This window comes from Equus caballus, chromosome 23 (genome assembly GCF_041296265.1).
Source record: "Equus caballus isolate H_3958 breed thoroughbred chromosome 23, TB-T2T, whole genome shotgun sequence".
Classification (NCBI taxonomy): Eukaryota; Metazoa; Chordata; class Mammalia; order Perissodactyla; family Equidae; genus Equus; species Equus caballus.
The window spans coordinates 10,878,821-11,122,613 of record NC_091706.1 but is presented as its reverse complement, the minus strand read 5'-3'; the positions used below and the strand labels follow the sequence as shown (position 1 = coordinate 11,122,613).

At 38.5% G+C, this 243,793-nt stretch overlaps 4 protein-coding genes and 2 long non-coding RNA genes across 15 annotated transcripts in view; 2 read left to right on the top strand and 4 right to left on the bottom strand.

The window, feature by feature from the left end:
* Positions 1-442: 442 nt before the first annotated feature.
* Positions 443-45,428, bottom strand: LOC138920479 (ATP-binding cassette sub-family D member 2-like). The gene is given in 9 exon segments (XM_070248969.1): positions 443-715; positions 9,588-9,770; positions 25,487-25,655; positions 29,022-29,143; positions 37,602-37,782; positions 39,322-40,191; positions 40,193-40,768; positions 42,650-42,869; positions 45,295-45,428. Coding segments are annotated over 7 exon segments (1,827 nt in total). The 5' UTR covers positions 40,442-40,768; positions 42,650-42,869; positions 45,295-45,428; the 3' UTR covers positions 443-662.
* Positions 45,429-45,478: 50 nt separating this feature from the next.
* Positions 45,479-123,893, top strand: LOC138920474 (regulator of DNA class I crossover intermediates 1-like). Of its 3 annotated transcripts, XR_011431670.1 has the most exons (13): positions 45,479-45,646; positions 62,574-62,613; positions 77,190-77,238; positions 78,790-78,972; positions 82,668-82,783; positions 94,090-94,619; positions 94,890-94,959; positions 96,011-96,071; positions 110,977-111,040; positions 114,582-114,664; positions 117,611-120,303; positions 121,128-121,229; positions 123,331-123,893. XR_011431670.1 is itself a non-coding variant. In XM_070248964.1 (11 exons), exons 4-11 carry the CDS (start codon positions 78,802-78,804, stop codon positions 117,851-117,853), a joined length of 1,311 nt encoding a protein of 436 aa, XP_070105065.1. In that variant the 5' UTR covers positions 45,479-45,646; positions 62,574-62,613; positions 77,190-77,238; positions 78,790-78,801; the 3' UTR covers positions 117,854-117,957. The 3 variants fall into 3 exon arrangements, 2 of the variants coding, with proteins under 2 accessions (XP_070105065.1, XP_070105064.1); XM_070248964.1 differs by lacking the exons at positions 121,128-121,229; positions 123,331-123,893 and having other exon boundaries at positions 110,977-111,013; positions 117,611-117,957; XM_070248963.1 differs by lacking the exons at positions 45,479-45,646; positions 62,574-62,613; positions 121,128-121,229; positions 123,331-123,893 and adding an exon at positions 76,571-76,788 and having other exon boundaries at positions 117,611-117,957.
* LOC111772125 (uncharacterized) lies at positions 120,863-176,320 on the bottom strand. Of its 2 annotated transcripts, none has more exons than XR_011431671.1 (4): positions 176,192-176,320; positions 165,165-165,274; positions 149,897-150,118; positions 120,863-121,880 (listed from the first exon to the last, which is right to left on the bottom strand). It is a non-coding gene; the product is annotated as an uncharacterized lncRNA (long non-coding RNA). The 2 variants fall into 2 exon arrangements; XR_011431672.1 differs by having other exon boundaries at positions 149,995-150,118.
* Positions 176,321-176,948: 628 nt separating this feature from the next.
* LOC111770914 (spermatogenesis-associated protein 31A6) lies at positions 176,949-182,985 on the top strand. Its single transcript, XM_023630592.2, has 4 exons — positions 176,949-177,268; positions 178,001-178,061; positions 178,577-178,637; positions 178,891-182,985. The coding sequence occupies exons 1-4, from the start codon at positions 177,083-177,085 to the stop codon at positions 182,906-182,908; spliced, it is 4,326 nt and encodes a 1,441-aa protein (XP_023486360.2). The 5' UTR covers positions 176,949-177,082; the 3' UTR covers positions 182,909-182,985.
* Positions 182,986-218,519: 35,534 nt separating this feature from the next.
* LOC138920473 (uncharacterized) lies at positions 218,520-220,579 on the bottom strand. Its single transcript, XR_011431669.1, has 2 exons — positions 220,381-220,579; positions 218,520-219,474 (listed from the first exon to the last, which is right to left on the bottom strand). It is a non-coding gene; the product is annotated as an uncharacterized lncRNA (long non-coding RNA).
* A 6,315-nt stretch (positions 220,580-226,894) lies between these two features.
* Positions 226,895-243,793, bottom strand: part of ZNF658 (zinc finger protein 658) — an 18,005-nt gene continuing 1,106 nt past the window's right edge. The window contains exons 2-7 of one of the 7 annotated variants that reach the window (XM_070248958.1): positions 243,568-243,709; positions 243,171-243,261; positions 242,925-242,983; positions 238,064-238,190; positions 237,677-237,772; positions 226,895-230,983 (exon numbers count right to left, since the gene is read on the bottom strand). In XM_070248958.1, the coding sequence (XP_070105059.1) occupies positions 228,048-230,983; positions 237,677-237,772; positions 238,064-238,190; positions 242,925-242,939 (3,174 nt within the window). In that variant the 5' untranslated portion in view covers positions 242,940-242,983; positions 243,171-243,261; positions 243,568-243,709 and the 3' untranslated portion in view covers positions 226,895-228,047. Of the gene's footprint in view, positions 230,984-237,676; positions 237,773-238,063; positions 238,191-242,924; positions 242,984-243,170; positions 243,262-243,567 lie in introns of all 7 variants that reach the window. The other 6 variants (XM_070248961.1, XM_070248957.1, XM_070248960.1 and 3 more) reach the window with 6 other exon arrangements.

Here is a 243,793-nt window from a genome sequence, read left to right as displayed (position 1 = left end):
AAAGGAAGGAAAAAATGAGGAGGGGAAGAATGACCTTATCATCACTCCTCATGATCCCTGAGGGTCACTTCGAGCTCACAATGTCCCTTCCAGACAGATTAACACCCCACATCCTGGCCATCCACTCCACCCAGCACTACCTTACCTAGGCCTCACCTCCTGGAGACTAATCAGGGCTGGGGGGAGCACAATGATACCACTGCAGCTAAGAGAACTTGGGATAGTCTTCGAGATTGAAGACAGTATCTCCAGGAATGTTGTCAAGGAGGTTGTCCTCTCATTTGGTGCCTGCCTTCCCAGCCAGGCTACATCTTACACCAAGGTTACAGTAATTTAGGGGTGGGTTAGTTACTATATAACAAATACCCCAAAAGTTAGTGGCTTAAAAAACTGAGTATTTATTAATTCATAGTTTCTGTTGGTGAGGAATCTAGGCAAGGCCTACCTGGGTTCTCTGCTCCAAGGTCTCTCACAAGGCTGCAATTAAGGTGTCAGCTGGGGCTGGGGTCTCAGCTGAAGGCTTGACTGGGGAAATACACACTTCTTTGCTCACTTCTATAGTTGCTGGCTGGATGCAGTTCCTCAAGGCCTGTTGGACTGAGAGCCTCAATTCCTGGATGGCTGTTGGCTGGAGTTGGCCGGAGGCAACCTTCAGTTCCTTGTCATGTAGGCCTCTCCAACATGGCAGCTTGCTTCATCAAAGCCAGGAGAGAGTCTGCTAGCAAGACAGAAGTCACAATCTTGTAAACTAATGAGGGAAATGATATCCCATCACCTTTCCCTTATTCTATTAGTCAGAAGCAAATCACGAGGTCCAGCTTACACTCAAGGGGAGCAGTTTATACAAGGGTGTGACTAGCAAAAGAAGGGATCTTTGGAACCTTCTTAGAACTCTTCCTAACACAAGGGTTTCTTCTCGGACATCCCACTGAGTTCACTGAAGCAAAAGTGACCAAAGGGACCAAGTGGATCCTTGTGCTCATCCATATCCACGTCATCAAAGTTAAAGCTGTTTAATGGCGAAGCGGAGTAACGTCTGGTAAGAAAAACATCAAAGAGATTGGACCATCCAAAGAAGCAGGGAAAGGTGGCATGGAGGTAAAGGCGGTGTGGGGTCATCATGAATGGTAAAGTGAAAGGAGCCCTTAGAACCACCTGCCTCACCACTGCCAGTATTCAGACTTAGAGGGGAGGAAAAACTAGGAGCAAGATGGCTCATCCTCGCTCCGCCACCGTATCTCCACTCTGCTCTAGCTCCCTGACTATAGGCCTAAAGAAGCAACCTTCAGTTCCCATAGAGATAGCCAGGCTTATAGAGGAAGCAAACCCTACAGCTTGCAAGGTTTAACTTCTGCTCTTATTGATATATTTAATATAGCACATCCATCATTTCAAATTTGCTTCTCACAGCTTGAACATCAGAGAGAATGAATCACACAATCAATGGCAAAGCCAGTACTAGGGAATTCAGCATGTAGCTCCCATTCTGGGATGTTTTCCATGAACCCATTGCCAAAGAGCTTCTAACCAAGGGAGAGGTGGTGGCTCAAAAGGGCTGACTTACTGGCTGGGGTCACAAAACAAGTCATACCTGGTGCCCAGATATTTGCTTCTATTCAGAGAAACACTGGATGAGGCAACGAGACAGGATTTGCACACTCAGCACATCTAGGCAGTGAACTGTCCAAATGAGGTGACAGTACCACCCAGGAGTGATCCCACACTCTTGTTCTGCTTCTAGCACTGTTTTCCTTTTTCCCAAATTCCAGTTCCTATGGGAAAGCAGGACTCTTACCAAAAGAAGGAAAACGTATTAGCTGAACAGTGACTGGAGAGATGAGGATGAATTTCTCTAGAAACAGATTTCATGGGCTTGCTGCTTATACCCAGAGATCAGTGCTGTGCAGCTTGGGGGGTGTGGGGGGGTCTCATTTACACGATATTCTGTGGCGCCTGAAGAATTTTCAGTGACATAGAATGTGATGGGAATGGGTTACCTGAATTTTTATACCCTCAAGCCCACACTCCAAACCTAATGTCAGGGCAAATAAAATGCATGAATTGACTGATACCTTGATGTGGCTTGGGTATGGGAACCCCAGATCCCAGCTTCAGGCACTGTGAATTTCTCTGGTACCAGGTGCTGCCTAAGGGAATCAGCTTTCTTGAGGCAGCCTTCACATGGATTAACACTCAGAACTGTGCCCTAATCTGCAGCCACAAGGAAGGGGCCCAGGCTATGAGAAGGGGCTCTTCTCTCTCTCTCTTTTTTTTTTTAAAGATTGGCACCTGAGCTAACAACTGTTGCCAATCTTCTTCTTCTTTTTTTCTCTTTTTTCTCCCCAAATCCCCTCAGTACATAGTTGTATATTTCAGTTGTGGGTCCCTCTAGTTGTGGCATGTGGGACACCGCCTCAACGTGGCCTGATGAGCGTTGCCATGTCCACACCCAGGATCCGAACCAGTGAAACCCTGGGTCGCCAATGCGGAGCTTGCGAACTTAACCACTTGGCCACGGGGCTGGCCCTGGGGCTCCTCTTGAGGCCTTTCCTTTGGAACTTCCATTGGCCCTGGATCAGAGCCTAAATTAGGCTATTTTCCTGGGGTCACAAGGACACATTTGGTCTTCCTTAGGGAGGCCAAGTGGAAGCTCAGAGATTTGTGGAGGCTGCCTCCCTATCCCTCCCAGGAGACTCGGGGTCTGTTCCTTCCTTCTATGGGGGCCAGGAAGTAGAGAAGGAACTGAGTATTATGCAAGTTTAGCAATGCTTCACTGTGGGAGAGGGTTGGGCTGACAAGAGTAGGTAATTTTCCTTTGCAGGGATTCTTGCCCAGCTTGAGGCAACCTTCATTTGAAACAGGATAATGCTGTTTCTACCCTCCACCTGAGGGGACTCCAGAAGGAATAAAAGTTACCTTTCCTCATTTGTCTTACAGGAAGTTCTGGGCTTCTGGGTTCAAGAGTCATTAATGGCTTTCATGTTTCCTGAACCCAAGCAGAAGTTGTGAGATACCTGTTGTACAGTCCTGTCCAGACCCTCATGTGGGAGGAGACTTGAGCTGGCTGCTCCAAGGAGAGAGGACATAGGGGTTGACACAAGTGCTGGGGTGAGAGAAGGAGAGTTGCCTAAAGGTAGCAGTGGCTACAAGACCCTGAGAATCAGGATGTAGAGACGAGTCCCTTAGGTGGCCGGGTTCTGTGTGGAAGTCCTCTAGGAGACAGCACAATGTTTTAAGGGATGAAGTGATGATGCTGAGATGACTAATCATCAAGCCCCATCATCTTGAGAGCTGTCGCAAGACACGGCATTGCTCACACTTAGCACAGAGGCTGTGCAGCCACTGGCCTTTCAATGGGCCTGAAGGGCTTGGGCAATGAAAATCCCAGGGGCAACCAAGACGGACGCAAGATCACAGGCTCTTACCTACATATTTGATGGTGAATACTTAACTAAATAGGCAAAAAGCTCCCATTAATGACTACTATTGTATATCTTCCTACCCTTTAACATGCGGTGTTTGAGCCAGATTTAATTTAATTTAGAAAAATTAAGTACTGCTTATTGTACTTCAATGTTATGAAACAAACTTATGCTTTTTATGTATATTACCCATTTAAACTTTACAATGCTTTGAAGTAGGTTTCTTTACCCTCTTTTATAGAAGGGCACGACCTGAAGGACAGAGAAGGTAATATATATTCAGAGTGCTAGCACAGAAGAGGGAGCCAGGGATGGAGAGCCCCCTTACGCTGTGAGGGATTCTTTGGATGTAAATGATGGCAAGTACAATTCAATTGACTTTAAAAACAGGATCTGTTGACTCAGGCACCTGAAAAAGGTCTGGGAGTAAGGCTGCCCTCAGGCAGGAGGATTCATATTGGGGCTCAGCTGATGTCATCAAGTTTCAGTTTCTATCCATTTCTCTGCTCTAGATTCTGGACTGGCTACCTTGTAAGTCTGTCTGGCAAGTTCGTAGCTACATCTTCCAAACTAAAAGCGCAGCTAAAAATGGGTTGTTTCTCCCACTAGTCCCTTCAAAAGTCCCACTGTGCCTTATTGTCTCCAGTTGGGTCACATGCCCATCCCTGACCAATCACTGTTGCCAAAAGCATGGACCAATCCTTTTGGCCAAGCCTGACTTCAATGCCCTCCTTTAAAGTAAGAGCGTTAGTGATAAACAACTCCACTTGACATGGACTGAAACTGACAACGGGGTTAGATCCCCAGAGGGCAAAAGAAGGACTATTTTTAGAAGGTGAGTGAATGCTGAGTGTCAAAATAAAAACAAAAACAAAACGGATGTCTGCTTCAGCCCTCTCTCTCACCACCCCATTTCTGCCTTCTTGTCCAGAGTCATGCCATGGACTGAAGGTTAGAGTTAGAGGAAATGCCAATTCTGTGGAGGACAGGAAAGGAACTCAAAGTGGAAGGAATCAATCAGAGGCCCCAACATCCATGTGGATAGACCATCCAATGATCTGATCTCTCACTGTCTGCTCCTTCTCATCTTAGAGTCCTTTACCTTCATTCCAGTTCAGTTATGGCCATATCCTAGAACTTATCACCAGCAACACTTGTGTGTTCTGAAAAAATACAGTCTGACATTCTGCCCTTTATCCACTCAGCTTATGCCCTCAGCATGCTAATTCCTCAACCTATTCAGGAACTACAAGCCACTCTATACTTTCCCCTGCTCACCTGACAACATTTGTCTTCATTTCCTCCTTCTCCAAGGAAAACTTCATGGGGCATCACTTAATCCTAAACCTAAATATACTGCTCTGCTCTAAACAGCCTACCCCCTTCTTTCATTCGTCCTGTCTAGCAAAATCCAACTCTGCCTCTTTTAGAACTGTCTTCAAATAAGGGCCTGCTTCCTCTTGGATAAAATCACACAAGTGTGTTTGTGCCCCATAAACTTCTGTTCTACATCTGTTGCTCAGCTCCACCACTGCCTCAGAATCCAGTCATTCCTCCTGTGTTACCATGTGCCAGATGCTCTTCCAAGCACTTGGGACACCCAGTGGGGGCAACAAACAGAGGCCCTGTCTTGGGGGAGCTTCTGCGATTGTTTTCTCAGTCAACTCGCTTGCCTAAGTTCTCAAAACAATTCCACTTTCCTACACCTTGTCCACACTCCTCGCTCATTGATCATATGTGCTGGACCACCAGAGGGAAACAGAGAAGTCATCAGATGGGAACTTTTCTTCATAAAAACTTCAAAACAAAACAAAACCAAAACCAAAATGAGATCCTCCATCTCTTCTTTCCTCCTTCCTTCCCACCATACTGAAAGGTTTCCCTCAATGCTTTCCTTAATCCTCCCAACCTGGGATCTGCCCGCCCTTTCCAAGTCACAACACTTTCACATGTGTGGACTATCTGCCTTAATTTTCTACTTTTCCAGAGGGCCAAGACTACATTTACCTCATCACAGCTGGAAACACCAAGCAGAGCTCAGAATCCTCTGGAGGAATACATTGGCAATGGGAGGGACCTATGGGGAGGTCCTGCCCAGCATGCTCTGGGGCGGGGCCAAGTCCGGGGGCAGGGCCTGAGAGACTCTGAGAGCCTGTTTAGCTTCTTGAGGGCGACGGCACCAGCAACATGGCCAGACATCTCACCTCAGGCTTATGGAAGATATGAGTTGAGATTTAATTCAAAGACAGGTTCTGAGGAAGGTTTCTGGATGCCTGAGTGACCTTCCCCACTGCCCAGCCTGAAGGATCCTTTCCTCCATCTGCCATTTCCATTATGGTGGGCAGGCCCTCACAGCCCCTGGGCCCCCAAACTCTCACTCCAGGCCCAGCCTTAGAAGGCGCTCAGAGGCCTGGGGGCAGGGCTGTGCCTGCCCAACACCACCCCCTTTGACGATGGCACTCTTAGGAACTCCACCAAGGTGAGAATAGTAATAAATAGAGTAACAATATGGACAACTGTTAAGGCTTCACCTTACACTGGCTGCCTGGCCTTGCACAAGTAGCCTGAGTCTCAGATCTCATCTATTATGTGCAGATACTGACGTGTACTGATAGGGTTGGTCCTCGGAACTGGAATGAATGAGTAAAGAGTTTTGAACAGTGTTTACCTAACACTAGAAGTTTAATATGTGCTACCCATTATTATCACTCATTTAAAATGCTAGGCCTCCTCTTTATTATTTTAGACATATCAATTTACCACTCATGCATTCTTCCTTCCTTCAGAATGAATTTATTTAGTACCTAACATGTGCCAGACACTATGCCAGGCTCTGGAATACAATGGTAAGCAAAAAGGTAGAGTCTCTGCCTTCATGGATCTTACAGTCTAGAGGGGAGATCAGGCAGAAATTAATCATACCAGATTGTGTAAATGTCCCATGTTACATTCTATGAAGGGTTCATGAGCTGGTTGTCGGTGCCAAGGGAGTTTAAAACATGGGGATTAGGCCTAACCAAGGAGAAGAGGGTCTTCCTCACCCATCCCTCAGGAGCTGATAAGGCTTAAGAGGTAAAAGGTGAGTAGGAGACAACTTGGCAAAGCAGGGAGGGAGAAGTGTTCCAGGCAGAGGAATCTGGGTGATGAGAGCAGAGAGTGAGGAGGGAGGAATGTGATGCAAGAAGAAGAGGGAAAAGCGTGGGAGGCACAGATTAAGCAGAGTTCTCTGGGCCAAATCAACTAGTTAAGTCTTTGGAGCAATGGGGAGCCAGGGGAAATTTTTAAGTTAGGATTTATTTATATGTGTAGGGTATTCAGATTTTAGTTGTATTATTTGAGTTTCCAAAAGATTACTGTGAATTAATACTGTGAATTAATGAATTACAGTGATTTAATGTGAAGAATGCTTTGGATGGGGTAAACAGGATGTGAGAGACCAGTGAGAAGGCCACTGCAGTAATCTATGAGAGAAATGATGTCAGCATGGACCACAATGGTGGTGGCCAAAGTGGAGTAATGTGGACGGATGTGAGTGGCATGACTTCATTAATTCTAATAAGACGGAACATTTTTCCTTTTGTTTCGCTCCAGTGCCCAAGAGGTACAGGTTGGTGCAAGACGTGGGGTCTTTTATAGAGTTGGACAAGTCAGCAGACACGAAACATTTAAAAAGGCTGCTTGAACTGCTGACTAGCCAAAATCAAAGAGGAAGTTGACCTTCAACCCTTTGTTTTATTCCAGCTGCAGAAGTCATTTTCAGTTACTCTCTGACTCAAGTAAACACCACTCCCTGTCACCTTATCCCTTTGAGGGTTGGTTCACTTCTACATTTTCACTGGGACATGATTCTCACCGACAGTAGAAAGTTTGGCACCCAGACCTGCAGCTGTGAAGACACTTGCTCCTCTCTCGAACTATTAGTACTTCTGGGAAACACGTCCCAGTGCCAAACTGTCCTGGTCCTGAAATGACCCCGTTATTTGGGGAGGTAGTAAAGGAAATTACATGTTTTAAACCCCGAGCGGCACTCTCTTTGGACATCGAAAGGTGTAAATGATAAAATACTTACTAGACTTAAAGACCAGGGAGTAAACGGGGGGCTGGATGCTGCCCAGACTCTGTGTGTCAGCAAAACATATCTGAGCTCAGCGAAGTAACCCAGGACCAAGTGTTTTCCTCAGTGGAATAGTTAGACAACAGAGGTGGGCAATTTAGAAAAGATAACTTCTTCTGTCCCTGCTTTAGAATTTCTATTACAAACAAAACCCAATCCTTAGCAAGATTTAAGAGCATGGGACAAAGACTGCTAGATGTTGAACTGCTGGGAGTGGAGCCCACGTTTTATTTATCTTTGTATCCAAGCACATCCGCAGTGCTTGCCACGAGGCAGATACTCAGTGAATGCTGGGTGGATCAAGGATTCCTCTGTGTTTTCATGGGGTATTTATATGGTATGGGAATTCAGTCATCTTTTGCCCCACTAGGTAGAGATGGATGCTTTCTGTTCTCCATGTTTACTTTGAACACCATTTAGCTATAGGGATGTTCTAAAATGAAATAATAAGGAAACCAGCTTTAATACGATTTTATATATACAGACAGGTACACTTTCTGACCACATGCAGATATGAATGCTCTCCCTGGAAGATGCTTTTGTAACCTAAATTGCACTAGAATGAGGTTAGAGATGGGGAAGAAAGGGAAAGTAAGGTAAAACTCACAGCTTAATTTCTAGACAGGATTGCTGCTTTAAAAATGAATTTCAGGTGCTTCTTGGCATATTTGGCCCAAGCACTGGAGATTTAACAGTGATTTGTGATTTGGTGTGACCCAGAACATGGCCCAATGGTCCTCTATCCTTTGAAGCAGTCAGTCTGTTCTCTTGATTGCTGTTCTGGACTTTCTCACCATCACTCCCCATCAGGGCCCCATTCCTTCTGCTCTGTCCTAGTGGAACAGTCCCTTGACCTTCATTCTCCCACTACTCTAGTCTCGACTTCTCCTCGTTGCTAGATTACTCTATTATTGCTCCTCAAATTGTGGTTCCCAGACCAGCAGCATTAGCATTGCCAGGGAACTTATTAGAAACGCAGATTCTCAGGCCTCACTCTGGACCTACTCAAGAAGAAACTTTGATGTGGGGCCCAGCAATTTTAACAAGCAAGGTAATCTCCAAGGTGAGAACCACTGCTGTACGTAAAGCTCAGTTCTGAGCATATCACCCCTTTGCCCAATACCCTTTATTGCTTTCCTGCCAACAACCACATGAGAGTGTGTGTGTGTGTGTGTGGGGCTGTGCGCGCCCTTCTATCCAAGGCCTTCTGCAATCAAGCACCAGCTCATGTGTCCCCACACAGGGAGGTGTGTTCCACAGTCATCCTAATGGGTTACCTGCTCTTCCCTCTGCTCTCCTGCCGCCTCTCTCTGTGTTAATGTTGGGTCTTCTGCTAGAAATACCCACCTCCTCCCTCTCCTTGTAGAAACCTTACTCATTCTTTAAGGCTCACTGAAAAATTAATATTTATCTAAGGAATCCATACCTGTGCCTTTAAAACCAAACAGTACTGAAGGCTTTATAAAGAACCACGGCAGGCCCTCCCCCACCTCACAACCCCAATCCTTCCTATCCCCCCAGTTCCATTCCCCATGGAAACCACTTGAGCCGTTTCTATCATAGTTGTTCTGGTGTTTACCTCTATTTATATAACTAATACGCAAATACTTGTAATTAAAAGTAATTTTAAAATATTAGACACTAACTTCTTGCCGTGGTAGATAAAATTTGAGTAGGTAAAATTGCAGGTGGATGAAATTTGGTCGACACCCCATTCCCCTCTTCACTCTTCTCAATCTGTCCTCACTTAAATCTTTATTCATGCAAAGTTAATCTTGGCATGGAAGGTGACCCCTTTCCTGGAACGTGTTCAGAGACTGCTCCTCCCCTGCTCCCACAGAGCCGTGTATCTCTCTTAGTGCACTGTCCCCCTTGCCCTTCCACGTTTGTATGTATGTGTCTCCCATTCCCACCAGCTTGTAAGAGCCAGGAAAGTCTAATCCGTCTTTTACTTTCTCTGAATCCTCCCAGGGCAAAGCACAGGGCCTGGGATATAGTACACACTGAGCAAACGTGGCCAATTTAACCGTAAAGTAAAATATCTGCCTGACCTTTGAAGCTTGCTGGTGTGACAGCAGTACTTGGAATGAGTCTTCCCGTTCCAATGTGGTTTTCCAACGTTATTGTGGGGAATAGTAAACTGGAGTCAGGAGACTTGAGCCACACCACCTTCTTGGTGACTTCTTTTAAGACCTTGGGGAAGGCACTTAATGGTTTTGCTTCCGTTTTTTCATCTATAAAGTGGCAACAATAATATCTATGGACAGAGTCGTAGGGAGGACCAAATACAACAGCACAGGCTATCAGGTATAAGGCATTACATTGATTCCTTATGTTTAAAACAAAAAGGCAAACCATTTTCTGGTAGCACATAGGGCTATAATGAACATTAAAACCAACCTTTAAATAGAAAACTTTATTTTTAGATGATCCAGGGGGTCTTTCTTCCAAGGTCAGCCTAAGATTTTTTCGGAGGAAACTGTATTCTCATTGTCCAGAAATTTGAAGCAAGAAAATTCAATCATTTAAGACCATTTGCCTATTCTGACTTGTTGATGAGAAATCACCACTACTGCCACCCTTTTAGCCTCTGAAGGGATTGTAAGCTTTGTCTTGATTTGATGGCTCAAAAATAAAATCTACCAAAGGTACGTTTTCTAAGCCTTGTCTGGCTCTACCCATTAGAAAAGTGTGAGCTACTGTTCTCTCAAAACTAATTATATTTTAAATCTACAACCAAGTCTCAATTACCAAGGTTAATGGGACTACATGCATACATAATTCTCTCTTACATTTATCCAGTGCTTTTAACTTCTTCAAAGCACTTTTCACTGTACTGCATATAAAACAGATGCATTTTTTTAAATCCACAAATAAGGTAAAAAATAAATCTTCAGATCAATAATTTCAACTTTGTACCTGTCAAAAGCTATTAGAACTTGCAAAATTGTCTAATAGGACTTTCATTGCCCTACTCTCCTCTCGACCCCTCTCAACTAAGGCCAGAAAAGACCGAAAGATCTGGAGGAATCTCCAGAGGAGAGGAAGCCAGAGAGGGAAGGAAGCCAAGGACCTGGGCCATCCACAGCCTGGATCATTAGCTCCAGTGTAATTGAGAATAACTGACTGTATGTGTGACTATGGCCAGAAAATCCAGAAAGAGATGAAAAGGCAAAGAAAATGACGTGTGAGTAACAGTATTTACAGGGTCTGTCTTTGTCATTCTCTCAACAAGCATTATTGAGTGCCTACTGTAATGACAGGTGCTTTCAACAAAGAGGATGGACACAGCATGAACAACCCAGGCAAGACTGCTATTTTCATAGTGATGACCTTCCTGAATGGTGCAGACAGACAACAAACACAAAGACACACAACTTCACATAAACGAGATAACTTCAGGTGGCACTAGGCTCTGTGGAGTCCATAAACACAGGAATGTGATAGAGCCTTGGGGAAGGGATGCTGTTGTAGATAAGGTTGCCAGGGAAGGCCTCAGGGTATCCGAGCTGCAATCTGTGAGAAGAGCCCACCCTGTGCAGGTCTGCAAACCAGATGATGGAATGAGTAAACTCGCCAAGTATGCTAGAGGGAGAGGGGTCCAGGCCAGTTTCAAGGGGTTCCAGGAAAGTCACTGTTCTGTGGTTATTCACTTTGTGTCCTTTTGGGGATATTACTAAAACCTCTCCAGGACCCCGGATTTATTGCCTCTACAATGCGGGTTGCTAACACTGATCACCTGGACAGGGGAGCGCTGAGAAATAATGGGTAAACAATTGTGAGGAGCCACATAAATGCTAAATAATGCTCATGGTAATAAGCTTTTATTAAAGTCAGCACCTTGATAGGCAGCTCACAATCGGATACCTTGGCAAATGTGTAAATTGACGTGGCTGCTCCCTGTGCACACCAGCACCATCCTTTAAAACAGAAAAAAAATAAATGAGCCTATGGTCATGATATTCGAAGTAGTTAGTGATCAAACAACTGTCTGGAGAGAAAGCTGGTGTGTGAAGTGTAAAATGGGAGCAGGAAGATAACGGCACATCACAGCCCAGCTCACGCAGAGGATAACTCATGAATTGACTGGATGCTTGCTGGTGCACACACCATCCGCTCCAGGGTGGTACTCTAACCCCCTCAGGACTAGGTGCTGCCACCAAAAGCCCCAGCAGACAGCAAGGGGAGTGAGAAGGAGCCAGAACAGAAGCATCTCTGGCAGCAGCCCTCTCCGGCCCTCTTGGCCTTGGAAAGCCACCCCTGGGGGAGGACTGAGCAGCCAGCACCAAGGGCCCTACCTTGGAAGGGCACCAAGGAAGTGGTGGGGGGATGTGAGGGAGGAGGGATGAGCATTGCATTTCTCCCTACGAGAATGAAATATCCTAACACCAGGAGAGACTTCAGTTGTCGTTATAACTGAGCCTCCCCACACAGAGATATGAGTCCACCCCTTAGAAGCAAATCTTCCTCCCCGAAAACCTCCCCCCAAAATATAACATTAACATCACAAAAAATGAATTCTTTTTTGTGGGTCCTACCATCTCTTTGATATAAATACACAAGTGCCTAAACATTCCTTCCCATCTCCCATCCCACATCGGCAATCAGATTGTGACACACACACACACATACACACAAGCACATGCTCACACAAATACCACACACACCCAACTCCTTTGTTAAGCCCTGGCTCAGCTATTATAAGGTACCTGTGGAGTGTAGGTCACATAGTAGAAAAGTTTAAATTACTGTTGCTTCTACTCTGAAAAGCAGACAGGAAGAAAAGACAATAAAAAAGAAAACACTTATTTTAAGGCTGATACTAAACACTCTACTCCACGTTGACTGAGGTCAATTTCCCACTGTGGGATGGGGAGAATCGAGATGATCTCTGAGGTGCTATGAACCCACAGTGCAGACTTCACGTTTTGAGGCTTGACTAGAAACGACGGGGACGTGAAAAAGAACATGGCGAGATAATCCTAGTCTTCAGGAAATTATGGTTTAAACTGGGCTGGAGAAAGACCAAGATCCTCAAAAAAACCTAATTGATTTTAACCAAATGGAGTAATTTGAAAATGTTAAATACACTGGGATATCATATTAAAAGTATTCTGGGAGAGCATGCCGCATGGGACGTGGTAAGCGCTGAATTTCCTGCTGCTAAGGGAGGCATTCCTATCTGCCAATGTCTCATGCTGCTCAGACCTGAATCATTCATTTAGGCAGACCATTTGTCCAAGTGCGTCATTTCCCAAAATAGCCAATGGAGGAATCCAGGGAGAACTGTTCTGAGGAGATGTGGTCATCCTCAAGGCCAAATCAGTCTAGACTAACATGGTTTTAGCAAGACTGCCCAAAGGGCTTCTAGACTTTGTTTGGTAAGTGTTGTTAATGCCTTGGTAACAATGGACTGTTGATAAGGTGGGAGATAATGTCAGAAGGAAGGAAGGTACCCGCTCACATCTTTTGCTTTTAACTTAAGCTAACCCATAAAATCCATTATCAAACCCCAAGGAATGCTCCCAATTATTGTCTTGGACCCTTCATTTCGCTTTGCTTTGTTTTTTTTTTTCAACTCTCTATTTCTGTTTTTACCTGGCACTGACTTGCTTGACTCCTCTTCTCCTCTCAGCTTCTGGCTCTGTGCTCCCCCTTTAGACTTGATGAGTAATTTTGGTTTTCCTGCTTTTCACCTTTGGCACCCCTTCAAAAATGGGTTAGGTTTATCTTCTGGCTCTTTCTACTTCTGACTGCTTGGAAGTTTGGATCATACTTAGCCAAGTTTTGATCCCAGGACCTTTCCCTGGCTTTGACCTGTCTCAGTGGCATCTGTGCTGGGCTTGACTCCTCCAGGTGAGGGCGTCGGCAAGAGGGAGGATCAAGCAAAGATCAAGCAAGGAAACAGGAAGAATACCTGGCTCAGCTTAAACTGTGCAGGGCACTGAGGCCTTGCTGGCCGTCCGGTCTCTGCCTCCTTCTTCCTCTGCTGCTTTCATTCCCTCCTGTCTCTGACTTTCAATTTTTATTAAGTTTCTGCCTTCTGACTGGTCAATCCTCTTCTAGCATCCCTTTGTAAGACTGAAATGGGAGTGGGAGTGATATCCATTAGCCAAAATAAGTTCGATAGCTGGGAGAAACTGCTGAATCTCTGGTGTCTTTATAGCACTTATCAAATCCCAATTAACCATATTAGTTGGCAAACTGCCCTGGCTTCCCAGGGAGTCAGCTGGTAGGTGAGTCAATAAATATCTGTCAGATGAATGGATGCACACACACTAGTTGTGTAGCATGGCATCAGGTACTTTAAATAATACCAAGTATAAGACTTCATCCTTGGCTGAAGAAGGACATCTTCTCACGGCCATTCACAAAAGGACTGTTTGGAAATATCACCAAGCGCTAGACCAGCTTCGCTATTTCTTCTAGAAAACAAGAAGAAATCTCTTGTTTCAAGAGATGTTTGTGTCATCTCTTAATGCACAACTGGCTTCATGTGGGCAAAAGGGAACGTGAGCAAAGCCCTGGTTAAAGCATAACAGACACCCTTGGGCTAATGAACTGTCGAAGGTATTAGTGTCAGTGGATTTTCTACATAACTGCTTTGTAAACAGCAACACGCATAAACCATAAACAAAGAGAATGAAGTGAGCACCCACAGACCCACCACTCATGTCAAATCATACAATGTTGATATCACCCCAGAAGCCTCCACTCTCCTGTCTGATAATCTTTCACTTACTTTTCTTTATAATTTCATCACCTTTATAAACTCCCATAAAACATTTAGTTATATCCAGTTTGGGGATCAAAATAGATTAAAAAACAATTGCAGGTGCATTCAACATTGGACATGAAAAAGAAAACTGGTTTTTTAATAAGATACTTGAAGTGTACACTTTCCGTAGGTGATCAAGACATTTACTCTTTAGTCCATTTTTATGTTTGCTGACTGCCAATCACTCTACTCCTTAATACTTCAAAGGTATTTTTCCCAAAGCTGCCTTTTGTCTTACACTAATGATTTCCCGGACTCAAGTGAATTTTGAAGGAGACTGAGCTCATCATGATGAAATGGATGTTGACATTCCATAACCATCATTGTAATTATTCCTAATTTGTACTTTGCTTCAAAAACTCTCTTCCCTTGCCCCCTAAAGTCTGTACTTTCAGAATAGCATCTACAGCTTTAATTATACCTGACAATAAACTACTCTCACCACAAAATCTTGTTAATCACAGTGTATGTTACTATCTTCAAATATCCTGTTTTTTTTTAACTGCATTTATATCAGGTTCCCAAAGAGTTACAATATTAGCAATGAATGTTTTAACTGTTTCTGTAATTACTGTTTGTAATGACTACAAATCAAAGTTGTACAAACTTTGGTTTGGAGGCTGGTTGAATTATCTACCAAACTGGGGTGAACGGTCCTTTAATCAACCGTATACTGAACAAATCTACAGAGTAAAAACTGAGATGGAATTTGAGTGACTTGGTGTCCATCGAGAATCAAATCTGATGCTGTAGTGTTAACAAGGGACTTCAGGTCCGAATAATTCTATTAATCACACTTCTTCCAAATTAGTCAGTTAATGTTGTGGGTCCTGATGAGACAGGATTTAGGAAGGCAGAGAGCGGCGGGTAATGCTCCTGGTGATAGGATCCTTAGAGCAAAGGACAGAAGACAAAAGGAGAAGGCTGTATTCGTGAGAAGTGATTTGGACCATAACCGCTATAATTATAAGCTTATAATGTCACCACACTGCTTTCTGTAATGTAATATTTTTGTTGTCTGTTATTTTCCTTGATTCAGGTTTTGTATTTTTCATGATGTAATAGTGAGATCTAGTCTCATTTTTCTGTGTATTTGGATACATTGAGTAGAGTGCTCTGGCTGAGTAAAGAGTTTCACATATGGGAGACTTGAGAAACAAGAGTGGCAAGGAAAGTTAGGTCAGATTATGAAAATTCTTAAAATGTTTATATTGGACTTAATCCTTCAGAAGTCATTTAGTGTTCTCTTTTCTTTTTTTTGTAATTGAGAGCACCATGAGGAAAGGAGTGTTTTTGATGATCTATTTTATTTTATTTCTTTCTCTTTTCTTGGAGGAAGATTGGCCCTGAGCTAACATCCGTGCCCATCTTCCTCCATTTCATCCGTGGTTCGCGTGCCACAGCATTGCCTGATAAGCAGTGTATAGGTCTGTGCCAGAATGGGAACCTACAAACCCCAGGCCGCCAAAGAGGAGCACACAATCTTAACCACTACACCACCTGGCTGGCCCCATTTTTGATGATTTCTAAGGGGTAAAAACTAGGCAGGGAGATTAGGTAAGATGATATAGCAAAAATTCAGGCATTAAGAAATAAGGTTAGACTAGGCTGGCGATGGCGGCCAGGGATTGGAAAGGAAGGAAGGATGGATGCAGCATCATAAGGGAAAAATTTGCTTCTTTCCCTTTGTCTTTTCAGCCATTTGGGCTTAACAGTGTTCAGTGCTCCTGATTTATTTCCCTTTCCATTTATATTTTCCTTCTTCCCTTAATAATCTACTTTTGCTTTCCCATTTTTCCCTCTCTTCTCTCCTTTGCTTGCATTCTTATCACCTTCTCTGATAGGACGATGACTGAATCAGGGAGGTAGACATCAAATGGGAGATCTGAGTAGAAACTAACTATAAGATTTACTAATTAGAGTATGTTGCTGCTTAAAACATTTTTTTTAACCTTTCATCTGCAGTTAAGAAGAAGAAAAGAAAGGTGAGGAGGCAAAAAAGGAGTAGAGAGGAAAAGGGAGAGACTCATTTATCCATTCATTCAAGAAGTGCTGTGTTTCCAGAGAAAGAGAGAGTGCCAAAGAGATAGAGAAAACACCACACAATAATTTGTGTTATTGTAGTTGTATCATCTATTTCCCCTTCTAACTCAGTTGGGTAAAGTAGAGATGCCAGATGGGAGGCTAAAGACTAAGGTGAGATGGGCAGTCTCCCTCCCTCCCTTATTGCCTGCTGCTTCTCATATCAAAAGATGGAGTCTACATCCCTCCCCCTAGGTCTCAGTGACTGGCTCAACCAATAGGATGCTGTGGAGGTGACTTTCTGGGACTTCTGAGGCTAGGCTGTAAGAAGCCTGGTCTTTTGGAATATTTCCTCTTGGGATGCTTTCTTTTGGAACCCAGCCACCACTTTGAGAGATGCCCAAGTCACATGAAGAGGCCACATGCAAGCCCTCCAGTTGGCAGCCCCAAATAAGATAACAGCCAGCATCCTCAGCAAACACAGAAATGAACCATCTTGACATGCAGCACAATAGAGGCAAAGAGGATTTCAGCCCAAGCTGACATCTGACTGTACTTCCTAGGAGACCCCAAGCAAGAACTGCCCAGCGAATCCCAGCCAATCCACAGAACAATAAGAGACAAGAATAACTTACTGTTTCAAGCTACTCCACTTTGTTGTGGTTTGTTATACAGCAATAGATACCTTTTTTCATCCTTACACGAGACACAAAGAATATCGAAAGTTTGAAGATTCATAATGCCACCCGGAATGCATGTATATTTTTTACGTATTTTTTTCCTTTTAAAGGTCACTTTCTTATTCATTAGCCTTGAAATTGGAATTTGAATTGACCTTGATCAGAAATCCTAAGAAATGCTTAAGCAAATATTTTAAGCACTATCATATTTTGAGTACTAGTTCAGGATAAAGTGGTATTGATGTGACAAGAATAATGGATGTGTAATTAGAAGATGGAGTTTAAGTCCTAGTTCTGCCATTTATTACTGTGTGGCCTACAACAAGTTATTTAACGTTTCTGCTTCCTAGTTTCCAATGCTATAATGTAAACGAAGGTATTTAGTGATGCATGACAAAACACAGACATTCAGTGAATTTCCATTTCTTTCCTTCCTATGAAAGTCCTGTACTCATAAGTGCAACCATATCAGAGCCTATCATACTGCTTCCTAAAACTAAATATTTTTATTATGTATCAAATGTTTCCCTTGAAAACTATTTCATAAGCTTCCATAGTGTTGCCTTTACTAGTGTGATCTGCCTCACTTTTCCTGTGGGATAGTTTACTTAATAGATTTTGGGGACTCATCCTGTTGCTGGATTCTTACAAAGACTCTTTTGTGATAACCTTCTTTGGTTTTCAAGGACATAACCCTGTTTCTCGAGTGTGGTTCCCTACTGTAGCATAAATGTTGACAAGTTAAATGCATATCACATAAGAATTTTAATTGTTCATCATATGTTTATGTATTGAAATATAGAGTTGAATTGATATAATTGGTAACATTACCCATTTGCTTTGATTTGAGATGTCAAGTGATTGAAAAAATTTTTAATTCAGAATTGAATTACCTTGCTTATTTGAATTTATCATTTTTGCGTAATTAGGATGAACTAATTTAATTTGCAGTTATCCGTAAATGACTTAACTGATGTCTGCTGAGGTTCTCAAGGCCACAGGATTATGGAGTCATGCTGAACATCACTCTGTCTCTTAGGGTTGGAAGTACAAGTGCATCTTGTGAAGCCTGGAGACAGAAGTTACAAGCTTGATTTTTTTTCCATTAATGTTTTTTTTTCTGTTTTGTCCCCCTCATCTCACTCTAGGCTGCTTCATGTTTCCCAGAAGGACCACATATTTCATTTCAGACCTTCGCGGAGCGGGAAGGTGCACTGACAGGGACGCAGGGTCCCCGCCAGGCTCGCTCTCGGGGAACTGCAGCCTCCTCCCTCGGGTTTTACTTGAACGTCAGACCCGAAACCATGCAACGTATGGAAGAAAACATAGGCAGTCAGCCCTTTGACATCAGTCTTGGCAGCCTATGTTCAAGTACCACGTCTGACTGGGCAATGGAAACAAAATACAAAATGAACAAATGGGACTACATCAAAGTAAAAAAATCTTCTGCGTGGCAAAGGAAACCATCCACGAAACCAAAACGCAACCTAACCCCTGGGAGAAGATACTTGCAAACCGTATATCGGATAAGGGGTTAATACCCAAAATACAGAAAGAACTCATACACCTCAACAACAAAAAAAGTCAACAACCCAATTAAAAAAACGGGCAAAAGATCTGAGCAGTGACATCTCAAAAGAAGATATACGGATGGCCAACAGGCATATGGAGAGGTGCTCAACATCATTAGCGATCAGAGAAATGCAAAGAAAAAGTACAATGAGATGTCACCTTACTCTGGTCAGAATGGCTCTAATCAACAAGACAAGAGACAAGTGTGGGAGAGAGGATGTCGAGAGAAGGGAACTCTCCTGCACTGCTGGTGGGAGTGCAGACTGGTGCAGCCACTATGGAAAGCAGTAGGGAGTATCCTCGGAAAACTAAGAATAGATCTACCGTTATGATCCAGCTATCCCACTGCTGGCTATTCATCCAAAGAACTCGAAGACAGAAATGCAGAAAGACACGTGCACCCCTAGGTTCACTGCAGCATTATTCACAACAGCCAAAACTTGGAAGCAACCCAGGTGCCCATCAAGGGAGGAATGGATAAAGAAGACATGGTATGTACACACAATGGAATACTACTCGGCCCTAAGAAATGATGAGACCCGGCCATTTGTGACAACCTGGATGGACCCTGAGGGTATTATGTGAAGTGAAATAAATCAGAGGGAGAAAGTCAAACACCGTGTGATCTCACTCATGAGCAGAAGATAAAAACAATCACAAACACACACAGAGCAACGGAGATTGGATTGGTGGTTACCATAGTGGGAGGGGGGAGGGCAGAGAGCAAAAGGGGTGATGAGACTCACATGTGAGGAGACGGACTATAATTAGTTTTTGGGTGGTGAACACGATGTGATCTACACAGAATTCGAAATATATTACAACGTACCTCTGAAAGCTACATAATGTTAGAATCCACTGTTACTGCAATAAAATAAAATAAAATAAAATAAAATAAAATAAAATAAAGAAGTGTAGGAGCCGCAAGAGGCTGACAGGCTTTTGAAAAGTTATTCTAGGGGTTTTTATGGCTTAGCTCAGGGCGGCAGACACCAGCCTGAGACACAGCCGTGACACAGTCACTAACTTCAACTAAATTATATGCTGACCGGAGGAAAATCAAAACTGCTATAATAATAATAATTTACTGAAGGCCTCACTTTGTGCCAGATCCTGTGCTAACTGCTTTGCACCAACTATCTCATTTAATCCTCACATCCAAAAGCTAGGTTACCGCTACTCTCCCCATTTTAAAGGTGAGGAGACGGAAGCAGAATGATGGCAATCTGCCTGGAATTCCCATAAGGATTCTCTATTTAAGGACGTGACTTTTTGACAAGATTTAAAGGTTTAACACATTACAGTGAAGATGCAGATCCCAGTATCACAGAATGTGAAAAACACTGAGTCCTGCAAAATGTATTAAAACGCTAATTATGGATCCTCACAGTCTCTTTGGGTGTTTCTTCAGATGAGGGAAAACCCAGTGTGAAAAACCGCTGATGAGATGTCTCCAGATGAGGAATACGTCTGGTCTTTAAAGCTGGGAACTATCCCAGTAGATTCTGAGTCAGTGGGTCCAGAGCAGGCCTTGAGCGTCTCCGTTCTTTTCAAAAGCCCCACAGGCTACACTTACGTGCCCTGGGAGTTGGGAAGTACAGTCATGCCCTACACCGGGACGTTTCAGTCAACAACGGGGGCCCCATAAGATTAGTCCCGTAGAGCCTAGGTGTGTAGGAGGCTCTGCCATCTAGGTTTATGAACTCCGTGGTGCTTGCACGATCACCAGATTGCCTGACCATGACACACTCCTCAGAACTTATCCCCACTGTTAAGCAAAGCATGACTGTACTGCCTTAGATTCTCCATGGTTCCAGACCCTGCACTGTTTGGATGACTGGACACACAGAGGGCACCGTGTCTGAGGCAGAGAGCAGCTGGAATCACACAAGCTCTCGACAGAGAGTCAAGGAAAGGCGTGCTCTGCTGACACGACTCTCAACTTTTCTCTGTGTCTGAACTATTTTACAGCTAATCTACTTTCTTTAACCGAGCAGCTTTGCCAAAAACATGTCACCAACAAATACTAAACAAACCAATATAAACAAGACATATTAAAAAAGCCTAACCCTAAAATGCTACTGAAAAGGGTTTTATTTCTCTGGGACAATTTTGACAGCCTTAGATTCTTTTACCAAGAGCAGCCAAGTCAAGGGAGATTATTTCTAATTCCACAGTACTACAGATGCGGTCAGTAGCAACTGCAAGCTGGAAAGGAAATAGAGTTGGGTGTAAACCATTCCAGTTCACACGCTTCACCAGGGACAGCCTCCAAGCCTTTAATACTTATGTATGCATTTATCCATTTATTTAATCAACCACTACTAACGCCTACTAAAGGCCAGACACTGCTCTAAGTACTTTACGGATATGAAATATCCTTTCACCTTTACACTCACCTATGGACTGCGTAGTATAATCATCCCCGTTTTACAGATCAGGAAACTGACACACAGAATGGTACAGTAACTTGCCCAAGTTCACACAGCCCGTAGGTGGCAGAGCTAGGACCCATCTGACAGAGTCTGGCTCCAGAGTCCACGTTCCCAATCACCACGCTTAGTCTCCAAAAACCTAGAGACAGCGCCAGCCTTAATCGAAAAGTTTTGTTTTCCCCACCCTACAGTCCCTACGCGGCCCCAGTCTCCAGGGCACACTTTCAGCTCCTCTGACAGGCCATAATCCTTCCTTGCCCTGTCCGAACACTCTCCCGCACAAGTCCTCCTTTTCTTTTAGGCATCTGCTCTCAGCTTAAACATCACTGCCTAAGTCACAAAGTCTATCAGTAAATGCTGTATTTCTCAGCACCCAACACGAAATAGTTTTTACGTATCTCCTAGGTAATGAGTTGCTGCCTATCTGTCCTTTCCAACTAGGCTGTGAGGCCCAGTACGTCAAACACCCTGTCAGTCTTGCTCACCCAGTGTCCAGACCACTGAACACGCACCGACCAGAGGAAAGGAAGGACTTATCCCAAAGTCAACTCTCCAGACTTTCTGTGGAAGGAGGGAACGAACGGAGCACCCTCGAGCCTCACGCTTTCTTTGCCAGACTTTCAGGTGTGGGACACATACCTGTGCTCACAATGCTCCCCGGACAGCCCCCACTGCACCCCTAACAGGTAGACTTCTGCACAGTCAAGGCCTTTGGAAAGCACTGGCTCTGCACAAAAACGTTACGTGGCCCTCGACAGGCCACTTCCCCTGAACCGGCCTGAGCTTCAGGGGCACAGCAGGCTTCATGAAAACCCCAACGGAACGTAGCCTCTCAAAGAGGGAGACCTGCACTCCTCAGAACGCATCGAGACCAGTGTCCTTACCGACTTCGCGTCTGGCCTTCCAAGAAGCCAAGACCACGGGGGCCGCTTCAGCGCCCGACTCCCGGGCACCGCATCCCCAGGCTGGCCCCTGGGCAGGTGCCCGGCACACACCGCCCGTTCCACGAACGCGTGAAGCGCCCGAAGAGACCCCCTCGCTCCCCGCGCCGCACAGCTGTCCCGCCACCTGACGGGCACCTCTCGGCGCACAAGCCTATTCCTCAGGGACACGCTCGCCTCCCACCAGCCCCCAGGCCCACGCCCCCAGGTACCTCTCCCAGATGGAATCATCTTCGCAGGCGCCCCGGTCGTCCGTGTCCGGCGAGCAGGAAGAGCGGGAGCTCAAGGAGGGCCTCCTCAGGCTGGCGGCCGTGGCTGTGGAGGGCCCGGGCTGCTGTGCCCAGCGGGGACAAGGACGCCAGGGGAATGGAGGAGCCCGGCCCGGGAGAGAGCAGCAGAGCGGGGCCGGACTCCGCCCGGGCTTGGCTCTGGCCAGGCAGGCGCGGCTCTCAAACGCCTCCCCGGAAGGCGGCCCAGCAGCCGCGCGCGCTCCCCGCGCGCGCCGCCGCCCACACGCTCCCCGGCCGCTGCCCCGCCCCCCCTCCGGTGCTGGACTGGGGACAGTGGCCACAGGGACACCCTCCTGGGAGAACTCCTGGGGCCCCGCCCACACGCTGCTTCGGACCTCCGCGAGAGGCAAGGTGCGCTGACAGGGACGCAGGGGCCCTGCGAAGCTCGCTCTCGGGGAACTGCAGCCTCCTAGGGTTGGACTTGAATGTCACACCCGAAACCATGCAACGCCTACAAGAAAACACAGGCAGTATGCTCTTTGACAGCAGTCTTAGCAGCCTATTTTCAAGTACCACGTCTGACTGGGCAATGCAAACAAAACACCAAAGGAACAAATGGGACCACATCAAAGTAAAAAAAATCTTCCGCACGGCAAAGGAAACCCTCCACAAAACCAAAACACAACCTAACAACTGGGAGAAGATACTTGCAAACCATATATCGGATAAGGGGTTTATAGCCAAAATACACAAAGAACTCATACAGCTCAACAACAACAAAAATCAACAACCCAATTAAAAAGACGGGCAAAAGATCTGAGCAGTGATTTCTCCAAAGAAGACTTACGGGTGGCCAACAGGCCTATGGAAAGGTGCTCGACATCATTAGCCACCAGAGAAATGCAAACCAAAACTACAAGGAGAGGTCACCTTACTCTGCTCAGGATGGCTCTAATTAAGGAGACAAGAGACAAGTGTCGGAGAGGATGTGGAGAGAAGGGAACTCTCCCACACTGCTGGTGGGAGTGCAGACTGGTGCAGCCACTATGGAAAGCAGTAGGGAGTATCCTCGGAAAACTAAGAATACATCTACCATATATACGATCCAGCTAGCCCACTGCTGGGTATTTATCCAAAGAACTTGAAAACACCAATGCAGAAAGACACATGCACCCCTAGGTTCACTGCAGCATTATTCACAACAGCCAAAACTTGGAAGCAACCTAGGTGCCCATCAAGGGAAGAATGGGTAAAGAAGACGTGGTATGTATACACAATGGAATGCTACCCAGCCCTAAGAAACGATGAGATCCGGCCATTTGTGACAACCTGGATGGACCTTGAGGGTATTATGTGAAGTGAAATAAACCAGAGGGAGAAAGTCAAACACCGTGTGATCTCACTCATAAGTACAAGATAAAAACAATGACAAACACACACAGAGCAACGGAGATTGGATTGGTGGTTACCATAGGGGGAGGGGGGAGGATAGAGAGCCAAAGGGGCGATGAGGCTCACATGTGAGGTGACGGACTATCATTAGTTTTTGGGTGGTGAACACGACGTAATCAACACACAATTCGAAATATATTACAACGTAAATCTGAAAGCTACATAAGGTTAGAATCCACTGTTACTGCAATAAAATAAAATAAAATAAAATAAAATAAAATAAAGAAGTGTAGGAGCCTCAAGAGGCTAACAGGCTTTTGAAAAGTTATTCTAGGGATTTGCATGGCTTAGCTCAGGGAGGCAGACACCAGCCTGAGACACAGCTGTGACATAGCCACTAACTTCAACTAAACTCTGTTCCGACTGCAGGGAAATCAAAACTACTGTAATCATAATTTATTGAAGGCTTCACTTTGTGCCAGATCCTGTGCCAACTGCTTTGCACCAACTGTCTCCTTTAATCCTCACATCCAAAAGGCAGGTTACCGTTATTCTCCCCATTTTAAAGGTGAGGAGGCGGAAGCAGAAAGATGGCAATCTGCCTGGAATTCACAGAAGGATTCTCTAGGTAGTGACATGACTTTTGGACAAGATTTAAAGGTTTAACACATGACAGTGAAGACGCAGATCCCAGTATCACAGAACCTGAAAAACACTGAGTCCTGCCAAATGTATTAAAACACTAATTATGGATCCTCACCATCTCTTGGCCTGTTTTTTCAGATGAGGGAAAACCCAGTGTGAAAAACCGTTGAGGAACCTTGTATAGGCTCTCAGTGAACTGTAATTTTAATTTTCAACCTGGCAATAAAGCAGTAGACATCAAATATCTCTTTCTTTCTGCTTTCTGAGGAAGTAATTGCTTCTGTATTTGAGCCACTGTGCATACCTTTCTTGATTTCCCCTCCTTTCCATATGCTCCTCCAAGTATTTAACAAATGTACCTAAATTCTGTGTTGTTTTGTATTAGTGTGATGGCAACAATCAGAAGATTCTTGAATATCATCTTACTTTGAAGTTTAGCCTGGAAGCCACCACTTCTCCCCTTGGTGTAATTATGGGAACATTTTCACAAATAATTCCATGATCCACATCAATAACTTTTCCTATAAGTTAAGGAACTACTTAAGTTACAAAAGCTATCACACTTTATTGTTAATTACGTAAATAACTTAAAGTATAATGCAACATAGATAAATTCGTTATAAAGATAATTCACAGTAACAAATCAGAAAACCAAGTGAAATATAGATATCTATATCTAAAGAAAAGTTTAACGTAAATTTGGACATTTTGACACGTCTACTTGGAAAATCTTTCTCAGAAACATTACTTACCAATAATCTAATGTCAACATCATAATGAGAGCAAAGCTAAACTCTATCTGATATAAGCCAGCCATACTCTTTACAACTACTTGCTTCTCTAAATTAACCTTTCTTACAGAAAAAACACGGTGCCCCAAAAAGGGAATTAAGACATTTATATATAATTTTTAAAAATATGATAACCAAATAAGTTTAAAAACATAGGATGAAGAACAATATGACATTAGTTCTAATTCTGTTATTTGATTTTTAAAAGCAAACAATTCATTCTGCCATATGTGCAGTTTCCAAAAATAATTCTAGAAAATTTGTTCTAAATAAAGGTAACAATTTTTTTTTAATGGTAATGTTAGTCACCACTCCTCAAACTGCAATACTAAGTTTAGGAATAACTATTTAAATAAATAAATGTTGGTTTCTTTTATCTGTTAAAGACTAGCTTCTAAAAAACTTTAGTTCTGTTGATAAACACTTAAATACAGGAAAAATATAAAAACATTTGAGTCTAATACCTTTGATTTCCAACGTATCACTGAGGGATAATTCTATGTTAGCTCCATTCTTGCTGTGGTTTTCAGACTCTTGCATGACAGCAGTTCTCTTATAAATGCCTCTTTTCACTTCATCAAAGACCCAAAACATATTGTACACTCGAGCAGTATAGCCTGCTAATTCAGTGATCTAAAACCAACACAGAGAAATAAAATAGAGTTAATATACTCAAGACAGACTTAAAAAAAATATGCAATCATATAAGCTGTTTGATTTAATGTTAAAGATCCTATGTTATTATACATGAAAAATAAATAACATATCTAATAACTAAAACAAGTAACGGTAAAAAGCTTATCAAGAGAGCAACATAGCAACATGTCAATGTAAGTTTGATTGGGATTATAAAACACATAAAAAATTATTCATTCAAGTCAGGGTTAAAAACGAAATGTAAAGATTTCAGAATATTAGTGAGACTTAAAAATCTTTGGTCAAGGGACTGGCCCCACGGCCAAGTGGTTAAGTTTTCACGCTCCACTTCAGCGGCCCAGGGTTTTGCCGGTTTGGATCCTGGGTGCAGACCTAGCACCGCTCAGCAAGCCATGCTGAGGTAGCATCGCACATAGCAGAACCAGAAGGACCTACAACTAGAATATACACTATGTACTGGGGGGCTTTGGAGAGAAGGGAAAAAAAAGATTGGCAGCAGATGTTGGCTCAGGTACCGATCTTAAAAAAAAAAAATCTTTTGGGGCCAGCCCCAGGGCCGAGTGGTTAAGTTTGTGTGCTCTGCTTCAGCGGCCTAGGGTTCACCAGTTGGAATCCTGGGCACAGACACGGCACTGTTCATGAAGCCATGCTGAGGCAGCGTTCCACATAGCACAACTAGAAGGACCCACAACTGAAAATACACAACTATGTACGGGGGGCTTTGGGCAGAAAAAGGAAACAATAAAATATTCATAAATAAATAAATCTTTAGTCAAATTTCTGATTTGACTCGTTTAAATGACAGATTTCATTTCCAGAAAATTAGAAATTTTGTGAAAAGCTTAAGTTCATTCAATGAAATTATGATCCTTTATTTTGATATCATTTTTCAATTTAAAATAGGTTTTAAATAGAAAAAAAATACATTTTTTTTCTTATTAGAAATGAATGTTTCTGAGTCAAATTGATTGTCAAAATTCCTAAGCTTGGCGGAGAAAATATCCCTGCTAGAGGATACCAAAATTGGGAGTGAGCTCAGTGAAAAGCTTCAACTCCTTTTCAGTCCAAATTCCACAATTCAGCTTCTTTTCAAGCCAAACATGATTTATATGCCCAAAGAAAAACATTAAATATGACTTTTTTCTAGGTGAGATTAAAGATAAGATGAGATAAATCTCTGCTTTAGTCCATAAGGCTCAATAGAGTGGTACCTTGCTCCTATCCTGCCAGTGATCCAATTTAGGCTGAATCTCCTGCTGTTTTTCTATTAAAAGAACACCTTGTTGTCAGGGTACTGTGAAAGGTGACTCATCTCCTGTCAAGACCATCTTTCTCAGTGAAAAGGAAAGCACAAAAACCATTCCCTTACAGAAATGTTTACTAGGAAACTGGTACCAATAAGCGAGGCAGGTCACTAGTAAATGTCTCTTAAACAATAAATTGTGGAATAATACAACAATGCTGACATTTGTGTAAGATTTTTGTGTGTGCAAAACAAGCAGTAAAAGAGTGCATATTACTGTCAAAAGCTTTCTACCGTGTTTCTACTGTGTGAGAGGTCTGTAGCTGGATTAGTATCGCATTTCTATATGTTAATGTTATAGCTATTTAAAGGGTAATTTCTAAAATGTTATCCACAAAAATCTCCTGAGTTCTCAAGCAGAGGAAAACAGAGCTAAGGATTAACAAAATATGGATTCGAAAGAAACCTGGCTAAATATATTTGCATAAAAAAATAAAAAGTCCAAAACCAAATGTAGAGGTCAGTTAAAGAAAAGCAGGAGGCAAGGAGTTAGTAGACCAGGATGCAGGGTGGAGTGGGCAAAGAGTGTCTGAAAAAACCTGAGAATGTGACTGTGGACAAATTACTTTGGGATATAAGACAGGGGGTTTGCCCTTGAACTCTAACTCTAAAAAGGACCCTTGCTCCCTCTGGAGCTAGCAGAGAATGCATGATGCTTTCATGTGCTGTCATAGCAGCAATAAGATTCTTTAGAAGTGAACATTCTGTGATTCAAAGCACACTCAGCCAAAATAAAGCAAAATGCAATCAGTTTTTGTGTCGGAGACAATCTAGAAAAACTAATTGATGTTCTTTCTGTGACTTAGATACCAAAGTATTTTAATGTGAGATGGCTAAAATTTTGATTTGTCATTTAATTTTAATAAGTAATTTATTAATCAAAAAACACATCCTCAAAACTGTGTCTTCAGATTATCAAAATTACTATTTGAAAAATTTTTTAAAATTGAGTTGGTTTGGTACGTGGCCCTAAACAACTGGTTTTACTTTTATTTTTTTAACCCAATTCAAGAAATCAGTTGTTGAATGAGACTGAAAAGTTTTGTGGGTAAATCACAAACTTTGTAACTCTTTTATATGGCTTATTCAAGGCTGATTTAATAGGCAGCTAAATTTATAAAGATGCTCTGGCAATTTATATTGATACAAAAGCCACAAGAGTAATTAATAGTGAGAATGTCTGTCCATGGGAATATTATGTAACATCTGAACTGAATAAAATGATTTCCAGTCTTAACACTGTGATATCTGCAGGTCTTATTACCATTCTTTCAGCAAGTATTTATCGACCACGTACAACATTCCAAGCATTAAAATGGATATTAAGAATGTAAAGCTGAGTAAGACAGTTCCTGCTTTCCACTCAGGGCCTGGTGCAGGGGATAGTTAATTACAATGTGGTAAAGCACCAGGTGTACTGTGAACACAGAGAAGGTAGAGCCAGACTCTGCAACGAAGGCGGGAAGAAGGTGGAATCACAAGAGGGTTTTAGAGGTGGTTGGTGAGGCTTGACTTGTCATGAAGGATGAGTAAAAGTTTGCAAGGTATATAAGTAATATTATTGGCTAACATTTAGCGACTGCTTAATATGTATTGTTTTAAACATTCTACATGTATTAACTCACAACAACCCTACAAAGTCAATGCTATCATTATCCTTATTTCACAGATGATGAAACAGACACAGACAGGTTAAGGAATTTGAGTAAGTTCATATAATTTGTAAATACTGGAGCAAGAATTTAAATTTAGGCACTCTGGCTCCAGAATCCACACCTAGGGGTGTGGTTTTTTTTTTAATTAAAAACAAATACGTCATACTATAGACAGAAAAAGAGGAGTTATAATTGAAAGTGTAAAAATTAAAGGGTATTAGCAGCAATATACTTGGGAGGGCTGCCTTTTATCTTGATTATACTCTTAGCAATGTTTGGTAGAGAAAAATGTTTCCAAAATACTAAGTATATCTTGTAATTTTCATTTTGCTTGATTTTCATATATCTTATTTTAATCAAATTGATGACGAGAAATGCAAGTACCTCTTTGTATGAAGACATAATCCTTTCAATAGCATCAGCTCCAGAGGCCAATAAATTTCGAGCAGTAGTAAAGGCTTCCGTCCGTTCACTAACCATAGCTTGTTTGTGGCCATCCTCTAGATCTAAAAGCAAATTACAAAACTATTGAGTTTTTTCAAGTAACTAAATGCTTTATTTTATACAGATGAAATTGTGGCCAAAACAACCACATGTAAATTTTTCATTAGTACCAGCAATTTCCTAGAAATTTAATGAATTATTGAAAATACAATATTTGTACGAGATTTTATTTAAAGCTTTCTTTTGTTTCATTATTTTTTTAGAAGGAGACTTGGAACAAAAGTAAGTCTATAGGAATTATGACTATTTTCATTTAGCATTCTTTTAACTTTTTCCAAATTCAACTCCCTGCCCTTATTACAGCTAGGCAATCAAATACTATGGATTTGGTCAATAAAATACTACTAATAGGAATACAAGCAAATATTTCTAGTGTAGTTCCTTTAATAGAAATGCAAGTTAGCTGACCCTCATAATCCAGCCTCTGTCTACCTGTTTCAACCAACCCTCAATCTACACTCTAGCGGCAGCCCAAACATGCAATACTCTATTTATCCTCTGCTATTTGCATACATGATTTCTTCTGACTTCAATATACTTCTCTTCCTTCTTTGTCTAGCTCTTTCTTCAAGAGTTAACTCTTTAGTAAAGGTTTCCCTGGAAACTTTTGCTGGCCTTTCCAATGGACTTTAAGTTTCTTAAGGGTCAAGAATGTGTGTTTTATTCTTTATTCCTAGTACTCAGCAGAGTCTCCAGCACATAGTACTCCTTAATGTGTATTGAATGGATGCATGGATGCATGGATGGGATGGATAGATGAATGAACATCCTAAATTACTGTCAATGCAGAATTATGGTTAAGAGGAGTCAGACTAGGTTTGAATCCAGGCTTTACTACTTATTGGCAGGTAGTAAGGTAAGTAGAACTTGCCACTTATCCTCTCCATGCCTATTTTCTCATTTGTAAATGAGGGAGACAATAATACTATCTCAAACAATTCTATCTCAAAGACTTGTTTTAAGGTGAAATACAAATGAAGTGTTAGTCTAATCTATGGCCTATAATAAGTTCTCTAAATGTTAGCTGTTATTATTTTCTCTAGTTATTATCGCATATCTATTTAATTTAGTCTCATTCTTCAAAATTATTCTCTCCAAGTCATTACTTTAATCTTTCCAACAATTTGAGTCTCTATCTGGCCCGTCTGTAGATTATTTCCAAAGTTCTAAATTAAATGCTGAAAATTAATGAAGAAATTAGAGTGATATAGATATAGTCTAACTTTGATATTTATTGTTCTCTGATTTATCTCAGTGCAAAAGTTTTTTTTCTCCATATCAGTGCAAATATTTAACTTGTGCCCTATTATGACTACCAGATAATTTCATATTTACTTGCTCACAGACAGCTCAGCTGGGTTTGAAAGAGATCCACGCATAATATAAGGTAAAATGCACTCAGCAGATATTTACTGAACACCTAGATATGCAAGAAATTAGGCAAGGTGCTATAGGACATGCAAGGATAAATGTGATTTTCAGACTCTTTCCTTAGGGAGCCTACAGTTTGGTAGGAGAGAGAAGACAAGTTCCCAAATAACTGTGCAGGGCAGCCTATGAAGAGAGTTAATGGGAGGTGTTTAGAGGAGGCAAAGATCATTTCTTGCTGCAAGAGACAGGAAATGCTTCATGGAGGAGTAGACTGTGAGTGAGGTCTTGAAGACCACACATAATTTCAATAGATCATAAGTATAGTATAAGCAACAGGACAGAGAAGGGAAATTTCAAGCAATGCCAACTGAATGATAAACAGCCTGATCAAGTTACAGCATGGGTTGGTGTCAGGCACTGATTTCACCCGAGTATGAGAATCACCATGAGTTCATGGGGCCCTTTTACAATAGTCTAGGGGCCACCCGGTGGCCGAGTGGTTAAGTTCCTGAGCTCCACTTTGGCAGCCCAGGGTTTCGCTGGTTGGGATCCTGGGCGCGGAAACGGCACTGCTCAGCAGGCCACGCTGAGGTGGTGTCCCACATAGCACAGCCAGAGTCACTCACAACTAGAATATACAACTATGTACTGGGGGGTTTTGTGGAGGAGAAGAAGAAGAAGGAAAAAAAGAAGATTGGCCACAGTTGTTAGCTCAGGTGCCAATCTTTAAAAAAAAAAGAAGAGGACAAATAGTCCAATGTGGTTCCTCCTAGCCCTACTGTTGTCACTGCTCTAGAGGACTCCTGTTAGCCCCCTTGAAGTGAGTGAGTTTCCCTGAGGAATGAAAAAAGAAAGGCTTTGAGTGCTGGTATAAGTGAGGAGTGAAAAATGTGATTGAATAAATAGACTGGAAACAGAATGTAGATATTCTTACATTTAAATGTGTGACAAAATTTAGATAGACACAAAAAAATTACCAAAAGATTCTCAGCAAGCTACCAAATAGTGAATTGCTGAATCAGTTAAAGCACTAAGAATAGTTTTGGCTCATAGAGAATCTGGCTGGTGATCTAAAATAATCATGGGATTTTATGAATTTGGGTTAAAAGCGGTTTAAATAGTAGCTTTTACTGACAGTCTCTGTTAAGAAGTAAAAACACTAGCACAGATGAACTGGTGTGTGACATGGCATGGCACTTTCCACGTCGCTTTAGCAGATTAATGCCTATTGGCAGATTAATGCCTATTGGATTTTCTTCGTGCTTTTAGCAACAAAATTACAAATAGCTCTGGACAGATTTCATTTGACTTTTATTCTACGGATTGTTCTTTGGAAAGTACTGTGAGAGCAGTGCCAGTAGTATTTTGCCATGCACACAACAGCCAACTGCATAACCTCTGTGAGAAGGGTAGATTCCTCAGTGTCAGAGATATAAATTCATGACCTAAAGCACTCACCTATTTTGTATCCCAGATCAACACATTTTATCTTCCTCACCAAATATTGTGAATACGTTGTCAAAAGTGCCTCACTTAAGGATTTAATATTTAACATTATATCTTCTCATTTTACTGCTATTTTCAGCTCTGCTAATAAAAGGATATATTGAAACACGGTCACATCTGTTGCTATTTCACTGAAAAGGTGAGAAAGGATTTAAAACTAAGGTTATGTAATACATTTGTCAAAACCCATAGAACTGTATAATACAAAGAGTGAATCCTAATGTAAACTATGGACTTCAGTTACTAATGTATAAATATTGGTTCATCAGTTATAACAAAGGTATCACATTAATACAAGATGTAAATCACAAGGGAAATTATGGGAGGAGGGGAAATTTGGGAACTGAACACTTTCTGCTCAATTTTTCTGTAAACCTAAAACTATTCTAAAGAAAATTGTCTGTTAATTTTTTAAAAATTAAAAAAGCAGGCTACCCTTCTGTACTTTTTTCTTTGGACTTACAATCTGAGTTTATTTCTTGTCATTTATGTTTTATCTTTGCCACCTTGACAAATCTCAATCTTACCCTACCTCATACCATATATAAACATCAATTCTAACTGATGATCTTAATGTGAAATGAAAAACCAATAAATTTCTAGAAGATAAAATAGGAGAGGGCCGGCCCAGTGGTGCAGCGGTTAAGTTGGCACGTTCTGCTTCTCGATGGCCTGGGGTTCACTGGTTCGGATCCCGGGTGCAGACATGGCACCGCTTGGCAAACGCCATGCTGTGGTAGGTGTCCCATGTATAAAGTAGAGGAAGATGGGCATGGATGTTAGCTCAGGGCTAGTCTTCCTCAGAAAAAAAAAAGAGGAGGATTGGCAGTAGTTAGCTCAGGGCTAATCTTCCTCAAAAAAAAAAAAAAATAGGAGAATAACTCTATGACCTTGGGTTAGGCAAATATTTCTTAAACAGGACAATAAAAGCACTAACAACAAAGAAAATGATTGATAAATTGAACTATATTAAAATTATGAACTTCTCTTAGACACTTAAGAGACTGAAAAGGCAAGAATAGAGAGGGAAAAGAGATTTGAGTGTGTGTGTGTGTGTGTGTGTATCTGACAAACTACTCATTACAGAATACACAAGAGCTTTACAAATGAACAAGCAAAAACCAGATAAGCCAGTTTAAAAATGAACAAAAAACTTATCGGTACTTCATAAAAAAGGCTATCCAAGTAGCCAATAAACAAATGAAAAGTGCTTAACCTCCTCAGTCATCAGAGAAATGCAAATTAAGACTACAATGAAGCACGCTTATACACTCATAAGAATGCCTAAAAGGAAAAAGACTCACATCAAACATTGACAAAGATGTGGAGCAACTAAAACTCTCATACGTACTGCATGATACTATTTATATGAGGCTCAAAACCCAGCAAATACTAATGAATGATCGGTAAAATGCCTGCCTTTGCTGTGGCATGGGGGCAGGGGCAGGAGGAAGTGGGGATGGGGGTAGGAGGCTGAAGATGAGGATAAGACTGGGAAGGGGTTTCTGGGATGGGAGCTTCTAGGATGAAGGTAAGGTTCTGTTTCTTCTCAGTGGTGCTTACGTGTATGGGTTGACTTTGTGACAGTTCACTGAGTGGTACACTAATGATTGTGCCGTTGTGGGCATGTATGTTATACTTTAAAAATTATAGCTACTGACACGAATAGCTAATTACTGCTAAAAAGTATGTCTTTGATATGTACTGATAATTACTGTGACAATAATTGGTCAACAAGAGAGTAGTCATATGTAAACTGACCCAAATACAAAATTATATTTCAACAATTTGGCATTTGAATATGAGACATACTCCTGCAGCAGGAGCTATGGAGATCATCTTGTTGGAAGTACATTTTAGGAATAAAATATCACCCATGTTATGAGGGTTATGGTAGAGTTCAGTTCCATTCCTAAGAGTGCTTTCAGTTGCTACTTCGGATGTGCCACCTCACGTTAGCAGATCACCAACATGTGGACGCTACTGGCAGTGCTAGTGGCTTAGGTGCTCTCTTCACTGCCTGTCAGGTGTCTGCGATAAGGTCCGGCAGAAGGGACCTATAAGTAGCTTTCCCTGGCCTTGCCCAGAACTGCTTTTGATATGAAGAGAAGAAAAGTGGCCTATAACATTAAAAAATTGAGATACAGCTCCCAGGTAACCATTTTCTTTACATAATTTCAGTCTTTCTCTTAATACAAAGCAAAGAAAGGGGTAATGTCCTCTAAGAAAATATAATAGAAACTATATATAATTAACTATTTCAATGCCTCTATTTCAACCATTAGCTCCCACGATTGCTTGGTCTCAAACTAAGTTAAGTCCCTTATAGACTAAGTTCCAATATAGCTAAATGGAGGTAGCGTGATGAAGGTAAGAAAAGTAACACACTAGGAATCACATAATGTCTTCTATCCTTAGTGCTTCCACTAACCATCTGTGTGCCCTTAGGCAAAGCTGGGGCTCCAGACTGGATGACCTCTAAGCTCCTCATATGAGTGAAAGTGGCATGATTCCACATGCAATTTTGTAATGTGAACTTGAATATAAACATAATCCTGTCCTAACCATAAGATTTCACTTGAAGTTGTAGGTGGGTGGTATAACAAATCTACTACAAAACTATTTTTCTTTTCTCCTCCAAAAAAACTATGCAGGCTCTTCCTCCTATCTGCACTTTTACCTCTGACTTCCTAATCACTTTTAAATATCTTGCTCTCTTAACAACAATAATCGTGCCAGCAAATGTCTATTGAGCATTTTCGATGAAGCAGGCATTGTTCTAAGTTTTACACATGTACTCTTCTTTAATCCTCCTAACAACCCTGCTATAATTTCTCCCATTTCAGAAATGAGGAAATTGAAGCACAAGAAGGTTAAATGACTTGCCCATAGTCATAGCCTAGTAAGCAAAAGAGTAAGCATTTGAACCCAGGCAATCTGATGCCAGAGCCCACATGGTAAGAATAGAATAAATAGTAACAATGACCCACCTAAATTCTTACTACTTGCTGAGAACTGTTTCAAAGCACATTAAATACATTATATACAATTTCATAATTCTGTAAGATAGATATTACTATACCTATGGTTAAGAGAGGAAAACTGAGGCATATAAAGTTTATGCAAATTTCTCAAGGATGGATAACTACTAAATAGCTGAGTCAAGATCTGAACAGTGGCCTCCTTCTTTATTGTATTGTCTTTTTTCCTCTATCCTACTTTTTCTCCCTTTTCTCTTTGCCATTCTTCTCTCATTCACCCACTTTTTCCACCTATTTTTGCTTTAAAATATACAGTATCCTGTATTTAATTCATCTCTAACATAAGGGACAACTCAGGGCATAAGTGTAAATTAAGACTGAAGATTAGATTAGAATATATGATATGTAATTCCAACACCTAAAGCCTCAAAGATATATCATTATTTAGAAAAAATAATTTTGTATGAGTAAAACGCTAACAATATTTTCATGTGTTAAATCATTGTAGGTCAAATGTCTTTAGTAAATACGTACAAACATTATAAGCATATATATAGTAACATTAGAAATTACAGAAGATATTGAAGCACCTTCTCATAATAATGCTGTCATATGAATTTATTTTTTTCTTCTATGAAATTCTTATACTGCTTCTCTTTGTATAAAATCCTCTTTTGAAAAGAAGCTTTAAGAATTACTTTATTTTACTTGCATCACTGTGATTATCATAATTTCAATCTGAAATTTTAATGTTGTTTCTTTAATTTAATATGATATTTTCAGGATTTATTTTTAAATATCTTATTACGTCACACATAGAAATAAGATTGTTAGATTCTTTGCATACACAGTTTACTTCTTACTGGTCTCTGTGGGGTTAATTTGTCACCATTAATAGCTGCATTTTCTCTGCTCTATGTTGAATACTCTTGGGTTTTGTAATAAGACCAGTGCTTCCAAGGACTAAGAGAACTACACCATAATCTTGTCATTGGTGTTGTCTCTATACGTTATATATGAAACTTTTAAAACATCCATATACTTAGATTCACTACAAATATCTGATAATTTTGTTGTGTCTTACTAAAACTAATCTCAAGACCATAAATTTTTGTGTCATTTTTTTCTCCAATACTTTTTTGAAAAAGCAATTTATTTTATCTTATAATGAAAGGATTATGTCTAAAAATACTATTACTAACAACGCCTTATTCAATATAAACTTTTTAAATGATTTTTTAAAAAATAAAACTTTGAAAACATAAAAATAGATAAAATTCAGTTTCCCAGTGGTCTAAACACAGTATTAGACAGTTGAGTTGTGGAGTATATTTGGTATATCTATAGTCTTATCACATGGGATTGACAAATTCCAATTTACTAAAATGAACAATTTTAGGTTAAGAATGACTCAAATTTGACAAGTTTTTTTGTAATAATTGGTTAAAGCACTGAAGCCCTGTTTCAAAATATTAAAGTATAGGGTAATTTTTTTACTTGTTTTTATTAGATGACTTCAAACAAATAACTTAATTCTTGATTCCACACCAAAAATAGCCGTAAAATAGTGTGAATTCTGTTACCTTATTCTCAGTGTTGCCTTTTGTTTCCTAGGTAATAATTGTCACTCTGTATCAAGAACATCAAGAGCATGCTCTGTACTTTATAAACATTATTCTGTTAAATCCTCCCAAGAGTCCTCTGAAGTAGCCTTTCCAATTCTCCTTTTACAGATGAGGAAAAGAGGTTCAGAGTTTAATTAACATGACTAAGAGGATACAGGCAGGAAGAGGGAAAGCCAAGAGTTGAGCAAAGCTCTGTCTTACTACAAAGCCCATGCTTTTATTTAGTTACTTCAACACTAAGGCCAATTTTGACCAAGTGGTTTTTAAAGAGAAGGGGGAACGTTTTATTTTGGAGGAAGAGCAGAAAATGCTGCTACTTTAATTAACTCCCCTTTGTCTCTGCCCATTAAGACCCAAACTCCCATCTCAAGTATTACAGAATGTTTTAATATTGTTCTTGTTGTCCTTATCTTTCTTAGTTATCCCAAAGATGAAAAATGTTGGTAAAAACCACTGGGGTGGTGATAGCTAGAATTAGACAGGGGCAGCTTGACAACCCCTACCCCCACAATGCCACCAAATCATGCTACATAGGAGGTTTATCTATGTTACCTACAAGTAGAGGAGATCTTGTTCCATGGTGTGAAGCACTTCCTAAAACAATATTCCTAGTTGCCTAATGTAGTCAACCAACTCTTCAAATCACAAAACAGGGCAGATCCAGTGATAGAATATTTATAGACTAAACACATGGGATGTGCAGAACTGAAGTTTAAAACACATGGAGAGAACTTACACTGCTTTTCAAGATATTAATTTGAAATATCTCACAACTGGAAAGGACTTTTGAGCCACTTATCTCCTTTCACATTGCAGGTATTATTATTGGATGTTGCAAAGTCTGCCTTTGTTTCTGACCATTAATGACCACAGAAAAATGGCTACATATACAGTTTCACTCACACAAAACCAGCAGTGACACCTTCAAGAGAAATAATCCTAAACATATATTGAAGATTAAGCATAAATGTCATTACCACCATCTGCAAAGCCAGTTGCAGTGATAATAGGTACAGCCACCATCATCAGTCCACTGCTGCTCCAAACATACTTCATCAAGAACTGCTCTATCATGATGTACCACAAACGTTTGGATAAAATGAGGTTCATCTGATCGGCTAAAGCTTTGTAACTTTTCTGGAGTTGCTTCATTTCCACCTATAGAGGGAAAAAGAGGCAAGAACCCAGCATGAGTTATAAAAGTAAATATTGTATGTCTGAAGGCTTTCTTTAAAGATAGGTACACATTATTTTGTTTTACTTAGTATAGTATGATCTATGATTCTAACAACTAAAAAATACAGATTAATATAAGAATGAGTCATTATTATTTAATTTGGTCACACCTATATTATTCAAAAAAACCCATGATGCTCAGTAAATATAAAGTACATGTCAGTGATTTATAATTTTTATTTCAAAATTACATGCATGAGGTTAAAATTAAACGATATTCTATAAGACATGAGTAAACAATGTTAGAACTTTATCCTTCTTGATCACACCAAAAATATTTGAACATAAACACATGACACACATATGTGTAATTAGAGTCCATTTTCGAACTAACTCAATTTGGTGGATTTTGTCTTAAATGCCAGAAGCCTACAGCATGCTATAATTTAAATCACTGAGTTCAATGATTCAAGAAGAATCACAAGTCAATATGACTAATACAACATATAAGGCCAATTTTCAAGGGGGAGTAGAAGTCCTAAATTTGCTTTAAATTTTCTTCTTCAGATTCCTACTATTGTAAACATTTGTCTTGATAACTAATGATGCTTCAAAAAGTAAATAATTCTGCTTGGGAATTAAAATACCATTTCAACTTAAGAATACCTGAATATTTCATTTGTACTAAGTCATTTGTATTAAGATTTCAGATGCATCACCTTAAAAAATTTGGTCGTATTTAATATTCTGAGGTTACTTCAATGCTCTGGAAGTTTATGTAATTAGGCTAACTATTTTAGGGATCTGCTTAATGTAGAAAATCTTTAGTATTTAGAAATAACGTTCTGAAATTCCTTTTCTCCTCATTTCTTCTCTAATCTTAGCTTTTCTCTCAAAGCCAGACAAAATTTCATTTCACTGCCTCTTTTTATTTGTGTCAAACATGGTGCTGAACATTAACTAAGAGTTGGAAATGCCATTTGTGAGACACATTCTCCTGCACTTCTTAGGACTGAGGACCCTCCACTGCTGACCAGACATGCAAAATTGTTAAACTTGTCTTTCATGTAAAAGGACAGGGTTTTTTTCCTCTTAAAAACAAAGGGCCCTCAATAATAACAACAAGAGAATACCATCCTAAATTTTCCATCTCAATGGACATGTGTTTACTCAGTTTCCAAACACATTTTCTTCTAATGCTCTACAACCAATTAGGATTTAAGTTTTAAGAAAATGCTTCAGAGATAATTTTGAGCATGTTTGGGTAACTGAGGCCAAGTAGACTGAGTGCTGAAACTTTTATTCTCATGAAACTTTAGAAAAGTTTGCACTCTATAATTCTTTAACAACTTGTGAGTAAAAAGGGTAAGGAAGCATACATTCTAGTACAGGTTTAGATGTCATCGGAGTCTAAAACGCTAAAGAAGTGGGCCCATCAACAGTACAACAGATGGTATCTAACACTGCAGTGGCAGCTCGAACAGTCTCACATTTCACCCATCATCTTAATTTCTATCTTACCTTATGTCCTCTGTAAAAGGCAATTTCTTCAACATTGGCTATAATTCTGGAGTGCACATACCGCAAATAGCCTTTTCTATGAGCTTCTTCAGCCACCAATTTACCAAATTTGGGAGAGCAGGCTTTCAACACTTTAGCAGTGGCATATACCACAAGCCCTGCTAATAGGGTGGGCCCAATTGGGCTAGCTCCTCTGGATGGAGCAGTCTGGATGAGTGTATAGGAGGTCAGGATTACATCTAAAATAGGTTTGGTCAGATTAGAATACAAGTGAGCCACAGATTGGGAGAACATCATAATATCCTCAGTAAGAGACTGGTCAGGGTTTGCCAGCCTCCCATCCATATTGATCACCTTATAATAAGTCTGATTTGTAAAATAGGTTTCACAGGCATGGTCTATTAGGCGAGTTCTGAAGGCCAAAGCCAGTTTGCACTCCAGGTACCTTATCACACTGTTCACAGAGGCAGCAGGGATGGCAATCATAAGCCACTTGAGTAATTTGATGATGAAAGCCAGTTTGCACTCCAGGTACCTTATCGCACTGTTCACAGAGGCAGCAGGGATGGCAATCATAAGCCACTTGATTAATTTGATGATGAAAGCCAGTTTGCACTCCAGGTACCTTATTGCACTGTTCACAGAGGTAGCAGGGATGGCAATCATAAGCCACTTGAGTAATTTGATGATGAAAGCCCGAGGCTTCTTTTCCACAATGCTTTTCACGATTTGTCCATCCAGACCAGCCACATAGACAGACAGAAATGTTCTCGAGATCAGAGCCACCGAGTGGAGGCAGAGCCATCCTGTTTCAGTGGTCACAAGTTTTGGAAAGAGAATTTTCCAAAGTTCTAGCAGCTGTTTGAAAAAAATCTGCATTCACTCCAGGCGAAGAATTTTTACAAGTGGTCTCGGTGCAATGCAGTATTTCTCTGTTCTCTGCAGTCGGGTAAGCTGCTTCTTTTCTCTTCCTGTGGCCAGATTGCTTTAAACGCTTGCTAATGATGGGATAGAGGGTTTTCAGAGCATATGCCGCAGCCACCAGGCAGGCAGCCCTTTTAGCAGCGCTCGATCTGGTCCATTTCACTCGATCAGCTGCTGCATTTAGCATACGTGTCATTTTCCCAATTACCCAAACCGGCTTCAGAAAGAATTGGTTTTAAAAGATCATGATCCACCGGAATCCCCAGCAAATGTTTCGGAAAGTCCTACAGCGTTCCATAGTCCGCAGCATTTCTTCTCTTCTTTTTTTAAATTTTGCTTTTGTTTTTTTCAATTTTGTTCTGCTGTGACAGGTGCAGCGGAGCTCAGACTCCACCGCACCTACTGGGGATGATTCCCTCAGAAGCTCAAGCTGCACTAAGCCGCCCCAAGCTCCTCCCTCACAGGCCCCTCATTGGCTGTGAGGATGGTGGGACCTTGGAATCCTCGCCGCTTCCCTTTGAACCTTGAAAATGAGGAGAAAGCAAAGCGAATTACATCCTTAGGCAGGAGTCCAAAGAGTTAAATGTCTATTTTGGGAAAGGTCGAATCAGGGCAGCCGCGGGCGACAAAACCTGCCCCAGCTACTGAGCATGCTCAGCGTCACTTAGAAACGCACAGAAGTTTCAGAATATACATCACTCCTCTAAGGTTTTAGTAGATTCCACAAGGGGAAGAGCAGAAAGAAAAGGAAATTTCCAAGCGCTATAAAACGAGATGAGGCAGAAGGAGCTAGGGAGACGAGGGAGGAGGGGCCAGAGGACCAACATGAAATGAATGTGAAAGGATATGGAATGAATGTGAAAGGGTATGGACTGAATCTGAAAGGGAGAGAGAGGAAAGGGACAAGCGGGAGGGACACTGGAGAAAGCAAACTATCAAATACTTAGATCTGTTTTTCAGTCCCATTTTATTTTATTTTTTCTGTCTCTGTTTCTCACGAAGTCCCAGAATCTATCAGACAAGTCGTAATTGAGGGCATATTTTGTAAATAAATAGGAGAGAAGTCTTCTGCATTATAGAAAATAGTTCTTTGCTATATCTCCATCTCTATGTTTACTTGTCCTTACAATAAAAATCTTCCAGCCCCACAACTGCTATTTTTAGCAATGGAGATCTGATGCACTGGTATTTATTTACAAGGTGACTATTGAATAAAAAAGAGCAGTGTTTCACTTCTACCACCCTCTTGTGTCCTTTAGATAGTTGTTACTTGGAGGTGTGTGACTTTATAACCTAAAGTTAACCATTTGGGAATCCAACTGGAGTTAGATGGTGGCAATAGCTTCTCTGGGACCTTACTTCATTTTTTGAGAGTTCTTTGTCTTTTGCAAACTTTTGTTTTGCTTGTTTTGTTTAGGCTTAGAGATAATCTATTGGCTACTTCCCACTTTGGTTATTTGATTCAAACAAAGAGTGTTAAAAAAATTTTCCCTACATCCCTAATGGAGGACTTAAACTGCTAAACAGTCAAGCAAAATTCTGCATACTTTTAAATATGTAAAATGTTTAGGTAAGGATGAGTGTGTTTTCGAATATGCAAAAACATTTTTGCTTCCCCACACCCACCACCCCCCACAACATACATACACATTTCTAGTCAACTGGAAGCCTGGGAAGATATGCATTAAATTAGAACAGAGGTTGGCAAATTATAACCCAACCAGTGGGCCAAATTTGGCCTGCCACCTATTTTTTTATGGCCCTTGAGATAAGAACAGTTTTTACATTTTAAAATGGTTGAAAACACATCACAAGAATAATAATATTTTGTGGTGCATGAAAATTACATGAAATTTTTATTTCAGTGTCCATAAATAAAGTTTTATTGGAACACAGCCACAGCCATTTATTTATTTACTTATTTTCTATGGCTTTCAAGCCACAGAGCCAGAGCTGGATAGATGAAACAGAGCCTAAAATATTCACTATCTGGCCCTCTTCAGAAGAAGTTTGCCAACCCTTGTGCTAGAATATAAAACCTGTCTCAGTGTTGAATGATCTTCATTATTCAGTTTACTGTGAATAAAGAACTATTCTCCTTTTCATAAGTAACAATAGCCTTAAACTTTTAAAACTCCTTTCCCATGTACCTATATGAATTCCAAGAATCATCACAGGTCTCTTTTCATTTGTTTGCATTCAATTCAGCAGACTGACTAATACATGAATGGCAAATTCATGCAAATTTCTTTTATAGCTGGCCATATTAGCAGCACAATCTATCATTCATTCCATTGAGACTTTCTAAGTCTGTATGTAGAGATCATAGTGTTATAGTAGTTATTTTCAAAATCTTTTATTCCTAATCTCACGTTTTTCATGTGTCAAAGTAAGGATCTCTTACCCTTATAAACTTTAATTCTTTATGTCACATCTCCTGACTGTGATAAGACAGGTGGAGGGCCAGGGTAAACTTAGCTGGGGGTGATAGGAGGATGTTCAGCCAGGCAGAACACGTACACAGAGGGTTGCACCGGTCAGCAAGCAGCTGGCAGTCGAGGCAAGTGGCCTGCATCACTGGCATAGGACAGCCACATCAGGGGAGGAGCAGGGCAGTGGGAAATCTAGAAGCAAAGAAGGTTAGAGATCGAATCAGGCCTGCACTTAGTTGTAGGTAGGTCAGTTTATCAACTGATAATGAAGCTAGGGTATAGGAACAAGCTTTTATTGGCTTCAGTGAAAGACTTGTTAGAATGAGGAAAATAATCAAGATAGAAAGACAGAAATTTGGTTACCGGAAGTGTGGTGCAGGGAAGGTTGGAGGCCAGTTACTAGAACTGGGGAAAAGGTTAATGTGAGATTTGACCTAACGATGAGCCGCTTAAGTACAGATGTAACTATCACCATTTTAATTCCACTCCCACCCTTCACTCTACCCTACCCCCAAGAGTCAGGGTTGGTCCTAGCATCTGAGACCAAGCTCAAGACTTCAGGGAAGGCAGAGGAAGAATTCAAGATGATAGGAAAACAGATACATAATTCCAGTTGGAAATATATGCCATTTAAGTAAGAAACTAAGAATGTCAAGGTACTTCTTTCATTTTTTATATTGCCATGCAATTAAAGCAGAAAGAATGCTAATTTAGTTTGAATTTCAAACTAGGTGAGGAAAAAAGAGTGAAAAAAAGTCACTTGTACTATAGTAAACATAATTCAGCCTAATTTCCACTCAATCTTCTCAACTTTACATGTGTGTATATGGGAAAGCATTAAAATTTTTCTTAAGAGAGGAGAAATAATCTTAAAAAAAGATCTTGAAAATGAATGAAAGTTAAAAAATAAGCAATAATTATCAAATTACTCTGTTCTCAAGTGTGATACTCTCAATGTCAGTGCCACAGTGGACATTACCAACAACCATGGAAGAGCAGGATTAAATAGACTTTATATATATATTAGAGACTATATATATACACACATATATTAGGAAAACTACATGCTTTATAAACAGTAAAACATCAGAAATAAATTTTTATAATAAAGAGACCTACATATATAAGTATATGAATAAAAATGTATAATGTAGAAAATATGTATGTGTTTAGATAGTAAATCACCAGAGAGTAAATAATTTTTAGCAATAAAGATAAATTAAGGTTTAAGATTTGGGATGCATTTCCTTCTCAGCAAATGCTAAGTAGTATTTTATCTGTGCTGTATTCCTTTCTTGGAACTGTTTCCTGACCCAAGAGATTACCTAATTGCCCTACTGGCCCTAAAATAGCACAGCATTTGACTCATTATCTACCAGTCATGCTAGCCTTATTCATGTGAGCCACAAACACAATGAAGATGAGATCTTAGGTCAATATTTCATCTGTTACAAATAACCACCTCATAACTGGTTCATAATGAAATGTCTTTTGCTGTGAAGGAAAACCCAGCAAATATCTTGTCTGAGGATGTATCTCATAGATTAATCTTTCCTTAGCCTAATTTACCACTTCCACTGCCTCTCTGTGACTGGAAGGAAAGCAGTGACTCTAGTCAGAGAGAAGACACGGTTCTATCCAGCTCCCACTTCTTGACTCTTCTCAACAGATTGGTCAACCTGTCCTTTATGTCTCTACCTATAGAATATATTTTAAAAGGTCAGTCAATCCTCTATAAAATTATTTTCCCCTTCTAGTTAATTTAGTTAATTTGTACCTGTTTCAAAATGTTGAAAGTAGGAAAGGCTAACGCACTGGGCCATTGCTTCTGACTGGACTGTATGGTTTAGTTACTGAAAAACGATGAGCTACTCCATGACGAAGACTAATTTGTTCTGAAATGCTATACTCACTTGGTTTAATTCAAACCAATGATAGATATACTTTGGTGAATTTTTGTGACAAAAATCAGTATTTATATGATTAAACGATGTCTACCAGGGCACATAATCCTATTTTAGGCAACTATATTTTAGGCACTATTTCCCAATGAGTTAACAGAAAATGTATCATATTTGAAAATGAGAGATTGCCCAGGTTAAAAATCTGGAAAACAATCATGACAATTGGGGAAAAAAAACCATTGTGTGCATTTGTTTGGTACAGGAGATTTCTAGTTTCTAACCAAAATATCATAGAACAGTGTGTAAGATAAACATTTTGTGAGGATATATAAACATAACAGAAACGATCAGTAAAATCCAACTTTCGTTTTCAGATCTTTTTCGGTAAGGTGTTTAAAGTCTTTGGGTCTTTACAGCTAAACCCAGTTTTGATCAAGCTCTCCAAGAAACCCACAAAATGGTAAGTTACTACAGCGCAATATTTCTAATAAACAACTGTGTACTGAATATTGAAACTGCACGTGAAAGATATTTAAAGGATTTGGATATGGAGTGATGTCGGAATGGAAACATCATCTTGAGGATTACGGATCCATATCTTTGTTCTTGCCTTCTTTTTCTCCCCTCAGTCAGTTCTTTGACCTAAAAAAAAAAAGGCTGAGACCTACAGCAAAGTAAATAAAACTATGGTGGGGGTGGTTTGAAACACTAACCCTGCGGCCACAGCCCGACACTTCATTTCTCGAGGGTTCCTTCGCCCGACCGGTTGAAACTGCTGTGTTCTTCCTCCTTCGGACGCGCTGCTTTCCCATGGCGTCCTCTGCGGCCCTCTCAGGACAGCGTCTCCGCAGAAACCGCAGAGGCTGCCGGGAGACCCGGAAGGAGCCTAACCAGGCCGCAAAGGCTGTAGGGAGGCTGGGCTGTAGGCCCGTGGGCCGGAGAGGAGCGGGCTGAAACCGAGGAAGCTGTGGCTTAGCACTGAACGGAGCCGTCTGAAGTGCAGCTGTCAGAACCCCAGTGTCTTCTCAGAAGTTTTGGGGAGATGAACTGGGTCGGGGGCTCCCGGTGAGTCGTGCTGCTGGAGCTTGAGACTGTAGCCTTGCGTCCCTGGACGTGCATTCCCATCATGGCGCCTCTTTCCTAGGCCTCGGAGGGGAGGGCACAGCCTTGCCTGGGGGCAACTTGCTAGGAGAGGTCTTTTAATCTTCCCCAAGCCGGGGGACCCTAGCACCATGTCTCTGCTCTTAAACCGAAAGCAGCTCAGCTTTTCCCCCACTGTCTTTCCAAAAGCTTCACATGTGGGGCCCGCCGTGGGTGAGGTTCTCTGCTCTCCCTCCCCCGCCTCCCGGGTCCTCCTCCTCTAATGAGACCTCTGAGCAGCTGAGCCCTCTTCTCGCCCCTGCTTCTCCCTTTTCGAAGGGATTTCTTTGCGTCAATATATCATCTTTGCACAAATTTGTAAGGCGTTATGGAAGAGGCCATTCCCTGCTGCCCTTAAATCCATTGGTGGGGGCTCGTATCCACCATAAATCCAATTTAGTTTGTTTTTGCAAGGGAGGGAAAGTGAAGCGTTTTTTGCTTTAACTTACAAGAGAATTTACAATTTGTTTTGTATTTAGAATTAATCACATAAAGGAGGATGAGTTGACAGTTTAGCTTTATGTAACCTGTTCATTGCTGTTGACCTTCAAGTCCACTAGGATGGAAATCATGTGGGCCTGTAATTTCGTTTGATCAAATTCCCTGACGGAAAGAATTGTTTTGATTGAAACATTAAGCCATTAAATACAATTTTTGTCACAAGTAGACCCAGGACAGTGATGATATGGTTAGAATATAACACCTTTAAATTCTTAGGAATTTTATAAGAGGAAAGACAGCTTTTGTGTTCAAGTATTGTAATGATGTCTGATAATTTTAGCAATAGCATTTATCCTGTTGAAGATATGTTAGCATCGTATTTTAGAAGTTTGTCTGATTTATTCCTAGCTAATGTTCTTGCATCATGCTTCCACTTTGGAGAAAAGTGAAAACTCACTTACAAACGTCACACAATTTAGTTGATACATGACTATAATTTGATGTTTTTGAATTCTTTAAAATGTGAATATTAAATGAGATACAAAATCATCTTACAAATGCTTAAGCAGTATTAAAATATAGGTGCTATTATTATTCTGTCATATATCTTCTGGTTATTCAGGGAGTAGTATTTTGGTTGATAGTGGGAGGATGCAAAAGCAATGTACTGCAGGAAACGTGTAGTCTAGGATTGTGTTTCTCAAAATGAGGTAGTGCTGCACCTGGAGATATTAGGTACCGGGGGTTAAGAAACCACAGAAGAAACGTGACACATCTCCCTGGAGCATCAGTTTTATTCACAGATCGGAGGAAAATATATTTTTTAATTTAAGTAAACATGGATATGTTATAGAGTAAAAGGCAAAACTTGTGTGAAGTTGTAAGAGAAAATATGGAAGTTTAAATAAATTTTCTTGGGGAGGTTGGGCTCGTTAGGGTCAAATTCCAGATTGGTAATGAAAAAATGAGTGTCTCCACTTTGTACTATCCCAGCAAACAAAGGTAGACAAGATTAGTTGATCATGGCACTCTGACCATGAGGCCGTAAGGGCCTCAGAATCTGAGACAGTGCTTAGTAATCACTAGCAGTTGATTGGAGCTGCTATAGAGTACAAGTTTTAATCCTTGTCTCAGACCATCCTTGAGTACTTGTTGATTTCCCTCTGTTGTAGGATTAGTTTTTGTTTGAAAATTTTGAGAACTGTTAGCAACTTAAAATATAGACGAGTAACTAGAGAACATTTACAAAGCTCTCTCAGAGCTGCTCCATCAGAGAATTCGGCATTAATTAATTCAACAAATACGTTTTTACTTGCCTCCCTGTTTAGGGCATTGTCAAGCTGTATAGTGGGATTCAAAAAAGAAAAAGATAAAACTTTGGACCACAAAAAGAATTTATGGTAGAATGGTGAGATTTGAATTAGGTGAATGATTTTAAGACTAGATAGTTAAATGGTACTTAATATATAACAAGTGCTGTTCTAAGAACTTTTTGTATATTAGCTCATTTACTCTTAAGAAGAACCCTATGAGGTATGTACAAATGTTATCCTCATTTTACTGATAGGGAAACTGAGGCACTGTTAATGTTAAGTGGCTTGCCCAAGGTCACCCAGCTAATCAATGACAGTTATTTGAGAACCATATGCTTAATGGCTATGCTATGCTATGCAATGTAGAAATACGAGTAGTGTGAAAGTGGCACACGTAAAGGGCTACGGATATTTAGAGAACAGAGAAATTACCTTAAACCTTGAAGGATAACAGTGTTGCACAGAACAAGCGCTACAGAGAAACAATGAAACACAGGTTCTTAAAAGCTGAAAAGGAAGTGAGATAGATAATTATCAAATTGGAGACCTAGTTTTTACCAAGGCTTCTTAGAAGAGATGGGTTGGGAGGGCAGTATTAAAGAACCTGAAAGGATTATTTGGCAGACAGTAGATAGGTCTGCATTAAGACAGGAAAACACTTGCAAAGAGGCTTTATACCTTTTTTCCAAGGAAATGAATGAAGCAGGCTATAGCAAGTTTATATTTTGGTTGTAGCAACCTGATTGTATACACTAAATCAAACCAGGGTATTCTTGTTGTGTATTATAGGGACCTGATATACAGTTTAATTGCAGAATCATTTGATAGGAGCGTCTTTACAATTGCAAAGGTCTTTGCAAGTTTTCTTGGCATAAAAGAAACTTGACATTTAACTTTTTGCTGCTCTTCTGTTTGGCGAGTCTACCAGTCATATGTAAGATTTTTTTTTGTGAGGGAAGGGACTGGTGGCTAGGGAAGAAATAAGCTTTCCTTATTTTGCTTTTTAAATTACTTGGTTTGGCTTTAGTGTTATGGTTTGTGGACGTCTTTGAAGATATAACATTTCATTTCAAACAAAGTCTCATTTAGGGTAAAGAGATTTGGTCTAAGCTGAAACTAATTGACATATCTATGACAGCAGTTCCCAGTCTACTGTCCCTGAAACTTGCTAATCAGCCATAATGTCAGATTTTTCAATTTAATGGGTTCTTTCTTTTTTTCCTAAAATTATATTCTTTTTTTGACTTAAAATGCCCCTCCCATTTTAAGTCCTTTCTTTTTTTCTCCCCCTGCTTTTTCTTCCCAAATCCCCCCAGTACATATTTTAGCTGTGGCATGTGGGACGCCACCTCAGTGTGACCTGATGAGCGGTGCCGTGTCCACACCCGGGATCTGAACCAGTGAAATGCTGGGCCACCTAAGCAGAGGGCGCGAGCTTAACCACTCGGCCACGGGGCTGGTCCCAAGTCCTTTCTTGACAAAATTAAAAATATGAATCATTTGTCGGTCTTACCAATTAAATAATTTTTTTTTTTTTTTAGCTGTCTGGGAATCATTGACCTAGAACTCTAATCTTTGTTTTGTACTTTTACGTCAGCACTGAGACCCTGTGTTTTCCTAGTCACATTGAGGTGTAAATTTGAAAGAGGACAGGTATAAGCACTGATCTTTTTAATTTGGAAAAGATTCTCTTTTATTTTCAGTATTTCGTGATTGATGACTTGTTTCACCAAATTCATAGCCACCTCAGACGTGAAGGTGGTAGGAAGAGAAGAGAGAAAGGAGAAGATAAAGATGTGACCAGTCTTTGGGCCTCGATATGCTATTCAGAATGGGATCAACTATAGATCTGAAATACAGCGCTATACATGCAGTGTAAGAAGACTTTTTGTTTTAATTAGAGGAGGTTTATTTTTATAACTTAGATTGAAGAATGCAACCCGTGTCATAAGAAAGACACAGATAAAATCCTGTTTGAATTTAGGTGAAGGAGAGGTTTGCATTTGTAAATGTAGGCCTAGAATATTCACCTGTGCAAAGTATTTAGTGAGTGCTATGTACCAGGCACTGTGCCAGGTCAGAGTATAAGGTAACTGAAATTTAGTCTCTTTCTGAGAGATTTATAGCTTATTGGGGAGTGGGGAATATGACATTCCATAAAGTTTGAAAATGTTGAAAGATCAGGGGCCAAAATATATGATTTAAAAAAAACAGTGTGAACAATAGTAGAACATAGGAAAGTTTTAGCTGAGAGTTTGGCAAATCAGAAACAAGGCTAAAGGAAAGTTTGATGGAGAAAAAGAATAAAATAAATGTTATGTAAATAGTTGGAGATAAGATTACTTATTTAAATACTTAAAAACGTGTATATGTGTCTGCGTGATGGTGAGGTTGAAAACCAGACTGAGAAGTTGAAATTTGATCTGTTGGATATTGAGGAGTCATTCAAATTCAGAAGTACCACAGTGAAAGTGGTATTCTATGACTGTTTGTTTGTGGTGGTAGTGGTGTGTAGTTTGGAATACAGTGGTGAAAGACTCCAAGACAGTGATACCAGTTAGGATTCTTCTGGGGAAAAATAATCAATACTATTTTTCCATTTTCTTGTATGACTATATATTTTCCAGATCAAATCAAAACCAGTCCTAGGGCTGGCGCGGTGGCCGAGTGGTTAAGTTCGTGCGCTCTGCTTCGGCGGCCCGGGGTTTCACCAGTTCGAATCCTGGGCGCGGACATAGCACTGCTCATCAGACTACGCTGAGGTGGTGTCCCACATGCCACAGCTGGAAGGACCCACAACTAAAAATACACAGCGATGTACTGGGGGTCTTTGGGAGAAAAAGGAAAAATAAAATCTTTAAAAACAAAACAACCCCCAACAAAGCAAGCAAAAAAAACCAGTCCTATGTGAATTTGGGTTAATTATTAAACCTCTCTGTATAGGAGCAGATCAGGTTGTGAGGGACCTTCATAATGGAAAAAAGAATACAAAATTGTGACTACAAAATTAGGTATAGGGCTTGGAAGGGGAATATGCAGATGAAGGGCTCTGAACTTAAGTTTAATTAGCTTTACAATAAATTCTCTTTACTGTGAATTAGCCTCTGTCCCTGCATCTCTTTCTTCATCTGTTAAATGGGGATAACACTTAAATGTACGGTGAACGTCATCCCAGTTTGCCTAGGACAGTCATGGTTTATGCCTGTGATCCCAGTGGCACGCCCAGTTTAGCATTTGTTTTCGGAGTTTTTGTTTTTTAATTAAATATAAGCTACCGTTAATGGTTCCGTTAAAATGAACCCAGATAGATTCAGTGAACATCCTTTTTTTTCTTTTAACCTCTGCCATGGTCTGTATTAGTGCATGAGCAACGTGTGCGGTGAAGAACGTTCTCACTTTAACATGTGGTTAAATCTGAAGACATCCAGTGATAACCCAGGCCTGACACTTTCCAGATAGAAAGTAACTAACAGCTTCTTTTAAAGATAGCATGAAGGGCACTTGCTGATAAAGTGTGCTGAGACATGAGTGGCTGGGTACAACTAACTTGCTGGATGGGATGGGAGAAGTATTTAATGCTGCTGTCTCTGCTAGCCACTTGTACCAGCTAGTTGTAACATTGCATTCTAAGGTCTGAGAGATTTGTATAGCCGCCATGCCTGGGAGTGGGGTCAATAGGAAACATGGAAAATTTTAGATTAGGTGTAAGTGAAATATTTGCCAGGAATAGAGGCTAATCAGTCCTGTCAGAGTGCCTACAAAGAGTAGTAGGAATGTTGTTGCTACAGTGGTTTTGTCAACAACCGTTTCCTTTTTCATAGTGTTTAGTAATGCTTTTGTAACCTTTTGGCAGCAGGGAGCTCAAATAAAGGAAAATTAATGCTTCATGATAAATACTGATGTTTTGTTTTTCATTTGAGTTGATGAATCTATAACTAGTACGCAAAATGTTTGCCAGCATTTAGCATCTCTCATGGTCACAATGACAGTCTGAATGCACAAATCTGCTGAAAAAGCATCAGGAGTTACTTTCAGATTTGGTAGTTATTTTAAGGAGATTATAGCTGCAGACAATAGTTTGACACATGTAACTGCAGAACATTCAAGATAAAATTATTTCTGCAATGATAATATAAATAGAAATTTGATGGATCATAGCATCTTGGGTAAAACAGGACTCTTACTAAATTATGTAACCTGTGTAGCCAAGATACACTTGGAATTGGTTGTAGTTCATGTATATTTCACAGTTGTAGTCAAAGAGGCTTGATATTTTACTGAACAAAGCTACAGTTGTCAAAATTTTCAATTTTTTATATGCACAGTTAATGTAACTGAATTACACTGTTTTTGAGACAATACTGATGTTGAATCCAAAAAAGAATACTTTGGCGTGTTGTTATAAGCTTGCTTTCTTTGTTGCCTTTTATTAATTGGATTTCATAAACATTTGACTCTTTGAAGAGTTACTTGATAAATCAATCTATGTATCCTGCATTGTTATTGAACATTTTTGCAAGCAAGTCCTCTAAATTTTGATGACATTTTATTCAAAAACAGTTGAAAATATTTATTCAAAATATCCCATAAATGGAGTGAAAAACTTCAACTTTAGAAGCTTTTAGTGAATTATAATTGTTGAAATAAAGTTTTTAAGATTAATTGTGAATAACCTGTAATACACATCTGTGTTGGGCTATCATTCACAATCTAAGATCTCTTCCATTGTATGACCCAGGAGATGGCTGTTCATGTTTATCATTACAGCCTGTAACTATGAAACAATATTTTCCATGTGAAAGTACTATAAGAATTCAATCTCTAAGAACTTATTTTAATTAGGCTCTGTATTCTGAATATTAGGTGGATTTCTGCCTTATCGATTGACACTTTTTTTCTCAATACCATACCTTTTGTAATTCATATTACTCTAAAAACTTTTTCTTGTATTGCAAGAGAAGAATTTATATGAAAGCCATAGCATTCTAATGTATGTCATTACTATTCCTGACACATCAGGTGGACCTGCTTTAGTTTTGTGGAAAGCCAACCTAAGTACTTTTTCTAGGCTAGTTACTGTCCTGAATCTTAATAAGTCTGCTAGCTAACAATGTTAACATTATGATGTCTTAGGTTAATATTAATTTCACTGTGACACAAGCCATAAAATAATTTTTTCAATTGTTAGTTATTGCTTTATTAATTTTATTTACATTTTTCACTTTGAATCACACTTAAGATGTTATTACAAGATTGTAACAATCTGGAAACGGTTTCTTTTGCATGGCACCTCGCCACTAAAAAGATAAACTAAGCAGCAAAATAAAAAGCAAAACAAAATAAACAAAAAAGAAAATTCAAGAGTAGCTGACAGTTAAGATATGTGACACCCATAGTATTTAATCCCTCATGCAGTTTCAACATCTCCTGCGTACTCCATGTAAAATGTACGTTCGTGTTGTTCTTGATGTTTCTTTGACCACATTACTGCCTGTCTTTTTTTTTTAAAGAAAGTATTTCTTTAGCGTTTTCCTTTAAATCTTTGCTTACTAGAAAGAATGGCAAGGGGCAGAATGCCCTGTTATATTTTTGTAGTCAGTATGGTTTTATTTCTTCCTTTCTCTCTCTCTTCTTTCCTTCTCCCCCTCCCTCCCTTCTCTTCTCTTCTTTCCCTTTCTTAACCTCTTTACACTTCTCTATTTTACTTTATTCTTTCTATCTTAACGAAGAATAAGGTAGTGTAATCTATATCCCTGCTTCCCACAATTGATAACTTGTGGAGTGTTCTATGAAGAAGTTATGGCCTTTTGATTTTATTTTCAGTATGTAGCTATAATGGCAACTAATATTGTTCACTTAAACTTTTACTGAAAGAGATGGTTGCAATATATTTCTTTAAAAATCCATTTTCTAGAATAACATAGTAATTACTGTTAAAGAGATGAGCTTCATTCCCACCTCCCCACCCCTAAATCTCTGGTAATTTAAATTTCAGGACAAAAATTAGAGAAACTCTTAAAATTGTTTTTTATAAAGTGCATATAAATTTCATGAAGAAACTGATGTTTGAATGGGGTCTTGAAGGTATTGAAACTTTTGAGTACAAAATATGGTGGGAGGAGTCTCCATATTTGGAGAAGAAAAACTATATTTTCATTTGGTCGGGTGTTGGAATACATGAAACGCAGGAATGGAAAACAAAGTTGAAATCTAAGTTGGGGCAGGCAATGGAAGTCACGTCCCTAAGTGATAATCAGAGCTGTGTTTTATTGCTATTACCAATGTAGTAAGAAATATAGGAGAACATTTGCATAAAATCAAGTATAATTATGGTAGCTAGCTACATACTTAATATTGCAGTAGTCAAAGTAGCAAATGACTTCTGAGGATTCACATTTTATATATAGCAAGCTATTTTAATTATCTGCACGTTTTTCTTTTTCTCAGATATAAAATTCCATCTAGTTTACCCCATTATTTGGGGATATATTCATTTGTTCTCCCGTCTTTTCTATCTTATTTTTTTCTACCTTTATTGAGGTATAATTGACAAATAAAATTGTAAGATATTTAAAGTATACCATGTGATGGTTTGATATATGCATACATTGTGAAAGTTAATTAACACATCCATCACCTCAGATATTTCTCTTTTTTGGTGAGAACATTTAAGTTCTACTCTCTTAACAGATTTCAATTATACAATACAATGTTATTTTGTATTAACAAATGGTATGGTTACCATGTTATCCTCAGAAATTATTCATCTTATAACTTAAAGTTTTTATGCTTTTACCAACCTCTCCCTATTTACCTGACCCCCCAGCAACCACTTGTCTGTTCTCTGTTTCTGTGATTTTAACTTTTTTTTAGATTCCACATATAAGTGGTACCATGTCCTATTTTTCTCTGTCTGACTTAATTATCTAATGCCTTCCAGGTTCATCCATGTTATCACAAATGACAGGATTTCTTTCTTTTTTGTGTGAGGAAGATTGGCCCAGAGCTAACATCTGTTGCCAATCTCTCTCTTTTTGCTTGAGAAGATTGTTGCTGAGTTAATATCTGTGACAATCTTCTTCTACTTTATGGGGGATGCAGCCACAGCGTGGCTTGACACGTGGTGCTAGGTCTGTGCCTGGGATCTGAACCTGCGAACCCCGGGCTGCTACAGTACAGCATGCGAACTTGACCACTATGCTGCTGGGCTGGCCCAGGATTTCTTTCTTTTAAAAGGGTGAATGATATTCCATGGTGTATATATATACCAAATTTTCTTGATCCATTCATCCATTGATGTACTCTTAATCTGCTTCATACCTTGGTTGTTGTGAATAAGGCTCCTATGAACATGGGAGTACAGATATCTGTTTGAGATGTTGATTTCTCTTTGGATATATACCCAGAAGTGGTACTGCTCGATCAAATGGTAGTTCTTTTAATTTCTTGAAGAACCTCCATGCTGTTTTCCATAATGGCTGCACCAATTTATATTCCCACCAATAGTGCACAAGGGTTCCCTTTTCTCCACATCCTAATATTTGTTCTCTCTTTTCTTTTTGATGCAAGTCATCCTAAAGGACATGAGGTGATAAATCATTGTGGTTTTGATTTGCATTTCCCTGAGCATTAGTGATATTGAGCACCTTTTCCTGTACCTGTTGATCATTTGCATGTCTCTTTTGAAAAATGCCTGTTTACGTCCTTTGCCCATTTTTTAACTAGGTTATTTGTTTTTTGCTGTTGAGTAGTATGAGTTCCTCATATTGTGGATATTAAACTCTTATCAGATATAAGATTTGCAAATATTTTCTCCAATTCCATAGGTTCCCTTTTCATTTTGTTGATGGTTTCCTTTGCTGTGCAGAAGCTTTGTAGTTTGATGTAGTCCCACTTTTTAATTTTTGCTTTTGGTGTCAAATCCAAAAAATCATTGCCGAAACCAATTTCAAGGAGCTTACCCCCTGTGTTTGCTTCTAGGAATTTTATGGTTTCAGGTCTTATATTCAAGTCTTTAGTCCATTTAGAGTTGATTTTTGTGTACAGTGTAAGATAACGGTTACAGTTTCATTCTTTTGCATGTGACTGTCTCGTTTTCCCAAGACTATTTATTGAAGAAACTGTCCTTTCCCCACTGTGTATTCTTGGTTCCTTTGTGATAAATTGAATGACCATATATTTCTGGCTTATTTCTGGATATTCTATTCCATTGGTCTGTCTGGCTGTTTCTATGCCAATACCATACTGTTTGATTACTGTCACTTTGTAATATAGTTTGAAATCAGGAAGTATGACGCCTCCAGGTTTCTTCTTTCTCAATTATGCCTTGGCTATTTGGGATCTTTTGTGGTTCCATACAAATAATAGGGTTGTCTGTTTTATTTTTGTGAAAAATGCCACTAGAATTTTGATAGGGATTGCATTGAATCTGATATGTCATTTGATTTCTGGGCTTTCAATTCTGTTCCATTGATCTGTAGGTCTGTTTTTTTACCAGTACCATCCTGTTTTGATTACTATAGCTTTGTAGTATATTTTGAAATCAGGGATTGTGATGCCGCCAGCTTTATTCTTTTTTCTCAGGATTGCTTTAGCTGTTTGGAGTCTTTTGTTGCCCCATATGAATTTTAGGATTCTTTGTTCTATTTCTGTGAAGAATGTCATTGGGATTCTGATTGGGATTGTATTGAATCTGCAGATTGCTTTAGGGAGTATGGACATTTTCACTGTATTTATTCTTCCAATCCATGTGCACGGAATATCTTTCCATTTCTTTATGTCTTTATCAATTTCTTTCAATAAAGCCTTAATAGTTTTCGTTGTATAGGTCTTTCACCTTCTTGGTTAAATTTATTCCTAGATATTTTATTCTTTTTGTTGTGATTGCAAATAGTATTGTATTCTTGAGTTCTCTTTCTCTTAGTTTGTAATTAGAGTATAGAAATGCAAATGATTTTTGCAAGTTCATTTTGTACCCTGCCATTTTTCTGTTATTGTTGATTATTTCTAATAGCTTTCCAATGGATTCTTTAGGGTTTTCTATATATAAAATCATGTCGTTTGCAAACAGTGAGCATTTCACTTCTTCATTGCCTATTTGGATACCCTTTACTTCTTTTTCTTGCCTAATTGCTCTGGCTATACCTCCAGTACTATTTTGAATAAGAGTGGTGAGGGTGCGCACCCTTGTCGTGTTTCTGTTCTCAGAGGGATGGCTTTTAGTTTTTCCCCGTTGAGTATGATGTTGGCTTGGGTTTGTCATATATGGCCTGTATTATGTTGAGATACTTTCCTTCTATACCCATTTTATTGAGAGTTTTCATCATAAATGGATGTTAGATCTCGTGAAATGCTTTCTCCGCATCTGAGATGATCACGTTTTTTATTCCTCATTTTGTTAATTTGGTGTATCACATTGATTGATTTGTGGATGTTGAACCATCCCTGTTTCCCTGGTATAAATCCCACTTGATCATGGTGTATGGTCCTTTTAAGATTTTGCTGTATTCGGTTTGCTAGTATTTTGTTGAGGAGTTTTGTATCTCTGTTCTTCAGCAAAATTGGCCCGTAATTTTCTTTTTTTGTGTTATCCTTGTCTGGCTTTGGTATCAGCTTGATGTTGGCCTTGTAGAATGACTTACGAAGTATGCAGTCTTTTTCAATTTTTTGAAATAGTTTGAGAAGGATAGGTATTAAATCTTTGAATGTCTGGTTGAATTCTTAAGAGAAGCCGTCTGGTCCTAGACTTTTATTTTTTGGGAGGTTTTTGATTACTGTTTCAATCTCTTTACTTGTGATTGGTCTTTTTAATTCTCTATTTCTTCTTGATTCAGCTTTGGCAGATTGTATGAGTCTAAGAATTTATCCATTTCTTCTGGATTTTGCAATTTGTTGGCATATAGTTTTCATAGTATTCTCTTATGATCCTTTGTATTTCTGTGGTATCGGTTAATTTCTCCTCTTTCATTTCTAATTTTCTTTGAGCCTCCTCTCTTTTTTCCTTAGGGAGTCTGGCTAAGGGTTTGTCAATTTTATCTTCTCAAGGAACCAGCACTTGGTCGTTGATCCTTTCTACCATTTTTGTGGCTTCAATTTCATTTATTTTTGCTCTAGTTTTTATTATTTCCCTCCTTCTGCTAACTTTGGGTTTTGTTTGTTCTTCTTTTTCTATTTCTGTTACGTGCAGTTTAAAAGTGCTTACTTGAGATTTTTCTTGTTTTTTAAGGTGAGCCTGTGTTGCTATGATTTTCCCTCCTAGGACCACTTTTGCTGCATCCCATGAGTTGGTGTGGTATAATGTATTTTCATTTTCATTTGTCTCCAGATATCTTTTGATTTCTCCTGTAATTTCTTCAATGACCCATTGGTTGTGCAGTACTATGTTGTTTAGCCTCCACATATCTGTCACTTTCGTAGCTTTTTTCTTGTAGTTGGTTTCTAGTTTCATAGCATTATGGTCACAAAAGATGCTTGATATGATTTCAGTCTTCTTAAATTTATGAAGGTTTGCCTTCTTTCCCAACATATGGTCTATCTTTGAGAATGTTCCATGTGCACTTGAGGAGAATGTGTATTCTGCTGTTTTTATACATGTTCTATTAAGTCCATCTGGTCTAGTTTTTCATTTAATTCCATTATTTCCTTGTTGACTTTCTGTCTAGATGATCTATCCATTGATCTAAGTGGGGTTTTAGGTCCCCCACTATTATTATGTAGTAGTTCACTTCTCCTTTTAGGTTTGTTAATAGTTACTTTATGTACTTTGGTGCTCCTATGTTGGTTGCATCCAAATATGTATTTCTTATTGTAAATTACAATATCACAATGATCAATCTGTTGTTCAAAGTGGGGTTTTCAAGTCCCCTGCTATTATTTATTGCTGCCTATTTCTCCTTTTAGTTCTGTTTATATTTGCTTTATATATTTAGGTGCTCCAATGTTGGGTGCATAAGTATTTACAGTTCTTGTATCCTTTTGATGAATTGACTCCTTTATCATTTTGTAATGGCCTTTGCTGTCTCTTGTTACAGTCTTTGTCTTCAAGTCTATTTTGTCTGAGAATTATGCTACCCTACCTTTTGGTTTCACTTTGCATGTAATATCTTTTTCCATCCCTTCACTTTCAGTCTGTTTGTGTCCGTAATGCTGAGATGAGTCTCTTGTAGGCAACATATATTTGGGTCATGTTTTTTAATCCATTCAGCCAGAAAACATTTACATTTAAAGTAATTATCTACATGGATGGGCTTACCATGGCCGTTTTGTTGTTTTCTGGTTGTTTTGTAATTCTTCTATTCCTTTCTTCCTCTCTTGTTCTCTTCCTGTGTGATTTGACGATTTTCTCTATGGTATACTTTGATAACTTTCTCTTTATCTTGTATATCTCCTCTAGCCTTTTACTTTGTGGTTACCATGAGGCTTACTTAAAACATACTTGCCTGCTCACTCCATGTTGAACCCTGAGGGGATAGCTCTGGTGAGTGCTGCATTCCTGTTAAGAATGCTTATTTATTTGCCATAGTCTTGTGGGTCTTGTGGACACAAGCCCATTGGCTTTCAGAGCTAGGTGTTTTGGGAGTCTGTCCGTTTGGTGAGAGTCTTAAAATTTGGAGCACTAGATGTGGAGGTCAAACCCTTTGCTCCTCAGGGAGAAGGTGGAGTTGGGGATTCCCTTCTGACTGTATGGCATTGTGGCAGGGGTGGGGTTCATGATGAGAGTGTGTCTCAGCCTTTCCTACCTGTTTCAACCTGGGTATTTTGCATTTGTCCCGTGTGTACGAGTTGCTAGTCTAGTTTCTGGATCTCTTTCATTTCATGTGTAGCTGTACATTTGGTGTGTCTGTGGGAAGAGGGGAGCTCAAGATCCTCCTATATCATCATCTTGGTCAACACTTGGGGGAGAAAAAAAACAACTTTACAGTTTTATTTTAAGTTAGCCTAAGCAAAACTGTTAGAAGCAACTATTAGGAATATATATATATATATAATTTTTTTTTTCCACTGACATAGCCAAGTAAAAAGTCACTTGGATTGTCAACTAGTTTAATTTTAATCTACATCTCTTTAGTGGACATTTGTACTCACTGGCAGCCAAGCATCTGAGCCCCTTATCTATGTGTGGGGGTATTTCCTACCTTATGAGTTTTGGTGATAGGCACAGACCACCTCCCTATGTGGAATCTTGGGAAAAAAACCCAGACATTTGTTTCACTATGCTTTGCAGCTAGCAAATAGGCATGTGACCTAAGCTGAGACTGAGATGCATTTGTCCTGTACTTTGAATTAGAAGCTAGTAGCACAAAGAAGTAGGGACTACAGAGCTTCTATTGTAGTTGGAAGCAGTTGCAAGAGCTGCAGCAGGATTGAATTTTAATGCCAGTGATGCCAGGGGGTGGTGTTCACTGTCCAGGAGTGGAACTGGTGCAGTCAGTGGTGTTTAGTGTTCACCAGTGCTGGCAGTGGTGTCCTTAGGAGACTAATTATGGCTTGATTTTGACTATGATGCCACAGCTCCCTAGACTTCCTTGTTCTTCCCAGGTGCCAAACGTGCTTCCTCAGCCTTGTTGACATGTTTGTTGGTTACCTGATTTTCTTTTAATAAATTTATTTTCCGTTTAAATTAACCAAAGGAGCTTTCAATTTCTTGTAACTTAAGAATCCTAACTGATGCAGTTTTCTTTTCTAGTGCAGGTAATTGAGAGTGACTATATTTGGTAAAACATTTAGACATATAGTACTATTTAGTAGCATTGGTTGCCTTAATAATAATTTAAAATGTTCTGTTTATGAAATTGCCTTTGACTTATACGTTAGGATCTTTTTTCACTTTCACTGTGGTCTAGTATTAGTAGGCTAATCTAGCAATTGGTCTTGAAATCCTAATTAATTTTTTCTTAGGCACATAGGAATAGGGATTATGGAGTACATAGAATTTGGTGAGAGCCATAAGAGTGTCCTGGATAGTGGAAAATCAGCCTGGAGTAAAATCACTTGATTTATACATATATGAAGACTGTATTTAGGCTTTGGCTAGTCCCTAATTCTATTGATCTTTATAATGTGGGAACTTCTTATAGAATTGATTTTTCTTCCTACTGTCTCTGTAATCTGGATTGTTTAATACTGCTGGCTCTGTCATACTTCTTATATTTTGGAACTTTGAAAAGTCACTTTGCTTTCTCTTTTTTTGAGGAAGATTAGCTCTGAGCTAACTGCTGCCAATCCTCCTCTTTTTGCTGAGAAAGACTGGCCCTGAGCTAACATCTGTGCACATCTTCCTCTACTTTATACGTGGGACGCCTACCACGGCATGGCTTGCCAGGCGGTTGCATGTCCACCCCTGGGATCTGAACCGGCGAAACCCAGGCCGCCAAAGCGGAATATGCACACTTAACTGCTGCACCACCGGTCCAGCCCCCACTTTGCTTTCTTTGCCTTAAGTTTTAAAATGATGGAGAATAAACTAATCTCTAATGTCCTCTCTAGCCTTAGCATTTGATGGGTCAATGAAATGTGATTTATTTCCTTTTTCTTTTCTAAAGTTTGAATGCCAGCAGTGCACTTATGCTGCATGGATCTGGACAGATAGAATTCTTTGCTCAGTGAACTCAAAATGGTCAATTAAGACATAGCTATTGGGAAGTATGTTAAAGTACAAGTTCAGTAAGTACCAAAGTCTGTGGGTATTCAGTAACTGTCATTCGTGTAGTTTATGAAAATCATTTGGAAAATGAACAGCTTTGTATATTCACAGTTGACATTCTTGGAAGACAGTATAATACCTGGTTGAAAACTTCAAAACCAGAATGCTTAGGTTTCAGTCTGGCTCTACCATTTATTAGCAGTGTGACCTTGGGCAAGTTACTTAACCTCTCTGCATCTTAGTTTCTTCATCAGTAAAATGGGGATAAAAATAGAACCTACCTTACAGAGTTCCTGTGAAGATCAAATGAGTTTGTACATGTAAAGTATCTGAAGTGTCTAGAAAGGTGCAAGACATATGGTACTCATCATTAGCAATTATTATTTTCATGTTATTATATAATCTCATGTAGCTAAAATACATGTTGTCATTTTACTTATAATTCTTGTACAAATCTTGAATTTGAGATCATAGTTTCATGTATATCCAAAAGATTTATTGTGCATATCTACTTATCTTGTCATGAATTTTTTATGGCATTCTACTATTATTAATAGAGCAAATAATTTATAACCATTAAATATTGCACTGTCATGGGATTCGTTGCAGTGTTTGGCACAGAGATCATAGGTGTGAAGCACATCCATAAAAGCTAGCTGTGTTTTAAAGAAGTTATGAGATTTCAAGTATGCATAGCTGATATAGTAATGTAACTGAATTGCTCTAATAATAAACTTAACATTTCTTTCAATCCTATATAGATTTTGGTCCTTTCTCTACTTCCTGTTGATAGAAGTAGAATATTGAAATACAAGGAAAATTAAAATGGCAGCATTGACCAAGAATATTGCTATCATATGAGAATGTTTCAGTGGTACCTCCTTGCCAATGCATTGATTTCTCTTTGCTTATCTTGATTTTATAATTCAGATGTATTTTATGCTTCATTATTAATGATAGGTGTAGAGTCTTTCTTATTAGTTCTTGGATTTTCTATCTAAGAAAATTTTGTGAAACAGTATATACTATAACATTTGAGAACATTTTCATAGTTTCTTTTCATAAAATAGCATAATTATCACTATGCTTTCAGATTTTAATTCCAAATCTTTAATTCAACTAAAATGACATCATTTTATTTTATTTATGTATTTATTTTGGTGAGGAAGATTGGCCCTGAGCTAATGTCTAGTTCCCATCTTCCTCTTTTTGCTTGAGGAACATTGTCCCTGAGCTAACATCTGTGCCAATCTTCCTCTATTTTGTATGTGGGATGCTGCCACAGCATGGCATGATGAGCAGTATTTAGGGCCGTGCCTGGGATCTGAACCCAGGAACCCTGGGCCACCAAGGTGGAGAATGTGAACTTAACCAGTTTGCCACCAGGCTGGCTCAACAATCATTTTAGAGACCATTTCTTTAATCATTGTATTTTTTATCCTGTTTCCTTTTTCAGGACCAGGGTTCTGATCAAGCAGGAAAGGAGAAAGCAAAAGGTAAAGAGAATATGTTTATTTGTGTTAGCTTTATGAAAAAAGTGATCTTCTGAAGCATTTTTCCAAGGGTAATAACTAAGTGAAATTGGAAGACTCTCTTCCTTTAGTCTTCTCAACCTTGTAGATAGCTTGATAACCAACCATTTTGCTTAGGCAGAGACTTAAGGACCTTGTTGATTCTTGTTGTCATTCTAGTTCCAAGATGTATCCCAAGTCTGATAACTTCTCACTACCTATACTGTTAGCACCCTGATTCAAATCATCATCATTTATTGCCTAGAGTAGTATAATGGCCTTATAACCTACCACCTTTTTTTGTTTTATAATTACATTGATCATTACACAGTAAAGTTGAGCATGTATGTACATTACAGCTCAGCAGTATATATCTGAGTGAAACTCTTCCACTTGTGAACTTTGAGACATGTACAAGCTTGTTTGGATATTGTTGTTGTTAAGTAGCAAACAAAAAAAAGAGAGAAGGAGGAGAAAGAGAGAAAGAAGGACAGGGGAGGAGGAAGGAAAGGGGCCCACCCAAATGTCCATTAGCAGTAAAATGGTTAAGCAAATAGTGGCATACCCAAGTAATGATGGAGCAGTGAAAATGTTTCAACTATGTGTAATTAGTGTGGATGAATCTCAAAAACATAAAGTTGGATAAAGAAAGCAACTCACAAAAGAATACAAGCAGTAAGATTCCATTTACGAAAAGTTCCAAAACAGAAAAAATATGTTCGAAGGTAGTAAAATTTAAAGAAAAGCAAGGGAGTGATTATTATGAAAGCAGGATAGTTGTTAACTCAGTGAATTGATGCTTCATTGTAAATTTAACTTGTTTTTCCTTGATTACTAATGAGACTGACTATCTTGTCATTCAGGTTTCCTCTTTTGTCAGGTACTTTTCCAAGTAGTTTTTTCATCTTTTATTTGAGTTGTTTGTCTTTTTCTTATTGTGTCTATGTATTTAGGAATTATTTGTCAGGTATATTTGTCCTTTGGCTTTTAATTTTAGTTTTTCAATCCTGTCTTTGAAGAAAAGTTCTTAATTTTAATGTAATTGAATTTATCACTTTTTTTCTGCTTTATCTTTTACTCCTTTGTAGTCTGTGACACAGTGGTTAGTATGATCTTTTAAAGGCACAAATCAGAATTTATCATTCCCCAGCTTAAAAGCCTCAATTGCTTTTCATTGCTCTTAGAATGAAATCTGATTTTACCAAAGTCTAAAAGAACCAGAAGGATCTGCACCCTGCCTGCCTCTCTGACCTTGTTTCTTACTACTTGTCCTATTCATTTTATTTCAGCCACACTGACCTTCTTTCTGCCACTGTTCTTTGTCTGGAATAGTCTCCCTCGAGATATTTGCACGTCTGGCTTGTCAACATTTGAGTCTCAGCTAAAGTATGTCCTCTTAGATTGGCCTTCTCTGATCACTACATCTAAATAGCTCCCTGCCCTCCAAATGCTGTCTCTCCTTTACCCTCTTTAATTTGTCACTCTTTCATAATCCTATATTTTCTTAGAAATTTGTTTATTCTGTCCCCCCATTAATATATCTTCGTGAGAAGAAGGATTTTACCACGTTTGTTCATTTTCTATCTCCTGTGCATTGAACTGTCTCTAGCAATAACATAGACACTCAATAATAAATAAACTATGAATGAAGGCTGTCCCAAGACTATTTTTAAAAAGTAATCTAACTCTATCTGGATCATTCTTTTGAATATTTATCAGAAAGGGAAAGACACATGGCTCTTCCCAAGGTGTTGATCTCTAATCGTGTCACTTTTCTCTTCTTTGAAAATTTCATACCTTCCTTTACCTCCCCAAACCTCTCTTTCCCAACACTATTCTTTATCTCTTCATGCTCTTTAAATGACCCTGTATCATAGTTCAGAGGAAATAGAAGCTATCAGATGAGAATTATCTCAAATTTCTACCACCAGTTCTATAAACCACTTTCCTTCTTCATCCATCTTCTCTTTCCCTCCTCTAACTACAGAAGTAATTCCCTCTGATCAAAGGAAGGTCTCTCTGTCTGTGATCTGGATTCCATTTACTTCCGCTTTCCATTGATAGTTACACATACTGAATTTTCTCCTATTAGACAAGTAAAGGTGTCTCTGGGTCCTTTCTCTTTCCTGCTACGCCCTTTCACTCTCATCTCCCATTTGTTCCTTAGTCCACTTCACTGTACAGCTCTTACTAGTGTCAAAATTGAACTTTATAAATCATACAGACAGAAAATCAATAAGGAAATATTGGTCTTAAATGACACATTAGACCAGATGGACTTACTAGATATATGCAGAGCATTCTATCCCAAAACAGCAGAATACACATCTTTTCAAGTCGGTCGGAACATTTTCCAGGATAGAGCATATGTTAGGCCACAAAACAAGTCTCAGTAAATTGAAGAAGATTGAAATCATATCAAACATCTTTTCTGACCACCATGGTATGAGACTAGAAGTCAATTACAAGAAGAAAATTGGAAAAAACAAAACATGGAGTCTAAACAACATGCTGCTCAACAACCAGTGTGTCATTGAAGAAATCAAAGAGCAAGTAAATGATACATGTCTACCTAAGGAAGTAAGAAAAATCTCAGATAAACAGTCTAATCTTACAACTAAAGGAACTAGAAAAGGAAGAACGAACAAAACCCAAAGTTAGTAGAAGGAGGGAAATCGTAAAGATCAGAGCAGAAATAAATAGAAACTGAAAAAATACCATAGAAAAGATCAATGAAACTAAAAGCTGGTTCTTTGAAAAGGTAATTGATAAACCTTTAGCCAGACTCACCTAGAAAAAAAGAGAGGCCCCAAATAAGTAAAATCAGAAATGAAAGAGAAGTTATGTCTGACACCTCAGAAATGCAAATATCATGATATTACTATGAACAATTAGATGCCAGCAAATTATACAACCTAAAAGAAATAGATAAATTCCTAGAAACATACAGTCATCTAAGACTGAATCAGGAAGAAATAGAACATCTGAACAGACTGATTACTAATAAGAAATTGACTCAGTAGTCAAAAAACTCCCAAGAAACAGAAGTCTAGGACCAGATGGTTTCACAGGTGAATTCTGCCAAACATTTAAAGAATTAATACCTGTCCTTCTCAAACTATTTCAAAAAATTGAAGAGGGAGGAATGCTTCCAAACTCATTCTATAAGGCTGACATTACCCTGATACCAAAACCAGACAAAGACACTACAAAAAGAGAAAATTATAGGCCAATATCCCTGATGAATGTAGATGCAAAAATCCTCAGCAAAATATTAGCAGACTAAAATCAACAATACATTAAAAGGATCATACACCATGATTAAGTGGGATTTTTCCTAGGCATGCAAGGATGGTCAGTATGCACACATTAGTCATTGTGATATGCCACATAAACAAAGCAAAGAATAAAAATTGTATGATTATCTCAATAGATGCAGAAATAGCTTTTGACAAAATTCAACATCCATTTATGATAAAAATTCTCAACAACGTGGGTATAGAGAGAACCTACCTCAACATAGTAAAGGCTGTATGTGACAAACCCACAGCTAATATCATATTCGATGGTGTAAAGCTGAAAGCATTTCTTCTAAGATCAGGAACAAGACAAGGATGCCCACTCTCACTACTTTTATTATATTGGAAGTCCTAACACAGCAATTAGTAGGAAAAATAAAAGCCAGCCTGATTGGAAAGGAATAAGTAAAACTGTCACTGTTTACTGATGACATGATACTTTATACTAAATATATATATATACTTTTTATTTTATATATATTGTTTATATATATATACACATACACACTAAAAACTCCACCAAAAATTATTAGGATAAATGAATTCAGTGAAGTTTCAGGATACAAAATTAATATACAGAAATCTGTTGGGTTTCGATACACTAATAACGATCTATCAGAAAGAGAAATTAAGAAAACCCTCCCATGACAATTGCATCAAAAACAATAAAATACATAGGAATAAATTTAACCAAGGAGATGAAAGACCTATACTCTGAAAGCTATAAGACATGGATGAAAGAAACCGAAGACAAATAAATGGAAAGATGTATTGTGCTCACGAATTAATACTGTTAAAATGTCCGTACTACCCAAAGCAATCTACAGATTCAATGCAACCCCTATGAAAATACCATTGGTATTTTTCACAAAACTAGAGCAAATAATCCTAAAATTTGTATAGAACCACAAAAGACCCAAAATAGCCAAGCAATCTTGAGAGAGAAGAAAGCTGGAGGTATCACATTTCCAGATGTCAAACTGTACTACAAAGCTATAATAATCAAAACATTATGATACTGGCACAAAAACAAATGCAGAGATAATGTAACAGAATAGAAAGCCCAGAAATAAACCCACAAATATATCGTCAATTAATCTACAACAAAGGAGGCAAGAATATTCAGTGGAGAAAAGACAGCTGTTTCAATAAATGGTATTCGGAAGACTGGACAGCTCTAGGCAAAAGAATGAAACTGGACTACTTTCTTTCGGTATGTGTAAAAATAAACTCAAAATGGATTAAAGACTTAAACGTAAGACCTGAAACCATAAAACTCCTAGAAGAAGACTTAGGCAGTAAACTCTTTGACATCAGTCTTAATAATTTTTTGGATCTGTCTCCTCAGGCAAGGGCAACAAAAGCAAAGATAAACAAATGAGACTACGTCACACTAAAAAGCTTTTACACAGCAAAGGAAACCATCAGCAAAATGAAAAGGCAATCTACCAAATGGGAGAATATACTTGCAAATGATATATCTGATAAAGGGTTAATGTCCAAAATGTATAAAGAGCTCATACAACTCAATATCAAAAAAATAATTCAATAAAAAAATGAGAGGAACTGAATAGACATTTTTCCAAAGACATTTACAGATGCCCAGCAGACATGTAAAAAGATGCTCAACATCACTAATCCTAAGGGAAATGCAAATCAAAACCATCAAAAGACAATAAATGTCAAGTGTTAGTGAGGATGTGGAGAAAAGGGAGCCCTCGTGCACTTTTGGTGGGAATGTATGCTGTTGCAGCTACTATGGAGAACAGTATGGAAGCTTCTAAAAACGTTAAAAACTAACAATATGACCCAGCAGTTTCACTTCTGGGTATTACCTGAAGAAAACAAAAACACTAATTTGAAAAGAAATATGCACCCTTATGTTCATTGCAGCATTATTTGCAATAGCCGAGATGTGGAAGCAGCCTAAGTGTCCATCGGTGGATATATTGGTAAGGAAGATGTGGCATATATTTATTCAGTGGAATATTAGCCGTAAAAAAGAATGAAATCTTGTCATTTGTAGCAACATGGATGGATATAGAGGGTGTTATTCCAAGTGAAATATGTCAGACAGAGAAAGATAAATATCATCTGATTTCACTTATATGTGGAATCTAAAAAACAAAACAAATGAACAAACAAAAGAGAAACAGACTCATAGACACAGAGAACAGGCTGGTCATTGCCAGTGGTGAAGCTGGTGGTAGGTTGGGCAAAATAGGTGAAGGGGACTAAGAAGTACAAACTTTCAGTTATAAAGTAAATAAACCATGGGGGTGTAATATACAATGTAGGGAATATAGTCAATAATATTATAATGACTTTGGTGACAGATTGTTGGTAGAATCATTGTAGTGATTATTTTGTAACGTGTGTAAATGTCAAATCACTATGTGTACACCTGAAACTAATATAATGTTCTATGTTAACTAAAATTCACTAAAAAAATTTGAACTTTATGTTATTCAATTCCAAAGATATTTTTCATATACTTTAATGTGTCATCATCTGCTTTTCCATAACCTTCATCTTTTTTGTTTTGGTGATACAAACTTTATTTAACACTTCATGAAGTGAACAGTCTTCTTTCAGAGAACTGCTGCCCGTTCCCTTCATCTTGAAACAAGCTCTTCCCTTGCTTCCTTTGACACGTTCTTAAGATTTTATTTGTCTCCCTGGCTGCTCCTTTTAAATGTCTATTTTCAATTTAAAATTTGATTGTCTTCTGGAAGTTTTCTATTTATCTTCTAATTATTTTTTACTTGTCTCTACCAAATGAGACTTGTTAAAAAAAGTTGAGCCTAACAACAAAAAATCAAACAACCCAGTCAAAAAATGGGCCGAGGACATGAACAGACATTTCTCCAAAGAAGGTATACTGATGGCCAATAGACATGAAAAGATGCTCATCATCACTCATCATCAGGGAAATGCAAATCAAAACTACACTAAGATATCACCTTACACCTGTTAGAATGGCAAAAAGAACCAAAACAAAAAGTGACAAATGTTGGAGAGGTTGTGGAGAAAAAGGAACCCTCATACCCTGTTGGAGGGAATGCAAACTGGTGCAGCCACTATGGAAAACAGTACGGAGATTCTTCAAAAAATTAAAAATAGAAATACCTTATGACCCAGCCATCCCACTACTGGGTATCTATCCAAAGAGCTTGAAGTCAGCAATTCCAAAAATCCCATGCACCCCTATGTTCATCACAGCATTATTTACAATAGCCAAGATGTGGAAGCAACCTAAGTGCCCATCAGCTGATGGTTGGATAAAGAAGATATGGTATATATATGTATACACACACACACACACACACACGCGCGCGCGCGCACCCTATGCAATACTACTCAGCCATAAAGACGGATAAAATCCTCCCATTCACAACAACATGGATGGACCTTGAGGGTATTATGTGAAGTGAAATAAGCCAGATAGAGAAAGACGAACTCTGTATGACTCCACTGATAGGTGGAAGTTAAACATATAGACAAAGAGAACTGATTGGTGGTTACCAGGGGAAAGGGGGGGTGAGGGGAGTGCACAAAGGGTGAAGTGGTGCACCTACAACATGACTAACAATAATGTGCAACTGAAATTTCACAAGGTTGTAAACTATCATAATCTTAATAAAAAGTTAAAATACCACACAAAAAATATTTAGAATTAAAGTTGATATCCTATAATATGAAATATGTCACCAAAAGCCATTGGAAGTCATAACTATACATATAACATATTTTAAATATTTTAACAATCTGTCTTTTATACTCATGCTTTAGTACATTTTTTTACTAAATAAAGATTTGCTTGTCTTAGATATCCCCATAGGAATTGTATGTGGAGGTCTAACTGTCCTAACAACTTTGTTAATGTGCTAAAAAGATTGGAAATGTGTTTTGAATTTATTGTTTATTTGATATTAAATAATAAAATAGTGAAATTGTCTGCAAAAGTTACCCCCCCAAAAAAAAGTTGAGCCTAACCTTGTCAGGTAAATTAGTTACATACCTTTGTTCTCTCTAGGAAAAGAAAGATTAGAGGTTATCATGATGGATAGATTATGAGGGTTCAACCTCTTCAGCCGTGTCCCCTGGAGTAAAGGCTTGCTCCCTTCATACACAGTGTTTGTACTGTTCTTCTTCATTCCTGGAACATTATCTTCCCACACTCTGGCTAACTCTGACTCATCCATCTATCTTAGAAGTCGTTTTCTAAGAAAGCTTCCCTCTCCTCCTGCCCTCCCTCTGCCAACTCTCCCCACATCTACCAGTAGTTTACATACTCCTGATGCTCAGTTGTAATTGTTTGTGTCATTCTCTTTCTCATTATGGTCTTATCCTTCACAGAGTACAGTGCCTTAGGAAATAATATCTTAATTCCAAGACGCTGTCAATTATAAGATCCAGAGTCATGTTTTTCAAAGGGGAAAAATATTTACATCCTGAAGGTTCTGTCATTTCATTGCTGACCATAGTGTGATCTTTTTAAAGAAGCCCCAATGTGGAGTTGCACATCACTCAAACGAAACACTTTTTTATCTGTGGTTAAGTTTGCATAAAAATGCAGCATTTAATTTTTTGCTTGATAGCTGGCAAGTCTCTTACAGTTCTTATGTTTTTTAGAATCTTAAAAGTCTATTATAATTAATATTCTGAAATATTAATGTGGTAAAACCTTAACTTCTTGGAAAAATGATACTTCCTCTTGCATTAAATTTTTTACCATCTTGGACTTTTTTCACTTTTCATATCTCACATTTATAATCACGTTTATGCCATTGTGTTATGAGTTATATAGTGAAGAAGAAGATGTTTTCACAATTTGTTATAGTGTCTAATACATAATAGTTGCTCAATAAACAAATTTTGAACAAATGCCTTTGAACTTCTTAAATTAAGGATGTAATCTGAGAGAAAAAGAATGAAAATAAGAATAATTCTGCTCAATCAGAAATAAATACTGAATGAAAAATGATAATTATTTACAAGTCTGGTTTAAAAGAAAATCTAGGAGTCATGGGGAGATAACAGAATTAAGTTAGCTTTGGCTGCAGATAAGTTCTCACATAGCTTCTTTTTGTTTTTCTCTTCTCATTTCAGTTGACTTTTATTGGCACACAGCTATGCGTATCTTTAGGCTTTTTATATCTGTGGTATAGCATACTTTGCAGAAAAACAAGTTTTTAGCCTATCAGATTTGTTTTATCAGGTTTTTGAAAACGTTCCACATTCAGATAATTTTTTTTAATCTTTTGATACCTGGGAATGGCTTTATACAGTTCTGTTTTAAAGGCATTACGCTTAACAAAAGAAAGATTAGAAGAAGCTGTAATTTAGAGTCTTTGGGCAAACTACAAGTTATCATGATTCATTTTAATTTATATGTAAACATGTAAAGGATGTGTCACAGAAATATAAAAAATATCAAGTCAATTATTTAATAGCATTATTGCTTTTTGTTATTGATGATTCTGCCTGAAACTATATGGTTGCTAGAATAACTTTTTTTTTAAAGATTTTATTATTTCCTTTTTCTCCCCAACACCCCCCGGTACATAGTTGTATATTCTTCGTTGTGGATTCTTCTAGTTGTGGTATGTGGGACGCTGCCTCAGCGTGGCTTGATGAGCAGTGCCATGTCCGTGCCCAGGATTCGAACCAACGAAACACTGGGCCGCCTGCAGCGGAGCGCACGAACTTAACCACTCGGCCACGGGGCCAGCCCCATAGAATAACTTTTTATTTTTAATTTTTTTAGGAATATTTTGAAAATAAAAGGTTAAAATCAAAAATGAAATTACGGGGAGTTTTATCCCCTGTCAAAAATTCTGCTGTCAGTTTAGACCTCCTTAACCTGTGTATGGTAAATCAGATATCTTGCCAGAAGAAAAAACCTGGTAAGTAAGCCTCTCCAGTAACATTTTGTTTTGAGTCTGATGTGATCATGATGTTTAGTTTTCCAATAATTTTGTAATTTTAGAACTCAAAGGATGTGGAAAGTAATTTTAAAACTTGATTGCCCTCTTAGAAGCTTTGTTAGTCTCTGCTTAAAATGTTTTATTGTTTAATCCATTTATTTTTTTTTAGGTGGTGTGTTATATAAAATTAATTTTATAAGGTACGGTTAAACTTATAGTGCTGTTGTTTCAATTATTATGTTATTTTGTCTAGGCAGATAGTTACCAAAGTTTGGCTAAAGAGCAGGGAATAAATATCTTTACTGTCTTATCCTATTTGGAGAATTTGTTTGAAAGGAAGAGCTGAACAAGTTTTTGCCTCAATGATTAGTTTCCTATCTCATAACTTGAATTTCTTAGACATTCTTGGGATGTTAACTATAGTAGTCTAATACTTCAAAATAAAGTTCATTTTGGCCTGCACTTTGATTCTTCAAGTAAATAAAAAATTTAATCAGAGTATTTTTTTCCTCTCTCAAGGAAACTTGTATCTGATATTTAATTTTTAAAACAAGTGCTAAAATGAGAGCTTAAGAACTGAGTTCATTAAAAAGGGATTGAAATTGATCACAGTATTGTTAGTGTCTCCTCTTTTCCTTTCTGTGCTATTTTTGTTTCTCCACAGATGACAGTTGTCACAAGTAAATATAGTCACACTTTAGTAGAAGTAAATACATTATTAATAAACTTTAGGAATAAAAGTTTCTGTTGTAAATATATTTGCTATATTTAGATCTTTTTCTTCATTTGTGTAATAGTGTTATCAGCTATTGTCACCATGTCTTACATTAGATCCTCGGATCTTATTCATCATTTTTCTGAAAGTTAGTACCCTTTTCCCAACCTTTCCCTATCCCCCAGTCGCCAGATCCTGGCAACCACTTTTCTATTCTCTGTTTCTATGAGTTTGACTTTTTTTTTTTTTTAGATTCCACATGTAAGTGATACCATGCAGTATTTGTCTTTCTCAGTCTGGCTTATTTCGCTTAGCATAATGCCTTCTAGCTCCGTCCATGTTGTCACACATGGCAGGATTTCATTCTTTCTCATGGCTCAGGAATATTCCATTGTATATATACACACACACACATATACACACCACACCATCTTTATCCATTCATCCATTGATGGACGCTGAGGTTGTTTCCATATTTTGGCTCTGTGAATTATGCTGCTGTGAACATGGGAGTGCAGATATCTCTTTGAGATCTTGTTTTCATTTTATTTGGATATATACCCAGAAGTGGGATTGCTGAATCATATGATAGTTCTATTTTTAATTTTTTGAGGAACCTCTATATTGTTCTCCATAGGGCTTGCCCCAATTTACATTCCCACCAACCATGCACAAGGGTTCCCTTTTGTCCACATCCTTGTAAACACTTCTTACCTCTTGTCTTTTTTTTTTTTTTTACTTTTTGTGAGGAAGATTGGCCCTCAGCTAATATCTGTTGCCAATCTTCTTTTTCTTTCTTTCTCTCCCCAAAGCCCCAGTACATAGTTGTATATCCTAGTTGCAGGTCATTCTAGTTTTTCTATGTTGGATGCTGCCACAGCATGGCTAGATGAGCAGTATATAGCTCTGTGCACAGGGTCTGGACTGGCGGACCCTGGGCCACTGAACTGGAGCACACAAACAACTATTCGGCCACGTGGTCAGCCCCCTCTCTTGTCTTTTCGATGATAGTCATTCTAACAGGTGTGAGGTGATATCTCATTGTGGTTTTGAATGCATTCCCCTGAGGATTAGTGATGTTGAACACCTTTTCATGTACCTGTTGCTCAGTTGTATGTCGTCTTTGGAAAAATGTCTGTTCAGAGGGTCCTCTGCTCATTTTTTAATCGATTGTTGTTTTTTGATATTGAGTTGTATGAGCTCTTTATGTATTTTGAATATTAATCCCTTATCAGACAATATGATTTGCAAGTATTTTCTCCCATTCTTTAGATTGCATTTTCATTTTGTTGGTGGTTTCCTTTGCTATACAGAAGCTTTTTGGTTTGATGTAGGACCAGTTGTTTATTTTTGCTTTTATTCCTTTTACTTTTGGTGTCAAATCCAGAAAATCATCATGAAGACTGATGTCACGGAGCTTATTCCTTATGTTTTCTTCTAGGAGTTTTATGGTTTCAGGTCTTGTATTTAAGTCTTTAATCCATTTTGAGTTGACTTTTGTGTATGGTGTAAGGTAGGGTTCCAGTTCAATTCTTTTACATGTGGCTGTCCAGTGATGTATTTAACTTTATATATTTCCTTTCTCCCTCACTCTGTTTTCATTCATACGTTGAACGTATGTTTTTTGAGTACTTGCCCTAAGTATTGGATTGGATTCTGGAAGTAGAGCAGAAAATAACAGGGGCAGGACATGCTGCTGTACGGGAGGAAGAGAATTCCTCTATCTCTTGTAGGTTCTTCTGGCTGGGCTAGGAATTAAATTGACATGAGACAGAATAAAAGGAGAAAATCAAACAAAGCTTTGTAACATGTATACATGGGAAGAATCCAGGGAAACTGGTTAACTCCCAGACTGGCTAAGGTTGTCATCTTAAATACCGTCTTTGGCTAAAGACAAAGGAGCATGTTGGGGGTGGGAGGGAGTCAGTTATGGGAGATTACCAGAAAAGGACAGTAAACAAGAGAAAGGTTATTATGCGGATTCAAGTCCTTGCCTTCTGCCTTGATAGGAGTTTCTGGACATAAGGACATCCCCCCTCTTCCTGGTACAGAGAGGGAGTTACCTTTACAAATGGAGATTTCCCTTACAAATGTAAATGTGTTTTACAGAGGGTAGCTTCTACTTTTCAGAGCTTCTCGCCTGGCTGCAGTTTCTTAAAAGTAATCAGCCCCAAATAATCCTCATGCCAAAGAGACACATTTTGGGGTGGCCAATTCTGATCCCCCACACTACCAAAAAATAAGGCACCTTGGCATACTGAATATTTTGAGCTGAGGAATTTGAGGAAGCAGCATGTGCAGGAAGGATTTTCATCTGAGAGGTGCCCTCGCTATACCCCGAGAAAAGGAACGTTGTTATCTCCAACACAGAGGGAACACCGAGAGGAATCTAATGAACAGACCTTGCTGTTTCCCTCAGTTTACTACACTTAGCTGATACCCCTTTTTGTCCTGTCACATTTCCCCAGGACTTTCCGCTCTTCATCAAACCTAGCTTAAAAATGCTCAGGTTTAACCACTTTGGGTCTTCATTTCCTTACAAAGTTTTCCACATAAAACTTATATTAAATAAATTTGTATGCTTTTTCTCTTGTTAATCTGTCTTTTGTTACAGGCCCCCAGCTGATAATTTAGAAGGATAGAGAGAAAAGATTTTTCCTCCTCTACCAAAGCAAGAGTTTATTAGTTAGGACTCATGACTGCAAATTACAGAAACTTAAAAAATATATATTTACTTACTTAATGTTGTGGACTGAATGTTTGTGTGCCCCCAAAATTCATATGTTGATGTGATATTAGGAGGTTGGGCCTTTAGGAGGTGATTGGGTCATGAGAGTGGACCCTGATGAATGGAATTAGTGCCCTTGTAAAAGAGACCCCAGAGAGTTCTCTCACCACTACCACTGTGTGAGGACACAGGGAAAAGACAGCTGTCTGTGAACCAGGAAGCAAGCCCTCACCAGACAGCGAATCTGCCAGCACTTTGATCTTGGACTGCCCAGCCTCCAAACTGAGAAATAAATTTCTATTTTGTATAGTTCACCCAGTCTATGGTAGTCCGTTATAGCAGCCTGAACGGACTAAGACACTTAACTAAAAGGAAGGGTAGTGGTGCATCTGGGCCTCAGAGACTGCTTGAGTCAGGAAATTGAATACTACCAAGATTCTTTTTCACTTCAGATACTAGTTTTATTCTCTCAGACTGTCTTCATCAATGAAGCTTAAAATGTGACATTAAAAAACTAACATTGACAACTAGAAGCTATGTACCAGGGGGCTTTGGGGAGAAAAAGGAAAAATAAAATCCAAAAAAAACCCACTATGAACTAACATTGCTCATCTCTCCAATTTCACCACCAGGGAAATACTGAGAGCTGCTTCTCTGATTCTGAATTTTTTAATTCCGCTGGAAGGATGTTGCCTTGCTCTGCTGGTGTCAGGTCTTAGCGCTGGAACAATTACTTATAACCAGAGGGGTGTAATACCATTATTGAGTGGCAGGTGGTTGCCACTAAACCAATTATTTTTTCCAGGGAAGCAGGGTTATCTAAGAAGATAGAAGCTCTCCACTACAACTCTGTAGTTTGTGCATGTGTAAAAAGCATTTCCTGGAAAAGGAGCATAATTAAAAGTACTAAGCGGTCAAAATAGTTATATCGTCTATAAGGAGAGACAAGGCTGCTGCATCTAAAGTTTAAAAATCTAGTGAGGGAGATAGAGTTAATCAAGTACAGTAAACTATGGTAAGTGCTATAATAGGGAACATATGTAGTGCTATGGGAGTGTGTAATATAGCAACTGGTACAGTCTAGGGGTTAGGGGAGTTTTGAAGGAATCAAAAAATAAAGCAAAATTTGTAGGGCCCCTTTCATGAGGAGAATGTAAGATGATGAAGAAAAAGATGATTTGAATTATCTGTAATAGTTGCTAGTACTGTAATGTCTTCTATCATGTATAGAATATAGGTGGTTTTAGTAAATATCTAAGATGTACATTTACTTAATGACCATGGTATATCAACCAATGCTTTTAAAAGATTTTATTATTCATTCTTAATTTTTACTTGCAACTTTTTCATTATGGAAACTGTGAGAAAACCGATCCATGTGAATATGAATAGAGACATAAAAATGCCCCTGAGAAAACATGATTTAGAACTTCCAATGTCGCCTCATCTTGTCCCGTCTAACCTCTGCATTGATGATATGGAAAACAAGTAGGTTTTAGCTAGGTTGTATATTATTAGGTATTTGAAAGAGTCATTATCAACTCTGTTTTATTCACTGGAAAATGTATAAAGGGATTATCCTAGCTCCAGTTTTTGTTTGTTTGACTGTTAGCAGTATTATTAAACTATTAAGACCTTTGTCAATGAACTAATATCCATGCTAAGTGTTTTTTGGATGCATAGTTTGACTTTCCTTATCATAAAAATCTCTCTCTAGTAATAATATAATTTTTATAAAACACAGTAATATTATAACCCTGGAATGATTTACTTAAGAGTTCCATATGTTTTCATATTTGTATAGAACAGTATGAATTTTAAATATTTATAAAAGATAATCAATTTTATTGCCACCTATGTGTTTAACTGTTACATTTTCTTTTCATTAGTTTACACTACCAAAGACAAGGCAGCAAGGAAGAACTTGGCCCAGTTAAGGTGAGAGTTAAACAAAAATTTTTTTAAGTTATTTTAACAATTGTGACATGCCACTGTTACCCAACCAGGTTCATTTTTGCCCGCCGCCCAGAAAGCCAAACACTGAGATGACGAGATAGCAGCAGAGAGAGGGTTTACTCACAAGGTAGCCATGTGAGGAAGCGAGCTCATGAGCCTGAAATTTGCTTCCCCGAAAACAGAGACTCAGGGATACATATGGGCCGGGGTCAACGTGGTCTGAAATGTGGAGAGAGGTGATTGGAGGTGAGGAGAGGTGAGGTAATGATGATGTGCTCAAGCGTAGTCAGACTTCATGCCTCTTCATAGGACCCATGTTCACAAAATGGCGACATCAGCATGATCTGAGGGGAGAGTTTTTAGCCTCTTCAAGTTAAAAGGTCACCTGTCGGACATCTCCGTGGGCCCAGTTGATGAGTTGGTGGTCTCAACTGGCCTGAAGTGGACAAGGAGTTCTAATTCCTGAAAAACAGCTCACACACGCATTACCATGGTGATGCAGGCACCAGGAAGATGTTACCTATAGGAGCCTAGCGGGAGTCAGCATATTGCCTAAACAGCACAATTAACAATGAGTGGGTTAAACAGCTAAAAGCTATAATCAGTAATTGCAAAAGGGAAAAAAACTTTAGTTCCTAGCTACTTAATCATCAATGGCTCACTTTCTGCCAGTTTCACCATCAAGTGATATAAATTTTTTGAGAATCAGAGAAAATTAGTTATCCTTTAAAAAAATTTTTAGTCTTTAAAATTGTTCTTTTAGAAGTTTTTAATGTAAGAAACCTATACCTTAAGAATATTTTAACGATTGCTTATGAGAAACCCTTTGGAGTTCTGGTAATGTAGACTAGGCCTTTGTGTGCAAAGCATTTGATTCTGCCTGTCACTGAAGAGCTGCAAAGGATAATTCATTTGGGGAGTTCTACTTTGGGTTCATGTGATCATTGAGCGATTCATGTTTTCAAACGTGGTGACCAGACTATTTTATTTTATATCAAATTGTGATTTTCAATATTCATGTTGATCCCAAGATTATTTTTCTTTTCAAAGTATATTTCAAATAATTATTTTTTAGCAAATAAGACTTTAATCAATTAGAAAACACATAGATTGTGATTAAAGCTTGAAATGTGAAAGTCCAATGCCATATTATTAATTATTCTTTCCTTTGAATAGCCAAAGTTAAGCCACATCAGAAAGATAATGGCAGTGATACTAAAATCTCTTGGAAATCTTTCACCTGAATTGTAGATAAATGAAACTTAGATTTCCTGTCATTAGGAGATGACAAGCAGGAATGGAGTTTGAGGGTAGAGGGGACCATCAGTGAGAAAGGCAGATGGAAAGGAGCTCTTAAGTACAATCTTAGTTGATAACCTCTCTTGTCTTAGTAAGGACTGTCAGTTACTGATGACTTGCCTTTACTTGGGACTTTTTCTCTAACTCGTGACCTTTTTCACTTTTATTTTAACTTTCCTTGTCTCTAGTTTATATATTTTGGCAAATCAAATGATTGTATCTTCTTTCCTATAGTCCTCACAAGTCATGGACTCATATACAATGTTCGAACCTCAATTGAGCAGAATGGAAAACTGCAGCTTCACACCACCATCTTTGTCAGCAGAATTAGCTTCTAACAGAGATATTACAAGACAAAATTTTATTCCCAGAATAGTGCCTAGTCCTCAGAAAGTTGAAAAAAAGCAGAATGAACAGGTACCTTTCTTTTTTTAAATAAAAGTCTTTATTGAGTTAGATAGGTTACAATCTCATGAAATTTCATTTGTACATTATTGTTTGTCAGTTGTGTTGTAGGTGCACCCCTTCACCCTTTGTGCCCAACCCCCACCCCATCTTTCCCCTGGTAGCCACTAATCTGTTCTCTTTGTCTACATTTTTAAATTCCTCATATGAGTGGAGTCATACAGAAATTGTCCTCCTCTATCTGGCTTATTTCACTTAACATAATTCCCTCAAGGTCCATCCATGTTGTTGCAAATGGGACGATTTTGTTCTTTTCTATGGCTGAGTAGTATTCCATTGTATATATATACCACATCTTCTTTATCCAGTCATCTGTTGATGGGCACTTAGGTTGCTTCCATGTCTTGGCTATTGTGAATAATGCTGCAATGGACATTGGGGTGCATGGGACTTTTGGAATTGCTGACTTCAAGCTCTTTGGATAGATACGCAGTAGTGGGATGGCTGAGTCATAAGGTGTTTCTATTTTTAATTTTTTGAGGAATATCCGTACTGTTTTCCATAGTGGCTGCACCAGTTTGCATTCCCACCAGCAGTGTATGAGGGTTCCTTTTTCTCCACAACCTCTCCAACATTTGTTACTATTTGTTTTAGTTATTTGCGTCATTCTAATGGGTGTAAGGTGATAGCTTAGTGTAGATTTGATTTGCATTTCCCTGATGATCAGCGATGATGAACTTCTTTTCATGTGCCTATTTGGCCATCCGTATATCTTCTTTGGAGAAATGTCTGTTCATGTCTCCTGCCCATTTTTTGATCGGGTTGTTTGATTTTTTTTGTTGTTTGGTTTTTTTTGTGAGTTCTTTATATATTATGGATATTAAGCCTTTGTCAGATATATGACTTGCAAATATTTTTTCCCAGTTAGTGGGTTGGTTGTTTGTGAACAGGTCCCTTTCAATCACTAGTTCTTAGCATTTTATATTTTTGTGATATGCTCTTTTTTTCTTTTTATGGATTGAAAAAATATTAGTTGTGGGTTGCTATAGATATAGCCAAATTAGGAGAGAAATTAAGTATAATAATTCTTCTGAGGTCAAAAACTTAATTCTCTGGGCTGTAGAAGATTATGAATCCCAAAACTGGAATGTTCTTTAACACTCTTTGAAATCATCATCTTTTTATAAAATTATTGATAGTAAAATTGACCATAGTTCAATGTGTTATGTAATACTTGATTGTAATCACAGTAAAGGAGTAGTTGGTGATGTCATGATGGCCCAGTATACATGATATGGAAAGGATCCTGTGAATAGCAGTACATAATCTCAGTGATGTCATAGTAATCTGTTAAAGTATAAGTTGTGATGGCTTGATTCTTTCTATGACTTGAAAGATAGCTGGTTATATGCACTTCCATCCAAGACTATGCACATATGTGTATAGAGATAGAGATATTTAGTGCTAAAACGTTCAATCGTTGTAGTCTCTAAAGTTAAAATTATAAAAAGATCCAAATTTTTGAAGTTTGAAATATATATGCCATAGAACATACCAAGAAATGATCTTTTACTAAGTTTACATAGAGTTAAAAAATATAAAATTATTAAAGGTTACTATACTAATATATAATGGTAGTGAGTAAAATGGTTATGTAAACACTCTATCTTGTTAACAAGGTTAACAAGAATATTTAGTTTTGAATCTCTCCCATTTTTAGCATGAGGTGGTTTTATGTCATATTTGTGTATTATTTCTAAATTAATTTATAATTAGCAAATTTATAATAATTTATAAATTATAGTTATATATTACAGTATTATAGTTATATACAATATGTAATGATATTCAATTTTATTGAAGTATGTTTTCTGCTTTTCAGAGAAGGGAAAATGAAGTATTGTGCTAGGCTTATTAATTTAAGGACCCAATAATTTTTTGTTGTTGCTTTGGTGAGGAAGATTGGCCCTGAACCAACGTCTGTTGCCAGTCTTCCTCTTTCTGTTTGAGGAATATTGTTGCTGAGCTAACACCTGCGGCCCTCTTCCTCCATTTTGTATATGGGTTGCTGCCACAGCATGGTTTGTTGAGTGGTATGTAGGTCTGTGCCCAGGATCTGAACCAGTGAACCCTGGGCCGCCGAAGCATAGTGTGGGAACTTAACCACTATGCCACTGGGCTGGCCCCCCAATAATTTTCGAGTGATGCAATGAAAAACATTCAGTTACCCGTTCCATTTGTATTTTATAAGACTAAAACTTGCATCCTACATCAGCTTTAACTCATCCTTGCTTTGTGAAATAGTTTATAGGATAGAGAATGAGACCCTGTGTAATCTATACTTGAATAATCTTCTACTTAGAGACTGCAGGTTAGTGATTATCTCCAAAGGGGTAAATAATGTTGTACTTCATATGGCAGAAGAGAGAAAAGAGAAGCTAACGTTCCTGGTAAGGTGTGGTGTCACATTGTGAAGTATTAGGGAATTTATTTATTTGGAGATATATTTGGAGAGATTTCAGGAAAATTAAAATGAGACTATAAATTACATAAGAAAATGAGTTGAAAAACAGGTTAGAATAAAAAGTGGTCTGGGGCTTACTAGTCCCTGGAGAAGTAGTATTGAGCCAATATATAATATTCTCTTCTGTTTTGATTTGTTTGTGTGTTTCTCGCTTCAAGGGATGACATTCTCCCTGCACCATTGACACTGTCTCTCTGAGGCTGAGATGAGATGTGTTATCAGACTTTATTTTCAGCTTTTCTTGATTTTAGACCTTTTTTTAAAAAAAGACTTTTAGTATCTCTTTTTGCCTGCATGTCTTTTTTTTTCTGACTCTTTCTGTCATTGCTTGTCTTTGGACGTCTCGTTTCTGTGTTTCATGGCTTATACATAAAATATACTACAGATATGAATTATTATTGCTGGATAGATTAGTGTTGGGCCATTATAATATCTTTATATGGTACCTTCCTCATTAACAAATGGGTTATCACATCTGCTTTTCACAAGAGTCTTTCCATTCTTTCCCCGTTTTGCACTCAGTGGTAGCGATATTCAGAAAGATTAAAGTAGCAGAGGCTGGCCCTGTGGCCGAGTGGTTAAGTTCACGCTCTCCACTACGGTGGCCCAGGGTTTTGCCGGTTCGAATCCTGGACGTGGACATGGCACAGCTCGTCAGGCTATTCTAAGTCGGTGTCCCACATGCCACAACTAGAAGGACCCACAACTAAAAATACACAACTATGTACCGGGAGGTTTTGGGGAGAAAGAAGAAAGATAAAATCTTTTCTTAAAAAAAAGATTAAAGTAGCAGTCTAAAATTACTTAGTAAATGGAGGAACTGAGATAAGTACAGTTGTTTCCTTGGGAGAAATCATTATTTTCTGTCAGCGATATTTAACTTTTATTTACTCAAGATCTTGGTGTTCCGGGTCTTTTTTTTTTTAATCTTTTTTTACCTCTGAGAAAATGGTTAGCTCACCATAGATCAACCCTGTTATTTTAGCAGTCATTCAAATACTGACACTGCTTTCATTATTAGAACAGTATTTATTTTGTTTTCAATAAGGACACTCTTTCTTTTAGACTAAAAAATACATTTTTAAACTATAGATGTCTACTTAAATGAGGTTTTATGGTAAATTATTTAAATTGTATATATGTACATTTACCCTTTTGGCAGGTTCTTCCTTTTTTTTTTTAGCTCAGTAATGTTAATTATTCTAATTCCGTGATTTCCAAATTAAACAAAAATCAAGATGCTTTCAGTCCATCATATAAAACAGCACAATTTGGAACATTATTTGAAAGATTAAACAGGTAAGCAAAGATGTTGAAGGAAATAAAGAACCTGTAGCATGCTTTCTTTGAGTTATTAATTTGATTTTACTGGACAGAAGTATTTTGTTAGAAACGTAAACAGACCTAAGTAAAACTTCCAAGGAAAAAAAAACACTGTAAGTAAAATGTAGCATTTAATTAAAGTAGTTATAAGTAACGATTTTCTGATGTACGTATCTACCTTTCATTTATTTATTTTAAAAAATATTTTGGGCCAAGGTGTTTTGCATCTGTTTTATAATCCCTGTTTTATGAATTACTACTTTCTTTTTCTTTATCATAAACATAATAATTTTTTTTTCATATTTATGGTAGTTGATCAGTGCCCCATTTTTATTTTCTAGGTGTCTGTATTTAAACTCTGGTTCATTGTTTTAAAAGACATTAAACTTGTAAAACCAGTTTGAATCACTCTTGGTAATCATAGTGAGAAACTTTGACTCTGTAATTCTGTCTCAGTCTTCCTCATTTTAGTAAATGGCACCACTATTCACTCAGTTGCTTAAGCCAAAAACAAGTTGTACCTGATTCCTTCCTTTCCTTCAACTCCCAATATCTGTTTCACAAAGTATTGTCAATTCTGTATTCTAATAAACTTTAAAGTTATCTACTCATGTCTCCATCTCTACAGGTTCCATTTCATCTAAGCCACCACTGCCTCTTGCCTAGAATTGTAATAGCCATATAACAGTTCTTTTTGTTTCCTCTTTGTCCTTAGGTCTATTTTTTTTCACACTTTATTAATGTATAATCAACATACCATAAACTGAACTTATCTAAAATGTGCACTTTGGTAAGTTGTGACATATGTCAAAAATAATGACCATTCATCATCCCCAGTAGTTTCTTTGGGCACCTTTGTAATCCCTTGCTCTGGCTACTTTACATCCCTTACTCCCATCCCAAGGCAACTGCTGATCTGCTTTCTATCACTGTTGATTAGTTTGTATTTTCTAGAATTTTATATAAATTGCATTAATACAGTATGTTCTCCTTGTTTTGGTCTAGCTTCTTTGACCTAGCATAATTTAAGATTCATCTGTCGTTGGTTGTGTATATCAATGGTTCATTCCTTTTTATTGCTGAGTAGTATTCCATTGTATGGCCATAGCACAGTTTATTCATCTGTTGATGACCATTTGGCTTTTTTCTCCAAGTTTTGGCTATTCCAAATAAAGCTGCTATGAAAGTTCATATAGAAGTCTTTGTTTAGACATATGCTTTCATTTCTCTTGGGGAAATATCTATGAGTGGAATGGCTGGGTCATATGGTAGGTATATGATTAAATTTTTAAGAAACTGACAAACTGTTTTCTAAAGTGATTTGTACCATTTTACATCGCACAGCAGTGTATGAGAGTTCCAGTTGCAGCATACCTTTGACAACACTTGGTAAAGTCAGTCTTTTAAAATATATGCCATTCTAGTCAATATGTAATAGTATCTTACTTTGGTTTTAATTTTGCATTTCCCTAATGACTAATGATGTTGGCATCTTTTCATGTGCTTATCAGCCATTTGTGTATCTTTGGTGAAATGCTTACCTTTTTCCTTTCCTTAGTGGTGTCTTTTTGAAGTAAAAAAGGTTTTAATTTTGATGAAATACAGTTTATTAATTTTTCATTTAGAAATTGTTTGTGTGTTGTCATAGCTAACAAGTCTTTGACTAAGCCAGGGCCATGAAGATTTTTTCCTATGTTTTTTTCTGTCTTGTAGTTTTAGATCTTACATTTAGGTCTATGATCTGTTTTGAGTTAACTTTTATGTATTGTGTGAGGTAAGGGTCTAAATTCACCATTTGCATTTGTGGAAAGGAAAGAATATCTTTTCCCCACTGAATTGCTTTGGCGCCTTTGTTGAAAATCGATTGACCAAAAATGTAAGTTGTTTTTCTTTTCCCCCAGGAATCTCAGTTCTGTTCCATCGGTTAATTATGTCTATCTTTATGTCAGTGCCACACTGTCCTGATTACTATAGCTTTACTGTATGTTTTGAAATTGAGAACTGTATTAGTCTTCCAGTTTGTTGTTCTTTTTTGAAAATGTTTTGGCTTTTCTTAGTCCTTTGCATTTCCATATAAATTTTAGCATCAACTTGTCAGTTTCTGGAAATCAAAAAAGCCTACTTGGATTTTGATAGGGATTGTATTGAATCTGTAGATCAATTTGGGGAAAATTGCCATCTTAACAATAGTGATTTTTCCAATCCATGAACATGAAATGTTTCTCCTATTCATTCTTTTTTGAATGTCGTAACAGTTTTATTCATAGTAGTCCCAAATTTGAACTAACCTAGATGTCCATTAAGAATAGAATATTATGGGGCTGGCCTGGTGGCATAGTGGTTAAGTTTGCATGCTCCACTTCGGTGGCCTAGGGTTTGCAAGTTTGGATCCCAGGTGCAGACCTAGCACCACTTGTCAAGCCGCACTGTGGTGGCATCCCACATAAAATAGAGGAAGATTGACATAGAGGTTAGCTCAGTGACAATCTTCCTCAAGCAAAAAGAGGAAGATAGGCAACAGATGTTAGCTCAGGGCCAGTCTCCCTCACACACACACAAAAGAATAGAATATTATATAATATTCATGCAGTGAAATAATACACAGAAATGAAAAAAAATAAACTGCTGATACATGCAGTAACAAGCATCTCCATGGAAGAATCTCAACACAAAAAGAGGACCATTGTGTAATTCCATTTATGTGGAGTTCAGAACCTGGCTGAATTAATGAATGGTGATAGCACTCAGAATGGTGGTTACTGTTGGGAGGTGTGGACTTGGAGGGGCATGAGAGAACCTTCCAGTGTGTTTGAAGAGTTTTATTTTTCCAGATTTATTGAGATATAATTGACAAATAAAAATTGTATATATTTAAGATGTTCAAGATGATGATTTGCTATACATATACATTGTGAAATGATTACCACAGTCAAGCTAATTAACACATTCATCACCTCAAATAGTTACCATTTTTGGGTATGTGATCAGACCGCTTAAGATCTGCTCTATTAACAAATATACAATTTACAAGTATACAATATAGTATTATTAACTATAGTCGTCATCTTGTACATTAGATCCCCAGAACTTACTCATCATATAACTGGAAGTTTGTACCCTTTGACTAATATCTCATTTCCCCTACTCCCCAGCATCTGGCAGCCACCATTCTATTCTCTGCTTCGAGTGTGACATTTTAGATTCCATGTATGGGTGAAATCATATAGTATTTGTCTTTCTGTGTCTGACTTATTTCACTTAGCATAATGTTCTCCCTCTTCATCTATGTTGTCACAAATGTCAAGATTTCCTTTTTTATGGCTGAACCATATTACATTGTGTTTGATCTTCTTTGATTTCTCTGAGTAATATATTTTTTATTTTAAAGATTGGTACCTGAGCTAACAACTGTTGCCAATCCTTTTTTTTTTGTCCTGCTTTTTCTCTGCAAATCCCCCCAGTACACAGCTATATATTCTAGTTGTGGGTCCTTCTACTTGTAGCATGTGGGGTACTGCCTCAATGTGGCCTGATGAGTGGTGCCATGTCCGCGTCCAGGATCCGAACCGGCAAAACCTTGGGCCGCTGAAGTGGAGCGTGTGAACTTAACCACTTGGCCACTGGGCTGGCCCCTCAGTAATGTATTGTAGTTTTCAATATATAAGCAGTGTGCTGCTTTTGTTAAATTTATTTCTAAGTATCTTATTCTTTTTATGCTGTTGTGAATGGAGTTATTTTCTTAATTTCATTTTTGGATTGTTCATTGCTAGTGTATAGAAATACAGTTAATTTTTGTATATTGATCTTGTATCCTTCAACTTTGCTGAGATCATTATTAGTTCTAGTAGTATTTTTGTGGATTCTTTAGGAGTTTCACCATACTGGATTATGTTGTCTATAAATAAAGGTGTTTTTATCTCTCCTTTTTCAATCTGGTTGCCTTTTACTTGTTTTTCTTGCCTGAGTGACTACAACCTCTAGTACAGTGTGGAATAGCAGTGACAAGAGTGGACATGCTTGCATTTTTCCCACTCTCAGGGAAAAAGCATTTAGCCTTCACTATTAAGTATGATATTAGCTGTAGGTTTTTTTGTAGGTGCCCTTTATCAGGTTGAGGAAAGTCCCTTCTATTCCTAGTTCATTGAACGTTTTTATCATGGATTTTGTCAAATGCTCTTTCTGTGTCCCTTGAGATTATCATCTAGTTGTTTCCTTTATTCTATTAACATGTAATGTAATATATTGAAGTATTAAACTACCTTGCACTCCTGGGTTAAAAGCTGCTTGGTCATTATATATAAACCTCTTCATGTAATGCTGGATTTGGTTTGCTAATATTTTGTTTATGATTTTTGCATCCATATTCATTAGGAAAATTGGTCTGAATTTTTCTTTTCTTCTTATGTTTTTTGTCTGGCTTTCATATCAGAATAATACTGGCCTCATATAATAAAGTGTAAAGTGTTTGCTCTGTTTAATAGAAGAATTTGTGGATTCTTTAGATGTTTTTGCATCAGGGCTATTCTTAGTGGGAAGGCTTTTTACTAATTTTTTTTACTTGTGTAAAGATCTATTCAGATTTTCTAATTTCTTCTTGAATCAGTTGTAGTAATATGTGTTTTTCTAGGAATTAATCCGCTTCATCTAAGTTGTATGATTTGTTAGCATAAGGTGATTTATAGTATTCCCTTGAAATCCTTTCAGTTTCTGTCAGGTTGGTGTTGATGTCCCTTTTTGAGTTCTACATCTGTGTCTTTTCTCCTTTTTTTCTTGGTCAGTGTAGCTGAAGATTTGCTAATTTTATTGGTCTTTTTAAAGAACTAAGTTTAGGGTTTTATCAATTTTCTCTGTTTTTGTGTTTTTCATTCCATTGATTTCTGCCCTAATGTTTATGATTTCCTTTTTCTGCTTGCTTTTGGCTTAGTTTGCCTGTCTTTTTTTAGTTTCTTAAAGTGCAAGCTTAACTTACTGATTTGATATATTTCTTCTCTCCTAATACAGGCATTAAAAGGTATAAATTTCCCTCTAAGCAGTGCTTAGAGGCCAACCAATGATTAGTTGGAGGTTGTGTTTAAGTACCTTCAGCTAATAAGGCTTCCTCCCTTGCACAAGACTTTACACTCAGCCAGGGATGAGTAGATACCTGTAGCTCTTTCTGGTCTCTCCTGAGTCTGCACTCAGCCTTACGCATGTATGCAACCTTCCAGACCACCAGGAGGGTCTGGGAGTTTATCAAAGCCTCTTGTACCTTTTTGTTTTCTGGATCTCTCTATGAAATTTCTGGATGGTTTTTGCTTGCTCCAAATATCTGAGCCTCAGGCAGCTGCAATTTTGGGCTTCTTTGATAGTTTGCCACCAAGACAATGATTATTTTTGACAAATTCCCTGGGCATGAGTCTCCCACCTTCCCGACCCTCTCCAGACAAGCTCAGCCTTGGTAGGCTACCAGCCATGGAGTTGGGGGTGGAGGGATGGTGGCAGCCTCAGGCTAAAACTCCACAGGCTCCCAGTGGTTCTACTAAGGTTGAGTAGTTTTTCTTGAAGTACTGCTTCACAGTTTATTGGATGCCATTGGTCACTCCCCATATTTGAGATGATTTTTCTTGTGAGTGTTATCTGGTTCTGTTACTGCTTTTAGGGGACAAGATTTGCCAGGTTTCTCAGTCTCTCATTCCAGAAGTCTGGCCCCACAATTGATTAATTTTGAATGTTAAACCAACCTTGTATTCCTGAGATAAACCCTGCTTGGTCACAATGTGCTAACCTTGTTATGCATTCATTGGATTTGATTTGCCAAAATTTTGTTAGGGATTTTTACATTGGTCTTCATGAGGGAGATTACTTTCTAGTAATATCTTGTAATATCTTAGTCTGGTTTTGATATCAGCCTAATGTTGGTGTCATAGAATGAGTTGAGAAGTATTCCCTCTGTGTAATTTTCTGAAAGAGTTTGTGTAGGATTGGTACATTTCTTCCTTAAATGTCTGGTAGAGTTCATCAGTGAAGTCAGTTGGTATGAAGTTCTTTTTGTGGGAAGGTTTTTTTTTTTTACTATAATTTCCATTTTTTACTAGATAGAAGGCTAGTTGGATTCTTATTTTTTTAGTGAGCTTTGGTAGTTGGTGTCATACAAAAAATGTATCCATTTTATCTATGTTGTAAAATTTATTGACTTAAAGTTATTCATAATATCTCCTTATTATGCGTATGAAATCTTTAACTTCTGTAGTGATGTCTTTTCTCCCATTACTAATATGGGTAAGTTGTTTCTTCTCCCCTTTTTCTCAGTGATTATTCTGATTAGAGACTTGCCAATTTTATTTATTTTCTCACAGAATCATCTTTCAGTTTCACGTATTTCTTATTTTTGTTTTTATTTCATTGAATTCTGCTCTTATCTTTATTTCCTTTTGTCTGTTTACTTTGGATTTAATTTACTCCTTTTTTCCTGATTTCTTAAGGTGAAAGCTGAGGTCATTGACTTGAGACTGTTTTTCTTTTCTAATGCACATGTTTAGTGCTGTAAATTTTCCACTAATTGCTGCTTTGCTGCATCCTACAAATTTTGATATGTTTTGTTTTATTTTCATTCAGTTAAAAAACTTTCTAATTTTCCTTTTGATTTCTTCTTCACTCCATGAGATATTTAGAAATTTGTTATTTGGTTCCTAAAATTCCCAAGACTTTTCTGTTATCTTTCTAAATTAATTCCATTGTGGACAGGGAACATCCTTTGTGTGATTTGAATCCTTTCAAATTTATTGAGACTTGTATTATGGTTATGAATATAGTTTACATTTAGTGCAACAATTGATATATGATTGGATTTGTCTGTTCTCTTGCTATTTATTTTTTATTTCTCCCATAAAATCTTTGTTCCCTTTCCCTCTTTTCTGCCTTTATTTGATTTTAGTCTTTTTTATGACTTAATTTATCCTTTTGTTGGCTTGTTATCTATAACTCTGTTTTGTTTTTCAGTGGTATCTTTCGAATTTATTGTATATATTTTAATTTATCACAGACTATATTCTAGTTATGTTATACTACTGGAAGTATTGTGTAAGAACCCTGTAATGGTATGCTTCCATTTCTCCCCTCTGGCCTTTGTGGTGTTGTATTCATACATTCACTTATATAAATTTTATAAATCCAATAATATATTATTGTTCTTTTTGCTTTAAAGAGAGTTAAAAATTAAGAAAATATGTTTTTTATACTTAAGCACAAATTTATCATTTTTGGTGGTCTTTGTTATTTTCTGTAGATGTAGATTTCCGTGTGGTGATATTTTCCTTATGTTTGAAAGACTTTTGTTAACATTTCTTATAGTGTGGGGCTGCTAGTAGTTAATTCTTTCAGCTTCTGTGTATTTGTAAGTTTTTATTCTTTTCTTTTTGAAAGATATCTTTTGCATTGTTTCCTACTAGCAGTTGCTGTCATTCTTATCTTAATATCTATATATCTAATATATAATTTTTCTCTGTTTCTAAGATTTTTCTATCATAGATTCTCCATGGTGGATTTTCTATCATAGATTTCTATCCATTGATTAGGATGTTCCTTTTCTTTTTATTTCTTGTCTTTGAGCTGCATTGAGCATCTTGGATCTGTGAACTTAGTTTTTATCGAATGTGGAAAATTCAGCCATTGATTTTTTGGATATTTTTTATTCCTCCCCTCTCTTCTTTGGGGACCTTAATAACATGTAAGTTAGTCCATTTGAAGTTGTGTCACAGTTTATTGATGCTCTGTTTATTTCTTTTCATCTTTTTTTCTCTCATTGTTTCATTTTATATAGATTATATTGCTTTTTCTTCAGATTCTCTAGTTGTATCTTCTTTGGTGTCTAATCTCTATGTAAATCTATTCAGTATATTTTTTATCTCTAGAAGTTTGTTTTAACTCTTCTTTATATCTTCCATGTTTCTATTCAACATCCTCAGTCTTTCGTCTATCTTTTTGGACGTAGGGAATATAGTTCTGATAAGTCTTTTAATGTCCTTGTCTACGAATTCTATCATTTGTGTCATTTCTTGGTCTATTTCTAATAATTGATTTTTCTCTTCATTATGGGTTGTAACTTTCTACTTTTTTGCATTCCTGATAATTTTTTTTTTAGATTGTATACATTATGAATTTCATCTTTTTGGTCTGGAAATTTTTGTATTCCTATAAATTTTCCTAAGGTTTTTCTGGGATTTTAGTTGCTTGGAAATAGTATGATCTTATTAAGACTTGCTTTAAACTTTGTTAAACAGGACCAGATACACCTTCACTCTGTGGCTAATTTTGCCCCCTGCTAAGGCAATATCCTTCTTGTATTCTTAGATTTCCTTTGAATTAAGAGGTTTTCCACTCTAACTGGTGGAAACACAAAATTTTCCCATTTCTGTTTGAGTTCCTGGAATTGTTCAATCTTCTCATCTTGGGTGTTGCTTTTCCCAGCCTTGGGTAATTACTTCATACGCATGTGCTGATCAGTACTTAGCTGAAGATTTGAGAACTTTCTGTAGATCTCTGGAGCCCTCTCTCTTTGAAGCACTCTCCTTCATGGTACTCTGCCCTGCATACTCTGTTCTCTGCAGTCTTCCTGACCTTCCAGTGCTGTTTCCTCAACAAAGGGAATCTGTGGGCTCCAACTGGATTTCCCCTCTCTGTTCTGTGGCTTGGATACTCTCTCCAAGCAATAAGCTAGGAGCAGTCATAGAATTCACCTTACTTGTTTTCTCTCTGTCAGGGATCGTTATCCTATTCTATCCAATGGCCCACGTCTGAAAGCCATTGTCTCATACAGTTTGTCCAGTTTTATAATTCTGTCAGTCAATGAGGCTAAATCTCGTTTCTCTAACTTCATTTTGGCCAGATGGAAATCAGGATATTCACATTCACCCAGCAGTCAGACTGATATTTTTTAAGGCAAAAAGCAAGAGACTTTTACTTTTGTACTTAGCAATTTTCAGTATTTCTTATTGCTCTTTTCAAAAATAAAGCTCTATATGATCTGGGCCCTTTTGTACCTTTTAAGCCTTAGGCCGTAAGTTCTCTTTCACTGATTCTATTCTAGCTTTACTCCTCTTCTTTTTGTTTCTCACATGTGCTGCAAATCTTGTATTTGTGTTTATTCCATCCCCCTGCAGTATGCATACTCCTCTCTTATATGTCTAATCATTCTGTATCTTTAGCTTATTTATCACTTCTTTGCTAGGAGCTTTCCTGACCAGCTATCTGAAAAGGACCTCCAACACAGGTTGTTCCATCGTCTGATCTTGTAGCACCTATAAAGCTGCTGTAATTATCTTTTTTATTTGTTTATTTCTTTTATCCATTGTACTTACTAATGGTTAGTTATCTTATTTATTTGTTATTATCTTCCTTCACTAGAATATAAGCTGTATTATCTCCCTACCACATGGCAGGCATACATTAAATATCTGTTTAATGCACATAAAAGGCTTATTTAGATAATGAATTTATCCATATTGTAGTCCGTAAATGAATGAACTTTTATCTATAGGAAAAATTGTTAAAGAAGTTGGATCGATTTATCTTAATAAGGCTTTTATATTTTTAGCATCATTTCTCTCTGTCATCTTTACAAGTAGCAATCCTTCCCAACATTCAGTCCCCAACTCAAATGCCACCTACTTGATTTTTCTCAAGTAAAAGCATTTCTTTTATTTACTGTCGTAACACTGTAGAATAGCACTTATCACTTTCTAGTTTTTCTTTCCCCTTCCAGACTATTTCTTGTGAGCAATAACTGTGCATTATACATTTCTCTGTTCTCCAGATCTCTCAGTGAGTGATTCTTCTGAGTCAGAATGCTTAAAATGCTGTTTAAAAATGATTATTTACATTTGTAGTGTGCTTTCTAATTTATGAAGTGCTTTTACATTTATTTTCTCATTTAAAGTAATACAATTTCTCTGGTGTGAATGGTGTATATTATTGCGTGCTATAGGTTATGCCTTTGATATCACAGAATAACATTATTCTGCTCAAAACACCACTAAGACCCGTATTGAGAAACAGTGTAGGATCACGGTCTATGAACATTCCTGGACAAAATCTCTCTCTCTCTTTAATGCCAAACTGAATTCTTTTCTCTCTCTGTCCCCAATACGTGGCATAGTGCCTGGAACACGGCAGGTGGACCTGCTCATTAGATGTTTAATGAATAACTTAAAAAATAAAATTGGAAATCAATCAGTTTTAGCAGTCTATGTTTCTTTTCTAAATTTCTTTGGTACCTCCAATCTCTGGAACAGCCCACCCCTAAGTAAATTTGTGGATAGTCAATGGCAACAAAATCCAGAGTATCTTGATTTTTTTGTTGTTGTTGTTAGATTGGCACCTGAGCTAACATCTGTTGCCAATCTTTCTTTATTTCTGTTTTTCTTCTTACCCCCAAAACCCCCCAGTACATAGTTGTATATTCTGGTTTTAGGTCCTTCTGCTTCTGCTATATGGGACGCCATGTCAGCATGGCTTAATGAGCAGTGTGCTAGGTCCGCACCCAGGATCTGAACTGGTGAAACCCTGGGCTTCCGAAGTGGAACGTGTGAACTTAACCTCTCTGCCACAGGGCCAGCCCCAGAATATCTTGATTTTTAATTATTTCATATAATGGCTTTGATTCTTTTATACAAGTTGGACATAACTTAGAATTATGATTTATACATTAGAAGGGAACTTATGAGTTATCTAGGCTAACCTTTTCATCTAATTCATCTTATCTCTTGGCTTTATTACATATATATGCATTTGTATCTGTATTGCTCTCCCTTGGGAACTTCAGAGTTGTTTTTATATCCTTGTTAGGTTGAGAGATATCTGTTATAGTGTTCTGATAACTCTGATTTGATGTTTTAACACTGGGGATGATTTTTCCCTGCAGTGTGTTCAAAATATCTTTCTCTGATTAAACAGAGCAGCAGTTACATGCAGTGGTTGTCTAGGGTATTCACTAGACCTTATTACAGAAGACATGATATAGGTTGGTCATATTTTGTTAATATGACAGTGAATTGAACCACATCATACTTCATTTCAACACATTTTTTTGTGTTGAAATACAAAACTAAGTGTAGATTATTTTCATACTCACTGAGGCACATTAGACAAATTTCCACCCAAAACAATATTATTTATTCAAATGAAAAACTGAAAACATAGTCCAGGTAAATGTTAGTAGCTACTCAGTATGTTCTCTAAGAATTTAAGTTTCTAAATGAAAATTTTCTATGCTTTTCTTGTTAAATATGTTTTTATTTATCTCAAAGTCCAGGAAATCGGAATTTCCTTACTGAAAGACCTGATATAGTTACAGGTGAAGATTGTGGAACCATGGATGAGAGAAGACAGTCAGACTTCATCATTGAAAAACAGTCAGTACAACATATTTTGGAAGAAAATAGGAAAGAGGTTTCAAATTTTCTTGAAGATGCGAACCAGCCAACACCCAGCCTTCTGTCAGAGAATTGTGACTCTTTTATTAGTGAAAATGTGATCAATTTATTAAACATAGATCAGTGGAGTATAAAGAAAACCTTTGACAAGTGTGGTTTTGACAGTATGGGAGATATTTGTGCAGTCACTAGTTCTGATAAAAACCATTCCACTGAGAGATGCATTAGAAGTATTTTTACAAATCCAGAGTTGACTTTTAGTAATTCTACTTTTAATAAAACAAGTTACCCAGAAAAGTGTCAGCCAAACAAGAACTATCAGAAAGAGTATAACGATCATGAAAGAAATAATCTTAGTACATCTTTTGAGAAGGATAGTTTCCCAGCCAGCTCTGAAAAAAAAGGTTGGTGTTATACACGAGAAGGGTAATAATCTATTGATCTTTTTGTTTTTAGTGCGTATTTATATATAATATAGATATGTGTGTGTGTGTGTGTGTGTGTGTGTGTATTTGGAGGAGTATAAAATTGAAAATAGAGTGACATTCTATTATGTGACATTGTGTGGACCAGTGATTTCGTTCCATATGGGTCATGCTAATAAGCTTCCAATTTAAAAAAAAGAACTAGTCTGTGCTAGAGTTTTAGTTCAATGCATACTTTTATTTTTAAAGGAAAATTTGAAAGTGATTACCAAGAGAAGGCACCACAGAAGACAATCCAGATATATCCAGTGAACTGTTTGTAAGTTTTTAGGTAAATCTGGGGAATGCAATTCAGCATCTAGTATAATGCATATTGAAGGGTTGAATTGATGCAATGTGAGGTAGGGGTGTTGCTGTCTCAGAGTGGGCAGACTGGCCTCTACAAAGGCTTTCCAGTTGTCAGAATCTTAGTAATATCACCCTAGTTGAGAGTATGGTGCTCGTATTTGCCGGCACAAAGCCGTCATCTTATCTGAATCTTAGTGTTAATTAGATTTGAGAAAACTGACTTATGTGTTCAAGAAACTTACACACTCACCAGAATGTCAGTTTATTAATTTACAGTAAGAAATAGAAGGGTTACTTATATAGGAATGTTTACTGGCATGATAAGCATGTTTTCTAATTTTTGGCAGCTCTCCATGGGAAGGTGGCTTGGTTAGTATAGAATCAGAACAAGGGAGTAATAGAATTCAGATGCTAATGGCATAAGCAAACATATCAAGAGTTTATGGGACTGCAGTTATACTTAATTAAAGAAAACTTGTAGTTTCGGAATAGTCCTAACTTTCTTGGTAATAATTGTGGTTTAGTCAAATCTTGGTAATTAACAATCATGAATTAGAATAGGTTTTTATTTTAGAAGTACTTTCTTATGGAAATATTTAAAATATCTATTTGTAAAAAGAATACCTATATGCCATTTTTATGGGATTGGCACAACAAATAAAACATTCACAACTTATTTAATAAAATAAAAAAATTAGGTTCTTTGCTGTCAAACTTCCAGGTATTCAGAACCTTATGAATGAAAACTAGCATGTTAGACCTTGAATTTTAAAATGTACTTTATGAAAGTGATTTTAGAACGTGGTTCTCAAAGCTGGGTGCAGAACTGAATCACTCAAGGGGGTGATTTTAAAATACAAAATACCAAGTTTGACCCACACCCTTAGGATGGAGCTTATTTATTTTTTAAAAAGCTTCCCTTATAATTCTGATCTGCAGCCAACTTTGGGAACCATAATTTAGAACAATAATTTTCAGAGAGAATAAATCAAACTTTAATACTGTCTTATTTGTGACCCTAGGGGTAATATCCCTTTGAAAGAATTGCCTTCTAAGCAGTCGTGGAACTTTGGACTTGGTGAGGTAAAGTACATTTTACATTATCTTTCCAATTAAGTCAGTTGATAATTCATGTCATATTTTAGTATTTGCAGTGTACTTTCATTTAAGGTTAGCTTTTATTGAAAAATTTCTTTTTAGGCTACTTTTCTTACTCTGGGGAAATTATAGTTTAGGTCTAGAAATAAAATTATTGCCTTTTCAGAAACTATAATGTGTTTATTTGAGAAAAACCAATCTAGATGCATTTATTTATTTATTTCTTTAAATTTTTATTTTTTTCGGATGTACATCATATTTCGAATTCTGTGTACATTACATCATGTTCACCACCCGAACACTAATTATAGTGCATCCCCTCACATGTGAGCCTAATCATCCGTTTTGCCCTCCTGCCTCCCCCAGTGGTAACCACCAGTCCAATCTCCAATGCTATGTGTTTTTTTTTTCTTTTTGTCGTTTTTAATCTTCTACTTATGAGTGAGATCACATGGTATTTGACTTTCTGCCTCTGACTTATTTCACTCAGCATAATACCCTCAAGGTCCATCCATGTTGTCACAAATGGCCGGATTTCGTCATTTCTTATGGCTGAGTAGTAGTCCATGGTGTATAAATACCACATCTTCTTTATCCATTCGTCCCTTGATGGGCACCTAGGTGGCTTCCAAGTCTTGGCTATTGTGTATAATGCCGCAATGAACATAGGGGTGCAAGGATCTTTATGCCTTTGTGTTTTCAAGTTCTTTGGATAAATACCCAGCAGTGGAATAGCTGGATCGTATGGTAGATCGATCCTTAATTTTCTGAGGATACTCCATCCTGCTTTCCATAGTGGCTGCACCAGCTTGCACTGCCACCAGCAGTGAACAAGGGTTCCCTTCTCTCCACACCCTTTCCAACATTCGTTGTTTCCTGTCTTGTTATTTATAGCCATTCTGACCGGAGTGAGGTGATACCTCATTGTAGTTTTGATTTGCATTTCCCTGATAGCTAATGATGTTGAGCATCTTTTCATATGCCTGTTGGCCATCTGGATATCTTTGGAGAAATCTCTGTTCAGATCTTTTGCCCATTTTCTAATTGGATTGTTGGTTTTTTTGTTGTTGATCTATATAAGTTCTTTGTATATTTTGGATATTAACCCCTTATCTGATATGTGGTTTGCACATAGCTTCTCCCAATTGTTAGGTTCTCTTTTCATTTTGTTGATGGTTTCCTTTGCTGTGCAGAAGCTTTTTAGTTTGATGTACTCCCATTTGTTCATTTTTTCTTTTGTTTCCCTTGCCCGGTCAGACATGGGACTTGAAAATATGCTGCTCAGACCAATGTCATAGAGCATACTGCCTATGTTTTCTTCTAGAAGTCTCATGGTTTCGGGTCTTACATTCAAGTCTTTAATCCATTTTGAGTTGATTTTTGTGCATGGTTAAGGGAATGGTGTACTTCCATTCTTTTGCATGTGGCTGTCCAGTTTTCCCAACACCATTTATTGAAGAGACTCTCCTTTCTCCATCGTATGCTCTTGGCTCCCTTGTCGAATATTAGCTGTCCATAAACGTGTGGGTTTACTTCTGGGCTCTCAATTTTGTTCCATTGATCTGTGTGTCTGTTTTTGTGCCAGTACCATGCTGTTTTGGTTACTATGGCTTTGTAGTACAATTTGAAATCAGGGAGTGTGATACCTCCAGCTTTGTTCTTTTTTCTCAGGAATCCTTTGGCTATTCGGGGTCTTTTGTTGTTCCATATAACTTGTAGGATTCTTTGTTCTATTTTTGTAAAAAATGTTGTTGGAACTTTGATAGGGATTGTGTTGAATCTATAGATTGCTTTAGGAAGTATGGACATTTTAACGATGTTAATTCTTCCAATCCAAGAGCACGGAATATCTTTCCATTTCTTTGTGTCTTCTTCGATTTCTTTCAACAATGTTTTATAGTTTTCGGTGTAGAGATCTTTCACCTCTTTGGTTAAGTTTATTCATAGGTATTTTATTCTTTTTGTTGCAATTGTAAATGGGATTGTATTCTTAATTTCTCTTTTTGCTACTTCGTTGTTAGTGTATAGAAACGCAACTGAGTTTTGTACATTGATTTTGTATCCCGCAACTTGACTATATTCCTTTATTATTTCTGAAAGTTTTTTAGTGGACTCTTTAGGGTTTTCTAGATATAAAATCATGTCGTCTGCAAAGAGTGACAGTTTCACTTCTTCTTTTCCAATGTGGATCCCTTGTATTTCTTTTTCTTGCCTGATTGCTCTGGCTAGGACTTCCAATACTATGTTAAATAAGAGTGGTGACAGTGGGCATCCTTGTCTGGTTCCTGTTCTTAGAGGGATAGCTTTCAGTTTTTCTCCTTTGAAAATGATATTTGCTGTGGGTTTGTCATATATGGCCTTTATTATGTTGAGGTATTCTATACCCATTTTACGTAGAGTTTTTATTATAAATGGATGCTGTATCTTGTCAAATGCTTTCTCTGCATCTGTTGAGATGATCATGTGATTTTTATTCTTCATTTTGTTAATGTGGTGTATCACGTTGTTAGATTTGCGGATGTTAAACCATCCCTGCATCCCCGGAATGAAACCCACTTAATCATGATGTATGATCTTTTTAATGTATCGTTGTATTCGATTTGCTAGTATTTTGTTGAGGATTTTTGCGTCGATGGTCATCAGTGATATTGGCCTGTAATTTTCTTTTTTTGTGTTGTCCTTGTCTGGTTTTGGTATCAGGATAATGTTTGTTTCGTAGAAGGAGTTAGGAAGCCTCCCCTCCCCTTCAATTTTTTGGAAGAGTTTGAGAAGGATAGGTATTAACTCTTCTTTGAGTGTTTGGTAGAATTCACCAGGGAGGCCATCTGGTCCTGGACTTTTATTTTTTGGGAGGTTTTTGATTGCTGTTTCGATCTCCTTACTGGTGATCGGTCTATTCAAATTTTCTACATCTTCTTGGTCCAGTTTTGGAAGGTTGTATGTTTCTAAGAATTTATGCATTTCTTCTAGATTATCCAATTTGTTGGCGTATAGCTTTTCATAGTATTCTCTTATTATCTTTTGTATTTCTGAGGTGCCCGTTGTAATCTCTGCTCTTTCATTTCTGATTTTATTTATTTGAGCCTTCTCTCTTTTTTTCTTGGTGAGTCTAGCTAAGGGTTTGTCAATTTTGCTTATCTTTTCGAAGAACCAGCTCTTGGTTTCATTAATTTTTTCTATTGTTTTCTTAGTCTCTATTTCATTTATTTCTGCTCTGATTTTTATTATTTCCTTCCTTCTGATTTTGGGCTTTGTTTGTTGTTCTTTTTCCAGTATCTTTAGGTACGCTTTTAGATTGTCTATTTGGGATTTTTCTTCTTTGTTGAGGTAGGCCTGAATTGCTATAAACTTCCCTTGTAGAACCGCTTTTGCTGTATCCCACAGATTTTGGCGTGTCATGTTTTCATTTTCATTTGTCTCCAGGAATTTTTTGATATCTTCTTTGATTTCTTCATTGACCCAATCATTGTTCAGTAGCATTTTGTTCAATCTCCACATTTTTGTGGCTTTTCTGGTTTTCTTTCTGTAGTTGATTTCCAGTTTCATACCTTTGTGGTCAGAAAAGATGCACGGTATTATTTCGATCTTCTTAAATTTATTGAGTCTTGTTTTGTGGCCTAATCTGTGATCAATCCAGGAGAATGTTCCATGGGCATTTGAAAAGAATGTGTATTCTGTGGTTTTGGGATGGAATGTTCTGTATATATCTACTAAGTCCATCTGGTCTAATGTGTCCTTTAAGGCGAGTGTTTCCTTATTGATCTTCTGTTTGGGTGATCTATCCATTGGTGTAAGTGGAGTGTTAAAGTCCCCTACTATTATTGTGTTGCTGTCTATTTCTCCTCTTATGTCTGTTAATAATTGCTTTATATATTTAGGTGCTCCTATGTTGGGTGCGTAGATATTTACAAGTGTTATATTTTCTTGTTGGATTGTTCCCTTTATCTTTATGTAGTGCCCGTCTTTGTCTCTTATTACAGTTTTTGATTTAAAGTCTATTTTGTCTGATATAAGTATTGCTACCCCTGCTTTCTTTTCTTTGCCATTTGCATGGAATATCTTTTTCCATCCTTTCACTTTCAGTTTGTGAGTGTCTGTAGGTCTGAAGTGTGTCTCTTGTATGCAGCATATACATGGATCTTGTTTTTTTATCCAGTTGGCCACCCTATGGCATTTGATTGGAGCATTTAGTCCTTTGACATTTAAAGTAGTTATTGATAAATATGTGTTTATTGCCATTTTGTCACTTTTTCTTTTTTTGGGTGTATTAGCAGTTCTTCTCAGTTCCTTTCTTTTTCTCTTGCTCTCTTCCCTTGTGGTTTGATGGTTATCTTTAGTAATATGTTTGATTTCTTTTGTCTTACTTTTTTGTCCTGCTTGTTGTAGGTTTCTGGTTTGTGGTTACCATGAGGATCCTATTTAATATACTGTGCATGTAACAGTCTATATTGAGTAGATAGACTCTTTAGCTTGACCTCTTTCTAAAAGCTCTACTTTTTCACTCCCCTCCTCCCACATTATGTTTTTCACATCATATATAGTCTTATGTTTAGTGTGTGTCTGTCTATTACCCTCTTATCATTGAAATAGGTGATTTTAGTACATTTGTCTTTTAACCTTCATATTATCTTCACAGGTAGTTGATCTGCTGCCTTTACTGTCCTTTTACCTTACTAGTGATTTTATTGCCTGTCTTTTGTTGTTGTTGTTTTGGGTTTTTTTGATAATTTTTTTTATCTCTATTTGTGGTTATTGCTTTCCCACTTAAATAGGTCCCTTCAGCATTTCTTGCAGAACTGGTTTCTTGGTGATAAACTCCTTTAATTTTTGCTTGTCTGGCAAGCTGTTTATCTCTCCTTCCATTCTGAATGACAACCTTGATGGATAGAGTATTCTTGGTTGTAGGTTTTTTCCTTTTAGCCTTTAAATATGTCGTGCTATTCTCTTCTTGCCTGTAGGGTCTTGACTGAGAAGTCCACCGATAGTCTGATGGGCTTCCCTTTATATGTCGCTTGTGGCCTTTCTCTCGCTGCTGTTAGGATTCTCTCTTTGTCTTTAATTTTAGACATTTTGATTATAATATGTCTTGGTGTGGGCCTCTTTGGGCTTCTCTTGTTTGGAGCTCTCTGTGCTTCCTGAAGTTGGATGTCTGTTTCCTTCCTCAGGTTAGGAAAATTTTCCTCTGTTATTTCTACAAATAAACTTTCTATCCCTTTGTCTCTCTCTTCTCCTTCTTGGACCCCTATAATCCAAATGTTAGCACGCTTGATATTGTCCCAGAGTTCCCTTACTCTCTTCTCATTCTGTCTAATTCTTTTTTCTCTTTTCTGTTCTGCTTGGGTGATTTCCTCTAGTCTTTCATCTAGTTCGCTGATCCGTTCTTCTCCTTCCTCTACTCTGTTATTGAGTCCCTCGAGTGAATTTCTCATTTTGAGTATTGTATTCTTCATTTCTGATTGTTTTTTTTTTTTTATATCTTCCAGTTCTTTGCTGATGTGCTCACTGTGTTCATCCATTCTTCTCCGCATATCTGTGAGCATCCTCATGATATTTTGTTTGAATTCTTTGTTGAGTAGGTCACTAGTTTCTGTTTCACTTAGTTCTAATCTACAAGAGCCGGATCCTATAAGCTCTTCACAGCAAAAGAGACTCAAGTTCAGAAAGATTAAATAACTTGTTCAAAGTTACGCATTTGAGCCAGGATTCAAACTTTTGTCTTATCTGACTGTATATTTTCAACTATATTAATTGTTTTGTCTTTTTGTCTTCAGTATGTACATTGAGTACATATCATGAATTCATTTAATAGAATTTATTGTCGTTCTCCTGTATGCTAGACACTGAAGATTCAGTGGTGAAGAAACAGTTTTTGTTCTTATGAAGCTTATATTGTGTTATGCACTAGACTCTGCAAGGTACAGAGATGAAGGGACATGGGACCTGTTTTTAGGAAGCTATGGTCTAGTAGCCAGACAGAAACAGAAAAAAATATAATACATTTAGATAAATTGCTCCAATTGGGGTTTGTACAAAGGGCAGTGGGAGACAAGTAAAAAATAATTCTAAGTTTCATGGCTAGTCAGGAGGAAGATGTAATAGAGGAGAAAACTTTTGATCTGGATATCAATTAATAAGTTTACCAAATGGACAAACTGCCTTCATACTATGAAGAAGAAGCAACATAGATAGAAACTAACAAGTGAGAGAGTATAGCTTATTTTAGAAGCTGCAAAGTAACTTCATTCCAGTTGTTGTTATTGCTACTACTATAGTGTAAATTACAAGCGATGGCGGAATGGCAAAAGATAATTCTAGACAATATAAAGGGCTAGATCATAAAAGACTTTACATGACATATACAAGTTTTATTTTCTGTCACCAAACAGAGCCACTGAAAAAATTTTAGTAGAGGAGTTTGATGACATCTGAGTATTAAAAAGTTGACTCTAGCAACAATGAGAGATTTGAGAAGTGGCATGACTCGAGGCAGGGCAAAAAATAATGAGGGCTTGAAGTTGAGCAGTGTAAGTAAGGATGGAAATGAGGGAAGAGCTATCACAAAGATTTAGAAGATCTTGATTTGATAGTTGTTGTTGATTAGTTAAGGGAGAAGGAAAACATTGAAGGAGACCTGGATTTATTATTTGGGTAAATGGGTAGTTGATGGGATAGTGCCATTCACCTAGATTGAAGTGTTAATGTTTTATTGAGGATTTTTGTATGTATGTTCATCAGGGATATTGTCCTGTGATTTTCTTTTCTTGTGGTGTCCTTGACTAGTTTGGATATCGGGGTAATGCTGGCCTCATAAAAGGAGTTTGGAAGAGTTGTCTCCTCTTCTCTTTTTTGAAATAGTTTGAGAAGGATAGGTATTAATTCTTCTTTGAATGTTTGGCAGCATTCACCAGTGGAAGCCATTGGTCCTGGACTTTTGACATTGGAAAGTTTTTGATTACTGGTTTGATATCTTTACTAGTAATAAGTCTATTCATATTTTCTATTGCTTCATGAATTAGTCTTGGTAGGTCGTATGTTTCTAGAAATTTATCTTTTTCTTCTAGATTGTCCAGTTTGTTGTTGTATAATTAATCATAATGGTGTCTTATGATGCTTTTTATTTCTGTGATATCAGTTGTAACGGCTTTTCTTTCATTTCTGGTTTTATTTATTTGAGTCCTTTCTCTTTTTTCTTGTTAAGTCTAGCTAATGGTTTGTCAATTTTGTTTATCTTTTCAAAAAACCAGCTCTTAGTTTCATTGATCTTTTCTAGTGTCTTTTAGTGTCTATTTCATTTATTTTCACTCTGATCTTTGTTATTTCCGTCTTTTACTAACTAGGTTCAGTTTGTTCATTTTCTTGTTCCTTGAGGTGTAAGGCTGTGTTGTTTATTTGAGATCTTTCTTGTTTCTTAATGTGGGCATTTATCACCAGGAACTTCCATCTTAGAACTGCTCTTGTTGCATCCCATAAGTTTTGGTATGTTGTATTTCCATTTTCATTTGTCTCAAGATATTTTTTAATTTCTTTTTTGATTCTTCTTTGACCCATTAGTTGTTCAGGAGCATGTTATTTAATATCCACATATTTGTGAATTTTCCAGTTTTCTTCTTGTAATTGATTTTGAGTTTCACGTCATTGCAGTTAGAAAACATGTTTAATGTGATTTCAGTCTTCTTAAATTTATTAAGATTTGTTTTGTGGCCTAACATATGGTCTATCCTGGAGAATGTTCCTTGTGTGCTTGAGAAGAATGTGTATTCTGTTGCTTGTGGATGGAATGTTCTGTGTATGTATGTTTGGTCTATCTGGTCTAAAGTGCCATGTAAGGCCAATATGTTTTTATTGATTTTCTGACTGGATGATCTATCCTTTGATGAAAGTGGGGTATTAAAGTCCCCTACTGTTGTATTGTTGTCTATTTTCTCTCTTTAGGTCTGTTAATATTTGTTTTATTTATTTTGGTGTTCCTGTGTTGAGTGCATAAATATTTACAAATGTCATATCCTTTGTTGGATTCACCCCTTTTTTATTATGCAGTCATGCATTGCTTAACGATGGGATACATTCTGAGAAATACGTCAGTAGGCAATTTCATCATTGTGAGAACCTCATAGAGCATACTAAAGGGGAACAAAATTTGCCATCCCAAAATGTGTCTCTTTAACGTGAGGATTGTTTTAGGCTGACTGCTTTTGAGAAAAAAAGACTTAGAAAGTTTGTCTTGTAACCTACCCCTTAACTGCCTAAAAGAATTCAGATTAAAAAAAGCTGTCTCAGGAAGCAAGCTATCACCTTAGCATAGCATGAACTAGGTGATAGACAGGAAGGCACCTAGAAAAGCCTGATTTTTGGACTCCCTTCTGTGTTTTTCTGTTTCTGTGGCCAAACACTTGTTTTCTAAGCATTTGCTCCTTTTCACTTACCTGTGAATTGCCTTCTTTCCCTTTCAAGTCCCTGACTCTCTTCATCTCCAACATCTTATTTTGTCTTTACCTGAAGATGATATTTAAGGTGAAGGCTTTGGCTAGTTACTTGGTTTTATTGTGTTTCTCACATGTGTACATGTTATTAAACTTTTGTTTTTCTCCTGTTAATTTGTCTCGTGTCAATTTAATTTTTAGATCAGCCAGAAAAACCTAGAAGAGTAGAGGAAAATTTCTTCCTTTCTTACAGTACTTACACAAACGTCAATGGTATAGCCTGCTACACACCTAGACTATATGTTACTTTTCTTAAAGGATCACTGTTGTATACACAGTCTGTTGTTGAATGAAACGTTTTTATGTGGTGCATGACTATATAATGACCTTCTTTGTCTCTTATTACTCTCTTTGTCTCCAAGTCTCTTTGTATTAAAGTCTATTTTGTGTGATATATGTATAGCTATGCCAGGTTTTTTTTGGTTTTCATTTGCATGGAATATCTTTTTCTGTCCCTTTACTTTCAGACTGTGTGTGTCCTTATCTCTGAAGTGAGTTTCTTATAGGCAGCATATAGATGGATCTTGTTTTTTCAGTGTATTTAGCCACTCCATATTTTTTGAGTGGAGAATTTAGTCCATTTACATTTAAAGTAATTATTAATAGGTGTGGACTTATTGCCATTTTGTTCAACTTTTTCTGACTGTTTTATAATTCCTTTGTTTTTTCTTTTTTTCTTTCTTTGTGATTTGATGATTTTATGTAATGGTGTGCTTAAGATTCCTTTTTCTTTATCTTTTGTGTATCTACTGTAGGTTTTTGCTTTGTGTTACCATGAGGCTTATGTAAAACAACTTATAACATTCTAAGTTCTTAAAAACTTAAGTTTGAATGCATTCTAAAGATCTAAATTTTTACTGCCCTCCCAAGTTTTATGTTTTTGATGTCACAACTTATATCTTTTTATCTTGTGTATTTATTAACAAATCATTGTAGTTGTTATTTTTAGTACTTTTGTCTTTTAACCTTCATACTAGCTTTATAAGTGATTAACCCATCACCTACAACATTAGATTATTCTGAATTTTACTCTATAGTTACCCTTACCAGTAAGATTTATAATTTTATATGTTTTCCTGTTACTGATTTAGAGCCCTCTCGGTTTAGCTTAAAGTCCCTTTAACATTTCTTGTAAGGCCAGTCTAGTGATGATAAACTCTTTTAGCTTTTGGTTGTCTGGAAAACTTTTTATCTATCCTTCTATTCTGAAGGACAGCTTTGCTGGGTAGGGTATTCTTGACTAGCAGTTTTTTTCTTCCAGCACTTTGAATATGTTGTGCCACTCCCTTCTGGCCTGCAAAGTTTCTGCTTAAGATCTGCTAATAGTCTTATGAGGGTTTCCTTGGATGTAACAAGTTGTTTTCATCTTGCTGTTTTTAAGATTCTTTCCTTGTCTTTAACTTTTGATAACTTAATTATAATGTGTCTTGGTGAGGTCTCTTTGAGTTCATCTCATTTGGAACTCTCTGGGCTTCCTGGATCTGGATGTCTGTTTCTTTCCCCACGTTAGGGAAGTTTCAGTCACAATTTCTCTAGATAAATTTTCTGCCCCTTTCTTCTTTTGGGACCCCTGTACTACAAATATTGGTCCACTTGATGTTGTCAATAAGTTCCTTGTGCTATCTTCATTCTTTTTCATTCCTTTTTCTTTTTGCTCCTCTGATTGGGTAAATTCCACTGCCCTGTCTTTTTGTTTGCTGATCCTTTCTTTGGCTTCATCTAGTCTTCTTTTGTACCTTTCTATTGTATTTTTCAGCTCTGTGATTTATTTTTGGTATTTTTCTTATACTTTCTACGCTATGTTCTCTTTGTTGAAATTCTCGCTTTGTTCATGTATTTTTCTCCTGACCTTGGTGAGCATCTTTATGATGGCTAATTTGAACTCTTTATCAGGTAAATCACTTATTTCATTAAGGTCTTTTTCTGAGGCTTTATCTTGTTCTTTGATATGGAATGTCTTCTTCTGTTTCTTTATTTTCCTTGATTCTCTGTGTTGGTTTCCATGCATTCTGTAAAACAGCCATCTCTCTAGTCTTGAAGAAGTGGCCTTGTGCAGGAGATGAACCTTATGTTTCAACCCTGCTGTAGCTCTTGGTTGTCTCTCAAACCTTTGTGGTTGTTCAAGCAGTCTACTTTATTTTTAGTGGCTCCCAGTATTTGAGGGTGTGCAAAAACCTGCCGGTGTGCCAATAGGGAAGATCTCAGTCAACATCTAGATTCAGTCTAATTGGAAACTGGACCCTCATGCAGCAGCTTTTGAAGTATGTAAATATACCTCATTCATGGGAAGACTTTGACATGAGCATTTCTGTGTGCTCGTCTGCACTGAGCCCTGGTGTGATAGCCATATAAGAACTGTTTGTTTGCTGACATCCTGTTGAATCTATGAACACAAGCCCTGCTGGCCACCAGAGCCAGGCTATCAAGGGATGTGTCTTTTGGGCAGCTGACACAGAAACCCTGGTGCTAGATATGTGCACAATCTCCTTTCTTGGAGACATTAGCAACCTAGGGTGGGACAGATGGAGAGTGTGAAGATGGTAACCATTGGGCTTCCTGGTCTCTGGAGAGGATTGCAGTTAGCCCCTAGGTCTGTGCTTAGTTAGAAGCTTGTCCCTCAGGCCACAGGTATGAAGATAAGCTAATAGGCTTCTTTCACAGAAAGACAGGCATTTCAGTCTGCTGCCTCACTGCTGTGCCCTGGACCGGTAGCTGGTTAGGAACTCTTTCTTTGTTCATTATAGTCCTGTGGGACCTGTGAACGTAAACTGTAGGGGAGGAAAACGATTCCTCTACCCTGTGGGTCCTTCTGGCTGGTCTAAGAATTAAATTGACATGAGACAGAATAACAGGAGAAAATCAAAGTTTGATAACATATGTACATGGGAGAAATCCAGGAAAATCTTGCTGGAGTGGCTGAAATTGCCACCTTAATACCATCTTCAGCTAAAGATAAAGGAGGATATTGGGTGTAGTGGTTTGGGACTTCAAAGGAGAGGAAGGCAATTTACATGACGATGGAAATGCAAATGTTTGATAAACAAGTGTTTGCTGGGCCATCTGTAGACAATGGGAACGGAAAGAGATCTTTTGATAAAATGGCCCTTGCTAGATGTCTTTCTGTCTACCACACCTAGAATTATCTATGGTGATATCTCCTTCGTGGGACAGGCCCTTCTATCTTAAATTCTTTTAGACAGTTAGGGGGAAGGTCAGAATTTCCTTCAAAGAGTCAGACTCTTTTGTCCTTAAAATAATCAAGGCAAAGAGACACATTTTGGGGTGGCAAATTCTTTTTTTTTTTTTTTTTTCTGGGAAAGATTTGCCCTGAGCTAACATCTATTGCCAATCTTCCTCTCTCTTTCATTTTTTTTCCCCTCCCCAAAGCCTCAGTGCATGGTTGTATATTCTAGTTGTAAGTCTTAGTTCTTCTATGTGGTCTGCCGCCACTGCATGGCTGCTGACAGACGAGTCATGTGGTTCCATGCCCGGGAACCAAACCCAGGCCACCAAAGTGGAACACACCGAACTCCAACCACTAGGCCATCAGGGCTGGCTCAGATGGCCAATTCTGATCCTCTTCAAAGCCTTGTTGGCTACCAGAGCCAGCTGATCAAGGGGCATCCCATGGGTGGCAGCTGCGAAAACTGGGCCTCCAGACAATGTGCACAAGCTCTTTTCTGGGAGATACTGGTGACTTGGAGCAAGGCAGAGTTGGACTGTGAAGATGGTGCCCGCTGGGCTCTATGGTCTTTGGAGAATATTTCAGTAGGCCTGTAGATGTGTGTTAAATTAGAAGGCTGCTCCTTAGGCCAAAGATTTAAGATAAGCAAATAGGCTTCTCTCACAGAAGGATTGGGGTGCGATTCAATCGACTGTCTCTTTGCTTTGCCCTGGAGGGTAGCCAGTTAGGAACTCTTTCTCCATTTGTTACAGTCCTGTGGGACCCTCAAATGTAAGCTCCATTCTGCAAGGTACTGGTGACCATGAGCGAGGCAGCGGGAGAGTGGAAAGATGGTACCCAGCCTCCGAGTTCACTGGAGAGGATTACAGTCAGCCCTTAGATGTGAGTTTAATTAGAAACCTGACTCTTAGTTTGCAGCTATGAGGATAAGCTAATAGGCTTGTTTCACAGAAAGACTGGATAGTCAGTGAGCTGCCTCTGCTCTAGGCCCTGGGGTGCAGCATGGTGAGCCTGTGCGAGCCCTTTAGGAACTGTTTTTCAGTTCCGTGTAGCCTTGTGGGTCTCATGGACACAAGCCCTGTTGGCTTTCAAAACTTGATGTTTTGGGGGCTTATCTCTTTGGTGAAGGTCTTAAAAGTTCAAGTACCAGATTTGAGGGTCAAGCCATTCACTCCTTGGGGAGAAGCTCAGAGTTGTGGGTTCCCTCCTGGTTGTGGATCACCATGCCCAGGGTGGGGTTTATGGTAAGATTGTGTCTCGGCCTCTCCTACCCATTTGACTGTGGGTTTTTTCTCATTCCCCTGATGTATAGGAGTCTCTGAGCTTGTTTTGCGGTTTCTTTCAGAGGAAATTGTTCTGTATGTAGCTGTAGATTTGGTGTGTCTGTGGGAGGAGGTGAGTTCAGGATCCTCCTGCATTGCCATCTTGAACTGGAACTTATTTAATTTTAAAGTAGTAGAGGAATAAGATTTAAATTATGGTTGTTACCAATGGGAAGGTAATCACTAGAGAAATAAAGACACGTAGAAGATATTCAGAATTCAAGGGAGTGGGGATGTCACACTAGGAAACCTGATCAAGATGGCAAAGAATGAAATAACTTTTAGATAAATGGGAAAGGTAAAATATAAGGAATGAAACCTGCTTAGCAATTAATATATGAAATATAAAGAGGTTGATTTTTCTTAACAAGATTCAAAGAATATCAAATTGAGAAGAAAAAAATAATCTTTATAGTTTTTCAAGAAACATGTAGAACATAATAATAGAGGTTAAAAATACAAAGATGGCAAGATATATATAAGTAAAATATATATTATTGAACAAGGAGAGTAAAAATTCAATGAAAAGCCCATTCAGAAAGGAGAAGAAGAGGTGATACAGAGTTACTGATCCATACCGATCATGAAATCCTGCTGGGCAGACATTGTGTGAAAATCTTGCTATCCTAGAGGATGGGGAAATTCCTTAAATAATTCAGTTTCTTCTCTTTGGGACCATTTTATTTGTCTGTTATCCTCTATCAACAGATCTGAAGTGGATATTGGAGTGTTTGCCTGTCTTGGGGGTCTATATAGCTTTCTCAGCTTGTGTCTTACTGGTGCAGGTTTGGGGCTTGAATATTCTAAGAGTTGAATGTACAAGGCTTTTTAAATGATTAAACAGTGAGGTTAGAAAAGAGGCTTTGCTCAACAAAGTTATTCAGGGCTCCAAGCTGATAGGGACTCTGGTATCTTCAACTGGTAGGTTTCCAACTTGTTGATACTGGGTATAGCGGAAGGGAAAAGGAAGTGGAGGATTGTGGAGAAAATTTTTATGGGCCAGCACTGGCAGTGGTGTACACCACTTTGCCCATGACCAGAACTTAAATCACGTGTCCAAACCAACTCCAAGGGAGGGTAGGAAACGTGTTTTAGCTGTATGCTTAAAAGGAAAGGGAAACATGTTTGGTGAACAACTAGATGGTTTCTCCTTTATGCTACCTATCTGTCTATCAAAAACTGTATATCCCACCAACAGAGAATATATGTTTTCTATAAGTCCCTACTATATTTGCAAACATAATTCATGTAGTAAGCCACAAAGAAAGTCTAAGAGATTTATCTAAGGAGAGATTCATAGCCATATTCTCTAATAAAAAATTCATTAAATTAGAACTAAAGAAGAGGAAAAGAAGTTGCTTAACCTCCCTGATCTTCTTGAAAATTAAGAAACACTCTGGTTTTGAAAAAGAAAAAAAGAAAAGGAAATGAAAATAAATTACAAATTACATAGAAATTGATGAAAACCCAAACCAATGGTGTGTTCTGTAGAAAATTGATACCTCTAAGAGCTTTTACTATTTAAAAATCCTGAAAATAAATGAACTGATATCCAACTTAACAAATTAGAAAAAGAAAAACAGAATAAATCTCCAAATTGCTTTAGTATCTTTTCCTTTTTTCAGCTGCATTTGTTATGATTACCTGAATCCTTTCTTTTTTGTCAATTCATTTCTTATCAAGTGTCTCTTCTGTTGCTTGCTGTTTCTAAATGAATTTCAATTTCGTTTTGTTTTATTGTTTGTCATAGGCAAATTTTTCTTTGTGAGTTTAAAATTATCTTTGTGGAATTAAAGTAATATGAAGGAAGAGTACTGTAAAATGATTTGGTGGGGTGAAAAGGGAGCTATAAGTGGATATTATTGTGTATACTTAGGAGTTCTTAAATTTTATTTTTCTTTTAGATTCTGATGGAAAAAGGAGGAACGTGTTCTTTAAAAGGCAGGCCAACCTCTACTACCAAAGTCTGTCAGTATAAGTGAATTTTTTTCTTTTAAAAAAACTAACATTTAAGTGGAAATTGTTTTAAGTGCTTTTTTTAAGGTTTTTGACAGCAAATATGTTTCCTAGAGATCTTAGAATATACTAGTAATGCAATTGTCTTCAAAACTACTTTTATCTTTTATAAAATGTGTTATACATGATGAATATATGTAACATATATGTACATTTTAGCGAATAATAGTAAAATAGATACCCTTGTACTCACTTTGTAGCTTAAGAAATAATACGTAATCAGTACATTTGAAGATCTTCTCAATTGCATTTCCTATCCTGCCCCCTAGAGGTAACTATTATCCTGAATTTGTTTTTATGGTATCACACATAGACTTTTACATTGCTTGGTTTTGAACTGTTCACAGATTGAGGCAAATGCTATATATTTTGCTGCAACTTGCTTTTCTTTGTTCACCCACTCTGATATTTGTGACTCTAGTATACTTCATTATTTATTTACTGCTATGCAACCTTCTGTTGTGTGAATGTACCTCAATTTATACATTTTCTGGCATTGGTTATTTAGATTGTTTTGAATATTTTGCTATAATAAACAATGCTACTTGGACAATTCTTGACATTTCTCCTGGCACACATGTATGAAAAATTTCTCTTGAATATGAGTCAAGGAGTAGAATTGGCTAGTTCAAATCTTATGCGCATCTTCATCTATTCTAGGTAATACAAAATTGTTTTATAAAGTAGTTGTGCCAGTTTAAACTCCCACTTGCAGGAGCTAAGACTCTTAGTTGTTACATATTCTCACTAACACTGGATCAGCTTTTTATCATTGTTGGAATCTGGTATTTCATTGTAATTTTAATTTATATTTCCCATTATTAATTAGGTTGATTTGCCACCCCTGTTTATCTGTGAAATACCTTTCATGTCTATTGGTCATATTTCTTTTAGAAAGTTTGGCTTTCCTTATAGGATATATCTTTTCTATATGTAGATATATATGTATATATCCTATATATCTTTCATATATATGTACTAGATTCTCATTGCTTGTAGGCTGTGTGTAGCAAATACTTCATATTTGAGTGGTCATTTTAGTCTATACTGTCTTTTTATGAAAAATAGTTTGTGATACTTTTTAGATATTCTGTGATAGAATGATTCTTTCGAATATCTACTTTGCTAGGATACCTAGAAATCTTTATCAACTTTTTTCTTTTGGATTTAATTTATATTTTTGAAGTGTAAACCAGTAGTCTGGTTTCTATCCTATCTTGTCTGCCCTATTTCCTTTTGCCTCATATGAGTAACTTTTTTATTGGTTTATGGTTTATCATTTTACTATGTTTTGTTGTGTTCTGTTTTTCTTCAAAATAAAGCCTAAGAATATATAAACACACATATTCACATGAGTCTTAGTTCTCCACTTTTCTCACTTAAATGTAGTATAGGATATTTTGTATAATATAGGATATTTTATAGATGAATTAAATGGATTCATTTATTTAGTAAGTTTATTATAGATTTCTCCATCTTAGTACTAGACATTTCTTCATCCCTTATTTATGACAATTTGGTAATCTATTATGTGGATGGGCTATAGTTTATTCAGTCATGCCCTGTTGGTGGACATTTGGCTTGTTTCCAGTATTGTGTTCTTATAAACAATGCTTGGTGAACAACTTTGTGTCTATGTTTCTTAATTGTGGAGGTACATTTTCAGGATAATTTCTAGGAGTAGGATTGCTGTGTCAAAGGGGAGATACATTGTTTTTTTGTGTAGTTATTATTGCCAAAATTCAATTTTGATAGATATTACCAAATTCCCTGTTGCATCATTTGGCAATCTCACCAGAAATGTGCCTTTTTATTCCACAGCCTCACCAATAGGGATTGTGTTCAAACTTGGGAATTTTTGTGAGTTTTATAAAAATAGATAGGTAGACAGACGGATAGATGGCAGTTTAAGTTTGCTTTTCTTTTTCTATAAGTGAAGTTGAGTGTCTTTTAAAAATATTTAATGTCTGTTTTCATTTCTTTTTCTTTAAAGTCTCCATTCGTGTCTTTTGACCAATTGAATTTTTGGTATTTTTTTTCTTGATATTTAAGAACTCTTTATATATTAAAGAGATTTAGGTCTTTGTGATATGTCACAAATATTTCCTCCTAGTTTATTATTGGTTTTTGATTTGTTTTGACTTTGCTTATGATATCTCCTGCTTTGCCAAAGGATTAATGTATTTTTTTATGTGGTTGATTTTATTCATCTTTTCTTTTATACTTCTGGATTTAATTAGAAAGACTCTACACTCCCAGGTTAAATGAATTCACTTAATGTTTTCTTCTAGTGTTAGTATGATTTTATATTTTTACACTTAAATCTTTAATCCATTTAGAGTTTATTGTGATTTAAGGTGTGAGATGTGTATTGATTCAGGTTTTTAAAATGCATCTTTTCCCTAGGCATTTGTGATACCACCTTTTTTATGTACTAACTTTTCATATGTGCTGGGCTTTCTTTACTGTTCTACTGGTCTTTCCTAATCTTTGTGTGCTAATACTGTACTATTTTTATGGTAAGTGCTTTATAGTATGCTTAATTTCTAAAACAGTTACACCTCCCTTTGTACTTTTTAAAGAATTTTTCTGGCTAATATTGATTATTTTTTATATAAACTTTAAAATCAACTTGTGTAGCTCCAAAGAAATATTTTAGTTTTATCAGGAAAATGCTAAGTGTATATATTGATTTAGTGTGGATTATCATACTAATGATGTTGAGTAGACCTATCTAAGAACAAGGGATGTCTTTTTGTTAATTCAGCCTAATTTTGTATCTTTAATAGTTGTTTAGAACACCTTGAAGCACTTTAAGGTTTTCCTCAAGTAGATTCTGCATGTCTCTTGTTAGATTTGGTGGTAGGTACTTTTTGTTGTTTTTGTTGCTACTTTAGTGTGAATGCACGTCCCTCTTGGTCTACAGTATTTATGCATTGTGAGGAGTCATGACCTACTTCTCAGGCCTATTTTTAAACTTTACTTGCTCTCATAAGAGAACACATTAAGCACATAATGAAAGAATATCGGACTGGATGCTTTGAGTTGATTTTTTAAATACAGCTTTTATTGTACAAGGAAGCTTCGTTTATTAGATTAGCAAATATCTGGTGCTTTTGAACTTAATAAACTTGCCTTATCCCTCCTTCCTGTAGGTTGACACTTTAAATTATTATTTAAATTATTTGTTCATAAAACATTGTTCATATATTAGAAAAAATCAATTGAATTTTCTCTGTTCTCCTTTCTTGCCTTATGTACCCTTATTTTACTTGTAGATGAAAAACTTTTAAGTGTAGAATAAACCCGTAATACTCTGTCAGAAATCCAAGATGCGGAGTTTCTCAAGTTTTAACTAGTTTTGGCACACTTTTAAAATGCTCTGCAGTATGTTAGCTAAACTTATTTTACCAGCTGATATCTGCTGCCTGTGTATATATTTAGTAGAGTATTAATAAATACCATTCTTCATGAGTTAAATCTTCGTTTTCAGATCTTGAGTCTTCACAGAGTAGTTGGTCTACCAGTTACTCTCCAAGGCCCACAGATAGTTGTTTCAGTTCTAGTTCAGAGATGGTAAGTTATGCTTTTCGGTTTTTTTGCTTATTAGTATATGCTATACTATTTTAGAATTCTTTGTATACTCATAGTGTACGTTTACATTCTGAAATGGTTGAGACAATAACTAGTGGAAATATAAATGTAAACAAAAAATGAAAAATATTAAAAATGTAAGAACATAAACAGAAATATAAAATTAAAGTATAAATGAATGTGTTCATTATTATTGACAAAAGCCAATCTTAGCAGGATATGTGTGTGTGTATATGATAAAGTTGTGTTTCTTTTAAAAGAGTTTTTAAAAGAACCCACTCATAAGAATTGAAAACCTAAAACAACCAAAAATACATACAAAAAGAAAACCTTAAGGCTTATATGAAGAAAACACTAAAGTGTTACTGAAGACTGTCGTCTGAATAATTGGAATGACATGCTATGTTCTGAGTGGGAATGCTGCATTTCTCATAAATCACATTTAATGGAATTCTCCTCCATCAATTCTTCCGTATTCATTTCGTCCACCTTTTGTCTCTCACTTTCCATCTGAACTGCTCTTGCTAAGGAAGGACCCCAGTGATTTCTATTTTGTCAAATTCGTTGGACACTGAAGTTTTTATTTTACAAGAACTTTTAGTAATATTAATAGAAATTATGTTCTTTTTTTTTTGAAACATTTTCTTCTCTTTGCTTTTATGATAACACACTCTTTTGGTTTTTTCATACCTCTTTGAGTGCTACTTTATGCCTTTGTCTACTTCTCTTCCACCCTTCCTCCTATATAAATGTCATAGTGTTTACGGTTTGCTGCAGGATCCTTTTCTTCTCTTAACCTACATTCCAAACTCTAGATGATGTTATGTGCTCCAATGACTTATATACTGTCTAGTTGAGGACAGTTCTCAACTTTATGACTTTAGCCCAGATCCTTATTTAGATGTCCAGTTTCCTAGCGGATACCTCTTCTTGGATGTTTCACAAAAATCTCCTTCTTTTTATTCCTCAAACTGAATTCCCCTGATCTTCTCCCCAAGTCAGTTTTATTGATATTTCCTATATTAGTGATACCTTTTTGTCCACTCAATTGCTCACTCTAGAAACTTAGTAATTAACTGTCATTTCTTTCTGCCTCATCTGCCTTCCTTAACCACATTCATTCCATCACTTCATTCAGTCAATTGTACTTCCAAAATACTTGGCATATTTATCTACTTCCTCAACTTCTGGTGTCAATACCCTAGTTAAGGTACCATCATCTTGTTCTTGAACTATTGTGGTTGTTTCCTAAGAGATCTATTTTCCACTCTTGTTCCACTTTTTCTCCAGTTAGCAGTCATCGTGATCTTTTGAAAACTTAAATTGAATCATGTTATTCCAATGAGTGGATTTCTGTTTTACTTTAGAGTCTGGCTATATCTTCAACTTCTGGTGTTCTCCCTCTCTCACCACACTCCACACGTATGACATTTCACTTTCCTTAGTTTATCAGTCTCTTTTCTGCTTCAGGGCATTTATTTATATATCCTGTTTCCTCTGCCTTACTGTTACTCATCCTTTAGGTCTTAGCGTAAATATGTCGCTGCTTCTGAAAGCCCCTCTTTGGTTCCTCAATCTAAATTAGGCCCCTCAATTATCCTCTCAAGGTCCTTCATACTTGTTTTTCATAGTGCTTTTCTCATTCTGTCATTACATATGCACACGTGTGATTATTTGGTTAATGCCATTTCCACCAATGAGAACGTGTGCTTTAAGAGGGCAGCAACTGTGTCTGCTTCACTTGCATTGCAGATGCTAAAAAATACTTGTTTCTTGAATAAACAAATGTATTGAGCTTGTTTTCTCTAATTTGTGTGCAGCCAGTCTTAATGCTGTTTCTTGGGCTTACTTTTCCTATTTCAGTGCCAAACAACTGAGACGTATACCTCATTTTGGTTTTTAATGTTAACTCTGCCTTTTTTTTTTTTTTAGCTTGGCTAATCAGTACTTTTATATAAGATTTTCACTAAAAGAATATTTTGGTTAGTGCAGTAATTAAGAGATAAATGTTTTGTGAAGTTGAAAAATTCAAGCTAGTAAATTGAAATATAAACCTATTAAAAGTACTTAAAATTTGGCTTTTTATGTAACAGTTGTGATATTTATTGCTGTTTAATTTTCCTTTTGTCTATTTGATTTTCTGTTAGGCGATACTCTCCTTAAGTTGTTTCTTTTATGAGACTGGGCCCATAAAAGATACAATATAGATATTTTTTGACTAAAGTCAATGAGTGAATAGTTGAACAAGTTATATGTGTCAACTGTTTCTTTCGAAGTTATTACTTCTACTCCATTCTGTTTAAGTGGTTGAAGAGTGTGGTGTATATCGTTTCCTCTGTGTGAAAGGGTAGGGGGATGATGTAGCCTATGATTATAGAGACTGATAAGAGACAAAATTCCCCTTCTCTTTTTTAGCTCTTTTGCTTTCTTTCTTTTTTTTTTTGGTGAGGAAGATTCTCTCTGAGCTAACATCGGTTGTTAATCTTCCTCTTTTTTTTTTTTTTTTTTTTTTTGCTGAGGAAGATTAGCCCTGAGCTAACATCTGTGCCGGTCTTCCTCTATTTTGTATATGGGTTGCCAAGACAGTATGGCTTGGCAGTAGTGTAGGTCCATGGGATCTGAACCCATGAACCTGGGCTGCTGAGGTGGAGCCCGCCTGACTTAACCACTACACTACAGGGCCGACCCTTTCTTTTGAATTTTTAATACAAGGATTGTCATTATCATGATTGTTCTTGTTATTTAAAAATCCATAACCTCCATGATTTTTAAAAATCAAAAGTCCAGGTTGACTTGCCACCTGCCAAAGTCTCTTCTGTATTTTGAAATTTTCCATGATGTGAATTTAAGAATGTCTGCTTTGAAGTCATTGAATGATTTTTTAAAATTAAAGCATCATTTACAGCAAAATTACTAAATTTCTTTTAGCTGTCTGAAGATGAAGATCAAATATTGCAGCAAATTGAAGATTCAAATAGGAGATCCATCAAAACCAAAGAAACAACTAACAGTTTTTATTTAGAAAGGATGGCAAAACTTCCACATGCTATGTTTGTCTTTAAAGTTGCGATGGGTCTCCTGGAGGCAGCATATTTCTGGGTCTTGTTTTTTAATCCTTCCAGCCACTCTTTTTTTTTCTTTTTTCTTTTTGCTGAGGAAGATTTGTCCTGAGCTAAAATCTGTGCCATTCCTTCTCTATTTTGTGTGTGGGTTGCTGCCACATCACTGGTGAGTGATGTAGGTCTGCGCCTAGGGACTGATCATAGGCTGCTGAAGTGGAGCACACCAAACTTCACCCCTAGGCCATGGAGCCTGCCCCACACTCTGTCTTTTAATTGGTGAATTGAATCCATTTATATTTAAGGTGATTATTGATATATGAGAACTTAATACTGCCATTTTATCCCTTCTTTTCTGGTTGTTCTATATTTCCATTGTTTCTTTTTCCTTGTATTTCTGTCTGCCATTTCAGCTAGGTTATTTTCTGTGACATGTTTCTCAGTTTCCTCTTTTTTTTTTTCTGTTTTCTGACTCTGCTCTGAATTTTTGCTTTATGGTCACCATGAAGTTTGCATTCAAGGTCTCATAGATAAGATAGTCCTTTTTCTGCTGATAGCATCTTATCTCCATTGGCCTAAGTGGGTTCCATTCTTTTCCTCTTCCCTTCTCTGTTTTTGTTGTCATAAAGTATCCCTTTTTGTATTTTGTGTCTGTTACCAAATTGAAGAGGTTATAGCTATTTTTAATGCTTCCTTTCCCTTCAATCATTATAATTAAGTGTTTACTGTCCTATTCTGACACAGAGTTGTAATTTTCTGATTCTGTCTATCACCTTGTTCAAAGCTTTTCATACCTTACCCTTTTCCTTTCAGGTGTGAGAGCTCCTTTCAACATTTCTTGTAAGGAAGGTCTAGTGGCAATGAACTCCCTAAGCTTTTGTTTGTCTGGAAAGCCTTTATTTCTCCTTCCTATCCAAAAGATAAGTTTGATGGAGAGAGTATTCTTGGCAGACAGTTTTTGTCTTTCTATATTTTGAAATAGCTTTCCACTTTCTTCTGGCCTGTAGAGTTTTGCTCAGAAATCTGCTGATAGCCTAAGGAGGGGTTCCCTTGTAGTTTACAGTCTTTTTTTCCATGACTGCATTTAATATTACTTCTTTGTCATTGATTTTCGACAGTTTATTATTATGTATCTTGGAGAAGGTCTTTTTGCATTGAGATAATTGAGTGTTCTATTAGCTTTATGGATTTGTATATCCAGTGTCTTCCCTGGGTTCAGAAGTTCTCAGCTATCATTTCTTTAAATGAGCTCTCTGCTCTGTTCTCTTTCTCTTCTCCCTCTGGGATACCATTGTCCTTACGTTGCCTGTCTAGTGGAGTCTGATAATTCTTGTAGAATTTCTGCATTTTTTTTAAGTCTTAATTCTCTCTCCTCTTCTACATGCATCATTTCTAGGTTTCTATCTTTGAGCTCATTAATTCCCTCTTCTGTGTAATTGGCTCTATTTCCAGTGCTTTGTAATGCATTCTTCATCACATTTATTGAGTTCTTCAGCTGCAGAATTTCTCTTTGGTTCTTTTTAGAGTTTCAATCTCTTTGGTAAAGTATTCCTTCTGTTCCTTTTTATTCCTGAGCTCATTGAACTACCTTTCTGAGTTTTCTTGTAGCTGATCGAATATCTTCATGACAGCTCTTTTGAGTAATTTATCAGTTAGATCACACTCTTCTATGACTTTACATTTGCTTTCTGGAGAATCGTTTTCTTTTTGTGATGCCGTGTTACCATGGCTTTTTGTAGTGATTGCTGAGTTATTCCTCTGCTGGCACATTTGTTGTAACAAATATGCTTCTTATTCAAGTATTGCTTTGCTTGTTTTGATTCAAACTTTTCAACCCCTTGGAGATTAGAAGCCTTTCTTTTGTTTTTCAGTAGGTGGCACTATAGCACTAGTTTTTGGTTCCTTTTACCTGCGCTATCTGTGGCTATATTTGAGGATCTGCATGTTCCACCGTCCACCGCCTCTATTTGGGGTGCTGCCCATACCTTCATTGTTGCTTGCCCGCACCTCTGTGGGTCACTGATGCCTTGCTGCTGTTGGTGTTGCTGCAGTCACTGCCTTCACTTCCAGGGAGGGTTGATGCCTCAGCCATGTCTAGGATCACCTGGTTTGGAAGCTTTGACACTGTGGTGTGGGGAGGGGACTGTGAGGAGGAAGCTGGGTTCACAGCACAATGTCTCAGCTGCTGCCTGTTACCCTGCAGCTATGTGCACTTCTGTGGTTGAGACATAGGAGTCTTGTATCCCCCTTGCCACTGCTACCAGGCTCCGAGCTGCAGCCACAGGCCTGGGATCACGGGGCTCCACGTTCACTGCTGCTCCACTTCCCATGGCTGCAGGTGGTGCCATGGCTGGCTGGCTGGCACTGCACACATGCCTCCAGTGCTGCTCACCGAGCTCTCTAGTGCTTGGGGCAGCTGGCTCAGCCGCCATGGCCGAGGATCCAGGATCCTGAGTGCTGCCTTCACTGTTCCCCTGTGTATCCTCCTCTACGTGCTCCAATCCTCCCACCTTCACATGTACCAATGTCTGCATCTCTCAGTACCCCGGCGTGTTGGCCAATGTATCCTTTTTTGGGTTATGGATGTTTTAGTTGCTGTAAGTTGAAGGGGAGAGACAAAAGGCTCCTCTGATGCTGCCATGATGATGATGTCACCTCCGCATCTCTTTTATAGACAATCTGTCCACTACATTTTAAGCATTATTAATCAGTTTAGAGACAGATTTTTAAATAGATATGGGCTACTTCCAAATATTATATAATAAATAGATATTTTAAGAAATTAAATGCTTTTACAATATTCACAAAAGTTAAACAAACAGTGATTTCCACAAAAGGGCATGACACATAATCAAAAATAGAAATGATATCACTGCTGTAAGAAAATTCAAAGTAGAGAAATTCCAGGGAATCCTAGAGATCTACAGCCTATGGTTACAAAATGTGGCCACATAATAAAGGGCACAAGACACTTTCAGTTCAAAGCCTACGTTCTAGAGCCTGTCAGATGCAGATAAATTGCTCATTTATTATATTTTAAAATTTCAGTTTTTTTCAGAAAAATGAGATTGAAAATGGGAGAAAAAGAAAAGAATTAACTCATTCTACCAATGTAACATAATGCAGAGGTAATGCCAAGTCATTTATTAAACAAAACAAGAGAAAAATGGTACATGACTTGCGTTATTCTTAGACTTCCACAGTATTTAAAAGCAGAGAAATCCTTTTCAGTATTTTCAATGAAGCATGTACCTTACTTTCACTTAGAAAACTTTTCCTAAGTAATTCTTCAGATTCTGTTTCTCTAATAGGTTGGAATCAACATGTACAATTATTATATTAGAAAATGTACCCAGATACTTTCTTCTCCTTGCTACTGCTTCCAGCTCCTCCCACTGTCACTGAACACCAGGATGCAGCTGGTGCCCAGTCAGAGCTCCCGTGTGCTCCCTGGGGGCCACAGCAGTGACTGCCATTCTCTCTTCAAGGTCAGTCTGCACCCTGTGGTATTTATTTGACACAAGTAGGGTCCAGCCACCAGTTCCTCTTTGGAAACAAAAAAAGAAAAATGGTAAAGAAGAGAAAATTATTTAACATAGTTACTATGGAGTAGAAAATCTATCAGGTTATAAGTATATATTAAATTTAATAAAATCATAGATTCACAATAGAAAAAGAAAGAAACAGAGGAATTATGCGTAAATGGATAAACTCTAAACTGCTTTCACATTTAGCTAAGTGGCCCTCTGACAGTACAGGTGTCCCACTGAGTGGAGAAGGTGTCTGATGTAACATAGGTGGCCACTTAAACAGAGTTCCTGTCACTTTTGGAACTAGTGTACTTAACAACCCTTGTAGAGGATTTGTCCTTTGCCAAACAACAGAATGAACTCCTATGATAGGAAGTACAGTATTAAGCACTGAGGAAACAAAGATGGTTAAGATCTGGAGCAGCAAGTGGTCCAGGTGAGGCACAGGCGGGGCGCGGAGCACTCTGCTGTCTGGCAGCACTTCAGGGAGGCTGCGGAGGGTCTCACAGTGCGCTCTGTCCGTCCTGGATGGTGAGTCGTCTGTCAGGTATTCAAGAAGGACAGTGTAGAGCAGAAATGGTGTTCTTTTTATTTTGGCCAATGCCACATCTAAAACAGGAACATAAGATGATTGGTGATGGTTTATTGATGTTTGTTATTTTTCCAGTCTAATAAATAAAATTGAGGGATTTCTTTAAAAAAAACTCCTGAACCGCTATTTCTTAATAATCAATGTCTACAAAAAAAAATACAATTCTCTAAAGCAATCCCTAAGATGAGGAAATCAGCACACTTTTACTTTTCCCCACAGTTCTGCCACTCACCTGAAGGTTCTGATAGAGAGGTCTGAAATTCTAGGGAGTTTATTATTTTTCATTGACATATTTATTAAGCATCTCTTGAATTGATGGCCACACTTAACTGTTTCCTTAGGATTTTCAAGTTCACAGATTCTTTAGAATTCAGATTCTTTCTAAGATTTCTTTTGTTTTGAGGAAGATTAGCCCTGAGCTAACATCTGCCACCAGTCCTCTTCTTTTTGCTGAGGAAAACTGGCCCTGAGCTAACACCCAGGTCCATCTTCCTCTACTTAATATGTGGGATGCCTGCCACAGCATGGCTTGCCAAGCGGTGCCATGTCCACACCCGGGATGCGAACCAGCGAACTCCAGGCTGCCAAGAAGCGGAAAGTGTGCACTTAACCGCTGCACCAGGCCGGCCCCTAAGAGTTCTCTTTTTTTGTAGTGAGTTTTTATTCAAAAATATATTTTCCTCTGGATGAACCATAACACGATACTCTCTTTTTTGATCCAGACTCTTAAGCATGAGGTTATACATATCTTAAGTATGAAATTATATATACACACATGCACACACACACACAGATATACGTGCACACACACATGCACACACACATATATACACATGCACACACAATATACACACACATGCACGCACACATATACATACACATATATACACACGCACACACATATACACAAGCACATATACACACATGCACACACACACACAGATATACGTACACACACATGCACACACATATATACACATGCACGCACACATATACATACACATATATACACATGCACACACATATATACACACGCACACATATACACAAGCACATATACACACATGCACACACACATGCACACATATATACAGACGTATCTACACATGCACATATATACACACACATACACACATAGATACACTCGCAACACATGCACACACATACACATGCACACACATATACACACGTGCACACACACGCACACACATGCACATACACACATGCACACACATACACATATACACACAGATATACTCACGTGCGCACACACATATACACACACACACTTATATATACATACACGCACACACATATACACACACACACACACACAGTTGCTTTTTATTGTTTTATATTTCTAATTGAAGAGCCTGGCATTTAAAGCAGGAGACGGGATGGAGAATTTTTTGTCACCAACACCAATCCATCTGATTGACATTTAAATCTGCTTCTTTCTTACGCTAGACGCCTGGGAGGTGGGCAAAGCTGTTGCTCAGATTTGAGTGTTCTGCTGTACACCACAGGAATCCCTCACGGACAGATGCAGCATGGTTTTCTACATGGAGGAAGATTTGTTCTTGGATGATCTATGGCAATATTTACATTAGTCTCTGCTAGAGAAAGTGCATGGATTTCTTCAACCCACAGTGGAAACTGCTACATAATTTCTTGCCTCTATACATGCCTCCCACCAACTTCATTTTTCAGGATATAATAGAATACTATCTACCCACTTCATTTTTACTTAATTTAATAACAATTTCACCGAGCAATTGAGAACTTTGTGTCAGGCATAGATGTCACTATATGGGTTTGTCTTTTAATTCCTAAAGTGGCCTTATGAGACAGGCTCTATTACTACCTTTTTGTATGGATGATGAGCAGCTTGCCTAGGTTCATGCTGCTAGGAAGTGGCCAACAAAGATTTGAATCCAGAATCTGTGCTATTGACTCTGACACATTATTATTATTATTATATTACTTTGATGACATTGATAGGCATGGTGGTCTTCAAATAAATGTACAAAGGATGTGATGGAAGTGTGGGAGTGAGTAGATCTGACAGCCTTAGGAAGTAGCCCACACAGTTTAGGCAGCCTTCCATACTCCTGGTTAGGCAAAGCCCAGGTTTCTGAAATATAGGTAACCATTGAGTCAGGGAGTGTCTCCTAGCCTCTTCCTGTCAAGAGCTGCCAGATCCACTGTTCTCTCCCAAGCCTATCTAAAGTTTAGTAAGTGAGAAGACCTCCTGGGGTTTGACAAAGTGGCAACCAATAGGCTTAGGTACAACACTACTGAAACTGCATACCCTTTTCTATTTTTTTATTTTGTTTTTATGATTGTTTCAAAGAAGAGTTGAGAGAAAGTAAAAGAGATGCTACCAGCCAACCCATCATCCATCTTAACCTAGATGTTTCACATTTGGAATTTTATACATATCAATTGAAACCTCTAAGGAAATACTAAACTAACATCTGTTGCCAATCCTCCTCTTTTAGCTTGAGGAAGACTGTCACTGAGCTAACATCTGTACCAATCTTCCTCCACTTTATGTGGGATGTCACCTCAGCATGGCTTGACGAATGGTGCTAGGTCTGCGCCCAGGATCCAAACCTGTGAACCCTGGGCCACCAAAGCAGAGCATGCAAACTTACCCCTATGCCACCAGGCCGACCCCCACCCTATGTCTTTTGATTGGAGCATTTAGTCCACTTACATCTAAAGTAACAAGTGATAAGTATGTACTTATTGCCATTTTGTTACTTTTTTTCTGGATGTTTTTGTAGTTTTGTCCATTCCTTTCTTCTTCTCTTGCTCTCTTCCCTTGTGATTTAATGACTTTCTTTAGTTTATCTTTGGGTTTGTTTCTCTTTATTTTTTGTGTATTTATTATAGGTTTCTGGTTTGTGGTTCCCATGAGGTTTATAAATAATAACCTATGTATATAGCAATCTATATTAAGTTGATGGTCCCTTAAGTTTGACCTCATACTAAAAGCTCTACACTTTTACTCCCCCCTATGATTTATGTTTTAGAATTCATATTTTACCTCTTTTAATTTTGTGTGTCCCTTACTCTTTTATTGTAGATACAGATGATTTTAGTACTTTTGTCTTTTGACCTTCATACTAGCTTTTTAGGTGGTTAATCCACTACATTTATTATACATTTGCCTTTACCAGTGATACTTTTTCTTTGGTAATTTTCTTATTTCTATTTGTGGCCTTTTCTTTTCCACTTAAAGAAGTCCCTTTAACATTTCTTGTAAGGCCAGTTTAGAGGTGATGAACTTCTTTAGTTTTTGCCTGTCTGGAAAACACTTTATCTCTCCTTCCTTTCTGAATGATAACCTTGCTGGGTAGAGTATTCTTGGTGTTAGGTTTTTTCCTTTCAGCACTTTAAATATATCATGCCACTCCCTTCTAGCCTGTAAGGTTTCTTACAGAGAAGTCAGCTGATAGCCTTATGGGTTTCCTTTGTATGTCACTTGTTGCCTTTCTCTTATGGCTTTTAGGATTCTCTCTTTATAATTCTTTTTTTTTTTTTTTTTTTAGATTTTATTTTTTCCTTTTTCTCCCCAAAGCCCCCTGGTACATAGTTGTGTATTCTTCGTTGTGGGTTCTTCTAGTTGTGGCATGTGGGACGCTGCCTCAGCGTGGTCTGACGAGCAGTGCCATGTCCGCGCCCAGGATTCGAACTAACAAAACACTGGGCCGCCTGCAGCGGAGCGCGCGAACTTAACCACTCGGCCACGGGGCCAGCCCCTCTCTTTATAATTCTTGACATTTTAATTATAATTGTCTCGGTGTGGGCCTCTTTGGGTTTATCTTGTTTGGTGCTTTCTGTGCTTCTTGTCCCTGGATGTGTGTTTCATTCCTTAGGTTAGGAAAGTTTTCAGCTATTATTTCTTCAAATAAGTTCTCTGACCCCTTTGTCTCTCTCTTCTCCTCCTGGGACACCAGTAATGCAAATGTTAACATGCTACTGTTGTCTCAGAGGTCCCTGAGACTGTCCTTGTTCTGTTTTTTTTTTTTTGAGGAAGATTGACCCTGAGCTAACAACCATGCCTATCTTTCTCTACTTTATATGCAGGATGCCTGCCACAGCATGGCTTGACAAGCAGTGTGTAGGTCTACACCCAGGATCCAAACCGGCAAACCCTTGGCCACCAAAGCAGAGTGCACGAACTTTAACTGCCATGCCACTGGGCAAGCCCTTGTCCTTGTTCTTTTTAATTCTTTTCTTTCTTCTGCTCAGCTTGGGTGATTTCCTCTACTCTGTCTTCCAGACTGCTGATCCATTCTTCCGTGTCATATATTGTGCTGTTGATTCCCTCTAGTGAACTTTTCATTTCCATTATTGTATTTTTCAGTTCTGATTCTTTTTTATATTTTCCAGTTCTTTGTTGTAGTTCTCACTGTGTTCATCTATTCTTCTCTCAAGTTCAGTGAACATCCTTATGACTGTTAGTTTGTACTCTTTATCAGGTAGATTATCTGTTTTGTTTAGTTCTTTTTCTGAGGATTTTTCCTGTTCTTTTTTTTGGAACATATTCTTTTGTCTCCTCATTTCACCTACTTCTCTGTGCTCATATCTTTGTATCAGGTAGATCAGCTACATTCCCAATCTTGGAAATGCGGTCTTATGTGGGAGATGTCTTATGGAGCCCAGCAGTTTGCTCTCCTCTCATCATCCATGCCAAATGCTCCAGGGGTCTCTCCTGTGTGGGCTGTGTGCCCTTGTATTGTGGCAGGGCTGCCCTTGCTCCAGGAACATGGGTAGACTGGGGTTGCCCCCAGACCAGCTGGTTGTGAGGCCTGGCCAAATGTGGCTGCTACTGAGGTGTTATTGGGCTGGGGCAAGCCTCTGGCATGGCTGGCTGTGAGCCCTGGTTCCACACAGTGACTATGGGTTCACTGATGAGCAGCTTAGGCACCTGGTGTGGCTGGTTGCTAGGCCTGGGGGCACATATCTACTGCAGTCCCCCAGTGAGGCTGGTTGCATAGACCACTGGCCTGGCAGCCTCGACTGTGCTGGTCAAGGAGCAGGCTCCCTGTGAGACTGGCTGCATGGCACCCAGCTTTTGCTAGCTCACTGTTGGGTGGGGCGGGCTCCTGGTGCAGCTGGGTTTGTGACCCAGCAGCACAGCTATTGCTACGTCACTCTTGGGCACAGCAGGCCTCAGGTGTGGGCTGGCTATGAGGTCAGGCAGTGCACAAGTGCTTCGGGTGCACTAACAGGCAGGACAGGCCCCTGGCATGGGCTGGCTGTGTGGCCCAGAGGCATGCAACTTCCTGAGGTGTGCTGGTGGGCAGGGCAGGCTCCAGTGCAGCAGTGCATGACCTTTCCAGTCATGTCGGGGAGAGGGCAGATCCCCTGTGTGGCTGACTGAGAGGCCTTGTGGTGCATGTCTGCTGCAGGCTCCCTGCTGGGTGGGTCAGGTCTCTGGTGCGTGATTTCCTTGGGTGCTCTTGTGGGTGAGGCAGACCCCTGTACTAACAGGCTACAGGGTGGATTCCAAATGGTGCCTGTGAGTGTGTCTCAGCATGGCTGAACCAGGTCACAAAAAGTGTCTCAGTCCCTGGTGGTGGTGGAGGGTGGGCAGCCGCCTCCTGCCTCTTCAGGACGTGCTGTGCACTTAGTGAGTGAGTCTCTTTAACCAGAAGACTCTGCACTTTTCTATATGGTGTTTTGTGCTGGTTTTTGGTTCAAGTGAGTCTGTGCATAGACCCTTTAAGAGCAGGTTTTCCTTTCCCTGAAGTTCTTTAGTTGTGTATTCCCCATTTGTTTTCAAAGACAGGTGTTTGAGGCTCTCATCTCTCTTGTGCTGGATCTAGGGGCTGGGGTAATGTGGAGCTCACATATCCCGCTCCTCCAGGTGAAGCTCTGGACCTTTGAGATTGCTCCGACTCTGAAGCACTGTGGGTAGAGGGGCTTTTCCTCCGCAGGACTGATCTCTGCCTCTCCCACTCGGCTCTGTGTTCTTCCACATCGTGGAGGTCCTTTCCATCCACTTTCCTGATCTCTCTCAGAGGAAACTGTTCACAGGGAGTTGTAGGTTCGTCGTGTTCACAGGAGGAGGTGAGTTTAGGATCCTCCTATCTGCCATCTTCCAACCTCTCTTAAGATACTACTCTAAAAATTATCTCCTCTTTCATTTTTTATACCTGTCTAATAACATGTTCATATGTTTTATCCATCACTCAGTACGATTTGTTTATAAATAACCTGGCTGAGTTATGTCTATATGTTATAAATTTTCTGTCTATATTTTATAATTCTGTATTTGCTTCAAGCTAGACAGTCACATTTTATACCTGGGGGAGTGAAAGAAAAAAGGGCACGAAGATCCCTCAGCTGGAGCCTTAATTGCTTTTGATGAACAACAATAAAAGTCTCATGACCACGTGCCTGGTCATAATTGGTAGGACTGTCAGAGGGTATGTGTTAACTCGTTCAGAGGTGAAATTACACAGCAGTAAAATAGTAACAATAACAACAATAATAATAATAACCCTATACTTTCCTCAACATTTAATGAATATTAGGGCAGGGAGACACCCAAGGGCACAAAATATAAGTAAATGAAGTAAATGCGGAGAGCCAACGACCATTAGGGTTTTTATATATGAAGCAAATAAATACGTATATTAAACTTGTTGTACAAGGACATTTCTCTCTAAGAGAAGTACATTGTTTCAAATGTGATTTCATCCAGATATGGTTGTTCCTACTGTCATCTAATTGCATTGTAATTCATAGTGGAGTCACTAAAGATTTGGGAAATGGCCTGGGGTGAGCAGGAGTTGGGGAGTGAGCAAGAAGTAAGAAATGTGAGAGGGACCATCACTGTCCTTACACCTCAGTGAAACTCGAAATATTTCTAGAGAGGAGGGCTGAGTGTGACTTTAAATGAACTCTTTCATCCCATTTCTTTTTTTTCTAATTATTGAGGTATAATTGCCATATAACATTATATTAGTTTCAAGTATACAATGTCATGATGTGATATTTGTATAAATTGCAAAAAGATCACCTAATAAGTTTAGTTAACACCCATCACCACACGTAGTTACAAAATTTTGTTTTTCTTGTGATCAGAAATTTTAAGATCTACTCTCTTAGAAACTTTCAATATACGATACAGTATTATTAACTATAGTTACCACACCGAATGTTACATCCCCATGACTTATATTTGTTTTATAACTAGAAGTTTGTATTTTTTCACCCTCTTCACCTATTCCACCCCACCGTCCACATCTGGCAACCAACAATCTGTTCTCTGTATCTGTGAGCTTGAGTGTTTCTTTGTTTATTTAGATGCCACATATAGGTGAGATCATACAGTATTTGTGTTGATCTGTTGAAGCTATTTCACTTAGCAGAATGTCCTCCAGGTTCATCCATCTTTCATATATGGCAGGATTTCCATCTTTTTTAAGGCCAAATAACATTCCTGTGTGTGTGTGTCTGTCTGTTTCATATTTTATTCATTCGCCCATTGATGGACACCTAGGTTGTTTCATATCTTGGTTATTCTAAATTCTATTGTAATGAACATGGGGTACATATATATTCTCAAATTAGCATTTTCATTTGCTTCAAATAAATTCCCAGAAGTGGAAGTGCTGGAGCATATGGGGGTTCTATTTTTAAGTTTTTGAAGAACCTGCATACTATTTACCATAGTGGCTGCACCAATTTACATTCCCACCAACGGTGCACAAAGGTTCTCTTTTCTTTACATCCTTGCCAACACTTGTTACGTCTTGTCTTTTTGATAATACTCATTCTAACAGATATTAGATGATATCTCATTGTGGTTTTAATTTGCATTTCCCTGGTGGATAGTGATGTTGAGCACCCTTTTATACACCTATTGGCCATCTGTATGTCTTCTTTGGAAAAATATTTATCTAGATCCTCTGCCTATTTTTTAATTGTATTGTTTGGGTTTTTTTTTTTTTTGCTATTGAATTGTATGAGTTCTTTATATATTTTGGATATTAACCCCTTACCAGATATATGATTTGCAAATATTCTCTCCCATTTGGTAGGTTGCCTTTTCATTTTGTTGATGGTTTCTTTTGTTGTGCAGAACTTTTTAGTTTGATGTAGTTCCACTCACTGATTTTTGCTTTTGTTCCCTTTGCAACAAAGACCAAAAAAATTCTTGCCAAGACCCATGTCAAGGAGCTTACTGCCTCTGTTTTCTCCTAGGAGTTTTATGGTTTGAGGTCTTACATTCAAGTCTTTAATCCATTTTGAGTTAATTTTTGAGTATGATGTTAAGATAGTGGTCTAATTTCATTCTTTTTTGTGTGTGTGTGAAGAAGATTCACCATGAGCTAACATCTGCTGCCAATCCTCCTCTTTTTTGTCTTGAGGAAGATTAGCCCTGAGCTAACATCTGTGCCAATCTTCCTCTACCTTGGATGTGGGATGCCTTCACAGCATGGCTGATGAGTGGAATAGGTCCACACCTGGGATCTGAACCCACAAACTCTGGGCCACTGAAGTGGAGTGTGTGGAACCTTAACCACTTGGCCATGGGGTTGGTCCCTAGTTTGATTCTTTTGCATGTTGCTGTCCAGTTTTTTCAACAGCATTTATTGAAGAGACTGTCCTTTCTCCATTGTATATTCTTGGCTCCTTTGTAGTAAATTAATTGAACATATATGCATTGGTTTATTTCTGGGCTCTCCATTCTGTTCCATTGATCCATGTGTCTGTTTTTATGTCAATACCATCCTGTTTTGATTACTATAGCTTTGTAATATAGCTTGACTGCTTTGGCCAATCAGGATCTTTTGTGGTGCCATGATAATGTTAGGATTGTTTGTTCTATTTCTGTGGAAAATGCCATTGTAATTTTGATTGGGATTGCAGTACATCTGTAGATTTCTTTGGGTAGTATGGACATTTTAACAATATTAATTCTTCAATACATGAGCATGGAATATCTTTCCACTTATTTGTGTCTTCTTCAATTTATTTCATCAGTGTCTTATAGTTTTCAGTGTCCATTTCTTGAGATTACAAGCTTTAAGCTTCCAAGCTTTTTATCAATGTTTGCCTTTTGGCTGAATGGAATTTAAGCATTTGCTTTAGTTCTGATTTTAGTTAGGGAAAAAATTCTAACTACACACATATGGAATTTTAGGTACCATAGTTTTATTAAAGCATGCTATTTGTTTCCTTCGATCTTAGCAGGCTGAGGTAGGGAGAATCTTCAGCCTCCCAAAATTGCGTTCATAAGGAAGAACTGCACCTATGTGGTAAATCTTCAACAATTTGTGGAATGAATTCCCTTGCAAATGCACCTACACTCTCTAATAGCTTTGAAAATGGACAGAGAATAGATGTAACAAGTTTAAAAAATAGCAGATGGTAGATTTAAAATTAACCATATAAATAATCACATTAAATGTAAATGGTATAAACACTCAATTACATGGGACTGACTGCCAGATTAGATAATAAAGGAAGATCCAAAACTATATGCAACCTACAAGAAACACATTTCCGAGGCCAGCCTGGTGGCGCAGCAGTTAAGTTTGCATGTTCTGCTTCTCAGCGGCCTGGGGTTCGCCAATTTGGATCCCGGGTGTGGACATGGCACTGCTTGGCAAAAGCCATGCTGTGGTAGGCATCCCACGTATAAAGTAGAGGAAGATGGGCACGGATGTTAGCTCAGGGCCAGTCTTCCTCAGCAAAAAGAGGAGGATTGGTTGGGGCTGGCCCCGTGGCCGAGTGGTTAAGTTCGCGTGCTCCGCTGCAGGCGGCCCAGTGTTTCGTCGGTTCGAATCCTGGGCACAGACATGGCACTGCTCGTCAGACCACGCTGAGGCAGCGTCCCACATGCCACAACTAGAGGAACCCACAATGAAGAATACACAACTATGTACCGGGGGGCTTTGGGGAGAAAAAGGAAAAAATAAAATCTTTAAAAAAAATTAAAAAAAAAAGAGGAGGATTGGCAGTAGTTAGCTCAGGGCTAATCTTCCTCCAAAAAAAAAAAAAAAAGAAACACATTTCAAACACAAAGGCTCAAATAAGTTAAGATGGAAGAAGATATGTCATGAAGATAAGATCAAACAAAAGCTGAATTGGCTATATTAGATAAAGCAGATTTCAGAGAATAAATTATTACGAAGTATGAAGAAAGCCATTTCATAATGTTAAAGACGTCTGTTTATCAATGGAACATAGTAATACTATATATGTGTATGCACTTAATAACAGGGCTTCAAAATATATGAAGCAAAATCTCATAAATCTGAAAGAAATAGACAAAACTAAAAAGAAATAGACAAAATTATAGTAGGATATTTCAATACTCTTCTCTCAATAACTGACCGGAGAAGACAGAAAATATGTAAGGATACAGAAGTCCCAAACACCACTATCAACCAATGTGACCTCATTGACATTAACAGAACACTCCACTCAACAATAGCAGAATACGTGTTCTTTTTGAGTTCACTTGGAACTTTTACCACAAGAGATCATATTCTGGGCCATTAAAGAATTCTCAATAAAGTTAAAATGATTTAAGTCAAACAAAGTATATTCTGTGGGACATAAAATGGAATTAAATTAAAAATCAATAATAGAAAGACCTCTGGAAAATCCTAAAATATCAGGAAACTCAATAACACATACTAAGTAATCAATGGATCAAAGAAAGATAAAAAGGAAACTAGAAAGTATTTCAAAATGAATGAAACTGAAAATATAGCCTGCCGAAATCAATGGGATGGGACTTCTGGCTTCTGCTGCAGGAAGTAGAGAGCTGCAAAGGGCCTCACTCTCACCTTGAAGTTATAACAAACTTCAAGTTCACGACCTTTCCCAAATCCATTGGAGCTGAGCTCACAGAACAGCCAACTGACCCAAAATCCAAATAGAGGCGAACCCTGCAGGGAGAGAGGAGCTGTGAGCACAAGCTCACTAAGAGAGATGCAACCATATACCAGTAAGAAAAGTTCATCAATAATAGTTAACAAATCGGTGAAACCTACCTAGTGCAAACTGGTGGAGGGAGAAATCCTTAAGCACTCCAAACATTAGGAGAGGGTAACCTCTTGCAGGCTCTTTCTCCACTGAACACCTATAGAAACTCACAGGAACTCCACCGAGTGCCCCACTGGGCACTCACAGAAAATGTCAGGAAGAGTCCTGAAGATTAAGCATCTCAGCCTGAGTTCTTCTCTCTTATCGCCACTATATCTTGGGTTTTGGGTAGGTGTAGTTCCATTCATCTCTGTAGCTGCCTAATTCAATAAAAGTACCATTGTGCATTTTTCATACACTCAATAAATTATTTCATAATATATATATAATCTCAAAAATATCACTTGAGTAGACCAGAAAGGCATTATCTTTACATGATGGATAGAAACAATTAGTCAAAAATGATGTGTGATGTACAAAGTGGGCCCCTGAGGAGGGGACTGGAACTGAGCCGGATGCCTACACTGCACTCTACACGTTTCATTCCACTTCCCACAGACATGCTACTTATTTTCTTAAGAGTGATGAAACACTTATATTTTTCTTCTTTCTTATCTCATATTATTTCTTATTATGCCACTTAGTATCATGAGGAAATGCAAGGGTGAAGTGCTGAGAAATAAAATTCAATGAATACTAAATTATCCATCTGTCTGTGAATGCTCAGTCACCCAAACGACCTGAGGACAACAAAAAAAAACAACAGAGAGAGAGGGAGAGAAATGGTGATAATTACATTTTCCCTATTTTATATAGTTAAATTAATTATAGTTTGCAAAATTGCTGTGAAAGCCTTGTATGAAAAGAGGCATGCATGTGTTTATTATTACCTGTAGTACATGATAGTACCACAGTATGAATGCAAAAAGAATGTGCTCTTAAGAGTGTTATTGACAAAGAAATATTTTCAGAGGTGAGCACACATTAAGGAAAAGTGTGGCACTGGAATCCCACTGAGGTGTGTCTCACTGAATTCACTGGAGGAATCACGATAACCTCAAAAGAATCCAGTTGCCAAAGATCACAGTGCAAGAAAAGATGGCAATCTCTACCCTGTGCTGCGGAATTTCAGGAACATCTCCCTTAACAGTGACTTTAATAACTAAGGTAGGGAGTTGGTTGTGAGATCCAGTGTTGTATTTTATCAGCTTCTGTCATTGGTTATGGTCCTTTGGATAAGTTTTGAGACACAAATTTAACTGTGGCACTCAGAAATTCAACACGATGTGGTAATGTTACTCTTCACCTAGTTTCTCCCAGTGGTTATGTCTCACATCATTATAGTACAATTTCAAAGCCAGGAAATTAGCATCATACTTGTATAGCTCTATGTAATTTTGTCACATGTTTAGATTCCTGTAACCACCACCACAATCAAGAAAGAGCGCTATTTCATCACCACTAAGATCTTCCTCAAGCTACTCTCTATAGATACACATAGCAACCAGTAATCTATTTTCCATCTCTATAATTACTACATCTCTATAACTGTGTGATTGCAACTATGTTACATAAAATGAACCATACTGTATGTGACCTTTGGAGAGAATTTTTATGCTCAGCATTATGCCCTTGAAATCCATCGAAGTTGTTTCATTTTTTATTGCTTCATTATTGTTGATCATCATTTATTTGATGATCTATCATCATTTATTGTTTCATTTTTTATAGCATTTTTATTGCTGAGTGTTATTCTATGGTGTGGATGCACCACAGTTTAATCATTTACCTATTGAGGGTTTTCTGGTTTTGTGTTTCCAGGTTTTTTGCTATTACAAATAAAACTGCTGTGAACAATTATGTATAGGTTTTTGTATGGACTTAAGTTTTCATTTCTCTGGGATGAATGCCCAGGAGTACAATTGTTATTGCAGGATAAATGATGTTTACTTTTTAAAAGAAATTGCCAAACTATTTTCCCGAGTGGCTGTACCATTTTACATTCCCACCAGCAATGTAAAAGAGACCCAGTTACCACACTTCATCACCAGCACTTGGTATTGCCATTAATTTTTATTTTAATTATACTAATAGATGTGTAATAATGTCTCATCATGGTCTTAATTTGCATTTCTCTAATGCATAGTGATATCGAACATCTTTTCACAGGTTTATTTTGCATTTATATACACCAGTAAGTAAAATGTCTCTACGTTTTGCTCATTTTTAAATTGGAGTGTTTGGTATTTTACTGCCGAATTTTGAAAGTTCTTCATGTATCTCAATTGAGTCCTTTGTCAGACAGATAACTTGCAAATATTTTCTCCCACTCTGTAGCTTGTCTTTTCATCATCTTAACAGTCTTTCACAGAGAAAATTTTTAAAATTTTGATGAAGTCCAATGTATCAACTTTTTTCATAGATGGACCATGCATTTGGTGTCCTGTCCAACAACTTTTTTACCAAGGCCTAAGTCCTGAAGATTTCCTCCTACTCTTTTTTCTAAAATGTTTTTAGTTTTACATTTAAATCCTCGAGCCATTTTGATGGGGTTTTTTGTGTAAGGAGTAAGGTTTAGATGAAGGTTAATTTTTTTTTTTTGCCTATGAATATCCAAATATTCCAGCCCCTGGTGTTGAAAAGATCCATCTTTTACTAATGTGCTTTTGCATGTTTGTAAAAAATCAGTTGATGGGCCAGCCCATTAGTGGTTAAGTTCAGTGTGCTCTGCCTCAGCAACCTGGGTTTGGCTCCCGGGCACAGACCTACACCACTTGTCTGTCAGTGGCCATGTTGTGGCAGTGGCTCACATACGAAAAAATGAAGCTTGGCAGCAGATGTTAGTTCAGGGTGAATCTTCCTCAGCAAAAAATAAATAAATAAATAAAAAACAGTTGGCCGTATTTCTGTGGGACTATTTCTGGGTTCTCCATTTGTTCCATTGATCAATTGTTCCATTGGTCTATTAATTTTGTTCCATTGATCTATCCCACCATCAATATCACACATTACAGTCTTAATTACTGTAGCTATCCATTAAGTGTTGAAATTGGGTAGAGTGACTTTTTGTTTTATTTTTTATTTTCAAAATAGTTTGGCTATTCTAGTTCCTTTGCCTGTCCATATAAATGTTAGAATAATCTTGCTTATATCCTCAAAACAACCTTGCTGGTATTTTGATAGGAATTGTGTTCAACTTGGACATTTATCTGGGGAGAGCTAACATCTTTAGTATGTTAGTGGAATCTTCCAACCCAAGAAAACTGTATGTCTCTCCATACAAGACATGCCACGTCTTCTTGGATCACTGTTACTAGCACTTTGTAATTCTAAGTAGGTAAGTTGTGCACATGTTTTCTTAGATTTGCACCTATTTCATTTTTGTGTGATTGTAAATGGTATTATGATTTTAATTTCATTATTGTGTGTTCTTTGGAGGTCTACAGAATCACAGTTGATGTGTGTATGTTGTTGTTGTATCCTGTGACCTGGCTTAACTTACTTACTAGTTCAATGAGTATTTCTATAAATTCCTTGGGACATTCTCAATAGATCATCATGTCACCTTCAAATAGAGTATAATTTCTTTTTTTCAATCTTTCCTTCTTGCATTGGCTAGAACTTCCGTTATGAAGGAATAGTAGTGGTGAGAACAGATGTCTTTGTCTTGTTCCCAATCGGAGGGAGACAATATTCAGTTTTTCAACATTAATCATGATGAGATTTTGATATAGGTTTTTGTAGATGTTTTTTTATCAAGTTGGAGGAAGTTCCCATCTATTCCTAGTTTTCTGATAATTTTTTTCATATACAGAGTTCCTAGTTTTCTGAGAGTTTTACATAAATTTTATCAACTGGTTTTCCTGCATCATATGGTATAATCCTATGACTTTTCTTCCTCACTCTGTTGGCATATTACATTGATTGATGTTTTGAATACTGAATTGGTCCTTATATCCTTGGAATAAACTCACTTGTTTGTGGTGTATAATTCTTTTTATATATTGCTAAGTTCTATTTTCTAATATTTTACTAAGAATTTAGCATCTATATTCATGAAGGGTATTGGTCTGGAGTTTTCTTTTTTGTACTTTTTTTTTTTTAAAGAAGATTAGCTCTGAGCTAACATCTGTGGCCAATCCTCCTTTTTTTTTTTTCTGCTGAGGAAGGTTTGCCCTGAGCTAACATCTGTGCCCATCTTCCTCTACTTTATATGTGGGACGCCTGCCACAGCATGGCGTGCCAAGTGGTGCTTTGTCTGCACCCAGGATCCAAACCAGCCAACCCTGGGCCGCTGAAGTGGAACATGTGAACTTATCCACTACACCACTGGGACAGCCCATTTTTTTGTAATAGTTTTGATATAAGGGTAATACTGGCTTTATAAAATGATTTTGGAAGTGTTTCCTCTTCTTTTGTTTTCTCTAAGAGATTCTGTAGAGTTAGTGTTAATTTTTCTTTAGATATTTGGTAGAATTCTCCAGTGAAATCGTGTGGCCCTGAGAGTTTCTCTTTGGGAGTTCTTAAATTACAGATTCTATTTCCTACTAGTCACAGGCTATTCAAATGATCAGTTTCATGTTGCATGAGTTGTTGTTTGTGCTTTTTTGAGGAATTGGTCCATTTCATATAAGTTTTTGAATTTAAGTGTGTAGAGATCTTCCTAATATTCTCTTATACTTTTGGTGACTTCAGCATCTGTTTTAATATCCCTGTTTCATTTCTACTGTTAGTAATTTGTGTCCCATTATTCTTTCTCTGTCAGTCTTGCTGGAGGCTTGTCAATTTTATTGATTCTTTTTGAAGAACAAGCTTTCTGTTTCATTAATTTTTCTCATTTTAAATTCACTGTTATCTGCTCTTATTATTTCTTTCCTTCTTACTTTGGATTTATTTTACTCTTTTTTTTTCTAGTTTCTTGAAGAAAGCTTAGTTTATTGATTTGAGACCTTTTCTCCTTTCTAATGTAGTGATATAACTTCCTCTCTCAGTACTATTTTAGCTTTATATCAGAAATTTAAATTTATATGTCTTTATTTTCATTTAGTTCAATATATTTTTATTTCCTTTTAGATTTCTTTTTGATCCATGGATTATTTAGAAGTGTGTGCTTAATTTCTAAACATTTGGCCATTGTCCTATTATCTTTCTGTTATTGACCTCTAGTTTGATTCCACTGTGGTTAGAGAATGCATTCCATATAATTTCAATTCTTTTAAATTTTTTGAGGTTCGTTTAATATCTCAGGATATGGTCTATTTTGGTGTATGTTCTGTAGGCATGTCAAGGATGATTCTACTGTTATTGGGTGGAATATTATATAAATATTGATTAGATCCTGTTGGCTAATGATATTGTTGAATTCTTCTTTATCTTTTCTTATTTGTTATCGAATTTTTCAAGAACTTGCTGAGAGAGGGATGTTGAAGTCTCCAACCATATTTGTGGATTTGTCCGTGTCTCCTTTCAAACTTATCAGTTTTGCTTCACGAATTTTGTAGCTCTGTTTGGTGCATAGACATTTAGGATTGCTTTATCTTCTTGGTAGATTGATCCTTTTTATCATTATGCAGTGTCCCTCTCTGTCCCTGGTGATATTCTTTGCACTTCAGTCTCCTTTATCTGATATTAATATGGCCACCTTATCTTTTCTTTTTAACGTTTACATCATATGTCTTTTTCCATCCTTTTACTTTCAACTTACCTATATCATTATATATATATTTTTTAAGATTTTATTTTTTTCCTTTTTCTCCCCAAAGCCCCCCAGTACATAGTTGTATATTCTTCGTTGTGGGGCCTTCTAGTTGTGGCATGCGGGACACTACCTCAGTGCGGTTTGATGAGCAGTGCCATGTCCGCGCCCAGGACTTGAACCAACGAAACATTGGGCTGCCTGCAGTGGAGCACGCGAACCCAACCACTCGGCCACGGGGCCAGCCCCCCATATATCATTATTTTTGAAGTGAGTTTCTTCTAGATAGCATATTATTGGATCATATTTTGTTATCTACTCTGCCAATCTCTGTCCTTTATTTGGTGTATTTAGACCATTTGCATTTAGTGTAATTATGGATATGTTATGGTTTGATTCTGCCATTTTATCTTTTTTTGTTTGTTTCTTTCTGTTTTACATTTCTGTTTTCTTTTTCCTGCCTTGCTGTAGGTTACTTGAACATTTTTTAGAATTCCACTTTGATTTTTACAATTTCATTTTTTAAATATGGATTATTACATACTTCTATACCTTTTTTAATATAACTCTTCATATAGCTTATTTAGTAATTGTTCTGGTATTACATTATGTAAACATAAATTATCATAGTCTTCTGGTATTGACAGTTTACCAGTTCAAGTGAAATACAGAAACTTTACCTCTCTTTACATCCTTTTCAATTCCTATTTTATAATACAATTATCTTATTCCCCTACATACATTGAGGGCAAAATTCAAAAGTATTATAACTTTTACTTTATCAAACACATCTTAGAAAAATCAAGAGGAGAAAGTCTAGTATATTCACAGATATTTTTGTTCTTTCTATTCTTTATTCCATCCTGATATTTTAAGATTCCTTACTTTATTATTTCCTTTCTGTAGAGAACTTCCATTAGCCATTCTTTTATCACAGGTTTTCTGGAGAAAAATTCTGCTAGTTTTCCTTCATCTGAGAATGATGATTTCACTTAATTCCTGAAGGATAATTTTGTTGGATATAAAATTCTGGGTTGATGGTTTTTTTTTCTTTCAGCACTTGAAAAACGAGTGTGCCAGTTAGTTCTGGCATCCATGGTTTCTGATGAAAAATTCACTGTCTTTCAAGTTTATTCTGCCTATAAGTAATGCAAGGCCATTTTATTACTCTATTTTTAAGCTTTTGTCTAAATAACTTTGTGCTACATAGTTTTCTTAAGGAGATAGTTGAGAAGAATGGAAAATGGAGTCCAACTTTTTTTTCTTTTTCCTTTTATTGTTTGGAATGCACCATTGTATTTTAGGGATCCTAGATTTGTAGAAAGATTTAGCAATTTGAAATTTTAGGAAAATCAATGTAATCTTAATGACAACAAAGTCAAGCTTAAGAGTCACATTCAAATTTCAAGAACTCTGCATTTTATGTAATGGCACCAATTTTTCTGCATCTGGCATATAGATACATACTGGATACATACATATAGATACATCTCCACACACAATGTTACTTATGTATATTTATTGTACCTATTAACATCTATCAACTTTTTGAAATCAAACATATAAAATCAATCATACAATTGTGATTTTTTTTATCCCTTTATGTTTCTTTATATAAAGAGTTGAGAGAGCTGTGAGGAATTTAAGGCAGAATGGAATACACACATACTGAGATGTCAAATCAAGAATTTCTAGAGGAAATGTGCAGAGATTTCCATTTTTACTCCTATAAATTAGGAATGTTAAAATAATGTGGGTTTTTTTTTTACTTTTTTTTTCTGCTTTATCTCCCCAACCCCCCCCCCCCCGCCTCCCCTCCCCCTGCCATACACAGTTGTATATCTTAGTTGCAGGTCCTTCTAGTTGTGGGATGTGGGATGCCGCCTTGATGTGGCCTGATGAGTGGTGCCATGTCCCCGCCCAGGATCTGAACCCTGGGCCACCGCAGCAGAGTGTGCAAACTTAATCACTCGGCCACAAAGCCAGCCCCTGTTTTTTATGCATTATACCATAATGATGGATACAGTTGTTCAAACCTATAGAAAGTACAAATGAAGAGTGAACCGTAATGTAAACTCTGGATTTTGAGTGATTATGATGTGTTAATGTAGATTCATCACTTGTAACAAATGTACTTCTCTGGTGGGGGATGTTGATAATGGGAGAGGCTATGCATGTGTAGGAGCGTGGAGTATATGAGAAATCTCTGTAATTTTCCTTCAATTTTGCTGTGAACCTAAAACTCCTCTAAAAAAAGTCTCAATAAAAAGTGAAAAAAAACATATTTTTGACTAATGCTGCTTTCAAGAACCACAACTTTTGGATTTTGTTGTTTACAAAACAACAAAATATCTCTTTACAATACCCATCTATTTCACTGAGCACTCTGATAAGAAGATGGAGAAGATATGTGGGTGGAAGGTCAGAAGTTACATCAATAATCTGTTACTTGGGCCTTCTTCTTTGGCTCCAGGTCACCAAGTGATCTCCCCCTCATCCTCCACTTCACTAAGCCATCCTTCTCAGGGCACTTCACAGACCTTTTCCCTTTTCTTGTTGCAATCTCTTTTCTAAAATATATTTTACATTAATTTATCTTAATTTCTTAAGTACCTGAACCATAGCATGAACTCAATTAAATATATTAATACCTTGAAACATAAAATACCTTACTCTTGTTTGGGGAAAATTACAAATAAAAACTATTTTTGCAAGCAATCTAAACTAATTATAGAATATCTTCAACAGCTCTTCTGTAACAGATAAGAGACAGTGTTGAGACAGTACACATGAAAACCTCATGGAAGCTATGACGCCCAGGATATTTCTAATTCTTAATAACAAACTTGGAAACTCAGTAACTTTGGGGATTATAATAAAACAATAAGGTTAAGAAAAGCCATGATCTTTAAAATCTCATGATGCTATACTTTTTAAATAGAACATAGCTTTTTTCTCTTTTAGCTTTATGATGTAAAAGATCTGACTTAAGTAGTTTCTGTGCCAGATGACAGGCAAATTTTTTAAAAGCTAAAATAAAACTCTGGTATACAAGGAATTATTAGCACAACCGTTATCATCAGCAGCATCGTCATCCCCATTTTCACATTCTACACTCTGAAACAAAGGAAGATTGCTACATCCACTGAGATTCATAAAAATCAAAGGGATTTATAAGAATGGTCCTAGCTGTAAACAGAAAATATATATACATATTCCACTGGAAGGAGTAATCCCAAATGGTGATGTTTTACAAAGCATACTATAGAATGATAGATAACACTGGCCTTTTAATTTTCAGTAAAGTATCAATTAAAATAGTGAAGAGCTCTCCAGGTTGAAAATTATAGCAGCAGTCCTAAAACTATTCATCAGTTGATTGGGACACCTTACAAAAATTAGTTAAAATGCACAAAGAACATATTTCATTACTAATATGGAATTTAAAACTGGTATAACCACTTCATAATATGACTGTCATATTTCCATTTTTAAAAAATAAATTATAATTGTCAATGACAGAGAGTTAGGAATGCATTACTCTTATTCTGAGGATTTTTCTGTCAAATTTGGTCTAAGTTTCCAACGTCACACTACTGGCAGAGCAGTAGCCAATTTAAATGAAACCGTAGGGGATTCAGGCCATGTAAAGTAATTATACATCACATGTGCCCCCTGGGCTACTGTAACCTAACTGAACAAGCTCTTTCAGGGTTTGACACTTCTTTGGCAACAGAACGTTGTCTGGTGTTTTACGTGTTATTCTGAGTGTACCTGTTACAGAGGTTTGTGTTTAACTCCATCAGTACACATTATTTAGCATTTACTTTTGTGCACAGCTCTGGGCTGGATGCTGTAAAACATAACATGCTCAGCTACCAGTTTTACTCCCACTATTACTACTGCTAATTATTATTTTTGCTTTAGAAGCACTCAATAAATATTAGCTATTTGGGGTCAGATCATACGTTAATTTTTTTATGAGGTAAAAAAATACATAACATAAAATTTACCATTTTAACTGTTTTTAATGGTACAAATCAGTGGCATTAAGCAATTCACATTGTTGTGCACTCATCACATCACCGTAATCTATATGTAGAACTTTTTTGTCTTCCCAAAGTGAAACTCAGTAACTTTCCATTCTTTCCTCCCTAGCCCTCTGTCCTGGGAAACTACCATTCCACTTTTTATTTTTGTGAATTTGATAACACTAAGTACCTCACATAAGTGGAATAATATATTTCAATAATGAGACATAATTTAATTATTGAATTATAATAATTCAAAATAATTATTTCACTTAGCATAATGTCTTCAAGGTTCATCCATGTTGTAATATATGTGATATATTAAAAATATAAATATAAATAAAGTGATGGATGTTTATCCATTCATCCATCAGTGAACATTTGGGTTGTTTCCATCTTTTGGCTATTGTGAATAATGCTGCTATGAACATTGGTGTACCATATACTGTTTTATATGTATTAACTCATTTTATTCTCACAGAGCCTAAGAGCTGCATCACACAAACTAACTACCTTATAATAGGTACTATTTTCAATCTTATTTTGTATTTGAGGAAATAAAGACTAGGGAAGATAAATGAATTTGTCCAAAGTTACACAGCTAGTAACTGGTAAAGAGCCAGAATAAAAACCCAGAGCCCTCTGATCCCGTGCTTATTCTTAATCACTAAAGATAAGGTGGTGCACTTCTCTCAAGGAATTTAGAATTTACAAAAAAGCAAAAAAACTATATAAACATCTAGGAAGCACAGTGGCATGTGATAAACATCAGAGTTTTCTGGTGAAAAGTGCTGAACACATTTAGTTTTCAGGGGTCAGCAAACTATGGCCTGCAGCCAAAATCTGGATCATGATCTGTTTTTGTGCAGCCAGAGAACTAAGAATTGTTTTTATATTTTTAAAGTGTTAAAAAAAAGGAAGAAGGAAAGGAGAAGAAGAATATATAACAGAGACTTTATGTGATTTACAAAGCTGAAAGCATTCACAATCTGTCCCTTTACAGAAAAAGTTGGCTGACTCCTCTCTCAAAACATGGTGAGATCCTTGCTGGCTGAAGTAATTAGGAAGTAGGAAGCATTTCATACAGGTCATAATGTAGCATTTTAAAAAGCTGCATTGGGAGCATCATGGCAGAGTGAACTTTCCAGGCACTCTCTCCCCTCCAACATACAACAAAAAGGAGCAACCATATACCAACAGAAAATAGCCTAACAGCACAAAAATCCTCAGGGAGACACACAGACACATGACGGAGGGCAGAGAGGCTGGAGCCCCCTCGGAGGAGCTGGAACTGGGTGAGAGAGAACTATGCTCCCTCCCCTAAAGACTGAGGTGGCTGCTGCAGAAGGATCTGTGAGGGAAGGAGTGAGGGAGGGGTCACACGTCCGTGGGATCACCCAGGACGCCCATGGGCCCTTGCAGCCTAGAGTGAAGCCCTCTAATAGGGTGAAAGCTTTCGCGCAGGGTGACCTCATCAAACCAAGACCCAAAAGACCAGAGAGCAAGAGCTGATTGGGAAACCTGGGATTGCACCTCCCCCAACCCAGGCAGTGCCATCTCGGCTGAAGGCGGAGGACTCTGAATACCTGGCTCTCAACCCCCACCCAGGAGCAACAGGCTGTAACTGCAACCGAACAATATCAGAATGAGAAAGACCCGACCTTCTAACATCAGGCACTACATCAAATCTCCAGACCAGAGAGAAAACAACAAGCACCCAGAACTCAGTCCTGAGGACACAGAAATATGTAAGCTAAATGACAATGAATTAAAAATAGCTATCACCAAAAAACTTAATGATGCAAAAGAGAATGTAGAGAAACAATTCAACAAGTTCAGGAGCTACTTCACAAAAGAGATTGAAACTATAAAGAAGAATCAATCAGAAATATTAGAGGCAAAAGACACAATGAAAGACATAAAACAAAATACAGACTTCCTGTTTGCTTGTGTGGACACCATAGAGGAGTGAATCAACATAACTGAAGATAGACATGTTGAAATGCTCCACATAGAGGAGGAGAGAGAACTAAGAGCAAAAGGAAACGAAGACAGTCTCTGAGAAACATCTGACTCAATGAGGAAATGCAATATAAGAATTATAGGTATTCAAGAAGGTGAAGAGAAGGAGAATGGAGCAGAAAGTGTGTTCAAAGAAATAATAGCAAAGAACTTCCCAAATCTAGGGAAAGAGAGGGAAATATGTGTGGAGGAAGCTTCCAGACCTCTTAGATTTGTCAATGTAAAAAGACCTACTGCAAGGCATATAGTAGTAAAACTGGCAAAAATGAATGACAAAGAAAGAATACTCAGGGCAGCAAGGCAGAAGAAAATAACCTACAAAGGAACCCCTATCAGGCTTTCAGCAGATTTCTCTGCAGAAACCTGAAGCTGGGAGAGGATGGAATGACATATTCAAAACTTTAAAAGACAAGAATCTTCAGCCAAGAATACTCTATCCAGCAAAAATATCCTTCAGATATGAGGGAGAAGTTAAATCTTTCCCAGACAAACAAAAGCTAAGGGACTTCATAGCCATGAGACTCCCAATACAAGAAATCCTCAAGAAGGCCCTCATACCTGAAAAAAGAAAAAAAGGGAGAAACAAGCCACAAAACACAGAGTAAGGAGATAAATAAATAGAATCAGAATAGGATAGCAAATATTCAACTACAGTATTAGGCTAAAGGGAAGGAAAACACCAAAAACAAAGACAATCTTGTCACTTTAACCACAAACTCACAACACAAGTTGGAATAAGATGTGAGAAAAATAACTTAGGAGGGAAGTAGGAAAGGGACTGAATCAGTTTAGACTGAGGAAATAAGAGGCTATCATTGAATTGACTATGTTATACACGAGATTCTGAATACAAACTTAAGGGTAGCCAGTAAACTAAAAAGCAGAACAGAGACACAAAAAATAAGTAAGGGTAAAACAAAGAAACACTTCATAAAAATCTACATAATTCAATGGGTAGACAAAAACACACAAAGGAAATGCAGGAAAACCGGAAAAAGAGTGATGTAATGACAGCATTAAGCCATCAAACATCAATAATCACTCTAAACGTAAAGGGATTGAATTCTCCAATAAAAAGACACAGAGTGGCAAGATGGATTAAAGAACAAGACCCAACAATATGCAGCCTCCAGGAAACACATCTCAGCTCCAATGACAAACACAGGCTCAGAGTGAAGGGATGGAAGACGATACTACAAGCTAATTTCAAACAAAAGAAAGAAGGTGTTGCAATACTTCTATCAGACAAAGTAGACTTCAAGATAAGTAAGGTAAAGAGAGACAAAGAGGGGCAACATATAATATCAAAGGGACACTCCATCAGGAAGAAATAACGCTTATAAATATCTATGCACCCAACACAGGAGCACCAAGATTCATAAAGCAACTATTAAAAAACCTAAAAGAAAATATTAAGAATAATACAATAATATTACGGGACCTCAACAGCCCACTCATATCATTGGACAGATCATCCAGACAGAAAATCAACAAGGAAATAGTGGAATTGAATGAAAATCTAAACCAGTTGGATTTAATAGACATATATAGAACACTCCATCCAAAAATAGCAGAATGCACATTCTTCTCAAGTGTGCATGGAGCATTCTCAAGGATAGACCATATGTTGGGAAACAAGACAAGCCTCTATAAATTTAGAAAAAATTGGAATAATAACAAGCATCTTCTCCAATCATAATGCTGTAAAGCTAGAAATTAATTACAGGAAAAAGCTGAGAAAGGGACAAAGATGTGGAGACTAAACAATATGCTATTGAACAAGCAATGGATGATTGAAGAAATTAAAGGGGAAATCAAAAAATATCTGGAGACAAATGAAAATGATAACATGCCATACCAACTCATATGGGATGCAGCAAAATCTGTATTAAGAGGGAAATTCATCACAATGCAGGCACACTTTAACAAACAAGGAAAATCCCAAATAAGCAATCTCAAATTACACCTAACTGAATTAGAAAAAGAAGAACAAAGCCCAAAGACAGCATAAGGGAGAAATAACAAAAATCAGAGCAGAAACAAATGCTATGGAAACAAAAAAGGCAGTAGAAAGTATCAAATGAAACAAAGAGCTGGTTCTTTAGAAGATAAATAAAAATGACAAACTCCTAGCCAGACTTAGAAAGAAAAAAAGAGAGAAACTCAAATAAACAAAATCAGAAATGAAACAGGAGAAATAACAACAGACTCCGCAGAAATACAACGGATTATAAGAGAATATTACAAAAAACTATATGCCAACAAAACGGATAACCTAGAGGAAATGGATAAATTGTTAGACTCTTACAACCTCCCAAAGTCGAGTCAAGAAGAAACGATCAATCTGAATAGACCAATCACAAGGAAAGAGATTGAAACAGCAATCAAAATCATCCCAAAGAATAAAACCCCAGGACCAGACTGCTTTCCTGGGGAATTCTACCAGACTTTCAGAGATTAATACCTATCCTTTTAAGCTATTCCAAAAAATTAGGGAGGATGGAACACTTCCTGACACATTCTATGAGGCCAACATCACTCTGGCACCAAAGCCTGACAAGGACAGCACAAAAAGGGAGAACTACAGGCCAATATCGCTGACGAACATAGATGAAAATATTCTCAACAAAATTTGGGCAACCCGAATTCAGCAATACATCAAAAGGATCATACATCATGATCAAGTGGGATTCATACCAGGGACACAGGGATGGTTCAACATCTGCAAATCAATCCACTTGATACACCACATCAACAAATTGAGGAATAAAAACCACATGATCATCTCAATAGATGCAGAGAAAGCATTTGACAATATCCAACAGCATTTATGATAAAAACTCTGAACAAAATGTGGATAGAAGGAAATTACCTTAACATAATAAAGGCCATATATGACAAACCCACAGCCAACATCATACTCAATGGGCAAAGACTGAGCGCCATCCCCCTGAGAACAGGAATAAGAGAAGGATGCCCACTATCGCCACTCTTATTGAACCTAGTACTGGAGGTTTTGGCCAGAGCAATTAGGCAGGAGAAAGGAATAAAAGGAATCCAGATAGGGAGTGAAGAAGTGAAACTCTCTCTCTTTGCAGATGACATGATCTTATATATAGAAAACCCCCCAAAATCAATCAGAAAACTATTAGAAATAATCAACAACTAGAGCAAAGTTGCAGGGTACAGAATCAACTTACAAAAATCAGTTGCTTTTCTATACTCCAATAGCGAACTTACAGAAAGACAACTCAAGAATATAATTCCATTTGCAATTGCAACTAAAAAAATAAAGTACCTAGGAATAAATTTAACCAAGGAGGTGAAGGACTTATCCCAATGACATTCTTCATGGAAATAGACCAAAGAATACTAAAATTCACATGGGGAAATCAAAGACCCCAAATTGCAAAGGCAATCCTGAGATAAAAGAACAAAGCTGGAGGTATCACAATCCCTGATTTCAAAATATACTACACAGCCATAGTTACCAAAATGGCATGGTATTGGTACAAAAAACAGGCACATAGATCAATGGAATAGAACTGAAAGCCCAGAAATAAAACCACACATCTACACATAGCTAGTCTTCGACAAAGGTACCAAGAACATACAATGGAGAAAAGACATTCTCTTCAATAAATGGTGTTGGGAAAACTGCACAGCCACATGCAAAAGAATGAAAGTAGACCATTATCTCATGCCATACACAAAAAGAAACTCAAAATGGATCAAAGACTTGAAGATACATCCTGAAACTATAAAACTCCTGGAAGATAATATTGGTAGTACACTCTTTGACATTGAACTAAAAAGGATCTTTTGAAATACCATGTCCTCTCTGACAAGGTAAACAAAAGAAAAAATAAACAAGTGGGAATTCATCAAACTAAAGAGTTTCTGCAACACAAAAGAAACTAGAATCAAAACAAAGAGACAACTCACCAATTGGGAGAAAATATTTGCAAATCATATATCTGACAAGGGGTTAATCTGCTTAATATATAAGGAGCTCACACAGCTGAACAATAAGTAAGCAAACAATTTGATCAAAAAGTGGGCAGAGGAGATGAACAGACATTTTTCCAAAGAAGATATATAAATGGCCAATAAACACATGAAAACATGTTCAACATCACTAATCATCAGGGAAATGCAAATCACAACTACACTAAGATACCACCTTACGCCTGTTAAAATGGCTCTAATTACTAAGACTAAAAATAACAAATGTTGGAGAGGGTGTGGAGAGAAAGGAACTCTCATACACTGCTGGTGGGAATGCAAACTGGTGCAGCCACTATGGAAAACAGTATAGACATTCCTTAAAAAACTGAAAATAGAAATACCATATGACCCAGCTATCCCACTACTGGGTGTCTACCCAAACAATTTGAAATCAACAATCCACAAAACCATATGCACCCCTGTGTTCATAGCAGCATTATTCACAATAGCCAAGACATGGAAGCAACCCACGTGCCCATCGACCAATGGTTGGATAAAGAAGATGTGGTATATATATACATATATATATATATGTATATATACACACACACACACACAAAGGAATACTACTCAGACAGAAAAGAAGACAAATTCTTCCCATTTGTGACAACATGGAAGGACCTAGAGGGAATTATGCTAAGTGAAATAAGCCAGAGTGAGAAAGACAAACACCAGATGATTTCACTCATATGTGGAATATAAACAAACACATGGACAAAGAAAACAGTTCAGTGGTTACCAGGGGAAGGGGGCTGGGGGCACAGGAAGTGAAGGGGAGCACTTATGTGGTGACAGTCAAGAACTAATGTGCAACTGAAATCTCGCATTGATGTAAACTATTATGAACTCAATAAAAAAAATGCTGCATTGGGAGCTGGTCTCACTGGAGGATTCTAATAAATGCTAATGCATGAGAGCAGAAGGAAGCAAGTCAGGCTAATGAGAACCTGGAAGATAGGAAAGGAACAGTGGTTCTCGAGCAGGAATGGTGGGGTGGAGCTGATTATGAAGGGTCTACACACAAAGGCAAGGAGAATGAATGCTCAAACTTTCAACCTTATGAGTGTTTGGCATATATGTGGATCAACCATCTTAGGTATTTAGGAAGAGACAATATTCACCGCAACTTTAATCTTAGAAATGAAACAATGTTTCATAAATTTACGAGTGATATTAATGATTAACTCATGGAGGTGAGAGAGAAATTAGTATTCACAAAGCTTTACCAAACTATCTATACCCAGCTCAATGATGGATGGCAGTTAATTCATTTCCTTACCCTTTGTATCTCTTAAATAGAAAAATCTTAACTTACAGTTACAGGTCAAGTGGGAATGGCAGTGGCGGCTTTATCAGATACTTCTGGATATTCGAACCAAGGATAGACATAGAAATCAGAGAAAGCTTTCTTACTGTCAGCAGACAGTCAAACGTTGAGTTGACCAGCATGTCAAAAACAAAATCTGGGAGTCTGTCCTCTTGAACTCGGGAGAAAGTGACTCTGGGGCTTTGATCCACATCTTTGATGTACTTGGCTCTAGTAAGTACAAATGCGGGGAGAATGTGAAACTCTTTCAGTGCAAGAATTTTGCATCACATTCAGACTTTTTCAAGAAAACTTTAAATCAGCCTCAACAACATGACATTTCCCCCTAGAAGTGATAAATTCAAGCTATTAAAGATATTGGACATAACCCTGATATAAGCCCTGAAACAAATCAGTTGGAATCATACTGTTGATATAAATTTTTCAATCACAAACACAGGAGAGAAAATATAACTTTATTTTGCCATAACTCAAAGAATTTTATAATGGGAACTTCTGGCTGATGCAGAAACTGAAACCTGGTCATACCAGTCCAGTTCAGGGATTAGCCTGTCCATGCATGTCTATATTTCAGTTACATTCAGTTCAAAATTCCTTCGTGTGTTCTGTTCCCTCCCCTTCTTCCCAGAGTTAACTCTGAGCTCAGCTGGGTTTTGCAGTTGCTTTGACAGGGCTGGAAGGAGAGTGTATTTAGCTGTGTAGGGCCCTGATAGTCAGTCAGCTCCCAGTCAGTTCTCTGGGCTGCTGACCTGCTACAGATGGAGCTGAGGCCTGCCATCTCCAGATCGGACAGTCCTCCCCACAACTTTTGATGCTCCTTTTCTCTTCTCACTGCTTGACCTCATGCAGGACCTGGCCTTGCTCATGTGCCTTTTGTACCTGTCATTAGATGATTGGGGCTGTCCTCACTTGCCCGCTGGAGCTGTGCTGGGTTTCTTATCCTGTCACTGTCTTAATGTGCCATATCATCATCAGGATGTTGTGCTGACATCTTTTGGGGGCCAGCTGCCTCCCACTGTACACTAAGATTGCATACTTAGGTCTCTGAACTTTGATGAAAACTTTTACTAAGTCATAAATTTGTTGCTGCAATATCTTGAATTATACCTATCATGAGAGCAAAGATTTTTTAGTAGCTACTTTTAAGGAACTGAACAAAACGCATAATTGCACTATGACTTCTACAGAAGTCTTTCTTTACACACCTGTAAACAATAAGATCTATCAAATAATTTATCATGGAGCATGTGGATAAGCCAAAAAGCACATAAAATATTTTTCATGTTTTTCAAACACTGTTATAGCTTGTTATTTATTCTGTTCTCTAAGAGATGTGGCCATGGGTGGCCTCTAAGGCTGGGGAAACCAGTGTGGCCAGGGATATAGTGACACATTGACTACTAAGGATAAGCAGTCTTCTTCACTTGTGGACATTGGACACAATTCTAGAGAATGTGCTAAATACGTCTGAGGCATTATAATGGTGGCATTATTAGTACACAGATAATTCCTCCCTGATTCCAATGAATCATCTCTTCATTTTCAAGGCTTTGCATTTTCAAACACTTTGTCTCCTCTCTCTCCCCCTAATTCTCTTTAATACTTAGTATTTGTTTAACCTGAGGTGGAGAACTTATAACCGGGGAAGGAAATCCTAAAAATAACCAAGTGCCACATGTATTAAAGCATTACACCTTGGGTCACTGGACACATTTACAGCTGTGGAGTATTGTGTTTTCTCTTTTTAGACCAAAGAGTGTTTATCTCACACTCATCATGTTACTCTGTGAGGGATAAAGTGCCACTGAGAAGCCTCCCCTGACCTACAGTTTCTCCAGTGGGAAAAAGCCCAAGGCAAACACCCAGCTGTGCCAGCGTTGCAGGACAATACTTGGGAGGCCTGCTTGGGTTTCACCCTAAGGAGATCACTACAGTAATCTCTCCATTCTGTGAGGCAGGACCACTGCGGATCAGACAGAGATGGAGAAGGGGGGCAGGGCTAACAGCAACCATTGCTCAGATCTTGATGACCCTCATTTTGGCAGGCAGCAGTGCTTAAGCAGAGACCCCAGTCATTGGGTCTGCCCACCTGCAGAGCTGTGCTAGAGGTCCCTTTGGCCAGAGAGCTCAGTCAGCAGTTCTGCCTGCTGTGGGTTCCCAGTCAATGGGCTGAACCAGCAACACATCTCATTCTATGGCTCTGATCTGGCAGGTAAGTAAATTCACAGCCTCACCTAATGGCAAACATAATCTTGTCCTGACACACTGGGAGACCTGGCCACAGATGTACAACAGCTGTAGAGCACATTGGATAGTCTGCCTGGGCAGGGAAGCAAATTCGCAGCCCCACCCAACTATGGGTCACAGCCTCCAGTCCTGATCCAACAGGAAGCCTGTCCACAGGTATCTGGCGGTCACAGAGCACATCTTAAGGCCTGCCTGGGCAGGGAAAAATGCAGCAGCCCCGCCCAACTGCTGAGCATAGCCTCCAGTCCTGCTTGACCAGGAAGCCTAGCCAGAGAAGCTGGGCACTGATCCTTCAGCCCTGCTCAAGCAGAAAGCCAAGCCAGCAGCCCTGCTCAACTCCTGAACATAGCCTCAGGCCTCATTTGGCCAAGGGGCCTGAAGACGTACCCTGGGCAACCTCAGAGCCCAGCCTACAGTATTGCCCAGGCTAGGACCCCAGCCTGCGGCCCTGCCCTGAAGCAGAACCCAGCTTACGGCCCTGCCCAATTTCTGAGCACAGCCTGTGGCCTTCCTCAGTCAGGTAGCCTAGCCAGTGGCCTCACCCAATCATGGATTGTAGCCTGTGGCACCATCTGACCAGTGAGCCTAGACAGTAACTCCACCTGACCACAAAGCACAGTCTCTAGCCCCACTCAACTAAAGCATATAGCTGGAGACTCTGCCCAACCAGTGAGCCCAACCAGAAACCTTACCCAACAATGGAGCAAAGTCAGTGGCCTGCCTAATGACAGGTCCCAGCCTGTGACCCCAATCAACTTCAAAGTATGGCCTGCAGACCTACCTGATTACAGAGCATAGTCTGAGACCTTGTTGGATGGCAAAACCTTGCCCGTGGCTCTGTCTGAACACTCAGTTCAACCAGCATCACCATCCAGTCACGTGGCACAGCCTTAGGCCTCATTCAAACAAAGTCATTGTGGATCCCAGCCTGCAGCACTGGCCAATTGCAGAGCCCAAACAGCAGCACTGCCCAACCAGCAAACACAGCCTGCAATCCTGCCCAACAAGAGGTGATTGCAGAGCACAACTGGTGGCCTTGCCTGACCGAAGAGTGCAGCCAGCAGCCCTTCCCAACCAGGGAGCCCATCCAGTGGCCCCACTTAAACAGGGAGCCCAGCCAGCAGGCCCAGCCAAACACAGAGCCCAGCTAGCAGCAACTCCCCACCCCGAGACTCAGAGCTCAGGCAGTGGCTGTTCCCAAACAGAGACTCTAACAGGAAGCTCACTGCCCATAGGCATTACTAGCTGACCCATCCAGAACCCAAAGCTGAGCTGACTAGTGAAGGTCTTTTCCTGCTGAAGCAAACCTGTAATGTCTAGAACAGGGGACCACTTACTTAAATGCACAGAAATCAATGCGAGGATACAAAAGCATGAAGAATCAAGAAAACATGACACCATCAAAGGAAACTAATAAAGCTCCAATAACAGACCCTAAAGAAATGAAGATCTATGAGCTGAGCTGAATTCAGAATAAGCCTCTTAAAGAAGTTCAGTGATATACAAGAACAAAAGATAGACAACTAAACAAATTAGGAAAACAATACATAAACAAAATGAGAAATTCAAAAAAGAAATAGAAGCCATCAAGAATATCAAAGCAGAAGTCCCAGAGCTGAAGCATATAAAGACTGAGCTGAAGAACTCAACAGAGAGCTTCAACACAGACTTGACGAAGCAGAAGAAAGAATCAGTGAACTCAAAGAATAGTCATTTAAATTATCCAGTCAGAGGTGCCAAGAGAAAAAAAGAATGAAAAAAATGAAGAAAACCACCAGGACATATGGGACATCTTCAAAATGAACAATCTATGCGTTATGGGAATCTTATAAGGAAACGAGAAAGAGAAAGGGACAGAAAGTCTATGTAAAACAATACTGGAAAACTTCCCAAACATGGAGGGAAATGGACATCCAGATCACGAGGCACAAAATTCCTCAAATAGGTTGATCCCAAAAAGGGTTACAAAGAGACACATTATCATTAAATTATCAAAAGTCAAAAGCAAAGAGAGAATTTAGAAAGCAGCAAGAAAAAAGCAACTCACAATGTAAAAGGCAGCCTGCATAAGACTATAAGTGGATTTGTTAGCAGAAACTTTGCAAGCCGGGAGAGAGTAGGATGATATATTCAAAATTTTGAAGGAAAAAACTGTCAGCCCAGAACACTACCAGTAAAGCTGTCAATCAGAAATGAAGGAAAGACAAGGACTTTCCCAAACAAACAAAAGCTGGGGGAATTCACCACCACTTGACCTACCTTACAGGAAGTACTAAAGGGCATTCTTCACACTGAAATGAAAGGATGCTAATAAATATTGTAAAAATATACGAATATGTAAAATCACCAGTAAAGGTAAATATATATTCAAAACCAAATTCTCTAATGTTGTAATGGTAATAAGTAAATCATTTTCAACCCCAGTTTAAAGTTATAAAACAAATGTATTAAAAATAACTAAATGGGGCCAGCCCAGTGGCGCAGCAGTTAAGTGCACACATTCCACTTCAGCGGCCTGGGGTTCGCTGGTTCGGATCCTGGGTGCAGACATGGCACTGCTTGGCACGCCATGCTGTGGTAGGCGTCCCACATATAAAGTAGAGGAGGATGGGCACGGATGCTAGCTCAGGGCCAGTCTTCCTCAGCAAAAAGAGGAGGATTGGCAGCAGTTATCTCAGGGCTAATCTTCCTCAAAAAATAAAAAAAATCCCCAAAACACTAAAACTAAGGGCCGGCCCCATGGCCGAGTGGTTAAAGTTCTGCATGTTCCGCTTCGGTGGCCTGGACTTTACAGGTTCAGATCCTGGGTGTGGACCTACTCTACCCATCAGCCATGTTGTGACTGCATCCTACATAAAAAGCAGAGGAAGATTGGTACAGATGTTAGCTCAGAGCTAATCGTCCTCAAATACACAAAAAATAATAACTATAACTAAAATAATTAGCTAAATTTGCTATAAGATATACAATATAAAAGGTAACATCAATAACCTAACATGTGAGGGAATGAGAAGTAAAGGTATAGAATTTCTGTATGCTATTGAAGTTAAGTTGTTATCAGCTTAAAATAGGATGTTTTAACCATAAGATATTTTATGTAACCCTCATAGTACACAAAGGAAAATACAGAAATAGGTAAACAAAAGATTATGATAAAGGAATATTATATTGAAATTAACAATAGGAGTAAAGCTGGAAAAAGTATACTGACACAAAAAGTCATCGAATCTGAAATTAAGACAGCAAGAGAGGATGAAAGCAACAGAAGAACTATAAAACATTTGGAAAACATTAATAAAATGTTAATAATAAGTCTTTACATATCAATAACTATTTTAAACATAAAAGGATTAATTTTTCCAATCAAATGACATAGAATGGCCAAATGGATAAAAAAATAAGATCCAACAATAGGCCACCTACAAGGGACTCCCTTTAGCATTAAAGACACACATAGGCTGAGAGTGAAGGGATGGAGAAAGACATTCCTAGCAAATGGTAAATGAAAGAAAGCAAGGGTAGCTATGTTTTATCAAACAAAAATAGATTTTAAGGTAAAAATGGGCACGTGGGTCAAAGAAGGTTATTATATAATGATAAAAGAGTCAATTAATCAAGAAGATAGAACAATTGTAAATATTTATGTGCCTAACATCAGATCGCCTAAATATATAAAGCAAATACTAACAGAACTAAAAGGAAAAATAAACAGCAGTACAGCAATAGTTGTGGGCTTTGATATTTCACTCTCAATAATGGACACATCATCCAGACACAGAGTCAATAAGGAAACAGTGGATTTGAACTGTACACCAAATGAACCTAACACACATACACAGAACATTCCATCCGACAGCAGCAGAATGTACTTTCTTCTCAAATACACAAAAAACATTCTTGAGGATGGATCATACCCACAAAACAAGTCTCAACAAGTACAAGAAGATAGAAATTACATCAAGTGTCTTTTCTGACCACAGTGGTATGAAACTAGAAATCAATAACAGGAGTAAAGCTGGAAAATTCACAAATATGTGTAAATTAAACAAAATATTCTTAAAAACAAACAATGTATCAAAGGAGAAATCCAAAGGGAAATTAAAAAAGTATCTTGAGACAAATAAAAAAGGAAACACAACATATCAAAACTTATGGGATGCAGCAAAAACATTTCTAAAAGGACAGTTTATAGCCATAAACATACATGAAAGAAAAAAGATCTCAAATAAACAACCTGACTTTATACCTCAAGGAACTAGAAAAGAAAGAATAAAGTAATCCCAAAGTTAGCAGAAGGAAGGAAATAATAAGGATTAGAGCAGAAATAAATGAAATAGATAACAGGAAAAATAGAAAAGATTAACGAAAGTAAGAGTTGATTTTTTGAAAAGATAAACAAAATTGACAAAGTTTTAGCTAGACTAATCAAGAAAAAAAGGGCTAAAATAAATAAAATTATGAATAAAAGATAAGTACAACTGATATCACAGAAATACAAAAGATCATAAGAGACTACTATGAACAATTATATGCCAACAAATTGGACGACGTATAAGAAATGGGTAAATTCCTGGAAACATACAACCTACCAAGACTGAATCATGAAGAAATAGAAAATCTGAACAGATCAATAAAGAGTAAGGAGATTGAATCAGTAATCAACACTTCCCAATAAAGAAAAGCTGAGGACCAGTTGGTTTCACTGATGAATTCTATCAAACATTTAAAGAAAAATTAATGTGAATCCTTCTCCACCTCTTCCAAAAAACTGAAGAGAAAGCAACACTCCCAAACTCATTATATGAGACCAGTATTACTCTGATTCCAAAGTCAGACAAGGACACTACAAGAAAAGAAAACTATAGGCCAGCATCCCTGATGAACATAGATGCAAAAACTCTCAACAAAATACAAGCAAACTGAAATTCAAGTTCACAAAAAAAGAATCACACACGGTGATCAAGTGGGATTTACCCCTAGGATGCAAAGATAATTTAACATACACAAATCAATAAATGTCACACACCCAGCTAATAGAATGGAAGATACAAATCATATAATCATCTCAATAGATGCAAGAAAGAGCATTTGAGAAAATTCGACATCCTCTCATGATTAAAAACTCTCAGCAAGTTAAGTATAGAAGGAATGTACCTCAACATAATAAACACCATACATGACAGACCCACAGCTAACATCAGTGGTGAAAGGTTGAAAGATTTTCCTCTAATATTAGGAATAAGACAAGAGTGCACACTCTCATCACTCCTATTCAACACAGTAGTGAAAGTCCTAAACAGAGCAATCAGGCAAGAAAAAGAAATAAATGGCATCCAAATTGGAAAGGAGGAAGTAAAACTTTCTCTGTTTTCAGATGACATGATCTTAGATACAGAAAACCCTAAAGACTCCAACAAAAATTGTTAGAACAAATTCAGTAAAATTGTATATACAAAATCAACATACAAAAATCAATTGTGTTTCTATACACTAACAACAAACTACCTGACATAGAACTAAAGAAAGAAATCTCATTTACAAGAGCATCAAAAAGAATAAAATACCTAGGAATAAATTTAAGCAAGGAGGTGGGAGATCTGTACACTGAAAACTATAAAACGTTCATGAATGAATTTGAAGAAGACACAAGTAAGTGGAAAGATATCCTGTGTTCATAGATAGGAAGAATGAATATTGTCAAAATTTCCATACTACCCAAAGCCATCTATAGATTCAATGCAATCTCTATGAAAATTCCAATGGCATTTTCCTCAGAAACAGAAAAACAATCTTTAAATTCATATGGAACCACAAAAGACCCTGAATAGCTAAAGCAATCCTGAGCATGAAAAACAAATCTGAAAGCATCACACTTGCTGATTTCAAGCTATACCATGAAGCCATAGAAATCAAAACAGTATGATACTGGAAGAAAAAGAGACATAGACCCCAACAGAACAGAATAGAGAGCCCCAAAATAAACCCATGCATATATGGTCAACTAATCATTGACAAAGTAGCCTAGAAGACTCAATAAGGAAAGGAAAGTCTCTTTAATAAACGTTGCTGGGAAAAGCAGATACTCATATGCAAAATAATGAAATTAGACTTGTATCTTACACCACTTACAAAAATTAACTTGAAATGGGTTAAAGACTTGAGTAAGACCTGAAACTGTAAAATTCATAGAAGAAAACATGGGGCGTACAGTCCTTGACATTGGTCTTGGCAATGACATTTTGGATTTGACACCAAAAGCTCAAGCACCAAAAACAAAAATAAACAATTGGGACTACATTAAACTAAAGGGTTTCTGCACAGCAAAAGAAACAATTAACAAACTGAAAAGGCAACCTATGGAATGGGAGTAGATATTTGTAAACCAACTCTGTGATAAAGGATTAATATCCTAAATATATGACACTAATACAACTCAATAGCAAAAACAAATAATCTGATTTAAAAAATGGGCAAAGGACCTAAATGGACATTTTCCCAAAGAAGATATACAAACGGCCAACAGTATATGAGAAGATGCTCAATGGCACTTATCAAGGAAATGCTAATCAAAACCACAGTGGGATATCACCTCACACCTGTTAGAATCGCTATTATCAAACAGACAAAGATAACAAGTGTTGCTGATGATGTGGAGAAAAGGGAACCCCGGTGCATTGTTGGTGGGAATGTAAATTGGTGCAGCTACTATGAAATACAGTATAGTGTTTCCCCAAAAAATTAAAAATAGAACTACCATATCATCCAGCTAATCCACTTCTAGCTATATATCCAAAGGAAATGAAATCACTGTCTAGAAGAGATATCCTCATCTCCATGTCCACTGCAGCATTATTTACAATAGCCAAGATATGGACACAAGCTAAGTGCCTGTCAACAGATAAATGGATACAGAAAATGTGGTTTATATATATAATGGGATATTATTTAGCCATAAAAAAGGCAGCATTTGTGACAACATAGATGAAACTTGAAGGCATTATGCTACGTGGAATAAGTCACAGAGAAAGACAAATACTTTATGATCTCACCTATATGGAGAATTAAAAAAACCTGAAGTCATAGAAACAGAGAGTGAATGGGTGGTTGCCATGGGGTGGGGGAATGGGTGAAGGTGGTTAAAGGGTAACAAAGTTTCAGCTAGAAGACACAAGTTCTAGGGATTTAACATGCAGCATGGTGACTATAGTTAACAACACTATCATACACTGGAATGCTGCTAAGAGAGTACATTCTGAAAGTTCTCCCCACACACAAAAATGGTAACTATGTGAGGTGATACATGTATTAACTACCATTATGTGGTAATCATTTTGCAATACATATGTATATCAAATCACGTCCTATATCTTAAACCTACATCATGGTTTTATCTCAATTATCTCTCAATAAAGCTGGAAGAAAAAATGAAAGTCAATTATTGGCCAGGGAGAAAATCAGGTGCTACAGTTGTGTGTATCTATCATATAAAGACTATATTTTCCTCGTATAGTAATTGTCATTCATTCCAAAATATTAAGAATTTATTTTGTGCTAGGCACAATATCATTTTTATTGCCATGTTTTAAACACTTTATATGTAAATTTTCAGTTATTTTTATTTAGTGTCACAAAAACAGGTACAGAAAAAAGGGATAATAAATATGTTAACATAATTAAATGTTTGGTTTCAATGACTTCTCTGAATTTCTTTGGCGTCATTATCAAAATTTGTTCTATAATCCTGCTCATAATCTTGTTCTCACCTTTAGGCTTTGTCAGTTCATTTCAGTAACATTTTTACATGAAATATACCACAGAATTCTTCTTAGCTTTGAGTCATGCAATGTGAAAGGCATAGAAACACAAACTGATCCTCAGCATCTTAAAATTTACAACGAGGTAATTCTCTCCTCAAATTAACGAACGGCGTGTTTAGAGGCTCAGGGCTGTCAAATATCCACATGAACTACCCCTACAAAGACGGCTCAAACACTGAGCTTGCTATCCCTGAAATCTATCATGATACTGCTTGCAATTTATATCTTATGTTTAACGTAATGAATTTACCCTCAAAGTAATACAAAACTACAGGTGTTTTATATTTTCTACTGTTGGATTATTTTTCCCTTAAGCTTTTTTCTTTCATCTTTCCTATCATGCTTCAGCTGCAACCAAGTCATACAGAAGTGAACTAACCAGGGCTTTTCACAACAGAATATTTGGAGGAAAAAGTGAGATAAATTAAAGTTTCTGAAGATTAACTGGTTGCCCTAAACTATCAATCAAACTCCTTTGGAACCTCCCTACCTATGTCTTGGGTGATCAAACCCTGTCTACAAGCAGCCTTTGGCCCTGCAGGGGTACCTGTTCAGCTGATCAGGAGACTGGAGAGGAGACTCGGAACCACGTGATAATTCTTTGGGAGGAATGCTGTGTGGTGACACACTGCAGGAGGATGGGGCTGGCTGTGTTTTATTAGGTAAAGACAGTCACATGGAAGAAGATGAGGCAGGAAACACCTAGAAATAGGCAGTTAAAATGTCTAGAAATAACACATTTGATCCATAATGCCAGGTGTTATAGTGTAAAGTAAATACATAAAGAGATGAAACTAAGGATTCATGTTTTCCTACCTCCTTGATTCCGGAAGTAGTAGAAGAATGATTATAGTTTCCAAATGTGATGATGTAAATTGGCTCTTCGTCCTCACCTATGCACAGAGATTCAGCCCTCTGGCCTACAGTACAAGGATTCAGGGTTTCTCTGAGCTCACACTTGGAACTTTGGTTTGGGACGCCTGCTGTAAGGAATCTCTAGTTTGGGAGTTGCCGCTTTGAGAGATGAGATTTTGATTTCACTTGCTGATTTTGTTGAGCATGCTATTTGGGACCCACTAAAATTCTATAATCATTTTTATATGTACTGCTGAACAAGCCAGATTGCTAAAATCTGTGCCGTCTCTGAAATAAATGCAAACCTTTACATTGATTGCAACTTGTTATGCTTTTGTCTGTCTAGGCTGGGCTGCAGGCATCTGTATGGTCTGTGGGTTACCAGAGGCCCCAGTCTCCCTGCCACCCCATCTGTGGCACACAGCATCTCCCTGGACCTCCCTGAACTTCCTGAATTGTTCCCAGTTTCCCTGTGGGATGGTCTCTTCCTGAAACCATAGACCCACAACACATAGTCACAGGATATGGGACCTTCCTCGTGGGCACGAACTCCCAGCACACCAATAACCTCTCTTTCTTGGGCTCTATCCAACTGGTCATGAGATGTCAGTGAAACCCGGATAGTACTTAGTGCCAGACTTTGAAATCTCTCCTGCAGCACATGGAACCTTTTTCTCCCCCTTTCTTTGTAATTAGTTGACGTCAACTTTGACATAATTGTCAAATTATGAATATGTTTTCCTAAATGTTTAAAGACATTCTTCAGTAATGGAAAATTATCTGATAACTAAATAGCTAAAGATAAATTTTTGAATATTTTTACATACTAGGTTAAGCAGCAGAAAACATCCATCTAAAAATAATCCATTCTTTCTCCTTTCTCAGGGACCTGCCCCATGAGCCCTGTGCATCAGCAGTGTGTTAGAAATGATTATTATGCACTAAAGTCATAAGAAGACAAGTGGATTACTTAGGATAATAAGACACCCCAAAATTCCCCACCAGAATTTTAAAATCATTCTTTCTGCAGTTTATCTAAAAATTGGGGTAATCTTTGTCAATAATAGACCTAACATAATGTTTTTTGCTTGTTGCTTCTTTCGTACCAGAGTTTGATCTTATCATTGACATGTACTAGCATGGGGACAACTATTTTAAGAGATTGCAGGCAATACAAGGGCTCAGCAGTGATAAGTAAAAAACAACAGGCAAAAATAGGAAGTCACAATATTCCACTTTTTAATATTCTGTCTTGACTCTACCAAGCAGATGGGAGAGATTTTTAAAAAAGCATTTGTTGCCTCTGGAAGCAATTATATATTACTATATTTTGAACTATAATTCTACTTCTTCAATTTTTCTTTGGCGCAAATGCACAATTACAATTGCATTAGCACATTTTCAGGATTTCTCAAGTGCGTGGGAAAAAGCATTTTATTAAGGCACATTTTGCTGTCACTTCAAGGGTCTGGTAGCTCATAGACAAGTGCAATCACTATTTCCTGCTCTGAGATCCCACCTTAACCTGTGAAAGCTACACTGGAGCCTGCATTAATAACAGTGCTGACTTTGGTTTAAAGAATGTGCATTTTATTATTAACTAACAAATTAAAATTGAGGCTATACAGAAGCTCTAACTATGAAAATGTAGAAAGTTAAAATATATTAAATTAATTACATTCTAATCTGTCCAGTATTCATGGTAATGTATTTTTACAAGTTGAAAGTAATTTTGGATTATGCTTCCTAATTTATGAAATCTTCCATGGAAAAAGTGAGTCTTCCCCATAAAAAGGAATAAATAACTTGCTTTTGTGAGTGCATTAACTTGTCTGGCCTGTGGAGAATCATTTATTGAAATGGAAGAACTAGCTTGTCACTGGCATGCAAATGGTGTGAATGAGGACACCTCCAGAAGTCAACCCTGCTCCCTCAACACGAGCCAGACGAGAATCCTTTACTCCATAGCTACCTTCTTGCTCTCTCTCACATGCAAGGCCTGTAGGAGCCACCACAGCTGTGTTCAAAGCATCTTCCTGTCACATGGGTGCAAAGGACTATGTGGTATAACTGGAAAAATTACTTGTTTTATTCCTGTCAATTTTAATTGAGATCCTTACACTCTGCTGGTGAAAGGCTTTAATGTCTGTAACACTGAGTTATTTATTTCTTGGTTTAATTATTTATGATCAGAATGCTTGTTTAGTTACTCTTGCATAGACCCTGCTAAATCTAATAATGGATATTAAAACACTGGAGATAATCTATAGCCTTCAATAAATCACACCTAATTTGGAATTCCTTTGTTGAATAATGCAAGCTACTATAGGGAGGGAAAAGTCAAAACAAATAAAAAAGTGAATTTGTAATCAACTCAGTTGATAGCTAACTAAAGTATTAAATTAATAAAAGTAGTAACGTTTTTCTAATTTCATTAACAAAAATAAATTTTATTAAGATTGATATCATGCTTTTCACTATAAGTTTCAGGAATGTAAACTAAGAATAAAAATGATCTCAATGACAGAGAATCCTCATGGTCATGTACTTTAATATGAAATATGATCTGCCATCAAGACGAGCGACGGCTGGGGATTCCCCATTCCCCATTCCCCATCTCCATCACTCTTGCAGTGATAATGACCATCTTCTTAGGCTCTATAGGAACATTATCTAAAGTAACCTAACAAAACCTAAGTTTTAACAATGAATAAAATAACCTGACATAAATGTATTTTGAGCAAAAGGAAAAGTTGCATTGTTCATTTTGTTGTAGTTGCTTTAATCTGGTAGCTCAGACCCAATGCATGTAGCACCTTGGCGGCATGAGCCAGTGGTGAAGGAGAGGGGGGTGAAAGTCTGGAAAAATATCCCAGTTACAGCAACTTCTGTGAGATATCAGAGAGCAGTATGGACTGCTGGGGGCGAACAGGAAACACAGGCCAGGACCAGGGCTCTGAGAAGATGGCTTGTACACATCTGGCTGGCAGCTCCGCTCCTTGGGAGGTATGGTGGTGGTCACTGGCCTGTGGTCAATTAGGAAATCCTACTGGCCACTTGGAAACAATTAATTGACTAGTTGGAGGATCCTTGCTATGATTGATAATATTAACTAAAAGTTATTAAAAGACAAATACTCTACTATTGTATACAAGCACATAAATAATCCCCATCTAAAATCATTTCATTATTTCTTCCTCTTTAGCAATTGCTTCACTGACACACATTCACATAAGTTTTATCTCACTAAAATAGAAAAATTGTTTTAAAATAAAAATGGATACCTATAAACATGATAAAATATTGTATTTTAAGTAGCTATATTAGAATAAGTGCTTTGAATGAGATGTATATTTGATACCATATTACCTATAACAAAGGCCATAATATATTTACTTAGTCCAATGTGAAATGCACTAAATGTGCTCGAATACTGAAAACGCCAAGGAAAGTAACAGTCAGTAAAAAAAGAAAAGGAAAGCACAAATAACAAGGAAGAAGGCAATTAAGAAAAGGAAAACCTAACATTAATAGTGTATATTTTGGTGTCTTTTTCATATATGCCTACAAGTATTTTTTTCTTAATACTGTAAATTTAATTTCCTAAGAATTTATGCAAAGAAATTTTACCTTAGTTTTTGCATGAAAAATGCCAGGATGCCTTGTCACTAAGTAAACAGTGCTCTGATGTTCCTCCTATTTACAAGGTTAACACCCAGTTTTCTACACTTCTGTTTATGCACATGTAAAAGAAACACACTCCTCATAGGATATATTTACAATTATAAATGCAATATTCATAATGGATCATTATATGCCTATGCCTCCTCAGTGGAGATAATTGCCAGCCATAATGAGAAACAAACTAAAAGCGATAGTTAAAACATAATAAGAATCTTTTTTAGATACTTCTTTATTTTTCCAATTTTCTTGTCCAAATAGAGATAATTAAATAATCTGAAATAATGGATCCAAGAAATGAATACTAGTGGTAGACAAAAAGTTCAAGGTAAACAAGAGGATGTGGCATTTTCTAGGGCCTTCAGTAAATACTTAGGAGTTGGAATGATTGTACAGAGAATTCAAACACTCTTAGAGTCAAGTGTGACTTTTTCCAGTGCCCATGAGGAAGGTACCAGACAGGCCCGGCAGGACCAAAGTGCCAAAGTGATTGATTTATTCATGTTAGATACATCCTTGGACTTTCAAATGTGAGCAAATTTGCTTATTTGCAATTTTATTTCCTTCTGAAAAGCATCATCAATTATAATTATTTTATTAAATAAAAATCCAATGAGATTCACCAAGGATCAATTAGAAGGAGAAAGGAGACTCACCATCTCTTCAGCTAAGCCTTGCAAACCCGGAGCTGTGGCTGCTGGGCAGCTCCGAGGAGCTGCTGAGAGGTGTCTGGGGAAGGCAGACGTCAGGGGAGCATCGCCCTCGCCTGCCGGGAAAAACACCAAGATACAGTTAACGCACAGATGGCAGCCCATGGAGAACAGTCAACAGCTCAAAAAAAGAAAAATCCTAGGACCATGGGTAAACATCACAATTCTTTAAAATTTTTAGTATTTGTATTGCAGCATAATTTACATAGAGTAAAATTCCTCCGTTAAAAAGTATACAGTTCTGGGGCTGGCCCAGTGGCATAGCAGTTAAGTTCACATGTTCTGCTTTGGCAGCCCGGGGTTCTCTGGTTCGGATCCTGGGTGCGGGCATGGCACCACTTGGCAAGCCATGCTGTGGTAGGCGTCCCACATATAAAGTAGAGGAAGATGGGCATGGATATCTGCTCAGGGCCAGTCGTCCTTGACAAAAAGAGGAGGATTGGCGGCAGATAATAGCTCAGGGCTAATCTTCCTCAAAAAAAAAAAGTATGTCTGAATGTTAGAAACAGATTCCACATTCAGATACTGGTTCTCTGGACTACAAAGCCATGTGTGCTAGTCTTATATGGTGTCTTAGTCGCTTTGGTTTGCTGTAACCAAGTACCATAGACTGGGTGGCCTATAAAAACCAGAAATTTATTCTACAAAGTTCTGGAGGCTGGAAGTCCCAAATCGGGGTGATAGCACGGTCAGATTCAAGTGAAGGCCCTCTTCTGGGTGGCAGGCTGGAGACTTCTATTGCTTCCTTACATGATGGAAACAGAACAAGAGAGCTCTTTGGGGTCTTTTTTATATGGGCACTAATCCCATTCATGAAGGCTCACCTTTATGACCTAATCACCTCCCAAAGGCCTCACCTCCTAATGTCATCATATTGGTGGTCAGGATGTCAACATATGAATTTGGAAGGGACACAAACATTCAGTCCATTGTACATGGTATAACTGAGACTGGTCTTTTATAAAAAATTTAAAAAACTAATATGTAATACGTCCATAGTTTAATAATTGTAAAATTATGTACATCAAATATTTCATGAAATAAACATTTTGCACTAGATATGAGGGAGCAATGCCAAGTGGCCCTTGGAATTTATCATCCAGGAAGACACTAGTGGAACTTGTAGCAGCAAGATTGATAAAGGGGAGGAGAGGACAGGGCTTTGGTGCTCTTTGTAGTGAGTTGTAGATGAAGAGACACAGGCAGAGAAAATGTTTTTCAAAATATATGGCAATGAAGGGTACATAAGAGACCCATGGGGGAAGAAGGTTCCTCTGGGAGTGGGGCAGCCTCAAGCTGCTGAATGACTGTGCCTAGAATAGAGGATCTGGGTGGAGGAACAGAGGACTGTGTGCTGGAACCCAGAGGTCTGCAGGGGCAGCAATCTGGGAACTGGAAGGACAAATGACCTGAGGTTTCCTCTCATGCTCTCTTCCTAGTGAGTCACCTCATCTCAGACCAGAAGATGCTTGAAGAAAAGTAGAATATGAGTTTGTATGTGCAGAATGCGCCTACTTTCATAATAGTGCTTTAATAGCTCTAGCAACTGCAGCTGAACACAAGGGGGAGAGAGAGAGAGAGAGAGAGATCGAGATTACAGAGCACTTTGAAAGCATCCAAAATACCCTCTATCCACAACTCAGCAACTCAGGCAGGATAGCCAGGACCCTGGAGGGAGGTGATATGATGGGTGGTGATATCTGAAGGTAAAGAATATGTGGGTAGTTGAGAAGAGTCTGTTTTGACTTTCTAGAAGCATGAATATATGTAAAGTAGCGAGCATTTATATACTGTAAATAAGATTGTATATGTACATACTGTACTTATATATAACAAACACATAGCACACAGTACACAGTTTACCTAGTATATGTAGGATATGGTAAGTTATTCTCCTATATTGTTTTCTAAAAGATTTTAAGATTTTTCATTTCACATTTAAGTCTTTTGTCATGAAGAGCTGACCTTTGCGTGAATTCTGGGACAGGGATTCATTCTGATTTTTTCCATTTGGATCCATTTGCTTATACCATCTATTTTATAGACCATTCCCCCACCGTTCTGTAATATTACCTCTGGTTTTCACATAGGCATAGATCTTTTCAACAGCAATCCACGCTTAGTTACTACAGCTTCACAGTAGTCTTGATGTCAGATAGGGTAAGCCCCACCTCCCACCCCTACAAGCACACTCTATCCTTTATGGGATTATCTTTAGCCCTTTTCTTTCTTACTTTTAATTGAGGTAAGATTGATTTATAACATTGTATAAATTTCAGGTGTACATCATTCTATTTTGCCTTCTGTGTAGACGATATCGTGTCCCCCACCAAGAGTCTACTGTGCTTATGTGCCCCTTTACTCCTTTCACCCTCCACCCACATCCCTTTTCCCCTCTCCTAACCACCAATCTGTTCTCTATATCTATGTGTTTTTTAATTTTCTGCATATGAATGGAATCAGGCAGTATTTGTCTTTCTCCAAAGATAAATCATACAACATTTTGCCTTTCTCTTGGGCTCATGCTTTTTTGGTAGAATTATTGATTATCAACTCAATTAATTTAATGGTTTGGGTTGCATTGAGGTTTTCTAATCCTTTGAGGCAATTTTGATAAGTTACATTTTTCTGAGAACTTGTTCATCTCACTTATTTACAAATGCATCTGTACAAAATTATTTATAATCTGAGATGGATCAGAAATATGAAAATATAAATGTGTCATATATGTACAGCTTAAGAAGAAAAATAAAATGAGTATATGTACCCACTATTGAAACTATGAAATAGAATATTTCTAGTATCTTAGAAACTCCTGTTGCCCTTCTTCAATGCTTCTCATTCTTTGCACAGGGAGTGATCACTATCTTTAACTGGATAGTTACTGATTGGGAACACTAGAGAAAAACAGATTTGGGACAGAGGAGTAAAACTCACAAAATTGCTTTGTTGTATCTCATACCAAGTAAGCAGTTGGATATATGAGCAAGACTTTCATGGTAAAGGTTTTGTCTAGAGTTAAAATATGTGAGCATTTTTGAACAGCTAGTAATTAATGTCCTTTGTAGAGCAACAAATATGCACTTATGGCCATAGGAAAAGCTATTACAGTGGGTGACGATTGATCGAAGTGAGTATTCATTAGAGGTGAAGACACGGGAAAAAGTGAGAATAGAAAACTTTTTCTTTGCACAGTGTGGCTAAGAAAGAGTGGAATAAAGAGGAATGAGATTGAGGTGGTAGCTATATAAATGACTTGAGCATTTAAAATTTTATTTAACATTATTTTCAAATAATTTCAGACTTAAAGAAATATTGCAGTAAAACGAATTTCCATGTTTATACTTTTTACCTTCATTCTCCGAATGTTATTTACTATGAAATAATAGAAAAAATACATATAGTGGTCTCTGCCCTTAATTCCTGGCACAGAGCCCCTAAAACCCTTGTAATCTCCTAAGTGATAAGAGTGCTAGAAATATCTTTTATTCTAATGTTTGGTCTTTGACCCCAGTTTCTGACATAGGATATTATTAAATCCCTTGGAATTTCCTGGGTGACAGGCGTGTCTTTTGTTCTGATGAGATGACTTGTGGGTGGCTCCTGGGTGGGGGTTGATCACCAGAAAGACCCAGCCATGATTATAAGCTTGGAATTTTCATCCCTATCCCCATTCTCCAGAGAGGGGAGAGGAGCTGGAAATGGAGTTAATGATTAATCATGCCTATGTGGGAAGCCTCCATAAAAATCCCAATGGTATGGGGTTCAGAGAGCTTCTGAGTTGGTGAACACATGGAGCTGCTGGGAGAGTCATGTGCTCCTAGCCTCACCATGCGAGCTCCTTGCCCCTTCCCAAATAGCTTCCTTCTTCCATCTGACTGTTCTTGAGTTATATCCTTTTATATTAAACTGGCAATCTAGTAAGTACACTGCTGTCTTGAGTTCTGTGAGCTGCTCTAGCAAATTAATCGAACCCAAGGAGGGAGTGGTGGGAACCTCTGATTTATTACTGGTCATTCAGAAGCATAGGTAACAGCTGGATTTGTGATTGGCATGGAGGGCCTGGTCGTCTCGTGGAACTGAGCCTTTAACTTGTGGCATTTGACACTATCTCTGGCTAGTGTCAGAGTTAGATTGAACTGTAGGACACCTGGCTGGTATCCCAGAGAACTGCTTGGTGTGGGGAAAAAAACCCACAGTTCTTGGGCCGGAAGTCTTGTGAGTGTGTAGTCACATGAGAATGAAGGAGACGCACAGGAGGAGAAGTGAGTTTTTCCTTCACTTTCTTTAGTAGGGTTGCTGTCTTTCACTCATGGATTTATAGGAGGCCTTTACACATTCTGGATACCAAACCCAGGTAACATGTGCTGCAAATATCTCTGCCAAGTTTTGGGGTTGTTTTTTCACACTACAGTATCTTTTAATGAGCAGAAGTTTTAAATTTTTATATGGTCAAGTTAATTTTTTGCTTGTGGTTTGTTCTTTTTGCATACACCAAGATCAAAGATATTCTCATTTTTCTTCTAAAAATCTTTCATAGCTGCCTTTATAATGCCTTCATACATTAATCAGTTAAAATAGTTTTTGTGTTTGCTATATGGGACAAAGGTCAATTTTTTTTTTAATATGGAGATCAATGATCCTAGTACTGTTTTTTGAAAAGTACACTATTTTTCCACTTATCTGCAATGAAAACATGTCATAAACCAAGTTTCCAAACATGTGTGGGTGTCCTCATGTCCCCACTTCTCAAATCAATTAGTTCCCAGAACTACAGGAAGCTGATTTTCCACCCTGATGTTTTTCAGGCCGCATAGTATGAATTCAAACCTCAAACCCATGTGGTTATTGTCTTGTATTTAAGAATTATCACAGAAAACTTTCTTTTGTTTTTGTTTTTTCCGTACTCTATTGGGGCCCAGAAAAAGGCAGGCATATGTTTTCACTGTCTCCTTATGAGGGTGGGACTTTCCTAGTCCAGGTGCTTACAGTGCTGCCCTTAATGACCCTGGATTTATGTGAGAGTGAGAGGTGTGGTAGTCTGTATTCCTCCTTGTTTGAGCATCTGTCTCTGTCTCCCGAATTACAGGCTCATAGCCCTTTAACACTCAACTCTGGGCTGCTAGTTGCTGGGAGACACTCCAGGGCAAGGCACACACTTAACCCCTGGATTTATACTTGCTTGTTCTTCCAAGTCTCTGAAGGGTTTCCTTATTTTAACTCAGCCATGCATGAAAACAGATGCTTTTGCATATTTTATCACGCATTTTTAGGAAAGGGTTTCTCTGAATATTTGGTCTTCCACCTTTCATCTTTCCTTTGCTTCTTCTTTGGCACCATCCTAAGCATTAACCAACTCCTACCATTTAAGCCAGGTACTGCAGAATTTCACTACCCTATTTGTTAGTGTTATTTCATTTTGTTCTATATGGCCCAGACCATGTATTTAATTTATTTTAGAAATCCAAGCTCTTTAAGGATTCATTCTCAAGGACTCCACCGTTTCTATTTAAAGAAGGACTCATTTGCTCCAATGTTTTATTTTAACATTATTTGCTCATCTTCTCAAGAGACCCTGTCCTTGCCTCTTGGAACACACTTCATGATAGCTGTGACCTTGCATGGATGCCATGAGATGGGTAGGCACAGTTGCCCCATAATAGGGGCCACACTGAGGCAATGGTACCTGTTTATACCTTAGAGTTCATTTTCTTAGTGTTCTCAAAATACAGGTGCCATGCCAAAAACAAATTAATATAGTCAGAATGTGTGTCTCACTTAAAAGTTTCCCTCTCTAGCTAGAAGTGTTTGTTTTCCTAGTTTCTCTGATATCCTAACACTTAGGTAAATATTCTCTGAGGAAAGGATTTGAAAGTCATTTTAGAACATATATTGGACTTAAATGACAGAAATCTATCTCTTAAAATTTAGGTAAGCCATCAAAATTAATTTTCGTTTGAGATTGGACATTCCTGAGACAAATTTTGGAGTGCCCCCTCCTGCCAGAACATTGTATTTTTCAGTGTTTTGTGACTAAGCAGTTATGTAAACATGTACTTCAATGATAATTACTCAGTTCTTTACTACACATTTCAAAATTAATCTGTATTGCCTAAGCCTTTAATGCAAATATGTTAAATAATGAAACAGCAGAATTGGCTATGGTTTTCAAATGTTTATTTTTGTCAAAACCTCTTACATATCACTCAAACATGTGATTAAAAATTGAAGAATTGCAGCTTTTAAATCTTTCTTGCTCATCTATGGTATTTCTCTATATTAAAAGAGACAATGGTGCCCTTTGAATCTAATGGTTTTATTGGCAGTGTCACCACCATCCAGTTATACATGAATAATAAGGTCAACGCATGAATAAAATTTCTCCTCTGATGTACATTCAAAAATTACAAGTGTAGTTCTTTGGTAAGATGCTGTGACCATTATTTGTGATGCAAATCACAAAAAGAAATGAGAAAGTATTGAAAAACAGGCAGCTACTGTACAACATTCTGTGCTCGAACATTTTGATAGAAATATTTGTCAATATAAATTTGAAAATTTTGAAAATATAAATGTTGATCTTGATAGACGTTATTCTACTATTGATTATAAGGAGCTTTATACAAGTGAAGAACTAGCATTTTTCTTAAAAATGTGCCTTAGAAAATGTTAAACTCATCATTATTAATTTTTATTTTATTTTTTTTGAGGAAGATTAGCCCTGAGCTAACTGCAGTCAATCCTCCTCTTCTTGCTGAGGAACACTGGCCCTGAGCTAACATCCGTGCCCATCTTCCTCTACTTTCTATGTGGGACGCCTACCACAGCATGGCATGCCAAGCGGTGCCATGTCTGCACCTGGGATCTGAACCAGCGAGCCCAGGACCGCCGAAGCGGAATGTGCACACTTAACCACTGCCCCACCGAGCCAGCCCTATTATTATTTTTTATTATGAGTTTTACTTCTTAGATAAGCAGAAAACAGAGCCAGTTGTCATGTTATGGCTGTTTTATGTATGTTTATGTTCTTCCAAAACTTATAATTTAAATTATAATTTATAAATGTCTAACTTCAAGGATCATAAGATGTTAGATGAGTCAATTTCTTTTCACATACTTTTGGCTAAAGGAAACCTAATTTTACACATATATGTCATTTTTGGACTATTCCAAGGAGATCTACAAGTAACACATTTTTAAAATGGAAGCAATACATGTGCATGGAAAATCATACATGAAAACAAAAAACATGCTTTTTTCCTTCCACAGACCCCTGGTCCTGCTCTTCAGAAGTAAGGAATTTTTATCATTTTCTCTTTTTACTGTGAAGTATTCCCTTGAATACTAAATACTATGTAATCATCTAATTTGTTTTATCAATTTTAAATAAAATCTATTGACTTCTTATGAGTGATAGGGAATATAGTTCATTTATCTCACATTTTTCTCCTAGAAGTACTTTAACATATAATTTTAAGGTTTTTTAATTTTTTTCTTTCTCTAAATATATACTTACTGTGCTTAATATTATGCTGAAATAATATATAGTCTGTCCATTTTGAGCAACATTGATTGGCTCAGTAGAATGTGAATATTAGTGACCACCTTCCCTCCCATGCAACTTTCCCCATCATGCCTTTCAACTTTTATGAAAGATGTTTATATGAAAAGTCTTAAGTAATTTACACTGCCTTTTGTAATTATAGTAAAGTCTTCCATGCTTTGTCCATAGGTTGATTTTGATCATGGAATCTCAAATGAATTGACAGCATCATGGTTATGTGTTTTTTTAAACTACAGGTGCAGGTGGCATGATTTGATTTGTAGGAAGGCACCGAAATCATATGTGCATATACCTCAGCCTCCAAAAAAAAAAAAAGCTATGTTCCAATAGTCAAGAAGATAAGTTAGTTATCTTCTTTCCTTCCATTAATTGTTTGAAATGATGTTATTTTTAAATTATATGCCATAAAATTTAAAATATATTTCTGAAAAGGCATGCAACCTATAATAGATGTCATCTTAAATTCATAAAAATATGGTAGTTTTCCTCAAATTTTGTACATTTATGGTACATTATTTCTTTTTTCCACAAGTTTCACTTACCTTTATTTTGAATGATCAAAAAGAAACGTAACATCTTTTCACCATCACCAACATAACTTAAGTCTTATTATTCTCTTTGATAAATGATTAATTTTGGAGAGACAGTTCGCTAGCACTCTGCCAACTGTCAGCATTAATTCCTGGATGTTCATTTCAAGTTCGTCCAATGGTACTTGGATCTAATGACTGCCCCTTTCATCAAGTTTCTTTTTCATTTTTTTTCCCTGAATGAGTGCATGATAGTTAATTTTTCTGTACACTTGAATGTCTCAAAATTTTGATTCCTCTCATATTGCATTAAAATTTTAGTTAAGTTTATAGCTGCAAAGTGATTTACACTGTTCTTTTTTTTGGTAATATCCTGTCGAAATGATGAAAAGTCAGATCATTCATTAAAGAAAAATTGATTTCGACTGACATCAGACTTTTCAACAGCACTGGTGGAGACAAGAATACAATGAGGCAATATGTTTAAAGAATTGAAAGGAAATAAATTTTAAGCCTTGAATTATATGCAGCCAAGGTCTTTCAAATATGAGGGCACAGAAAAAGCTGTTATTAGAAAATAAGGCCTCAAAAGTTTTATGTAAATCAGTTAGAAAATATTCCTAGAGGAAATACTCCAGTAGGAAGAAAAATAAATCTGGGAACATGCTATTAGTTTGTAGAAACTAGGGTTGATGTTAGTGATGGTTATTATATCCTAAAAAATCCATGATAATGCAATATATTCTAAATAACCAAGAAGTAAAGCTCCAGAAAATACTTCCTGAAATAAAGGCTGTCATGATGGAAAAAAGCCAAATCAGAGCAGGTGAGACTATTTGCTTGGCTTGCTGAGATGATTTTAATATTGGCACATGTTAAGAAACTAAGAAAGAAATTAATATAATTAATGATATAAAATCATTACAGTACTAAAAATTTCCAAATTTCAAACAAACAGAAGAACATTTGATCCAGAAAGTGGAAGAGGCAAAAGGATGGGAAAAAAGAAATAATAAAGTATAGGAAACAAAGCATAAAATACGATGACAGAAATAGATGAGATCGGGTGCATTCAGGGTTGTATGGCCATAGAGTAGATGACAGAAATAAATCAATAGAACAATAATTAAATCAAAGTAAAGATTGTCAGATAAAATTTTTAATGTCAAAAAAGAAAACCCATCAAACAAAACATATTGAAAATAAAGTGATGGAGAAAATAGAGAGGGTAAATACAAATACAAAGATCTAAGCCCAAATTTTGATAAAAGTTGAATTTGAGGTGAGAATATCATAAAGGAGGAGAGGGCTGTGGTCCTTAGAAGCAATAGTAGATGCAGAAGATGTGCTTGTGAACATGCACCTTCATGACAAATATAGGCAAACTCAAATGCCCTCATTCCTACTAAGTTGTGTTAAAAACATTGTGACCAACAATCAGAGGATACACAATATTTTTAAGCCCAGATGGAGCATTAAGACAAATTTACCATGTGAATCCCTCAGTGAAACCTGAGTTACTGCCAGTGAGGGGATGTAGAATGGTTTCAAAAGAGAATTTTGTATAGGACTCAAAGCTCCTTTTCTATATGGTTCAGGCTGGAATTGAGGCTCCAGGAGTCTGGAGGGCATGGGAGGAGGAGGTGAGGCACATTCAGAAAAAGGGAATATGTACAGAATACGCTGGGGAATCTGAATAGGCTGTTCAAGACCTGACTCGGTCCCAAGGCTTTGACTCCTAGTCTCCCCCTCCAACCTGCAGACTTTAAGGGTCAATACCTTAGCTCCCTCTAACTCACTCCTGGCTGCTGAGTATAGCACATGTGCACAGGTCTGAAGGTCCCAAAATTCAGATGTTGAAATCCTAACTCTTAAAGATGATAGGAGGTGGGGCCACTGGGAGGTGCTTATGAGCCCTCATGAATGAGATTAGTGCCTAATAATAAGCCTCCAGAGAGATCCCTAGCCCCCTTCCACCGTGTGAGGACACAGCATGAAGACTCTGGAAGAGGGCCTTCACTAGAAGGTGATTCATGCTGGCACCTTGACTTTGGACTCCCAGCCTCCAGGACTGTGAGAAATAAATTTCTGTTGTTTTTAATCTACCCAGGCTATGGTATTTTGTTACAGCGTCCTAATGGACTAAGAAAATACGTTTTAAAATTTATGTGGAGAGTGGGTGTTGTTTTTATTTTGGCAAAATAAGAAGAAATTGGGTGAAGACAACATGTGAAAAAATTTTTTTAAGTACAAAATTATGGATTCTTGGATTTGAAAATACTGGATTGGCTTGTGAAAGGATGAGCTTGTGTCTATGTGTATGTATGTGTGTGTGTCTGTGTGTACAACATGTCCCAGAAGTCTTAGTGCAGTTTAAAGCTTTACTAACTCCAGAATTATAAATGCCTCAAACTTATAAAAATGTCACTGGAAGATTTAATATTTATAATTCTTTCAAATTTAGATTTATGAATTTTGAACAAAAGTTATTTTTATTTTTTGTGTGTAGGTCCTTCTGATAGAAAATGAGACAAAACAAACACTATTCAAAATTCACAAAACTCAATGAATGTAAAAGAAATTTAAGTACTGTGCTTGGGTTTATACAAGATGAAAACCTTATGTTGGAAGCTGGAGTTGAGGACAGAAAGAAGTAAAAAGATGAGAGTAAAAATCTCTGGGAAATAGCTAAAATTCCAGGTTCAACTTCAGATTTTTAAAAGTAATGAAATTGATGAGCCTTAGGTCAAGATCTCTAAGGGACAAAGGGAACCAGGTGAAACCCATAAAGAGTTAGCCATTGATGATTAAGAAGCGAGGAACTAAAATTTTTGTCCTTTTTGCAATTACTGGTTATAGGTTGTAGCTGTTTAACTCACCCATTGTTAACTGTGCTGTTTAGGTAATATGCTGTCTGACTCCCACTAGGCTCCTATGGATAACATCTCCCTGAAGCCTGGGTCACCATGGTAATGGGTGTTTGAGTTGCTCTCCGGAATTAGAACCCCTTTGTCCACTCCAGGCCAGTTGAGACCACCAACTCATCAGCTGGGCCTATGCAGATGTCTGATAGGTGACCTTGTGATGTAAAGAGGATAAACTCCACCTTCAGATTGTTCTAATGCCATTTTGTGAACATGGGTCCTATGAAGAGGCACAAAGTCTGACTACACTTGTGCAGATCATCAATTACCTCACCACTCCTCACCTCCAATCACCTATCTCCACATTTCAGACCACCTTGCCCCCTATCCCATAAATATCCCTGAGTCTCCATTTTCGGGGACACAGATTTGAGACTCGTGCTCTTGCTTCCTCACATGGCTGCCTTGTGATTAAACTCTCTTTCTGCTGCAATCTCATCATCTCAGTGTTTGGCTTTCCACGTGGTGGGCAAAAATGAACCTGGCGTGGTAACACAGGTAATATCTGGGTCCCAGATGGAATGAGTAGAAAATTGTCTAAGGACCCTGACAGGATGAGAGTAACATTGGAAGGAGGCTCTCTAGAAGGCTAGGAGCGTGGAGGGATCTACAGGGCAGGATGATGGGGGAGGCGTGGTGGTTCAGCCTCCTCCCCTTACTCCCCCACCCTCGGAACCCTTTGTGACAGGCCACAGCTCTGTGATGCAAGCCTGGGGCTCTGTCCCCTAGCAAACTCCCAGTGCTCAGTTGCCTGAGGGCTGGGGAGGAGGCAATAAGAGAAGGAGGCTGAACCACCACCCCTCCCCCACCAGCCAGTCCAGTAGATTGAGTAGAGTGATTCAGAAGATGGAGGAGAATGTCTTTTCTCTGAGAAGCATTAGTGCTACCTGGCTGAGCACCAGACCCACTTCCTGGGTGATTGAGATCATCCTCAGCTTTCTGTGTGGACTGGGACTCTTCTTCTTGTTACTCCCCTGCTTCTCGAGTAATCTGTCCTCACCACCACCCAGGAAGCACAGAAACATCAGGAAGGTAAGGAACTTTTGACTCAATTCGAACAGAGATTATGTCTTTTTCTCTTATTCTTATCTCCACTTTTCTAAATCAACTAGAGAGACTCCAGAGATATGAACTCTGGGAAGGATAGGTCATCCTTCTAGGACAAGCCAGGCCAGGCAAGGGGTAGAATAGGCATGAGGATTTCTATCCCAAGATCTCAGACCAGGGGTCCAGGTGTGGTAGCGGACTCCATGGCAAAGCCCCAAATACAGTGATCAGTGGCCAAGGACTGGATACTAAGAGTTCCATCTCTGCAGGAGGGCAGGCCCTGAGCACTGGTTCACAAGCTGCCTTCCTGGGGCAGGTGTCTCTGTTGGGCTGATCTGAGGGCAGTGCTGAGCCTCTGAGAGATTCTGAGCAGTGGCTGGAGCAGGGTCTGGTCTCTGGAAGCAGAGACCAGCTGAAGAACCTCAGATGGGCCTGTAGGTCTGAGAATGTATGTTTCTTGAGTGGAAGAACAGGGATGGAAGAAATCCATGGTGGGTCTCACACAGAAAATCCTCCTTTGCGTTCTTCAAAGAAGAGAAACCACAAATACTTTTATCCACTTTAAAAATAAGTAAAAGAGGAGAAATGACAGAGCTCCATTAGTTAAATGTAGAGAGTCATATTGCTCATGAGCACTGAGTGTCTGCAGCTTGTCTAGAGAGAGGAGACGGAGAACTGCACCCCAGCCCCTCCTTTTATCATTTTTTCCCTTCTCAGCGTCATACAGAGCCAAGGGGGAGGAGCAGCAGGACTAGGAAGAAAAGTGGAGCTTTGAGAGGTAAGCATCTGCCATTCAGCCCTGCACCTGAGAGCTAGCTCCTGTCTCTCCTGCCTCTGAGGGCCAAGCTCTTTGTCTCTAGTCTCCGAGGATGCCAGTGGCAGAGTCTATCCCTCAGGAAACAGAGTGCTCAGGTGAAGCTGTGGGGTCTCCAAAGGGGTGCTGCCCTGCAAGGGCGTGTGGGCTGCAGTGGGCCAGAAGTGCCTAGATTGGGAGGTGGGACCTCCAGGTCCAGCTGTGTACGAGTTAACTTGGCTCAGATTCCTCTGTAAGGTGACGCTGTCTTTTCTCCCCTACAAGGTGATGGTGAGCGACATAGTGGTGATAGATGTGGGAGTACTTTGTAAATGACAAAGTGCTACCCATCATGAGCTTTGACATCATGTGACCTTGGACACTGATCTTGGGCTCCAGAGTTTAATCCCTCAAAGGTCTCCCCTAAAGGGACACTGCATTTAGCCTCCTGACCCCTAGGCCCCCGCTTCACCACCGTGACCCAGTCTCCTGATTTCTAGCTTGTAGAGACTGCCTGAAAGAACTGGAGGAGGCTCGGGGCCTGGTTTCACTTCTGCAAAGGTAAAGAATCTTTCCCTTCTCTCCTGGTCCTCCTTCCCAGAGCCTATGATGTGACCTCAGGGCTGCAGGCAGCCTGGGAGGGGGAGCCATGGGGACAGGATGAGTCTAAAGCCCTGGGGCGAGGAACAGCAGGAGCACTGTGAAGTCAGCACAGGGGCAGTGGAGGGACCCTGGGCTGCAGGTGCCCACCCCTGCCTGGCCCTCCTGGTCTTGTCTGCTCCTGACTGCAGCTTGTGCCTCCTGTCTTCTGCAGCCACCTGGGGAAGCTCCCTGACAAGGGTGGCTTTCATCAGCTCTCATGTGAAGAACCCCCTGGCAAGGTGTGTAAAACAGCGCCTGCTGGAGTCAAGTGGCCATGCCAGGAGCGTGTAGAAGAGGTTGCTCCCACCGTGTCCCTCTTGGCTTCCCCGGCTCCTCTGAGCAAGCACACTCTACCTCTGGCCTCCACCCTTAGGCTGGACCCAGTGACCTCATCAGTTTCTGTTTGTTCCCACTCATCCTTGAGTGCCTCTTGGCTACCAGAGCCTTTCCTTCCCCTGGACAGCCTTTCACCCTGGCCACTCACTCTTTCCCCTCCCCTGCCATGCCCCCCTGATTCAGAGGCCTGCCCTCCACCTCCGACAGCTTCCTCTGCCCCCCGACCACCAGACTCCATTCTGACTCTTGCTCAGTGTGACTCAAGGGCACTCCCACTGGGCACCGTCCCACAGAGCTCGTCTTTGTCAGCCTCTCCTGTCCCAGCCATCTCAGACCTTGGCTGCTCAAGGTGTCCCATTTCAGCCCTGTCCTGGTGGCAGGGGGCTGCCAAAGCCTTGTGCTTCATGTCCTCATCACAGTGCAATTTCCAGCAAGAGCACCTTTCTCACCACCCACCAGGAGCCTTATTCTGGGAAGATCCCACAAACAGACAGGTAGAAGCTAGTAATCCCTCTTTGCTCAGCTGTGATGACCAGAAGCCCCTGGAGATACAAGTCACAAAGAGAGTTGAGAACAAGATTTGGAAGGAAAAAGAAACAAATGGATCATATACCAAACAAATGAGCCCAGAATACCACATGAATTATTTGGGAAATATGTTGAAATCACTGGGTGCTGAGCAGGACACCACAACCCCCCAACCCTTCTGGAGCACAAAAGGCAAACCAGAGCAGCTGCCTGGGCCTCAGCAGCTCTCATATCCCAACGTCTTGGGGAACCATCTATGGAAGAAATATAACCAGCTTTTCTGGGGTCTCCCCTCTCTGCACAGTGAATCCCTGGTGGCTACTGCCTGGATCTCAGAGAGCTCTTCAGTACTAAGATCTCCCTCTTTCTTATTCAATGGAATCTCGAATGCCTGCCCAGTTCAAATGCAGGCTAAAATATCTCCAGTGCTTTCCCAGTCCCAGCCTCTGTCCCATCTGGAGGTCCAATCTCAACCCTTGATTCCAAGTGTACCTCAATACCAGCCTCCTCCTCTGGCTCATGTCCAGACCCATGCCCATCTCCAATCCTCTCCCCCAATCCTACCACTTTCTTCTCCACCCCAGATTAGGGCCTGTGGAATATCTTGCCCTGCACCCCAGAATAAGACACAGTCTATCATCCCAGCTGAGATTCAACATCCAGAATGGTCTTTGTTGCAGAAGCAACTAGAAAGTGGGGGGGCTTTAGACTCTGTAGTCAAAAGATCTCGAGAAGTTTCTGGTGTCTTCACTTCCAGTCTTCCTCAGGACTGCTGGGTCGTCTCCATCCTTCCAGAGAATTTTCCAATCAGTCCTGAGCTCCAGGAACAACTGGAGCAACACCTCAAAAAGTGGCTCATGCAACATCAGTGGGAGCTGCCCTGCAGTCTCCAAGAGTCTCTGGAACTGAGGCAGTTTCAGGACAAATTACCAGGTTCATGTCAGGTAAAGGGCAGGCATGGACCCTCACAGCCCTCTTCATTTACAGGTGAAAGCAGCAAGGATGCACAGAAGGTGGGGTTCCAGCTAAACCAAGACCTGGGCAAGGGCCTGGGGCATATCCTGGGGAAGGTCCCAAAAGATCTCTCCAGAGGTTCAGAAAGCTCCCTAGTGAAGTTTTGGGAGGTGAACTCTGAGGAGTCAGAAAGAGGTTTGAAGCTCTCAAGGAGTAACTCAGGAAGAGATTTACTAAGGAACTTAGATAAGAATCTAGAAAGCTTCCTGAAAGCCCATTTGAGCAGGAAGTTGGGGCAAATCAGTGAGGGTTTGATCCCCGTGAGTGTGCGTCGATCCTGGCTTGCTGTCAATGCTTCTCCCAAGTCTGACACTCAAATGGAAACCAGAAGTCCAGGAATCTTGAAGGGTTTGGGACCCAGCATGAACACTTCCCCCAGGATTTCCTTCCTCCGTGCAGACACTCGAGAGGTGCTGGAAGCACATATTACAAGGTTTTGGGTGAGGCACAGGTGGGGCCTACCCCTTAAGGTCCTCAAGTCCGTAAATGTATTGAAGTTAAAAAAGGCTCAACTCTCACCCGTTCCACAGTCTGCCTTTCCTTCCTCAGCCACCTGTGTCTCTGGGGCCCACTCGATGATCAAGTTTGCTGAGTTCCGGGGAAAACCTCCCCAGGTCCATCCCGGAGAGAAGATGGTAACAGAAGAGTCAGTTTCCACCCTGTTGAGGCCTCTCCTTGCCCCCTCACTTGTGTGTGAGGAAGTCCAGAGGGCCCCAAGAGGGACCCCATCTGGTGACAACTGTGGTCCCTTGAAGACCTCTCTGACTGGACAGCAGGGCAGCCCACCTCCTCAGTCCCTCACACTCAGCCTTGTGGGGAGAACTTGGCAGAGAGGGACTGTCGTGGAGGCTGAGAGGGGCAGCCTAGAGCCAAGTCCAAGTTTAGCAATGGCCAGGAATGAGCCAAGGGAAGAGAGTGGGGGTTGGGCCTCACAAGACCCCTGCAGTAGGGTAACAATGCTAGAGATGAACTTAGGATCCCAATCTTTGAGGGCCAAAGACACCAGTGAGGCAGCAGAGGCCAAAGAGTCCCCTGACCTTCAACCACAGTCTAGAGTCATCTTGGGAACCAATGTGCTGACAAAATCTCAAACCATAAATGTGCATATGAGGAATTTAGAGGCTCCAGGCACCAGTAAAAGTGTCTTACTCCCTAGAATGTCTGTTTTCCAAGATTCAGGAAAGCCATGCCTTAATACAATTGTTGTCAGTGAGCTTAAGTCCAAATTGAAGGTGCAGTCAGAGAATCAGTCTCAAGACTGTCCCACACACATGCTCCCTGCTGCAGACAGCTTGGCTTCTCAGGTGCCCCAGTGCAATCACCAGAAAGTGCCCACTGGAGACAGGCCACCTTCCCAGAAGCTATGTGGCCTCATGGCAGCCCAAAGGAGCAGCCGAGGGCAGCAGGACCCCAAGATCTCAAAACTTCAAGACTCCTGGAAGAGCCAGAGCAAGATGATTGCCCCTACTTACAAGAGAGAGGGCTGTAGGAGGCCCAACATACGAGAGCACGAAGAAAAGTTTGAATTGTGGAACTCCCAAGCCACAAATGTGAGCCACCCTATGCAAGTCAGGGGAATGGTAAACCCTATTGGGAGCAAACGCCTCCAGTTGAAGCAGGAGAAGAAGCAGGGTCCTCTAGAAAGCCCCTTCAGAAAAAGGATGAGGCTCTTTTTTCAGTGGATTTTCCCCCCTACAAAAGCTAAAGGTCAGGCTGTTCTGCAAAAATGCAAACCCATATCAGCCATTGCCCAGAACCAAGGCTCAGTCAAAAGCAGATCGATTATGGATAGTGAGACTGCTGAGGCTCAGGCACTCATGACAGCTGTTGGACAGATTCTAGAGGAGAAAATGGTGACTCACCATGGACTTCTTGCCACGAAGTTAACTGAGCATAAACGGGAACCCCAAGCCCCTGTATGTGGGTGTTCTTGTTGCCACAGGCTTCCCCTCTATGCAGAGCAAGGGAGAATGATGAGTTATATAGCCTGCAATCGCCAAGCAACCTCCAAGGGCCAGAGTTGTTCTGTCAGGGAAAAGCAAGTCAGACACAGACAGTCCTTAAAAAGTGTTAGATTCAACGAAGAGCAGCTGAACCTGAGGTGCCTCCCATCCTTGCCCCCCAAGAAGACTTTTTCTCCAGTCAGTCCCTGCAAGCATGGGCCAAGGATGCCAGGTGCCCCAGGCTGCCACCAGCACTGCCCAAGACACTGTCTTCTTCGGGTAGGTGTCTTTCCTGGGCAACCGTCAAATGCTTCTCTAGCCTTTGCTGGTAGGAGAACATGTCTCCAAGAAAAACTTGAATCAATGTAGAGAAAATGTTTTTCTCTTAGCACACCCAAGATATTTAATATTCCCGAATATATACATTTTTTTCTTGTAACAAGGTAGTACAGTGTCTTCTGTCTGTGCTGTGCCCAGTATGCACTTTAGCTTCTGGAAGGGAGGGGCATGGAGGGAGGTTGACAGTGGCATTGCAAACTCATTCGTTATCCCTAGTCTCTTAATTGCACCTTATGTTTTCATAATACTGTCATTACACAAACAACAAAAACTCCTCTTAAAAACAAGATGAGAAAATCCTGCAAAGACCCCACTCCAGGATCTGGTTCAACACTCCTTTCTCCTGCCTCCACTGTATTTTGAACCATATGCAGCTGTAGGGTATAGGTTTACAGAGGCAATAGGGCTAGACTTTTCCACGCAAGCTCCAGGAAGTGTCAGCTGAGTGGATGGAAGTTTGGGGGTGGGAGGTGTTCTGGGCTCTGAGTTAAGAAGCAGGAAAAATCTTGCTCCTTGATCTCTTGAAGGGGAATAGATGACACCTGCCCCTAAGAGTCACTGCTCTCCTTGATAAAGGCAGGGATTGAGATGGGCCTTGTGAACCCCTCTTAGCTTAGCCTTAATGAAATGTACAGTGCCACCCTTCCCTCCACCAGCTTTCCCACACTTTAGAGCAGCACCGAGGATGGCACTTCTAGCTCTGTGTGTGTGGGTGTGTGTGTGCATCAGGGAGGCTGATGAAGGCTGTGTTTACTCTTTCCCCAAATGAATGAATGGCCATGTTCAGGGGTCACCTACCTTCCCTCTATGTTAACCCCAGAGAAGGAGTTCTGAATGAATGGAACAGTAACTATCTGACGATCAGACACCGTAAACCTAGGGCAGGATGTGGGTGAAGAAGAATTGAAAAAGATGGATCCAAGAAAGGAGGCAAAGTGTCATGGGGTGCCCATAAGGGTTCAGTGAATGAGGAGCCCCCTGACGATGTACAGCTATCTACAGGCCTAGAGGGGAGGAAAAGTTAAGAGCCCAGTGGCCCCACCCCAGGGTCTCCACTGTGCTCCAGCTCTGAGATCACAGACCTTGAGAAGCCACCTTTAGGTCCAAAACAGAAGGCCAAACTTGAAGAAGTAAAGCAAATCAGAAAAGTTTAATTTCTTAACAATATATTTAACAGGCTTGCTCACCATCACCTGCTGAACTCTAGAAAGGATGACAACAACAGGCGGGAAAGCCAGGACCAGGGAACTCGGGATGTGGCTCCCAGTCTAGTGACCTTTGCAAAACACGTGGCCCAAGGACTGCTCCCAGGGGAGAGGTAGGAACTTAAAAGGTTGAGAGACTGGCCTGCCGCCATGTAGGAAGTCTTGCCTGGCTCCCAGTCCTTGCTTACTCCACAGCCCGGCAGGAGAAGAGGCAATCAGACAGGATTCATCACAGGGTGGGACAGAAGTGACCTGTCCAAAATGAGGGAGCACAGTCCAGGAGCGGCCACCTGCTTTTTCTGCTCCTAGCCTAGCTTCCCACCTCCCCGGCCGCTGTTCACATGTGAAAGCAGGGAGATGAGCGATTTCTCCAGAGGGATTCTGTGCTTGTGCCACACTGAGGGAGCACAGTGGGCACAGCTCCAGGGAACGTCATTCCTGTGGTGGAGAGTCCTGCCCCTGATCCAGATGACAATAGGAATGGGCCTTGTCCCTCATGGCCATCAGGACCCCCAACATGTGGTACTGGGACCTGGGGTGGAAGGAGGAGTAGGCATAGGCCTGCTCATGCCACTGGTTTCTCCCTGGTGCCAGGTCCTGCTTCAGGCCCCATTCCTGAGGCAGCCACCAGAGTGGGCCCAGCAGTGAGATCAAAGCCAGGACCAGGAGGCAGGGCTAATATCCAGGTCACAGAGAAGTCCCTGGCCCCTGGAGAGTGCAGGAGAGTGTAGCACAGGGCTGGGACCCTGACCCTGGCTGCTGTTGGGTCCTTTCAGTGGCACAAGGGGTGAGTTCTGGGAGTACGGGGGAGCTGGACATGGGCCCCATGGCTCCTGCCAAGACACATGCCACAGATGGGTGACGCTGATGGAACAGCAAAAACACAGAAAGAAGCAAGTCCCATTGCCCTTCTCCTGCTGCTCAATCTTCCACAAAGTGCAGCAAGCTGAAATGGAGAGACCCACACAGAGAACATGTGTACAGAGACAACACACAGAGACACCGCTCAACAGAGACCTCTCACACAGACATCTTCCACAGAGACCTCATACTGAGACCTCACACAGGGACCTCATGTGGTCTCACAGACCCTCAGACAGAAACCTAGCACAGATTTCACAGAGATTTCCCACAGAAACTGATAGCAAATCTCTCCCCCAAGATACCTCCCATGCGGAGACCTCACCCAGAGACAACACAGAGAGACCTCATGTGGTCTCACAGAGACCTCTCAGAGAAACTTCATCTAGAGACGGTTCCCAGAGACCTCTCACTGCCCACAGAGACTACATACTGAGACCTTACACAGATACCCCACAGAAACCTCACAGAGACCTCACGCCCATCCTTCGGGATCCTGAGTAGCCACCCACTGACAAGTCCTTCCTAGTGAATATGAAGCCACTTAGCAAACAGCAGCACAAGAGTGCTCATCAGCTGTGTGCCTGGAGACCCTCCAGAGACTCAGATGCTGTCAGCGTTACCCTAAATGGGCTGCTCTGCTTGGGGAAATGCTTGTAATTTTTGTTCTTTTGTAATGTAATTGCCTCTGAACAAAAGAATTACAGATTCCATGTGTAGATTTACAAAATTAATTGTTCCACAGGTTTTCATTAGCTTGAGAATCACAAATTTTAAATACAACTAAAATACTGTCAAATCTCCAATGAGAGAAAATATTTGTCCAGTTTTAGTCATCGTCCAGCTAAATGGTATCACTGTCATGTTTTCCATTTTACTGGGGACAAGACCTGAACTTGAGATGGTTGACTTGTGTGTACTTGGGAAACATGCTAAAGACCTGCAACAAGTGGGCTCGAGGAATGATGTAACGAAGTAAACGAGGAGAGAGACACCTGGATTCACACTCACCTCCCAGAGGGTTGTGTAACCAGCATGTTATTTTGCATGTAACAGCTTGCATCAGGTTTGTGGGGTTTGTTTTATTTTGTTTAACATGGTAACAATCATGTGAGGATTTTTCACAAATAAGTCAAATTCCTGGCAATATTTCCTATTATATCATCTGGCAAAATTGTACTTCTTAATATTATTTTATTCCTTAAAATATAGTAATGCCCTCAAATGATATTACATATGTTTCCAAGATATGACACAGTCCTAATGTTCAGCTGACAGCAGCTCCATCTGCTCTCCGTGATTTCACAGTCTCCCCCATTTCTTTCCCATGCCCACTTCAGCACGGCCGTCTCAGCACAGGTGTCGCTCTTGAACTTCAGGAGGAAGATCACCGCCCTTTTTATCTCCACCACAATTTTATACCAGTAACTTTACATACCTATCTACAGTGTCAAGAAATTGACTTTGTAGAATGTGGCCCCTGGTTTCCACCTATAGGTCGGTAACTTGGGCAAGTCATTTGTTGCCAAGATTTACCAATTTTATAAAATTGCACTTACTTCATAAAATTTTATTTTATAAAACGTTATTTTCTTATTTCATAAAATTGGTAAATCTAGGGATTTAGGCTTAGTATTTTTGAAAATATTTGTACTTATTTAAATATTTGCCAATTTTTTGTATATATCAGAAAATATGTTAAGAATTTAGCTCTGAAGATACCAATATTTTTGTTGTTTTTTTTCACATTGTGTACTTATTTTTTTTTTTAGCTAATTTATTAAATTTTTTTTTGAGGAAGATTAGCCCTGAGCTAACATCTGCGGCCAATCCTCCTCTTTTTGCTGAGGAAGACTGGCCCTGAGCTAACATCCATGCCCATCGTCCTTTACTTTATATTTGGGATGTCTGCCATAGCATGGCTTGCCAAGCGGTGCCATGTCTGCACCCGGAATCTGAACTGGGGAACCCTGGGCCGCTGAAGCAGAACTTGCGAACTTAACCACTGCACCACTGGGCCTGCCCCAATTTATTACTTTTTTTAATTGAGGTTATGATAATATAAAATCTGGTGAAACTTCAGCTGTACATTATTGTCAGTCATATTGTAGGTGCACCACTTCCCCCTTTGTGTCTACCCCTCAGCCCTCTTCCCCCTGGTAACCACTAATCTATTCTCTTTGCCCATGTGTTGGCTTATCTTCCACATATGAGTGAAGTCATACAGAGTTTGTCTTCCTCTATCTGGCTTATCTTGCTTGACATCATACCTTCAAGTCCATCCATGTTGTTGTGAATGGGATGATTTTATCCTTTTTTATGGCTGAGTGGTATTCCATTGTATATATATATATATACACCATATCTTCTTTATTCAATCATCATTCAATGGGTACTTGGGTTGCTTCCACATCTTGGCTATTGTGAATAATGCTGCAATGAACGTGGGGGTGCATGGGCCTCTTTGAATTGCTGATTTCAAGTTCTGTGGATAGACACCCAGTAGTGGGATTGGCTGGGTCATATGGTATTTCTATTTTTAATTTTTTGAGAAATTTCCATACTGTTTTCTATAGTGGCTGCACCATTTTGCATTCCCACCAGCAGTGGATGAAGGTTCCTTTTTCTCCACCACCTCTCCAACATGTTTTATTTTTTGTTTTGGTTATTTTAGCCATTCTAACGAGTGTAAGGTGATATCTTAATGTAGTTTTGATTTGCATTTCCCTGATGATCAGTGATGATGAGCATCTTTTCATGTGCCGATTGGCCATCCATATGTCTTCTTTGGAGAAATGTCTGTTCATATCCCCTGTCCATTTTTTGACAAGTTGTTTGATGTTTTGTTGTTGAGTTGTGTGAGTTCTTTATATATTATGGAGATTAACCCTTTGTCAGATATATGATTTGAAAATATTTTCTCCCAGTTGGTGGGCTGTGCTTTTGTTTTAATCCTGTTTTCCCTTGCCTTGTAGAAGCTCTTTAGTCTGATAAAGTCTCAATTGTTTGTTCTTTCTATTGTTTCCCTTGTCTGAGAAGATATGGTGTCTGAAAAGATCCTTTTAAGACTGATATCAAAGAGTGTACTGCCTATATTATTCTAGAAGTCTTATGGTCTCAGGTGTTACCTTTAAGTCTTTGATCCATTTTGAGCTTATTTTTGTTAATGGCATAAAAGAATGGTCTACTTTCATTCTTTTACATGTGGCTGTCCAGTTTTCCCAACACCATTTGTTGAAGAGACTTTCTTTTCTCCATTGTATGTTCTCAGCTCCTTTGTCAAATATTAGCTGTCCTTAGGTGTGTGGTTTTATTTCTGGGCTTTCAATTCTGTTCCATTGATCTGTGTGCCTGTTTTTGTACCAGTACCATGCTGTTTTGATTACTATAACTTTGTAGTATATTTTGAAGTCAGAGATTGTGATGCCTCCAGCTTTGTTCTTTTTTCTCAGGATTGCTTTAGCAATTCGGGGTCTTTGGTTGCCCCATATACATTTTAGGATTCTTTGTTCTATTTCTGTGAAGAATGTCATTGGGATTCTGATTGGGATTGCATTGAATCGGTAGATTGCTTTAGGTAGTATGGACATTTTATCTATGCTTATTCTTCCAATCCATGTGCATAGAATGTCTTTCCATCTCTTTATGTCATCATTAATTTCTTTCAGGAAAGTCTTGTAGTTTTCATGTATAGGTCTTTCACTTCCTTGGTTAAATTTATTTTGAGATATTTTATTCTTTTTGTTGCAGTTGTGAATGGGATTGTGTTCTTGAGTTCTCTTTTTGTTAGTTCATTATTAGAGTATAGAAATGCTACTGATTTATGTAAGTCGATTTTGTACCCTGCAACTTTGCTATAATTGTTGATTACTTCTAGTAGCTTTCCAATGGACTTTTTAGGGGTTTCTATATATAAGATCATGTCATCTGCAAACAGCAAGAGTTTCACTTCTTCATTGCCTATTTGGATTCCTTTTATTTCTTTTTCCTCCCTAACTGCTCTGGCCCAAACCTGCAGTACTGTGTTGAACAAGAGTGGTGAGAGTGGGCACCCTTGTCTTCTTCCTATTCTCAGAGGGTGGCTTTCAGTTTTTCCCCATTGAGTATGATATTGGCTGTGGGTTTGTCATATATGGCCTTCATTATGTTGAGGTACTTTCCTCCTATACCCATTTTTTTTGAGATTTTTTTAAATCATAAATGGATGTTAGATCTTGTTGAATGCTTTTCTGCATCTATTGAGATGATCATGTGGTTTTTGTTCCTCAATGTGTTAATGTAGTGTATCATATTGATTGACTTACGGATGTTGAACCATCCCTGTGTCCATGGTATAAATCCCATTTGATCATGGTGTGTGATCTTTTTAATATATTGCTGTATTTGGCTTTCCAATATTTTGTTGAGGACTTTTGCATCTATGTTCATCAGTGACATTCGCCTGTAGTTTTCCTTCTTTGTGCTGTGCTTGTCTGGTCTGGGGATCAGGGTGATGTTGGTGTGTACTTATTTTTATATCAAACCTTTATTATTGAACAGCAAAGAAGAAAGTTTGTTCCTTGGAAAACATCAGCCTTAGGGACTTACTAGGTCAAAGATTAGCATGCTATATCTGAGGGTTACCTTTTTTTAAAGTTTTTTTACAGGTTGGTAAAAAGCCTTAGAAGCTTAGGAACAGAAACAAATTGAGAATTAAAGCCAAATCATTGAAATGAATCTCGTGGGAACAGTTTTTGCGTGGAGAAGGCAGCTCGGCACTTCAGAGAAACCAGCAGGAGAAAGTACCCCAGAAGTGAGAATAGCCAACCCCTTGCAGGGCTTCTCATGGAGATGCTTTAACACTGCAAGGTGACACATTTCACAGGGAGATCATAGAGAAGATTCAGAGAGCATCAGGTCAGATTCAAGCACCTGTTCAACTGGGTGGTGTGTTCCTCAAAACTGTGGGTCAGACAAAATTTGGGGGGTCACAGATGTAGGGGAGGTGTTGGGAGAATGAACTCTTTCCTAAGTGACTTTCCAATCATGAAAGTTCACCCAACAGAGATGAACCAAAATTTGATTAAAAACAAACATTTTCCACTAAGTTTCTAGTAGGGAAGACATGCAACACTACTTTTTGGGACAAATATATGTATTTGGAAGAAGTTTTCACAAAAGAGCAGTGATAGGAGGAAATGATGCCTCTGGGCCTGGCTAGTAATATTCTTCCTTCACGATTTGTCATGGGCTCCCAAGGCCTTGTCTGGCTGCTGCCTTCCTGGTGTCCAAGCTGTGGCCCTCTTTGTCAGGCTCATGACAACCCAGGAAGCTGCTTGTCTGAAGGCAGGCTCTCCTGTCCACTCCTTTCCCCCTGCTGTCCAGATGGACACAGAGCATCACCTATAGCTGAGAGGCATTTATTAACCACCTCTGTTTCGTAGGACACCATTCATACCCTCAGTCATAATGTTCTTCACTGCCTTTTATAATCTCAAGGTAGAAGTAATCAGTGTTGAAATCATCCTACTTGAATAACAAAGCACATAGACTTTTTTCCCCTAAGGGTGGTTATAGTAATTTTCTGAGCTGCCATGACAAATCACCACAGACTTGGCAGCTTAAACAACAGAAGCACATTACTCATAATTCTGGAGGGGAGAAGTTCAAGATGAAGGTGTCAGCAGGTTTAGCTCCTTTGAGGCCTCTCTCCTTGGCTTGCAGATGGCCACCTCCTCACTGTGTCCTCACATGGTTGCCCCTCAGTCTGTGCATGTCTGTGTCCTGATCTCCTCCTCCTATAAGGATACCAGTCATATTGGATTAGGGCCTACCCGTATGACTTCATTTTACCTTAATTACCTCTTTCGAGGCCCTTTTTCCAAATACATTATAAGGTACTAGGGGTTAGGACTTCAACATATGAAATTTGAAAGGACACAATTCAGTCATAAAGTGGTCTACCTTAGTTTTGTAGTGAACTGAGTCTGTTGAAGAGACTTAACTAGAGGTCACAGCAACCTAAGAACTAAGCCGAATGACAGCTGGTAGCTAATGGTTCAAAGCCCCTGAGGTTTGGGAAGGCTCAGAGATTTGACTCATTTCATGGAATCATGGAATTTAAAATCTCCTCCAATCTGAGGGAGCCTTGAGAGGAAACTCTAATGCCTTAACCTCCAGTGTAACAAACTTAAACATTTTCTCATGAAAATAAATGTCTTATCAGAAATGGCTTAAAAGTAGAATTATTACATAAAAGCAGGTAAACTTGCTTATTTAAAACTAACATAATCTGAAAACTGTCTATAATCCAAAAAGTAAACATTTTAATATTTTTGTTCATTCTCTTTACACTGCTGTGAAACTTACATTTTCTGACCTTCTTCCTGTTAATAGGTCACAGTACTTCAGTGAGGCTGTGCCATGATTTTGTAGAGCAATATCAAAATGGGCAATAAAGAATATCATTTTGTCTGAAGATTCTGTGGTCAAAGAACTTTGGAAAACTGTGGGTTAAGCAAAGCAAAAAGTTAGTGTTCTATTCATTTTTTTTAAGCTGGAAATCGACACAGGCTTTATTCATGATATGCAACATAGACATGTGTCATAACATTCCCTAAACCTATTTGAGTTCCAATACTTTGTTTTGTTATGTTTTGCTTTGTGGAGAAATTCTAAAAACTTTGGGAGACACTCTTTTAAGAGCGATTCGGAGGTTTATTAAGCAAGATGACAAATACCAAAGTTATACACACTAAATATAGACAACAATGAACACTAAATATAGTCACTATTTTTAGTCAACATTATTAAAGGAGATCTGGTGATTTTTGGTGGCTCAAAATCATGTTTCTTGCTCCTTAGTAACAAGATACATGTGATCTTTATTCATGGAAACTCAAAAAAAGTCATCTATATGTATTTTTAATATAGGAGTAAGAATTTGGTATCTTCTCAGGACTACATTCCCATGTAAAACATATATAAACTCCTGTAGAGAAATTCTCACCTTCTGGGGATTAAGTCATATGGCTTAGAGAGAAAGTGAGTCCCTGCGTCAGCAGTGATGTGTCCCCATGTCACTGTTATCCCATCACCACAATGCCATTGGGCTGATGCTCAAGAAACAGAACGACGAAAATGTGGCTTCTCTCCCTTATGAGTTATAGTCCCAGTGCTTCAAAGGACAAGTTTTTATTTGGTGCCTCCTTTGTATAAGGCAGTAATGCTGGTACATTTTCAATAAATAATAGAAAAGAAACGTACTAAATATAATACTCGAATTGTTGTGAGACATTTAAATTTTTCCCAAGAAACAAGTCTTACTCTTCATTGTTATAAGGAAAAAACACGTAGAACATTTTGGACAAGATAAAGAAAATTTATGAAGTGATAACTGTAACTTGACAAAGTAGAAAAGAACACAGCTCACAATGCTGAGATGCATTCTACTCACAGGAAACATAGTCCAGTTTCTCTGCAACGTGTGCCTATTCCCCCAACCCCCAGGGTCTGTCTCTTCCCCTCCTCTCCCTCCCTCACACACACTCACTCCCATATGAAAACACACTGAGGAAATGCAACTCAGCAGGCACTGTGCTAGAACCAAAGATAACAACGGTGAGTTAAAACAGAAATAATTTCTCCATTCTCATGAAAGGTATAGTTCAAGATGGAGAAAGTAGACACTAGTCAAAAAGCCACACAAACAAGCCGAATACTCAACTATAACCCCTGAGTGAAGCTGAGTGAGCACTGTAGTCTACCCCTCTCAGCCCTCGGGAAGTGTGTTCCAGGGACAGGCCTTAAGTGAGTCATATTCTGTTGAGAAATCAAGGAAACCGCTCAGTCACCCACCTCTGAAACTACGCAGTTTGGAATGTCAGGAACAAAAGTAGGGGAAAGACATCATTCAGAACTTCCACTCACCAGTCACTCTGTGTAACCTCCCAGTCAACCTTGTGTTCACTCTTGTTCCCCAGGCCATTCACAGAGCTGCCAAAGTAGTCCCTTAAAGTGGAGCCTGATTGTGCCACCCCCAGCTCGGAGTCATCCAGTGGCATTCGAGCTACTTATCATAAACCCCGAGTTCTCAAGGTCCCTCCTCCTCCCACATCTCCCCTGGCCTCACTCCTGCCATTTTCCCCCTTGCCTTTCCTTCTAGCTTTTACTCAGATAACATAAGGAATAACAATTCATTTTTTTCTTTAATTGGATATGATAAAATGTTACCAATATATGGAATAATGTCATGGCAAATAATTCTATATGTAATTTTTTTCTGCTTGAAATATTTTTTTCTGTATGAACATACATAAGAAGAAAGGTCACAAAAATGCCTCTAGGCTTACTGCCTCAAAGATTTACTTCAAATTATAAATCTAATTTTTCACATCCTCGCATTTCTATTACTTTCTTTAATAAGTGCTATGTCCTGCGCATATTGATGCTGCATGTAGACCAGTCTCAATCTCCTACACACCGTGACTGCTCAAGGATCCCATCAGGACTGAACGAATTTACTAATCTGCAGCCCCAAGAGCTGTGTTGGCCAGGTCTGCATGCCCTTGGATTAGGTGAATTTCCTCTATAATCTGCATCTGCCCTGTCAGCATCTGACACTCTCCTCTGCCATCAGGGGCACATAATGATTCCATAGGATTTGTCTGTGAATGCTGAAGGACAAACTGAAGGCATGTCCTTGTTTCACAAATAGTGAAGATACATGTTAATCTATTATTAAAAGAATTTTTTAAATCGTAAGAAACACATTTAAATAATGTTTTTCACAGGTATTACTCTTTTAAATTATTCTCTATGCCAAGATTTACTTAATTTTACTGAAGTGCCACTTGGGCTTTTATGGCTCTAGTATACATTATAGGATAGCATCTATTTCACACTGTGTTGTGCCAGGAAAACTGCAATCTATCTACCTGATAACATGAGCTTTTTTTGCCCCTATCAAAATAAAATTTAAGGTTGCACATGTTTGTATGCTTGATGTCCAAAACTTTGCATCAGAAAGAATGATTTTAATGCTGTTAACTAGTTTGGTGTGCAGCCTGGAGAGCCTCAAGACGATGTTAGAAAGACAGATAGATCATGACTATGAAACATAGTCATCTTAAATGTTGGATATTGATCTGATTATCCAAGAAAACTAATGAATTGGAGTAATAAAAATAGTCAGTGTTAAAGGCTCTCATTTTTATTATCAACAGAGGAAAAACCATTTTCTCAGTATTTTAATAGTTAATAAACCTAAATTAAACATAATTATTGTAAATATCAAAGAAGCTTTCATCTCTGAAAAATGGGCCCAGTAACACTACTTAAATTTGAAATATGAAAATAAGAAAAAGAATAAAACTAAGAGAAAATTACATCTAGAGATTCAAAAAAATAAAGCAAAACTGAAGATGGTTTTTATTTGATAAACTTCTTATTTTTCCATAAATAAACTAATGGCAATCTGTAGATAGTGTTATTTTAAACAACGGATATTTAGAGTTTTAAAAATCCTGTCAGTGTAAAAGCTTAACCCAGCAAGTTTGAGAGAAAGATTTCATCAACTGGATTTACCACTATTATATGGAAGGACAATTTATCAGATGGAACTGGCGACTCTATCTAATCCTCACATGGTTGGGGAGTGTCTGAGCCAGCACAGACAGACCTTGGGTCTCCAACCCAATCTAGCTCTTCAGCAAAAGAAATACAAGTCTGTGAGTCTGCTATTTAATTTAACTCCTTGTCTTTTCCATACAGCCAAATGTGCTCTCTGGTTGTGCAGTCCTGTAAGTTTGAGCAAAGGATCCAGTCATATTCCATCACATGACTCAGGATTTAGAACACAACACATAGTTGACTCAGGATTAGGAGTGAAATGGTTTAAGCAACTTCACCATAAAACACCATTCAGGGGCCACCCAATGGCTGAGTGGTGAAGTTTGCACTCCGCTTCAGCAGCCCAGAGTTTCTCTGGTTTGGATCCTGGGCGTGGACATGGCACCGCTCATCAGGCCATGCTGAGGCAGCGGGCGTCCCACATGCCATAACTAGAAGGACCCGCAACTAAAATATACAACTATGTACTGGGGGGATTTGGTGAGAAGAAGCAGAAAAAAATAAAAAAGAAGACTGGCAACAGTTGTTAGCTCAGGTGCCAATCTTTAAAAAAGAAAAACAAAAACTGCCATTTGAAGAGCGCCAAGGCACAAGGTTGCACATGCCTGCCCTCAGGGATTGCGAGTACTAAACTTGCCTTTACTTAGAGCTGGTATCTAGTTCAATACTAATGTGCCAGAAAGATGGAGCAAAAAGGGGGAAAGGGAGGTTGAGTGGTTTGAATGGGAAAGAAGGTAGAGCTGCCACCATAGTCTGATTTCAAACTGTGCAAGAAGACAGTCAGTGACAGCTTAAATGCCACTCTCTGAAAGAGAGTTGTATCCTAATGGAGTGAATTTACAGTGTCAAAATGAACCTCTTGCTGAGAGATTTGTCTGAGGTTGAGGCTGACATACAATACAGACAGGAATCCTGCCAACACTAAAACCAGGAAGATTCTCTCCATCTCCCTCCTTCTCTAAGATCCGTCGACGCCCATGAAATCATCTTTAGCAACACTTCATAACGGGTTCGGGAAACAAAATGCTCCCTGGTTTAGTTCTTCCAGGTGCAGGCAATTGAGTTGTTTCTGCATTTTAACGGGTGTGGAGCCAGAGCAGTTATGATTTCATTTGTCCTATTAACTTTGGGCTCCTTAAAAAGGAGGCTCTTGAGAGACATAGCTTTGAATTAACCCAACTTCCAAGGCTAAAATGTCCCAAATCATTCTAGGGAGACACAGCCCAGGCTGCCCCTGTCAAAAGTGCACCTACTGCCATCCAGGAGTCAGGGACTGCCATTACCCTTCAAATAAGAGGGCAGGGTAAATTTTGTACCGAATTTCTTTTTAAGTTTAATACAAGAAAGCAAGAGAATTTATTTACTGACTTTAATTCCTTTGCACTTTCACGTATTCGCATTATAACTAGCAGAGGGACATATTTTACGCTTCAATTGTCTCTAAAATTTGATAACAGGAGGGGAAAATACTCAACCAAGTTGAGCTTTCCTAGCAAGACCATATTTTATATTTTGGCCATTTCAAATTCTTTAAAATCACTGCTGATTGGCAAGGCTTTTATCTGAAAGACGTGACCAGTTTTAATTCGTCATGAGCACTTTCGTGGACCGTGTGGCTGAGCAGTGAGCAGGCTGGACCTGCCCCACCTTGGGGAGGGTGAGTAGGCGGGCTGCGGTGGATGGGGGAGAAGGCAGGCAAAGGGAAATCTGAGTTGAGCTTCCCTCTCTGATACATCTCTGCCAGGGCCAGAACTTCCGGAATAACATCCCATGGCGGACTGTTCAGTGGGAGACTGTACTGCGCAGAGGCTGTGACCCCTGCAGGGCGAAGCAGGAGCTGAGCAAGAGTCCAAGAGGCTCCTCTAATTCTGTCACAGCCCAGCTGTGTTAACAGGGCCTTTGTGACCACAGCAGATTAAAAAACAGTCATCAGAAATTATCTCTTGAGATGAGCGTTGATATTTCACTGCTTTATTACATAACATATAAGGTGCTCCAAATCCATTTTCATCAAGTCAAATATAGCTTTAAAAGTAGCCTAATTAATAATCACATGAATGGGAAAAATATTTTGTATTTATTTAAAAGAAAGCATAAGCTAATACTGTCTCAATTTTTCCTGGATCATAATTTTTTCCCATTTCTAAGAGTTGAAAATTGATATTAAGTGCATTTTAATATTTTTATTTGCTATTGGAAATAATTGGTAAAATTTGCATTCACTAGACAAAACCACATTTTACAGGTTTAACCTTAGGTAATTTAAGAATTAATCTGCAATTCCATTTAGAATACATGTGATTTTGATTCCTGATTTGTAATTTTTAACATTACTTTCTCACATTTTGTAACAATTTTGTAACATGTAATAAAAAATTGATTGCTTTAATTAATATGGATGAAATTAACATTGGCCTGTATGTTAAGCAATACAGTCCAAGGGATTCTAGAATATATTTAAATTCTCATTGGTTATTTCACGAACTTTGCAAGCAAATATATTGTGGCAGAATGCAAAGTACTCATATTAATGGCAAGAGCAAGAGACTAACTTTTACTTTTTTAAGTTGGGCTCCCTTTTTTTGGTGAGGAAGATTGGTCCTGAGCTAACATCTTGTTGCCAATCTTCCTCTTTTTTCCCCCCCAAAGCCCCAGTACATAGTTGTATATCCTAGTTGAGGTCATTCTAGTTCTTCTATGTGGGAGGCTGTCACAGCATGGCTTGATGAGCGGTGCTGTGGTCTGTGCCCAGGATACAAACCGGTGAACCCTGGGCCCCCAAAGCAGAGTGCACGAGTTTAACCACTTGGCCATGGGGCCGGCCCCCTTAAGAGACTAACTTTATCTTCCATTTGATGTTTTATAGCTCCCACTGTTCAGTTGTCTACGGAAATGAGTTACATATACACTTATATTATGTTCTTAAATAGGCATATAGAATGTACTCTAGCTTGCCGGAAAATTTCCTTAAAGCTGTACAATAAATACCTTGTAATTGCGTCTGATGGTCCTCTGACAGATTCCCCTATTATTGATCCACTATTGATACTTATTCACCAACACGCAAAAAGATACCTGTTCATTTGCTAAATTTGGTATCGTGAGGCCTGTGACCTTGCTCTGTGATTACACCACAGACAGTGCTGAAACATCACACCAGGTTTTGCAAAGCCTTTCTGATTGTTATTTTGTCAACTCTCCAAGGCTGGGATGAAATCAAAAGCACACCTGCTATGATGCAAGTATGCAGCAACGGCCCTTTTTATTGCTAGGGATAAGTTGCCATAAAATGATAGAAATGAATGTAATTTTGTACCAAAACTTATCATCGAAAGAAGACATACAGATAGCACATAAAACATAAAAATTTCACCCAAATTAATAATCCAAAAAATGTAAAGTAAAATGAAACAAGGACACTATTTTCCATAAAATGAATTAATATGTAAAAATATATACAAAAGTTGGGGCCAGGCTGGTGGTGTAGTGGTTAAGTTTGCACGCTCCACTTCAGTGGCCTGGGGTTCTCAGGTTCGGACCCCAGGGCTGGACATAGCACTGCTGGTTAAGGCACACTGTGGCAGCATCCCACATAAAGTAGAGGAAGATTGGCATGGATGTTAGCTCAGCAACAATGTTCCTCAAGCAAAAAGAAGAGGATTGGCAACAGATGTTAGCTCAGGGCCAGTCTTCCTCACAAAAACACTAAAAAGTAAAAGTAAACAAAACATAATACCTAGTGTTAGAGATAGCTTGAGATAGTGTCCACTTTACCCTTTTAGAGGCAATGTGGCAATTTCCAGGAAGTCAATTTGACAATATATCAAAATCTTTAAAATGTGCACATATTTCATTAAGAATTTCCACTTGGTGATTTATCACTGAGGAAGAATCTTGAAGTCACAAAAAGCATGAACTGTTTATATATTTATGCTTATAATAGTGAGAAAAGTGTAAACAGCCTACAAGTCCATACACCAATACAATGAAATGCCATGATGCCATTAAAAATATCTCAAAGTATGTTTAATGATCAATAAAACAACCACCTTTATTGAGTGTACAAAACACGTAGATGTATACAAAGTTCTTTCTGTTTATCGAGAATTTCTACATTGTCTATAATATGCATGGATTATTCACTCTATAATCAGAAAAAGTAGATCACTATTATTTAAATGAAGAGCCTCACTCATATAGCTCAAATAGTCTGAAAAGTAAAGTCTATCTAAAATTAGATCAAAATTCCTTAAAGTAAATTTCAGGAAACTTTTGTTAATGCACATTATTGGGATTCTCACTGCATTTTTCCATTGGAACTATACTTGTCATTTTTGGATCTATAGAGAAGGGCTTGGTTTGGGCGATTCATAGAGTTTATGTATATAAACAACTTACAGTAAGAACTTAGTGTTTCAACCCACCTGAAGAACAAAACAATTTTCTGTTATCAATTTTTTTTGCTTTTCTTTGTTTCCTCCTTAATACATGCTAATGTTGACATCATATTAGAAGTAATATATTTAAGAAAGAACTAAAGGATATGAAAAAGGAATTCATACTGGAAGAGAGTTAGATCCACTGACAAATGCAGTGCCTTCCAGTGGATAGTGTATGGCCCTATGAAGACAATATACTGCTATTAACAGCCAGCTTGGAAACCCTGGATGAGCAAATTCATCTCTGCAGAGCTCCGATATCTCCATCTGTAAAATGAGGATAATGAAACTTACCTTCCTTGGTGCTCATTCAAGAATATCTCTTCAGGGAGGTGTTTGGAGTCATTAAAAAAACACAAAACAATAATAACAAAAGAAATAGTCCTTGGTCATGAAGAATTAGACACTACATTGCAAGAAATGATGCAGGAAGACTGCAAAGCAGTCCCATGCACATAGCTGCAGGATGTCATAATGAACAGCAATAATGCCCTGACACGTGCTAAAGTTACTGTCAAACAATGGCATGGCTGATCTGTCAGAAGGGCCCATGGAAATCACCCAAAAAATCCACTCATCCCGATTGAACCTGACCATGTTGAATAATGAGTGGAAGTGGAACCTCAAGCACTGCACTGCCCTTTACACAGCATCACAACTCTCCTCCGAACATTCCTGTTCAGTTCATGACTGTTCAGCCCTGCAGACAGAGCAATCACTATTAGTGAGATCTGCCAACTGCAGACAAAAGGGGATGCCATTGCACCATCTTCATAGTTGCAATACAATTTAAGAGTACCAAATATTTTTAACAATCCAAAATGTCATTAGGAAAGAAATGACATTAGGATAAGTGTAAAACAAATACTAGAGAAAAGGAACCAATTAACAACTACTTATGCCTAATTACATAAACTGGACCCACTGATTACCACAGAGTATGGGGTATTGGAGCCTTGTTAACATCCCTTCTGCATCTTTGTCACTAGGCAGAAATAAAGCTGAAATAGGATTCAAATGAAGTTTGCCAGGTTTAACTTTATGGCTTGCACATAGGGAGAAACTCCCAGTCCCAATGTGGAGCTGGCTCCATAAACAGGCCACACACATCTGGACATGGGTGAGGACCAGGCCCCCAAAGAGACCATAGGATAGTGAGATTCATGTAAGAACAATCCTTCCCAGGTAATCAACTTTATCCTCCACCCTTCCCATTCTTGCTTCTCGTATTCTAGGCTAAACAAGCTGTTTCTTATCTCTAAGCTTTGACTTCTGCTCCCTCATCTCCTCGTATGTCCTCATCTTGCTTCCATTAATCTCCGCTTGCCTGCACCATTTTCCCCAAAGTCCATTCTTCAAAGTCATTTATTCATTAATTTATTAAAAACTTAACACAGTTACCAGTACTGTGCTAGGTGTTGGGAATAATTCGAAGCACAAGACACAGAAGATCTGTGCACCATGGAGCTTCCATTCTAGTTACAAAGATTTTAAAAGCACAGACGGAAATTTTCAGATGATATATATTCTCAGAGAATGTGATTCAGGGTGAGATTTGGAACATAAGGAGTCAACTCTTTTCTAGAGGAAGACCACTCCAGATCAATGAGGCAGCAAATGCAAAAGTCCCTGGGAAAGAGTGACTTATGAGGAACTGGAGTGCACTTAGAGAGGCTGGGTGCACAGGGTCTTGGAGGACATTTCTTCTGTATAGTCCTACCTGGTCTCTCAAGCAGAGATAATCACTCATTTCAGGAAGCTTCGTCGGAGAAGTCTCCTTTGAAAGGCGAGATGTATGTACTCTATGAAGCTGTCCTGATTGGGCCCACCCCCAGCAATCTCTCTCTCCCCTGATCATCCACTGTAGTCACCTATCAGTTGTTCTGCACATCACACCCTGTCCACACTTTCAAATGTAGACCCCTTGTCTCCTCACTTGGATAGTGAGTATCCTGAAATCAAGATCTGTTTTCTGTCTGTATCCCTCAGAGCGAATCTTTCTTGACTCATTCATTCCTCCATTCACTCGCACAAACAATAGTTTTTGAGCACCTATTATGTGCTGGAGATACAGCAGTGAACAAGACAGACAAGGACCCCGCTCTAATGAAGCTTACTTTCTAGTGTGGGAGACAGAAAATAAGTTAAATGCACAAACGAGATATTTCAGATAAGAGTAATTGCTATGAAAAGTAAAATAGGGAGATAAAATAGCCAGTAACTCAGCAGGTGAGGTATATAGATTGCAGTAGATGTGTAATCAAGAAGGACAGAGAGGGGAGAGAGAAGCTAAGTAGATTATCCACAGTTTAAAGGGGTCAGAAGGGTAGTTGGAGCCAATCAAGAAACTGCAATGAGAAGCTAGAAAAGTAAAAGTGCCAAAACCATTACACTTTGTTGTACTATGTTTTTAAGTAGTGTTAGGACAATAAAAAGTCATATTATAGACTCATCATAACATAGTTTCCATTACATATGCCATTGTATCACCTTATTATGAGGAATCTTGATTGATTAGCCCTTTTGCCTTTCTAGTAACGGATCTCCATTTAGTGGGCTCCAATTTTGCTAATAGTAAATTCTGCTTTATAGAATTGTCAATCATCAATCCATTATTCATGCTCAATAACTAATATTATAACAGGGATCCCGTGTAGTTTCACTATAAAAGAAAACAATCACCAGCATCCAGCCAGGATACTGAGGGAAAGGGAATCAAACACTGTTGCAGAAATTGAGTTAATATACCCTTCATTAAAATGTGAAATACCCTAGGCCAAGAGCTCTGTCTTCATCTTTGAATTCTCAACCACTGGCCCAATTTCTGGCATAGGACACTCTTTAGTGAATATTTACTGACAATAAAATAAATGAATGATAGTCTAATGACTCTAACAATAAGCTAATGAATCTAATGTATTTATTAGATTTTGTTAATATCATGAAGAAAATATTAGGTGGGGAATCTCAAGCTGTTGGGGTTCTTAAAAAGAACCAACCAAAGGCTTCTGTGACAAGATTGGTATGAACTCAGAAATCAATTACAGGAATAAACCTGGAAAACTCACAAATATGTAGAGATTAAACAATATGCTCCTGAACAAACAAGAAGTCAAAGAAGAAATCAAAAGAGAAATCAAAATTTATCTTGAGGCAAGTGAAAATGGAAACACAACATACTAAAACTTATGGGATGTGGCAAAAGCAGTCCTAAGAGGGATGTCTGTAGCAATAAACGATTACATTAAGAAAAAGAGGAAGATCTCAACAGAATGACCTAACTTTACACATTAAGAAAGTAGAAAAAGGAGAACAAAAATGGCCCCAAATTAGTAAAAGAAAGGAAAACAAAGATTGGGTCAGAAATAAATGGAACACAGACTAAAAAGACAATAGAGAAGATCCATGTAAGAGTTTTCTGAGGAGACAAACAACAGAGACAAACCATTAGCTAGACTAACCAAGAAAAAGAGGAAACAAATAAATAAAACTATAAATGACAGAGGAGACATTACAACTGATATCAGAGAAGTGCAAAGAATTATAAGAGACTATATGTTCAACAAATTGGACAACCTAGAAGAAATGGATAAATTCCAAAATCATATGACAAGACTGAATCATGAAGACATAAAAAATATGAACACATCAGTTACTAGTAAGATTGAATCACTAATCAAAAACTTCCCAATAACAAAAAGTCCAGGATCAGATAGCTTCACTGGTAAAACCTACCAAACATTTAAGAAGAATTAATGCCAATCCTTCTCAAACTCTTCCGGAAAAAAGGGAAGAGAAGGGAACACTTCCAAACTCATTTTATGAAGCCAACATTACCGTGACACCAAAGTCAGACAAGGACATTACAAGAAAGTAAAATTGTAGGCCAATATCTCTGATAAACGTGGATTGAAAAAACCTCAAAAAATACTAGCAAACTAAAACTGAATTCAAGAGTACATTAAAAGGATCATACACCATAATCAAGTGGGATTTATTCCAGAGATGCAAGGATGGTTTGATGTTTACAAATCAATGTGATAAATCTCATTGAGAGAATGAAGGAAAAAAATCATATGATCATCTCAGTAGATGTAGTGAAAGTATCTGACAAAAGTCAACATCCTTTCATGATAAAACTCTCCAAAGACTGAGTATAGACGAATGTACTTCAACATAATAAAGCCATGTATAACAAGCCCACAACTAACATCATACTTAACGGTGAAAAGCTTAAAGTCTTTCCTCTAAGATCAAGAACAAGGCAAGGATATCCACTCTCACCACATTTATTCAACATACTGGAAGTCCTGGCCAATACAATTAAGCAAACAAAAAAAAGAAAAGAAAGGAAGGAAATAAGGATCAAAAGAAAGAAAGAATGAAAGAAGGAAAGTAAAAAAGAAAGAAGGAAGGACAGAAGGAAAGAAAGAAAGAGAGAAGGAGAAAAAGAGAGAAAGAAAGAGAGAGAGAGAGACAGAGAGAGAGAGAAAATCCATCCAAATCAGAAAAGGAGTAAAACTGTCCCTATTTGTAGATGGCATGATATTATACATAGAAACTCTAAAGACTCCAGCAAAGCACTATTAAAACTAATAAACAAATTCAGTAAAGTTGTAGGATAAAAAACCAATATACAAAAATTACTTGCATTTCAAAAAATCAACCAAAAACTATCAGAAAGAGAAATTAAGAATACAATCTCACTTACAATAAGATCAAAAGAATTTTAAAATACATAGGAATAGTTTTACCCAAGGAGGTGAAATATCGGTATACTGGAAACTATAGGACGTCAATGAAAGAAATGGAAGAAGACATGAATAAATGGAAAGATAACTCCTATTCATGGATTGGAAGAAATAATATTGTTAAAATGTCCTTATTACCCAAAGGGATCTACTTTGAGTCAATGAAATCCCTATCAAAATTCCAATGCCATTTTTCACAGAAACAGAACAAACAGTCCTAAAATTTTAATGGATTCACAAAAGGCCCCAAATAGCCAGAGCAATCTTAAGATGGAAGAACGAAGCTGGAGCCATCACACTTCCTGATTCCAACTATATTGTAAAGCTATAGAAATGGGAAGAGTATTGTATTGGCATAAAAACAGATGCATGGGTGAATGTAGCAGAATAGATAGCCCAGAAACATACCTGTGAGTATATGGTCAATTAATTTTTGACAAATGAGTCAAAAATATGCAGCAGGAAAAGGCTAGTCTACTCAATATGTGGTGTTGGGAAAACTGAACAACCACACGCAAAAGAATGAAACTGGACTCCTATCTTACACTATACACAAAAATCAACTTCAAATGGATCGAAGATCTGAACATAAGGCTTGAAACCATAACACTCTTAGAAGTAAACATAAGGTGTAAGCTCCTTGACATTGGTCTTAGCAATGATTTTTTTGGATTTGACACCAAAAGCAAAGACAACAAAAGGAAGGATAAACAAGTGTGACTACATCAATCTAAAATTCTTCTGCACAGCAAAGAAAACTATCAACAAAATGAACAAAATGAAGAGGTAACACTCTTGGTTAGGATGTAAACTGGTACAACGACTATGGAAAGCAGTATGGAATTTCCTCTAAAAATTAAAAACAGAGCTGCCATATGATCCAGCAATCTCACTTCTGTGTATATATGCAAAGGAAATAAAACCATTATCCCAAAGACATATCTGTACTCCCATGTTCACCGCAGCATTGCTCACAACAGTCAAGGTATGGAAAAAAAACCTAAGTGTCCATCAACAGATGAAAAGATAAAGGAAATGTGGGATATATACACAATGGAATATTTTCAGCCTTAAAAAGTAAGGACATTTTGTCATTTACCCATGACAACATGGATAAACCTGGAGGACATTATGCTAAGGGATACAAGCCAGACAGAGAAAGACAAATACCACATGGTATCACTTCTAAGTGGAATCTCAAAAGAAAAAGAACAGTTGAACTCATAGAAACAGAGAGTACAATCATGGTTGCCAGGGGCTGGGGGGTGGGGGAAATAGGGAGAGGTTGGTAAAAGGGTACAAACTTTCAGTTATAAGATGATAAGGTCCGAGGATCTAGTGTATAATATAACTATAGTTGATAACACTGTATTGTATAACTGAGATTTCTTGAGAGCAGAACTTAAATGTTTTCACCCCGCCCAAAGAAAATATGTGAGGTGATGGAGGTGTCATTTAACTGGATGGGCGGGGGGAAGGGGGGAATCCTTTCACAATGTATACGTATATCAAGTCATCATGTTGTACACTTTAAATATCTTACAATTTTATTTGTGTATTATACCACAATGAAGCTGAAAAAAAAAAAATGACCAGTGTCTTGCAAGGACAGACGAGTATCTGTCAATCCCAATTCCCAAGTTTTGGAGAAGAAATGTGGTTGGCCCAGCTTGGGTCAGTAGTCTTCCTTTAAACTAATCAGCTCAGGCGTTGGGCGTGATTACATAATACAAACATGGCAGGCAGGGCCCACCATTGTGGGGTGACTTCTTAGATAAGGACATTATAGGCAAGATGCACATTCCAAAAAGAATTTACCACAATTATCTAATTCAATCTTGCCTTTTTGAGGGGGTTTACAGAAAGAACAAACTAGGTACCGTTTAGAGCACTTTTTCTCGTAGACCCAGACTTAGTAGACTGTCGTCTCTTAGAAAGCTCATGACTCCTATGAACTTTGGAATCGAAAAGATAAATCAGCCTTTTGCCTGTTTACCAAAACTTGCAAACTGCCTTATGGGGATGTTTTTGAAGCATCCTATACTAAACACAGCATTTAGTACAGGTCCCTGACCTATACTAATCTCTCATTACATTCACTATCAGTCTTCACATTAACCGTCTTAACTCACCAGTTTCCTCAAAGTTAAAAACTACATTAGTATTTCCTTTCTCACTCCTTGTTAAAAGTTCCTTTTAACTTAGAAATCCTTGTCTCTTTCCTGTCTTGAAAGCTTCAGACTTAATCAAGAATAATAAATTCTTCATTACATGAAAGATATTTTTAAAAGATAAAAGCTGAATCTTTTGAAATTCAGTGCTAAATTCTCAAGTTCACTGAAAGATGTATAATATGGACTGTCATTAATTTGATGATAGTTATTTCCCTTGAACTGATACGTACATTCATTCAAAAGAAGTAAGAAAAGGTGCAGTGACCTGCAAAATACAATTAAAATAAGTACTATTTTAGTGGTAGTTTTTCAAGGAATATTCCACAATAACTATTCAATACCTTGTTAAGTTTTGAATTTCAGAGCTCATAATGAAATGTCAGGAACATAGTGTTAAAAATAGACACAAAACCCTTCAGAGATTTAGGGTTTTCTTTTCACAAAGATGAGAGTGGAATAAAGCAATTGTTCTTATAATCCTTTATAAGCACTAACACTATCTGACCTATGGTGTCTACAAGATTATTTTGAGATATGGGGAAAAAAGTGGGAGGAAAGTCAACTTTTGTAGGCAAGATGTTGGGTGGTAGGTTTATAGGTAAAATGTAGCAGAATACACAGTAAGATAATAATTGCCTGTTCATGGCTAAAACAGGATGGATAAAATAAGATAGGGAACTACAAAATAAACATATAATAATATACCATATATAATAATAATAACAATAGTAATACCTAGTAGCAGACCAGGCCAATTTATTTGGAGAAAATTATGAAAACATGCAGGCCATCAGTAACGTTGATGACTTATTGCATGGACAAAAAAGAAATTACATCTTTCCATTCTGGAGACTGTATTTGCTAGTCTAATTGTAGACTAGATGGTAATATAGACTAGACTAGATATAAACTCAATGTGCTTATTCTGTTTAGTTTCTTCATTTCCTTAAATTCTGGAATAATTTTTGGGAGAAAGAAAGTGACTAGTGCTTGTTTCCTTTTCCTGAAACTGAAATTTACATTATTGAAAAATTAAATAACAGATCACCATATAAATGTCCCTGAGTTTTCAGAGAACAGACACATTCAGCGAACAGAGCCAGGACTCTTCTGGATGTAAATGGCAAAGACACAATTCAGTCTTGGTTTTAGCTCATCTAACAGAATGCTCAAGAACAGGCTTCAGTTACAGCTGTACCCAGGGCACAGGGATCCCTAGGATTGGGTCCTACCCTTTCCATTCCTATCTTCCTCTGGCTTGGTTCATTTGGTTTGTTTCCTCCATCAAATCTTGTATCTTGTAATAAAGACAAGGAAGCCTGGTGGACTTTGACTTCTACAGGAATACTCACAGGGCCCTCTGTGTCACTCGGAATCTCCTCTGGGTATGGGTTTGCCCCCTAGGACTTGGGAACCATATCTCTCTCCCCAAAGCTTTTTTGGTTTCTGAACATTATCAAGGATGGTCCATTTTTTTCTGATCCAAGTTGTTGCTCAAGGAAGAGATATAGATACTTCAGGCATCTGGTAGTACAGCTCAAAGAAGAGTAATTTTCTAGGGTGTCCATATTTTCCAAGCAACTGCAGAGGCATCAATCAGGGCCACAATGCTCCTCCATTCACCCGCCAACAGAGTGGGGACAGCCTAGTTAATTTTTGAAAGACTGTGCTGGCTCACTCCTCCCCCACATAATAATCAGAGCTTTTCAGTGCTGTGCAACGGATGAGCATCATAGCAATGTCATCAGTGCCCACACATATTCAATGAAAACAGAGACTTTGAAAAAATATCATATATAAAATAACTGCATTGAGTTCCAACAGATAAATTAGAGTCAATTAAACTTTCTTTGAAAGTTAACACCATGAATTTTTTTGTTTGTTTTTTCAAAGTAAAAACGAAGACAAATAGATTCTAATAATACCTGTAAAGACCAGAGACTTTTTCATTTCAGACAGCAGAAGAATATTAACATGACAGAATATTCACAAGCAATTTTGACGTGTATCTCTTCTCAGTATTCAAAGATCTCAATTGTATAATAAGCTATTAGTTTGAAAAAAGAAAAGAAAAGGAAAAACACCTCTACTAAGTATATTTTAGAATAGAGCTTAATATCTTTTGAGTAGCTGAGTAAAAGAGATAAAGTATATGAAAAACTCAAATGCTCTTTAGTGACAAAGAGGTAATTGATTTTTCTGTAACTACAACAGTAAGAGCTGAGCATGTGTACTCCTGTGATTTTAAATAGAAAGGCATGCTCCTCTTAATACACTTTTTACATACTATTTCTCACTCTCTCTGCATATATGTATTTGAAAATTAAATTTTATTGAAATGAAAACATTAAACATTATCAAAAGAGAATAATAGATAGTATAATTAGAATTCCTGCTTTGCCATTTTTTTTTCAAGTATTTGGTCATATTAATCACTTGCTCTAAAATTTCAACATGGACACATGGAAAGTGCACAGTTCCACATATCTCAGTTGGAGAGTTCCAATTTGGTTAATATGGAGTAAACACACTCCACCTTATCTGTCTTAATGATTACAACAAAAAATTCTGGATAAAATACACAGGGTAACTATCAGAGGACTGTGAAAGTTGGATAAGAGCAGGTCGACTCAAAAAGGATTATCCAGTGTTGAGTTCTCTGAGTTGGTTCCCTCCTTCCTTTCTCCTTTCATCCTCCCTCCCTTTCTCCTCCTCCTCCTCCTCTCAACCTCCTCCTCCTCCTCCTCCATCTTCTTCCTTTTATATATCTGGGCTTGACCTCTGGAACAGCCTGAACCAGAATTGCAAACAGGCACAGACAGGGGAGGCACCAATAGAAACCCTATCTCTGTTCAGAGTACCAGGAGTGGGGGTTCTATACAGTATGGAAATTTTTTGACTTTCAAAGGATAGCAAACCTTTTGATACCCTAGCAAGAGGCAAGGAATGGAAGCTCCACCCCTGACACCTGCTGCCCAAACATCATGGTGGACACAGCTTTCATGGGGCAGTCCTTTGGCCTCTCAAGTTTCAGGAACAAGATGGAGCCTCCAAATCTCTCTACTGTCACAGCAGAGATAGCCCCTGTGGGATGAAACCTTTTAGACTCTTAAGTGGCAGCAAGGAGGTCTCTGTGAAGAAAAGCTCTCCTTGACTTTGCTCAGCCTACACCAAAAAGAGGTAGTGGGAGCTGTGAAGCCATCTGTGGTGGCCCCACAGACTTTTATCTCAGTGCATATCTCCAAGGTAAGCCTATTTGAAAAAGGTCTGTAACACAGAGCCCTCTACCCATAAAACCAGGAAAGGGTACCCCTGTGAACAAGAGTGTGTGTGGAGGAACACAGGGACTGTGTTTGTGAAGAGCTTGTGTTTATGAAGTTCTAAGCTTTGCATGCATGAAAACAACGGGAATGAGTATAGCAAAGGATTCCAGAACTGAACTATGGTGTAGATACTGCCTAGGCCCCAGACTAGCATCTGGGAGGTACACAGGTGGGGCAAACTAGAATATCATTGTGAAGGCTTTGAAACTGAACCAATAGCAGAACAAAAGCCTGCAGAAGCCTGGTAAGGACCTGTGGTCTAAATCTTGCCAGGGTGACTGACTTCTGAAACAAAAATTTACAGAAGATTGAAATAGGACCTAGAGTTTCATAACATAGTATTCAAAATGTCCAGGATACAATCCAAAAATTATTAGGCACAAAAGGAAGCAGAAAAACCCAAGTAATTATCATGGGATAAGGCAATCAACAGAAGGCAACCATAAGATGACCCAAATACTGGAATAATACGACAAAATTTTTTTCTTTTGGAGATTTTATATTTCCTTTTTCTCCCCAAAGCCCCCTGGTACACAGTTATATTATATATATATGTATGTATGTATATATATACACATACAGTTTTTTTCTTTTTTTTCAGTTGTGGGTCCTCCCAGTTGTGGCATGTGGGACACCGCCTCAGCATGGCTTGATGAGTGGTGCCATGTCCCTGCCCAGGATCCGATCTGAACCGGCAAAGCCCCAGGCCGCTGAAGGAGGGTGGGCGAACTTAACCACTTGGCCATGGGGCTGGCCCCAAGACAAAAATTTTAAGACGGTTATTATAAACATGCTCCAAGATGTGTAAGAGCAAACACTCTTGAAATAAATGGAATGATAGATGTTCTTAGAAATTAAATATAAGCTATTTATTCATTTCTAGATGAAAATTCTAGAACTAAAAAATACTATAACACAAATAAAACACTCACTGGACGGGCTTAATACTAGAATGAAATGATAGAGAAAATGCTTGATGAACTTGACAGATTATTACAAATTATCTATTCTGAAAACAAAGAAAGAATATTGAAAAAAAATGAACAGAGCCTGAAGAATCCATGGGACAATATCAAAAGATCTAAAAACTATGTCATCAGTCTCAGAATGATTGGTGCAGAAAAAATTTTTGAAGAAGTTATGGCTGGAAACTTCCCAAATTTTGAGAGAAATATAAATTTACAGTTCCAAGTATCTCAGAAAATTATGAACAGGCTGCAGTTGAAGAAAACCACATCCAAACACATAATCAAATTGCTGACAAGTAGAGATAAAGAAAATACCTTGAGAGCAGCCAGAGAAAAAGGACATATTGCATATAGGGCTACAAAGATTAAAATCAATGCAGATTTCTCACCAGAAACTATGGAGACCAAAAGACAACGGAAATGCATTTTTAAAGTGTTGAAAGGAAGGAACTGTCAAATCAGAATCCTGTGAGAGTATCCTGGAAAGAAAGTGAAATAAAGGCATTCTCATACAAAAGAGAACCAAGAGAATATGTTGCCAGGACCCTGCTGTAAAAGAAATGCCATCATTGCTAAGGCTGTTGCTAATGGCATTGTGACCAAGTGTGTTATTGCTAACACAGTTGTTGTTAAGGGCCCTTTAAAATGGATGTTGTTCTTAAAGGCGTTAATGTTAAGGGGGCTGTTGCAAAGTTTTGCTAAGGATACTGTTGTCAATGGCACTGTTGCTATGACCACTGTTGTAAGGTAACTGTTGCTAAGCACATTGTGGCTGAGTGTTCTTGCTAGGGGCAATGTTATTAAGAGAATTTTGGGACTGGAATTTGTTAAGAGTATTCTTAGTAAAAAAGATTTTAGTAAGGGCCTTATTTGTTAAGGGTGTTGATGCTGAAGAGTTTTAACTAAGTGTGCTATGCTGAGGGCATGACATTGTTGGTGAGGGTATTGTTGCTAAGAGGGTTGTTGTTAAGAATCCTGTTGCTAATGAGTGCTGTCTCTAGGACCATTTTTGTTAACGACCTTGCTGCTAAGAGCACTGTTGCTAAGGCCTTTTTTTTTAGCAAGGTGTTCGTGTAAAGCTATTTGTTGTTAAGGTCATTGTTGTTAAGGTTGTTGCTGCTAAGGGCCATGGTTACTAAGGGAGTTGTAACAGATGGCATTTCTACTAAGGGTAATCTTGCTAGAGGTTAAGGATGTTATTGGTAAAGGCATTATTTTTAAGTACATTTTTGCTAAGGGCCATGTTCTAGGCATTGTTACTAAGGGTATTGCTGCTAAATGAGTTGATGCTAATGTGCCCCACATATTGAAGTGCTTCTCACTGCCCTCTGTCTCCTCCACTCCACACAACCTCTTCCCATCGTACTGGGCACCTTCTGATATGCCTAGTATAGGGTCTTTGAACAGATGAGGCTGATGGAGCAAAGTGGCACCTATCCGGCAGCAAAGGTGGCCAGACCAAAGTACCAACCCATTCCTACCTTGAGAAGGTCGACAGGCATCATGAGGGCCTCAGGTTTGAGTGGAACTTTTAAGCTCTGGGAGTTTAAAATCAGCTCTGGTCCAAAGCTAATGTTGTATCTCATGCATTATTTATCAATGAGACTTTTTAAAAAACATGTTGAACTTCATCTACTTTTTTCCCTTAATGTGTTTCAATTTTTAGGAGACTCCAGTGAGAAGAGATGAAGTCTTTTTTTTGTTCTCCTCAAACCCTAAAGTTGTCCTTCAAACCTGTCAATGTACAAAACTAAATGGACATCGGGCCCATGCTAATGAGTAAGATGATTCCATATATGAAGCATCTCACATGTCCATTTGATCTATATATTCAATGCCATTCCACTTAAAATATCCACCAGGTTGAGGGAGGACACTGACAACTAGATTTTCATATTTATTTGAAAGAAAGTGAGTACAAGAAAAGTAACAAAATATCTGAAGAGGAAAAAAATACATTGGGAGGATATGCCTTACTACCAATAAAGGCTTAGAAAGCTAGAATCATCAAGACAGCATGGTGTAGGTGCAGTCCGAGACAAAACAGCCCATAAGAAAAGAACAGAGGCTACAGAAACACACTTAGCACTTATAGCCACATGTTTTCAGCTTGTTTGTTTTTACAGAGAGAACATACATGTCAATGAGGTGAGAAAATATAATTTAAGCCATAGTATTAGGGTACTTGGTAATTAAGTAATTGGTAAAATAAAGTACTGTTTAATTTAAAATATATAAAATGTTCAACAGCAATGTGAAATACTGTGAACTTGGGGTCAAACTGACCAAAGATTGTAAATAAATATAGCCCTCCCTTCTATTATAACTTACCCTGGGAAATGGATACCGTGGTCTCACCATTTTAAAGGTGAATTTATTCATAAGAGAGAAAAGGAAAAGTAAATAAATGGAGATTTATACTACAAGGATCAATAGGAAGAGACAAAAATCATAAAAAATGTCAATTCTACACAAATTATCAGTGTGATGCCAGCCAAAACCTCATTGGGGATTTCCCGAGGACCCTCGTAAGCTGACATAAAACTCATATCAAAGAACAAATGCCCGCCACAAAACAAGAGATACTCTTGTGCAGTAATTACATGAAGAAACATATGTAGTGTATATTAAGATTTATAATAAGAATAAATTGAGGCAGTTTTGTTTGGCAAGGTAGAGACAAACAACCTAACGCAGCTAAAGAGAGAAAAATGGAAACAGATATCCATGAGAGAAGTGGCACTGCAGAACGGTTGAGAAATATGGATATTTAAAAAGTAGCTAGACCAATCAGATATCCATGTGGAAAGACTATGGCTTCGTACCTTACACCTTACGATAAATTCATGCCAGAGGGGTTCGAGACTTAGATGTGAAACACAAATATTTCAGTCATTTAGTAAAAAGTATAAGAGTATAAATATCCTCGTGAATATTTTCTGAAACCAAACCCTAACACGAGGGGATAATTTAACTCTTCCATGTTGAAAGGAAAAATATCTTCCTTAAAGAAAACAAAGAGTAACGAGTTTCAGACTGGCGGGAAGTATTGCAATATTCCAGATGCCACAAAGAATACTCAGACAATATAAAGAATGTCTAATATCAATGAGAAAGACACACGAACAAATAGGACACTAAGTGGAAGATAGAAGTTGGTAATGTACCAAAAAGGCAAATAAATGTATAAAATAAACTTCACTGCATTTCTATTTTAAAAAATTAAAATAAGATGGTATTGCCCATCCAACAGTGCAAAGTCTGACAATACTAAATTTTGAGAAGCTGTTGAACAAGGCCAAGCTTTATACATTGCTGGAAGCTGCTACAACTCCTTGTGGCACACAGACTCTAAGGTGGCCCTCATGGCCCCTGCTTCCTGTTGTTCACAGCCTTTCTGGTTCCCTCCCAGTGAGTGGAGGTGGAACCTGCCTCTTGCTTTTAACCAAGAGAAAACAGCAAGTGTGATGACATACCACTTCCATGACCATTGTGTAGACTTGTGACTCCATCTTGTGAGGAGACTTTGATGAATCCAGCAACCATGTTAAGGGGCCCACACTGGCAAGTAGCTGTGGGCAGCCTCTGACCAACAGCCATGAAGAAATCAAATCCCTTAGTCCAACAGCCACAAGGAAGTGAGCTCGGACACAACCACCTGGTGAGCTTGGAATTGAATCCTTCGCAGGTTTTAGTCTTCAGACAAGAAATCTGTCCTGGCCAGCACCTTGATTGCAGTCTTGGAGATGACCCAGCCAAACTGTGTGGAAACTGTGTTGTTTTAAGCCCCTAAGTAAATGGTGGTAGTATTACACAGCCATAGATAAGGAATACCCTCTTTTACTCAGTTCGTCCTCAAATAAACACGCCAGAGAAACTTTCCGGGATGTGTCCACGAACACATGTACAGGGCAGGCATGACGTCTGTCTGCTGTCATAGTTAGCATTCTCCTGTAGGCTCCCTCCAGTGCCTTCACACACTTTCCCCAGCCCCTCCACACTCTCAAATTCTATGCTCAACTGCAACAAAGTAAAATAATTGACAATGGACACATTTGCTGTGGAAGGGACTTTTTGGGTCATTTTGTACAAGAAAGCTTATAGCATCCCTCTTTATACGATCAAAATAAACACGTAAATAACCTGGCGGCTGATAATCTCTGTACGTGTCTACATCAGCATACCATACAGCAGAGAAAATAAAGAACACAGAATAGATTCTCACATATGGAATTTGGAGAGAAAAAAAGAGCAAGTTGCAGAAGAATGCATATTCAAGCACCTTTCACAAAGAGCTTTAATACTTGCCAGAATACTGAATTACTTCCGGATATGTACCTTTTTAGTACAAGAGAGAAGAAAATTTGAGAGAAGGAAGCAACATTGTCAGAAGTCTTTTCCCCATTGCAAGATGCCCAGGGAGGTATATGGAAAAGATGGCTCTTCTGGGCAATTTAGATGATAAAAAAATGCAGCCATGGGGAGCATGACTCTTGAGTCCCAGGTGGTGCCTATTCCCTTCAGCAATCTGGTTTACAGTCGGCAGGAATGTCCAGGAACAATGTGGACCTCATGTCAGCCTAGCAGGGGTAAAGGGAACTCAGGGGCCTTTCACTTCTGTTATTCCCCTTTGGCCTCCACCAAACACACAGCCCTACTAAACTGGATGCTGCATTTCTCAGGCCACCCTTCCCACACTCTAAGGGCCATTGGGAAAAAATTCAGTCTCTGGGGTCAGAGCTCTGAGTTTGCATAGCTGAACCTCCAAAAACTGATTGTTGTTCTGCAAGTTATTTCGTGAGTCATCATTTCTAAAATGTGAATAATAACATTTCTCATATCATAAGTGTGTCCTGGGTACTAATGACACAACTGATACAATTAATTAGTGATTGATTCACACAATAGATATAAAGTGCACTGATGGCGGCTGACACATAGTTAAATCCCCTATAAATGCTCCCTGTTGTCATTAACCAAGGGACCAGAAGAAAATTCACCCTCACGGCACACCATCTCCTTTACTTGGTAGCCCCACCAGTCTCAGAGTGCCTCTGACAGCTCCAGAGAGCCCACGTCCCTGAATACCTAGGACTCTCTCCTCTGGAGCCTTATGTAGGTTGCAGGTGTGCATGGAATACCTGAGAAATACTGTGGGGGTAATTAATGGAATGTCTGCTGTAACATGACACTCATCTAAAGCCTGTCTTCCACATGCCATTTAATTAGAAGCTAAAGTTTTGATCTTCACCTTTCCTCCCTTGATCTGTCTTAAACTCCTCAAGTACTTCAGTGAGAAAGACAGATGATAATTTATTGATTCCCTTGACCCATCAATATGAGCAAGAAACATGGCAATTGGTAGAGCTAAATGAAAATTTATTCTATGTTCGTGAATGCTATAATTCATTACTGTAAGCATTTCAGTTCTCAAATTAATCTATATATATTCAACGCATTTCTCCTCAACATTTCTACCAGGTTTTCTGAGTACATTGATGGCTAATTATTACCTTTGCACAAAAAGCAAAGGTCCAAGAATAGTAAAAAAAAAAAAAAAAAAGAGAAAAAAAACCTGTAGAATTTTAAAAAAAGATGGGAGGAATTGCCATACTATGAATCAGGGTTCAAAAAACTGGTCATCAAGACAGCATGATATAGATGTCATGATAGACAGAATATCCTACTGGCAAAGAATAAAAGCTCAGTAACTGATCCATCATTGGGTCCACTGACACTAGATTTATGACAGAGGGAGTGCTGCACATCAGTGGGAAGAGATGAATACATAGAACTGGGGTACTTGCTCTTCCAAATTCTTCATGGAGTCCTTCTTAAGGGAGCCCTGCAGGAAGTGGAGGCAGAGGTGACAGGTGAGGGCATTCACTGTCAAGTACACTTCTCTTTCCCTATCTTCAGCTAGCCCTTAATAAATTATTTTCTTAGATAAGCTAAGAATATCAAAATGCCATGGTTCATCTTGTTTTTTGTATCTCCCAAATGTCAATGCTACTGTTTCAGTAAACCATGTAACAGATAAGTTAGGTGTTATATGTAGCATGAGGTGGATTTTGAATCGAGTTAAGCAACAACCAAGGTGGCAACCCCAGGAAGCCTAATCAGCACGTTTCTGATGAAGTTTCCAGAGCTATTGTTTCATGTTATCAGCAGATTTCTTTTCACAGAGTTCTTCTTTAACATTTTATTTTGAAATAATTGTAGGCTCATATGAAGTTGCAACAACGTACATGGAAGTCCCTTGTCCCCTTCACTAAATACAGGATCATTTTCGAGAGTATCACAGAGAGGCTAAGCTTGCTTTAACACATGGCGTGATAGACACCACTGTGGTCCTAGTGATTCAATTAGTAAAGTTCATATATCTTCAAAAATATAATATATGATATATATGACCTATGACACACACATGCGTGTATGCATGTGTGTGTGTGTGAATTAGTTCTACATATTAACCTAAACTATTTGGAACAAACAATTCTGTTTACTCTATGTTATGTTTAGATAGACACTGTCCTTGACAGCCAAGAAGGTTTTAGGCCTTCTTTGAAGCTGATTGGTTATCTGCTCAGCCAATGAGTTCCTTCCTCCCATGTACCTGATTATATACTTTTATTGTTAGGAGATTAAAATGAACAGGGATGAAGAGAAATAGTAAGGGATAATAAATTGTGAATACAGAAAAAGTCTCTTAAAGGTACAAAGTCAATACCAGGTTCAAAAGTCAAACCACCGAAAACATAGTGCCCACAAGCAAGAAAATTGGTGGTGCAAAACACCGGGTAGGAATCCGCACAGCTAGAATAAGTAGCTTCTAGCTTAACTATCACAGCTTAGGGGAGAATGTGGTTGACTATTTCTTTTAGGAAATACAGAACCACGAGAACGGGAAGGTAGGAAATCAGGATGCAAATGAAGACAACACAAATGGCCTATATTTTGTTGTTCTAAATGGGATACAGAGGATTCCAGAGAAACAACCCTCATCTAGACAGTGGATGCCCAGATTGTTGGCATGTTTCAAGGATATGTGAGGCAGTTGGGGAGGGAGGTTGCTTTCTCACCTGGAAAGAAACTAAGCCAACTCATGCAGAGAATCATTCAATGTTAGTTCATAGATCTCAGTAATCTGATCACCTATCCTTACAATTTTCTCCTGCCTGATGAACAAAGGACCAATAGTCATTTCTCATATGCCTCAAACATCCCCAGGATCTTTCTATGTAAGAGCCATTCTCAACCAATTCTTGGTTTATATTGAAGAGAAGTTTGAGTACAGTCTAGCAGGGGCAATGTTTTCCAGCCAGGTCCTAAGGCCAAAGCCTTCTACACTTGGCATCTGAAATGTAATTTGCAGAAGGCTGGAATCTTCAGCAATACAACCAAGTTGCTCAATTAGAATTTGGGGAAGTGCTATGGTCTGAATGTTTGTGCCCCCCCTTCTCCCAAACTCACATGTTGAAATCCTAACCCCCAATGTGATGGTATTAGGAGGTGGGGCCTTTGGGAGAGAATTAGGTCATACAGGTGGAGCCCTCATGAATGGCGTTAGTGTTCTTAGAAGAAGAGAGATAAGAGAGCTTGCTTTCTCTCTCTCTCTGTCTCTGCCAGGATACAATGAGAAGATGGCCATATACAGACGAGGAAGCAGGTTCTCACCAGACACCAGATCTGCCAGCACCTTGATCTTGGACTTGCTAGCCTTCGGAACTGTGAGAAATAATTTTTTGTTTTTAAACCACCCAGTCTACGGTGTTCTGTTGTAGCAGTCCACACTAAGACAAAACTGGACTGAGAAGTGGGATGCTCCTGTAACAAATACCTAAAAATGTGGATGTGGCTTTGGAACTGGCTAATGGGCAGAGGTTGGAAGAGTTTTGAGGCCCATGCTAGAAAATGCTGATATTGTCATGAAAGTAGTTTTACAGGCAATTCTGGTGAGAGCTCAGAAAGAAAAGACAAGAGCTGTAGTGAAAACTTTCATCCTTTTAGAGAACACATAAATAATTGTATACAGGATGTTGGCAGAAATATGGACGGTAAAAGCCATCCTGATGAGGTCTCTGATGGAAATGAGGAAGATGTTACTGGACGATGAAGAAAGGCAATCCTTGTTATAAAGTGGCAAGAAACATGGTTGAATTGTGCTAATGTCCTATTGTTTTGTGGAAGGTAGAACTTGCAAGTGGTAAAACTGGATATTTAGCTGAGGAACTTTCTAAGCAGTATGGAAGGAGTGGCTTCGTTCCTCCTGACTACTCATAATAAAATGTGAGAGGAGAGACAAGAATTGAAGAATTGAAGACGGAACTTTTTAAAATTAAGATTATGATAGTTAACAACCTTGTGAAATTACAGTTGTACATCATTATTAGTAACGTTGTAGGTACACCACTTCACCCCTAGTGCCCTCCCCCCACCCCCCCTTTCCCCTGGTAACCACCGATCAGTTCTCTTTGTCCATATGTTAACTACCACCTATGAGTGGAGTCATACAGAGTTCATCTTTCTCTGTCCGGCTTATTTCTCTCAACATAATACTCTCAAGGTCTATCCATGTTGTTGTGAATGGGATGACTTTGTCCTTTTTATGGCTGAATAGTATTCCATTGTATATATATATACCATATCTTCTTTATCCAATCATCAGTTGCTGGGCACTTAGGTTGGTTCCATGACTTGGCTATTGTGAATAATGCTGCGATGAACATAGGGGTGCATGGGACTTTTGGAATTGCTGATTTCAGGTTCTTAGGATTGATACCCAGTAGTGGGATGGCTGGGTCATAAGGTATTTCTATTTTTAACTTTTTGAGGAATCTCCATACTGTTTTCCATAGTGGCTGCACCAGTTTGCATTCCCACCAACAGTGTATGAGGGTTCCTTTTTCTCCACAGCCTCTCCAACATTTGTCACTCTTGGTTTTGGATATTTTTGCCATTCTAACAGGTGTAAGGTGATATCTTAGTGTAGTTTTGATTTGCATTTCCCCGATGATTAGTGATGATGAGCATCTTTTCATGTGTCTATTGGCCATCCATATATCTTCTTTGGAGAAATTGAAGACAGAACTTTTAAGCAAAAAGGAACCAGAACTGAAAAATGTGGAAAATTCCCAGCCTTTCCAGCTTATCAAAAATGAAAAGTGTGGTCTGAAGAGAACAGTAAGGATGTGGTGGACTGACCACTTGCTCAGGAGAATAGTTGGGTGTGAACTGTGGACGTAATCAGCCATCTCAGCAGAATTCTGGAATGAATGCAAATGGGATTAAATCAGCAGAAACACTTCCAGCTGGGACCAAAGGAAACAGAGAATATGGGATGGAATGAAGGAAGGCTGTGATTGTGTGCTATCCTTCAAGAAAAGTGAGGAAAGACCTTGAAGGTGATTCAGATGTCATCAGGACCACTGCCTAGCTTTCAACAGGGCAGATGGCCTCCAATCAAAGGCACACGAATGGGGCCTTCTGAGCCCTGTGGGAACTACCTCCACTTAGCTGAGCTGAGGCACGGGAAGGCCCCAGCACAGGGCAATGGCCTAGGTGGGACCACTGCAGGGAGCCAGGGCATGGGAGGCACTCAGTCGGCTGTGAGATTATCCTTGCCACCAGTGGATCCAGGGGGCAGAGAATCGAGACAGAGAGGATTATTCTACAGCCTTAAGATCTCACGGAGTTTGCCTTACTAGATTCTAGATGCACTTGGGACTTGTCACCCCTTCCTTCTTTCCTATTTCTGCCTTTTGGAATGGGAATATCTATCCAATGCCCATCTCACCATGGTATGTTGGAAGCATATAACTTGCTTGGTTTCACAGGTTCACAGATGGAAAGGAATTTTGCCTCAGGAAGAACTGTACCTCACCCATACCAGTCTCATGCATATCTGAATAAAATAGGGAGAGTTCTGAGGATTTTCACCACTGGCTCCTTAGTTACTTGCACAGTTTATGGCCATTAGTAATCGGGCAACAAAAAGTGGCTCTTAAGTCTAGTCACCAGATTAGAAGTGTTAAGGAAGCCAAATTCTGGAAGAAACATTCACCAGACACAGTTGAACAAATAATTCAATAGCTGTGTGTGAGACTGTCTGCGCATTTTAGGAAATTCTTCAGTACTTAAGAAACAATTTCACTTATTCTTCAGGCCCTTACCAGCTTTAAGAGGAATGTTCAATTTCCCCGTGCCTGCAATGAATCTGTGTGGTAGCAGAGGTAACGCCTAGGAGGAAGCAGCAGCTGGGAAAGTTGTAAGACCTGGGAGATAAGCTCCATAATTTGTTCAGACCCTACAGGACACTGTCCTGCCACGCCAATCAAGGTTAGTCTTCAAAGTCTGCCTGTAGGGTAATTTCTGAGATCAAAAGGCAAAAGAGAGGGAGAAGGCAAGTCAATAAGTGTTTACGAAAGAAATTAAAAAGAGAAATTACTCACAAGCAAAGTGACTCTTCATGCCTTCATTTCAACGAGTCCAAACAGATCTTTGGGCCAACTTAGCCATCAGAGTTGTGATCGACACCCCCTCCCCCAACTCTCGCACCCCATCTCTGTCTGAGGCATTTAAAAAAAGAAACTAACAGTGAGTTCAATGAGTATTGTCAATCTGTCTCCCGTTCCTAAAGAGAACTGAGGTATGACTGACGTACCCTAAACTGTACAGTGAAAGTGTACAATGTGATGAGACCTGCCATATCTATAAACACATGAAACCGTCACCAACAATCAAGACTGTAAAAATATCCATCACCCCCAAAATCTTCCCAGTGACCTGTGGCAATCCTTCTCTTCTACTACTCCCTGCCAAAACAGGCAATCACTGAACTGTTTTCTATCACCATAGACGAGTTTGCATTTTCTGGCATGCTGCATAAATGAAATCATCCTTATGTACTCTGGCTTGTCTGGCTTCTTCCACTCACCATAATTATTTTGAGATTCATCTTGTTGCAGTCTGCATCATTAGTTCGTCCATATTATGGAGATTACACATTCACCAGTTGATGGACACTTGGGTTGGTTCCAGTTTTTTCCTATTACAAATGAAGTGGCTATGAACATTCACGTGTAAGTCTCTGTATAGATATACGCTTTCTTTTCTCTTGGGTAAAATACTCACGAGTGAAATGTCTGGAATGAATTGTGGGCATATGTTTGTCTTCTTAGGAAATTGACAAAATAATTTTTTCAAAATGCCTGTACTATTCCACTTTAAAATTTACCAATTTAAAAGGCTACCAGTTGAAACATTATCATCAGCGATGTATGAGAATTGCAGCTCCTGTGCAACTTTGTCAACATAGCATGGTCATTCTTTTTAATCCTTGACATTCAAATAGATGTGTGGTGATATGTCATCGAGGTTTTGGTTTGCATTTCCCTAATGATTAATGACGTTCACATGCATCTTTTCACATGCTTATTTTCTATCTGTATATCTTCTTGTGTGCCTATTTCAAGAAGTTGGGTGTTTTTTTTTTTTTTGAGGAAGATTAGCCCTGAGCTAACATCTGTGTCCATCTTCCTCTACTGTACATGTGGGACGGCTGCCAAATCATGGATTGACAAGCAGTGCATAGGTCCACGCTCCAGATCCAAACCAGTGAACCCCAGGCCGCCAAAGCGGATCATGCAAACTTAAGCACTGTGCCACTGGGCCAACCCCAGGTTGTTTTCTTATTGCTACCAGAATAGAAATCCTTTACCAGACATAAATCTTGAAAATATTTTCATCAGGCTGTGGCTTTTCATTCAGGTAATTGTGTCTCTTGAAGAGTAGTTTTATAGTTTTGATGACGTCCAACTTACCAATTATTTTTCTTCTTTTATGTATCTTTAGGTGTTGTATCTAAGAAACATCTGCCTTACCCAAGGTAGAACATTTCCCCTATGTTTTCTGCTACAAACTTCTTAGTTTTAGTTTTTACGGTTAGATCTATGTTCCATTTAATTTTTTAATATAGTGCATGGTAGGGATCAAAGCTTAAAAAGACAGCTGTCCACATGTGTGCAGGTTTATTTCTGGACTCTATTGTCCCATTGTTCTACCAGTCTAACTTTACACCAGTACCACACTGTCTTGATTATTGTAGCTTGACATGCAGCCTCCATATCAGATCAGGTTAATTCTCTTAACTTTATATTTCATTTCATTTTACATTTCAAAGTCGTTTTGACCATTCTAGGTCCTTTGCATTGCTGTACCAATTGTAGTATCAACTTGTCAATTTTCATAAAAGGACCACTTGGGCTTTTGAATGGATGGGGTTGAAAGCATATGATAATTCATTGGATGGGACTGAATGTATATAACACATATAATAATGTGTAATTGGGAGATTTGAGATCTTGAGTCTTCTGACCAATGAACATGGTATATCTCAGTTTATTTAGGTCTTCTTTAACTACTCACAGCACTGTTCTATAGTTTTCAGTAGAAAGACCTTACATATTCCCTAAATATTTGATAGTTTTTGGCACTATTGTGAATTGTAATTTTTAAATTCAATTTCCAAGTGTTTGTTGCTAGTATATAGGAAGACACTCGATATATTCATCTTGTATCCTTCAATCTTGATTAATTTACTTATTAGTACTAGTAGCTTTATTTGCTTATTAAGAAGAAATAGTAGCTTATTAGTTTTTAATAGCTTTTTTTGTAGATTCTATCAGATTTTCTATCTCACGTCATCTGAAAAAAAAATTTACTTCTTTTCCAATTTACATGCATTCCAATTTACATACAACTCATCTCTACTTGACAACAATTTCCTTTCTAATGCCAGATCTGGAAGTAGGGCTAAAATTAAGGTCCAAGACTCCGGAAACATTCCAAAACCAGAGACTATGTCTATGACTTTGACTAATAGCAAGAATTCCAAAAGGATTGAGAGGATGGATACTCTTCTTGCTGTCTTTCACCAAGGTGGGCCTGACTATGCAAATGTTCAGTTGCCTAGTGGATGGGAGAGCCATTTACCTCCAGAGAGCCATTGTTATTATACTCTTTGAAATCTGTATGTGCATTTTGGTTGTCTATTTGATTACACGCTGCTGAAAGGCAAATGACTACTGTCAAACTATGAGTGATGATTTTTTTTTGGCAAAGGTTTTGACCAAAAATCAGGGGGTGGACCTTGCTGTGAGAGTTAAGTGCACAGACCTGGAACAGACCTGAGCTGAAGTATCTGCACATCCTTCACCGTTGATCAAGGAGTGAAACATTATTAGTGTTGCTTTGTAGCCATGGGTGCAAGATGTTTTGGGACAGGTTTTTCACAGCTTATCAGCAGTGTTTATTGGTAACAGTGCAATTGACGATTTACACCTGTTCTCATTGAGACCTTCAGAGTGCTTTGCTGTTGAGGCTGGTTACATAGCAAGAACATGCCTACACACCCAGCAGGGTATAAGAAACCCCAGTCGTGAATCCATTTTGTGCCTCTGAAGTGTTCTGTGCACGTTAGTTCTTCTCTGACAGTGAAATTGTGTCCATAAATGGAGGAAAATGGGAGCTCACTCCTGGCTCTCATCCAAACCCATGGCTGTGAGGCAGCCTTTTGCTGTGATGCAAGTCCTTACTTTATGCTGTTGCTATATTGCACCCTTTCCCTTAATACATTGTAGATTTATAAGCATTGTCATTTTGGGTCCTATGAGTCATCTTTAGCAATTCGACTGTTTAACTGTCACTGTTTATTGCATCACATTTTTTGGTAATGTGGCAGTCTGTAGCTCAGGCCTTGTGGCTATTTCACAGTGCATAATCTTGTTCTCTTTCTTGTGAGTAATCTGTCCATAAGGCATATATAACCTAGTTCTTTTTCCATGTTCAGTTCACTCAGTGGTCTCTTTTATCCCTCCCCTTATTTTCTGTGCTAATCAACTTGCTCAGTGCTTGCTGATTTCTGATCTGTTTCTCTTGGATGCACCTGCACTCTGGCCACCAATAATCTCTGGCTTCCTGAGCAGTCTAACAATAGAGTCTTACTTCTGTTACCTCAGTAGAGATATGATTACATTCTACCTGTGCTGCTGGCTTATCATATTCTACCAGAGCATGTTGCTCATCCAACAGAAGTGTTCTCTGTTCTCAGTATGTTTCTCTCCCAGAGGTATTACGAGTTCCTACTAGATTTTCATCCAGTCTGATGACAATATGTGCTGTATGTGTGCAGTAACATATGCCCCCGTGTTTTTGCTTCATTAGTAACTCTTGCTTCTCTATAACCTTTCCATAGTTTAGCTATTAAGCTACTACCTGGGAGTGACCATGTGCTCCCACATCTTTTACACATCCACATCATTGTCATCTGCCTATAGCCTATATGGCTAAACTTAACTTTCAAAGAATAACATGCCCAATCCTTTTAAATCTTCTTACTAGTACCACACAATTTATCAGTGCTTTTAAAAAACCCGATACAGGCATTAGGCATTTGATAACCCATGCTGCGCTCAAGTCTGCCTTATTTCTCTTATCATCATACATTGCTTAGTTATCGTGGCAGGTCATTCTTCCTACCTTCTGTTAGCTGATTTAATAGACTAACTTCTGGGTTGACTGACTCATGAAGTGCAAACTTTCCTTCAGTCCTTTCATATCTCAGGGTCCAAACACCAGGGATTAAGAGGTACAGAAGAGTTGGGCACCACTCTCAGGATGAAAGACGACAAAATCCTGAATGCAGATCCCAGGGAGCAAAGAAAAGGGCATTGATTCAGTCTTATTCCAACAATCACCAAAAACCAAAAATGTGGACTGTGAACTGCATCAGCTTCAGGCTCTTCTTTTGGGTGCTACGATTTTCAACCTATCTGCACTTCTATTGTTTCCAACATTAAAATAAAAAACACATAAAAAGGATTCTGATCTTATTTTATGTACAATTTGATAGGTTAGTGATTTATAGAAGAAATAGTTACCAAGTAGCCAGCATGGTACTTGCTACACATGCTTTTAAGTTGAGGGACACCACCTCGACCAGGTGATCAAGGTTGGCACTGTCAGTGATCACTCATGTTGACAGCATACACTATCCGTATGATAACATTTTATCTCTGCAGTTTTCCTACAAAAAACCTCTAACACCAGTGTAACCATAAAAAAAAGGTATCAGAAACCCAAACTGAGGAATATTCTACAAAATACTTGACAAGGACTCCTCAAAACTGTCAAGGTAATCAAAAACATGGAAGGTCTGAGAAATTGTCACAGACCAGTGGAAGCTAAGGGGACATGCCAATTGAGTGTAACGTGGTATCCTAGATGGCATTTTGGAACACAAAATCATTAGTGAAACACTAGTGAAATCTAAAGAATGGTGTGTTTAGTTAGTAACATATCTATGTTACTGAGTTAAGACAAATGAACCAGAGCAATGTAAGATGTTAATATGGGAAACTGACTGAGTATATAGGAAGTACGGTGGTGACTTTTCTTTAAATCTAAAACTATTCTAAACTGAAGTTAAATTTTTTTTTGAAAAGTACTCCACATTAGATACTTTTCAACTCTAGTTTTCTGAAAAACCAAGCATGTAGAAAGAGATCTCTTTTGACTTTCATTTCTCTTTTGGCACTGTGCAGTAAGCTCAAGTTGCATCAGGGTGTCAGAGACTGAGCGGGGGCAAATTATAATCTCTCCACTGCTGGAACTTAGGTGCCACGAGGAGTGTTGATCCATCTCCATGGTACGACGATTAGCCCTCATCTAAGGGCGGGCTCTTACTCCTGGCTGTTTTCTTTGGCAGTGATGCCACTAAGTGACAATAACCCATTGTTGAAGAAATACCTGTTCTCCAATTAATGCTAAAAATACACCACCATTTTCCCTCACATAGTATCCACCGAGGATAGGGAGTAGAAAACTCACCCAGAGAATCACCTGACTTGTTCTCAGGCTCAGACTACCAGATTATACTTGCAGACAGCAACATGCCCAGGATCCAGAGAAATCTTTAGTGGTCCAGGTTTTAAAAATGAGGGTTTCATTTATTTCCTTCTCTGTGCTGACCAAACCATGTAGCCTGAAATGATGGCAGATGGACCAAATATGTCCTCTAAGACTATGCTATGTGTATCACATAGATTCCCCTCCCCAAAAGCGAGTGTGCTTTTCAATACCAAAGCAGTGCTTCTGATATGAAAGTAGCCCTGATGTTTCTTTCCAATTTCAAAGCCCGCTGCCCAAGCAGGGCAGAAATAACGCTGATTTTCAATGCTGCACAGTGTGGGCAAGCATCCTGGGTTCTTGGAAAAAGATTCTAGACAGGATGCTCAGGCTACATGCATGCAAGAGGGCTGAGGAGAGGATTTGCTTTGTAATGACTCAGTACAAAACGAACAACTGAAGTGGCATAAAATGAAGACCAAAAAAACATGTAGAAATCAACATCCACCAAACACATACACAACACACACAAGGATACATACACACAAGAATGCTTGAAAAATCCCACGGATTTCCAAGGACCTAGAAAAACTGGACCAGACTAATATTCAGACATTAGCAGGCAGGGCAAAGTCACAACATCGAGCTGAGGGAAGCCGAAAGGATACAGACTGTCACACAAAAAGGGGAAGTGGACAGGTTCGAGCAGACTTGGCTACTGCCTTCTACTAGAACTCACCAGTAATAACAAATTCTCTGCTACAGAGACTCATACAGATGTACTATATAGCACAGACGCTAGTCACATTTATTGGTATTGTCCACAGAATTCGTTACTTCTCCATCTTTAAAACTTCCCATTCCACACTGAGTTTGTGTACAGGTAAATATTTTCTTTTTTATATTCTACAAACCTTAGTATTGCATGTAAAACACAAGTTTTGGTACATCAGTTCTAGGTGAAGATTTGACCTTCAATTCTGAAACTGAGACATTTCCTCAGAAAACAATTCTCTGAAGCAAACTCAGTACAGACACCTGCCACATAACAAGGTTTCAGTCAGTGACAGATCACATACATGATGGTGGTCTCATAAGATTAGTACCATATAGCCCAGACACGTAGTAGGCTATACAACCTAGAGTCTGTGTACACTCTATAACATTCACATGATGACAAAATCACCTAACAACGCATTCCTTAGAACGTATACCATTGTTGGGCAACACACGAATTTGTTAAAAAATGTCATTATAAAAAATACAAAAGTTTCATCTCATCTTAATTATTTCACGTTTAAAGAAGTTCACTTTGCAGAAAAGGCTTGTGTTTTTCCCTGAGATTTCTCTTGATTTTTGATGAAGGCTGATCATTCAAGATATTGACAGAAGTTTTCTCCCTCATGTGAAGTCTCTCATGTACATAGACAGGCTGAATTCTTATTGGTCTTCTCACATTTATTATATTAACAGGCTTTCATCCCACTCTAACAGAGTTGGCTAAGCTATTGCATTCAATCAACAGATCAAAACCTGTAAGAACTCAACAGAGCACAAGTTGATATCTTGCCTAAAAAAAAAAAAAGGCCAACTGGTGAAGATCTGTTAGTGGAGAATTGTTTCACCCAGTTATTCACTCTAGAGTCTCTCACCTTGTGCTCTACCATGTTCAAAATACAGCACCCAAGTCTGTGTGGAAGGCTCTCCATTCTGGTATAACACAGGACAGGAAGAACACAGGTGACTTTCAAGTCCAGTCTTAGCTTAAATGTAGTAGCATCATATTCCATGACCAGCCCCACCTGGATGAAGGAGTGGGAAATTTAAACAAGCTATGGGCCCAGAGAAAAAGAAAATAGTTAAGGGAAATAGGCCAGTCTATGTGACATGAGCTCCTTCATTGTGTTACCTATCTAATAATGTATGAGTTCCTTTAGGACTTCCCAAATTCATTACACACAAGGGCTTTCCCTCTGGTGTGCATTCTTGTATGATGTACTCTAAGAGCTGCCTTACGGACAAAAGTTTTCCCACAGGCATCACATTCATAGGGTTTTTCCCCCGTGTGAATTCTTTGGTGTACTCTGAGGGTTGAATTTTGGGCAAAAGCTTTCCCACATTCATTACATTCATAGGGTTTCTCCCCTGTGTGAATTCTTTGATGTGCACTAAGGTGTGACTTCTGGGAGAAAGTTTTCCCACATTCATTACATTCATAGGATTTTACACCTGTGTGAATTCTCTGATGTACTCTGAGGGTTGAATTATGGGCAAAGGGTTTCCCACATACATTACACTGATAGGGTTTCTCCCCTGTGTGAATTCGCTGATGTGCAGTAACATACGACTTCTGGGAGAAAGTTTTCCCACATTCACTACATTCATAGGGTTTCTCCCCTGCACGAGTCCTCAGATGTGCTCTGAGGTGTGATGTCTTGGAGAAAGTTTTCCCACATTCATTACATTCATAGGGTTTCTCCCCTGTGTGAATTCTCTGATGTGCCCTGAGGGCTGAATTATCAGCAAAAGTTTTCCCACATTCACTACATTCATAAGGTTTCTCCCCTGTGTGAGTTCTTTGATGTGCACTGAGGTGTGTCCTTTGGGAGAAAGTTTTCCCACATTCATTACATTCATAGGGTCTCTCTCCTGTGTGAATTCTTTGATGGACTATCAGGGCTGCCTTATAGACAAAAGTTTTCCCACATTCATTACATTCATAAGGTTTTTCCCCTTTGTGAATTCTCTCATGACCACTGAGGTATGATTTCTGGGAAAAGGTTTTCCCACATGCAGTACATTCATACGGTTTTTCCCCTGTGTGAATCCTCCGATGTGTACTGAGGTGTGTCTTCTGGGAAAAGATTTTCCCACATTCATTACATTCATACAGTTTCTCCCCAGTGTGAATTTTCTGATGTGCTCTGAGGGCTGAATTATGGGCAAAAGTTTTCTCACATTCATTACATTCATATGGTTTCTCCCCTGTGTGAACTCTGTGATGTACTCTGAGAGCTGAATTATGGGCAAAAGTTTTCTCACATTCATTACATTCATAGGGTTTCTCACCTGTGTGAATTCTCTGATGCGCTCTGAGGGCTGAATTATGGGCAAAAGATCTCCCACAGTCATTACATTCATAAGGTTTCTCCCCTGTGTGAATTCTCAAATGTGCTCTGAGAACGGATATATGGGCAAAAGACCTCCCACATTCATTACAATCATAAGGTTTCTCCCCTGTGTGAGTTCTCTGATGTGCTCTGAGGGTTGAATTATCAGCAAAAGTTTTCCCACATTCATTACACTCATAAGGTTTCTCCCCTGTGTGAGTTCTCTGATGTGCACTGAGATGAGTCTTGTGAGAGAAAGTCTTCCCACATTCAATACATTCATAGGGTTTTTCACCTGTGTGAATTCTCTGATGTGCTCTGAGATGGGACGTCTTGGAGAAAGTTTTCCCACATTCAATACATTCATAGGGTTTCTCCCCTGTGTAAATTCTCTGACATTCTTTGAGATGTGCCATCTTGGAGAATGTTTTCCCATATTCATTACTCTGAAAGGGTTTCATCCGTGTGTGTGTTCTCTGGTGTTCTATGATGGCAGACTTCTTGTAAGATTTCCCACATCGATTGTGATCATAAGGTTTCTCCTTTGTATGAACTGTCACATGTTCACTGAGGTTTGACTTCTGACAGAAAGTTTTCGCATATTCATTACATTCACAGAGACTGACCCCCATATGGGTTCCAGGACAATGAACAGAGTGTGAATTTGGAGAAAAGGATCTTCCACATTCCTCACATTCATAAGTTTTGTCCCCCGAGCAGATCCTCTGATGCTGAATGAGGTGTGCTTTCTGGTAAAAGAATTTCCTGCATTCATTACATTCAAATGACTTCTGTCCTGTGCCACTTTGCTGAAATAGATCCAGGGCTGAGTTTTGATGGAAGGATTTCCCATATTTACCACACTCGTAGAAATTCTCTTCTGTGTGAGTTCTCTGATGTATCATAAGGTCTAATTTCTCATAGAAGGCATTTGTACATTCATTAAAAACACAGAATTTATCTCCAGTTTGCGTCTTCTGATGGGTTGAGCTCTGGCTCAAATTTTCTTCACATTTACTGCTTTGAGAAGCACCCTGTCCTGTAATAGTTCTCTGAGGTTGAATGAGGGGTGAATTCCTGATGAAGTTACTCCCACTTTCATGACGTTCACAGTGTGTCATAGCCACGTTAATTTTATTGTACTCCAATAAAGTATTCCTATCGTCACAGGATTTCCCAACTTCATCAAGATCAAAGCATTCTTCCCTTGTGCCATTTCTGACGAGGTTAAATACAGTTGGTTTATCACAGTTTTTCCTAAATTCAAAGTCCTTATAGGATTCTTCTCCTGTTAGAGAACTTGTCACTGTAACACAGACGGTTTTATCACGTAAAACTTTCCCGAACTCATTATACTCAAAGGATTGTGCCAGAGTTTGAAATTTCTGATGATCTTTCTTGTAACTGAGACCTTTCACATTTTTATTACATTCATTAGACTTCTCTCCAGTAGGAGTTTTCTGACGCTTAATCCCAAGCTGCAACTTTTCACCTACATTCATGTAATTGGCCTTCTTTCTTGAATACTTTCTATCATTAATAATTAATTCAGAAACAACTGGCAAATTCACTCTATGTGAGTCACATTTACAGGGCATTGATCCTGAAAAATCTGGAGTTGAATCCAGATTAAATGGTTTTTCTAAAACTTTCTGTACTTCCTTACTCAATCTTTTGTTATCCATGAATATTACTTGCCACAGAGGTTTCTCTTCTTTTTCCCAGTTCCCCTCAAGGTGGACATCAACTTTGTAATAGCCTAAAATGAGAAAAATTGAAAACATCTTATGAATCTTACTTTCTTACAGAGGGGGGCTAAGAGTCATGGTTTTGTTATGTATTGGAATTCTACTGTTTCTAGTCATATTTCCAAAGATTACTAATTAATGCACACAGACAGAAAGACACTCTCTCTCCTCATCCATGTTGTTTAAAAAAAAAAGAAACAGGTATTATTTTTAGTGCTGGCCAAGATGAAGCAGCTCCTTCTTCCCAAGTACTTCCTCTTACCATTAAAAAATCTCTGGACAAAAACAGACAAACAAGAGTTAACAAAGGAAGATGCTAAAAAAATGGAAAGTTGGACTTTGGGACTTAAGAAATGACATGGCAGAGAATTCCAAGGCTTTTCTTTCTGCTCCCACATATTTTATATGGGGTGCTGGAGAAGCCTGAAATCCAAATACAGTAAGAGGGAGACACAGAAGAGCACCAAGGAAAGCCTGTTCTTTTAACCAAAGGTCTGAGAAAAAGGTTGTCTAACAGAACAGAAAACCTTTCTGACAACAGCCACCCTACTGAAGCCAGAAAAACCTGGAACACTCTTCCCTGTGACATAAAGGATTTTTCTTCCCACAGAAACAAAGGATTTGCACACTCCTGCAAAATTTTCATCCATGAGCCAAACTCAAGAGCTCACAGGAAAAATCATGAAAAGTCCTGAGAAAGTTCCATTCATAGGACATTTTGGGAGATGGTAACAGCAGCCATGGGCAAAATTTTACCTGGAACCACATTCCTATCTACTCTAACAAATTGTTGCTTTGGGGCACTGGTGGCAACTCATAGTGGGTAAGGGAAGCAAAGAAGGAAGAAAAGGCAGCACAGAAACAAGAAAACAAGCAGGAATACATGGTAGCCCAATGTTAACACAGCCAGAAGACAGGAAGTACCGCTGGTGAAAACCACACCCTCACAACCCAAGGATGCAATACTTTAAAAAAGAGCTGAATTCACATTATTCTCAAATGCACATGAAATGTTCACCAAGACAGACCACATTCTGGGCTGTAAGCCACATCTTTACAAATATAAGAGAACACAAATCACATAAAGTGTGATCTCAAGCCACAGAGAAATTATACTAGAAGTCAGTAATGCAGACTTATCTGGAGAAGTACAGAGTACTTACAAATTAATACACTTCTCAATAACCCATGGGTCAAGGAGGAAGTCTCACAGAAAGTTAACATACTATGAAGTGAACAAAAACAAAAACTGTTTAAAACATATAGAAATTTGTGGGATGAGGCTAAAGCAGCGCTCAGAGATAAATTTATACCTTAAAACTATCATATGAGAAAAGAAACACCTCCAAATAGTTACCTCAGCTTCCACTTTAAGAAAGTGGACAAAGAGAAGTTAAATCTAAAGAAAAAGGAAGGAAATAATAAAGATTAGAGAAGACAATGGAATTGAAAACAACAGAGAAAAATCAATCAAATCAAAGCTTAGTGCTTTGAAAAGATTTTCCTTTAATAATAAAAAAACAGAGGACAAAAGAGAAGACACATTATCAATATCAGAAAGATAAGCAAGAGAGGATATAACTAGCGACACAACAGACCAAAGACATAATCAAAGAATATTAAGAGAAACCTTATGCCCATAAATTTGACAGTTTACATAAAATGGACAAATTTCTTGAAATAAAAACCACCTACCAAACTCATTCAAGAAGAAAAAGATAACCCCAAAGAGATGAGTATCTATTTAAGAAACTGACAGGGCCAGCCCTGTGGCGCAGTGGTTAAGTTCGCGCGATCCGCTTTGGTAGCCCAGGGTTGACCAGTTTGGATCCTGGGTATGGACATACGCCAGCTCTTCAAGCCATGCTGTGGGAAGCGTCCCACATATAAAATAGAGGAAGATAGGCACAGATGTTAGCTCAGGGCCAACCTTCCTCAGTGAAAAGAGGAGGATTGGTGGCAGATGTTACCTCAGGGCTCATCTTCCTCAAAGAAAAAAAAAAAATTAACTATGTGGTAAAAAAAAAAATGTAGTTTCAAAAAACAGTTCCAGGACCAAATGGTTTTAACAAGCGAATTCTACCAAACATTTAAAGAAGAAATAATACCAACTTTATATAATCTCTTCTAGTAAATACAAGATGAGGAAATATTTCCTAAATCATTCTATGAGGCCTATATTAACCTCATAGTAAAATCGAACAAAGATAGTTCAAGAAAAGAAACCTACAGACCAATATCCCTCATGATAAAAATGCAAAAATCCTGAATGAAAAGTAGCCAAAGAACACAGCAATATATAAAAAGAAATAATAAATGAGGATCAAGTGGGATTCATCCCAAGAATGCAAACTGTTGCAATATCCAAAAATCAACATAATGCATCACATTAATCATCTAAAGAATTAAAATCACAGTCACATCAATTAACGCAAAAAAGTATTCCAAGCCATTCAAAATCCATTCAATAACCTAATAAGGGGAATCCATAAAAAGCTTACAGTTAACATCATACTTAAAAGTGAGAGTTGGAATGCTTCAAACCTGATTGGGAATCAGACAAAGGTGTTTACTCTCAGCACTTCTACCCAAGATTGTAAAGGAAGTTCCAACCAATGCAGTAAGAATAATGCAAGAATAAACAGGAAAGATACAGACTAAGTCTACACAGAAAATCACAGAAAGATCTTCCCCAAACTCCTCAAACTAGTTAAGTGTTCTCAGCAAGGGCAAAATATACAAACATACACAAACAACGATCAACTGGAATTCGAAATCAGATAATATAATTTTCCATCACACCAAAAAATACAGAGCCAAGAAAACTGGGTATCTGTATGCTGAAAACTACTGACGAAAGAAATCCTAAATAAACGGAGACGAGTATGTCGTTCATGGACAGAAAGACTATTATTAAGATGCCAGTTCTCTTTAATTTGATCTACACAGTCAACGCAATCCCAGTTGAAATGTCTGCATGCCTTTCTGTAAATATCAAGAAGCTCATTTCAAAATTCATACAGAAGAAAGTTGGCAGACTCACATTACCTGATTTCAAGACCTAATTAATAAGCTACAGAAATAAAAGTTAATGTGGTACCGGCATAAGCATAACTACGTAGATGAATAAAGAATACAGATGCCACAGAAATATAGTCATAGAAGCACAGAATACATGTACAAATGTATACACACACACACGCACACACATACATAAATATGCATTCATCTGTTGTCCAAGAACAGTGCCAATGCTATTCAATGGAGAAATCACAATCTTTTCAACAGATGGTACTTGGAGTAACTGGACGCCTCTTTTCAAAAATTTAAACCAGACACACACCTCACACCTTCTATGAAAATTAACACCAAATGGATCACAAAGTGTAATGTGCGAAATTTAAAAACGTCTACAAGAAAACATAGGAGGAAATCTCTGCTACTTTGAGTTTCAATGTTTCCAGACAGGACAACAAAAGCATGGTCCTTAAGAGAAAACTAATGAATTGGCCGTTACCGAAACTAATGTTAAGTTTTAGCCGGCCTCCTCTGAGACCCCAACAACAGAAGAAGTGGGGTGCAGCTTCACTTACTGCCAAGTGGGGAGAGAAGTCTAGGTTCCCCATTAGCTCCCCGTTGACACCCTGGGGATTCGGAGGAGAGGCTGCCACATTAACACTGGGCAGGGCTGAGAAATAAGGCTCCCCACCAGCCTTCTGCTGACACTAACCACCCTGTATTTCATCAGGTGCCAAGGTCCCTAGCTCATCTTCATTCCTCTCTCCATCTTTCAGAATCTTACGTTCATCTTATATGTACGCACTACACAGAAGTACATATTTAACTGTACCTGTGGGCAGAGTAGGAAGGAACACATTTACTCCACCTTTCACCTGGTTAATGCTTTTTCTATCTTACTAGGAGTCGTGAACATATTCTCCTTATCACCACATACAATGTTTCTAGTTTTGCTTTGATAATCAGGTCTGTAAGCAACCTGACTCCGACTTTTTGTTTTAATCCAAAAGGTTACCTCAGGATTCTTTCCCCACTGTTCTGTGGGGACAGTGCTGCCTGTCAAAGACCGACTGTCTATAAAGCATGTATTTTCTTGAGCTTTCTTTTCTCTTTCACTCATTTGTTAAACCATCCCAGCCCCAGCTCCATGCTACTGAACTACTGGGAGCTTCACCTAAAGCCCTGCTATCTAGTAGAGCAGGTCCTCCCACATGGCTCTCAGGAACGGACTTACTCGGCTATGGCATTAGGTCTTTACAAACACATCCCCACTTGAATTTATTATATAAGCACTTCTTTTCTTTTGTCTTTGTTAGGGTTAAAGTTTCATCCACTTTATTGTTTTTTATTCAAAGAAACATTCTACAAGTTCTCAGTTTTTTTAGTTTATTAACTTTTAATTGCACTTTCAAGTTCTTCTGCTTTCATTAGTACATTCCTTAGTGCTCTTGCGTAATTTATTAATATAAATATAAGACTACACATTTACCTCTGTTCACTCATTTTGCTATAGCCTATGGTTTCTAATATGCACCTTCTTTTTTTATCTTGTAAATCTCATACAATTTTAGTTTCGGTTTCCTATCTCAGACATTGTTTAAAGGAGGTAATTTTTAAAATTTCCATGTTGAAAGAGTGTTTTTGTTTACCCATTTTATCATTAATTTCTAGATTTACCAAATTGTGTTGAGGGAATGTTATTTGTGGTGACTCTAATTTGTTGGATTTATTGGTGCTCTCTTTTTAGATTAACACTATTATTTTCACAATTTTAAGATTCTTCCATGGGACCATGGAAGGCTTACTCTTTGATTTCAGCATATACACGCACAAATACATGATTCACTTTAGTACAAATATCACGTATATCCTAGACAGGCATAATACTTCTTTAATGTCCACAGTACCTATTATTTAATAAGATGCAGTGTTTTATGACCTCCTGATCCTAGTGAATCATTAAGTTCCTAGAACTTCCTTATTTTGTGTGCTAAGATCCTTGATATCATATTGTTTGGTGCAGTCATTCAAATGCTTAAAGGTTTACTTCAGCTGTGCTCTTGAGCTAGAGGATCTTTATTAATGTATTTACTGCCAAAATTCAAACCTGAATAATAACGGAACACGAAACCCTGAATTATTCTATTTTTACTGACTTAATAACTTTACTATTCTTTTATTACAAACTTCCTAAGATCCTTATTTCGGGATATCTTCTTTAGCCAATCAATATGATCCAATCATTTGCACTTAGCAATTGGGAGATACACCCGACCTAAATTACGTCAACCTGTTACATTATGCTATCTGTTTACATGGCTTCACAACAAAACTTTCAGTAAACACAATGACTTCAGACGATTTTACTTTTTTGCTCTAGGAATTATATTGAACCTATAACTTCTCAAATTCCTGGAATTATTAGTTTAGACAAAGGCTAATAAGTAATAAGCACATGAAAAGATGCCCGACATCATTCGTGATCAGGGAAATTGTTACAGACTGAATCGTGTCTCCCCCCAGATCCATATGGTGAAGCCCTAGCCCCCAGTGTACCTGTACTTGGAGATAAGATCTTTAGGGAGGTAATTAAGATTAAATGAAGTCACGAGGGTGGGGCCCTAATTCTATAGGACTGGTGTCCTTATAAGAAGAGGAAGAGAGATGAGAGCTGTCTCTCCCCACACATGCACAGAGGAAAGGCCAGTGAGGACACAGTGAGAAGGCAGCCAGGAAGAGAGGCCTCACCAGAAATCAACCCTGCTGGTACCTTCATCTTGGACTTCCAGCCTCCAGAACCGTGAGAAATAAATTTCTGTTGTTTAAGTCACCCAGGCTACGGTATTTTGTTATGCCAGTCCAGCTAACTAAAACCGAAATGCAAATCAAAACCTCAGTGATAAGCCACTTCACATCCTCTAGGACGGCAAGAATCAAAAAGTCATACAATCACAAGTGTTGGTGAAGACGTGGAGAAATCAGAACCCTCCTACGCCGTCATCAGGAATGTAAAATGGTGCAGTCACTTTGGAAAATGGTCTGGCAGTTCCTCAAACAGAGTATCCATATAACTCAGCAATTCCACTCCTAGATAGAAACTCAAGAGCAATAAAAGCACACGTCCATGCAAAAATTTGTAAATGAATGTGTATATCAGCATTACTCAATGACAGCCCAAAGGTGGAATCCCAAATGTCCACTGACTGATGAATGGACACACAAATGTGATACATCCACACAAGGAAATATTATTTTGCCATAAAAAGGATGAAGTACTGATACATGCCACAACAGGAACCTTAATCCTAAGTGAAAGAAACCAATCACAAAAGACCCTACATAATGTTGTGATTCCACTGATATGAAATGTCCAGATTAGGCAAATCTATAGAGACAGAAAGTGACTAGTGGTTGCCAGGGCTGGAGGGGACTGGGGGATAGGGAGGTGATAGGTAAAGGGTATGGGGTTTCTTTTTGCGGTGATGAAAATTGACTGTGGTGATGTTTACACCTAGCTGTGAATAATATTAAAAGCCACTGAATTGTGTACTTTAGATGGGTGACATGTATGGCATGCAAATTCTATCTCAATAAAGCTGTGTAAAAGGGGGAAAAAAAAAAAACTTTCGAAAGTGTTCCCCTCTAAGGTCTAACTACCCCAGGTGTTTCTGTCAGGGCTCACTCACCTGGGTACCTCTGGTTTAGGAATTCTTCCTCTAAGGACCAGGGCTCTTCTCCTTGCTCCAACTTGAAAATCACCCGGGGTTTAGTACTGCAGTATCCTGTGAACATAACAATTGAGGGTATATCCAGACCAGATCCATGGGCCTTTGGGTTTCCAAAGGTGGAGAAAGAGACGGTGGCAAGAGCAGCGAAATGAAGGTGCTCATTTGAAGTTTTCAACGCGGAAGTAATGACACAAACATTGTTTCTGTTTCTCTAAAGGTTTCAGTTTCCTTCAACCTCTTAATAAGAAGCCTGAACAACACTAATCTCTAGTGAGGGTTCACGCGTGGTGATTTCAAAAAAAGGAAATGTAATCCAGAGGGAGTCACATGGTAAGGGCTGCTCACCCATGGAGACCAGGTGGCCGTAGTTCTCCAGCATCACATCTTTGTACAGGGCCCTCTGTGTGGAGTCCATCTGCCGCCACTCCTCCTGGGTGAACTCCACAGTCACGTCTTCGAACGACACCAATCCCTATAACAGCACATTTTGTGCAAAGGTTCAGAATTACGTGACAAAGAAAAGACCTTTGAGAACCACTACCATTCCTATTTACTCTTAAGGCTCTAAAACAAATGGCTACAAAAGATGCCAATTTTTGACCTAATTTTGTCGCCAACTTCAAATTGCTCAACTAGTTAAAAAGGTTTTTAACTAACCATAATTCATTTACACATATTTATGAATTATAGGGGTTTGTTACAGAAAAAAATTCAATGTAAAGCGACTTCCTACAACTCTTCCACATCCCAAGGAATTGCCCTGGGTATTCTAGAGACTTCTAGGATAGTCAGTCTCTCCTTGGACATTATCACTGCAAATAATGGGGGCCAAGGAAGAGATCTATGTAAGTTGTGGAGACATTATACATGACCAAACTTATGTATAAGTAAATGTATAAAGATAAATAAATCTAGAGCTCATGAAGAACGAAGAACAACTTACCAAGGAGTTGAAATCAAAGAGACCAGTAGAAGAGAACACTATCTACACTGACGGGACAGGAATGGATATAAGGATAGGGGTATAATCACAGAGCAGAAGCAACAACCAGTTTGATGACTACTTTCTTGTGGAGCTACCCAGTCTAACTGCACGAGCAGCTCCTTGAATGCTGGTGCCAAACACCGATATTTGGGAAACAAAAGGAAAAAAATGTGTTAGAAGTCATCGTGAGACGGATCTGCTGAGGTTGCTACTGAAAGGTCTATGGAACATAATATTGGAAATGCCCCTTAAACTAGTATACATATGGTTTTAGAACACAGAAGGAAGGTCTAGGATGAAGACAAGCATTTAGGAATTACTAGCAATTTAGGTGGGAACTCAAGTTATCAGAGGCAATCAGACAGCAACTTGAGCACATGGGGACCGAGGAAAGAAAAGCACCAAAAACAGAATTTGAGGAGCCACGAATATTAAAGAGGCTGGCAGAAAAAGTACAGGCCATAAAGCCAGAGAGGATGTTTTCTGAAAAGTAACAACAGGATCGGGAGAGGGAGGAGTCCTTGAAACTGAGCAAAGGGAAAGTTTCCACAACCAAAGGCTTCAAAGGGGCTGGGAGGAGGAGGAAATGGGGAGTCGCTGTCCAACAGGTACCCACCTTCAGTTTTGGCTATGCAAGGTCATTAAGTTCCAGAGATCTGCTGCACAAATGATGCCTACAGTTAACCATACTATCATGCACACATAAAATTCTGAACAATTTGCAAGAGGGCAGATCTCATGTTAAGTGTTCTTTTCACAATTAAAAATAAAAAGAAAGCAAGTAGACCAAGAGAAAAGAGGACAGAAACAAGCTTTTTTCCCTGGTGCTGTGTACCCAATTGTCTGTTCATTCACGTCTTCAGTGCTACTGAGCGAGTACCTCCTCTGCGTGAAGCTCAGCGCTCGTAGCTGGTAACCAAAACAAATGAACAAAAGAACAGGAGTACCTCTCACTAAATTTATCTTAATCTGAAAAACGTAAAGAAAAGTTAACTATATTTTCAAAAACTAAAAAATTAGTGGGAAAAGTGGCATTGTTTTCATTCGTGCCAATGTCTTTCACATCTGGCTTAATAAAAATCAGCTGGATTAAAAAATATTAAGCTAACAAGTGACCTAAGTGAAAATGGTGAGGTAAGGATCCAAGAAAATTCTCTCTTTCATAAAAGCGATAAACAAACTGGCAAAAATTGTAGAAGTTAACAAAAGCAACCTACGGGACATGTATTCAAGGAAAACAGCTGAATCAGAGTAAAAACAGTGATAGAGGATCCTTTTCACTGACCCTATTCCCATCCCTTGCTCTCCAACTCTGTGGTGGTTTGAGAACCAACAATCTGCCATCACAGTTAAAACCAGCAGCCTGGCAACTACTGGAGGGAGAAGAGCTGGGGTGAGGTTCCCTCAAAGCCCCACTCCCAGAAAACTCATTATTTGGCCTGTTTGGTGATTCCTTGAAAGACCCCACTTGCAAAGGTGTCTTTACTTGAGCTCACTCAGAGCTCACAGAGAATGAAAAGCCATATGCTCAGAGGCATTTGTCAAAAACATCTGAAGGCACTTGTTTAACTTAGTGGCTATCTGAGGAGGTAGATAACAGTTGGGGCAAACAATACCCTAATCAAAAAGCTTAAAAGGAAAAGCTGGGGAATGAGATGTCCACACAGATTTTTAAAAGCTCCAATATATTCCTGAGAATCTAGAAGGCCACATTCATGTGGAGAGCTGTGCATATGCCCAGGGCTGTGAGCATGCTCAGGAAAGATGTGAGAAGGCACTACGCTGTCACCTCTAACTGACCTTGAGGTTTGGGCTAAGAAGGGAGTGAAGGCCAGCACAGAGTCGTAAACTGCCTGCCTGACTGCTGCAGGAATGCCCTCACACGCACAGAGCCCCTTAGCAAAGACCTGGAGACTTACCGGTTCCTGGCATTTAAGGACAGGGACTCCAACTGCCACAGATCACAAGAAACACAGGCTCTAGGGCATTAGCTCAAAAACAGTCAGTGAACAAATAAATTTCAACAGTGACCCCCACGGAGGGGAGAAATTCTGATTTCTAGACTTGCTGCATTGTTGCACTTAAAATGTCCAATCATCAACAAAAGATTGCTAAACAAAGAAAGAAACAAGAAAGTAAGACCCTTATGTAGGAAAAAGTGTAATCAACAGAAATCGATTCCTGCATCTGAGGAAGCAGATGTTGGACTTACTGGGCAATGACTTTAAATCAGCTATTTTAAATATCATCAAAGACCTAGAGAAAACAATGTCTAAGGACTCAAAGAAAGTATGAGAACAATATTTCACTAAATAAAGAGTATCAATAAAGAGATAGAAATTATAAAAAGGAACCAAATAGAAACTTAAAGAGTTGAAAAGTACAACTGAAACAAAACTTTCATTAGAGGGATTCAAGAGCAGATTTCAGCAGGTGGAAGAGAATGAATGGACATATGTCCACTGAAATTACAGAGTGAGAAACAGAAAGAAAAAATAACTGCAAAAAATGAACTAGGAGACGGTCCCAAGTCTACAAACGTACGTGTAATGAGAGTCCCAGACAGAGAGGAAAGAAAAGGTCTGAAAGAATATTTGAAGAAATAATCAACAAGAAGTCTCCAAGTTTGATGGAAAACATTAATCTACACATCCAAGAAACTCAACAATCTTCAAGTAGGATAAACTTGGAGTAAGAGATCCACACATGGACACAGGATTAATCAAACTACCAGACGAGAAAAAGGCACAATCTTGAAAGCAGCAAGAAAGAAGTGACTCATCCTGTACAATAGTATGATTGTACAAGCTGACTACTAACCAGAAACCATGGAGGACAGAAGGCAGTGGGACGACAACACAGTCAAAATGCTAAAAGAAAAAGGTTGTCAATCAAGAATTCTACACCCAGCAAAAGCGGAAAAATTAAAACCTTCCCGGATAAACAGAATTTGTCACAGGCAAAACTGCCCTATGAGGAGTAATACAGGAACTGGTTCAGCAAATCTACAGAGACAGAAAGTCGAGGGGCCTGGGGGTGAATGGAATGATGGGAGAAGATAAAGTGTACAGACTTGCTTTTTAAGTTGATGAAAATGTTCTAAAATCCACTGTGGTGCCGTTTGTACATATCTACGGGTACACTAAAAAAATCATTGAATTCTACATTTTAAATGGGTGAATGGCATGGTATGTGAGCGGAATCTCAATAAAGCTGTTTAAAGAAAAAAATGAGAGAAAATGAAATCATTCCAAGACAACAGACGAGATTAAAGGGCCAAAGAGGGAAACTGGGGATGAGCCATGTGCAAGGACAAGGGAAAGACGACGACTCCATGAAGATATCAGCAGGAGAAGGACAGAGCCAGTGGAAGGTGTCACAGACACTCACAGAGACACTTTCCAGAAGGACAGAGTGAGAAGTAGAGGCAAGTGCTACAGAAAAGTCAAGTAAGCAAAGGATCAGGCAAGACCCAATGGATTTGATCATAATCGAGTCTCTGGTCACTGGAGATCACAGGTAAGTGGGGAGAGAGACCAAGGCCTCATGAAAAGGTTTAGAGCGTGACTGAAAGTGTTGAAACACTTGAAGGAGAACAGAATTTTAAACTGTCTGCTGGGCTGACCGTTTTAAACTGTCCTGAAAATCACGGGTACTCGAAATATTTATGGAGAGTAATCTTAAGGATAGTCAGTTGGTCCATCAGAAAAATGTCTCCTGCAATCCCTGTGTTGGAGTTTGTGAAAAACAGTACTGACTGAGCTCACTTCAGCGTTACCTCTTCTACCTTTACTGAAGCACAAGTGGAGGCAACGTCCTATGTTATCTTAGGGTTACTACTGGAAGCTGTTAACTAAATCACGTAGTTGAAAACAACAAAGATATTCTTCACCTTCAATTGTCTTTATAGTCTATGAGGAATCAGTTTGCTTTACCTTCTCACCAACGTTAACCTTGAAAGAAATATCACGCCTGATACCCTGCCACGGCTATCACAAACCTCAGAAATAAACCTGGAACTCCAACGTAGTACATCTGCAATGTCAGAGGACCTGCATGTACCCACCTGCCACCTTTGCTCTGCTCTTCAACTGTATTTCTGTGTCTTCTCTGAATGCATCTGATCCATTTCTATTTCTACTCTTCCATGTTGACGGAGAGACACGTAAGCCCTTATAAAATCCCTTGTAACACAAGCAAGCTATTAAAAACTGAACTCACCTGAGCTATGTTCATTTTCTGCTACTCCTGGAAGAAGGTAAAGAACTGTGAAGGTTCAGCTGGGGAGGAGGAAAGAGAAATGGGGTCATGAGAAACCTGGTCAGCCCTACAACTCCTACACTCACCTGCCTAAAACTCCCCTTATACCAGCTGGAGACAAGCCTTCCCTATGGGAAAACAGCCCTTGCACACGCTGGAGAAGGGAGAGGAAGGGACACAGAGGGAGCACCACCTGAACGTGCGCACCTCGGATATGACTCTCTGGGCTTAACCTTGCATTTTCACTGAGTAAGGTACACTGCTTTTTCTTGATGAGTTAACGTCTATCCTCTTCTGACTAATTAGCAGTAGCAGCAGCAGCAGCAGCAGCAGCAGCATGAAACAGAGGAATAAACAAATTCAGCAACACCGGGGGGGGGGGGGGAACCCTCTACCTTCATTAAAACTAACGTTGTCCAAAACAACTACTCAGGCTGGATTATTAACCAAGTTCTTGTCTTTACACCTTGAGTTAGAGCTTCACAGAAAACTCCGAGATAAAAACGGATGCTTCATACAAGAAATAAATTTCTTGCAACTTTCTGTTCTCAATTGGTTGCAGTTCCTAAAAAAGATCTTCGGATCAGATGCTTACAGTACTCACCCGTGTAAGTCAACAGCTGTGCGCTTAGTTCCTGGGTCTGCCCTGGGTGACTCGACAAACCCCGTTCATTACAGGCCTGCTGTCTTTGGGCTTCCGAAAGCGTCCAGCACAGAAAACCCCTCTCCTCCCATTTCGTTTTTCTCTATGCTCAGGAAAGAGGCAGCATCGGCATCACTCATAGATGCCACACGTGGTGAGGAACAGGCGCGACAGCAGCTCAGAATCC

Excerpts from the sequence above, each read along its gene's own strand:
- LOC138920474 (XM_070248963.1), top strand. The coding sequence starts at position 76,652 with ATGGAAACTGTGAGAAAACCGATCCATGTGAATATGAATAGAGACATA. Across the intron at positions 76,789-77,189 it reads ATTGATGATATGGAAAACAA|TTTACACTACCAAAGACAAG; the intron begins GTAGGTTTTAGC and ends TCTTTTCATTAG. Across the intron at positions 82,784-94,089 it reads TTATTTGAAAGATTAAACAG|TCCAGGAAATCGGAATTTCC; the intron begins GTAAGCAAAGAT and ends TTTATCTCAAAG.
- LOC111770914 (XM_023630592.2), top strand. The coding sequence starts at position 177,083 with ATGGAGGAGAATGTCTTTTCTCTGAGAAGCATTAGTGCTACCTGGCTG. Across the intron at positions 177,269-178,000 it reads AGCACAGAAACATCAGGAAG|CGTCATACAGAGCCAAGGGG; the intron begins GTAAGGAACTTT and ends TTCCCTTCTCAG. Across the intron at positions 178,638-178,890 it reads CTGGTTTCACTTCTGCAAAG|CCACCTGGGGAAGCTCCCTG; the intron begins GTAAAGAATCTT and ends TGTCTTCTGCAG.